Genomic DNA, 286348 nt, shown 5'->3' on the forward strand with positions numbered 1-286348 from the left:
GGTATCTCTTGGTTGACCGCCAGCCACGAGGCTGAGATTGTGCAGCAGCAGCAGCTGTAGTTTGGAGTTCTACATGTCATTTCCTCACAACAGTTTGTCCTTTAAAAAACCTCTCTAAAACAATACTGGGGTTTTTGCCAAGCCTGCTCTCTCTTGGTTTATTATTAAAGTACACCTTAACATGTTGACAGCCCTTTTGTACTTCCCCTTCAATGATGTAAAAAAAAAAGACACTGAAATCTTCATTCAACCAGTAAACTATCTCTAAGACTTGAAGTATTTATGATCAGGACTCTTACTTGAATTCAGTCCAAATCCTGATTTTTCTGAGGCTTGGACTTGCATTCTGATGACTCCTACATAGGGTATGATAGAGAAGAATAAAATGGAATAGAATAGAAAATACTTATTTTTTTCCCAAGGGGAAATTCAGGAGTCACAGCAGCAATCAAGAAAACAAAAGTAAGAAAGTGTACAGAAAGTGCAAAAAGGTCCATGGGAAAATAGATACCGACAGCTTGTCCATCATTCTCCAGTTCAGCCAGCCTCAACCTCCACAGGGTCCAGGACTGAGCTTCTTCAGCAGTCTGTTCAGTCTGTCTCCTGTATCCTTTCTGCTCACAGCAGGTGGAGTTCCTCCAACGTGGCATTGATGTCCAGTGTTAGCTCCATCAGACATGTCTGTGAATAGCATGATGCTACTCTGCCTTCTAGTATTCCCTCTGTGGCTGGGTTAGCAGGGCTAGCTTGTCCATCTTATTGGAGATAGACCTTATGTTCTCAATAATGATGGATGGAAGGACAGAATGGTGTCGTCACTTCTTAGCTCACACCTGAGTACCAGCATGTTGTCCTCACCTCCTTCTCCTCACCTTGTAGGAAAACATCAGGCCTTGCACCAGCTAGCATTGACATGCTACAGGCTGCTAACAGCTGATTTCACATGAAAACAATGCAGCCATGGCTACATGTAGGATCTCCAGACAAACACAGGAGCAAAAATAGTAAAAAATATTATATTGGCTTATTGATTTTGCTTGGTTTTTGATGGTAGGCCTGAATATTTTATTCAGTTTTGCCAAGAGCTGGCACGTGTGTCTGCCAACATTCATGTTCATGGACTGGATGTATCAGTTCTTGTCAGACTGCCTAAGGAGGCCCTTTGTATTGTTTTTGTACGTTTTGTCCATAATTAGGCTTATGCATAATGCAAGAGCACTGAAATAAGTTTGATGCAGCAGCAAGAAAGAGTACATCAACCCTTTTGGAACTACTTGGATATATATGAGCAATTTTTTTATGAGCAGTTTTTTGGTCCAACATGATCATTTTCTTGGGACACCTTTGACATGCATGTGACATGCTGTAATTCAACGCTGCAGGTTCTTAAAGTTAAGAAAAGCTTAACATGCACTGCAGGATTCTTACACAAGTTTCTTCCTAAGAAAAAGGCCGCAGGAACTGATGGGAACTGAAATACAGGAATCTCATTGATTTTTCCTAAATGGAGCCAGTTCTCGACAACGAACCATATTTACATACAGACCAAGCACACCAAAAACATGTGGAAATCTTAATGGTCCCTTTTTCAAGAAAGAGGTTTCACAAACCTTCACTCAAAAGTCACCTTACTGCCTTTTCCAACAGTTTTTGCTCTGACGAACATATTAATAAATGTTGAATTAAAAACTAAAACAAAAACAATCCAAAAAAAGCCTAATCTTTTTTTAGCAAGTTGTTCCACTGTATCACTGATGATTGGTGCTTCCCTCTTCCTGAACACTCCAGAAATACTGCACGCAGTGATGAAGTGCCTCAGTGGTAACAGCAGAGCAGATGTGTGTGACATCATGTTTAGACAGCTGGAATTGAACCAGCAGTGTTAGTGTGTAGACCCTCAGAAGTAGAAGATAATAAGATGACTTCATACATCATGGTATTCACATGGACACAACATGTAACTGGAACAAAAACCATGTGTTCACATTCTATGATCTTGCACATGGACAGCAAGAAAGGTATTCGATTTATTTGGTCTTGTTACCCATCATGTAATTTTCTCTGTATACACTTATCTCTACTTGTTGATGCTTAAACTGTATGATCAATTTTCTGGCTTAAAAGTGACCAGCTTGCTTCAAAAGTATGATAATTTTACTGATGTTCTGCATTTCTTATAATATCCTGACAGTGGAGTAACAACACAGAAGCAGAGACTTTAGTACTCTAGCTTTCCCCTGCAACTGATCCTGATGAAAACTGGCATCATATTCATGCTCCTGTGTGTAAAACAGCAAACTCTGTGTTGCATCAAACCCCACAGGGGGCATCAAGGACACATTTTCACACCTGTCATTTGCATTTTACACCTAGTGGATGCTCTAATGCGCTTACCTGCTGGTAATTAAATCAAACTGTGAGGAGCAAGGAGCATTTTAAGAGTTGTACTAAAAGTCAAACCGTTATTAAACAGTTGAGATTTTGTTATTACATTGATTCATAACAAATAATAATATATGAATAGATATTTTTTTAATCAACCAACTTGTCTTAAACCAAGTAAAGCCACATTTTCCCACAAAGTCTCATAAAACTAATGTCCTTTTTCTAAATTTTCCTTTTTTCATAAAAAATAATCAAACACTATCAACACGTTCCAACATAGCTCACAAACTTTTAACAAGAATATTATCAATTACATCTCAGACGTGTAGAAATCCATTTAAAAAACTCATTAAAAATTACCATTATAGGCTACATCAGGTCGTTTTCTTCTGCATGGCAACACATAATAGATGTACAACCAATATTCTTTGGCAAATGATTCAACTGCATCTCATATCTCAGGTGTAATTGGCAACCATACCACACTTTCCTCTGGGGTCATAGTTTATTGAATTAAACTTTCCTTCCTATCCCACCAATTCATACCACTGAAAATTCCATTATCCTCTGCTTGAGTGATTGGCTGCTCCTCATAGAAAATGAATGTTGGACATCGTTTCAGTCACGTGATGCATTTGGCATGGCTGCACAGTGAGACAGTTGCAGGTTCGTTCAAGCTGTGAAACATGGGGAAAGTGACCGTTGAGAGTAAACAATACAGCTCTGATTTTTAATAATTCAAATTCAGAAAACATCCACTAAATACTTGTCAACACTTGCAAATACATGTAACGATGAAGGAAGGCTAGGTGTGTTAATTACATATTTGGTAGTATTAGATGTTAGGGGTGTAAATATTAGGGATGTCCTGATTTTACATTTTCACTTCCGATACGATACCGATATTGCAGCAATGAGTAGAGGCCGATACCGATAGTAATCCGATACGATATCAGCATTAAACATGCATACTTTTATTAGTTATTTTGTAGTATGTCTGTCATGTTAGAAAAGGCTTGATTAAGTGATATTATTCAAACAAAGAACAGTAGTCAGCAACAGTAGGTATGAGGAAAAGCTGACCCATTTATTATTAACCAATGGGTAACAGTAACTGCTTATATCCGAGATTTTAGATGCATTCCGATATTATACCGATACTTGTTTTTTTGCTGATATGGGACCAATATCTGATATCAATACCGGACTGGGACACCTCTAGAGTAAATATGTGTTCCTTTGACATTGACTGTATGTAATTCTGGACAACAAGCCTCCACCTCCTCTACTTAAAATAAATAAATAAATGACTAAAAATTTGAAGCATTATTTGCAATCAGGTTTTTCATTTTTGTCTGTTTAAAGCAGATGCTCACAGATAAAAGAAGGTTCAATAAGCTATGTGAAAAAAAAAATACAATGGACATATCTTAATTTCTCAGTTTGCCCATGTCTCATCTGTTAACATGAAGGAGGCTGTCTTAATGACTTTCCTGCAGCCAGTCACAGAGGGGGCTCTGGATGTTTTAGCTTCCCCTTTTAGGAGATGTAATGTTGTCCATCTTTTATATTGTTCTTGGCAAATGACCAGAAACAGATTGCTATGCCTGTTATTAGCTGTACCCTAATAGCCAACTATAAGTAACATGGAAGAACACGTGTGTGTGTGTGTGTGTGTGTGTGTGTGTGTGTGTGTGTGTGTGTGTGTGTGTGTGTGTGTGTGTGTGTGTGAGTGTGTGTGTGTGTGTGTGTGTGTGTGTGTGGTGTGTGTGTGGTGTGTGTGTGTGTGTGTGTGTGTGTGTGTGTGTGTGAGAGATGGACAGCTGATGATGACAGTCAGGTCAAGTGGTGAATGTGTAGCAGATTTTTGTTGCTAATGCTGGTGATGCTTTATGGCAGTAAATATATCTGTGATATGACTTTGTTGCTGTTTTGCACTCCATCAGTGCACTTTACAACTTTATGAAACTTTATGTATCTTTATACAGAATGATTACAGCGGAGGTGAAACTGTAGTTATATAGAGTGCTATAGTTCTATGTGGGCAAGGACAATATGCCAACGTTGTGATTTTAGAAATTTATGTGGAATAAGATGCCATGGCAATGTGACTTGTGTCAAACTAAAATGCTATGCTTAACTTTCTGTATAAAAAAGTATGTTCAGGGCAAACAAGGATGTATATTACCAACTGCGGCAGCACTAAAAAGCAGCCCCGTCCAGGAGGTCACATTTCAGGTTTTGGCAACAGAACCCTCCTATCACACAACCACACAGAGGCAGATTTCAGAACAGCATGCACCAAAAGCTGTGAAATAAATCACCCAGTTTATGTAGCACAAGCGTGTGCATGACTGGAAGTATGAGCATAAGCAGAGCAGTGAGCTGCAATCAGCTGTGTTATTGTGTTATCATTCAATTTCTGAAATTACATTGTAGAGCTTATAATCAGAGTTCATATTCACAGCCTTATTATCTGTAATTGCAGTTTTCTACTTATCAAGAGACGATGGAGTTTGTGGAAGCAGGAAAACATAATTATCCACACAATAACCTCAACTATTATCAAAACATAAGAAATCAAATGATAAAATGTACTTGTTAATAATGTCCCTGTGTTTATATGCACTGATAATTGCCTTGCTGTCACACTGGCGGCAAAGTGAGGCAAAATCTATCATTAACACAAACGCACATCTTGAAAAACATGAATTAGTCATTTTATGTCTATTTGTGTGACATTTACATTAACCTCTTGTCAACTCTGGTGCACACAAGAAAAAAAAGGAAGCAAGAACAGGCAGGAAGCTACAGTAGGTTTGGAATCATGAGTCTGTAAAATTGAAATCAAACCAGTTACATAGCGTGAGCATGTGGATTAGTGCTGCCTACCAGTGTCTGACCAGTACTGATAAAACACGACATGTAGAGTTCTGAACCAGCCCACTCACCAGACAGACGGCTGCTCAGACTGGACTGGATTATATTCAATGAAAACATATTTAGCCAGTGTTAATTTGTCAATTTTTACGCTAATAATAAGTGAACACAATCCAACTATTACCAAGTAAAATAACTGTCCAGCCCCTCACTTTCGATGGCTGGTGGTGTTTCTGTGGAAACAGACACTGTTTTTTCTCTTGCATTCTTAACAGATGCAGAAAACAAATGCAGCACCTATTCCCAATTATGTTTCTGTTGACGTTCTCATTTAACTGGTCTAGTAACACTGCCAGAGTCAATACCAATTTTCACTTTGTGGTTACCTTGAGTCTGTTTTCTTCAGTTTGGTTGACGTCTCTTAAAGCTGATAAAACTGTTGTGAGAACCTTTTGATTGGCCTAGAAACACACTGGTATTAATCCTGATGTCTATTTATGACTAACAGAATTAAGTGATACTGTAAGGAAAAAGACTGAATAACTGAGGTACTCAATGTCAGTATTCAGTGTATTTTAAAGTTAATCCTTGAAACTTTGAAATGTTGCCACAAAAGGTGTCACATTACAGCATACTGAGAAACAAAGACCTTTTCATGTTTTACACAACTAAGGTCCTCATTAAGGGAAATATTGTTTGTTGCACTAAGATTTTCTTTACATACGTAACTCACAAAATCAGGGAGGAAATGAAAATCCCTGCTGCCAAATAGAGGGTGCCAAAGTTGACAGTTCTTTAAAGGTGCTTTAACCGTAAATAGTATAAAACTCCAGCAGAGTCTCAGTCTACCTGGATTTGAGCCTTGAGACAACACTGGAGTGACTGCTGTTTTTGTTCCACTGCATTATCTTCATTTTTCAACACCAGAGGGACCATATGCATCTAACAGAAAATTAATATTGCCTCCAGGGTCGCAACTAAATGCAAGACGACATATTTTCTCTCACTGTTATGTCTACTGTAAATCCCTACCAAAAACCAAAATTTGCAAACTGAACCACATATGACATTTTATGACCTGTATCCAAGAGAAAGGTTGTCAGGTTGTCTCCTAGCATGACACAATCTAAAGAAGGAGCAGAGCTTGTATGGCACACATAAAACTTAATACCTACGTGCAAAAGTACATCACAAAAAGTCAGCAAGCTTTACTGTGGGCATGACGTGAAACAAACCCAATCCTCCAGCATGACAGCTGGACATCCTGCTCATCCTTCCCCCACCTGGACCTCTGTGCCCTCACTTTCCACCCTAATGATGGAATGATACTTCCTGTTCTGGCAGTGAATTCTGGCACTGGACATAAGTTTTGTGCTTCTGAATCATCCAACACAAATGTGTTTCCTACAGGACACTGGGGTGACAAAACACAGAGCATATGGTCTGAATGGTTCAGGTCAAGACAGTCTATGTGGGAGACAGGGAGAGCATGCCCTTGAAAGTAAGCGCTTGAAAAAAAGAAAAAAAAATCACAAACAGAAATGCAGATTGTGGAATTCAGGTTGCACTTAAAATAGAACATTAAAGTAACACCATAATTCTAATGTATGTGAAAACACCTGGATCATGTTTTTCAGGAACAGATGACTTGTGGTAATTACGCTGCTGAATGCACATAGCAGTTAGCAATAAACAAAGCTGTATACATGTACTCAGTGTTCCTATATGTCCTTTACCTTGACACATGCCTAATCTAATTCTGCAGCAATAAGCTCTAATTTTTAGAATGTAAATGTGCGTATGGACACCTGTTCATTTGAAAAGCACCCCTGATACTTGCAGTCACCTCCTGGATTTCTTTTAATTCAGTGCTTGTCAAGCTGTGACATCTGTTCCCTTCCTCATCATTAGGAGTTAGGTGGATGTGAACTTGTTACTCCTCAGCTTTAGTGTTACATACATCAAAGATGAAATGAGGTGCCAGGATTTTATGTCCATACGGTAAGGTACTATCGATCCATAGTATGACTTGCAAGCATACAAGTGTGCACGAATGGCTAATTTCACAAAGTTCCTCGTCATTTCGTACCATAATGAGTGAATGATATTTCCCAGGTTGTTTTATTTTAAGAGGGCTTTCAGCATGGCATTAGTTTTGCAGCTTCACAGAAGTGACTGCATGGTTGACATCTAGCCATGCACCTGCAAGACCTGTGCTGTTAAATCTTCCTCTCTGGTTAAGATTACTCTGCACCTCTGGGCAGTAGTGTGCGAAACATCTATCATATTAAAGGAGGTGCCACAGCTTCAGGAAAATATGGTGGCTTTTTATGATTTTAGCTGACTACTCCTGCTGGCACTCAAATTCCAGGATGTTTGCAGACTTTTTTTTTGTAACAGGTCAACTGAAAGAGATATTTTTTCTTCAGGTAGCCCACTTTCTTGAACACCATATTTGGGTTTCATACAGACAGGAAGGTTGCAAGACATATCGGCACTTAAAAAAATATCCTGACACTAGGGAGGAGGAGGGATCAATAAAATATTCTAATGTAGAACATGTAGATACATTATGAGCCTTAGGTAGGGATTGTATTTGTAATGCAATGGTTGCTGACTTGCTTTTTCTCAGAGAACCCAGACGTTTTATATTCAGCTGTATGTATGCCTGAGAGTGCATTTTTGGCCCACACTGAGAGCATACATGTGCGGCAGGGATGGTCTGAGAAGTATATTTGACCATTCTGATCCTTTTTACCCTGTGGAAACTTTGGAGCCAATGTAAATTCTGACTGACTGCAGCGGCTGCTCTCCTTGAATAGAAAAATGTTCAACTTTTAAACCTTTAATCGTTCAAGCTTACAGGGCTAAAAGGATTCATTTTAGGTAAAATACTCCTTCATACAACAATATATGAAGTCACTTGCAGAGATCTTAAGTGTTTTCATACATCTTTTATTTATCTCAGCCTCTTCTGTGCTGCAGAGGTATTAATTACAGGCCAAAATTGACTTCAGTCAAAAGTCTGACAAGACTCCTTCAAAGAATCGTTAAGAAATTACCACAAAGATGAAATACAGCAATGCTAACAACACAGTGCAAGAACAAAGTGTTTTACAGAGACAGCTCAAGGATTTATCTATGATATTTAAATTAACGGGAAGCCATTTTTATGTGTACCATGTTTTTGGTGACAACACTCATTAAATATTCAACAGTCATCTTATAAAACTGCAGACCTCATAATGGTTGAAGTGGGACATAGTGTGAAAAATTTACTTAGTATGCAGGGCATATTTGTGCAGAGTATTCACTCACCAGCAAAATGTGAAAACAAGCCTGTTTTTTTTTTTTCCTGTGTGTGTGTGTGTGTGTGTGTGTGTGTGTGTGTGTGTGTGTGTGTGTGTGTGTGTGTGTGTGTGTGTGTGTGTGTGTGTGTGTGTGTGTGTGTGTGTGCGCGTGTGTGTGTGTATACATACATTAACAGTGTATCCATTGCTTATTTGAAATGTTTATGTCCTTTTGTACTTTTTGATTATGTGGACATAAATAAACATTTCGCTTGTATACATAACATAACCCTTCTCTGACAAGTAACACATTAATTAGAAATAACATCATTAAAACAATTTTCCCTGTTCAAGGTCCATCTTTCTGTTTTTTGTTTTTGGCTTTTTTGTTTGTAAAAGTACATTTGAAAAGTCATGGATAACAACTATTATATTTTAGCAGCAAAGATATCTTCTTGGATAAATAGCCTGTACTTGGGGTGGGTGGGATTAATTTTTACAGAAACATAAAAAAATGTTAAAATTAACAGTAACACTATCTAATGTTAATTTAGGGCAGCAGTGGCAAACACCTCACACTGGCTGGTGGTCTTATAAATGTGTTAAGCTATCCACAAAAACCAATTCCTTTTCAGCATCATTTCTAGCTCCAATTTAAAGCATTCAAGTCTGTGAACCTTAGCACCAACTGTTAAAAAACAGCTGGCACCTGATGTAAAATGCATAAATTTACCCATCAAACCCTGCAGAAGAAGATTCATGCAAAATCTCCTTTCTTCTGAACCTTCAGAATTATCCGCGTGTACATGCTCAAGCTGTTGTGTATTATGAATATCAATCACTGTCAAACTAGGCACATAAAACACAATCCTCATTTCCACCCCCTGAGTTATCACCGAAAAGGAAGTGAAAATGCTCACAATCTGTGTTTTGCAGTGTTGGGGACTGCTTTCCTCTTAATCACATACATTAACTACTGCAAAGATGACGGGTATTTTTTACTGATAATGCAATATTGCAGGAGTTCTCCAAAAACAGGCTAGGCTGGCTGTTGATTTGTGAAGCTACTTTCTGCACATTTTCGTATGAAGTCTTGAACATAAAACACAAGTTGAATAGTTTTGTGAGACCCCTTGTCCCACTTTCATGTCCTTTATGGTTAGGGCAGATGGCTGTTCACCTGTGAAGTGGATTCTGATGAGGTTCAGTCTTTTGGTTGTGTCAAGACTCATCAGTCTAAGTGCATCCGTTTGTGGTACCCTGGGTCTATACACACACACACACACATATATATATTTATATAAGCTGGGATCAGTGTCTTCAGTGTTATGTGACGGAGCTTGACCTTTCACCTTTCAACCAAGTAGTATTGGTGGCTTATGTAGGCACAGTGCAAAGTGATTAACAGTCACGCCCCCAGAAATCATGCCATGAGGATTAAATGTGAAGTATGAAAGACATTCAACAAGTCTGTCTATCTTTAGGCTTTGCATGAAAGCAAATGTGTACATAAGCAAGATAAGCTAAACTAAGGTAAGATAATCCTTTATTCCTCCCATGAATAAATGGGGAACTTTATTGAGCTAAAGCAAAAAAAAAAAGTGTATGGTTCAAATATTACAATTGGAATATATACATGAAATAGAATAATACAAGTTTGCAAAATGTGCACATACTAATAACATTCAGGTAAAAAGTCCTCTGAAAGGTGCCTCTGTGATATGTAGCCCATCAGAGGTGACAGCTTAGCCATCGTTTTTCAGTCAGCTACCAACACAGGATCCAGGACTGAGCAGGCATTCTTCATCAATTGGTTCAGTTTTGCTGTGCTTTGTCCCCTCCACCCACAGTAGGTGAAATCCCTTCTATGTGGCGTTCATGTCCGTTGTTATCCCTGCTAGCCATGTCTCTGTGAATAGCATGATGCTGTGCCCTCTGGTATTCCCTCTGGTGCTGGGTTAGCACCGCCCATCTAGCTTGTTGGAGATAGATCGTACAGTCCCTAAAATGATGGTTGGAAGCACACCTTTTCTAAGCTCACAAGGAGGAGTCTCTTTCTCCTCAGCTTGCCGGAAACATTGGACCCAGCACTGATTAGCATAGACATGCTATTGGCAACAGCTGATGCGTAAACAATGCAACCATGGTTACACCTAGGACCCCCTGGACACACACAGGAACATAAGTAGTAAATAAAAAAACAAAAAAATCTGCAAACATAACCAGTTTGGTGTCCTCAACCAACAAGTGAGCCATAAAAAGTAATAACAATCGCAATTGGGTTTCAAGAGAGCCTTCGCTGCACCTGTGTTTGGCGGGCTCGGGTCCTAATTACAGGCTCCTAATACAAAGTTCACTAAAAAGAAAAGAAAAAAAGGAGAAAAAAGAACAAAGAAGAGGGAACTACTGCAATGAGTGACCACTCAGACGGCTGCCTCAAGCAAACACCTGAGCAACTGTGAGTTTCTCAACTTGTGCATTGGCTTCTACATCCTGAGGTTCATGCTCTGTTCTGTTTTTGGGGAATCATCTCCATACTCTCTTCCTCACCTGTAAGCACATCCAAAAATAAAAAATACTTTTAGAAATCTTTACTCATGTGAAAACATGAAAGCAGTTCAAAAAGTTGAGCAGTCAGAGCATAATAATGTAGTATTTACAAGCGTCTTTAACAGCAGGAGAAACTATAGCTATGTTTCTCTTTGATTTGTAGAGATAACAGCTGTTCAAAGACCTCTGAGTCTGTCACACCAGGGCACAAAATGAAAGCCAAGTTTCTATCTGTTGTGTGTTTCACTCTGGCCAATTGTATGCACATGCGAGCCCATGAACACACAAACACACTTACACAGACACTTCAACACAAGGGCATCCTGTCAGAAGTAGATCCATACCAAGTCCTGTGCCAGAACCCTGGAGCAGTGAGATATCTTGTGCCTAGAATTCGTTTGAATACATCAGCCAGTTTGTTTGGCACAAGTGGCACAGAAACACTGCTCGGAAATGAGTGCAAATTATTTATTTATGTGATAAATTGTTCTGCTTTATGTCCAGCAGAATATTAACAAAAAAATTGAACTGACATTCAAAAATGTCTGGTTGGACACTCACCTCATTAGATATGGGAAACATGACAAATAGTCTGAAGCAAATAAACAGAAATATTAAGATACTTTGAAATCTGTAATTAAAACTGACACTGACGTCCTTTAGCACCCTTGGTTCCATAATAGTCAATGTCAGCAGGTCCAAACATGGACATGCACACGTGACAAATATTGACATGCTTACCTTACAGTTTAGCGGCCCAGCAGCTCGCCCTTGCAGAGACCATCATGCTTTTAAAATACAGATAGCATGCTCTTGTTTGCAGCCCTCAGCTCCACCACAGTGTCATTGGTTTGCTGACTCATGACATCTCTGACATTGGGAAGGATAAGTGGTCTTTAAAACTGTCACAACGTGAACTGAACCAGAGAACAGGGAGAGAAAATGGGCTTCAGCACATATCAAAGACACACTTACACACTGCTGATGGGGATGGAAAAGATGAGTTCAGAAGTGAAATAAGATCATGAGTTGTTCTTGGCTTGCTATGGTATTACATGTCAGAGCCTTTAGCAATCATGATACCTTATCTTACTGGCCAAAGACAAAGACAGATCAACTTAAATACCCAAACATTTATTTTGGATTAAAATAATCTTTCTCAGGATAGTACCTCTTTTGCGATCCAGAATAATGTAACATCTCTCTGTCACAGTAGTTTTTGCACAAAAGGTGAGGGCCCAGGTGTGGACAGTTAAAACTTGAATTGAGAGGGAAAAGGACAGTTTGATAGGAATTAAATATCTATAGAAGAAACAATGTCCAACTAAAAAGGTTAAAAATAGGTAGAGCACAAAGAGGAACCACAGAGAACATTAACTATCAGCAGATGAAGCTATTACAGAGTCTTCTGAACAAGGAACTCCCATTAGAGCCTATGGAATAAGTGTTAATTATCTAGGGTGTGTAAGTTCTCTACCAAAATGATACAACTGCACATAAATCAGAAGCTCTAATATAATTTATCTCTGTCAAAGCAGCAACATACTCTTTCTGTGAAATCCCCTTCAAAAAGTACACAGTGTAGAGGTCTTGTCTCACTTGGCTTGCTCAGAAGTTTTCTCCACCAAAGCCACTTCACACGAGTTCCCATTCTGACCTAATTAACAAACCTGCCTATTGCACATCAAAGGACAAAGCCTGTGGGACTTAAGAAATGGGGATCATGTTCCCATTCTAAATATTGACTTCTGTCATTCATGTGGATTCAGAGTGCTCCTGAATGATCTGAGAGTGTAGCATTGTGGCTTTCTGCTGTGAAGAGCGTCAGCAAAAGTTTCTCCTGTTTGATGAGCAGAGTTTGGAAGAGAGGAGAAAAAAACTTTTTGCAACTAGGTTAATGATTTGCATGTGCTGTTTGGACTGTTCTTCACAGTGTTGGCCCTGGAAAGCTGGTGATATTAGACACTATATGTGCAGTGGTAGATGCCTGTAGAATAAGGAAACCCTATGTCGTGACAAAGGATCAATTGTTCCTGTTGCTTTTTTACTCTCTCTTTGTCTCTCTCTTTCTGTCCTTTGTGTTTTTTATACTAACTACTCACATTAGCATTTCCATGAGACATTTTGATGTTATTTTTCCTATCACATCTCCCTGTGCAGCATGTTTCTGACTGCTAATACTAAGGCCAGTTGACTGTGCTGTGTGTAGGTGTGAGCTTTCCTTTGTCACACACCGAGATAATTGGCAACCGTCAGTGTAAACATCCAACCCATCAGTGTGAGTGTGTGTTTGTGTGTATTCACAACTACATGCTAATGCCTATACATTATGTGGGCTGCATTTTTATGAAGTCTGGTGTTTTTTGCCCTGAGTAGGATTAATAAAGTTGTTTGTTTTGGATTGTTTATTTGGTTTTTGAAGAGGATTAAAAGTTTATGATGGAACAGGTGCACAGCCTTACACCAGTCTTTAGTGAGCATCATAGCTCATTTTGTATCCACCTTAACAGCTGAGGAGAAGCTTCTTTTCTAAAGGGTGGCTTATGAGAATCTATACACATGCTTTTGAGAAGTGCTCATTAAAGCTGTGTCTATTCTCTAGCCCCAGCAATATTAGCCTTTGTTTGTTTAATAAATCCATCTAATGAATCAGTCGTGCTCTTTCGGTCTCTGGGAAAGTTAACTTCAAACTCTGCAAACCTGCATTTTGATGAGTTGGGTGTAATTATTTAGCCAAGGCAATCAGCACCAATCTGCTCCCAAAAGGCAAAGACCCAGGATGTCACCACTCCCTATTATTTCAGCCACAATGGAGTTTGAGTTTTGGCAGCTGGTACTGCCAGGCACAGTGTTCAGACATGGCACAGCAAGTGAAACCTTCATCAGTGGCTGTAGGCTGATGGCTGCTGGTCATGTGTTTGGCCTTAGATCTGTTTGATCATAAACTCAGAGGTGTTTGTGAGCCTGAGGCTGTTTGAAAAGACCTGGAAGAGAAAATAAAATTCATAGATAAGAAAACTTGTAATGGATACCCTGCACTTTGTGATCAGATGTTGATCCAGTTGTTGTACCCTGACTTTTTTTTTCTAATAGAAACCAGTTTAAGAAGCGTATATCACCTTTGTCCAAGACATCAAATTCTGCAGGTATTACTTTCTGTTTCTGCTTTATGAAGCAGCTTTATCCGTTTATGTTTAAACCATGGCACAAACCCCAGTGATGTCAATGTCTACTAGTTTCTAGAAGTTGTCTAAATTGATGGTTGCCATATTGAAAACGCCAACCAAACTTGTGGTTGACCTAGAAAGAGGAAAAGATATGGAGTTGAAGCAGGACCACTGACTGTAACTGTGTCTCAACTCAGGGGTGGCAGCATCTGAAGACTGTATGCATCACTGTGGTACATTGAAGGCTGTCCCATTTCAAAGGCTCGTCTAAATGGAGCTGACAAATTTGTCTGACTTTTACCGGGTTGCAGAGGACACAACAGGAGCATCTTTGATGGCCCTACAATTTCTCACAACTCAACTGTAGTCTAAATTCTTTGCATGTATTTTAAACATTATAGCAGGGTAATACATTGTCAAATCATAGTATTTGGTTTCAAAGTAGGATTTTCAACAAAAAACAACTGCACTGAACCTTGAAATTACCTCTCAAATTTTGCTGATAGTTAGCTGATACTAGCTGTGCTAAGTGACATGGTAGGTAAAAGTATAGGTCAAAAACTCTGTCTCTCCCATTCATTTGATTGAGGCTGTGGTCAAGCTTGAAGAAATAAATGAATACACCTTATAGAAATGTTTCTCACATCCGTATGCTGTGGTGAAATGAAGATACCATTGGGCTGTGTTGTGATCAAGTCCTCTTTTTGGTGGCATATCTGACGGGGTTATTTTGGCTTCAAACTGTACAGTGGTAGAAGGCATCGCCACACTGTACATTTTACATAAAGTGTATGGGGAGGCAGGAGTTTCAAAACTTATTGTCAGCCTTATTGGACAAATAAAAGGTAACCTAACTTGTGAAAAAAGAAAAGGAAATTGGTGTAGTGGAGTAAGATTCCACTTGCCATCTCGTCTTATGAGATGTCTTTGTTTTGTTTCATGTGTTGTTTAAGTCTTATTAAGTAAGTGTGTATCCACGGGGAGCTAATGTAGCGTCAGCGCCCTCTTTTGGCGTCCGTGCAGACTTAGGTGGTGCAGCCCGTGTTTCCATGTCAGTCTGTATGTAGCCATTCCCGTGGTAAGCCGCTCAGTTATTAGTTCTGTTTAATGTCTTTTATACGTTTGTTTTCTTAAGTAAATATCATGCCTCTGTGTTTGACATGTTTGAAAAGGAACTCTGGGTTTGGTTTTAGGAGTCTCTGGTGGTTGTAATACTTTGTTTACATTGTTAGCCTCACCATGTTCTGTATTTTCCTGCTTGAATATGAACGAACTCCGTGGTGTAGTATCAAGCAGATAGCTCTTTTTTTATATGTTGTTGTTCTGTTTTAGCTTTTTATGCTGAAGACTGCCAAAGACACCAATATTTCCTCTGTGTTAATCAGGTACAGCTTTCTTACTTTGTCTATTGTAATGTGGTGCCACGCCAGTCTGTATGTAGCCATCCTCGTGCTTTTTATGCTGAAGACTGCCAAAGACGATGTGAGACACCAATATTTCCTCTGTGTTAATCAGATTAAACAGCGAGTTGGTGCCAGAGATATCAAGTTTTTGCCTGATTCATCACACAACGCAAGAACGAGTACACAGCCGCTACATTGGCATCCAGACTAAAACCATTTCTTTTTCCAGGCTGCAAACATGTACATTTCTCTTTTAAGTGGAAACAACTTTCCGTGTTTGTCAAGGATTCCTGTGCTCTTTGAGTCAGACAAAAGAGGAACTATAATTTTCCACACTTGTTTAACTTTTTCATGTACGTGAGTCTATGTTCTCCCATTTCCACTAGAGGAAGAAGTTTATTTCAGGTAAAGGACAGTGGGGTGTTTGCAGAAGCATGGCGTCGCCTTCAAAATTTAAAAAAAAAAAAAAGCCTTCAGTTAATCCTACCCTCTGTCATGGATTCAGAAACTTAGAATCTACACGTCTGATGTTAATCTGGGATTAACATCCCAGTCAAAGAAAACCCTATCTCTGGATGTTTTATCAATGTGTTTCCTACATTAAAACCAGTGATCTGTTAGTAATGGTCATACAGAAGAGGAGGCAGGATCCAAGCACAGATGGTAACATGCAGACTATTATAATTCGTTGAGATCTTGTTACCGTTAAGGGAGATAGTGAAAGCAATCTGGTGGGCGAACTGGACATACCAAACAGACAGAAGGCAAGTAAGCAGGTCCAGGAAACATGAAGAAAAAGACAAAAGGAAAGCCCAATCTGACGGAACAACAAAGCATGGTCACATGGATGAACTGGCAACTATACAAAGGCAATGTGGTGATATGTGGAGTGAGGCTGATGAATGCAGTAGTAACAGTTGAGCAGAGCTGATTAAAACAGGTAACAGGTGTGGGGAATGGAAGGGCATCTGGTTGGGGGTTGGAGAATGGACCTGGAGAAGCAGTAATGTGACCCTTGAGGAAGAACAGGGAGACAGGCTTCGATACCATTGTCTTAACAAATGAATGAAACCTAAATAATGTAATTAGTTCCCATTATAGCTAAGATTGAGGCTTCTGGGAGTATTTGCTTTTGTCTGCTCACACCCATCATATCCCAAAGAAGTCATTTGCAGTGGGCAGTGTAGGGGATGTCCACATCACTCGGTAAAAGGTTTGATTCTGTCTTTGCCATCTCACAAAAGGCTTTCAATTGAGGAAATCACTTGCAGCAGTAGCAGACTCTAAGCAGATGCAAATGACCTCTCAATGTTTGATGTTGGTTCCAGTCCAGAGGTTTACCACAGACCATCTGCAGCTGCCTCGGATTGACTCCATGACAGCTCCAGCCAATAGAAAACACAAATGTCTAACTGGCAGCCAAACTGGGACTCTAAGAACCATCAGTGTCTAATCCTCCTGACCAAAAATCACACTCTGATGGCCACTTTGTCAATCTGTGTCTGTAACAACTTGCTAAAGGAAGTGGAAAGAGGAAAATAAATGGATCATACGAAGTCATGGGGCCAGAGAGGGCAACATAGCTAAATGTAAAAATATAGGCAAAGGCTATTCATAGTTGTTCATGATGGCTAAAATGATGCAGAGTTGGCGTGTACAAACCTAAAAGTGATGCTGGACAACATACTTTTCTCTGGACCCCTTCCCAGTCAGACTGGGTACGACATATAGCTGTAACTCAGCATTCAGCAGCTTACGGTGGAGTTTGTGTCCATAAAGCACTGTTGGCTTCATAGATAATTGGAAGTCATTTTTGGGCAAGCCTGGTCTGAGCAAGAGAGGTGGCACACATCCTACTTTGGATGGTTCAGCTTGTTTAACTAGAAACCTGTCTGATTCTATTCATCCTAAAAATGGAAAACCCAGAGTTAAGACCAGAAAGCAGAATTACAGTCTAACACGTTCTTCTGCACTTCCTTCTGAGACGTCTCACAGCCAATCTTGCACAGAATCTCAGACTTTTTAATATAAACAGACTAAATATAGAAAAGATTAATCTTGTCAATTTAATAAAAAATAAAACCACTAATACTGCTCAACCATATAATGTTGGATAATATCAGATTCCTATCATCCAAAGATAAATTAATAAATCAGCTAATATCGAGTTATCAAAATGGTTAACTTTCATTAACTGAAACCTGGTTTTGTCAGGATGAATACGTTTGTCCAAATGAATTGATTCCGTCCAGTCACCTCAGTCAAGACCCATTTACTATATTTGGCGTTTAACTAATATCTTTATTTTATTTTACTTTTTATTTATTTACCCTATTAATTAGTAATTAATTTATTTATTCAATTTACATTATTTCTTTCTCAGCCTGTATTTATATTTTAGCCCTTTTTCTTAACAATTTGTTTTCTTAGTCTATGTAGTTTTATTTTTTTCCTTTTATATCTCCAGTAGTTTTATGTTTTTATTCCATATCTCCAGTGTTTCCTCAGCAGGGGGTCCTCTGTACTGGAGATATGGAATAGGCTTTGTCTTTGTCACATGATGAACATCAGCTTTGGCAGCTGGGGGGGTCTGTGGCAGTGCGTTGCTGCTGTGGAACGAGTGGAGGCATCCTGTCCTTTGGGCCGTGAGTGGCGCTCAGTGCAGGTGGCCTCCAGTGAGTGTGTTTCCTTACCTGGCTCCTCTGTACTCAGCCACACTTTTTTAAACCACATTATCTTTGAGTGTGTGTGTGCGTGTGCTGGGATGGGAATGGGTGGGGTCTGCTTTTGCTTTTAAACATGTGAAGCGCTTTGTGTGTTTTTAAGTATGAAGGTGCTCTATAAATAAAGTTTATTTAACTTATTTGATTTGATTTGATTTCCATCAAGACACTGGCCAAGGTAGGGGCATCTTTTTTTTTCTCCTGTGATTAATACTTCTTATCATTCCTAGACTAAAACTGTATTGTAATTACACTGTACTTTAAAATTCTTACCTGAAGTCTTCTTACCCAAAATCAAAAACTGCACAAGCTGTTTTTCTTTTCTTTCTTTCTCTCTTTCTTTCTTTTTTTTAGAATTTGCTGCCCTACTGGCTCATACTCTGAATTTTAAGTTTAGTGGTGAAGACTCTGTTATTCACTTCTTTGTTTCCCAGTCAAGTCTTTTGTGTTTACTGTTTTATTTTGTAGTTCTTGCTTCCTGTGCGGATTATTGGTTCGCTCTGTGTTTTTCCCTCTACTTTGATTAGTTTTACCTGTGTTCTTTGTCAGCTCCTGTTGCTAGTTATCTGGTGTGTATTTTTTCTTAATGTTCTCTCCCTTGGTGTGTTACATCACTAGGTCTTTCCTGTGTTTTTCCTTGCGTCTTCTTTGGGTTCCCCAGGGTGGTTTTTGTTTTCAGTTGGAATACTTTTAGGATAGGTTTCTTGGACATTTTAGCAAGTTTAAATTTTTCCTTTTGCTATTTATTATTTATAAAATGCTATATTGTCTGCACATGGGTCCTTCTCCTTTGTTATTCACTCAATGTGACACCTTCTCTCTGGTTTAATCACACCCCCACTCTTGTTCTGCCATGTGGCCTTGAAAACAATTAACTTTCTAGTTTTCTGAAAAATCCTCCTTGATTAGATCACTTTTGTATAGCTTTTGGTTTCTCTCTGACCTAAATAATGCAGCGAAGTTACAAGAAGCTCTGCTGTATAACTTGTAAGCCAAAATAAATATCCAAAACAATTGAGTGACTATGACTCTTTATAAATTGAGGCACCGTTTACACTAGAACTTTTCTTCCCAAAATGCTAAAATGCAGTGAAAAAAATCTGTGTTTACACAGAAACACAGAGGGACTGAAAACGTGGTAGTCAGCATGCCAGGCCTGTTGTTGGCGCTATAACTGTCCTGTCTAGCAGTGGCTTTTAGTAGATTTCCACTGGCGTAGAGTTGGGCTGATCATCCGGTGTAATTGTGAATGCTATAAATGCAGAAGTGGAGCAACAGATGCACATTTTGTTGAAAGACAGCAGATTTAGTAGATTGAGCAACACAAGCACAATATGGTAGTTTGTGATGATTGTAACAACAGTACTGTTGCACTGTGGTATGCGCTTGCGCAAAGTGGAGCGTGATGTCAGCGTTTCCAGTGAAAATGGCAACGGTGGCAGCATTTCAGCGTTCCAGAAATATTTCATTTCGTTTTCAAACGTTTGAGTCTGCTAATACACTGTTTCCGTACAAACGTGACGCAGAAAAGCAACAATACTTTTATGTTTCTTTCTAAAACCATTGTGTAAACGGCCCCTTAGGAAGGCCCTGTTTTCTGCTGGAGCTGCTTGCTTCTCCTTGCAAATAGAAGAGAATAAAAACCATGGGTATTTTTCATCATTGGCAACATTAGGAAGTGCTAAACTGGAAAATGAGAAAGGCCAGAAACACATTAATATTTTGATTAACTTTACGGTAGAAATTTTAATTTATTTAATTTTATTTTACCTTTATCTAGCCAGGTTAGTCATATTGAGATCAGCACTGTTGTGATTCATCAAACTTGTTTTTCACAGTTAACCAGAAATTGAAAACAAGTCCTATGTGGTTAAAATTTTTAACTTAATGGTTACTGGAATAAAACGGCTATGATCCACAAACCCTTTTGTGTCAGAACAAAACCCATTGGAACCTAAACGCATTTGAGCCAGAATCAGTCATGTCTCCAGGCTTACAAGTCATCCAACACAGGAACTAAGGGGAAAGATGAAACATGGTTTGTGGGCTCCTCTGAAATTACACTTTTCTATAAACTAAGCCCTTCACAAATGGCCTCTCTTCATACATTTCCCTCATTCCCAAGTTGTCAAATACCGATGCTTTGTCACAGCCCTCTGTGTCCTCCACAGAGACAAAAGGTAGCTCAGAGTGTCTGTGCTGGATTCACTCAGCTTTCAACTAAATCCAGTGTAAACCCATCTGCAGCATTATTGGAAACTCAGAGCCGTGGCCCTGAGTGATGTAGCACAAGACCACTGAGCTAGCTGTGGGTGACAGAGAGGTCAAATAACATGGGACTTTCCCCATGGGGCTTTGATAGAGTGTCTGTGCAACTACAGGACAATGTTAAGGTACTTTTTAACCAACACAGGACATTCACATATTTTTAGTTACCCCACTGGAGTCTAATAATGACAGTGCTGTTGCTGTATTTAATCATTATTTTCCTTTGATTTATTTCTAATGTATGATCCCTGTGTTACACAGTGTTGCATGCTTATTCCAGAACTTCTGTATCTGAGGTTTGTTTTTCAGGGCACTTTCTCTTGCAAAATTGTTGACTGTTCTCCTAATTTTGTGCTTTATAAAAATGAATGGTCTCAAAATCTCTTGGGGAGTACGTCTTCCTGTTTTTTTTGATAAACTTGGCAGTGCTGAGTAAGTTTGTTAAGCAGTATATGTAATGATGCTCACTACCTGATTGTTTAATTAGTGTTTTCTGAGTTCATGTTGCATCTTGGTAATTAGTGTTTTGCTTAATTTTTATTATCAAGTTAATTAAAGACATTACACTTTTCCTGTGAGGAGTGCTTCTCTGGAATTATAGAACAGTTCTGTGCTCTGCATAAAAAGATGATCATCACTCATTCATTTATTTCGCAGACATGCAAGCTGGAGCACCACATAATTGCTCTCAAAGATGTTTCCTCAATTGGTTTTGGAATCATTCAATCCATTCGTCTAATTGGGCACCCCAACAAAGGCTGATGAGCAGAAGATGGGTGTAGCTTCGTAGATGATGCTCTCTGACAATCAGTGACAACAGAATGGATTAATTTGAAGTGAAGTTTACGCAGATCAAAATGAAACAAACTTGATTTAATCCCAGCATGTGTGCCGTACTCACAGTGTGTTTCCATGTAATGTAATACGACATATTTGGTAGACATCAGCACAGCCTGATTATTGCACAGTTCATTGGGTCTGTTGTGACGATACTGTTTAATCCAGCAGGTGAAAATTTCATGAGAAGGGTGGATCATAAATATTCTCCAGGAGTTTTTTTTTTTTTTTCCTGCTTCTGCATGAAACATCTTCATGTCTGTCACGTCTTTATCTACTTCTCTGGCAACAGATATGTATGGGTAGCATGCATACCACTTTCCTGCAGCTGCACTGTACTTAAGCAGGAGAAAATTGACTTCCCCTTTCATTAATTCTTCAATTAAAGTGCAATAACTTAACAGTATAACAGTTTCATACACAGGAGCAGCTTTTATTCAAGTCAGCCGGTATTTTGATTAAAAAATCTGCTGGCAGCTATTACCTGATGGGATAAAATGATAGTGTGTTGAAGTGCATATGATCCTGTGGTAGATACTGCCTTTGCTATGTATGTGCTGGTATCTTGTCATTTCCCTCTTGCTATTATAATTATGGCTGCCTGATGGAAACATCATTTAATAATATACACAGGTTACCTAATACAGACTCTGTTTATGGGCTTTTTTAAACTACACACCCTTACAGTGCTGGAGCTGTGGAGGACACAAATTTGGTTTAAAAGAAAAACAAAAAAAACCCCACTACATTGTTTCACCTTTTTTTTGTCGTCCCCCCCCCCCCCCCCCCCAAAAAAAAAATAAAATAAAATAAAATAAAAAATAAATAAATAAATAAATAAATAAAAAAGTAGAAAAGAAAGAAACTGAGTTACTGACCCCGAAACTGTTTCATAAAATGCAACGTTCTGAAAGTGTAAGCTCAAAAACATGATATTTTTGATAAATACCATGAATGGAATATTAGGAGATTAGGAGACTTGAGGAGAATTGACCAAAAATCAAGTAATACACTCGCTAGGACAAGGGGTTTGGGAAATTTGTTTTGGAAAAGTAAACCACAGTTAGTCTAGCAGGCATATTTATCCAAATCTAGAGTTATGAATAATATTCTAGATTTTGCTTGGGTCAGTCAGCAGCATGGCGGTGTTGTTTTGCTGACACAGGTTCTCATTAGAACCAGCCGCTGATTAAAAACAAGCCCATCTCGTAATCCTTCTTTTCCCCCTCCTCCCTCTCCCGTCTCCTCTTCCTTCACTCTGTCCTTCCCCGTGCTGTTGGTTCAACATCAAAGGGACCAATTTGCATAGAGCGAGAAGGGAGCCAACCTTGTTTAGCTAGTCAGTGTTCTGCTGGTGCTTAATGGCTGCTGACAGATGAAAGGAAAACTGTTCCACTAGCCCATACCCCATAAGTACAGCCTCTTCTTCTCCAACTGGCATCATAAGAGATAATTCTCTCAGTAAAAGTGAACATCCTCACAACTATCTGCAAGTATGCACATAATTATTATGGGGGTTGAATGGGAACACTGACACAAACACTTCAGTAACAGTTTTTGACCTTTCCATGAGCTCTTCGCTGTATAATTTACCTCTCTTACTATCTTACTTTCTCTATTATGTGCAATTTACCACTGAGATTAAAGCCTGATGACCAAATACACATTGTTATAACAAGTAATGATTGGGTAACACTATTGAAAGTGGACCACAGTGTTATATTTATCACAGTGAAGGAGTTCATTTGGAATGTGTGCATGTGTCGTCTATACGTCTCAACATGTATTCAGGCATGTGTTTACAAGGTTGCTTGCACACTTGCTATGCATCACCGCTTTATATCACCTGTAATGAGATTATGGGTGCCATTTTCATGGCCATGTAAAGAGTGGCAGGCAGAGTGCCACACAAGTTGCTGTTATACTGAACTTGGTACTCTTGAGCCTCTTTCTACATTCTGAGAGTTTAATTCTCAGCGTAATGCTCACAATGGACAAAAATATAGGAAGGAATACACAAAAACAAAGAGGTGTGTAATTAAATCATTTTAATTAATCTACACAGCATTGGTTGACAAGAAAATACTGACACTTTTGTTGCTTTAGTTACACACTCTTCCAGCACCAGAAGTTGTTTGTTTTGACATGATGATTTCTTTTTCCACCTTACTAAGCCATCTGGTTGTGTGTATTGTATCGCTGCACTGGTGATACACTTGGACACTTTTCTATGACCAACAGAAGTGGTTGGAAATGGCCTTTCTCATCCAAACGTATGTGGTTATTTGTTACACTTGAAAGGAGAAAATACACAAGAGGTCAAACATTTAGTATTGCTGGTAAAAAAACCCGCATGGTCATGAAGGACATTCTCCAATCAACTACATGGGTCACATGTAACAATACATAAAAGCCCTTTATGTGAAGCTGTCTTACCTCATCTATACAGGCTGTGCACCAACCTTGATTTAGAAGCTTCCTGCAATGGAAAGAGAAGGTTGAGTACTCTCACTTGCTCTCTGCGTGCCTTCTTCCCCGCAGGTTGTGACTGTACCGAACCACTTTACTGTCCTCACCGTGTGACCTCTATCAATATCCATCTCACCTTATTCACAAGCTTATAATCACCGCAGGGGACAGGGGCTCACGTTTTCACTGAATCACATCACCTCTCTGTTCTGGTGTCAGGGCACACTGACCACTGCAGAAAGGATGAGTAGTATTACACCACGCGCACAGATTCAGTATTTTAAAGACATCCCTGTGTCATTATAGGGCAGGGACAGTTAACTGGAATCCTATCAATTCTGTACTAGGAGATTACTGGCAATGCTATCATTGACCTCAGGCAGGACTCCTCCGGGGAGCTGTCCTTTAGTAGTAGAGAAAGGTTGAGGTGAAACACTGATGAAATTGGTGTTAAAGGTTTGTGCGTGCGTGTGTGTGAACCTCAAATAGATGACTTCCCAAGATGCATTTAGATCAACCCCAAGCAGCTGGGAGGGTTTTTCATCCCATAAATCCAACAACTGATCGACAAGTAATTTAATCTTAGACAAGAGAAGAACTCTTATTGTCAAGAGTTGGTCAGAATACCCCTTGTGGGTTTGGAATTTACTGTGGCTTGAAGTTACTTTGACATTTCTTTGCTCAACTTAGCCAAACATATCAACTTGGCAAGACAGGTTGTCACTATTGAGGTTGATGCTGGGGTATGAGTGACCCCCCTGTTGTAGTTGAGGGTTTGTTCCCCCTAAAAGTTTGAGATATAAGAACAAGTGAGTGAAACGATGCATTTTGGTAGTTAAATAATCTACTGTAATTCTCACTGGACAATTAACCAATCTGTACTCCAGACAGGAGTATTCTTGTCAAGGATTTAATTATTTGTATGCAGTAAGCATGCATCTGGCAGAAAAACTCTGCTCTGGGAGCTCCCAACCTTTCTAAAAATGGGAATATGCGGAATATAAAATTTAAGTCATTATTCAAAGGCAACTTTTTTTGTGAAGATTAAGTTAACTTTTCTCACATTTAGTTTCTTTTTCTGTCATCTGAGATCAAAATTCATGCAAAACAGAATGTTCTATATAGTTGTTTAAAATGTGCACACACGAAAAAGAAATGTAAATTTAAATGTTTAATCTAAATCTAAATGCTAAATCTAAATACAATTTTTTTTCTAGATTTAGGAGATCTGATTCTAGGTTTATTTTTCATGCGTACACATTTTTAACAAGTATATAGAACATTCTGTTTTGCATGAACTTTGGTCTCAAATTAAAGAAAAAAGAAGCTAAATGAGATAAAATTGAACTTTATTTTCACAAAATCACAAAATATTACCTATTAAACACTGACCAAAATTTTACATTTGGCGCCCCATATCTAAATGCTAACATGGAATGCTAAAGCCTGAGGTAGGGAGAGCACATCTCTCTTCTTTTTTAAGTTCATACAAAGCCAAGGCAGGGGGAACATCAGCAGAGACTCACAGGGGAACAAAACAGAGTAACAATAAGCATTAGTAACAATAGATTAAGATAGTAGGCAGGCTAAAGCAGTTTGAATAGATGCCCCATTTTGCTCTTTGCACAACTGGATGCATGCTAGATGAATGTAGCAGAGCTGTCACTACAAAAGGGTTTGGTGTCAAGAGCAGTTGATGTGGGTCTGAGCTTGACTTTTTTGATGCTTTGCTCAATTTGCAATGCACAAATTCAGAACTTATGTTATATTAAGATCCTTCCCAAGATACCCCCCTAAGAAGAGAGCAAGTGTAGACCATACTCTTCAGTGGCTTGTTGAGGTTTCCAGTACTGGCACTGTTCCTGTGTGACTGGCACATCTATCTTTAAGATAGAACCTATCAGTAAAAGCTCTCTGTTTTAAATCAATTCATTAAGCTAAAACTAGTTTATTTAGCTACCAAACTGGAGCTAAATACTGGCTGCAGTTGACAAGAATCCTTACAATCAAAAAGATCACTAGACATGGCAAAAATCTAGTCTGCTTTCTTTTTTGAATGTTTGTCATAAGTGTTTTTCTTCATTCCTATTCCATCCCCAAAACCACATAAAAAATATCAGAAGTGTAAGGCATGGATTAAAAACAAGTTGCAATAATTGCATATCTTCTGTTTAGCTGTATACCCACAGAGGCAAAATTATTACAACCTATCAGCATTTACAACCACATAATTTTGAATAGTTACAGGTCATGCTTAAACTTATTCATGGTTCAGTAGACTTCAGACAGAACATTCAAAAGTGATACAACAGTGTTTTGCTAGCTGCCTGGCTTGCTAGAGATTGGTGTGATTTTGGCTGAGAAATCAACTAGTGATGGGAAACTAGATTCTTTTTACTGAATCGAGTTTATATGAGCCACTCATCAAAGTGAATCGGGTTTTTGAGTCATTTGAGTCACTCGAGTCAGTTACCCAGAAAGTGCATAGAAATCTACATTTCAGAGAGATTCATACCAGCAAAAATGACTGAAAAGGACAATTAATACACTCCAATGTAAAAAAAAAGAGTGAAAGATCAACATATATTAAAGAAACTTTTATTTTTCTAACTCAAAAATAAAATAACATTAAATTAGATAAATATAACTGAGAAAAATTACAAAGGTCAACCAGTGCAACATTAGAAAAAATAAATAACTATGTACAACAAATCTAAAGTAAATCTAAATCTAAAGCACTTGTTGCTTCAAAATGCATCCAAACATCATTTCTTTTGCGACTGTCCATTTTTCCCTTTCACCGTTAGGTCGAGTGGGTCACAAAAATGCGGTAAACATCTTTTAGCACCACCCCATAAACAAATAATAGTTTCCTCATTGGCAATTTGGCATCATATACGTCAATTAGGTTACGACCATTAATTTGTTTTTCAACGGAGGAGGCAGGATCTGGCGGAGCTTCTCTATCTCTGTCTAATACCTGGCTTGTAAACAAACAATAGTACTGTAGGTGGCAGCGGTGCTGTTTTAATGAGAGACAGGAGAATAAAATGCGAGATGACAGCGATAAGGCGAGACATTGAAGGTTGGAAAAGTTTGCGAACTCAAGTGTCTGTGCCAGCGGGAGGTGAGTGAGATTATGTGCTGTGAATCGAGCTGTTCAACGTATTAAGCTATTGAGTGATTCGTAACTCACGGGGAGGAAGGGGGTGTGTGAGTGACCTGTATGTGCTTTGAGTCTTTCTGTGAGTGAGTTAGTGCCACCCGTATGTGCTAAGAGTCGAGCCATGCTACGTACGTTCGAGCTTGCGAGTGGCTCGTATGTGCTTTGAGTCATACTGTGAGTGAGTTAGTGATCCGTATGTACTGTGGGTGAGTTAATGACCCCGTATACACTGTGAGTTGAGCCATTCTACATACCAGCCATTCTCCTGTGATGTGAGTGAGGGGCTGGGCTACCTTGAGCTTTGTACTGAGTCAGTAAATGAGTCATTTGGGGCGAAGAATCATGATTCTCGAGTCAGTAAAGTGATTCTCAGGTATTGAACGATTTGTTCATGATTCGCACAACACTAAAATCAACTGTCGTTGACTTCTTTATTTCTCTCAAATTAAGTTCTCGTTATGCTACCAAAATGTTTGAGTGTTGTGATCTCTGTGACAGCATACTGTTGTGAGAACAGCTTGACCTATCTGGTTTTCATTAAGGTGTGTATCTCAGTAGAGTTAACACCTCTCATACCACCAGAACTACATACAACCTTAAAGTGATAATAGTTTTCATTGGACAAGAGGTGCTGCCTTGATCAAGGCTCTACAGGGGTCTGCAACAGCAGAGTCTCATGAGGGCTGATTTCCAGCAGCACCTGGGACACAAAGTGAATAATGTGCTGACTTCATCAAGACGTTACACTAATGTTATTCTGGCCCTTAGTGATGTGCTGACCTTTGATATTTAGGTTGCCATTAAAGCTATCACTCACCTCTATCGCATAATGTTGTAATGTGTTTATGAAATAATTAGTGCCACAGTTTGTTGAAGGGCCAGATACTAATTAGATCTTTCCAGTCTTTTTACAAGAAATCCCAACAATCATTTCGGCACTAATAAATAGCTACTTTCAAGGGGGAAAAAAAGAAAAGAAGGCCAGTCAGGCATCTAATTTCAACCACATGACACCAAACTCAGACCCCTGAAGAAGACTGATGTGTTCAAGTGAACCATTGTTATAATGCCAAACAAATGGGTCTTTCACAGAATTCCCTTTAATGCCCTCTGATAAATGGAGTGTGAACTGACTCACTTTGATTTTAGTTTGCCCTGTTGAGTTCACTTTTCTTTGTTTGCAGCCCTTTGTTGTCTTCAATTTTTCAGCTCCATGACTGAGCTGTATTGTCTTAACGAAGACATCTTTTTTTTTCCCTCCTTCATGTTTGGTTTTAAAACATCAGGCAGAACTTTATTCTACATTAAATAATTCAGGAACTCTTGACAACTACTGAGAGCTGTGTTTAAGGAGGTTTTAGGCCTTGAGTTTGATATCTTAGATGTTGTAATTGGTTGTTTGGAATATAAAGCGGTAATAATTCAAGCAGAGGGTGGATACCCATGCCTCAGTCAAGAAATCAACATGATTTTTCTCTACAACTGTCTTTCTTTAAACCAAACCTTAGCACCATTTTGGTCTTTTGTGCAAAGGAGCAATTTAATTAATTTGATCACACCAATGTACAGCTTGTATGTTAATTTTGTCATGAAATGCATCTCAAAAGAGACAGGTGCCAGGTGATCATCTTAATTACAAGAGATATAATCTAAAACAGATTAGCATTATAACTGATGGCATCAAAGATTTCTTGGTCATGTTTGACTAAGCCAATGAATGTTCAACCGAGGCCCATAGCTTAATATCTTGACGTTGCAGGAGCAAATTAAATACCAAGCTGTTATGGCCTTTTGGGGGGTTTTAAGCACCTGAGTTGCAGGGAAATTTACCAGAAATGTAATTGAATAATGAAGTTATTCACTCTTCAGACTGGCACCAAATTAATATGCAATGTCATCCCTAAGGTGACGTTTGGGTGATGAGTTTCAGACAGTATAAAGCACCATAATCCTAAACTTCGCCTAAAAATGTAAAAATTACAAACTTGAAGGTTAAATGACTAATGCAACTGCCAAGTTAGTTTGTACTCGTTTTCAGTCATGAAGTATTTCCTTTTTTTCACTATTGTAACATGATTTGACTGGCTAGCATAAAAACCATGACATTATGTCCCTGTACAGATTTCTTTTCTTTTTTTTGTGCAGACCTTCACCTTCAAAAACAGCAAATTTGCTGGCATGGTCTAAAGTAGGTAACTTTTGTTTAAAGTTTGTAAGCCCTGTTTCTTCTTTCCAAGGAACCTATGCATCCTCTGTTTTCAGACTGTTTAATGAAAATACTCCCTTTAACAGTTTAGATTATTCTTCTGTTTTGCCATTGTCATCTCTTCCTTATTTCTTCCTTATTCTACGATGTGTAAAACAGCGCCCTCCTAAATGTTATGTGGCGAATGCGTGGTGAAAATACGTTAATGCACACTGTTGTCTGCAAGGAGGCCAAGCTGAGTTGGCGTCCCTTAGTGAAAAGGGTAAGAATGATTAACCAATCAGATGAGGCTGCGGTCATGACACTAGTTACATGTGATAAGCCAAGACCGTGTCAAGGGAAGCCACCCCGTCTTTGGCCCCAAACCAATCAAATCACAGTATCGTCATCATCAAGCCACTGGATGAAATCAGGTAGATTAGCACATTAGCAGTGTGCATGAAGCGCCCGGTTGTGCATTTGAGTGGGCGGTTGAGTAAATTAATACGATTTTCAAGCAAAGTCAAGAGGACACGTTTGTGAATGAGTGAGGGTGGGAGGGTAAAAGGGCGTGTGTCAGTGTTCAAAGTTTCAGTTACACAACAAGCATGTGCAAGTAAAAAAACAAGTCATTCCATTACATGAAATAGCGACATACAAGTTGCGACATAGTCTTTTATGTACCCCACTCCCTAAAAAACATACAGATTAGAGGCTTTGTCTCATTTGGCTTCCTCAAAAAAAAAAAAGCCCCACCCCACTCCACAGACCAAAAGCCAGCTCTGACCTTAAATAATGTTGTACTTTTCAATTCTTTGTTCTTGATTTGACCAATTACTTTACTGATTCTTATCCTAATGATAAAATAAGCTCATAACTGCTAATCTGCTTGCCTTCAGATGACTACAGAATGCAGCTCCAAAAAATGCCCCACCGACCTAATGCTGCTCACAATTGGAGCCTTGGAAGGCGTCTCACAGGGGATAAACTAGACGAGCATTGGATCTCTCCCAAGTTGGAGAGGCGGTAAAATCTAATCTGGGGAACAATGGCAAGTCATGCATTCAAACATTTCATCTCTTTATGTATGAGGAGGCAAAGTGTAACCACTTAGATCAGAACGTGGTTGCCAAAAAATGCCATGATTGGGATATTTTCTTTCTTTTTTTGAAAGAAGTCAATACTTTCAGGGAAATATGACAGCAGCCAATCCATCTTCATGTTGAATGGCAGCCAATTTGTTTTAACAGTTTTAAGAGTCAGAGACTTATATATATATATATATATATATATATATATATATATATATATATATATATATATATTCCCTGTGTGTGTGTGGTGGTGTGTGTTAAATTTAATGTGTTATTTGGATTTAAATGTCCTGTGAAGACATTTCTGTGTATGTTAATTTCGGTGCCACCAGTGGACAAAGTCATAACTCTTAAGTGAGAACTGTCTTCCACAAGTGTAAAGAATTCCTTCATATATCCATCCATCTTTTTACAGTCAAGTGTATTTGTTTTTGTTGGTCAGAAAAAGACTTTTTTTTTTTCATTTTTACCTAGTGACTCTGGTGACTGGTTTGGTCCTACTCCAAGCGGCAACCTCTGGTCTAAGAGTATTAGACAATGCAGAAGTGCTAAAATGTGCTGTACCTTGAATGTCAACTCTAGAAGTGCAGGAAGTCACATACACACCAAGCCAAAAAATGCTTTTTTCAAAGCAGGAATTAACTAATTTACAGCCTGGTTAAAAAAATGTCTTCCATCTGAGTCGCGAAGTTTGCTATTGGCACACAGTGTACGAGGGGGGATTTTTATAACTCGGCAGTTCAGAGGATATTAAGATCGCAACCTCGCCCAATCAGAGGCACAGCTTAGGGTCACATGACCGACAGGCACCCTGTAGCTGTATGCAAAGCCTTTGCCACTACCAATATGGCCGCTATAGGCGATGTGCTTCATATTCCGTTTCAGAAACAGACGGGGAGACTACATCAGCATGACTACGTCCCTGTTTTATACAGTCCATGTTTTACTCACACATCAAGGTTGATGTTAGGCTTTTTAAGTCTTATCTTCTACTCTAAAAGCACATTTATACAATTATAAAGACATGTATAGTTTCACAGCTGCTGGCCAATCAATGACATGATTTCAGGAGTATCAGTCCAGCAGGTAAATAAGGTCCATCTGGTGGGGTATAAAGAAATATCAAAGAAAAAAAACAGGCAGGGGGTTTCAGTAACATGATACTTTGACAATTTGATCTCTCAAGCTCAAGCGAGGCACATTATTCTGAAGACTTTGCTTACCTCAATCTGTAGATATCTGGACTATTTGTATCTGCATGCACACATAAATAGAGAAAGATTGGGCCAATGCACCAGGAGTATAATATCTCTCTATCACATATGAGCTGCTATCTTTCTTTAAAAAAAACCTTTTCTCTTTTATAAGACAGGGTCTGTTAGAAAGTAATGCTGTAAGCTAAGGTAAATCAAAACCAATTTCTGGTAAAGGTTATAGTTATAGCCCAACAAATGTTTGTATTCCCTTTTATTGCCTGTAGCAGTCTTTGAAGTGGAACATTTCTCCAAGCCAGCACAGCTGGCAGGTTTCATGCAGGCCTATTTTAATGAGCCATAAATGTCTATCAGTGGTCCTATATTTATACAAGCAGATTACTTCCAGACAAAAATCTTTACATTAAGAAAAACATTGAGTCAAATTGCGATAAAAACACTTTTATAGGGGATTTAACTGAAGACTTATTGAATAGTATCTAAAATCCTACATTCTCTATTCTTCCTTTATTATTTTTTATTTTTAACAATTTTATTTTACTCTTTGAATGTGCCATCTGGGAAGTCTGTCTTTGAACCACAGATAAAACTACATGCTGACAAAGGATCTGATCTGACAGCTTTTTATGAGAAAAAAAACCTCTAACACAAGCTGGAAGGTTTTGCTTCACTGTCAGTCTCACTCAACAGTTCTGCTTTGTTAGTTTTCAGAACAGCAGACCTGAACATTTCTACCAGAAGAAGTCAGTGAAACAATGCTTAGCAGCTTCTTGTATAAAAGCTTATTTCACTGTCGGAGCATTGCTTTTGTTTGCTTTACACCCATTGATAAATTGAAAAAAAAAAACTGTCCTCACCCAGTGGCAGAAACAGGTAAAGACGTTATTTTTCTTTTTGGTTTTACTTGGCTTCACATCTTCCAGGTCTGTGTCATGATCATTTTCAAGTACTCAGTTTGTTAATTCATCGGCAGAGAATCTTCACTCACCTGAAGCACTGCTTTCCTTTAAGTATAGGGGAAGACTAGGTTGTCTTCTGAGGTGGTGGGAATTGTCCCCATTGTCCTCATCTAACTCCAGGAAGGAACTTTGAGGAAGGGGCAGGTTTGATCAGGATGGTTTGAACACACCATTGAAGGGGCTCATAAAACTCACTGCTGTGCGAGTCGTAAAATTAAGTACAGGGTTTCAGCAGCTGTATATCAGATAGTTTAAAATCTGTTTTACAAAGAAAAAGACTTAAGAGATTCCTGATCCAGCTGTGAAAATATCTGCAGGAAAATATTAGAATTAAAAATTCAGGAAAACAAGGAAATATACTCACCAGCTCAGCCTCAAGTTCTCATCTGGAGACGGGCAGCAGATAGTCTGTGAAGAATGGACTGAATTCAGACTTGGAAGTGGTGTCTCTGTGGTTCCTGGTCTGGCTGTCTCATTGGTTCCTAATTCTTCTGCTCGGCTGCCTTTGGTGTTCTCACTGGAAGGAAAACCCAAACTGTTAAACACATGTAGAGGTAACCCCCCCATCCCCATCCTCCAAGTTATCTCTCTGTTTCAGTGGCTGCCCCATGCTAACATGCTGACCATATGTACAGATGATACTGTATATTCCATCTGAGGGCTGGGTGTAAGATTAAAGGTGTAACATCTGTCAGGACTCGTTGATCTATGAAAGATGATCATTTTAAAACTATAAGCTCCGACCTCAGTTTGAGTTTCGAGATGCAGTTGATGTAAAAAATGATGGATCAGTTTGTAGATGTCTAAACCATTTGGTATGTGTGCTTTGAGTAGAAGACACACTGAGCTCTTCTGGAGGTTTCTTCTGCTGATGAAGGGATGGGCAGTCAGACTCTACAATCATCAATGCAAGATCTTGGAGAAAAATGAATCCAACACTGGATGGAAATCAATCCAACAAAATATTAGAGTGTGATTTTTTTTGTTGTTTTGGTGGAGACTTTTTTATGGGCAGTGTATTTTTGTAACCTTGCAGAGCAGATGGACCTACCTGATTCAGTTTCTGAAATCCTGCAGATCCATCTTGCCTGGCTCCACTGACCAACGATTTCACACGGCTATATTCTGACCGGCCCAATCAGGGAAGAGAGGCGGGAGCTGCGGGAGCTGCGGGAGCAGCGGAAGTGACGAGCAGTGACGAGTCAGCAGACTTTCGTACTTGTCAGCGTTCCTTTGATTCTTAAGTTAACTTTGCAAAAACAGCAGCAGTCGTCTAACGCCATTATCACAACTGTTTCTCGTGTTCCTGTAGTTGTTCGTCTATTGTTTCTCTGCAGCGGCACACATAAGCTACGCCATATCGTGGCTTGATGTGGATTGGTCTGTGGTGAGTGTGTTAATCAGAACGGTTGTCCAATCACCAGCTGCTGATTTTTTTGAAGGTCCCACCTCTGAAAACAAATCCGAAGAGCTGCTACCCAGATGGACTAGTGAAATATTTCCATGGCGAGTATATGAAACCTCTTGAGGGTCAAAACATAATTTCTCCAGGTACTATGGCCTCCTCCCACAGTCCAAAAACATGCTCATCAGGTTAATTGGTCACTCTAAATTGTCCCCAGGTGTGATTGTGTGAGTGAATGTATGTCTGTCTCTGTGTCAGCCCTGTGATTGACTGGCGACCAATCCAGGGTGTACCTCACCTCTTGCCCAAAGACTGCTGGGATAGGCTCCAGCCACCCTGCACAGGATAAGTGGTTCGGAAAATGAATAAATGAATGAAAAAGTTTCAATATTTAAACAGATTTTCCAGATGTTGCATCTCACAAGTAGGGCCTGTAAAGCACAAAAACTTGTTATCCAATACAATGAATTGTCCATCTTCAAATCACCTCTGCAGTAAATCCCAACTTCATCTCATTCTATGACACTAATGAGTTGGAGAAGAAAATGGGACAGTGAATAATAGATTGTGTAGTGCAGCAAGAAAAGGTCACAACCCAAGGTTGTCATTGCTACTTTTAACAGAGAGCGGATTAACCTGGTGCTAGGGTGGCTTTAACTGAACCGCATGCTAATGAGCACATTAACTGGCTGGATGTAAGGCCTTATGGTTGACACCTGCTGGGAAAAAAAATAATACCTGAAATATGATGCACAAGTTGAACAGCAGGGAAAACAATAAGTTTGAGTAACACTGTATATTTGAATAACAGCAATAACAACAGAGGACAAAAAAGTTTTAAGTACACTGAGTAGTAAATTGAGTAGGAGACATGTTTGTTACCATGGGAACAGTCGTTAATTTATACGAAACAAGTGACCTTTGCCGTCAATTAGCCATTAAGTTATAGGTTTGAAACCTGTCCTTGCTCAAAATTGGTTGTTGCAGCAAGCAATAACAGCCATGAAGCTTTTAGACTGACTCTCCAATAAACTCATAGCAATAGTAGCAGAGTTAGCATTAATTCATTAAATCATTAGTTAAACATTTAATGGAATATAACTTCCTTGTTAATATGCACTTTGTGTCACAGAGAGAAAAATAAAAGCCACAAAAAATGTTTAATCTTTAACTATTTTATTTCTGTTAGCATGAGGCCAAACCCAGAATACGTATTAATCTAATTAGATTGGATTGTCTTCAAATGTTTCTTGAGCCACGTATATATTGTTGCCTCCAAGAATAAGCAGACTTGTACTGCAAATACAACAAAATTCCCAGATCTTTGATTGATACTGTGTTAAAAAAAGATAAGGATCAATTAAGGTGGAACTTTGAACCACATAGTTCCCCCTCAGGACTAAAGGTCCCAGAGGTTGTTTTCCTGAGCACAGACTTAAGCACATGATCTACCAAAGCTTGCTATAACCAACCTCAGAGAGTTTCTCACATGAAAGATGACCTTGATATGTGAAGTCTTGGTAAAACTGTTCTCAGTTAGTGTTCATTGATCTTTAAAGTTCCTGCAGAGCACTGTCTCTCCACACTATGCCCCTATTTGTGAAAGATGTAATGCACTTGCTGGTCTCTTGCTCCCATAATCCCTTAACATGCTTCAAGCTTGCAGAGCCAGTGAGCATTTGATGCAGAATGTTGTACAGTCTTCTGGCTAATGACAGAAAAGTAAACCCTAGTGTACACAAGGTGCTCCTGTGGTACTATATGAGGACAAGGTACAGCACCCTTAGTGTCCACCACAGTGACTTGAATGTTTTACTCTAACTTGTTTACACGTTGGGAACATTAGGAGGTGTTGCATAAGAAGTTCAGTTGAGCCCTAATTTTCCACACTGTTCCGCCCTCAGGATGGCTAAATTTAGCTCTACAACAAAATTGGAAATATCAACACTTTGAACAAGTCTTCTTTCATGAATATGATGCTACGTGACAAGTACAACACAACAAAGAAGAGAGTGCTGACCTGAAACGACTGCTTGAATGTTCTATGTTGCATAAACAAAATGACTTGTTTTTGCTCAGCATCAACAGGCTATTAATAGACAAGATGAACTAAAGTAATAGGGCTTCCAAAAAGTAGTATTTTTGGCATCTTCCTTTTATACACTTATCGGAACTTTCTTAGATAACAACTAGTCAAATACTTATAATTTCTCAATGTCTCTGGATTTGAGAGAGCAACAAAAACATGCTCGAGTTGTTCAACAACTCTTGATGTATCAGAGAAAAAAAAATATACAGTATTTCAGAAAAAGCAATAATGTGGGGAAAAAAAACAAATATATAAAATTGCCAACAAAAATGAACTAACAAACTTTTTCTGTCACAACTGTTTCCGTTGGTCCTTTAGCTCCCTCAGTGTGAATGGGAGTAAGACTTCACGAGTGTATATATATATATCGTATATGGTTATTATGTATTGATGCAACACACACACACACACACACACACACAAACACACACACACACACACACACACACACACACACACACACACACACATATATATATATATATATATATATATATATAGAGAGAGAGAGAGAGAGAGAGAGAGAGAGAGAGAGAGGTGTGTGTGTGTGTGTGTGTGTCCAAGTCACAAGCATAGTCAAGTTGTTTTTTCCACAATACTGGCAGCAGGAAGTAGGAAGCAGGTACCTCAAAGCAACAGTTTTTTTTTAAATTAACATATCTATGCTCACAGCCCTGATTATTATACTTTGTACCTTAAATTAGTTAGTTCTATTATGATCTTGTATTATGGATGGCTGTTTATGTTTATGCCTCAAAAATGAGATGGTACATCTCAAGGGGCTATCCTTGAAATAAATTGAGAAATAAATTAAATAAATAAATAACTGTAATATCTGTGGAATTTTTCCAAACACATGTAGTATATGTTCCTGCTATTGCTATCTCAGTCGAGTGGATTGACAACTTCATGGGCTGATGGGTTGTACAAGACAACCAGTCATCCAAAATGCTCTTTGGTGGCACAGCTTCTATTCAGAGGAGTTTGTGTCATGGGAGGAATGAACTCAGTGACCAGCTGGCACCATTCAGAATATATGTCCATGTAAAACACATTCACCCCATTTACACGCATGCCATCCCATCTTTAACAACACCTAATTTCTCCTCAAGGGCATCAGTTTTGCAGTGACACAGACTTTCCATTAGCCCAGGGTAAACACGGTTGTCAGGTTACTGCACTGCTACTTTGCAACGGCTACAAAACATGCCTCAGCACACTTACAGAATTGTACTTCCTCTACACTTTATATAGGCTGCTGAAGGTGTTGATACTGAGAGGCTATAGCATAGGGGATATGAAGAAAGAATGAAGCATGGAATTAAATTTAGGAGTCGGTATGAGAAATAATTTTATATGAGTTTAAAACATTCAACATGTTGGTGTTTAATTAATAGGGTTACTGACTGTTACAGATTTTACAAAATGAGATGTGTACTGGAGTTTTATATATATATATATATATATATATATATATATATATATATATATATATATATATATATATATATATATATATATATATATAAATCTAGATCTGTATAATTATTCATAACTGTTTAGCATTTGTAGCCTTATCTTAGGACTAACAACAATTGTTGGTAGCAGATAATAACCATGGGCCAAGAGCTGTGCCTTGAGTTACCAGATGTGCTGACCAGTTGGATTCACCCCCTCTTGTCCCTGACTGTGTTTGACTATAATTTTAATTGGCTCAATAATACAACCTGCTGGCCACACAGGTGGAGGTGGAGGTACCGCAGGGAAAATGATTAGTTGGAGCGACATGCTTAAGGGTATTGCTTTAGGGCACTGGAGGTGTACTGGCTCAAACAAACAGCAGTGAAGTGACAGTTTACAGTGGCTGCTGCATCTGTTACCGTCTCTATCACACACACACACACACACACACACACACACACACACACACACACACACACACACACACACACACACACACACACACACACACACACACAGATTCCTTTGCATTGGAAAGCTTTCATTTCAAAGCCAGCAGCAACAGGAAAGGCTCTGTCTAGAAGCACTACACAAACACACATCAGGATTAACGGAACTGAAGACATTTGACAGGATGATATATTATATTTGTGCCTTTACAAGAAAAGTTGCAGATCACAATTGGAAGACAAATGACTTTAATGATAGGAAATCACTATTTTTATTACGATCCAGGCACAGGAAGGACTTGGATTAACAATTCAAAGGTACCAGGCTTTGGATTCATGTACTTGGTGAAGGTACAGTTTCATTGATTGGACATGATAAATGAACAGAGCTCTCATGCTGTAGCATTAGATTTTTCATATACAAGATTATTTGACTTCTACTTTCCTTCTAGTCAGATTTTCCAAATGAGTCTTGAGGGCTTTATCACTTGATCTCCAATATACTGTATGCTTTTTTTATGGCATTGGTTAAACTACTGCTGTTATTTTTTTCGTACTGTCTTAAAACATTTATAGGAATTTTAACAATAAGCCTGTCAGCTATTCAGTTAAAGGTCCCATATTATGCTCCTTTTCTGCAGTTTAATATGGATCATTGATGTCTTCATGAAATGGTAGTAACATGTTTTGGTCCAAAAAGCCAATAAATCAAGCACAGCAGCATTATTTCCAGGCTCTCATAGCCCCTCTGTTCAGAACGGTCTGATTTAGTGGGCGTGACCTTCAAATGTAAATGAGCCACCGCTGACACCGCCCCGCTCTTCAGCGTCACTGAGAGAGGCGCCACGAGCTCCGAGTGCACAATGTTTAGAAAACAGCAAAGCTCGTTTACAGTAACATTACAGGCTAAAACAGAAGGATAACCGCAGTTAAAGTTAGCATCCTGAAGCTAACACAGAGACAGGGGGGACACTGAGGAAAAGCTCTTACATTTGCTCCACAGCACACAGCATTTACTTCCAGGGTCCGAGGTTTGTTGGTGGATGGTTGGTAATGCACCTGGATTCAGGACCAGTCTATTCGCTAGCCCTCTGTTGTACTGTCCAAAGTTGGAAAAGCAGTCGGCTGTGAAGTGACTAGCACACACATGCACAGTTTTACTGAGTGTAGCTGGCACATTTCCTTGATAAATGAACTTAAGCCACTTAGTCTTGTCTTCTTCTGAGATGGGAATCTTGTGCATGGAACTATGTGGCTGTTTACAGCCAAAAACAATGCAGCCATCTCTCCAGCAGCGGGGAGGAGAGTGGGCGGGGAGGGAGTTCGGGGGTATCTGCTCCGGTGGACCAATCAGGTCAAACTTGCTCCTGATTGGTCAAAAAAGGGAATCGCTGGCGTCGGCAAACCCCATAAATTCCAAACAGCTTGTTTTAGGTTAGGATTTTACATTCACAAGCACTACTAAATACAGGTTTTGTCATTAAATATCACATTTTGTGGGCTGGGAGGAAAGCCAAAGACCCACAAATTTTACTGAAAGACTTAATTAAGTGATTTTTGCATAAAATGGGACCTTTAAATTCTGAAGCAGAACATGTCTAAGTCCCACCTTACCTGACCCCAATAGATCTCAGAAGCCATCAGGAATCATCCTTTCATCATCATCATCTGGTAAAAAGTACTCGGGAAGCCGCCCCAGTGTACAAGTGAGTTCAAGTTAAGGTCAGGGATAATAACAAAGAAATTAAATCATTACCCTTGGTGACAACAGCCTATCCCTAAGTCATTTAAAATCTTTGAATAAATAAAACAATATTTTAATGTTTTGGGGGGGTTTTTTGACCAGGATTTTTTGTCTTAAAATAAAATCTGGTTAATAAGCAAGATGATGTATGGTAAGCTGGAGATCATGATGTACTTATTGAGAATTATTGGATTAATCGAGTTACAAAAGTTAGAAAGCTACAAGTTATATGAAGGCCTTAGCTTAAAATGTGAAAATCTGCTTGTTATTTGATTGCATGCCATTTTGCACCTTCACAGGACAGACAGGACTTTACCATCCAGGACTCTACCTGTGCAGATCAGCATTAAATACCCCTGTCATGAGGCCACAGCATGAAGGCTTGTTGTCATGGCTCAGATTGGCCATTATCACAAACTGTACGGTGTTGTCTTAGAGGTTTTTCTTACAGATGTGCATACAAATAAAGCTGTGCAGTCATGTGAACTCTGTGCTACAAACCCAACATGAGGTCATCTTTCGTATTTTAGATCAATGCTCAGTCAGTATAGGCATCCCTGTCATCCACTTGAATTTCTCCGACGTGAAAACTGTAATATGCATCCACCTTTAGCAGTTGCAGAGTCTTGTGAGTCTCCACATGTAGGGTGTATTTTGAGAGTAATCAGCAGAGTGCACCTCTCTACTTATTGTAAATGCACTTAATGGATCACACAAATACCAAGAAGAAAGGATAAGTTTGGGTGGGTGGCATTTTTATCAGTTTGCTGGATTTATAAAGGTTCATGCAATTTAAGAGGGTCAGTTTTGTAGGTAAAATACAAATAAAAGTACAATACAAGTAAAACACTGCAGGTCTAAAAAGCAGCTGTATATTTGCATAGGTATATTAAAAGAAGGTTTGAATTGGGAAGGGATAATTTTAATTAGTCTACCCAATAGAAGTCAGCATGGCAGCAGTAAAAAGAATGAGCACATCTCCAAATAATAAAAAAAAGGGATGCGGGAGAGAAAATATATTAGTTTGAATTTAAAATAAAAGCTTCTTAGGAAGAAGACGAAAGCTGTAAAAATTACTCAAGACAAAAAGTGACTCTTTAATGCCACCAAACTAAGAGTGAAAAAGGAGCCGCGCCTCTCTGGTAATTAAGTATGACTTTGACTTTCACTGAGCTTTTAATAATGCTCCATAACCACAGCAATCATGCTGCTTGTAGTGTTTTTTATGAGCACTCCTTTTTATTTCTTTCCATTTCTTTTTAAAACATTCATACATTTGTTTAATGACTTCAAATACATCACTTAAATAAACCTTTTTTCATCTACAGACACAAGTGACTGTTTAATAAGCCCAAGCTTTCAATTAGATCCTCATTTCTAGAGTGCAAATAAAAGCTTTTATATGTGCTGCATTTAAAGTACTGTAAATCTGTGCTAAATTACTCTGAGCAGACATTATCAAGTTTTCTGGAGCCCCATGTCCGCAATAGCTGCTGGTTGGTGGATGTAGGTTTACACATTTACACACCTGCACTAACAGGTTACTTGGAATCTTTTAAGTCCACTTAGTAAAGGAGTTTGTCCCCATCTCTCCTTCAGCCAGCTAAGTCTCATTCTTCTTCTGTAAACTCCAGTCTATAAAGGTAAACACAGTAAACACGTTATCAACCCTCTCGAAAGTTTTTTCTTTGGTGTTATTTTTGTTTCAGACCCAAACAGCTAGTCAATGTTGATCCCAGCTTCTGTTCTGATTATCTGCTGGTTTCCACCTTCAATGGGCTCGGGCCTAGATAAGTCACCAGTGTTACTCAATCATGTCTTAATGATTTCTTCCTTGCATTGTACGGTTTTAACCAGTGTTTGTGGGTGCAGTGACCAACAGTGTTACAAAAGTCAATTCCAAAGGGCCTATGCAGGGATTTGCACTACAGAGTCATGAAATTCCAAATTCTTTGCATTTTTGCACTGAGGACTACTACTAAGGCATTGTTGAATTGTTTTCTTATACATTATCTTTCAGATGATCATACTACATCTCACTGAATGACTTACAGAATGCTCTTGTTTCATACCAAGCCATGTTACTAACCTGATGGGAATCCACATAATTGTCAGGAAATATTCCTCTTGGTGTTTTTCAGTAGCATCACACAACTTTTTGTTGTTTAGTCACTTTATTAAAACGCATTCCTGGCATCAAATTTTAAATTAATATTAATTTTTCATAAAATGATACTTTTCTTTCTTAGGTGCAACATTCTACATGTTGTCCTCAGACCACTTTGATAATTGTAAAAGCTCTTTGACTGTAAAAAAACAAACCTGGTGTTACATTTTCTATCCAAAGTTGAACAAAGTGGTATTATATGGACAGAATTTTAAAAAGACATGGTGCATTTCCCTTAAAAAACTACAGTCTTTTCCTTGACCCTCCCACAAAAGAACAAACCTCTTTCAAAGCCTGTGTTTTAAGCCACAGTGGTTCCTGTTGGGTTGTTGTGCAAGTGGAACACAAATAGCTCTTAACAAATGGCAAATTAAATCAGTTTTAATTTTATATATGTGCCTCTGCGTTTGTGTGTGTGCGCGCGTGTGCGTATTTTGGTAAGGAACACAACTCTCTGCCAATGCAGCAGAATAAATTAAGTAGCCAATTTAAATGACTGTGTGGTGTGCATGTGTATCCGGCTGGCGGAGGACTGCAGGAGGATGGATGCTGCATGTGAACAGCAGAGACGGGGGAGGGATGGAGGGAGCTGGAGAGGGGGGAGGGTTAGAGACTGAGGGAAATAATTCTGGAACGTGCACGGGAAACACCTCTATTTTTAGCACATCTCCTCAGAGAGCAGAGCAGAAGCATGAGCTGAATGATTTTGGCCGGGGAGGGTGGGAGTTAGGGGGTGGGGGTAAGGTTGAAAAAAATGGATAAATAAAGCTGGTTTTATTTTTAGCTGCGCTGCATTCATACATTTATGAATCTATATATGAATTGCGCTGTTTCTTGCCTGCAGCAAAACCCATCCTTGCTTTTGTTGCCGCTTGGCTTATTTGCAAAACGGCACACAAAGCGTCTGTGTGGTCAAACCCTATCAGTTGTGGCAGGTTAAAGACACACGTGTGGGGCGCAAAAGAAGATAAGCGTGTGTGTGTGTGTGTGTGTGTGTGTGTGTGTGTGTGTGTGTGTGTGTGTGTGTGTGTGGGTGCATGATGCGTGTCTGTGCCCACGTCTATGAGAGTGACAGAGTCTGTGTGTTGCTCCGCTGTGAAATATCCTGAAATGGCTCGCCTTCAGGGGTTTGCGAAAGTATGAAGCAAAACGTGACTGTGTAGTCGGAGCTTCACGACTGAATGGAGCGGAGGGGGAGAGGGAGAGATAGAGCTAGATAGAGAATTTGAATGAGAGGACAGCAGGAAGGATGGGGAGAAAAAATGAGTTAGACATAAGGGAGGGAGAGGAGAAAAACAAACTTCAATGAGACAGTGGAGGAGGAAAAAAAAGACAGATGTATGCAAGGAAGTAAAGGCAGTGAGCTGCAGAGGCTAAGTCTGTCACGTGTAGCGCTTTTCAACGTGTCAATTTTTGTGGCACCATCGGGGGCTAAAAATAGAGTGCATATAAATAGACACTGGACAGATTTTGCACTGTCTGAAGGACAAAGTGGCCACCATATTTTTATCCCATCTATTCTAGTTATTTAATATAATCTACACTAATCCAATTACCCAAAATACCATCATGGATTGAGACGTTTCTGCCTTTCGTGCGGTACTTTCACTTTAACTCCTGCACCAAGCCATCACAGCCAGTAGGCATGTGAGGATATAACCTAAGGTTGGATGTTGCTGTGTTGACAGGGGCTGGTCTAAATTGCTTTTTTTATTTTCCTTTTCCAGGTGTGATTGTTTGCGGGACTAGGTGCACAAAGTAAGCCCCACATTATGATTGGAAAGTGCAGAAGAACAAAAACAAGACATACCTAAAGTAAAATACTGAACCAAAATCTGCAATAAATATAGTTAAATCTGAGTAAAACATGTTTCTATGTATCTTTTGGAGTCTCACCACCCTTATACTGTGATAGGTATTTCTGACCCCAGAAAAGCAATACCACAGTTTGTCTTTCAGAAACACAATATCAGAGTTGTTCAGGGTAATCCAAGGTCTTCACTGTTTTCTCTTTGCATTCAGAGTGCATATTATTGACACAGTAATAATGAAACGTGCTTAGATGGTTCCAAACATCCAATTCAGACTCCATATGAAGTGTTGCCCATCTGTCTGCGGTCTATATGGTGACTCCCTTATATTGCAGACAAACACTTCCAACAAAGAAAGGTTTCCATTAACGGTTGAAATGACCCTTTAGAATGTTTAGTGGTCCTCAGCTTGTTGTGGGCAGAAGGAAAGTGTATGCAAGTGGGTAAGGAAGAAAGTAAATTTTATTTAGTCCAGCACCTTTCATGGAGTAGATTCAAAGTTTTTGGAAAAAAATAAATAATAAAATAAATTGAATTCACAAAATCATAAAGTCTCATGAAGTCATGGAACATTAAAAGAAAACTAGAAGGTGTCCTCAGCTCAGGCCTTGGACCCTTAAAAGCAAGCAAAAGAAAACAGAAACAGCTGAACCAGTATTTACAGGGAGCTATAAAAGCATGGTCACCTGTTGTCCATAGACGGGCTCGAAGGACAACCAGTAGGCCCTGTTCAGAAGACCTGAGTTACCTGGTAGAGGTGGAGCAGGTCGGCAATATATTTAGGAGCCTGAACATGCAGAACCCTGTACCCAAAAACAAGAAACTTAAAATTAATCCCTAATTTGACTGGAAGCCAAGGAGGAGATAGACTAGGGAAGCTGGACTTGGCCATTGGCCGTGCAGAAGCATTACGGACTAATTGAAGAAGGGTGGGCTGACTGAGGTGGGTGAAAAGAGAATTAGATAGTCCAGATGGGATGAAAGAAAAACATGAATGATCATTTCCAGTGCAGGATGTGACACAACAGACCTAAGTTTTGCAATGTTTTAAAAATGGAAGCAACATGACAGGGACAACTGTTTTATGTGGCGATAAAAGTCTGATCTGGACTGATTGAATGTAACTCCAAGGTTTTAGAGTTCAGACTGGACAGCAGAAGACAAGGAACCAATACATTGAGCAACCTTGGAAGCCATAGTTTCTGAGCCAACGATGAGGACCTCTCTCCTGTTAGTGTTTAGCTGCAGGAAATGGTGAGCCATCCTGTCCTCAGTGGCAGTCATGCATTTGAAATAGTCACTTTGTGTCATTAGGCCTGAATGACATACAGCTGGATATCATCAGCATTACAGTGATAAAAGCTACCTTTGAATTTGTTAATAATGTAACTCAAAAGCAGCAAATCTCCAAAGGAGAGAGTAGCAGTTTCAGACGTGTATGGACCAGCGACATGGATACTCCTGTCAGAGAGATAGGATGCAAACCAATCCAGCGAGATCCCAGACACCCACCCACTGCATAAGCCTCTCAGTCAGGATACAGTGATTGCAGACTAAGATGGGTAAAATCTAGCAAGGTAATCTTAAGAACTATCAAAAATGGTCTCTGCTCACTTTTGTTGAAAGCAGCGACTGGGCCCATGATTGACCTGATGATGGTACTAAAGGCTGGTTGGTTAGGCCTCAAGGACATCTGAGGCTGAGTCTTGATTTGAGATCATGTGAGGCTTGTGTTTTCTGATTTTGGAAAATATGGTCTTGAATTGATCAACTACATATAAGTTGACGTTGAGGAAATGACCTGTCTCAATGCAGAGTGTTTAGTGTAAATTCACTGCCCAGCCAAATAAAAAGAAAAAAAGCCACACTCTAATATTTTGTTGGACCACCTTTAGCTTTGATTATGGCCCACATTTGCGGTGGCATTGTTACGATACACTTCCGCAATGTCGCAAGATTTGTTTTCATCTAGTGTTACGTTAATTTTTCACCAAGATTTTTCATTGATGATGGCAGAGTCTGACTGCAATCAGTGAGACTAACCAGAAAAATAGGCTCTAATTTGCTAGGGAGCATAAAGATTGAACTCTAGAACAATGGAAGAAGATCATGTGGTCTGATGAGTCCAGATTTACCCTGTTCCAGAGTGATGAGCGCATCAGGGTTATGGTGTGGCCACACCAAACGCGAATTTGCGGCGCGATTACATACAAAGTCTATGCAAAGACGCGTTTAGCCGCCGATTCGCCTCTCGCGGCGCGATTCGCGCGTTTGGCGCGGCAAGTTTGGAGCGTTCACGCGTTTGGGCGGTAGACGCGAATTCGCTCGAGCTCAAAATATTCCCCCACTACGTCATTGTTTTGACAACGTTGGGGGGCAACTGCCGCCTGCTCCGGCTCCAACTCCGCCGGAGGATGGAGGAGAAAACAATCTGTGCGGTGTGTCATCATCCAGAGTTATACGATACGACGTGTGTACTCTACAGAGACCGGGAAAAAAGGATCAGGCTCGGTTGAAAGTCTCTGAGGAGACAGGTTTTGAATGTAAGTTCTGAAAACATTCGTTCCCAGCTGGATCTGCCTGTACGGGCTATCACTGAGTCCGACTGTGTTTTCCTCAGCGGAGTTTTAAGCCTGATAGAGAGGAGGAAAGTGCGGGGCAGGGGCAGAGCCAGGGAAAAGATGAAAGTTCTCTGTGCTCCTCTCTTTCCTCCACCCCTTCATTATCCCCAGGGAGACCTCCGGGAACATAGGTCGGGGGTTTGGGTGGTCGGGGGTACGGGGTGTCGGAGGTTCGGGGGATCGGGGATGAGATCGCAGGGAACAGCCAAGCAGGGTTGGTGGATTACCAGGGAGAGGCAGCAGGCATTGATTGTGATCTCCAAAGCTTTCACACACTCTCCTGTCATGCTTTGGAAACCACAGCTCATTGTTTTTCAGATGCTCTTTTGGACTTTCGGTCTTTAAATGAATGAGCTCTCTACTCCGCATGCGCAGTACCGCGCATTCGCGTGTTCGCGCCTCAGGTTGTCAAAAAAGTCCAGCGGCGAGACTCGGGCGTTCACGCGGCGCGTGACAGGCCATTCGCGCGAGTAAATTCGCGTGTTCGCGTTTGGTGTGGCCGCGGCATAAGAAGAGAGGCAGACGGAATGATGCACCCATCATTCCTGGTGCCTACTGTACAAGCCTGTGGGGGCAGTGCCGTGATCTGGGGTTGCTGCAGTGGTCCAGGTCTAGGTTCAGCAACAGTCTGTTCTCAAAGAGTGAGGTCAGATGACTTCCTAAAAATACTGGATGACCAGGTTATTCCATCAATGGAATTTTTTTTTTCGGACTCCACCATCATCAATGCAAGACCACGATGAGCACTGGATGGAAATAAATCTTGGGACATGGCAGAAGCTTATCAAAACAATGCCACAGCCAATGCGGTCTAACGAAATAATAGAGTGTGTGACCCTTTTTTTTTGGTGGTGACTTTTGTTTGGGCCGGGCAGTGTATCTTATATAAGGCAAACCAGGGGAGCAGGTCAAATTTGTATAAATATAGACCAGGAAGGTACCAAAGCTGGATATCTGTGGCTGAAAGGATGGCTGATCAGCCTCCAGGGTTCCAGGGCACCCCCTGTACATGAGGGGCTTGATGCAACACTTCCTTGTATTTCTCAGACTCTTTGGGGTTCAGGCACAGTTTTAAAACAAAGGCTGCTAAGGAAGTTTGAAATAAGTAGACTATGGAAAAAATTCAGCTGAGTAACAGAAGTGCTTGGGTAGGCAAATAAAGCTGTGAATGGACAGTTATTTTACCTATTAATAATCATGTGATTACCTCTGCCTGAAAGTGTTTTGTCTTTTTTGTTCCTTCTATTTTCCATTTTCATGCCTAATATGATTGTCTCTGACACAGACATTTTTTGTGCTTTTACTCTAGTTTAATTAAAACATGAAAGTTGACAATGAATTAAAGTCAATTTCATCTCTTTCCTTGACCAGCTGTTCTATTAAATTTGCAAGACTGTTGTCATAAAATGGGTTTGCACACACTGCATTTGATAGTTTTATCGGAATTTAACAATGCAGTTGTAACATGTGGGCTAAAGGTCAGTTAAAATGTCCTGTTCTGTGCTCCCCCCTCTGTGATTTAGTCTTTGAGGGATCTAGAATTGTGAATATGGTTGTGTGAGGCCAACTCATGGCCACCTTTTCATTTCACTGAATCCACTACCTTCCCCACGCATAAGGGCAGGTCTGTTGCTCTACACCTGCCTGTTGTCCCCTACGGACTTGTCACCAGACCTGGTCCATCTGAGGTGTTTCTAAAGGTTTCAGAGTTTGTGTTTTATTTTTTGCACTGAGACACACATATGCCATTTCCACCATGTGAAAGGGTGCGGTGAGGTGTTACTGGCTCAGCTCCCTCATTTACTGCAGCCAGTAATGGCTGTGAGTGTTGCTGTTAGCGACACACAAGGCACAAGCCATCCTGGAAATACTGTGAGAGTCATGGCAAGATGTGCAGTGTATTGGCTCTGTGGAATCCATTAAACAGCACAGTGAGTGTGAAATGGAGAGGTTACACATTATAACCAGGGTCTACATATACAGGAGTACAGGCAGACCCTATGTGCTTGACAGCTGCAGATTAATACAGCTACAACGTTTGACAGCTAAACACAAGCCGTTTTATTGTATGGACTCTGGATAGTGTCCCATAGGGTCTGGAAATGTAAGAGAGATATCTTCTCATCTACTTGAAAATACTCTCTTGGTGAAGGTGGGGGGATACTTTGGTAGAGCTTACTCAGATGGCTCAACTATAATGGTTATGTTTAACTGAAGTTAGTACTGATGCGAACATACTGTATCCATGGTTTCAGTGAAAAAAGACCAACAAGCATGGTACACAATGCAATATTATTGAATTTGTCAGTGCTTCAGAAAACTAGCTGCTCCTCTGACACACTGGCTAGATCTGACAGGAAAATTCAATTCAACTTTTGGACATTTGGATTCTCCACTCCATCTTCCATCTACACCAAGAAAATACCATAAAGTGCAGATGAAGATGCTACAGACTCATTCTTAGGACTCAAGTATATACATTTTCACAAAGTGCTCATGAAAGGATGTTCAGATATGCAGTCTTGTATAAAGTACTTGAAAGCTAAAGTATTTGAGTAAAAGTACAAGTGTGTTGCCAGAAAACTACTTTTGTAGAAGTTAAAGCAACCTTTAAGAATATTACTTGAGTAAAAGTCATGAAGTACCTGATTTTTATTGTACTTAAGTATCAAAAGTAGTTTCCTGATATAAAATGTACTTAAGTATTAGAAGTATAAGTAAAACTATTTTTTGAAAAGTAAGCAGTTAGAATTTTGATTTATGAATCTATTGTGGCTTCCTTACAGTAAAAGGATAATATCCAGGCACAGGAGAAAGAGGCTTGAACTTCTGAGGCTGAATTCTTCTTCAGGCTTTGCAGTTTGGTTGACATGACAAACAGGCATTACGTCACCATCTTACATCACCATCTCAAATTTCTTCTGATTTTATTTTGTAGTAACAAGTAACGAAAATGACTAGAGGAAATGTATAAGAGTTAAAGTATGCTTTCTATTAAGGAAATGTAGTGGAGTAAAAGTAAAAGTTGTCAGATAAACAAAGAACAACGTTAAGTATAGACGTGAAGAAATTTTACTTAAGTACAGTAATGAAGTATTTGTACTTTGTTACATTACAACACTGCAGATATGTTTAACTGCAAAAAGAAGTATAGAGCTTGAGTCCCAACATGCACAGCAAAAATTACTGAACCATCTTTGCTTTTATTTTCCTCCTTTAGAACCACTTTCAATGAGCCATGAGCATTTTCTTAGAACGCTAAGATGGAGTCGAATTTTTAACACATTGTTCAGAATCATTTTCACTAGACCAATGTCTGTTTCTCAGGGGAATATGCAGATTTTTTATTGGAAACAGAGATTTGGCAGAAAATTGTTGTGAACCTTGATTACTCTTTACCAGGGGTCACCAATGTGGTGCCCATGGGCACCTGGGTGCCCGCAAGAACCTCTTAAGGTACCCGCAAAACATGTTCCAAAACGTAGCACTGGCCACAATGGAGCTCTTTACTACCGTCACTGCTCTATGAATCATTAGTAATAACTGTGAAATAATTAACATTGACCTGTGAGCAGTCTCTTCACACAGTATTACTACTATTACTTTGATTAATGTTATTTAAAAAGTGATCTGTGCAATTTTGTTCAGAAAGTTTTTATCAGACAAGTAGCCCTTGCGGCCACTCATTCGCTGCAAGGTAGTCCTTGGTCTCAAAAAAGTTGGTGACCCCTGCTCTATACATTCTAGTTACATGTGCCTAGCTAGCTTGACTAAGTGATCAATATTGTAATCAACTAAGGATAACAGTATCAGCAAGAATGTTACCTTCTTGGTATTTGGGCAGATAACAGCTTCCTCTTGTATTTACTTAGACACTCCTATCTCTTACATGTAAACAATGTGTGGGATCAACATTGTAAACACTTCAGTGATGTACTTCATTTTTTTTCTAATTATGCAAGGAAAAGAAAAAAAAACACCACAGATCCTGAGAGCAGAGATCTTAAAAGTTTGATATGCAAACAACACATGCTTTCACTGTTTTGTCCTTAACTTTGTAACACCTCTCTCCCAGCTGGAAACACCAGACCTTTTGTGCCCAGCCCACTTGGTGACAGCAAATAAATAAATAAAAGTTTGATTACAATCCTGTCACATTTAGTTTTAACGCTGCTCCATTTGGGATTTTCAATGGACAGGATCTGAAGACTCCAGTTAGGAGATGGAGGACGTCCACTTGGAGGTCTTCAGAGTTTCAGCTCTGCTTTTTCGCAGATGATGTGTTCCTGTTGGTGTCATAAAACTGTGACCTCCAGCTGGCACTGGGGCAGTTTGCAGCCAAGTGTGAAGAGTTGTAATGAGGGTCACCACCTTCAAAGATGAGACTTTGGCTCTCTGCCTGACAACCCTCCAGGCAGGGGTGAGTTTCTGTCTCATGTGAAAGGGTTCAAGTATCCCATTGTCTTTTTCTCAAGTTGAAGTAAATGGATGGTAAGATTGACTGACAGGTTGATGCAGCATCAGCAGAAATCCAGATGTAGCTGGCCTAAAGGAAAAGCTTCTGATTTATCGGCAATCGTTCCAACCTTTGGCTGTGGTCATGAGCTTTGTGCAGTGACCGGATGAATGTTGTGTTCTTCAAACAGTTGAAATGTGTTGGTGTGTTTGAGATGGAATGAGCATCTAAAAGCCTAACTAGTGTCGAGAGTTGGAAACTCCTAATAGCTTTAAAATCCATATATCATTTTTTCAATTGATATTCAATTATGAATCAAAAAACAAAACATTGAAAATGGCTCTTTTTCCTGTTTTCCTTTTTTGAAACGAAAACAAATGGATAAAACTTGTCCATTGTTAAAAATCCCATTTGTTATTATCAACAAAATAAAGGGAAGTTAAATTGCAGGCCATGGGCTGATTGAATTTGTCTGATCATCCTGACCTGAAAGTTGTGGATGAAGTAACTTCTCTGACAAGAGAGCACAGGTGAAGCAGGCTTGATGGTAGTTGCACATGTGACGATTGACAGCTGCGTTTTATTTAAAGGCGTTAAATGGGCGACTCATAAGGATAATTAAGGAAATGAACATACCTGAAAGATCCTGCCAATTTTTTCAGTTGTCATGTGGTCAGCAGAGCCAGAAGCTGATTCATCAAGTTAAGGGCTCTTAGACTGTCTAAAAGCAAAAGCATTTGTATGATGTGCACAACTTTCTTACAAATATACACTAATCAGCAATAACATTATGACTCCCCGTGCAGTCTAATGATATTCTTCAATCCAGAATTTGTATTATTCACATAACTCTGTTTGTGAAAAATTTCCTTTGATATAATATCTTTTTCTCAATTTATTTTTTTCTTCTAAACATGTTCAGACCAAAGGTCTGTTTGTCTACCACCAACACCTCTGTGGCTACATGTGCTGATGTCATTGCCCCCTGAGGCTGACAATGATTCTGCAACTCAAAGCTTTTGTGATACAGAATAACAACAACAAGCTGACCAAAATGAAAAGATAGCTTGCTTTTCTCACAGCTAAATTAGTTTTGTGGGGGTTGGAAAAATTATCCTACCATAAAGTCTTTTGACCATTGGCTTTTATGTCCCTGACCTCAGATGAGTTTGCTACAACTGCTTCAGGGAGAACAAGTTTTCAGGGCTGGGGAGAAATATGGGTAAAAAAAAGAGAGCACACTCACATCCCTGATGAAAAGAAATTGAGTAAAGGAGACATATGCCCTTAAGGATGAGAGGAAAAAAAGAGAGAGGTGGCAAAAGTCAGGTGTCCAAATAAGGAAGGATACATAGAAGCTTAAAGCTGGGGTCTTCTGTCTGTTACAATGGTCACTGTGTCAGGTTAGTCTAGCAGACCTGGCTCACTCAGCCAGATGCAGGACAGGAGCTGCAAATTTAACATGCACGAGTGCCGAGCTGTCTGTGGGTTTGGGAGTAGGTCTACAGGCACTACATTATCATCATTTTAAGGATGGAAGTAAATAGACATCACTTCACCGTCATAGATGTAAAAGGCAAGAACATACATGTAATCATTATGTCCCAGAGCAAAACCTGCTCTAAAACTGACTTCTTTTGCAAAATTGAAGGTTTTTCAAAAAAAGATTTCAATAATTACTTTCCGTGGTAACTAATTTCATTTATGAATGAATAGCTCTGTTACTAATTCAGTTGTTTTCTTGGGAAAGCAACAATAACTAATTACTTTTTAAAAGTTATTTGCCCAACGCTGTTTATGTGGATAAGAAACCTGACAGGGTGAGCAAGAATATGACATAAAGCAGATAAAAGATAATATTTTTGTCACAGTGTCAACAGGTTGTGGTGAAATGTGTTAGACTTGGTTCTGTGGATAGATTTGATGTGAGGTGTGTGATTTGGTTCTCCCTGGCATTGCTTTTGCTGTTGGAAATTGATAATTGAGGCTTTGCCCATTTGGTAAACTATTTGACACAGCCAGGGTTTAAAAATCTGACAATCTTCAGCTGTGTACGTAATATAAATGCAGTATCAAAAGCACTGGCAGCTTTGTTTTTTTTCACAATAATTTTAAAGAATTTGATTGTACTCAGCCTATGAAAACAGATAAAACATATATAAAAGTCTTGATACTCTTCTCTCCGGTAAGCAACATTTGAATATAGGGAGATCTGAAACTGATTTAAACACAACTTATTGAGTCCTTATTAAATAGACTGAAATAAATCATGGCAAACTGTGAGCCTGCTGGTATTATGTATTGCGTTCTCCTGTCTAAAGAGCCTCTCATCTCAAGAGAATTGGCATTAGCCAGTGGATTAGAGTATTAAGCAACCATCATCGACCTTCTCGGAAGCTGCTGGTGGAGAAACATCCATCTTCTCTTGAAAACGGAGAGGGGAGAGTCAGATGAAGAAAGATAGCAAACTGTCTATAGTCACTATCCAAGTCATTTGCAAACATCTCACTGTTTTATGCAGAAGACAATACGCTTTAAGGGCATAATATAGTACGCTTTCCACGGCAGTTTTCACTGTAAGATGTGGAAAGCAGATGGAGGAGAGGGGTTTGAAATGATAGTTAATTAAATCACATACTATGATTTATGAAGCGTCACTCCGTGGTCACAGATGGGTGAGTCCTGGAGGTTTCAAAGTGGAGTCCCAGAGAGAGGGGGGAGGTAGAAGACAGTTTTAATTATGTGACCAATGACACTCTTTGGTTTTTAATTTTTCATGTGCACTTCCATAATGCATGTTGTACTTTGACCTCTACTGAGTACTTTTTGTTTAGGAGGGGAGTACATGAATGTGAATGAATGTTTTAGACCCACAGGACCCAAATGCAGACAATGTTTCCAAAGAAAAAGGAATGGACATTAAGTCTGTCATTTTGTGAATTTATATTTTAACATTTTATTTTTTAACCTATCACAAGGACCATTCTCATTACTCCACATAACATATTTTACAATGGGGGTGAAGACCACAGCATGAAAACTTTAAATAAAGAACACAGAAGATTCATTATAGTATGTCAGTGAATTCAATAAATTGAGCAAGTAGACATGCAGATTTTTTTTGTTTCTGTTACTGTTTCCTGTTTTATTTTGGAAGTTCTTATTTGTGTAAAAGTCGTTTCCTCCCAGTTGGCATTAGCTATGACTTATCCTTTTGTCTTCTTTGTCTTGTTCCTATTTTAATCTGTAGTTCTTGCCCCGGCAAGCTTGTTTTATTTTGACTTTCTGTCTTTGTTTACCCACCTCTTTGACTGTGTGCCCTGCCTTGCTTAGGGCGCAGTCACACTGGCCATTTGAACTGTGCCATCTCCTCGCAGCTCTATCCCCCTCTGGAGAGTAGGGCCAGCAGTTGCACTACTCCATTATGAATTCCCCCATTTGTTTATTTATTTTTTTTTTTTTTTATTTACTTATTTACATACTTACTAAGTACTTTCTAGCTGGTCGTCTTACTGGGCACAACCCAGGCCTTTAGTTATGGGCAGTCTGCCATCTAAACCTCATCACATTTAACCTCCAGTTGAACTGTGAAATCAAGTCACTAATAGTTTTCCAATGACAGGATGTGTTAGTTCAATAAAAGACTTCTGCAGGAGATGCTCCTGTGTATCCTCTCTGTGAGGAGCTCTGCTAGTGCCTTTCTTTTTACACGCTATTCTATTTGCAGGGACAGTCATATTATTCAAGCTGGGTATACTTGGATTTAGTTATTCAAACGAGGAAGTAAGGTGGGATAATCGGGGGGGTTTGTTTGGCTCCATTGTTGAGGTGAAAGTAGAATTAAGTCTGTTAAAATTCAGTTACATTGTTTAAGAACTTGTGTGAGCACCTGCAGGCAGCTGACAGGTTGGCCAGGCCCTAATCCGTGCGACTAAATAAAGCATGAGATCTATTTTGTGCTGCAAAATACATAAAATAGTCACACACGACCACCTGCCACTGCATAGCTGCCAAGTTTTTAAAGGGCTGGAGCGGGACTACGGGAGGGATACCCCTGTAGGACGTGTAAGCGAATCTATTTGGTAAACAAATGAATGGCTGTATGTGTCCTAACTCATTTAACGAGTTTATTTGTCCCCAGTGTGTCTCAGCTCTGACAATCAACATGAGCAGATGTAAGCTCAGCAGGAAAACCCTCTGATATGAGCTCAGGCAGCTGTACAGCTGCAGGTACTGCCTCAAATGGCATGTGCTCAAAACATGCATAGTGGAAAAGACACAAAATACATGCTCACTTGATATTGTCAGCATTGGGTTCTGAAAGGTAAAGAGGTGGGTCCAAGGACAGAGAAGAATATGTTTATGTCTCAGGTCTAAGAACACAACCTGTCCTTTAATACCTGAAAGGCTTATTTGTGACAATTGTCTCCAGGAGGGCTTGTATTCCTTCTGTTCTCTGGTTACAAATTGTTTTAGAAATTGCAATAAAAATGGTAGATATTTGGAGGGGTGGAACAACTCCAGAGCGTTGATCTCATTAAAGAATATTTGGAGGCAGAGTCCGTCTGAGGGGACAATGAGTTCTCCTGACTTTGAAAGTTTTAGTGTGTCTGTGTTTTAAGAAGTCATTGAAAAAAAAGCTGTTTTAAAGAGCAGTAGCTTACAAGAAGCCAAGAGACTGAATCAATATTTCAAAGTTTTTAACATGTACGCATTCTTTTTTTCAGTTTCCTGCTGCATGAGCACCATCATTTCAGACAGAAAATGTGGAATTGTGTTGGAAAACTCCAAGCCAGCGTGCAAAGCAGACCACTTATCCCCATCATTCAGCCGTCTCAAGGTCAGACCACAAACTAACATCAGTCAGAGCTGACTAATGAAGCTTTGCATTAGATCATGGAAGTCATACACTGCTTGAACTCAACTCTTACTGGGTGTTTATGTCTCAAATGCTCAAAATATCTAATTTCATGTAAAAGAAACAACACTGAGTTGACAAGTCAAGATTTCAGCATTATTTCAAGATTTTTACATTCTTAAAAGAAGGCCCAATTCGATAATAATAAGGCTGAATAGAAAGCGAAACTTACGCTTTTCTGTGTTATATCATCATATCTCAACTTGGCTTGTAATAAAAAGTAATTCTAAATACATTCTAAGTTGAAGTTCAGCTGTCAAGGACCTTGGCATCCTAAGGGACAGAGCTAGTCCAGTGTTATCAGGACATCAGAGAGATCTAAACAGTCAGCCTGAGGAGACGGGGGCTGTTAAAGCTGTGACCTTGTGCTGTTAGGTTTGCATCTGACCCAAAATAATCAATATTATCCTACATGCCGACAAGCCACTACACTGACAAGATCATAGTTTTTCTCCCTGACTCTTTGGTCAAAGAGCTCCAGTTTAACCTATTTATAAAATATGCTCCTTTTTGATGATGAAAAACCACTGATGTCACCTGCATAAAGAGCGTATACTGGCTGCAGACCATGATACAAAAAACCAACAAACCAAAAAGAAACTAAAAGTCACCAAAAAACAGGAGGATGGTGTCACTCGGCCCACAATCAAAAACATTATCACTTTTGACACCAGAACCCATACCTGCAGATTCCTCATTTGTCATAAGGAAGAGAAAACAGAAATTATCACCTTAATATAGCTTTAGCTAAAGCAGGCTATGTTTTTTGACCAGATGCATTATAGGTACTACAACCATCAAAAACGGTCACTGAACATCCACTGTTTCAATGTCAACCTCAAAACTCTTAAAACTTTACAGGAATTAGACTCCCCAGTCCTAAACGCCTTTCAATAAGAACCTATCCCGGTGTAAATCTGACTTCATTTTCAAGTGCCTTCGCCTCGGAATTGCAACTTTCTTGTTAACTAGAAGGTCCTTCACAGTAATGTCTGAAATTGGGTAGATTGAATTTTTTAAGGCCACTGCTACCCACTCACTCTCAGATCTGCCCAATGACGCACTTGGACTGTTTCAAGGGAGGCCCGTATAAAAAAAGGCACCAGCTGGTTGCCATGGGGCATCAGCATGTAGGTTTATCTTCCTGAGGAGTACTTAGAGGGGCTCTTTATACTTAATTTATCTACTACGGGGGGCATAAAGGCACAATATATGTTCAGTCTGCGTTAAAATTCCAATTACCCACGAAGACAAGACATTACGAGTAGAATCAGATTTTCATCTCATGATTATCAGCAGCACCCACTGTTAAAAGGACATGACTCCTGCTAAGAAGTGTATTTCTTTTGAAGCAAATGAATGCATCTAATTTTCAATTTTCTTAGTTTAAGACAATTTTTTGTAGGATAAAAAATAATATGGTGATGTTTTTATTTGTTGTTATGTAGCACCATTGTTTAAAATGTGACCAGAAGCAAAATCTGTAAACTCACTTTGTACTGTTTTAATCACAGCCAGGTGTTCATAGACGTAACTTGTAATGTTAGTGAATCTTTATTATGTCCTACCAATGTTCATCTACCAACTCCAACCTCACCGAGCAGAGCTAACGAAGCCTGGCTTTTCATTTTACTGATAGACTCTCAAGTTTGAACAGACCACTGCAGAATAACTGTTGCATGCAGGTTGGAAAGCACATTACCACAAACAGATTGTGTTTAGCCCTTAGCCTATGCTCTATCACTCTATTGTGTAGCTTTCCTCTGCTCCTCTGTCTTTTTTCTATTTGCCAAGCTCCAGCTCCAGCTCCAGTATCCACCATCACTACAAATTTAATCCAAGAAATCATTTTCGGTAGAGAAAAACGACAGATCCTTCTACAGCTAAACTGTGTCAGAGATACTTTTGGTCTATGAGCCACAAATCAATTTGTGTCCTGGACAACCAGGATAGAGAAACTGATAAAAAAAAAAAAAAAAAAAAAAATAACCTCATTTGGGGCTGATAGCCTCAGTTTAAATTGCAGATCAAGATCAGCCAGATCTGTAGAAAGGAGATCACTCAGAAAGTCCTCACTGGGAGTTAAAATGGCAAATTGATTTTCAATTCTTAAAAATTTTCAAAAGTATACATGGTGATTCAATGAGCCATTTGCTGTGAACTCAACATCAAACCCCTGAATTTATGGATGCTCTCCTTACCAATAAGTCATATTGTAAGCCATGTTATATATTTCATATGAACAATCTTGAAGCCACCACTGCTAGAAATGACACACCAAACTGCAGAATAGAGCAGACAAACTTGCATTAGACCATGATTGCTAAAACATGTATGTGTGCTTTTATATGTGTCATTAAATTATTCATTGTTTGCAGTCATGGTGCTATTTTTAAAAGTATGCCAAAGTTAACTCCCATGCAGCCCCAGGGCTTGAAATATTTACTGTTTATGCTAAGTATATGTCGTCTTACTTTCACAGAAAGACATTGTCTCCGAGAAGTTAAGATATCACATAAATGATACAAGGATCTTTTTGCCCCTTTGGGCCGTGTATGGACTTGTATTTGATCATCCTTTGGCCTTTCTCTCTTCCCCACGGTAAACAGTTGAACAGACATGCAGGGCAGTCATCCAGCCATCATGGATATTTTACTCTAGCTGCTTTGTTTGCAGGAGATTTAATTGCTTTAGGGAGTGATCTTCCTGTTTAATCAAATATATGATTTCTAAGCTGATACAGAATGTGATAATTTGCTTAAAACCTCATGACTTCTCAGTTGTCTTGGGCATTGGACACTGTCCCTCACATGATCTCTCGTGCCCTCCTGACGCACGGCTCTGAAACATCACTGTAACAATCAAAAAGAAGATGAAGTGACAGGAACACCCTCTTATGGGCATGCACAGCCAAGATTGAACAACGCTGTCGCTGCATGTCTTTGTCTGTTACACATACATGAACACTGATCTTTCATCCTGAACTCTCTGAGACGGGCAACTGGAAATGAAGCAAATAAAAACAGTGACAGGAGAATAAATTAATTCAGGCAATAATTCACAGGCCAGAGAGAGGCAGTGTCTGTGGCCCCGCTCACAGCAATGTCAAGATCTCTGAAAGTAAGAATGGAAATGAATGCTACATTTGTGGACTGAATATGTCAGCACTAATTAACTTTACAAAGCACAAAGAACTGTTATGACTGCCAGTGTTGTGGGCAAATAGGTAAGAATAAAGTGCTGTGGACCCATGTGACTCTTGCTGTGAACTATTACTTGCATGGAGAAGAAATTCTAACAGAGGTCCATGAGTTGTTCAAGAATAACACACATCTGACCACATGTACAGAGATCTTTGCAGACATACATGTTTTAACAGCAGGAACACGTGTGACTATAACAATGGCTCGATGCCACTTGTCCTAGTTCAAAGGCTCTATTTTTGTTGTGTATGCTGGATCTCTTACATGGCTTAATTGGACAATTTAAACAACAATATACCACTAATGTATCCTAAAATAGCAGCTTTAAGCTCATTTCAATGGTACACCGGCTTGGGGTGGAGAGAATTCTGCCCCTTTCATTTGCATTCACTGTACGCCTGCTATTGCTCAAGGAATCTAGAGTTAAGTGGTACGATCTGTCGCTGGAAGTGCATAATGCTTTATGGAGCAGCTTTCTGGCAAAAAGCCCTGAAGGAAAACTTTGCTTCTAGAGAAGTGTCACAGACACAGGACTGGCAGGGAATGATGAATGAAGCTCATAAGAGGAAAAGGAGTGAGTGAGAAAGAGGACTGGCAAAGTAAATCTTTAAATTGATTTTAGGTGGTGGGCAGAGAGTGAATTGCAATTTACTGTGTTAAGCGATCCAAGTCCAATACAACTCCAACAGCTGCATAAAGTTGCAATAAATGATGACGAGGCAGTTTAATGCAATCATTTTGACCTGTTTTTTTCCTCAGTGATAAGTCACCCTGACAGGGCAAGTTCAGTTCACGGAAATCAAAAATAAACTGGTTCAAGGTCATAGAATAGAATAGAATAGAATAGAATAGAATAGGATAGAATAGAATAGAATAGAATAGAATAGAATAGAATAGAATAGAAAATACTTTATTTATCCCCAAGGGGAAATTCAGGAGTCACAGCTGCATTCAAGTGTACAGAAAGTGCAAAGAGGTCCACAAGAAAACAGATGACGACAGCCCGTCCACCACTCTCCAGCCCAGCCAGTCTCCACCTCCACAGGACTGAGCCTCTCCAGCAGTCTGTTTAGTCTCTGTCTCCTGGATCCTGTCTGCCCACAGCAGGCGAAGCTCCTCCAATGTGGCGCCGGCGTCCGATGTCAGCTCCGTCAGCCTCGTCCGTGAACAGTTCGATTCCACTCTGCCCTCTGGCAGCCCCTCTGCTGCTGGGCTAGCACGGCTAGCTCGTCCATCCCACCGGAGATAGATCCCACGTTACCAAAAATGATTGATAGAAGGACAGGTCCACGCTGTCACCTCCCAGCTCACAGCCAAGAACCAGCACGTCGTCCTCACCTCCTTCTTCTCACCTTGAGGGAAATCATCAAGCCTTACACTAATTAGCATTGACATGCTACAGGCTGCTAACAGCTGATTTCACATGTAAACAATGCAGCCATGGTTACATGTAGGATCTCCAGACAAACACAGGAGAAAAGTAGTAAAAATATCGCTAGCCTCATGGCTCATTTTGAAAAATTTTGAACTTAGTTCATGATCCAACAAAACCCCACCGTGGGCACACTGTGTCGCACTGCTATCGTGTTACACTACAATATAGCTGACATGGCTATTGGCATCCGGCTTACACGCTGCCTACCAAGAGGGGCATGGTTGGCTGTGAAAATGCAAACAGGATCCGACCATACAGATCCTAACTGGACCCCTTGGTGGAAATGGGGCTTATGCTTTAATCCCTCAAGCCAATTCCCCAAATAAATGAATCCTTGTATGCTACTGCAGCACCACAGACTGGTATTCAGTTCTAAAAAACAGTGTTTTAGCACTGAGAAATTATACCACAGAGCAGGACAGCTCAAAACAGGTCACTTAAATTTGTGCATTATTATCAAGAACTTACACAACTCGGAGACATTTAGATCAGACAATATAACATCTTTATACCAAAAAAACTGAATATGTATGAAGCTAAAACCAAACACAAAGCAATTTACTCTCTCAAGTCAGTATTCCTTTACAAAATCCAGTGAGATTGACTCAGCTGAAATACAGTGGAGGCCGTGGACTTACTTTGTGTTTCTTAACTGATTTCTTGAAGTCATCAAATCGTGGATATCTCCAGACCAGTGGTGATTGCTCTAAGACTGCAAGTGAAGCTCAGTGTCCCCTACAATGTCCCCAAAAAAGTGGTGATATGTACTGCTGTGACTACATTTCATTGACAAAATGTGCGCTAGAATTCCTTCATCTTTTGTTAAGAATCAGCTACCTATCACAGGTAACTGGCTCGTCCTCCTTCTCATTCATCCCCGCAGTGTCTCAGCGCTTTAACACAGTCAGACTCTGAGCGTCTTCTGACTTCAGCAGGGAAGTGTAGAGTGGGTTGTTCCACTGTAGAAACTGGACGGTCATTGGATAAACGCTGGGCTTTGTCCTGCCCATCGGGCGCTCAGCGTCTCTGGGGATCTATGAGGCAGTGGGCTGGCCTTGACGCTGGGCTTCAGCATGATGATTGGATGAATCCCTTTTTGATTGACAGTGAAATGAGCCAGTCAGCGATCTTGAAGGATAAACCTCCACCGGAGCATCGTCTGAGTTCTACATTCAGTTGTTCTGGACTGATCCGGAGGCTTTACCGATCCCCAATACCGTTCTTAAAAATGACGAGTGTTGTTTTTAAAGATTCTCTCTCTTTTCACCAATAAGCAGCTACAGCTACAGCTGCTGAACTTCTCCCCCTGTCACTCACACTTACAGCCTGTCATAGTGTCTTGTACCAGCTCCAGCTGCTAGCAAGCTGGCATGGAGGGTAGAATTTATGTTTAAATAAATAAACAAATTTATGATGTCTCCGGAAAAAAAATGAGCTTCCCCTCCATGACTGACCAGCAGCCCCCACTGCTCCAGAGACTACTTAGGTGCTACAGCACCTGACTACAAAATTAACTTGCCCAAAATAACAGCTCAATAGACACTGTGTCCAGTGTTGTGTATGAACATGTAAAATGAAATGCATTCATTGAATGCACTCATATTTTCATCAACAGTGAACTGAACCACTCAGTTTATAACTCAAAAATGGGAATGTGAGGTTACTTTACTCCAGGGTCAGTGAACGGCCACCCACAATTCGAAAGGTGCGGAAAGGTGCCCAGAGATAGGGGGAGTTGAAGAGTACTGTGTTTTATGGCAACAGAAGTCAGATCTACTACAGCACAAAGATGACCTTTGTGTGTGTGCCATAGTCTTTTTAGCATCACATCAACTTTAGTGTTAATTAGATCTTGAAATGCTACAGTCTATGTAAACTTCCTGTACTCTGTTTTCTTACATCATGGGAAAAAAAAAATCTGCTTTCTGGTGGTTATTACAATTTAACATTCTCCCAATTGACACATCAGTCGACAAATAAGTTAGCAAGTGGTTCTCTGTGAAAGCACTAAAAACTTTACAGCTCTACCTTTCATTTAAAGATATGTGCGTTGTTTTATGCCCTTCCCTTTTGTTTACCAATCAACTTCCTTATGCACTTCAGGCTTGACTGGCACATGCACAGAACACCTCGGCCAGTTTTGATCTGACTGACACGGATACATGCGAGAGAAAATTGATCTCTGACTGCATTATGTTAACACAAAGGGGAGTTTAAAGGGGCCTAATGCACACACAAAAACTGTGTTCTATGATAAATCAATGTAGCTCAAATGTCACACAAGCACAAAGTATCCTTCAGAGGCATCTTATTGACAGGCACATCCACTTCTTGTGTCCTCATTCAAAGGGAGGACAACACAAAGCTACCAACACACAGAAACTCATGGCACAGACTTTCACTTTGAATACAGCACCAACAGTGGATACTACAAATACTCCAAATTGGTTTTGCTTTTAACTTCTGATTTAGTCTGCTTTGAATAATCTTTGACCACATGAGGTCATTTTAAATCTCTAGGGAGTGTTTTACTGGCCTGTCAAGTTTTGTAGAGGCAGGTTGTGTATTTACAAAATTCTTTTAAGCAGCCAGTGTTGGACCTCACGGGACCTTTCAAACACACTGAGCACTTCAGTGTCCTGAATATTTGGAAGACAATAGGTGAACCGAGATTAGTTTTGGAGACCATCTGTCTCGAACTGAGAGACACTCAAAGAAAGTGATGTGTTTTTTTGTTCTATGACTGATATTTTAGGATTATAAGGTGATGCCCTGATGACCCAGAGATTAAGTTGCCAGCAATAAACCACGATGTCCCCTGTTTCAACCCCGACTGGGATTTGATGAATGTTATTCTCTGTGTCTCGTCACCTCATCCTGTCATCTTTTTTTCTGTAAATCTGGTTATAGAGGCATAAAATGATTACAAGTATGACAGCCATAGCCTGCATTTGAGAAATTCTGACTCATAAATTCACCTCAAGCAGAAATTCTTTAGCATGTCACAACAGATTGGTGTGCATGAGATTTATTTCATAAATATGGCATGGTTATGAGTTAAAACATGTTGAAATGAGCTATAGGATATGATCTGCAGTTTAAATAAATCAATGCAAACATTTTCTCCTGGGTTAACATCGTGTTTGCCTCTTCAGCCAAGGTAATGCCGTAGCTTCTCAAGCTTCACAAAAAGAATATTCAAATGTAAAAGTTGGGCATATTTGCCATCATTTTGTGTGACTTAACTCTTTGAAATTGAAAATACTGAAATGCAAATGCACTTCAGCCGACCGGGTGAAGTACTGAGTGTGCCTGAATCAGTACATTAACACACAGGACCAGTTTCAAGAGCCGAGGATACTCAGAGATACAGCTCCAATGGGAAAAACTACAGTACTTAAAAACCCTCTGGTTTCTCAAAAGCATTGGACAAACACTTTCCTACTGTGAGAGTGTGCTCAGAATTCCTCTCAGCCTGCTGCTGACTGCAGCATTGATTGAGTGCAGCTTTATAAAGTTAAAAGAATTTGACTTTTTGTGTACATCACTGTGTTAGGACGGCCTGGGTGGACTGACTGTTCTGTCCATTTGAAAGGTTGATGCACCAAGATGAATTGCACATCTCACTACCGAGTTTGCTGCCAAGAATGCAGGAGGTGACTTTCTCCTAATCCATTCCTTAAGTCTGTGGTGATTTGCTCTCACTGCTTTGAGTTCCTCAAGATGACACAGTTTCTTTAGCTGCTATACTTGATATGACTGTAAGACAACTTTAAAGATGTTACTTTTGCTTGAGAAAAAGAGATTTTTTTTTTTCAAAATGTCTCAGTTTAAAGTTATGCATATTTAGGTTGTGCATATTGTTGTTGGCCCTCTACTTGATTTTGCGGTAACAGCGAAAATATACCACATTCGTCTGTGCTCCGTCATGGCATCGGATCTGAAAGGTTTCTACTCAAGTCAATGTGTCAACCAACACTGACTGGCAGATCAAAGCCCTCCAGATCAGTACGTAAGTCTTTCTATTTTGTGGCACCACCGTCACATTAATTTGTTTAGAGAAGAATGAGTGGGACAGGAAGTCATGCAGTGACACTAATTGTAAAACATCCAGTGACTTTCAAATTAAAGCAAACCATAGCGACACCAGATTGTACTTAGCTAGACTATAACAACAAACCAACACTATGAGCAGAGCCAGGCCAAGAGACATCAGGTTTGAGGTTTTACAGCACAACATGGATGAGGAGAGGCTCACCATTAGGGTGGGACGTGCAAGAACTCCTCTGTCTTGCCACTCAAGTTGCTTTGCTGACCTGCCATGGGTCTCAACTAGACATGCAGCCAAAACTCAGTGGAGTGGAGTGGACACAGATCTGGTGTATTTCCAGAGAGTTCTCAAAGGTGAGGACCACTGAAAGTCACCCCAGAAGCCACCTAATATTAGATCTGTGTGGTCAAAGGCTGGACTCCAATTTAAATTATCTCTCCATTTTATAGCATGCTGCTAACATCTTTTGAGCAATTTCAGTGTTACTTTTTTATTTATTTATTTTTTTTTGATTAAAGGCCATTTTTCCATTATTTCATAGTTGGAGTTGAGCTCATTGCTGATGTAAAAGGAACTACAGTCTCTGAATGTGGTGTGTGCCAGAGCATGTGAGGGGAGCAGGGTGTCCCGCTCCAGTTTTGCTCTGTTACTGCTCACATCATGGGTGTGAAGCATGCCCAAACCTGGCCCAGAATCAGAATCAGAATTAGAACATAAATTCTGAGAAAGTGTGGAGCAGGATGCGATCTTGGTTGAGCGCTGAGCGACATGTTGGGACTTTGAGCAGGGAGCAAATTCTTACTGCTCCACTCTGCTCACATGATTGTGTGCACACACAATATTTAAAAATAACAATTTCAACAAAACAAAATGGAAAAAGAATTTCGACAATTGCCAAAAGAGGATAGGTACGGCAGAGCCAGGGCAAGAGACAGGCTAGATGCCGGGGTACGCTCCCCCTTTCCCCTCACTCTAAAGAGGAATCAGAATAGAGAGAAGATGGAGGAAAATGGAGATGAAAAGTTTTCTCTTACTTTTGTTTTTGCTTCCAACTGAAATTAGTTCCACACATCCAGGTCCACTCACCAGCCTCTACTGCTTTGTCTGACATCTCCTCTACCATCTTTCACAAACTCTGTCTCTCCCATTTCTCTTGGTAATGAAAAGGCCTCTACATCTCTACTCTACTTAAAAAAAGAAACTCTTCATCCTAGCTGTTCAGCTTCTGCTGAAAATGGAGTCTTTCTCCATTTCCAGACAGAGTTGTACAGCCCTGAAACAAGAAACATTCCTGTACTCTTGAATCCTGTAGCAGCACAAAGTTACGAGCAAATCCCAACGCACCTGAGCGCTCATCAACAGTAAAGAAACCCACTTTCACAGTGTTTTGTCCCAAGCATTATAATATTACTTAACCTTCCTGCTCAGCCACCTGTCTGGGTTCTGTTCCTCCAGAAATAATGTATTTCACCTGGCTCAGAGTGTCAGCTCTGTATTTAAACTTTGCCCTGCGTAGACATTGGAGCTGACCTTTACCCCTCACTTTGCAAAGTGATAAACCCACAGGACTAAATTTCCAGCTGTTTAGCATTTTAATATTGTATTTTTTTTTGTTCAAGTTTGACATCTCACATTCTGCTTTCCAATGTGCTTTTTAACAACTCTCCGGATATGTTCCAGGGCACTGACTTGTCATATAAGGGCAGATGCTGCATTGATCTCTATGAGGGCTGTGTGAGAAAAAAGAAGTTTCCTTCAATGAAAAATTTGACCCCCCCCCCCCCCCCCCAGTTATTGGCTAACCTGCTAAGCCAAGGCTACATGACTTAACTTGAAAATACAAGTTTGGATACTAATGAAATTTTGCTCATCTATTTTGGTGTTCCAATTTGTTTGAATATAAGCACCACTTCTGCATTGTGCATTTGTTTCTTGAATGAATGCTAAGTGGTGCACTATTGATTCATGTGGAGAGGTTAGCCTGGGATGGAGTCAAACTCACTACCTGATTATTATCTCACCACATCACCCTTATTAAAGCTACTTAAATAGTCAAGAATAGATACAACTGGAATGTATTCCTATTGTATCCAGGTTACATGCTTCATTGTTACCTATATTCACCACAGCCTCATTCACACAGGGTTTAGTGTCCCCCTTTGGTCAGCTTTGTTCCCCTCTGAAAGGTAAAAACAGTCATAAAGGGTCCTTGTCACCCAACGTTAACACACATTGTAATAGCCAGTAAACAAATTATGCAGTTCTTGTTCTCCATCAACACACTACCTGAAGCATTGCAGACACATTAAATAAACAGGGCACATGTTTTACTCTGTTGATTATTATACTAGTTGAAGGGGACTTTGCTGAGTTCTGATCATAATAAGTGTTTAATTCAGTTCTGTTCCTGCTTTATTCGGGTAACGGAATCCAAAACCAGATGCATTGAGCATAAAGAAATTAGATGGTCCACGTTACAACTCTCAAATGTCTAAGTTTTCACAACATTGCTGAGATTGATCAAAATTTGTTCTGTTTTCCTTATAACAAAAGACTAAATGGGAGCTGAATAACAATCTAGGGACAGGATGAGAGTCAGCTTGGTTATTTACTACAAAGCCCAGCATGAGACTGATAATAGGTGACATATTCAAGGGCATTCATATAATTAGGTAAAGTCCATAAACAGTGTTAACAAGTGAAAGGCAGTCTACTTGACACAACAGAAAAAGAGCTGAAGATTATCCTAAACAAATAGTTATTCAGGTTCATTATGGATCAAAATACTAAACAAGACACAATAGAGAACGTGGAAATCAACTTCAAGGAAAAATGTGAAAGTAGGTCTTGTTAAGTAGCATGTCAAACAAAATGACCTATACACAGTACAAAACACATCACTGTGTTTGTACCTTTTATTTTTTTTATTTATTTATTTTTTTCATTTTGCAGCTTTAGTGTTAGAGATAGTAAGTGAGGGACTGTGATCACATCTAAGACCATAATACATTTGTATCTCTTTATCTCTTTCCCTCCCACTCATCTTCTCATCATTAAAAACCCAAACAATGAGAAACTTCAACAATACGCCATTTTAATCATCTTCTGCTCCCATTACAAAATATAAATACTCTGAAACGGCCTGCACAGTGTTGAACTGGTTAGCGCTGCTGCCTCACAGCAAGAAGGTCACCAGTTCGTATCCTGGTTTGGGCAGGTTTGTCCTTTCTGTAAGGAGTTCGCATGGGTTCTGTCCAAGTACTCCAGCTATCTCCCACAGTCCAAAAACATGCTCACTGCCTGCAGGTGTGTGTGAGAAGTCGTCTGTCTGTCTGCCTGTGATTGACTGGCAACCAGTTGAGGCTCTACCCCACTTCTTCACCTAAGACAGATGGGATAGGCTCCAGCTGCAACCCTGAACAGGGTACGCACTCAAGATAAATAAACAAATCATACACACTGTTTTAAACATGTCTTAGTATTTAAAAGTTTGTTTGGCAGGACTGTAAAGCAGATTACAGTTTAGAAGTACAGCACTCTGATGTGAATAAATTGTTTAGTATTGTCTTATGTACAAATGATTTTACTACTAATTTGGAAAAAAAAAAAAAAAAAAAAACACGTTAAAAATAAGTCAGGAAGATGAAGTAGAACACCAGGAAATAAGTTCAATCCAGAAGAACAAATCCATGTGACAGGTAGAATAACATTGTCCAAAGGCTAACCAAACACAGGTGAATTTAACTGGTGAGATCTATTTCCCTTCACATGGAGCCTGCAGTTCAATAGTTTGGCTGTAATGCAGTCAATAAAGCTGCAGTAACTACAGGGAAAAAAAAACATATTACATGCTCAGATGTTGTGTGATATTAGATGATCAGACCCAGAGCCAGTATCACAGATGACCTGAAGGCCTCTATCAAAGCAATTTGAGCTTACATAACACCCTAACAGCAATCAAGTTCAGTCCCAACAAATGTCAGTGTAGCCAGGATACAACACAACACAGTGTGATACCTTCTTAATGAACAAAGAAGGTTACAGATAGACAGTGATTGACACACTGTAAGGATTATAGCCATTTGTCCTTCAACTTTCAGCAAGGTGGGCATAAATAAGGGATGGACACATTACATGCCTGAAAAGGATGCCTTTCATCAGTTTGAACAATGGATTACTCACAGGGATGGCCATTGTAAGTTCAAATGTGAGAGGCTACAACAAGGCTAACTGACTGTTTCCATCATGTGCACAACCCCCAGCCACAGTGTCATCTCTCGTACCAGTTCCTGCAGGATGTGAAGGCAAGGCAAACAAGTGAACCATGAAAGGTTGAACTAGTGAACCGTAAAATGTTGGCCTGTTTTCATCTTCGATTTACACATTATACCATGAAATCTTGAACCCGAGCAGACCTGTATCATGAAAGGAGGGGATTACATTTTTATCTCTCAGGAGTACCTGCTTCTTATATTTAAGGGTAAAACAGTTCCCCCTAAGCGGATCCCTCCATCCATGTGTGCTCGGCATGTCTCCTCTTTAAGTCATATGGCACACGCATCCATGCTGCTCTTTGTCCTGTGACGTCAATGTCACATCTATGACCCATAGCCTTACTGTATAGGCCACAACATGCTGCAGAGAATGTACCAACTCCATGACACCTTTAGTGCACAGTTCCACCTGACCGCTTCTGAACATCTGTAAAGCAATCTGACTCTCCTGTCCTCTGTGGGGTCAGGCCTTGAAAACACCCAAAGGTCCAATATTTCACCTGCAGATCCCAACACCTTCAGAGTAATGTAAAAAAAAAAAAAAAAAAAAAAGCCAGATGGAGATGCTAGTAAAATGATAATGAATGTGATTCCTCACCAGTCAGTCTTATTTGTTGAATTATGCAATTAAGATGGTGTGTACCAGCCTTTGATGCTACTCCCTTCTGTACATTGTCAAATTAAAACCAGTGTTTTGAATTTAGTCATTTTACTATGTTCTTTGTATTTAACCGCTCCATGAGTAAATACCACAGAACTATAACCCTGACTATAAACCTGCAACCTTAACAATCCAGCAGCACTCAAAGAAGGAGCATGCCACCAATGTGTGAGGAGTGCAAGAGGGAAAAGGGCAGGGGAAGGGAATGTGTGTGTGTGTGTGAGAGTGTATTTGTGTGTGTTGGGTTATGTTATAGGCACTTCATCACATTTTAAAGATGAATATGCCATTTTTTCTACTCCTGTCTTATACGTACTACCTGTTACAGAAATTAACATTTACTGACCTTTGTATCATGTTTTTTTGGCCAAAGAAAATCAAGAAAAAGATTAAAAAACAAACAAAAAAGGAGCATGCCAGGGAAATATGGTTTAATGCAGGTACTTATTTTAATTGTGATGTTTATGGCCTACAGACAATTAAAACTTAAATTCAGTATCTAACAAAATCATATTATATCATAAGTCCAATTAAAGAGGGTTTAAATTACAGATATATGCTCGCCCCATTTCCTGTATGGCCCGGGTCAATGATTTGCTTCAAAACTATGTTTAAGGAGAATACGTCCAATTATGGTATAGTCTGTTTTAACACCTCAGCAGTACCAGTGGCTGAACACCTTCATGATTCTTGTAATCAAATTGTTCAAATTAAATTACTCCAAGAACTGGCTAGCTGTATCCTTAATTTGACCCGTCCAGTTAAGTTCTCTGGTCTTTTCAGCCTTCTTTTAAAGGTCCCATATTATTTGAAAATCACTTTAAGTCTTTTAGAGAAATTTGTGAGTCTTTGGCTTTCCTCCCAGCCCACAAAATATGATACTTACTAACAAAACCTGTACTTAGTAGTGCTTGTGAATGTAAAATCCTGACCTAAAATGAGCTGTTTGGATATTTGGAATTTGCCAACGTCAGCGATTCCCTTTTTTGACCAATCAGGAGCAAGTCTGACCTGACTGGTCCACAAGAGCAGATACCCCCGAACCCCTCCCTGCCCACTACCCTCCCTGTTGCTGGAGAGAAATCTCTTCAGCAGCGGGGAGGAGAATGCCAAAGTTGCCAAAGTTGAAGGGCCATCACGGCTTTGTTTAGGGCTGTAAACAGCCACATAGTTCCATGCACAAGCTTCCCATCTCGGAAGAAGACAGGACTAAGTGGCTAGAGTTAATTTATCAAGGAAATTTGCCAGCTACACTCAGTTAAACTGTGCATGTGTGTGCTAGTCACTTCACGGCCTGCTGCTTTTCCAACTTTGGACAGTACAACAGAGGGCAAGCGAGTAGACTGGTCCTGAATCCAGGCGCGTTACCAACCATCCGCCAACAAACCTCGGACCCTGGAAATGTGAGTATTTTAAATGCTGTGTGCTGTGGAGCAGATGTAAGAGCTTTTCCTCAGTGTCCCCCCTGTCTCTGTGTTTGCTTCAGGATGCTAACTGTAGCTGTGGTTAGCAGGTTGTTTTAGCCCGTAATGTTTGGGTAAACGAGCTTTGCCGTTTTCTAAACATTGTGCACTCAGAGCTCGGTAGTCATGGTAACATGGCACCGCTCTCAGTGACGCCATGCATATGAAGGACACGCCCACTAAATCAGACCGTTCTGAACAGAGGGGCTGTTCGAGCCTGGAAACAATGCTGCTGTGCTTGATTTCTTGGCTTTTTGGACCAAAACATGTGACAACCATTTCATGAAGACATCAATGATCAATATTAAACTGCAGAAAAGGAGCAGAATATAGGACCTTCAAGGACACCTTTAAATGAATGTGGGAAGGCTCTGTTCAGTGTCACTGTGGCTGTGTGTAAACACTTTCTCAGCTGAAAAAGTTTGGCCTACCTGACCTATAGCAGCCAGGAGCAGGGATCGGAGAACCACTTCAGGTGTACAGTTGAAAGCTGGGGCCCCTTTTGCAATGCCTTTTTGGCAGGTGAATGTAAGAGAATGCAAAATGCCAAGGTGCCCTTATATCGGTCTTCCACAGTGGGGGAAAAAATTCAGGCTTGCTCTGATTGGTCAGGCAAAGTAATGTAAATGTTCAGTTCTCTAGTGTACATAGGAGGGCAGTCAATCAGAGCGAGTCTGTTTATATGGTGTAGCAAGCATGAAATTGGGCAAAAGTCTGTGATCAGGACGGAGAAATCTGTACTCACATTGTGTTTGAAGTACTTGTGATTCTTCAGATGCAGGGATGTAAAATGAATAAGTGGGGACAGCAAGACATCAACACTCGTATTTTTGTTCTTAATATAGCATATTGTTTTCACCACACCTTTTATATCTAATTTTGTCTTTTAGCATATTTTATTGGTTTATTTCTTGCACAGTTATCCTGCTTTAATATTTTCAGCTTTTACTAAATTTCTTTTATCAAAGTGGTTTTTGTTGTTTTGTTTTTTTTTCTACTTTCACTTTTTTGTATGATGCTTTTTGCAGGTTTGCATATAAGACACTAAACCTAAAGTCCAATTCAAGTCTGAATCCATGGTGCTTAAGTTCAGGGTGTCGGAAAAGAATCCAAATAAAGTACAAGTTCAGTTCCCATTACCTGGGGATCTGTAAAATAGACTGTTGTTTTGTTTTGGATATTGTTTTAGATTGTGAAGAAACAGATTTCATTTGGAAACACTGAACTGTGATCCTGGTGTTATCCCTGGGGAATTTCTGACACGATTTGTGCTGCTATAGTTTCCATGTACTGCAGTGAAGGCTAGTTATCTAACTGATTGCAGAGTATTTCTTATGCTGTTGCTTCTTCATGCTCTCTTTGTTCAATGGGAAGTGGCGACCAGAGCTCAAAACCTCTTCTACCACCTACCAAGTAGTTTTTATAGGTTTACTGTATGCTTGAGTCAGAGTCCAGATCAAAGCCAGCAGCGCTTAAGTTCAGTCACTGAAATTCAGGACTTGAGTAGGATGGAGTCCTGTATTTAAGTGCTACATTGACACTTTGTAAAGCATTTTTGTATAAAAGGAGCTTCAAGAAAGAAGATGAGTTGAGTTATTCATGAAAGGAAAACACATTTTTACACAGTATCAGTTAAGGAGTATCAATGAACTTGAGGACAAGGACTTTTGATTTTCTGTATATATATTTTTTCAGACGTTTAAATAAGCTTCTCTCTTTGCAAAGCATTACTCTAAATACTCCTCACCAGTTTGGTATGCAGTGTCACATTGTGTCACCTTGTATCCAGAACAGGGAGCTGATGCTGAGTTAGCGGTTTCTCTCCCACTGGGGCTGCCCATGTAAGAAACATTGTGCTCCTGGGGAAGCACACGCCGCTCTGGGATAAAAAACATGCACACTGTACATATGTTCCACACAAGAGCACCTCTTTTGTTTCATTGCATGCCTTTCAAATTATCCTCTGACAGGTACATTGTGTTTCCAGCTGAGAAAGTGGCTTAACTGGACGTCAGCAATCAGTGCTAAAGATTTAAGCAGGCAGTGAATCCAGCACATTGGTCCTTAGTGGCCTACATTAGTGGGTGAGCAGCAGAATAAAGATGCTGGGATTTAGGCTTCTATTTGGGATCAGATTAGGAGCTAAAGCCCAGTTTGACTGACAGTATAATAAGCCGCAATGATTTTAAATGTTCTTATCACTCTTATCTCTTCATTTTCCACTAGCACCAACACATTTTGTTCTCTTTTTTTCACACTCTCTTTCTCTTTGAGGTCCACATATAAAATAACTGCTTCTTCATTTTGTACTTTTATTTGCACATTTCTATTTTCCGTTTCCACTCATAAATGCCTCCTCCTCCTAAGCCTCCTATCCCCCCTTCTATCTTCTTTTCCTCTGTCAGTCTTATCCCTGTGCCCTTGGCTTTCATTTCTCCGAGGCTTTGATGGGCGCTGTGATGACAAAGATGATTGACAGGCTGAGCTGATTTCCACACACTAATCATGACATCACTGCTCAGTCAATTTCATTTCGCATCACATCTCATCACATCAGAGTGGGCTGATTGGAAGGTGAAAAAGACCAAAAAACATTTCCCTACATATCTCTTTGGGAAATTATGTATATTGTCAGCTTGATGAAGAAGCTGTTGAAGATTTGGGCGCATAGACCTTAACCAGCCACATTTTTTCATGCATCTTTTATCCCTCTTTAAATGTACCCCTTCATCCTCACAACAGATGTTTAACACCTTTTTTAAAATAATCCAAACACTTCCACTTTACTGACCAATCAGGTTGTGCTGTTATTATTGTTCTCTAGTAGAGTCATCCAGTGAAGACCTGATGACTCAGAGTGGATAGGGGAGTGGATAGGGTTAAGGGCTGCAGGTTGGAATCAGACTGGGCCCTGGAATTTTATCCTAAGTACATGGGGCATGAGTCTAGCTCTCTTTTTGCTTTATTTGACCTTAGAACAGACTGTGTCTTTCCCTGTTTTTGTGTTAATTAAAATATTGTTTTTGCATCACTCCAGCCTCGGTATCAGTTTTGCACTTAGGTCTCTTCAGAACAGTTACACTAAGTTTCACCTTTTCTTTTTACTCTCAAACTTATAATGTAGTCAGTCTTTCATGTTGCTTTTTGTTATTTTTTTTTCACATTTAGTTGATGTGAACTTGGACACAAGGGCAGAGTTCAAATGAGGTCTTGCACTCAATTTTCAACTTACCTTATTGCGAGTTTGACAGCAGTGAAGGCTGTGAAAAGCGCACCGAGACTGTCCATGTCAAGGAAGTTTCTGGTTTCTTGAACTTGATTTGCACACAGCATAATGACTTAAAGTTACAGGCTCCTTTAAGGCACCACTTGGATAACACAAATAAGACCAGTAGTATAAAATAATTTGAAAGTTAAGAAATCTGATGGCAAATAATTGGTTTGATTTTACAAAAATCTATTAAGAAGTTGACCAGAACCTGTTTCATGGTTGTCTTATTGCTAAAAAATATATCTTCTCTCAGGAGATGGCAAGGATATGGAGGGACTTAGTCTGGGGATGACTCGCAGCTAAAGGCTAAGGGTCAAAGTCTGAGTCATGGTCAGTGTGACTTTTTGTAAATGTACTTAGAGAAGTATTCGACTTGAGACACAGGCATAGTCTCTGTATTTGGACCTGTAATCTAATCCAGATAAACCAGCCCCCCTCACCCCAGAATATCAAGGTCAGACTGCTGTAGCACTTCCCTTGAAAAATGGTAGCTCCTCAACACCAACAAACAAAACTTGAATTTCACAAACATTAATATATTTTGGATTCCATTTCTCCCATTTTTACCATTATTACAATTATTAACTGGTAGGCTGTAAATGCAATGGCCGTTTGAAGATCTATATAGGTTTTCTGACTCTCCGGTGGTCCTCACTGGGAATGCGAAACCTTTCCAAATCCGATGGAAACCAAGTCAGATGGAGGCATTATTCAGAGAGCCCCAGATGCACCGTTATTATTACAAAGATTAGTAGAAATCCCCATGGACCAGTCAATTTTTGGGCTAATTATTTTGGATAACTCATGATATTCTGTTTTGCTGGGGCCTGAGCTTTCACTGCACTTGACTGCATTCTGCATACAACAAACAACACGGTTTGTTAAATTATCTGCAGCATAGATACTCAGCCAAAGACCAAAAAAAGTCAAATGGAAAAACAAAGAAAAAAAAGATGGAGGAAAATAGACTTCTGAGCAGGAAATCTTAATCTGAACACACAAACAGTGGCAGCAGCAGATACATCTCTTTGTTGGCTGTTGTATTGATTTTGTGACCCACCTGTCGTGATGCCATGTGTATACCCTCTATGCAGTTCTACTTTTATCTAAAGGCAGTTTGATGTTTTGTTCCGTCTGAAAAGAGAGCAACTACTTTGTTAAAGCAAAATTCTTTACTGCACCCATTGGATCAGATTTCTCCACAGTGGGATAATAACCTGAAATGAGTTTAGTCACAGCCACAATCTTCATTTTGAACCAAAAGGAGCATCTGGTTTCTGGATATTAATGATAGTAGACCACTGCTCTGACTATTTACATCCCCAGAGAGCTGTGACAAAACTTCAATTTCACCACAGTGGTCATGTTTTAGATTACATCCTTCTTTCTTCTCATTACTACCTCAGTGGTCTTTACTGGGAGAGCAGAAAAGCCCTTGTGTTAAAAAAATGAAAACAAACAAACAAAGAAAATCAATAAATAATGAAACAGATACAAAATTGTTAGCGCCTCAGCTCCTGATGCAAAGTGGTAACTGGGAGGAATGGAAAAAATCTCAGTGGAGTTATAAAGTTTTAGCGCTATTAGGATAGGCTAGATGACAATGTTCCATTCTACTGAAGTGTGTGAGCTGGTGTGTGGTACTTTTCACCTGTTCAACACATAAATGCTCCTAAAAGATCAATAGAAGGATAAGGTAAGAATAACAAGCTTTTAGACTCGAAGTACCCGGAACTTTTAGTTTCAGGAACTGCTCTGCAAAGAACTAGAAGTGTGTGTGTGTGTGTGTGTGTGTGTGTGTGTGTGTGTGTGTGTGTGTGTGTGTGTGTGTGTGTGTGTGTGTGTGTGTGTGTGTGTGTGCGGGTGTGTGTGTGTGTTTAGTTTTTCTATCAAAAACTAACCTGGGATGTATTCCAGAGGACGAAAATAAAGGGGGAAAGTCATAAATTTACTAGAATAAACTCATAAATTTATTGAAACAAACGTATTACCTTAGTCTACAACTACAGGCTTCAAAAGATCTAAGAAATGTTGTATAAAAACTAGGGCTGGGACTTCAACGCGTTAATTAGATTAATTAATTACACCGCACATTAACGCGTTGTAAAAATCAATGCAAGATTAACTCATTGGCTGCCAGACATTTTCAGAGCATCTTGAATGATCTCTCAAGACCCAAATAATCTTGTTATCTCTAACCATGTAAACACCAAAGTTACTTAAGAAGAGTGGACTCTCTTCTTCTATGTCTCTCTTCCTGTTTTTGGTCCAAAAAATAGAAATATCAAACTTTTTTGATCGTGCTCATCTCGAGCGCTCCATCCTTTGATCCTCTCCATGATCTCCGTCGTCTTTTCTCACAATGGCGCTGCTCTTTCTCTCTGAACTACCGTGACACATCTTCGTGTCAGCGTGAGCTGCCTGAACTTTCCTGACTTGCAGCGTCTCTCTGTGTCTCTGTCATCTCACATTTCTCCTAATATCCATGCTGAGCTCTCATCCAAAGAGCGCACCACCCACAGTAGTTTACGAGCAGGATTTTGATTGACAAGCTCCACCAGACCCCGCCTCCCTCCGCTGAAAAATATTATTTACTTCTATCAACACAGTAAACAGTAATCCAATGTCAATGGCAGGGAACACAGACATTTTAATTAATATTGATCAGTTGAAAAAAAAAAAGGATTTACAAATCTTCTCTTTTTCGTGAATGCATTTGATTAGTCATGCACTATAATTTTGTAATGCCCTACAGTTCAAATTCTTTATGTGGGGACCTTCAGCAGATATAAGATTAAAATGTGATTGAAATGTGATTAATTAGATCAATTAATATTATTTTTTAATCTCCTGACAGCACTATTTACCACATTATGGCTGATGAATGTACTTGAAAGTAGTGTCCACAAAAAAAACATCTTCTAACCAAAAAAAAAACAGGATTTTGTGGTTTAAACTTGTGTATGAGAATATTCAATGATTTAGTCTTCTACCAAAATCTGTTTAGCTTGAAAAGTGTTGCTTCTGATGTTGAATATTGATGTGATTAAAATGTGATTAATTACGGTTAATTAATTATAAATGGCATAATTAATTTGATTAATTTTTTTAATCAAGTCCCACCACCAATAAAAACATGAGATCACATGTGTAAAATGAGTTTGATGATGCTACACCTCATCTGGGTGAATGAATGAATGAATGAATGAATGAATGAATTTTATTTTGAACATGCAAAGAAAACGGAAAATAGGTCATCACCATAAACAAACACATGCATATTAGAATTAAAAGAAAACGAAGACTGCAGCAACAACCGACATGTGTTACAGATTTACATGCTCGAAAAGGAGTAGGAAGAAGTTAAACTTATTTAATCCTACCCCTTGAAGGTGAAGTTATTTATTATTTCTGTATCATATTTTATCAGTGCTGCAATTTGCAGATGTTTCATTTGAGCAAGAGCTGGCTCTACATATACAAGTTCCCAAGCAACTTATTTTGAGGAAAATAAGTTGGTAGCTTACAGACTACCTTACTGTGATTGCAGAGAGGTGTTGATTTGTAAAAGCGATGTTCCACTGATGAGTAACTGATTGGGGAAAGCTGAATCTGTGAATACCCAACTCTAGCAGTATTGTTAACAAAGCCCCAGTTTCTCAGCTATCTCTTCGGGGTCCTTAAGGACCTATTAAGAACCCTGTAAAGTTAGCACACAACATCAGCATAACACCATCATAAGTATTATTAAATTTACGATGATGTTATGCTGATGTGCCAACAGATTAAATAATTCCTTATTTGTGAAACCTATAGGGGGATTATTTGTTAATCAACAACACCAGATATGTGCGCAGCTTGGGTGCAGAAGCACTGCAGAGTTTGGTGGATGGTTCTTTAACTGAGGTGGAGGAGTTGACCACCAAAAAACACATTTTTAAACTAAATATCAGCACTTATATGGATAGTAAACGGCACCCAGGTTTGTGAAATAGCAGTGAATGGACAGAACAGGTGAGTAAGTGGACAGATATTTGTTGGACAGACGGTTTTTGCGGATAAACCCGGCGTGTACCCAGAGAGCAATTTAAACACGCAACTGTCACTCAATGCTCATGACTGCATTATCCATGGGCACTTACCAGACTGTGACATACCAGGACATGAACCTATGTCAATAAATCAGAAACCCTCCCAAACCAAAAAAAAACTTCACAAAATGCTTCATGGTCCTCATTTTTGTGAAGGCGCTCTCCTGATAGCCTTTGTCTATAGAGTTAGATTCATGAGTTTATTCTTGTAAATCCACGACTTTCTTCTCACAAATTTATTACTTTATTTTTGTAAATTTATGAGGTTAATCACGTAAATTATTATTATTGTTTGTTTGTTTTTTTCAACATGGCCCTGATCCTCCGTTGTATGAAACACACCTTTACTTGCAGCAAACACATAGCCATGAGCTTACTTGTAGGGGGCTGAAGAGACCTGCAGATGTTGATGATATCTGTCTATGAGTCCGACACTGTGATCAACTGATGGAAAACACAGATAATTACAGCTTTATGTAGACTTTGAGGTATCTTGCAAAGTGCCAGAAAGAAGAGCCACTTTATTGGCTGTAATGATCTCATTTTCTTTGCAGACTCTCTTCACGTTGCTTGGAGGAAAATAATAAAATTTTAAGACTTTAGATGGATTTTTAATAGTAAGACTGCAGCATTTCACTCCCTGGCTGAAAGTAAGTGCTACTCCTTTATATAAAAATGGATTGTTGGCTATAAAGTGAAAAAGAGACATATAGAGACAGGTAATTGACCCCATATTCCTTCAGAAGTTTTAAACCCAGCTAATGCACTCAGGTGCCCATATCCCCTATCACTAACTTTCTTCTCTGTCTCACTTTTTCATCTCCCTCCCTCCCTCACATCTCTCTCCTCCCTCCACACATGACTTTACAATACTAAAAATAGCCGCACCCTCAAATCATCTTCTCAGTGGGGGGAGAAAGGAGCATTACAGCTAAATAACCATGCGTTCGCCTGACAGGCAAAAGGCCAGTGTTTTACCTCTAAGCCTGACGCTAATCATGGTGACAATATTTAGAAAAAAAAAGCACACACACAAACAAAGATACTTGCAGCAGCTCTGTCATCTCTGACATTTCCCATTTTCCATCTTGTTATCTGCAGCCTTCTGTTGACATTCCCAAAGCCTCACGTGCAGAGCCAGAAACAGTCGAAGGAGGTTCTAAAAATAGCAGTGGCACGCAGCTCAGTGTGCCCAATATGAGTGAGCACGTTTTTAATATCTCCTCATTGAATATGCATGAGATTAAGTACTCCAGACTCCACTGTTTGTTGAGTGACGAGCATTGTTTTTAAATTCATCAACTCCCCGTGCCCAGCTCGGTGTTGTTTTTACAGTTCAATATAGATGAATAATGACTGACACGTGATGACTGTACCAAAACAGATTTGATAGAAAGCATAAAGTGCATACGTAACTTATCGCTACATCGATTAATACTGAGCATTTCCAATGTTATTTTCCTCATTCTTCCAAATTAACAGTGGTACTTAACGTCTTACTTTTATAGATGTTTCTCCTACTAATTACTACATCTTTGAAGACTGGAATAACAAATTTAGATCATTTAATTGATGGGATTGTTCTAGTACATTACATGCTCCCAAAAAGAGGAATGAAAGGCACAACTTCTTTTCTCCAAATCTCTACTGACTTGCACCGCTGAATCTTTTAATCATGTTTTTGAGTGACTGAACGTCAAAGGTTACCTACAGGGTAAGCACACTCACATTTTCTCAGAGCAAATCTGTCTCAGAGAAATCTCTGAATCTTTAGTTTAAGGGGGGGAGTTCTGTGTCTTTTTCTTTTTTCTCTCAATGGAGTGAGCTGATACACCTTTAATGATCTATGCAGGTGCCACCAATTCAAATGTGGGTCATCACTCATGACCCCACAGACTGGGCAGCATATGCCACAGTAAGATGGTGACAGCTCTGGCCAAACTTCATACGTGTCATTTCATTATTTATTTCACAGAGACCAACTGGCACCAGCAGCAGTAGCAGCAGACTTTTCACATTCATTTTATGTCTTGTAATGATTTATCAGGAACATGCCATATCTGTGGGTAAAATAGGCGCAAATATTACCAGGCAGCTAAAATCCCTTTGCTGAATTGGCTCCAGTGACAGCCTCCATAATCCAGAGGGACAGGTGTTGCCATGACAACAGCTTGCCCTGAGCTGAGCTGGCAAAGCTTGCAAACAAATGATTACATGAGTGAGAAAGGAGGGGGGAAAAAGTATGTTTGTGCCAAATATGTTCGTTAAGATCACAAAAGGCATCCTGACTCTTCTTCTCCTTCTTTTGTTGCTGCTGCTGTGGAAGAGCGAAAAGCAAAAACAGCCTCACTCAGAGCTGGAAGCAGATGCTGGAGACACTCGCAAGATGGTACAAAGCGGGTATGAAATGACCTTGAATCAATCAGGAGATAACACAGTACTGTTGAAAAATTAACACAGGAAATGTTGATTCTTACAACAGAACACCAAAGGATCACTGCTCTCATACGTGTTCTGAGTTCAAAGGAGGGAGGCACAAATACCAAAGAGCCTGTCACACATGAACTCCAGATGATGCAAGGACTTTCAGGTCCTGATATTTTCAGGTGGCTCACATGTGCACCTCTCACAGCAAGAGATTTCTATGTGTTCTCTCTATGTGTTTTGTGTGCTCTCATAACTCGATACACTCCATTAAGCTTAAGTTTGTGTGTGTGTGTGTGTGTGTGTGTGTGTGTGTGTGTGTGTGTGTGTGTGTGTGTGTGTGTGTGTGTGTGTGTGTGTGTGTGTGTTTTCGTGTGTGAAAATTTGGCAATGGTATGCGAGAGGGTGTAGAGTGAGGATAAGGATGACTGTGCCAGTGTTTACATCATAATGAAAAAACAACAATGGAAAATAAAACACACGCAAACAAGATAAGAAAACAATAGAAATGACATCATCACTCCGCCCACTCACTCATAGTGCATCTCCCTGACTTTTACCCTTTATATTTTAAGATTGGCCCACTCCCACTTTCAGTAGAAAAGTTACCAGGAGGCTATCCAAGACAAAAACCTGCATACAGTCAGGGAGAAGGTTTTTTTTAACAGACATTTGTGAGTATACGAAAGACACTCTTCTGAAGAAAGTTAGGTCTGTGTCATTTTTGGCATCCCCTTTGGATGTGCATCTTACCTCTGCCGATTTTTGTCATAGTGGTACCAAAGCAGTATTTTCAGACAAAAAAGAAAGTCACTCTGCTTTTTTTATAGCCAGTTTTGTCACTCGTGGTGAAGTTTTGCTTTTGAAAACAACACGGCTGTTTTCCAAACTGCTGTCAATCATCTGGCCTGACATCCGCTCACTTACAGCAGTTATTGGCATTTAAATTACATTGTAAAATTTCAATTGCATTGTTGATTGTCCCATTTCTTTTTTGTGGGTCATTAAGAGACATCTCCGTACGTTTCAGTATGTTTTACCAGTAAACACTCTTCATGTTCAGAGCCTGAAACTCTATTTCTTTAACAACTTTTTATTTTGACTTCAATTGTTTCAGAGCAGATGATGGTCAAACTCTGACTGCAACTTTATTTTCTATAAGGGCAGTCTTTTAGGTAAAACCCTAAAAAATGCTGAAACTCAGGTACTCAATTTCAATAGCCATGAGAATGCATCAAGTCACAAATAACCCCAGTTCAGCTAACCCTTACGGTTACCCTTCAGTTACAGTCCTTCAGCTCCTACACTGTACTTAGCTGCTATCCCAGTCAATCATCTTGTTCACAGTGTGTGCTGCGGTCTGTATTTGGGCTATAACAAGGACACTGCTGCCTCTGCTCGGTGCAGCAGCATTGCAAGTCTGTTTTTGCCTGAGTACGCTGCAGAGCAGCTCGTACCAAACAGGGAAGCAGGAACTACGTCACCAACTTAACATACCTACCCATGGCTGAAACCCAAAATCACAGAATAAACTGAAAGTGAACTGCAAATCAACTACTGAAGGTGAAGTGCTTTTTTTAAAAACCATTTTTACTTCTTTATACATGGTTGTAATTGTGTGGTTTTACAATTCCCACAGGAACATGTGGTTCTCCTGTGATCTTGTGAATCCAGCTACTAAGGTGTGCACTGTGTTGTGCTCCACTCCAGAGAAAGATCCGTTGTGAGAATGGTTTGCCGTCTAACAGAGCAAAACTGCAGCACTGATGGACCGTGAAGAAGTATGTGTGAATTGGGGGCCAGTTAGTAGAGCAGCTAGAATAACCAGATTCTTGCAAAGGCTCCAGAACTTCAGATCAAACTAGTTGTAGGGGTGACTCCCAGTCCCAGAATGATCTAGACCCCATGAATCTTAAACAGTTGTAACAACCATCCTTTTTCATAAGAATTTGACAGAGTGCAGCTTGAGAAATGTGTTTTCAAGGATAAGGTGATGTGGTGTACAATTGCTTTGAGTGTATTGTTTCATACCTTTTTCTTCTCCAGTAAACAGTGAGTGTTCACCACGTCTGTTAAAGCTCACTCATTCCAGGTGGTTTAAGTGATACTGATAACTCACACTTTTCTTCAGATTCACATCATCTCTTTTTATTCAGGAAAACCTAAACAACTGACAGAACAGTCACAGGGCTCACAGTTGCTTTGGTTCAAGATGTGCGTTCAGGTCACGGATTTTCATCCACATCAGTTAATTTACCCCTCTACGGGATGCAGAATGTGCTGCTTTAACAGATCAGACTTAATTAGAAGTTTCATATCATTTTTCATAATCCCTGCTTGCTTATTGGCTCTTTAGTTCTTATCAACATCTACTTTTCATGCTAATCTTTAGAGGGGATAAGAACAATAGCTATGGGCTTGCAGTTTTAAAACAGATACCAGTGTAAAGACGAGGAGAGAAACAGCTGGGCAGTTTGTTTGAAAAGTGGAAGATAACATACAATGCCAGTCATATATGATCTACAGCTGAATTCGCCTTAAAGCAACCTAGACTTTACTTGATGAAAACAAAGAATTATGTTGCGAGTATGAAGAGATACATTATGTTGTCATGTATCATGTTGTGTTAACACCAAATGAAAAATGCTTGTACACAAGTGCATGAATGTTTGGGTTTATGCAATGAATTTGTGCGATAACTCACTTCATAAAGCAGCAAAATTTTTGAGTGTTAGGGGTGACTCCTTTGGCCTTGATTTGCGTCATACAAATGACGCTCATCAAGAGCTTGTTTCTTTTCACAGACTTCACATGTAATCCCCTTGTATGAATTACACAAACTCATACATGCACACAGCACCGGTCCAACCTGCTGGCTCTGATCTCTCACAATACCTCCTTCTTCATCCCACTCAGCCTTTGTTACTACCTCCAGGATCAGAGGTGGACTGACTTTACCCACCTTTATGCCTTTGTGTGTTTCACATTCCTGACCCTGTGTAAGTACCCGCCTTAAGATGGCAGTGTGCAAGCATCTACTAAGCTGTCCCTTATCAGGCAGTCATGCTTGTTGATACTTTGACAAAGGGAAGTAACTTCCTGAATTCCTGTTGTCTCCATGATGTCACAATACAGCTTGCATAGACTTCAGGTAAATAGGTGGCTTATAAATTTCATGAATAATGTGCATATAGTAGAGTGTTTTTATATGCTAAGTGCTTTTTTGCTTGTATTACCACTCTTACATTTACTGATTTCATGATGATAACATACCTCTGGAACAATGAAATGCTTGGAGGAAAATATGACAAGAAGGCTTTGTTTATTAGGGGTATGTAAATATATATATGCCTTATAAAATATCTGTTATCTTTTATGAGTTCTAAAGATTATCCTGCACAGATGTTTCCATTTACATACAACCCGACCCCTTTTTGACCCTTTATCGACACCATAGCACTGTTCCAATTGCTAATCAGTACTCAGCAAGACATGCTGGCTTGTCAAGCAACTGCAACTTCTGCAGAAGTGTTTCTGTTTGCTTGACTAAGAACCTGTCAACAGGACTAAGTGGTGCATTTACTTCCCCACAGAAAAAAAACTTATCTCCTTTGTCTAGTAGTTACTGAGAGTCCTTGGGAGTGCAACAAAGATGTTTTTTTTCTTAAGGAAGGTCTAACAGAGTTCAGTTTATCATACACAAATCTTTATAACAATCATATCTCATTTTACTAAGAAAATTCTGATCCATTATTTGCCACTAAATCAAAGAAAACTGTATCATGTTAAAAGGTTCTTGTTAGATGCCAGACCACACTTGCTGAACGACTAAGCATTCACAGTGAAACTGAGACTCACGTTAACAGATGTGCAAGACCAGTTTTTTTTTTTTTATCCTAGTAATGTTCTAATTATGGTGTGGTTTGTCTTCTAAAAACTGACTTCCCATACATTTTATTCTGCCTCGTTCCTTGTATCATCTTGTGCTTCTAAGGATGCCTACTTCAACATCTAGCCGGTCTGCAAGCCTGTACTCTCCATTGCGTAACATATTTTACAAGGAAAGTTTTCACAGCGCTGTATCTAAAAACAACAGGATGATGATGAAATTAACTTGTTGGGCTCTAATTTCGTAGACCAGACGCAAATGCAGGCACACCTGCCCTGCGCCGGCCTTCACCGCTCGAACAGGGCGTGACCAGCGCACCTTGCAAATTTCCTGCAGTGCCAAGAGGGGCGCAGAGGTGCACGTCCACGCCTCCCTCCGCGCAGACAGTCTACCAAATTGTCAAATTGGCAGCGCACGGTGGTGCGCCACACGAAATTAGCACTGCGCAGGGAGCGCCAGGCTTGCGCCCCCTGCGCTGCGCCACGAAATTAGAGCCCGTTATCTTTTTGTAATTTGTTACAGTGTGTGGTCAAGGCAACAGAACTAGCTGTTTAAAAAAGAAAAAAAATTCATTGTTTATAAATCATGCTAAATTACTTGTTGAAGCGAAGTGAGGTGACAACTCATAGTAAGTCAGTACTGATCCTGTTTTCAACCAGATCTCATGACTATGGCCACTAAAAATGACCGTGGATCATGGTAAGTAGTTGCAGCGAGGTTTTACTTTGGCATTTTGTTCTTCTTGAACAGAATATTGCCGTACTGTTTGATAATTACAAGTTGGCCAATAAATAGAAATAAGCAGCTAATGTATAATTTAGAGATGATCAATGAGTTTTAAGATGTGGTTCTTTTCAGATACCTAAGTTCAATGAATCTGTCGATTGACAAACACTAATTTTAGCTTATGATAGCCTGCTATGTATTGTTTTATTGTGGAACTTGTTTATTTGACTTCCCATTACAGACTGCACATGCATTAAAAATTTACAGAGTCAATGCCTTGTGAAACTATTTTAGGGTACACAACCAAAAAAAGCTACCTTTCCCTGGGAAGCATGCTCTGCCAGGGTAATTCAGATTTATAAAACCAGCTCTCACGTTTGTACTTGTGAAAGAAGAGCATTAAAGCACGGAGGCATTATGAGTCCTTCTCTGTGGACTCTGGCTTATATTCTCACAGAGCTGTCTCATCCAGGAACACTTCAAATTAGCATCTACTGCCCACAAGGCAGTGCTAGGAAAACACTGGACTGTCTGTAACGTGGGAGCCAGGAGCTGGCTGACAAAGCCCAGAGGGCCAGAGTAGCCTGCACTGCCTTTGGTACAAGGTTTTTACTGAGCAAGTGGGAGAAAGAGAGGAAGAGTAGGTGGACAGTTTAATCACTGTGAAGAAAGAGAGAGAGCAGTGAGCTCACCCAAACAGCTCTGGAGGGTGGCGGCAACAATTAGCGAGCAGTCAAGTTAAGTTGATTGTTTAATGTGAGAAAAAAAAACACCTAAGAACCCATCAGCCATTTCAACCCACACATTTGTTCGAGGCAGGTCTGTGTGATCAAAATAGATCTGAGTCCAGTTTAGAGCACGAGGCAAAAGCTAATAACATTTACTGAATGTGCTGAAAGGTCCTTCTTCAGTTCAGCTAGTAAAGCTATGTGTGTAAATAAAACCACCAAGTATCAAGATTAATCTGGAGGCAAAAATGAATATACATTCTTTTGCTGGTGAAATCAGTATTTATTTTATCAGTAAGTTAAGATTAATGTGACAAGAAGTTATGGCAGGGCTCAACACATAGCAGATCTAAACCGTTCACTTCAATATAGCACACAAAGATACTTCATGTGAATACATTATGAGCAAGCAGATGGAGGCACCAAATTTTGCAAACCAGATGCGTCTTGCAAATTGGAATCTTGACAAGGTGAGCAGGGCACATTGACTTCAAAAATGATAATAATTATGACATGCTTATAGTATCTTTAAAGAATAAACCTCATAATGTGCTTTACTTACTACTACTTGCTTTACTTTAAACATAAAAAAGTTAAAGGTTAGTTAAAATCCTGATAGTTCAATAATACAAATTATAAGAAAAACAGGAAGCTGAATTTTATGATTGTTCTTGGACTTGTTACCAACACCGCAGTGTACCCTTCACTGACACTGGTGTGTTTACATTCATGCCCCACATGATGAGGCAGTTGTGTCCTCAGGGGGGCATCATGGGAAGGTCTCAAGTTCAGACCATTATAATTAGCATCTCAGGAAAATTAGCCAATGGCATCCAATTAATGCATTACTTGGTCTCTAGGGTATGGATGTTTTTTTTTTTTCTTCCTGTATGTGTAACATATAATCACGTTAGCATGTACCTAATCAGCTGAGTTTATTATTGTCCTTGAAACTCTAAATGTCACCACAGAAAATTCCTAAGATTGGTGCAGATTTCCTCACACACTGTGCTTAAGATAAGCCCTTGTTAAGTCCTGGCACCACAGCGTTAACAGTTGTTAGAATTTGAACATGGGCCAGATATCCATCTGGACATGCGGAACGATGAAGACCCAAGATGGTCCATTTTTATTAGTCAAGGCCTTTAAAAAATCCTGTTGGAAAAACAAAGGTTAAGATGAAATCATCATCAGTATCACAACATTTTTGGGCCATTATTACATCGGTAAAAGATTGCGTAATTTTTGCTTCGGAGACCACGTCATTTTGCACATATAATATCATTAGACTTGTTGTATGAGATACACTTTCAAACACTTTGTAGACATCCAGAAGAAAAAAAAATCATCCCCCTCAAAAATAGCCTCAGCATTTACTTGCAACCAAGTAAATTTAATCCACTACTCGCTGAAATCTTTGCAAGCCTTTGCTACCTCTTGTACCAAAATGTTCCCCTTGCTTCTTTCCATTGCCTCTCCTTCCTTAGATTTGTATCTTAGAGCTGGTGGGACCTTGGCACATGTGTGCCAGTTTGTTCCCATGAATATGAAGAGAGGTTAATGTGTGCTGACATCACGGTATTGTCCTCTGATCCCACAGCAAATGTGACAACCAAATGGCTACAAGCTAACTGCTCATGCACTCACACTCCTTATATCACTCAGTCCTGAATCTCTCATCTGTGTTTATGTTTCTTCTCTAATACACTCCTTAATTTCACGGCCTCAATGTCAACATAACCAGGCTGTGCAGCTCCCTTACTATAAAGACACTTCAGTGGTATGTCAACTTTTGATTTAGCAAGTGCTCAGCATGTCTATCATAGTGTTTAAGAGCTGTTTAGCAATTAAGAACAGGAGGTGCTCAGTAAGCACTTTTTAGAGTAACATTTGGATCTTAAATTCTCCCTTAAATTTTGAGATAGATAGATCATACTAAAGAGGTTCCTCAATTCAATGTTTTTGAAGAAAGAAAAACAGATGTGATATACACAGTCTAGATAATAAAACTTCACAAAAACACATCATGACATAATCTATCTTGCCAACGAGCCACTAATTATCAAAATATCATGCTTTGTTGATTCCAAATCTTAGAAATTCTCATCTGTGAACGTGATGTGTATAGCTGCAGCAGGGCTGCACAAAGGCAGAGGAGATTATAGCAACACTCAAGACTTTTTAGCACCATAGTAAATGTACAGAAGCATTGTGGTGTCCTCATCCTTTCAGAGATCTATTGACAGCTTTAAGAATCTCTTCGGCGTAAATGAACCATCAAACAAAGACAAAATTATTTAAAGCATTATTTCAAGACCTGTCAAAGGTGAGCCAGGCCATGAGACACATTTATTGTTTTTACAGTCTGTCATGGTGTTTGGCTTTTTAGTCCTGTTCCACATTATCTAAGATCAAAGCAGACAAAAGGAAAATCAGGACTCTGGACAACTCTGGATATAAAATGTATGCCACAGATCAGTCCTATGATTGGAAACAGGTGTTGTTTGTAGGTTAGCAGAAGACCTGCCACATTTTTGGACTCTGGGATATTATGGCTAAAATACACCGGCTGTGTCTACAGTGTGTCTCCATTCTGTTACGACAAACAGATCAAATAGGTTTTATATAAATCAATGTGTCAACTCACACTGGATCTGTTCTGTTGCAGTACGTCTGTGTGGCTGGTCCGTTGTGTTGCAGGTAGTAAACAGCCGTCCTATTTTTGATGGACGCAGAGCTCTGACTCGTGAATTCAGCATAGGGAAGATCGAGTGGGACAGGAAGTTGTGACCAGAAACTACCTAAAACCACTGAGTGGCTTTCAAAAAAAAAATTAAAAATAAAGACCGCGTCAAAATCAGTTAGCTTGACTACAATGACAAATGGACATAATGAGCGGAGCCAGACCAGGAGTCAACAGGTTTGAGGTTTTACAGCCCAACATGAATGAAGAGAGACTTATCAATGGAGTGGGAAGCGCAGGAACTCCTCGGTCTCGTGACTCCACCTGTCTGTCAGTCACGCTGCTTGCCGGGCTGAACATACAGCTGGTGTAAACTGATGAACACAGTCAAGACACTGTGCAACAGAGTTGCATTGCAGACGTATCTGGTGTATTTCAGGCGTTAGGATTTGGTGTGTGTCCTTACTACTCTTCATAAAAATCTTAAACTTTTTTTCTAGAGTTTTCCAATACAAATAATTTGCTCTGGGATTATTTATTTATTTTACTCACATCTCATCTCGTTCAGTTGTTTTTTTCTGTTTGGATTATGAATATGGTCTTTCTACTCCAGATCTCAAACTGTGAACCATCAAACCTCCCTTACAACAGCATTGTCTCTTCTCTGAATAACAGGGCAGCATCATCAAGTGTGTAGTCAAGTGCGTGAGATTAACATTGGTCACCACAGTTCATTAAATTTTTAAGTCAATTAACTGTTTACCTGTCAACAAAGACACTAACTTCAGTAGCAGTCAACTGTTTGTTTTTTTCAAAGTGAACTGAAGTCAGTATTTATGTGAACTTCAAAACCTGAAGGTCTGACAGTTCCACCTCCTGCTGGTCCACACAATCCTTGTCATAAAGACGCATGAGTTAGTTTAAATCTTAGACTGTAAACTAAAGCTCAAGTTGTCTGTGATCCATCTAGCCATTTAGATGCAGAAGGGATCAACTAATGCCATCATCACCAAAAGACATTGCTTCACGTGACGCTCAGGAGTGAAAGGACTTCTCATGTTCATTGTCCCTGGTGGAGACGTGTACATGATCAAGGATGTGAGGGTGAAACTTCAGGGCTTTGGGATCTACGTGGGCAGTTATGTGTAAGAAAGGGGCCTAAGGCTATTCTGTGCAATACTTCGTTGGTAGTTCAACTAGATATGACGAAAAAAAGACAGAAATCCTTATGTACGTTTTTGCGTTTATGTCCATGTACCTCATTCCACCACTACATGAGTTAGACCATCCTGCTCCAAAAACTTTGGACACACCTCTCTCTAGAAGGTGGGGATTTCTCATAGACTGTATAAAACATGGACGTAGTCTCGCCGACGTCACCCGTCTGTTTCTAAAACGGAAAATTAAGCACATTGGCTATAGCGGCCATATTGGTAGTGGCAAGGGCTTCACCTACAGCCAGCAGATTTTAGCACTTCCGCATTGTCTCATATTCTGAGACCAGAGGTTGCCGCTTGGGATTTCTTAACCAGATCACCCTCCTCACCCCCCCCCCCCCCCCACACACCCCCCCCCCCCCCCCCCCCACCAAAAAAAACAAAACAAAAAAAAACATAAATAAATAAATGATAAAAAATTAATAAATAAATAATCAAATTAAGCTGATCAGTAGAAAATTAGATCACCTATGTGCATATAATGATGTGTTTCCTGTCACTGATACTGTTGTTATCCTGGTTTTGTCACTTGAACGTTTTAGGCCAAAAAGGAAATGTGGAGAACAGATCAAGCATTTTCTGTTTGCATGTAAAATGTGACCCCTGTTTTGTATGGAAGGGCAGGGTGTCTGACACAACATAAGAAGTGATGATAAAGTTCTAAAGCTAAAAATGACTGTTCAACTAAACCAACTCCCAGTAAATATTTGCAGAGAGAATCATGCCAGGCTACAATTACTGCTGTGAAGTGAGGTGACAACAGTATTCAATTAGTACAAATGAGACTTTAATACTTAATTGACTAAAAATCCTACTTTACCAAAGGCAAATAATCATATCTCTCATAACCATCTATCAGCAATAAAATGGTATTGTTAAAATCCTCCTGAGCAAGAAGACAATTATCTTTTTGGTTGAAATTAGCATGTGTTTGACTCTTATCATCCTCATATTGTTCTTTTATTTCATTCCTGTGATAAGGCTAGATATTTTTACACATCGCACCATTTCAGAGGAATCTCTCACACAAGCATTAATTGTCTGATCTTCTGTTCAAATAAGCCACAACAGAGGTTAGCTCACCTTGTGTCTCATACTGAAACACTAGTAAAGGCCACTGGACCTCTTTATATATAAATATAAAAGACTCCCTCAATTTCCTGACTAGCTCATTTGATTGAGAGTGCACTTGCTCCCCTGACATAAGTGGTAATCTTCTGCTATTAAATATGGAAGGGGACGTGATCATTTCATCACATCAGACCAACTGAGTTATTAAACCAGGAGTGCTGCTTCCACATGTTATGGCTGGAAAAGTTGACTCTCTTGGCCCAGTTTGAAACATAAAAAAAAGAAGTAGTCTTTACAGACCATCGGGTTATTATGACAAAGTCCATGCTAAATAGCACAAGCCACCCTCTTTGTTTCAGAAAAGTGACACAAGTGGCTGTAATAAAAAAAGAATCCATCAGCACAGTCATAGACATACACATGTACGGTTTTTGTACACATCACAGCAACAACACACTGACCTTTGCATTGTCACCTTTCGCAGTGGGGTATTACAGCCACCTGGACAAAAGAGGAGCCGTTTCATACCAAGCAAGAAAAGACATATGTCCTATACAACACAGTTCATTAACCCCCATATGCCATCCTCGTTGCTACATACTACATACAAGCAGTTTATAGTACACACACACTGAAGTGATGTGAGTGCTGAAAGAACAAGCTGCTTCAATTTGACTGATGTACTTATTTTTGGCTTAAACTGTAGTTCTAGCGATGCTGAAGTTAAAAACGTGGACATGAATTGTTTTATACTATTCCATTTTTATACATTTTTGCAGTAATTCAAATCATATCTTATCTTATTTAATGTCACTTTTATATCAGAGACAGTTTATAATTTCAATTTTTGATCACACTTTTTTTCTGCTTACTGTCTTTTCTTAGTTTCAACTTTCTGTCACTCTTTTGGCGTGGAGGAATAGTTTTGGGGGGGAAAGGCTGGAAGAGCGCGATTTGCATGTAAGTTTGCATATTGTTGGCAAATAACACCGCACTTGGCTAAACCATAGTTTGTATTTTACAGTTTATGGGTGGACCCCACAGTGCTTACGTGACCCCAAAGCTTCACACATCCACAAATTAACCTGAAGCTCCAAAACCACAATTTAGTCTGTTTCTTTGTTTCTCAAAAAGTAGAATGGATTAAAGATTATTTTAAAATGATATAATAATCCTATGCCTGCTGATGTGACTGTGCTGAAAATTGATGCTGCTGAATATTTTAAGTTAATACGTGTATGAGGTCTTGCCAGCAATGGTGTTGGCTTCAAACTCCCAGAACGATAAAAGAAATCACAGAGATAGACTCTTTCTCGGTCATGATTAGCCAACACTGGCTAGCTTGTTTCAGCAGACTTCTGCAAACTCGTTCCATCTTTTTAAAACATGCTTTAATTAATTCAATTTCTTGATGAATAACAGCAGAATTACAGACTAACTTGTGGTTTTGGAGCTCCAGGTGAACTGTAGATGTCTCACATTAATGGGTCTCGAAGGTCTTTGGGTCCAGCTGAGTGCTGCGTTATTCACCGACAATATGCAAATACTATGCAAATCACTCCCTCCTAGCCCTTCAGCCAAACCCTCCCCTCCACGCCAAAAAGGTGAAAGAAAGTTGAAACTGAAAAGATAGGCAAAAAAAATTATAATTTGTCATTGATAAAACAGTGACATTAAATAAAAAATGTATGATGTGAATTCAAACACGTCAAAATCAAGCGGCAACCTCTAAGAATATGAGACAATGCGGAAGTGCTAAAATCTGCTGTTTCTGGAGTGTTCGCTTGAGGCTGGCTCCGGAAGTGCCGGAAGTCACATACACACCAAGCCAAAAGAAAGCCATTTTCAAAGCAGAAATTAACCTATTTACAGCCTGGTTCAAAAACCGTCTCCTGTCTGAGTTGCTAGTTTTACTACCGGCACCCACTGTGGGTGAATTTTTTTTCTAACGAGGCTGTTCAGAGGATATTAAGATCCCGAGCTCCCCCAATAAGAAGCACAAGTGAGGGTCACGTGACCGATAGGCACCTTATGGCTGTAGGCGAAGCTCTTGCCACTACCAATATGGCTGCTATAGCCGATGTGCTTCATTTTCCATTTCAGAAACAGACGGGTGACGTCGATGAGACTACATCCGTGTTTTATACAGTCTATGGTCAGAATGCACAAATTTGAAAAAAATGAAACAGTATGAAACATTTCATGTACGTGTTTTTAACTTCAGCAAAATGTTATCAATGCCATTATCTGTTTTGATGCCATTGTGATTTTTTTTTGTACACTTTTTCAATGCAATTTTTTTTTCAGTTTTAGGATATGTTTTTCATTGCCAAAATTTATTTTTAATACCAAACATCAAAGTCATTATTGAGCTCCTTACAATTTTCTGTTTTGAGATCCCTGATTGTAATTGGATCAAAATCTGTCAGAATCTTGTGTTTTTCACCTAGGTTGAGTCTTTTTTTTTATTTTATTCCTGCTGGGGTGAGGATTCAGATATGATTATTTAATTTGAAGCAAACCTTGACCCAAACTGAACAGCAGTGTGTCACTGCCCTCTGTAGCTGAATGTTTCATTTCTGTTTCATGGTGATGTCACACTGCACACACTCTGGTGGTGCACACACAGAGTCTACATCTACATCCCTGTAGAGAAGACTGAAAGAGAGTGTAGCCAGAGCAATGCTTCAGTCTGAGCTACAAGTCGATAATCAATGAATCATATAGAGTCAAAGAAAAAGGGTGGGTTCAGGTTTCAGTGTAAGTCCTCTATAGAAGAATCACAATCAAGTACTCAGTTTGATATCTCTCTGTGGAAAGTATTTTTTATTCTGTGGTTTTATTAGATTTAAATGAATAATGGTTCATATTTATTTTCTCCAAATCTAAATATCCCTTTGTTAAAATGAATATTTGCCTACCACTAAATCTTTTAATTCAAAGTCCTAAGCAAATTCACCAGCCTCAGCTTTATGTTGGCAAGCACTGCATCCAGCTTAAAGTGACAAGAATGTCTTTCCTTCTATACCCAGGGATTCTGTTGCTGACTGTTTCTTATGATGGGATTTAGGGCATTAATGCTTACCAGCTTTAGAGCACAGAGTTGTTTTAGTACAAGACAAGTTAAGCCAGGTCAAATGTATGTCAAACAGCAAAATAGATTTAAATGAATCAGAAGACAGATGCACGACTTGGTCAACTCCAGCACCAAATGACCCAGATGAAACCTTTGAAGCAAATCATAGTCATGAAGATCACTGTCCGGTAAGGCATTGATTGTGGGAGAGTGGATTCAGTGGTGTGAGCTTTGGAGAAAAAGAAAATGTCAAAAAAGTCATTATCTCCTTGAGCATGAGAGATTATTGAGCAGCGGGTACTGCAGCACCAGCATGGTATTCAAGGTTTTTGAGAAAGTCTTGTTCCAAAAGAGTGTAACTCATCAGATGCAGCCAAGTTGAGACAAGGTGACTTTGGATTTGGCAGCCCCATACGCTACTCTGCCCCCTGAGAAATGCTCTCACATATGAGTGTGTGCGGTCTGTAAGCCCGACAGAGGTGCAACGTCTGTGTTTCTTTTCGAAACGTCTTTTTGAGCAGGTGTTTGACTATTTGTCTTTGGCTACCCTGGCTGTGTGTTACACAGATTCCTTAATTGCCCTGTAATTGAATATAGAAGATGTTCATTGAGCGTTTGATCCCCAGGGTGACTGCCTGAAGGTTTCACAGCACTGACCAAACCACGGTTTCAGAAGATATGATTTTGATATTTGTAGCTTTCAGGTTTGTTTGCCTCTTCATTGTGCTGTCAAACTGTTTTTATTGCAATACTATTAAATAAATATTTCATCAACAAAATTTTAAAAGAATTTAAGTCAGGTTCTCTTTCAATGAAATTAATATTGCATTATGACAATGTAGCTGTTTTAAAAAATGATTTTCCAATAAAAAACTTATGTCCGTTTGTCATCGTAGTCCGGCTAAATGAGAACTGATTTGGACATGTTTCGTTTTATTCTGAAAGTCACTGGGTGTTTTTAGGTAGTTTCTGGTTACAACTTCCTGTTCCGCTTGATCTTCCCTACACTGAACTTATGCGTTAGAGTTCCACGTCTGGCAAACATATGATGACTGGGTATTTCCTGTGACATGATAGACCAACCATGCAGAAGGACTGCAATGGACCGGATCCGGTGTAAGTTGAAACATTGACTTGAATCGAAACCTATCTGATCCGTTGCCATGACAGAGTGGAGACGAGGTCAAGACGCATCTGGTGTATAGCCGTTAGCAGGAAGTAGGGAATAGAATTTGAAACTATGAATATAAAGCAGCTGATTAAAATTTGGGGTCTTTTATTGAAATACAAAATAGCATCAACTGTTGCAGTAAAATCTATAACCAATAATCTATGGTTCATTTGCCTCCAGTTGTTGGCTAATAGTGGGAAAAAGCCAAATGTACACACTCATATGTACACTTATCATTAAGGAGGAAAAAAGAACATCAGAAGTATGAAATCTTTTAATCAATAAAATGTTGCACTTTTATTCCTGATTATCGCAAGAGGACTTAAAAAAAAAATGTCAGTCTTTCTAGCCACAATATTCACTGGTAACTACTTAGGGTGATGTTTCAAGCTAATTGACATTAACACTCAGTGTCTCCCACTCTCACTTTAAATGAACTGTTGGATAGCAGCCTATAGGACACATAACAACTGACAATAAGGACATGATGACCTAAAGTGTCTAACTTGATTAGAGTCAGCAGCTGTATTTAACAGATTGTAATTCTGAATCAGTACGCAAGCTTCTGTTCACTGATCATTTCCCAGGACAGTTTTAAACATTGGTAAACCAAGGTGAAAGAAAAACCGCACATCTGTTCCTCTGCACCTTAGGTATCTGATTTCTATGTAAAGCTGAGAGAGGCATGGAAAGTCTGCTCATCAGGATATGTACAGAATTAATATGTGTGTGGATGACTTCTGCAAAGAGGACATAAAGAGGGACGTGATATGTTTTCTCTTTCAGCTAGCCCAGTTAACACTATTAATGGCTTCCCAGCATGACCAAAAGCTGTTTTGCTCCCTCATTAGGAAAAAGTGTCACTGCCTGGACCTTTGCTAAAAGGGAACCCTGCTGTGAACTGTAACAGAGAGAAGACCACTGTCTCCTACAGGGCCTGGCCTTGAGCATCTCCCTTTCTCGACTTCCTTTCTTTCTTCGTCTTTAAAGCCATCCATCACAGCACTGCCTGATTTATCCAAGACCCGAGGAGGACTTCATAATTAGTGCGGCCATTAAAAGTAAAAAATCTCACAAAGAAGCAGTGGAGACATGTGTTAATTCCACATTCAGACGCTATCATCCCTCTGTCGAAGGGATAGATTGGATGGTCTGAATATGCCACTTTATAATGAAAAGGGCTAAAAATAACCATCCACACATTTTTACCACAGCCATTTATTCATTGGAATAACCATCTACACTTCCTTCATTCTCTGAACTGTTGATACATTTGTATGGTATCTGTTGCTTTCATTTGTGTTCTGAACATTATATGCATAAAGAGGTGTCAGAGTTGATTTAACAACACAAATTTACATGCTTACACAAGTTCTGGTGAAATAAAGTATATAGTATACAAGCAAGTCAAATAAAAAGGTAGTTATGGTTAAATTACATTTAAAATAATCTTTTAATTTTATTTTTTAGTGCTGCACAGATAGCCAGTTGCCAGTGCGGATCCCAAATGCCAGAGTACAGGATATGCCAGCAAGATCCAACAGCTTCAAACTCTGTACAGCTATAGACAGCCACAGATAGGACCAACAGCTAATGTCACCAAATTCACCAGCAACTCCCTCAATACGGCTAGTATAAAAAAAATGAAGACCTGTGGCTTATTTTTAGATCCACCTCAAGTACGTCATGGCACTGCAATAGACATAAGGAGGGACCTTAGAATCACTGTTAATTTTTTTGTGACAAATCTTGCGAGTGAAGCAGCTGACAGCTCTTGCCCTTATGTAAACACACCAACCGTTCGATTTCCCAAGACCAGTAAGATTGAGAACCAGTAGTGCAGTATTGGTGGCTACCGATTGTTCCACTGTATGTCTCACCTCACTCGCAACATAAGGTAATCACGGTACATCAGCTAACTGTTCCCTCCTTGGTAAGCAGCATGTGGGCCGGATGCCAATGGCTGCATTAGTTAAGCCCAATTCCACCAAGCAGACTGGTTTGGTTCATCTCGGTATGGCACGCATTTTGTGTTGTTTCCACTGACTTACCCGGGACGGATCCCCAAATAACGGAGACGAGCCATCCCACAGACTAAACCAATCCGCTCCCGGGAGGTGGAGCAACAAACTGCAGACCGATGATTGGTCAAAAGAATTGTCACTTACCCCTCGACAGCAGCTGTATTTCTCCTGGCGGCACACAGACTTCTCTGAAACAAGGCTAGATTGCACTTTGTATCAAAGAGCTACATGCCAATCACAGAGAGGGCGAAATGCTGCATGTCTTCCAGCTATGCTTTTAGTTTACTGTGTTGCGTTTTTCTTCTTCGTTGGATTTATTAGGGGGGTAAACTGTGTCGCGCTGCTATGGCATGACACTACTGTTTCACAGCTGCAGCTTTTGGCATCCGCCTCACATACTGCCTACCACGAGAGTGCACAGTTTTGCTATGGAAACGCAAAGGGATCAGGCTTAACTGTATCAAACCACCACCTTCTAGGATTGGATCGATTGAGTCTGGCACCCCAATAGGGGAGTCCCAAAAAGTGGGATGGCATCTTGGTGATTTGGAGATTAGTCAATGGAATTGCCACAATGCCACACAGGACAAACTGAACTGAACTGCTAGGTGGAAACGGGTCTGTATATGTTGTTTGGTCTGCAGGCTCACTGCAACAATAGAATGCATTTACAAGTGATACCATGAAATGCCACAACAAACTCTATTTTATATGTCACTACTCAGAGTTCCTCTACTGATTGCATGATAGCACGATAAAATCACATCTGCCCACTCACTACTAGTGAACTTACCTTACATTTCCTGCTGCTGTTTACACATCAGCTTACCCTGACTTCACATGGAAATTTAATGAGGGAGCTGGCAGTAAAAGGTCTGTGAGAGGTTGTGTTGAAATTTGTCCCTTCATATTCACACAAAGCTAACCAATATATTTCCGTACGTTTTACTGTTTTGTGCATGTGGAAAACCAGCTTATTCATAGAAATCAAATAAAAAAGTCTCCAGAAACAAACATTTTCTGAAACGTGTCCAGTACAACAGCTGTATTCTATACTAAATCTGTCATGTTATTGCACTTGTTCTCTAGTGGCTAAAGTGAATTGAAAGCAATACTTCTTAACAGTACAGAAGCAGATTTGAAATCACATCCTGCTGCTGCTGAATACCCCCTGAGTGTGCTGTTATGAAGTTTTATAGCCTTTATCAGAGTGCACAAGCATCTCAGCTGATGGTCACTGACCTGTTTCTTAAGAGCAAGCGTACTATTTCATTCATTGACTTGCACTATGGTGGGACCGTGTCAGCTCCATCCAAGCGTCACATAAACATACGCCTGGGTGCAACCAACCAACCGACCAACAAAACCTATCAGGGCAGCATGGCCTGCCTGCACTCAGCTGACCCTACTCTGTGGAAACACTTGGAGGAACATCCCAAGTAATACCAAGACTTTGATAAAGTATCACAGGTGCACTGCGATATCTATCTATCTATCTATCTATCTATCTATCTATCTATCTATCTATCTATCTATCTATCTATCTATCTATCTAAAAGCAAGAGTAAAACAGGTAAGAACGTTGAGCCTCCTTCCCTGCACTCTTTTTTTTTTTTTAAATTCTTGCTAGTGGCTGATGAAAGTTGACAAGACTCGCTTTGTACAATGTTGCCAGTTGATATTAATGCACTTCATATGAACACAACAAATTGCCTGTATATTTAATTGACCGTCATTTAAAACTGACCTGTATGCCATGGATTATATAGGATAGTAGACTGGAAGGAATGCACCACTTTTGCAGAGTAAGCCATTCTGCATGGCTTGGATGTCTCTGGAGAAACTGTTGAAACAGGGCAGTCCTTTCCAACTCTTACATGATGTATCTGATCTAGAAATGAGGACCCATAGGAAGGCCCCATCCGAATTAGGACACAGCCTAAGAACATGTGTGAGGAGGGAAAACTCCTGACTTTGCCTCTTTTTTTTTTCAAAGGAACCTACTGTTCCTGGCAAGATTTACTATGTAATCCATGTAACCACACGGACAGCTTATTTTAGAAGACCTATGTCCGAGCAAAAAGTTCTGATTTATGAGTTGAAATAAGCTCAATGTTAAAATTTGGTAACATTTCAGGTCATATTTCTTTGTATTGGAATGTATCTTCACTGTCCTTCAACAACATTTGTAAGTTGTACTTTGTTTCAACAATGTCTTAATTAGCATCTCAGCCCCACACATACAGTGACACTTACAAGAACATGTGACCCAGATAACCTTTCGTGCCTGCTCTTCTCTCTCAGCTCTAAAAATAGCTGCCAACATTAAATGAAATATGACTGCACTTCAATGTAAATAATGCAATGAGTGAGAAAGACGCAGACACACAGATCACCATACTGTTTTTACATGAACAGCTGTACATATTATAGTGGTTTAAGATGTTGAACATTTTGCAGATTTCTTCTTCCATCTTTTCTTCCCCTTGGTTGTGGGGGGTGATTGGCTCTAAAGATAATCTGGTTGAGTGGTTAGGGTCACCACCTTTGAGGCAGAAAAATAAAGAACACCCTAAGCAACTAACAACGACTACAACCTATTTAAGAAAATATGTTAAGTAAAACACAATGGTAGCTTAAAAGTAATTTATGCCTTTCTAAAACTTTTCCAAATTATTCACGTTAATGTTATTAACAAGATTACGGTATCTGTAGATGCTTCAGGTATGAAGAACTATGAGATTGCCATTTGGTATTTCTTTGTCGTGGTGTTTTCCCATAACATTGCTGTCACATGTCCAACAAGCCATCATGCACCACAGGAAGCACTCAGCAACAGATTTTGCTGTGTACTTTGAATTCATTTCAAGGACACTGTCAAGTCAGTCAACTGAATTTTCCCACTCAGGTCTGTATTTTTGCATCCTTTACTCTTCAATGGGGCACAGGGTTGAGTACCAATGCAGCTCCAGGCACTGACATGCTTACTTCTGCTATCCTGTGAGTTTTTCTCACTCAATTAATGATGAGTGCTTGGTCAATGCCTAAAATCAACCAACTAACCAACTGCTGCTATTGTAATAGCACAGGACAAATCGCGGCCCATATTGATTCAAAACAGGACGCAATGTTTCGATGTGAAGCAACGTTTAAGTACACCCAAGCTGGGGGAGCTGCTGCAGGGGAGTAGTAGAAGGGCTAGTAAGTGACCAATTAAAAGATTTTTTATTTCAACAACCTGCAAGGGTCGATATTGGGTCCTAGCCTTTTGTTCTTTACGTATATTTACAATTGTGTCGACCACAAAGAAGTAACACTTTACATCCTTGGCACTTTTACACAATAACCAACACTTCATCTCCTTCCTGACTGACTGTCTTAAGCTGTTTTAATTCAGTCCAATTAAATGTTTGTGAATTGAGGCTATGGTCTTGAATGAAAAAGTAGGTTTTCTTATTTAGATGATATAGGTAAAGGGCATTGGTATATCTTTCTTCATGAGGTCTTATTTATACTCTTTACTGACTCCTAAGGTAATCACTGGCTATAACATTTGGTCCTACAGTGGATGCTATTTGTTGTTCCTTGAACTTGCTCTGTCTTTGCTCAAAGTACTTGCAGTTTTTTTGCTCCTTCATCCTGGTCTGAGCTACAACATCACATAAAAATTGACAATTTTGTCATTTTGGATTTTTTCAAACTGGGATTAAGTATGAGCTTTGGCACTTGTTTTGCTGCTGAATGCTGCTAATTTACTGAAAATCATGTCAAGCTACTACAGAGGTATGGGAGGGACGGTATAGAGACTAAAAGAAAAAAAGCATGATACCCTCTGCCTTTATGTCACATCCACATGACTTGTTTTCTGAGGTGAATACAGTACATTGCTGTTGCTGAATGATGCTGCTGTTGATTAGATGATGTTGTCGCTACGCTACCTGAGTCACCCAAGCTGATGATTCTCCTGAGAAGTAAAGGGCAACGTACCAGTCTTGCAAGAAAAAAAAACAGTGAAATTTTTGTCAATCAGATACCGTAGACCGGTGCACTGAAACCTCCTTTGTTAAGAATAGTAACTGGTCTGGCACCTTAAAGCTTTACATAACTAAAAATATTCAATTTTGATTTTTATAGTTTAGTATGTCTTAGCAGGTTGTAGAAAGTACAAATAGTTAAAGTGTGTTTCATAACCTGCTAAAACTCCCCATAAATGTCCCCACATGCTTAGAGTTAGAGAAAGAATGTACGTGTTTGAGAGGAAAAGAGCAGCCACCTCAGTGCCTGCCTTACAGCAGATAATGACATCACCTGCAAAGTGACTTTTAAATAAAATCTAATTATCTCACAAAGTAAAAGTAGTATCACTCTAATTAGAGCGCAGACATCTCACCTCATTCTATTAAGATATCAGCCACACACGCCTCTGGCAAGCACTCCTTGAGGACACTGAAGGTGGCTTCTTCCCACTCATGCACACACGACTGGAGCGCGGAACTCTATGAAACATAAGACCGCATGTACCACACAGGATGTTTAAAGTCTCAAAGTAATAAAAAACGATGAGGGCTTGAAAACATGAAAGTATTGTGTGAAATCCAACAGAAACCGAGCTCTTCAAACATGAGTCATCTTTCCTGGCAGCACCCTCTGATGAAATAATCCAGCGCTCACACATAACGTTGCACACACTAGTACAGATAAAAAAGATGATGCTTACTTAAAGTCCACTGCTCCCACGCCAATATGACTCCAAATTCAAACCCATAAATATACCCCACAGTATCTCTTTATTTGTATCTGCATGGATGCATAAAAATAAATGTAAATTTTGCAGTTACTCACACTGATGCTTAACCTACAGGAATGAAAATGTGTCATCCAGAGTTAAAATTATCTGATCCTTCAGTATGTACATTGTTCACTCTTTTGTGTCCATTTAAGATATGGACGTCATGTTAATTGAGATAACATGCACTCTGCTTTGTCATGTGATCCTCCCTTATTGACCAAGACTGTTATTCCTGATAAGAGAATGGCATGAAAATATCACTCCTTGGGGCGACTGAGGGCTCCCCTCGCCACCTTTGTTCTTACTTAAAGTTTAAGTTAAGGTTAGTCTGCAGCAGTAATGTGCACAGACTTTTTGAAGGGCAAGGGCGAAAAGACAAAAAAAAAAAAAAAAAGGCACAGGCCACTGAAGATCTGTGTGTTGTTTAGCAAGCATTTTCTCAGGGTAGTTTACCATGTCTTAACTAGCCGAGGGGGCAGTTAAGTGTGTTTGACAACCATGAGGGCCCTTCAGCTTGCATTTTGTTTACCGAGAGGGCACTGTAGCACATGTTTTGTCTCCTTAGAAGGCATTTAAAGGGCAACTCCGGTTTTTTGACCCCTGGACCTTATTTATAGGTGTGTGCATGCTCATATACTCACTCAGACAAACATGGTGCAGCTTGGGGTCCTTTAGAAGTTATTTAGATCCAACCGATTTAAGCCGCACTTAGCGGGGGCCACGGCAAGGGAGCTTCAGCGCAGGTCATAATCTCTGCAAAATCGCTCATTTCGGCTATATTTTTTCATCCATCGCTATCCATCGTTATCAAAAACACACTCCTCTTCTGTTGCCATAGGCAAACACTGTTCACAAGTGCATCACCAGTTTGCATTGAGTCGCGGACGTGCTCCTGTTTGTTATTCTCGAGCCAACTCTTCGTCTCTCTCCCTCTGCATCCTTCTTTCATGGAGCTCCTCGTCCATGTACTCAGGCTCAAACCAGTAAGGACAACCGTCAAACGTTTGTTTACCAGGTCAGTTTTGGGTCAGCTGATCCACCCGAAGACGGTAGACGAGCTGACTTTATGATAACACTGGCGATGGATGAAAAAATATAGCCGAAGTGAGCGATTTTGCAGAGATTATGTCCTGTGTTGAAGCTCCCTTGCCGTGGCCCCCGCTAAGTGCGGCTAAAATCGGTTGGATCTAAATAACTTCTAAAGGACCCCAAGTTGCACCATGTTTGTCTGAGTGAGTATATGAGCATGCACACACCTATAAATAAGGTCCAGGTGTCAAAAAACCAGAGTTGCCCTTTAAGTGCAACATTTTGGCTCCTAAGAGGAAACCTTAGAACCAGCTTTGTTCATTAGAGGGCACTTAAGAGCACTGTTTGGTTCCCAACAGGGCCCTTTAAAACACGTTTTGGCTTTCTTCACTGTCTTCACTGAAAAAACTGCCCCAGAGATATTGATAAACAGATAGATATCAGACACAAGCGAGAGCTTACAGCGGGGAAAATAAGTATTAAACGCGTCAACTTTTTTCTCATTACATATATTTCCAAAGCTGCAATTCAGACAAAATTTCTACCAGACATTGGTAGACAAATTTTAAGAGATTTCAAATAATCCACAGATGAAAAGAAATCACAACATTCAAGTCAATAAATAATGTAGAATTAAGTACAATAACGCAGGAAAAAAAGTATTTAACACACCATGGAAAGGCTGTATACTTTGGCAAGGAAATGCACCATACCTCCTGAAATCTGTCATTAATTATTACTCAAACTTCCATTTAATGCAAACCAACATCAGCTGGGCCAGAGCAAATTGATGGTCCAATGAAAAAAGGTTGATTTTTCACCAAGCAGCACCTCATAATGGGTAGAGGCAAAGAGCTCTTTGCTCAGCATCAGCATGGAACTGGTTATAGACTTATATCAAAGCACCTGAATATTCCAGTCAGCACCGTTGGGGCAAGTGGAAGAAATATCACCTTGCTATCAACAGGACATGCACAGGAGCTCCTTGAAAGATTTCTGACCAGGGAGTCAGAAAGATAGTCAGAAGAGTTCTCAACGAGCCAAGGACCACCCTGAAAGTGCTCCAGAAAGGGAGGCAGCAGGTATAATTGTTACAGAGAAAACAAAAGGCAATTCACACCACCGCCATGGCCTCTATGGACGCTCAACCCACAAGACCCTTCAAGAAAAGGCATGTTGAAGCTTGTTTAAAGTTTGCTAAACAGCATCTTGACAAGCCTGTAGAATATTGGGAGAATGTTGTCTGGTCAGATGAGACCAATATTTTCGGCTGTTATACTACATACCATGTTTGGAGGAGAAATGGCACTGCACATCACCCAAAAAACACTATACCAGGAGTGAAGTTTTGAGGTGGAAGCATTAAGGTATAGAGTTGTTTCTCATCTCATGGTATTGGCAAACTTCATATAATTGATGGAGCAATGAATGGAGCCATGTATGGGGAAATACTTGATATGAATCTGCTGCCATCCACCAGGATAATGAAGATGAGACGTGGCTGGACCTTCTAGCAGGACAATGATCCAAAGCACATGGCAAAGTTGACTCTCAAATGGTTTCGAAAAGAGAAAATCAATCTGTTAGAATGGCCTAGTCAATCACCTGACCTAAATCCAATTGAACATTTGTGGAAAGAAAAGGGTCTACCAGAGGGCACCAACGAATAATCAAAACTTAAAAACAATCTGTGCAGGGGAATGGGCCAAAATCACACCTGAGCAGTGTAGGCGATTAGTTAAAACATACGAGAAGCCTCTGGAAGCTGTCATTGCAAACAAAGGCTTTTTCACAAAGTATTAGATGAGTCTCACTTGGCGTGTTCAATACTTTTTTCCTGTGTTATTGTACTTAATTCCACATAATCACTATTTATGGACCGAAACATTGTGATTTCTTTTCATGTGTGAATAATTTGAGATAATACCAATGTCTGGTAGAATTTTTGTTTGAATTGCAAAGTTGACGCTTTCAATACTTATTACCCCCACTGTTTTAAAATGTCGTGGAAATCACACTGTATGAGTTCAAGCTGACTTGAAACAAAACAGGGAACTTGAATTTGAAATATGAGAGACTTCAATGTTACTGCCATAGTTAGTAATTGAGTTAAGTGAGACAGGTCTCAGATAGAGCTTTTCCTTGCTGTTTTAAGGACACGTCTGCCTTCGAGCTCATTGGAACACTCACTATTTTTTTTGTATTGGAGCTAGATGCACTCATATGCTTATATAAGCGGATGAGTTGATACAAGGTAATGACACTTTTCAGGTAAACAAACAACTGTTGATGCTGTTTCTTTTGATGGATTGTCATTCCTCATCCAAACAGTGATGTCCTGTTTATATCTGAAACAGCATGCTATTGAGAGCACACATTCATCCAAAGCACTTCACCGTGATGGAAAGGTTAACATATTTAACCCTTGTGATGTTTGTTGTAAAGCTGGCCTCATTTCTTTAAATAAAGCAGCAAAGCACCTTTTTTTATGTAACAGTAAACAAGTACCATTTGTATCAGGCTAAAAATGACATGATGTTTACTACTACTACTATACTACTAACTACAGATTTAATCTTATTTATTCACAAATTGCTCACTGTTACCTGTCCCATTTAAAAGTGAGATTTAATACATATTTTTTATACTATAACATTAAAACTCCCTGGACTGATAGAGACAGACCTGTTCCAACCAGCATCTTGAGTTGTGAAATTGAATGTTCTATTCTGGTATGACGTACGATTTAAGCTGACTAACGCTTGGGGGTTTCTTCTCCTGTATTTCTTGTGTTATGATGCACCAGATAATTTTAAGAGGTGACAAGTTTAGACTGCAGAAAGGGCATTTTAGTATCAGATCCTTCAATGGCTAGGCTGTGCCATGCTGTTGAGGTACTTACAAAAAGTTTCCTCTTTGCATGGCACTTTTAACCTGGATTATAAACTGTTTTCAAACAATGGTTTTGGTGATTAAGCCCATGTTGTGATTTCCTTGACAGAGTCATGGCTGCTTGTCATGCAGTGTTGCCTAAGGATAGAGAGTATAATTGACAAAGCAGTTGGGATGAGCATCGTCAACAGATAGATTAGTGCAGGGGTGGCCAACCTGTGGCTCGCAAGCCGCATGCGTCTCTTTGCCTTTCAGTGCGTGGCTCTTTGATCCATTCCTAAAATATATATATATATATATATATATATATATATATATATATATATATATATATATATATATATATATATATATATATATATATATATATATATATATAGTTATGAGTAGTGGTGTGCTGATCAATCTAAAATACAGATATATTGATGCCTACCTTGGGATCAGTATTGATCAATACTTGGGTGATGAGATTGATACTTAAGTTTCAGTTTCTCTTCTCTACATGTGCTCCTCTTGATCGCTCATGTGCTCATAGCTATCTAGATAGATGGAAATGTATTGCTTTTCATTTTATATCATTTTGTTTATGTGTGAGAGGAAGTGTGTGAGTATGACCACGTGTGTGATGTAGCTCTTTGTAGTTCCAATTTTTGTTACTCTGAGTCTCCTACTGGTTGGCCACCCCTGTATTAGTGGTTTATATTGAGGCAAGATGGGAACCAATTACTTAATCTTGAGGTACACCTATCAAAAAAGTAAAATCGTCAATATCTTGCCACACTAGTACAGGACTCAAAGCAAAGAAGTGCTCTAACTAAACATAAAGATATTGACCTTTTTTGAATAAAGTTGATTCATTAGGCCATGAAAACCTGGAACATTGTGTACTAAACCACAAATCCTCATTTTGTTGTCCAGGATGAAAGAAACTTCACAGTCACATTTAAAAAATTCTAGCAAATTAATTCTGTTGGAATCAAGAGCTGTGATCTGAGGAGGCAACCATCCAGTATTGGCTTGTCACCAGTTTGGGGGAGACAAGACACAATTTTAATAACTTGTGATGATTTTTCGTTCCTGCACTTATCTTCTGCTGGCAACCTCAGCAAACATTACCCCTACATGTTTCTCTTTTTCTGTAAGCATTATTCTCTCAATTGACTTCTGACTCTCCGTCTATGCTCTGAAGAAGTCTGTCTTGTTCTTTTGTAGTTGGGCTGAAACCAGGGTTGACATGCTTCACTGGGAATACTGTAAAAGGTATTCGAAATCAGCTTCCTTTATTGGATGAAAGCTGAAGAAAGCAGGAGAAAACCCACTAAAGAACATTTCTGAATGAGGTGGGAAGCGAGGAAGCCACATTGGAGCAGAGGAATGCATAAATACATTGGGGGAGAAGAAGTGGAAAGGTTTTTTTTTTTTTTTTTTTTTTTTAAAGTAGCTTCTTGTCATATTTTGGTATTTCTGAAGAACTCGAGTAATGTAGAATAAAAAGTGAAATAAATGAGGTTTTGTGGAAGTGCATTATGAAAATTACATTCAGTGATATGCTGCATAGCTGTCGATGGATTATTGGAGCACAGTTCGTCTGCTGTTAGTCGCCATCTCTTTTCAGTACATACCTTACCATGCCATTTGATAACTCCATTGCGGGTGAAACCATAATGATCTTCTCTCTGCTGTCTGTCTCAGACTATGGAGTTCAGTGTTTTTCTGTATTAGGCCTCAACAGCTCGGTGGAAATTTCAGGGGCCCAGGTGGCTGCACTGAATCCCTGCTGGATTATGTCTCCGTGAGAGAAAAATGGGAAGATAGGGCCATATTATCCAGCACTGCAGCAATTTAAGTCAACTTTCAGAGAGATGACCAAAACAAATATGTGAGACATAGTTGCAGCTTCCATGGTAGATAATAGAGGGTATCTTTAGATGATACCCACAGCAGTGCCACAGCCACTGAGCTTGAGTGCTACATGTACCAGTGATGAAAAAGCAAAACAAAAGAGACACTTGATGAAATAAAAGCTTTCAGTACACATGGAAATCATTCACCAAAATACTGAATTCTGTTTGAAAATCATGTTTCCTTTTTTGATAAGGTGTGCAAAAGTGTAAACCAACTACCTGCTGTAATAAACCCAGAAAGCTTGTTTCTAGCACTGCACTTCTCCTTGGCTCTGTAATGCTCATTTAGATTGGTGTCTTTCCGCTTGTTGTTTTAAATTCATTGACCTTACTCTATTAGGGTTGCAAAGGAGTGGAAAGTCACATGAAAATTTCCATGGTAATTTCATCTTGGTATTATTGGAAATTTTCATGGTTTTGTTGCCGCCGACTTGAATTTGAAAGGAAATGAATTTTCCTAAAAATTAATTATGAGTAAAATATTTTACTTTTCACCATTTATGGTTTTTCTTGTTCTGTGAAAGAAACCATTACAGTTTTACAGTTTTAGTGTCATTTGTGAATGTTGTATCAGGCATAGGCCTATTAGCATTTATCGCCTTGTTTCCACCAATCGGTTCAGTTAGGTTTGGTTCACGGCACGCATTTTGTTGTGTCCCCATTGACTAATCCTGGGAAAGGTCCCCAGATTACTGACCCCTTCCCTCCCACTTTTTGGTACCCTTCTATTGAAGGGTCTGAACTGATCCGACGTCAGAGGGTGGAGCTACAATACTGTAGTCATGTGTTAGCTGCTGTATTTCTCCTTGCGGCATACAGACTTCTCTGAAACAAAGCTTGATTGCACTTTGTAACAAAGAGCCACATGGTATTCACAAAGAAGTGAAATGCTGGATCATTGCTCTTTGTTTATTGTGTCGCTTTTTCAGTGGATTTATTAGCGGGGTGCACTATGTTGGGCTGCTATGGTGTCACGCTATTACAAACTGATGGGGCTATTGGCATCCGGCTCACACACTGCCTACCAAGAGGGGGCACGGTTGGCTGTGGAAATGCAAACAGGATCAGACTTTACTGAGCCAACCCAAACCAAACTGTACTGATCCATATCAAACCTCTCGGTGGAAACAGGGCTTTTTTCCATGCTTATTACAAATATTTATGCATATATTCATGACAGTTAGACTTTGGAAAAATTCCTGATAATTCCCCAAAAATTCATGTGAATGCCATTTAGAAATATTGCATTGCATGTTTGCATGAATGTCAGATTATAACAAACTTAAATCGAATTATTTATTGATAATCTAAATAATCAAATGATAATTATACATGTATATGAACAGGTAAATGCATTTCCTGTTAAGTCCTGCTAATTTCCAAAAGTTCCCTTGGAAAGTTTATCTATTATTTATTTTATTTTTTTCGAGCTATTATGCCTTTATTTGTAATGACAGGACAGTGGATAGAACAAATTTTGGATAGAACAAATTTTGGTAGATGTTGGAACTGACTGGGCATGGTAATGACAGTGTGTTTGTTAATCAGCCGTTTCAGCAGGTCAAAGAATCTGGCCTTTACTGGGTAACTGAGGCAAAATAAACACAACGCTGTCATTATAAGAGTCAAGTATGTTTACAAAAAGAATCATGATGATCATGATGATCAGATCATAATAATGATCATCATGGTCAGCCAGTTGTGTGTGTGGACTCGACTTTTACAACTAGTCATACAAGAATGAAATATGAGAAGGCTATAACTCAGATAAGAACGAGCGCTTCAGTTTTAAAAGTAGGATCAGGTTGATATTGACTGATAAGTAAAATAAGGATGGAGGAAGAGGTATGATGAGGAAGTTTAAAAAATATTTACTTCAATGACGTTGTTTTCAACAGAATGTAGACTCCTTAGGTAAGGGAAGTTTCCTAGATGACTCTGGTGCGTTCACTTTCATTGTATTAAAGTTTGTGTCAAGCGAGAGCATGCTGGTGGTCTTCTTACAAAGTAAAAAACAAACAAGCAAACCAATAAACAAATAACCTTCTTTAAAAAAATTATTGAGGTTCACAGCGCGGATGGCCTGGTGGCCCTTGTGCAGGTGGCCTGGGTTCAAATTCACCCTGTGGCCTCTTATATGCATGTCGTTTCCCACTCTTGCCCTGTTTCCTGCTCTATCTATTGTCCTTTTTACTATCCAATTAAAGGCACAAAAGTCCCAAAAATAACTGAAAAAAAATCTTTGATATTCATTTTTATGAACTATAGATTTCTAGGAACAAAAAGTATGGGTACAGATATTTTCAGTGAGCTTCCATTCTTTATATTTTAGATCTTTATTGAGAAAAACATTGGGACCATTTTTTTTTTTTTTTTTTCAGAACATATGCTCCATTGGAGCTCTGATCTGTGGCCTTGTCACAGTGAAGGACACTTTCTGTTTTCTTCTCTTGTTATGGGATCAGTAATGGTAGATGGGGCTAAACCAGTGCCACTGGTCATATAACACCTGACTTTTCTCTTTCATTTTGTTGTACATCCCCTGGTATAAATATCTTTGGGCCCAGATTACAGTGTAACTCTGTTTGAGGGCAGTGTAAATCCCTGGGATTTTTACATTTGCTCATCCGCAACCCATTCAGTCCTTTCCTACCACACACAGCTCTCGGGATTAAACAGATAGAGAAGGGGGCAGGGAGTCTGCTGGGAGCTGGCTCTTTCAGCTCTTGCTTTGAGGATGATGGTCAGTGGTCGTTACGTAAGCCAAGTGGATTTCAAATGCATAGTTGAGCCGTTCGTCTCTTTGATGCATGATGCCTTTGTCTGTGCTTCGCTGACTGGGCTGCCCATTCACGCTATCTGACACACATGCAATCACTGATGTACAGACTATACAGTCTCTGTCTCCTATGCACAGTGGAGTCCTTCACATTATGAAGGACAACGGTGCCAGCCTGCACTTTATATGTATGCTCACCTTATAACTTGTCTGTTTTCAGATTTCAAGGGCTTGTGTGTAGATCTGCCACTCATATGAGTCAGATGATATGAAAGCAAAAGTCTTTGACAAAATTTATGAATCTATATCTTAATTACATAAAAAAAATAGTTTACTGATGAGGACTACATATGTTTGTGTAGATAGCTGCAAATAAAAATGTGGAAGACTAACTATTTTTATATATGTTTATGCATTCTTCCTTTTAGAGAGCTGGAAAATAACAGTGCATGTACATAAAATATACATACATACAATACATTAAGAAGGAACTTGTTTTAAGTTCCTGTGAGGTTTGTCTCTGGTCAGAACAAATAGTGAGTAGAACAAGTGTCATTTACAGCTATTTAAGCAGCTGTTGTGTGTAATGCATTTGTTTTTATTGCCTCAAATTCTCATTTTCATAATTATTTTCAATGCAACTTTAACCAATATTAAGACCCTAAGTCAGTTTGGATCTAGAGTATAAAGATGTTTTTTAACTGTGTGTTCCTGACAATGTGGCAATTTTTTGAAGTGTGCACAATAAAACAGAAGATAAGTGATGCATTGAGGACAAAAAACATGAGATTCTGAGAATAAAGTTGCAATTTAAGAGACAACAATTTTTTGTTAGTAGAAAAGAATGAGGTAGTGCATGCAAAGAAAAAAGAAAGTTGAGTTCAGAGATTTTTTTTTCTTTTTTTATGAAGTATTAACCAACTTTTGAACTAACAATACTGCAGCTATTTCATATATCAATCTATAGGAGTACATTTTTTAAACTCCAAAATTAAGTTACAACTCTATTAGTCATGTCATTTAATGTTTAGGGGGATTTCAGAAAGGCAGCCATCTGTCTTCACTTAAATGAGTACTGCTGATACTCGTGTGAAGTGAGACTGAACAGCTGAGGGCAAACAGCTGTTGCAAAATTGGGCATAGGCGGCTGATTTCTTGCACCATCAATTCAGAGTCCTAATACCTCAGACAATGTGGTGCTAATGTGTTAAAGCAGTATTCAATTACTGACAAAAATCTAAAGTATACATTCACAAGATCCCCAGGTTCCTGATTAGAGTGCAAGTGGCTCATTTCTCTTCGAATCTTCCTCTCCAAAACAACCCACAGGCCAACCACAGGTTAAAACGATCATTTCAGTCATGTAATTTTATGATTTTATTCTGGTCTATGGTGTCGTCGTAATACGGTGACAATTCAAAAATTATTTTTATGGATCTACTTATTGAAAATGGGACACATTAAGTATGAATCATTATTTTTTATCTGGTATCTTGCTTCGCACATAAAGTTTGAACCCAGAATAATTGCTGAACTCTGGGAGCAGGGACAAGAAGCACGAACAAGCAAATAATAACAGATTTTAAGGTGACCCAAATGTACTATGTTATAAAGAAAAGAAAGTCTGTCCTATGTTAATCTCTGACCTCCTGGTTCAACTTGAACCCTCAGTCCTTTTTGCAGTCACTCACTGAAGAATTACTCCAGACATCTTGCTTCAATCATTGTACTGGCTGGTATTTCCACCCTGCTTGGACCTGTGTGTACCTAGGCTGTGTACCAAAACCTCTGATATGCTTTCTGGGATACATTTTTTTCATGATTATAAATAGGATGATGGTAAAAAAAAATTTATACACACACACACACACACACACACACACACACACACACACACACACACACACACACACACACACACACACACACACACACACACACACACATATATCTATATCTATAAAAGCCCAAATTTAAAAGCCCGGACATTTAAAGAACCACATTAAATTTGCATTTAGGAATAAACTGAACTCAGGAAAAGAAGTAGATCTTCCATCAATATCAGATTTTATTTTGCATATGAACATTTCCTGATATCCATGCATACAGTATAATGAGCTCACAAGGTGGCAGCGAGAGGCAGAGAGAGAGAGAAAGAGAAAATAGGAGAGAGAGAGAGAGAGAGAGAGAAGTATATATTCCACCTAATGTATTGCAGGGTATAATAAGACAGCAGCAACCCACATTGTTTTCACTTAGTTAGTGTTACAGTGTCACAAATGAGGTTAATAAAATTGGTTGACTTCATCATAGACTTCTGGATATATTCTCAACTGAGTTTTGCAGAAACGTTTTATAGGCCTGATAAAATGTGTCTTCATTTAACTGGAACCTGATATAGTTTACTATAGAACTACATGACATTTCATACAAAATAAATACTTATATAATGCATGATACATTTATATAATCACTGTAAACATGAAAACAAAACAGACATCATATATTTACTGTACTACAGGTACTTCAGAGTCAAACCAAAGTGCTTGATAAAAGACAAAGATAATACGTGCCCCTGTTTGTACTGTGATTGTTCAGAGGCCAGTTAGCACCAAAAGACAGTCTATGGACAGCTCATTGAGAGAAGCTTTTATATTTATATTTGGTATTTTTCTCACTCAGCATTTTTTTTCTTCTTGTTTTTTTTTTAAATCTGTCACAGCATATCTGTTATTGTCAGCTTAGTGTCCTCAGAGCTCTAGCTCACACAGAGTCCACCTTGACCTGGTTGTTGTTGGTCATCAGCGGTGACGGTTTACTCTTAAGCCTCTCTCCGGCATCGTTGGAGCTGTCCTGGAAGAAGATCCGTGCTGTGCACACTGACACTACGATGCGCTTGTACTCGCGCCTGAAGTTCTGGTTCAGCACACCATACACGATGGCATTAAGGCAGCTGTTAAAGTAGGCCATGAAGTAGCTGGACACGAACAGCCACTCTGGGATGAGCGGGATCACCACCTCCGGTTTGATCGCTACGGCCAGGCCGATGAAGTTGAGAGGCGCCCAGCAAACAGCAAAGAGCACAAACACCACAAACATGGTGATAAAGTTCCTAACATCATGGGGCGTTATCTTAGGGCGATTGTCTGGTTTGACCCGCCTCCTCACCTGAATGACCAGTATCCAAATGCGCAGGTAGCAGTATGTGACAATCATGATGGGTAAGATAAAGTGAAAAAACACCACAGCAATCGTGTAGGCCGAGCTGGCGGACTGCTCAAAGGTGCAGGAGTAGATTCGTCGATCATATTGAAGTGAACCCACAAACAGATTTGGCACAATTGCCACCACAGTCAGTGCCCAGATTAGCATCACATAGCACACAGAGTTTTTGTCACTGTATAGTTTATCATACTTGAGGCTATGGCAGATGTAACAGTATCTGTTGATTGCAATGCCAGTGATGTTGAAAATGGAGCCGATGACGCTGACGCCCATGAGGAAGCCGCTGATCTGGCAGTGAGCGTTTCCCAGGTTCCAGCCATTGTGGAAGATAGAGGTGAGGACCAGTGGATAGGGGTAGATTGCCACCACAAGGTCTGCCACTGCCAAGCTTACTACGAAGATGTTCCCTGCAGACAACACGCACACACACACCCACGGGAGAGACAAGAGAGGACACATGAGTCATTGAGAACAGAAGCAGAGCAGATTGGACATCTAAATGAATAAGACAACGAGAGCATTAGCAATAGTGCCAGAAAATTATTTATCCATCAATCCAACTCCTCCTACTGTTTCCTTTTTCCTTTACTTCAGGCCCAGCTAAGACTAAAGGAAACAGTCACTAGTTTTACATTGATACTTAGAAAAACCAACTTAGATTTAGAAAACTTTCCTAAACTTAGAAAGTTTTAATGAACTCCGGGAGGAAATGTGGTTAAGGACCTGTTGGACCGATTGGTGACAATGTCTAGTTAAAATGTTCTGATAACTTGAGAGGTCTGTGGATCCAGTCTTACATTGCTGTGGTAGGTACTTGCAGATGTAGGCCCTGTTTACATGACAAGGTTTCATCTGAAAACGCTAAAACTCAGCAAAAACCCAGTGAAAAAAGTCTGTGTTTACACTGAAACGCAGAGGGACTGAAAACGCTGTAGTAAGCATGCCAGGCCTGCAGGTGGTGCTATGACTGTCTTGTCCAAAAGCAGCTTTGGGAGATCTCCACCGAAATTGAGTTGAGCCGATCATCTGGTGTATTGGGGAATATTAAGTGCAAAAGTGGAGCAACAGATGCACTTTTTGTATGAAGACAGTCAGCAGATACAGCAGATTGAGTAGCACAAGCACAAAGTGGTAGTTTGTGACGATCGTAACAACTGTACTGTTGTCCTGTTGTATATGTCGCGTGAGGCGGAGTGTGACGTCAGCGTTTCTACTGAAAACGCCGGCTTACTGTTTACATGGTGTTGGCAGCGTTTCAGAAAAATCCCACTCTGGAGGCTGTTTTCAAAAGTTTGCATTTCAGGTCGGCTGAAACGCCATTTCCATGTAAATGCGAGGTTGAAACGCAACAAAACTTTTGCATTTCACCCTAAAACCGTAGTGTTAACGGCCCCTTACAGAGTCACCCCTGTGAACTGAACGATACATCAAATGATTTCAAACATGTTTGATACTTAAATGAGAGCATCAACACTCTCCATGGTAGACCACAACAGCTAAGATGACAGAGGGGAGTATAAAGAGAAAATTGATTTTATTTGTGTACTTTTTTTTCTAAATGATATGAAGCCCATAAACCCCGGGGGGCCAACATCAGCCAGCATGCAATGGTGTAAATATGTTTGACCTCAAATGGAACAGCATCCTTAACGTTCTCCTTGTAAAATGAATTTAAACTGGTGGCTACCAGTTAGCTTGAAGCTACTTTACATCTGCAGTTCTTTGATTAAAACCATTTTGAAACTGCAGTGAACCCAGTTAGAGACTCATCATTTTCAAAAAATAGACAAGAAATTATGAGAAACTGGTTCTAAAAATGGACAATCCTTTTCAACAACCCATTTACCATACCTGGCAAAATGGCTGACAGGAATTCAAGTGTACAGCATTTTTAAAAATGCCAAGAAAGATGCACGATACTTCAGAGAAACCCATTTGTTTTTGTAGCTACTTTGTTACATAAGCCATAGGGGAAAAGCTGCAAGGCTTGATTTAGAGAATTCATCCTGCCAGTGTTCTCTTCTTTGTGTGTACATGCCCTTGTTTGAATACATGAACACATTTTGGAGGTTGCCCTGATGATGCAGCGTGTGTGAACTCCAAGTCACATTCACTTGTCACCTTTTGATGTGAGTGAATGATGAAAAGGAGGGAGTCCCTGGCACTAAGTGATGCATTTTTCTAATAACCAATGAGAACTCAGCATACTAACATGATCTACAGCCAGGGGCACGAAAGTGTGTCCTTTGTCCCCACACTGATGGGGAAAATTAGACATGGCTGGATGGAGAACATACTGTTACATTCAGAAAAGGCAACAGACAGTGACTCTGGTCTCAGGCCCCTTTACAAGTGCCAAAAATGATGTGCATTTGAAAAAACCAAAAGAGCAAATGTTTTGTTTTGCTCGTGGAAGCATCCACACGCACTACTGTGTCTTCCTTAATTAAGCTGACCTCTGCATTTCAGCACTATTCACTCTTGATTGGTCTGGCATGAGGATGGTTGGGGATTGTACCATCCAGCTGACAGCATTTTCACAGCTGTCACTTACATAACAGCAGAATGTGCACCATGTATATGTAAGCACCATATTACAAGACCTATTGACAAGTCCACATCCGACTCTGCGTGTGTGACAACACCCTGTCACGGGTGATAAGAGGCATTTACTGGCTGTCAGATGGGAACTAAGCGCATCGTATATCTCTACAATCACTTTGGAGCAATTTCATTTCAGCACTGACGTTTGGTCTGTCAGTATCAGACACACTCCCACAACCCACAGGCAGACCTGTCAGTCTCACCTGAGCTTAAGAAGCACACTACTAATCAGTCCAGTGGCCTGTTATCTCACACTGAACATACCAGCCATTTTCCTGCCACGGATCACGTGTGGCTGTTAATTAAATTTTATCCTGTTTTATCTGTCATTCAACTGCTCTCTGTGGGGAAAGGCGAACCTGTTGCTGTCAAGACCCCACATATATTTATTAGGGTTGTAAACCAATTAAAATATTTAATTGCAATTAATCGTATGATTGTTCATAGTTAACTGGGGATTCATCTCAAATTGATCACACATATTTTTTTTATCTTATCCAAAGGTACCTTGAAGAGATAATTTTCAAGTTTTCAAACTCAACAGTTTGTTTTTTAGGCAGCTCAACACAAACTGATAGAGCTCGTGCAACACAACAGATGCATTGTCCAAGTACTTGTGGTCAGAAAAAAAAGATAATGCCCTGGACACTTCACACTTAAAACATTATCCCACATAATGTTTCTCACTGCAGCCCTTGTATGCTTGGTCATCAAGTGGTATTGGAGGACGTGGTCACACTGGCAAACTGTACGGTGCTTAAGCTTGTTTGGCCAGTGTGACCACAAATGTGCCGTGCTTAAGCATGATTCACTTCTCTGCTTTGGTCTGCTTCGTAGAGGTGGGCTTCAGCACAGTTCACTTCATGCACGAGCACAAGCACAGTGGGTATGATCCACAACGTATGATCACTGTGAGCATACCTCTGGACAATCATTTTGAACAATAGTGTGGTGTTAGAGGGCTGTGTCAGACTTAAACGATGTAACATCAGCCAAAAAGTCTCTAAAGTTGTAGCACTGCTCCCTGTGTCTCATTGTTGTAACTCTGATGTGATAACACTTAGTGTAAAAAGACGCTACACGATGACATAAGTGAGCCATGGGTGTGTGTGATACCTTCTAATGGTTCACATTGGAGCAGTGTGGCCACTGGCTGTATTCACAAGCACATGAACGGTGCAGCAGAGGGCAATTGTGCTTGAGCACGGCACGGTCTGGATGGCCAGCTTGCCATCTGGCAATGTTTTGGAGCTGAATTTCCAATTTCAAATGCTGTCTTTACTCAATTTTGCTTGTCAACCACAATGTTATGTTAGTGCTGTATCGATTCCTGATTTCCCCACCTACAGGGCAGGCCAAGAGTCATACACAGAATGTGTACACATTAATCGCGCGTCGAATAAATTAGTGGCATTTAGAGAAATTTGAATCACTATCGCCTCAATTTTCCTAAAATATATATTTTGAGTAAAACATGGCAATATATATATATATATATATATATATATATATATATATATATATATATATATATATATATATATATGTATATATATATATATATATATATATATATATATATATATATAAATATATATATATATATATATATATATATATATATATATATATATATATATATATATATATATAATGAAGTGTTTTGTGTTTTTACAGGTAATGTCTTTGTTTAAGGATTTACATTTCAGAGTTAAATTTCTGATTAACTGCGCTCACCTTTTCACCTGAAAAAAATCTGTGCACCTTATTTGCTCTATCTATAACAGCTGCTTGCTCAGATCTATAAAGCAGCAGGCAATAAAAATAAAACATAAGCTAAAAGATTCTTAATTGAAGGCAGAATTTTATACTTTGGGTACTGACTCTTATGCAAGCATCATTCACTAATTAGCTTTCTCACAAGCTTATTTATAACAGCGAATGTATATGTGTGTGTCCACTTATCTTAATGACATTGTGGGGACAACAGTAAAAACAAAATTAATAACCAGTGGACTCATCATCCAAATGTGGACACACAGCTGGCAATAAGCTTTTGCACTTTGTGGTCTAAACATAATGGTAAAGCATCATGTTGGGATGAGTAGAGATCACAAGTGAGGTCAGACAAAGTCTCTTAAAACTGAAAGCAAACCAGGAAATGGTCTCTTTATTCCATGGAAACAAGAAAGAGAGTGTGCAGATAGCTGCAGTTGGTCAAGCGCCATGCATACTGCCAAAAGACAACCCGTTTTGTAGTTCAAAGGCAGTGTGAAGAGATCTTGCATCAGTCATCTTTCAGGGGCTCCCTTTTCATCCTAAGGCTATTCTATGCTGTAATAACCCTGTTAGAGCATTTTAAACCCAAGTCACTCAGCATTAACTGTCTTAACCTTGACAAGGTCATGTCATGAAAGGCCCAAAGGGTGCTGGCTCTTTTGGCTGTTTGACTCTCGCTCACTCATGGTCTCTGTCACTGTGACCAATCCTGTGATTGACGCACCGCTCCGAGTTTTCATTTAGATTGGCTTGAGGAAAGATACGGGCTGGTGCTGTGTCCCTTTCCTATTTCTGCAATCCAACACTTTTAGCCAATTTCTGTCAGGATTTAGGTACAAGTGAAGTCCATCTGAGAATTTTCTTCCCCTGTAGCTTGAAATAAATTTTGACACGCACAGGAAAGCTGACAGAGGATGCTTGGTGCATTTAGATAGTATCCTTCCAGCCATTCTTCACAGTTTATGGTGTTGTGGTATAATCTTAAAAATGGAATGTGGTAATTTTTTGAGTGACTTGTCCTCAGAGAAAAATTGAAAATAATATTTTTGGGACATGCTGATGAAAAAAAAAAAAACTACAGGCACCACATCCAAATTAGTTTAAACCATCCAAGTCAATACTTTGAAAATTAATCTTGGCAGCAATGGCACCTCTGAGGCTGTATCTGCCTGGAGCATCTGAGGTAGGATTTTGTCCCATTTTTCAGCGCACAGTTGCACACAGTTCAGTCAGCCTGAACGAGGAGCGTCTGTGAGCTGCTATACTGAGGTCTTTCTGCAGATTTTCCAAAGGGATTTAAGACCTGGCTTTTACTGGGTCATGCCAGGACTGTCACTTCGTTCCCTTGAAGCCAGTGCAGTGATACAAAAGAAGTACGATTTGATAGAGAGCTTAGTGTAAGGGCAGCAAGTGCATGGGAGACTATTTTATTCTTAAATCTTTTGCTTCTGCTAGTTCATTGACTACTGTCCGGCTTATTTAAGCTCCACCTCTTGGCTTCTTCCCATTCACAAATTATGTCACTTGTATTTTGAATCAAATCAGTTACTGTATGATTTTACATCCAGTCATAAAGCTCAATGCTATTAAACCTGTTTTACCCACCTGGTAGCTATGCACTTCTCAATCAGTGGGTGTTATTGAACTCACTTGGCTGCTCCTGCACTTCAGTATTATTACAATGCTGACTCCAACAGACAGCAACATAAACACCAGCCAAGCCACAGGCCTGACCAATTATACAGTCATTTCCTGTAATTGGTTATTAGCCCTGAATTAGGTTAAGCCGAGTGCCGACCAACATTGATTGGTGAAACTTAAATATGTAAACAAATTCAGTTCTGATAGAATATGCAAATATTCCTCTTGTGGATACACAAACTGTCACCTCAACCCAAGATTTCACACTCTGCAGCATTATTTTCCGTACAAGTCTGCTGTCTCTCTGTGCAGCTTGACCACCTGCTCTACGGCAGGCATGTTGTCAGACAGACGGTTAGCTGTCTGTTTTCCTTCAGACTGCTTTGAATACAGCTAAAAGAGTGATGTTTCTCATTGTTTCACCGCAGAGTTTTTCTATGTGAGTCATGCTGTGTCTCCTGCAGTGACGTCTTTCTGCATTCTGACATGACGCCCAACAAGTGCCGCTCTGTCTGTTGTCACTCAAAATGTGCTTTGTCAGCAAGCTCTATAGCTCTGTCATTGGTCCTTGAATTCTTCTTCACAGCCCTCTGAGGCTCTCATTGTACAGTATTCAGTTTGGGAAGACAGCTTGCTGCGGGATACAGAATATATTAACCTTGTGATAACTTCTGTTGGTTTGTCTTACTTGAAAAGGTGAATAAATTCAGTAAATTCAGGTGAATAAAAAAAGTCAGTCCACTTCCTGAAATCTCTACATTTAGTTTTTTTTTTTCTTCAGGATCTATATGGGAAATTCATTGTGCACAGGGCAGACAAGAATCAAAAGGTCCAAATCATGGGGGAAAGATTTATTAAGCTAAACTTTCCTCCAAAGTCATGGGAAAGAAGAAATAAAGATGTTTGTACAAAAAACAAGAGTACAATTCGCATCGCTAATGCTTTTAGTAAAGAAAAACTTACTAGGTGTCTGCTGTGTAACCAGGTAAGATAGAATGTTAACATTGTGAAGACTATTCCTCCAAGTTTTTGAAAAAATGAATGACACAAGCTCCTTGAGAGTCAATTCTCTGATCTAGTTTCATTCACAGGTCTGTAGTGTTTTTTGTGCTGTGCCAGCTTTTGTAATGCACCTACCTAAGTTATCAGTATGATAAACATCTTCTGTAAGCTTAGTTTTGGTACGCTGATCTTGAAAGTGAAATAAATGCCATTTAGAAGCACAGTTAAATTACTTTCTACCACAGAAGCAGATGGAAGCAGGAGTACACTGCACCGGCTGAACTGGAGTAAACTTAAAGGAAAAAGGTTGCATGTGATGTTTGTTTTTAGGCCTTCCTTTTTTACATTAATCACTCTTTGATAACCATATTGGCATTAATTACATTGTTTTATGTGCGTATATTATCTGTTGTTAATAAGTATCTCAGGGTTGAACAGAAAAAAAGAAGGATATTTTCTGTCTCTCTCTCTTTTTTTGTTCCTTTTTTGAGTCACAAATCCAGATCAGCCAGATCAACCAGAGCAGATTCATTCACCACGTGTTTTTCTGATCAGTTCTCAGATGCATTTCATTTCCTAATGGAATAAGAACAAATATTCATTCTTTTAGAATCACTTAGTAATTTTCACATTAGTTGCCTACAGAAAATTCAGAACCTGTGTTTATGCCATCCCTAGATCAACGTGATTATTTGAGGTGCGAATAGTATGTGAGTGAAAGGAAAAATATCACAGGAAAATCAACTCCAATCCCTTTGAAACTTCTACTATGACCCAGCTACTGACCAAACTAAAGTTTCTATGAGTTCCTTATTGGCTTATTTCTGGCAGAAAATCAGACAACCTACTGGCAGTCTGTGCAGACAACTGTCTACCAACTGTTACAGGCTGTTGCACTGATTAATGTTAAGTATGAATATGCTGCTTCTATTTTTAAATAGAAGAACCAAGTTCTGATAACATTTATAAGTCTGTTGAAACCTTCAGAGCCTTTGATGGATGCGTATGTACTGCAGGTTATCAGCAGGTGGAGCAGGTCTGAATACCTATGCATGCTACGACCTAAGCTCCCACGCTCTAATGATGCACTGTGGGCTTTTCATTGCCTGAGGTCAAAAGTCAAGGCTGAGTGCATACCTTGTCAGGGCAAGTTACTCGGGTCAGAGTGTGAATGTGTATTAAAAGCACCTAAAGGCCTTTAGTCCAAGGCTGCTGGCAGCAGAAAATCATATAATGTATGTTAATGTGTGAAAAAGCACCCCAGGAGAATGAATATATTTCACAGTACCAAGAATATATTAATTTGTGTGATTATGACACCACATGAATAGTGTCACATCATAAACTTAAGTTATAAACCACCGATTCTTAATTTATGGTGGTGCAAAGATGAGTAAAAGCTCTGGAAAATATAGATAAGTGAAAAATGCAGAATATTGACGTCAACACATCCAATGGTTTCCAATCCATCTGGTTTGATTAAAGGTCCCATGTTGTGCAAAAATCACTTTATAATGTCTTTTAGTGAAATTTGTGGGTCTTTAGCTTTCCTCCCAGCTCACAAAATGGGATATTTAATGACAAAACCTGTATTTAGTAGTGCTTGTGAATGTAAAATCCTGACCTAAAACGAGCTGTTTGGATTTTGGGGATTTGCCGATGTCAGTGATTCCCTTTTTTGACCAATCAGAAGCAAGTCTGACCTGATTGGTCAACCGAAGCAGATACCCCTGCACCCCGTCCCCACTGCTGGAGAGGTCTGAAGACCCATCACTGCTTCTTTTTTGGCTGTAAACAGCCACATAGTTCCATGCACAAGCTTCCCATCTCGGAAGAAGACAAGTCTAAGTGGCTAGAGTTCATTTATCTAGTAAATGTGCCAGCTACACTCAGTAAAACTGTGCATGTGTGTGCTAGTCACTTCAGGGCCAACTGCTTTTCCAACTTTGGACAGTACAACAGAGGGCTAGTGAATAGACTGGTCCTGAATCCAGGGGCATTACTAACCATCCGCCAACAAACCTCAGACCATGGAAATGTGAGAAATTTAAACGCTGTGTGCTGTGGAGCAGATGTAAGAGCTTTTCCTCAGTGTCCCCCCTGTCTCTGTGTTTGCTTCAGGATGCTAACTTTAGCTGCGGTTAGCCTGTTGTTTTAGCCTGTAATGTTACAGTAAACAAGCTTCGCTGTTTTCTAAACATTGTGCACTCAGAGCTCGTGGCGCCGCTCTCAGTGACGCGGAAGAGCAGGACGGTATCAGCGGTGGCTCATTTACATATGAAGGCCACGCCCACTAAATCAGAGCGTTCTGAACAGAGGGGCTATGAGAGCCTGGAAACAATGCTGCTGAGCTTGATTTATTGGCTTTTTGGACCAAAACATGTTACTACCATTTCATGAAGACATCAATGATCCATATTAAACTGCAGAAAAGGGGCATGATATGGGACCTTTAAAAGACCCCACTTTTCACAACAACAAGTGATGAGATAGATGGTGCAAGTCTCAGTGGATTAGTCACGGGCAGTGGGTGTGTCACATTTAAAAGTACTGAGCTTAAACGCTGTACTGGTAAACAAAGACAGATAAGGCTAGAAATAGCCTTACATTGGTCTGGAAACTGTGCATTGTGGACGACATTATATTAATCATGGTACTTTATCTAGCAGAGCTAGAAGAATGGCAGCTGACAGAGCACAGAAAAGTGACCAAACGTACGCAAAACAACTGTGAGCGTGGACCTCTGCCTGAAATGCCTCAATCATAATCCAAAGAAAAAAAGAAGCTGGGAGAGACGGAGGTAGAGGAGAACGTCAACAGAAAAAGATTGAAGCAGCCCTCAGAAGACGCAGAGTGATTATGACTCAGGGTCACCAGTGGATTTACAGATATTGTGTTTATGAATGAAGCCAGTGACAAGTGTGGGTGATGAGACTCTCAGCAGGTTTAATCTCCTTACTTTTTCCAGATGAAGCTATTTTAGGAGTACAAAACCACTATGAATGTACAGTAGGTTATTGATGAAATATGAGTACTTGGGGACAAAACGTGTCAACAGCCCTCTCCATGACTACATACTGCCTTTCTTTCAGTTGCAGAGAAGATGGTGAAAAAAGGGAAGCACGTTTGACTTGGATTTAGAAAGAAGTTGTTTATTCCTTCCCTGGTGTGGCAAAAGGAAAGAAGGGATTTACAAAGTGACCTCGGGTGCCCTCCCTGCAAGAAACAGAAACAGAAGAGTGGAAGCAGCATAATTTGCTGCCAGCCTGATTCTAGTCCATGTCAAGCACCGCGGCTGTTTTCATACAACAGCCTTGCACAAGTAGCCTGAAGAATCTTTAAATGTCAGAATCAAGTATTAATCGGAACACAAACAAAAACAGGGTTGGGTAGGGAAATGTTTACCAAGACCAAGGAATGAAGTTTGTTTACTAAAGGAAGTGTTTTAATGCAGCCATTTCCTGACTCATGAAATCCAACCATGGTGATGACAATGTGCTCTGTTGTAATTCTTTTATCAGATAGAAAAAGATTTCCATTATAGATTCAGGATTCCTCAGAGATACACATAGGTTAGCACAAAGTGCCTTTTGTCCAGCACTAATGTTAATGTTTCTTCACTTTGTAATGAAGGAATTTTGCCAATAGCCACACATATTAGCTCTCAAGTATTCTGTTTTTTATTTAAAGAGGGATAAACAAGCTATGCTTTTTTGGCAGGGTTATGATGTCCTGTGGGTGTCAGCTTTGGGATAAAACAAGAGTTAGATTTTAAAAACATCTCAGAACCAGAGAAGTTTACAGCCCAACTAGCCAACTTCAACCAACCTTAGAAGCAGTAAATATACTCAAACAGTTGCAAATTGCAGGGGCTTTTTCTTTTTTTCAACCCACAATGACATTTTTGAGGATCATGTGTTGTGAAAATACCTGTCTGCCATACTTACTTTCTCTACTCAGGGAGCAGAGCTGACAAAACACCACGGGTGGTGTCACACTGGATGTCAGCCAGGCCCCCACAGCTGGTGGCCTGACACAGCCTGACAGGTCCAGTCACGTCTTCCAGATAAAGCCCCCCAGACATGTTGTCCAATGTCAAGTCGTCAATCTGATTACAGTGTCTTCAAGTGTCAAGAACGAGGGGCAACGCAGAAAAAAGACATTAACCTGTGTGCAGAATTGACATGAGAATTAACTATGTTAGCATGTATTTGTTGGAAACCCCTGTACCTACATAACTTATAGTTATGGATGCAGAACTGTGTCTTTATGAGTCTTTGATGGAGGAACTATTGTAAAACGTCCAAGGAGTCATATTGATTTACATTAAAGTGCAGATGTTTGTGCACAGGAATTATAAAAGCATGGCCATTATACTCCAGTCTTCAACAAATAAGTTCATTTTGCATGCTTAGTAGAAGACATTGCTTGTTCAGATGATTTATAAAAATAGATAAATTCTCCCTCAAATTGTTGTCCCTTAAAAGTAAGAGCTTGACTGTCACTCCCTCTAAACAGTTTTTCATAACTACTGTAACAGCTGTTGTCTCTACGTCTGTTCCTTTCCTATTGCCTATTTTTGTCTGTTTTTGAAATATTTATATTGTCATTTCACTGTAAAATAACACAGAAAATAAAAGTACGTAATAAAAGTAATGGCTTCCATTACACTGACCCAGAGAACCATCAGGTCAGTGTGAGGATTACTGTATGGATCCCCTGAGGTGCTGTGGGTTGGGTGAACCATGTTGCTACAGCTCTCATAGCTGCCGGTGCTGCTTTTTTACAGTATCCCAGCTGCTCCCCAGTGAGCCACACAGTGTTGCTCAGCCATGGTGTCAGCTGTGAAGCTGGAAAAACTAAACACCATTTATGAGGTCTTTGCATTGTTGCACATTCTGCCTTCTCTTTATAGCCCATAGTTACAAATAGAGGATATAAAAGTAGGACAGTGCCCAGGGAGACCTCCGCCTGAAGCTTACTACAATTCGAACATAGGGTTTTTTTTTCCATCTCAGCTAACTGTCATTAAAGTGGCAGCAGGTGCAGCTTATTTTGCTGACGCATGAGTGAATTTTACCTCTTTTGTACCACAGACATGTGAATGACGTTGGGCTTCTGAAGTCCCGTTTCCACTATTTCTGCAAGTCTGCTGCAGCAGATTAATCCCTCCACGTCATCATTCAGAGAGACTGTGATGATCCAGTTACGTAATTGAACCTTAAAGCTGAAGCTCTATTGCTATTTTTCTACATCTGTTTGAAGTTCAGACGGATCAGATATGAGGGATACTCTTACACTCCATTCATGTGCACTATGATGATGACCATCATGCAATGTATTAGACAGCCTCTGTGCACATGATCTTTTTAGTATTTATATTTTTAGGATGTTTTTTTTAAGTTGTGTGAAAATCTTTCAACTCTTTTTATGTTACATCAATGACAACTCAAGCTTGGCAGATTGAGAACCCCTCCAATAAGCGAATGAAAAACATTTGAATGTTGTGAATTCCTTTTACTTATTTTTCATTGCTGCATGATGATACAGCTAAAACCTTTTCATATTTTGGTTGTGTCACCTGACCAGTTTATAGTTATATTGGCTGTCACTTAAAACTACATCACTGGTAGTTTTGTGGCCAATAACTTGTATCAAACTAACAGCATTTTATGTGCAGTTGATTGCTTCTGACTCCAAAGATGCAACTCACTGGTTTAAATATTTGTTATCACTCAAAAGTACTAAAAGAAACCCAGTGTCATTCAAAGAAACCCTTTAACAAGATAAAAAAGGTTGCTGGTGATAGCTCTGCTATTGTTAGCCACACTCAAAATAAGGAATTGATTTTGTTTAAACTTGAATACAGCTAAGAGTGTTCAAACTAATTATGCTTTAAGTTTTACCTAGTTTGAACTTGAATTTTGCTGATCCCAACAGCTAATCTAGCGTCAGCTGATCACAGGGAATTATGAGTATATCTGGAATGCCATAAAAAGGATGTACTCTTATCATACAGCAGTAAATCCTTGGCAATTATATAAATCTAAGTTTTCATGTCAGTATTTTTGCATATTGACTTCATTTTTCAGTGTCACTATTGTGCTTTCAGAAGCTCAGCTTCGCTTTGAAGAAACGTTTTCTTCACAAATCCCCAAAGAGCCCCATTTTCTGAAAACTAAATTCTAAAAGCAGCATTGTTGCAAAAACAGGCCTTTGCGCACACAAACACTGAGTGGAAATCCCTTCAAACATACAAAGGGGCAGTGAAAGCACAGCACATTCAAACACAATGCAGACAAATTATCAGCTGAAAACAGATTTCTGAGGCGGTTCTTACCCCACCTCACCTCCTCACAAAAAGGACCTTTTTCAACCCTCTTCCTACTGCCTCAATGGGCAACAGGTGATTCCAGTCTGAGAAGTAGAGGAGGTTTGTGAAAGGCAGACTGGTGCCAAGCATGGCAGGGGGTTGATAGCTTGACCCAGATAGGGGGAGACAGGTCCAACCAGGACACATGGGATGGGTTTGAGTACAGTGTTACGTTGACCACTGCCTGTGTCTGCCCGTCTCTTTTTTGTACACAAAACCATGACTGCATCCACCTGTTTTTTCTGATAGCTTTGCAGTGAACATTTAAATAAACAGTTCACACATACACAAAAAAAAAACTTCAGTCACTGGATTAGTATGTTCAAGTTTCTTGTAATGATTTTCATAATCTTCCATTCCACCAGTAAAATCAGACAGGGAAACCATAAAACTTTTTTTTTTCATGAGGGAAAGTAAAAATTGATGAGGAAGAGAACAAAAGTCACGTCAGTTATGTAAGAGTGTGCTCAACCAGCTCTGTAAACAGAGGGCTACTGTATACATGAACAGATAGGTACTGTCTGCAGATGGTCACATGGAGGCTATTGAAACATCTGATTCTATTCCTTGTTGTAGTGAAACTCCAGCAGGTTAGTGGGCGATGCCAATGGGTTCAGACCTTATGAAATGACATGAGGCCATCCTTTGGCCAGTGTGACCGCAAGTGTGCCATGCTTAAGCAAGATTTGCTCTTCTGCTTTGGCACGCTTCGAAGAGGTGGGCTTCAGTGTGGTTCACTTCATGCATGAACACAAGCATGCGGACAGGGCGTATGATTCATGACATGGCTGAAACCAGGACTGGAGAGCTTGTGGATCAGTGTTAAATTAAAACCTGCATGCCCTACTGTGGGATAAGGCTGGTAATGTTTTGGGTAAAGGGCAAAATAAGTGTATGGAAATAGTGAAGTTCATTTCATTTTCAAGTAGTACTGAAGTTATCAATTATTTAAACTATAAAATATTTCAATGTTTACCAGCATAACAAAGCTTCATAATGTACAGAAATTCTATTAAATTGTTAACTTTTATACCGTGTAGACTGGTAATGCATCAAAATAAAGAAAGTGCATTATAGGTAATACTCCAAATCAAGTAGCCAAGAAGGCAGGTTAAAAAAAAAAAAAAGGAAGGAGCTGGTGCCTGGATTGGCACCATGGATCAGCCCCTTCCTACACCTGCTTTGAGGGCACCAATACCCGATACCAGGATTAGTATTAGTGCATCTCTACCATCAACAACCTTGGTATCCACAACACTGTGGTACAGACAATGTGCAGAAAAGACAAAACAGGGTCCAATAAGTCCAAACAAACTTTACAAAAACCTCTGAGCAAGTTATAGCTACATTTAATACTACTCTAAGTTTACCTAGTGCCACTGTTTACATTATCACAGAGTCTCCCTCAAGCACTCACATTTCACCAAGTCATCCACATACACACACACACACATACGCTAATACAATACACACAAACTCTTACAAACCAATTACAGGGTAGCTTGGATTCCCATTTGCAATTACAAAGCAGCTTGATCCTGTCAGAAGATTGGATTGATCCCATTTATGTCATTTAGGTCCCTGGGAAGCAAGTATTTAATGAGGAGTTACTGCCACTCATTATGAAATGAGCACACTCATCATGCTTCAAGGTTACTGAGGTTTTTTTTATAGCAAAAAGTGAAAAATAAGATGCAGAAAAATCAGGCAGGTGTCAGTTTAAAGCTTAATTTTTACTGCTAAAATAGTACACTCTGTAAGTTGTGAGATGTTTTCAGTCCCTTCGTCTAAAGCCAACATTTGCAGTGCATGTTAAGGTGAGGAAGATTTCACTCTAGCCAACATTAAACTGTTAAATAGAGGCGAGGCTTCCTAATTTCTTCCAGAATTGGAAGAAACATTGGTCACAATCAAATAAACTGCTGGTGAGAGACAGGAAGTGAGCATGCAATGATATCAAAGGCCAAACATTTGTACAGCTTATGAACACCCATCAGCCTCCCTGACCTCCACACCCTTATTGTTCACTGTGCCGCCTGGACCTCACATTACTTCCTGAACTGACAGTGAACTCGGCTACGTAATGAAAAACATTTGTACCGGGTTTAGCTTCTGACATGGCAGGAGAGTGTGATGACCTTAAAGTTAAACCTCTATAGATTTTTTTCTTTCCTTTATTTTTTATTACAGTAAAGATGTACAGTTTTTCACTGTATTGAAGTGCTGACTTATTGAAATTGTGGTGAGTATGGCTATTCAAAGCAATAAAATTAACATTTTTTTATGAAGATATACCTGTACATATATACACTACTGGTCAAAACGTTTTAGATCACCCCAATTTTTCCAGATTTTTATTAAATTCAAGCAGTTTGAGTCTAATGAATAGCTTGATACTAGGGGTGCACTGATCACAATTTTTTGGCCGATCACGTTCTGCCAATACAGATTTTTATTTTTTATTTTTTTGTGACTGACAGCATATACCTACAATGTTCCAATCTTATTTTATTGAAAATCATTGAACAATACCTGTGAAACAATAAAATCTTTATGTTTTAACTTAAACAATCAATAAAGTGTCCTGAGTTTTAGGTCTCAGAGCAAAAAGCAACATTTGGCTGTCAGACCTGCCCTGAGGGATATAAGATCAGTTTCATATGTAAGGATGGGCCGATCACGGATCCCCCAAAATTAAGGAAATTGGCACCAATCAATTGGGGCATGTCTACTCGATACAGTACAAAAGTAAGAGGTGAACTGCCATATGTTAAAAATAAATGGTAATGTAACCTAAAACTTAAAACCAAGTTGTTGTTTTTTTCGATTATTAATAAACGTCCATCTGTTAAAAAGTACTGCTGCAACACACCAAGGTACTATACCCTTGTGAGCATTACTGAACACTATTGTACTGTAGAAAGTAGTGTAATGCTATAAAAATGATGAGTAAAGAGAGACAGACCAGCATACCATTTCAAGGAATGGGTTGACGTTTTAAGCATAATTTGAAAACTGTTGTACTAAATAGACTCAGTTTCAGCTGTGAAGACTGAGGGTGTGGTCACAATGGCTTCTGTACCGTGCCCAAGCACGCTTCAGCCCCAAAGTCCAGTTCATTTGGCAATTGTGACAGCAGCTTTGGAGAGGTCTGCTTTATTGCGGTACACTTCATGCATGAGCATGAGCTTGTGCACCTTAAGGACATGATGTATAATCCATGACGTTTAATCCTACGACTGATCCTCTTCATCATTTTAAGCAATGGCTGAGGTACAATGTTGCTAAGGCTGGGTAACGACCAAAACACTTCAGTAGTATTGAATATCAAAACATGCAAATACACCGGTGATTGGCTGTAACATGACATTTCAAACTCTTCTGTCTTTTTTGTTGAAAAAAAGGGACCACTAACAAATCTGGCAATTTTTCTGGAGTTTGGAGACTTAAAGCACTGATCTCCAGCACATACTGTTTCCCAACAAGCTGCGCTGAGCGTAGTGCAAGGCAATCCCCTTTCCAAAACACTCTGTCTCACTAATGTAGCAGTTCCTCCCAGAGCGCGGTCACACTGGCCATCTATAGTGTACACAAGCACGCTTCAACCCCAAGTCCAGTTTGTTTGGCCAGCGTGTCAGTCACAATTCACTTGTCTCCTTGGGCAGGTTCAGAGTGGTGAGCTTTTCAGCGTGCCACACATTCATAAACACAAGCAGTGCGTATGACCCATGACGTATGCTGCTGCCTGAGAAACGTCACAAAAATGAATCATGCTCTCCCACTTTTTTGTTTGGTCATTTTTGATGATCCTTGTCCCTGATAAACAAGGATTATTTTGACAAAAAAAAAAAAATCAGAGGAAAGTTCATTTACAGTTATAAACACATTTAAGGTGGACACAGTAAATACTGACCTGTCACCTGTTAGCAACTGTTATGTTGCATGGGAAATTATTTTCTTATTTTTTATTAGAAAACTGCTCAGAGTGAAAAAATAACAATGATTTAAAATAAGCCTCAAGATTTGCAGCCTACCGTAATGTGTAATATAAAAATAATTTTTCTTTTTGTTAAGTTAACATTATAAAATTGGTAGCAAAAAAAGTATTGTTCAAGAACCGTTTCGAAGTGAAGGTATCGGTACCTGTAAAAAATTCTGAGGGATACCCAGCCCTAAATGTTGCATCTCGAGTTCCATAAAGATGTGGCTGAGACCAAAACAGAGCTAAAATGGAGGTTAATATGAAGCTTTCTCCACCAGGTGAACACAAACAGACCAATGTCAGGCTGATTATTCTTTTATTGTTGCGAGTGTCCTTAATTTTAATCACATGACTACTACACTTCCCTCTGTGAGCTGCCCTAACAGGGGAATTTCCTTTCTTGGACTCAATGACTTTAATCTTAAAATAAGAAATAATTTTCTAACACCAGCTTAACAAGGTTAAACAAAAAACATCATTTTGGGATTTCAAGTTGTTCTGCTGCCCTCTAGGAGCCAGTGGACAAACACAGCTGTTGACATCTAAGTTTACAAAAAGTAGCCGAGCTGCTTTTGTCTAGGCTGAAGTTCACCCTTGAACATTCCTGGTGCTCACTGACTTGTTTCATTTTGAGGTGATTAAAGAGGTTACCCAACTGCCCTGCAAAGCCTGTACTTTCCTTCTTCTTGACACCAGACATTTTCTTTTTGTTTGTCTTCTATACATATAGTGGACTGTTTTGAAATGTCCCCCCTATTGGCCCTGCTTGTTTTACAGAACATTTTCAGGAATTTAAGGAAAGGTGTACTGACTGCTGACCCAGTGGAGAGACTGAAGCTGGCAGTTGATATCTATGATAACTTGTAATGGAAATGTATAATATGTTTGGAAAGTAGAAGGATGGCACGATAGTTTTAGGTGATGAATCTGAAATGTGATAAGTTATGTAACTGCTCTGAGACCAACAATCCTTTGTATATTTTGACATATTCCTGCAGTTCCCATGGAAAATTGAGGTCAGAGCAGAGCATGAGCATCTGTTGAGCTTTATTATATATGATTAGTTTGTGCAGCAGTTATTTTCATCATCCTATCTGACCCCAATTGACTTGAAAGAGCTCAATGTAATCTCCTTATACCATAGTTGGGAATCTTTCTGCACTTTTTGAATGCCATCTTTCACAGTGTTTTCAGACTCACATTCCACAAATTTCAAGGCTTTGATCAGATGAGCTGAATTTTTATTGCTGTGGTTAACGGCTTATCTTTCCATTTTTTTTTTTTACAGTGTCACTCAGAGCATAAGCTTTGGACACAGTCTCTAATTTCCTATTTACTGCGTGTAACAGCTCTGCTTCAAAGTCACATACAGAGCAGCCAGAATGTCATATTCTCACTAATCCCCATATTAAAACCCACTATCTCTTTTTTGCATCACTCATATTTTCCACATTCATTCGTCTCTCAAGCTCACATCACATCCTGTGCTGCATCAATGTCGAGAGTTCACTGAACACACGGTGCACGTGTGCATACAGTCACACAATCATTTGCACATGGGGACTGTATCGGTGTGTGGAAAGGAGCATCATGCATCAAAGATAAACAGAGAAATAAAAATCGCGAGTTAACACACCAAGCAGATGGGAGATGGACATCAATCACCTGCCCACGCTTGTCACATAAAACCTCTCTCTTCCAGTCTGTAAGAGTCAGGAAATGCATTAAATATTCTGCCATTCTGATATCCACAAGGCTGGTTGTAGAGAGGAAGACCTACAGACAGGACAACCAACAGTATCACTCCTTCAGGATCCACCAGGTTTCCCTGGTGTATGATTTTTCTTTGGGTACGTATTTGTAAACATACCCAGTATACACCAGTTGATGCAATTGATATGTTGTAAAAAATGAAATGTTTGAAGACATGTTTTATAATAAGAACTTCACTGGTTTCATTTTAAAATATTAGTGCTAGTTGCTACCAAGGGGCAACATCCGGTTGGGAAAAAAGAAGCTTATGCGTAAGTGATTCTGATTTTGCTACTGGCACACACTGTACAGGGGGTGAATTGTTTTTCTAACTCTGCGGTTTAGAAGTTACTAGGATCGTTTGATCATCCAATCAGAGACACAGCTCAGCTCACGTGACCGACGGGCACCCTGTAGCAGTTTGAAAGGAAGCTCAAAGCCCGTGTCATATCCAATGTGGCTGCGTCTGCAGATTGGCTTCATTTCACGGTTTTAGGAACAGACAGATGACGTCATGACTAAATCCATGTTTCATACAGTCTATGGTGACTACCAAACATAAATATTTTATGATCTATAGATCAATTTTGGAAGAGTGTTTTTAACTGACACACACATTCAGCATTTTTTTAAAGGGGCTGTGAGGAGTTTGAAAGTGATCTTGAGAAAGTCTCCCTTCTAGATATAGGCCCGCAGTGATACTGCAGTGGTCTGTTCAAACTTGTGAGTCTATCAATAAAATAAAGAGTGCAGTTGTGTTAGCTCTGACAGAGCTGTCAACAGCGCTACATATAGCCAGCTATCGCAAAGTTTGCTTGATGCCAAGTTTCAAACCCCAGAGCTTTGTAATTGTACTGATAAGTACCTTACCTCAGCTCGTTGTACCTAATAAAAAGTTGTCTTGAACAAAGAAAATTTGTTTCAGTCTGATCTTCATTTAATTCCAAAAACACACTTCACTAAAAGTAATTTATGTGTGCGGAGACTCCGGGCCACAAGGTGGCGAGGGAGTGCTATTAAAACAGATCCTCCTTATAGCGTCTTCAAAGTGGCATACACCTGAACGTGTTCATTCTTATGTCCTTGACCCACAGACAGAATCCATGTCTTTCCTCAAAACTTCACCTAGACTTTACCTGAATCCACCTGCTATTCTTATTACATTAATCTAACCTCACCCTAAAGATGTAAGGCTCGGTCACAACGACCTTATTTTGAAACGCCCTTACACTGATTCTCAAATTGTTCCTAACAGGGACAGAGACCAGCAGATACACACACACACACACACACACACACACACACACACACATACACACACACACACACACACACACACACACACACACACACACACACACACACACACACACACACACACACACACACAAACACCAAACTGGCCTAAAATTACAGTGCAGGGTAGTAATTCAGGCTCTTGACAGGATGATTTAGCTCATGTGGAATTAATGGACACAGATGATGAATGGATGATCAATTACTCATTTGGGATCTAATGATACTGTATTTAAGTCTGCACAGAACAGTTGACAGCATCTGCTGCATCCCTTTCAGAAGAATAATTGAATTACAAAAGAAGGGGAGGACAGATTCTCATTCTGTTTTCACAATAATTTGACGCACAGCTCTCTAAACATTCAACGCCCTCAGCAGGAAAGATGTTCATGTGCTCTGGTAACAACAACATCGTTCTCTCCCTGAAGACATATTACCAAATACATATCTTTCCACACTGGTACATGTTATTCCCCATTCGAAGAGAATACTGTGGGCCAAAACTGGCTCTGATGTAACCATTTGACGTAAGATAAGTCTCCACCTCGGCCACATTAAATCTGGTGCAGCTTCGAAATTGGTTTGTTTCTTGCAATGCCGTGATTGCTTGAAGAATAAAATCAAGAAACAAGGAAATACAGTGTTCACTTCATTTCATGTTATTTTCTTCCTTATAAAGTCACTTATGTAGACATTCGGACGAGGCTGAAAATCAGTGTATTAATTATTTCAAAGAATTTAAAGGATTCGAAAAAACCAACAAATAAAAAAATAAATACTGCGTGCAAGTAGCACAGAGGCCTTTGCCAATAGTTTCAAAGTAGTAGCAGAAGACCCTGGAAGAGAAGCATCAGTTTTGACCCTGGTAGACATCTCCTGGATTCAGGAACATGGGACCTAACAGGATCAAGATTTCTCCCCCAAAAACAACTTTGCACAAACACTTCAAACTAAGGCTGAATGATAAGTCCTATCATGGCACAAGCACATCCGATGAACAACAACGTGTGCAGTGTCAACCATATATCCTGACTCTCGGCATTTGACTGCTTATATTTTGCTTAATGCCAAAAGAATCTTATGTTTATCTGTCTGTGACTGGAGTAGTTCATACATCCAGTCGACTAATCACTGAATAGATACCAGTGATTGCTTGAAATGCCTGTCTTTACTGTATATATTTTTCATTTTCTTACAGATAAAATCTATTTCTGGGCATCGTTCTTCGGTCATTGGTGTGAAGCTTCCTGGACTGGTGAAATGTATGTGTGCACCAAGTGGTCTTGCTAATATCCTGTCAGCTCTGAGTCTGACTTTATGGAGTTAGATCAGACTCATAATAAATAAATGCACACAGATGGCTTCACAAATATATACTGGGATTAATACATAAATGTCTCTCAACTCACAAATACTTTTCAAAGTTCACAAATGTATTTCTAAGGCACACACAAATATTACTTATTTTATATATTCATAATGGAAATCCACAAATGTCTATATTTAAAATAATTTGCAATTTTTGTTTTAAAAAAATATGTATATTGTGGTATTTATTCACAAACTGTTGAATCTGCATTTACAAACAGCTTGTCATTTGTGACCATCGCTGCATTTTGTGTGTGAATCTTTTTGAGGCTCCCTTGACATGTCTCGATCCACAAATGCATTATTTTCAACAGGGAAGTATCTGTAGCCAATCAGATTTCTCCCTCCTTTCAGCCAATCACAAGAACACACCCCACATGGGTTGAGATGTACTTTTCAGCCAATCATATGAACGCATTGGCATAGCTTAACCGAAACACTGGACTAAGAGAAGCATTTAACCTATAGACATAGGTTTTCTCTCTCAGTTTTCTCCAATGTGTTGGTCAAGCTGTGTGGACACGTTCATATGATTGGCTGAAAAGTACATCCAACCCCATGTGGGGTGCGTTCTTGTGATTGGCTGAAAGGATGGAGAATCTGATTGGCTACAGATACTTATTTTAAATAAAGACATTTGTGGATTTCCATTATAAATACATAAAACAAATAATATTTGTGTGTGCATCAGAAATACATTTGTGAACTTTGAAAAATATTTGTGAGTTAAGACACATTTATGTATTAATCCCGGTATTCATTTGTGAATCCTTCTGTGTGCATTTATTCATTAGATTAGATTAGATTAGATTAGATAGGAACTTTATTAACCCTTTGGGAGGGTTCCCTCAGGAAATTCAGATTCCAGCAGCAGGTAACACCATAGTACAGAAAATATGTGCAGAATAGATAAGAGTACAAAGAAAAAAAATAAAAACACAGGCTCTATACAGCAAAATACAAAAAAATACAAACAATAGTAATAATGATAATAATAAAAAATAATGACAATAATAATAATAACAATAATCATAATAATAATAATAATGATAATAATAATATCAATTATAATGACAATAATACTGCTACTACTACTACTACTACTACTACTACTACTACTACTAATAATAATAATAATAATAATAATAATAATAATAATAATAATAACAATGAAAGCTTTAATAATAATTATAGCAGCAGCAATGGGGATTTCCAGCATAAACCACAAGGACAATCACTATAAGTTATTCTTACAGTAGAAGTTGAAATGTTTGTAGAAAATAAAAATGAGATTATCAACGTAAGCACTAACCATTATGAGACCGATCTAACTCCATGTGACTTAAACATAACGCAAGCATTCGTATGAGGCGCCAAATGGGTTTGACACAATGTTATATTTGCAAATCTCCTAATGAGGGGAGTTTGTGGTTTAATGGCTGCTAGGGCAGAGCAGAGGCATGCAGCAGGTTTGATGAAACGTGACTTCAGCTGCTAACAAACAAAAATCATACATGTTCGGAGAGGATATGGGAATGTTTGGCACACAGTATCTGTGTGACAAAAATTGTATTTCTGATTTGTTTGCCTGTTTTGTTTTCTTTACTGGCACACTCTGACTTCTTGATACAGTCAAACTTAAATACTGTATAACTTATTTGTTATTAAGGTCAAAACAAAGGGTTGTGGTCGAGAGTCGGTTGCTGTTAGGAGAACTATGGCCTCTGTAAACAGGGCACGCTTCAACCACTAAACCAACAGTGGCATGAGGCACTGAAAGTATTATAGTATGAAAGGAACTCAAACCCCCTGTCTTCTGGATTGACCCATCCATCACTCACTGTCACCCAAAGCAAGCTCCCTACAGACTTTAACACCACACTGACACAACGAGCTGGAGGACAGTGTCTACGGGGCTACCTGTGGCCTCATGTTCTGAAGCATTAGGCCGCATGCTCCAGTATTGGGTGGGTTGGGAGTGCAAACAGCTGCCCCTTTTGCATGAAAAATAATCTCCTGCAGCCTCTTGTGTTGCTGTTATGCTCTGTGTGAGCTCTGCATCCACCTCTTACAATGTATTAAATACATACAATCATCTCTTAATCTCTGCAAAATGCTGTTTGTAAACATAATCCAAACAGTGTTTCTGCTGTCACTGCAAAATAATTATGAAAGCAGTTTATTTTTAATACAACAGAAGAAAAAAAAAGATTCTCTGAGATTGCCTTGGGAGTTTGGTGATAGTCATATGACTTCTTTGATTCACCCAAATCTCTTTCATTCATTTCTTTAACTTCTTCCATCTGTGTAAAATGTCTGTTATTAGTATGCACAACACACTGACCTCAAATGTCACCATTTCACCATCTGCTGAGAACATTAATCTGTTTTGATAGCAGCCATTGCCTCCAAATATAAAAAATAAAATCGGCGAGACCATCCTTGGAGTTATTTTTTTGGAAACGCTGCCTTAGGGAACAAGGTGCTGTTAGATAAGGAGATAATGTTACTTTGATTCAGCTAAAAAGCAGCTGCATGCTAACATGATTAGTGCAGGCTCTGTGTATCTGTGATCTGTTTCTGTTGCTGTCTGCCAGAACAATAATCAAAAATCCATTCATAAAACCTCAAATCAGATCATATGATTTCAGATTGTGTGCTCACCTTAATATAAGAGATGAAAGCATCAAAGCTAATCAACTCTGAGGATTCAGACAATCAGGGACCAGCTTTTAATGGATCCTAACCCTATTGACATCATCTTTTCATCAGCCATGTTTTAGTGTTGTGTCATACTCAGTGGGGTTTTTTGTGTGTGTTTTCATCATTAATCAACTTTGCAATTATCTTAATTTACCTTCAACTTTCCATTATCTACTACCCCTGAAGTCAGTGAAAAGCAACCACAGCAAACAAAAAAGTCTTATCTGTTGCATCGTGTGTAGTGCTCTAGTTATAATTTGATTTTATAAGATACTGGGTCGACTCTGGCAGCCGAGTCAGCAAAGAGTGTTTAATAAACGTCCCCAAACAGCAATGATATCACCCGAATCTACTCACATCTACAGTTTTATCACAGTGCAATATTTTCCATGAAATATATCAGATTATTTCTTTATAATACTTCATGGCATGTGAGTTCATTCTCATATTCAGAGAGAAATTGAGGCTTGGACTAGGTCACCGAGCCGAGAACAGCCTGAACATCCAACTTCCTTCAGCATAATTTTTTCCTATTACTGTTGGACGAAGCCCAAAGAATGCTGGATTTAACCCAAGTGAATGTGTCTGAAAGTGTGACAAAACACACTCATTTAGTCAATAATCACACAGAGCATGTTTATGGGTTGTTAAAGGAAAGCATACTGTGATGAGAATCTTTCACACTAAGCTACTGCTCATTAGAGGGACGCATAGGAATCAACTAATGACTTCACAAACGTGACAGGCCGCAAAGAATGTGTCATAACCTGCCTCTTGAGAATTAGTGCACACCTCTGCACTGCTAACTGCTTCCTTTAATACACTCTCATTTGAAAAGACTGGTGAGAAAATATTTCAAAATTGCTTTTCTGACTGCAGGTGAAACAGAGTGCAGGAGTCACTGCAATAATTAACAACATGAGTCTCACAGTGGATCCAGCTATAAAAGTGGATATTCATTTAAGTGCTCTTTAGTGATACAAAACAGAGACTAAAAGAAACTAAATTGCGCTGTGGCTTAAAAGAGGGTATAATGGAAATATTCATTGGTGATTAGACTGAATTAAATGGATGAGTGACTGTTTTCACAAACAGGCAGTTAATGATGGGATCGGCTGATGGGTAATAACTAATCATTATACAGTCGTATTAAATCCGTGGAATGTGGAGCACAGAGAGTTGACCCGCGCGCAGTAAGATCTGCCAGGTCTAGCTCATCCACAATTGTGTCATATAAAATGTTGACACACATTTTAAGACTGACATCAGAGAAATCAACCAGAAAGTGTCCCTGCTGATGGCTGAGCATGTGGACTGTCACCAGACTCATAACAATAGCCAATCAGGAAGCAAGCTAACTGAAGAAGGAAGCACAACAAATGCAGCTGTGGACACAATAGTATAGTATGAAACATTAAGTTAGATGGATGTCAGAAGGTTTTTGCTCAGGGCAAGTACTTCTCTGATATACTTGCCCCATCTAAATTCCTACTTACCCAGTACTGAGGTACTCTTTCTGCCTGTCAAGTGCATACATTTTTCTCACAACACACTAGAAACTGAAATCCACTGCCTGTCAACTGTGGGAAGCAATATATAGCACTTCTCCCTTCAGAAAACTTTATTCGTTAGCTATCAATTAGCCCACTAAACACACTATATTTGACTTTGTACAAATCAGTGCGATCTAAAAGCTGCACCAGGTGGTTTTCTGAAGAAATTCAAACTCAGGAATTTCACATCATTCAAAAGAGGTAACACAAACTCAGAAATAATAAACTGTGGCATCTTATTCTACCCATGAAAATGTTTCTTTCCATGATGGAAAGATAAGCGAATAAGTGACACTGTGCTTGGTGTCAGGAGACATACAATGGAGGCTGCGACATACTGTAAATGGATACTCAGTGGCAGGGCTTCAGATTAACATTTTGCTTTGGTTGCACTGGTGCGTTAAACTCTTTCTTTTCAGGTGAACCGGAGTTTTTCATTGCTTCACTTTTAATACAAAGAGGTCAACTTTTTTATTGCTCATCATAACCTTCATATAATATGACTGGTGTTTAAACAAAAATAAAGTTTAGATAAATGCTTTATTTTTGAAGCACAATAAATATATAACAAGAAAAATAAAGTGTTTAAAGCACTTAAATCCATTTCACTTCATGAGAAAAAATTCTGATTTCATTTGGTAAACAGCAACTTTATAGCCTGGTGGGGGATCTCACCTGTTTTTGGTGTAGTTTCAAGGTTTATTTTTTATCTGGGCTTTGAAAAAATGCTTTAAATTGATTCAATATTCACATATAACACATTTTTATACTAAAACCGCATAACATCTATACAATCATAGTTACTTAGAGTCGTTAAAGTAGAGACTGAAGAAGATAAATGGTAATAATTTGTACATGTGCACAGCCTGGCCACCCCTTCATTGTAACCCCTCTCATTGTTCCAGTCTGAAAGTCTGGACACGCCCCTGCACAGAGGTACATAACAGTGTGGTGTGAGAGCTAACAGGATTTCATGTTTGTTCAATAAAAGCTGAAGGAAAACTCAGTTTATTTTTAAAGAGTAAAATGAAAGATAGAAAACTACAACTTCTGTCCCAAAGAAACAGCAGAAAACTGACTCTTGTCAGAGTGGGAGCAGGAATTAACGATCAGCTTGTACGTAATGTGCACAATGAATTCACAGCTAAAATAAAATAAAATAAAAAATACATATATTCAGTGAACATGGACAGAAGACCTTTTAACTTTAGAAAAATAATGGTGGTGAACTAAAGTATACACTGAAGCCACTGAACACACATACAGAAAAAAAAAACAGATGAACTAATATGTAAAAATATTGATAAGAATACTTAAAATGAAAAATAAAAACTTTTTTAGACTCTCAGATGTGTTGTAACTTGAAGATGAAATAAATCTTAATTTAATTTTAGCAGATTGCGTGATCTGCTGGTCTTTTATATAAATATATACATAACCAAAACTATCATATTTTAAATATTTGTGTGGCTCCGGGTTATTACACAACTCAAGAGTTGCCCTATAAACCTCATGTGTTATGCAAAACTTCAAGGAACAAGTATGCTTTGAATGCATGTCCATGGAAAAAAGAAGACCTGTGGTTGGAATCAGTTCTTTTTCTGTATCACTGTTTAACAACACTTCCTTTTACTTTTTATGCATCTAGTTTCATTTAGCTCCTGGGGCTAACATGTTTCCTTAAAACTGGCACTTTAACTGAAGAATAAAATGATTATATCAAACAAAAGTGCAGCTGTTTTCCTCTTAATTCTTACTATGTTTAAATCTGGTTTCTGGTTTTAAAAGAGGGCCATCGGGCACATGTCTAAAGGATTATAATTGGAATGTTGCACTCTCACTCCTTCGCTTTGTAGTTGTTTCAGTGGTTATTTTTGTAGCATGATGCAGTCATCTGGAGTGTGTGAACAGATCAGTGATGCATCTGGGTGATGAAACACTTTGTTGACCCCAGAGACAGCTGACCGAAATGGTTCAATGTGGGAATGTTGACAAGGCTACATAAAATGTCATTCATGTGTCTGCCATAAAAATCATCATAACGTGCCACTCTTCTGAGTTTTCCTGTTGGCTCCAAGAGATGTCAGGCTTTCTGATTCAGTCTAGTTTTTCACCTGGTCTCAAAATTGAAAAAGAAAAATTGTTTAGGATGGAAAACTATGAATGTGCAGTGACACTGTACAACATTATGTTAATGGTATAAACAGTGATGAATAATGATACAACAGAACACATATTAGCTGAAACTTATATTTTCCTCAGTGCGTGGGGCTACAGTGGACCAACTAGTTAAGAGTAGGACCCCATACTAAGGCTACTGCATTCACTGCATCTCATCCCCCACTCTCAAGTCCTCACTTACCCTGCCTTTCAGGGCCCCCATAAAGAGTTTAAGTGCATGCATGCTGATCCAGAAAGCATTTCCTGTTAATATCAAATAATTTGTCTATTCCCTGTGTTAAATTTAGATTTTTTGATGTGATTACTGCTAATGCTTGTATTCCAGTGAAAGCAAAATTGTAGTTCGCCATAAGGAGGAGTCTGAGCTGCACTTCTGTTCATTTGTTATTTCTTTTTACTAATTTTATCCAAGAAGTATCAGCTGACCCTGCATGTTTTCCCTTTTTTCACCAGCGCCTCCCTTTAACAGTCATACAATCTGACGCACTCACAGCTGGGAGCTGCTGAGTCCGACCACAGTCTTCCTCTGTTGTTCCAACGAGCAGCAATGGTGGACTAAGTGCTTCATCCAAGGGCACCTTGAGCGCAGAAAACGTTCCCCCGTTGTGAATCGCCTCGAATGGGATTCAAACTGGCACCCCCTCACATCACCAGCCAGCATCTCTAACCTCTGAGCTCCTCCTGCCTCGTGTTTGTATGTGTGTGTGTAATCAAACAGTTCCCACTCTACACCGAGCACTCTGCCGTATGCATGTGTTATGCATAGTTCCCCTTGGATGAGCATTAGGTTTTACTTGATCTCACTGCCTTAAGCTCCCCATGTGCGTCATCCTGAGCTCAGTTCATGCAGAAACAAGTTTGCGCTGTATAATATTGTAAATGATTAAAAATAGCACAGGGAAGCATGGAAAGATGAAGAGGGAGGGTTAGCCGAAGTGGGAGGGATACAATCTTTAATGGCTGCAAATATGCTCTGTTGTATGTAAGTATTTATAGACTCATTATGTTGTTCTTTAGACGTTAAAACAATCTCCAGTGTGAGACAGAATGAGAGCAGGAAATGGAAAGAAGCACAGGAGGAGGGGAGGGGGGTTGTGATGGAGAAGACCAGATGCCTGAGCTTGTTAAATTTGACCATGTCACGGCAGTAATTGTTTAACACTTCTAAAGATTTACAGCCCTAATTGATTTGCCCACTTGGCCATTATATAATTATAACCTGAAATGCACCGAGGTTTGTGTGATAACCGTCTTATTACCTGACTGCTTTGATGCAAAGCACTATTGGCCAAATTCCTCCACAGGTATGCAATCTGACTACATAACGTTGCACGGTGAGGCTGTTGGATCAGAGTGATGCAAGCAGACAGGGTGTCATGAAATAGGATTCCTAGAAGGTCAATTTTAAGTGAAAAGAAGGATTAAAAAAATCAAGCCAGTGAGCATGTGTGGGGGTGAGTAAGCATGGGAGGAAGAGGAGGTGGGTGACCGAGATGGAGGCGCAAAACTTGTTGGGTGGAATGTACACAGAATGTGAATGAGACAGGTGTTTTCTCTAAGGCAAAATCCTATACAGCCGATACTAAATCATATATACAGAATGGATTACTGTCTTTAGGCTTTGTGTGTTCAGATAACCCTGCAAATATTAGAGAATCATGAAAAAAATCTAGAAACTGTGGTGCCTCTACCAGTCGAACGAGCGCTTGCTGGGTCAAGTTATCTTTCTTAGCACCTGAACACAGCAGGACAAAGTTGCACCCGCCAAGAGTTAAAAAAACCCAGACAAATAGAAGAAAAATTGAACAATTTCTGTATGATTGTTGCATTTCATGTCCCAAAAAAACATAAATCCAGCTGCTCATGATGGAAGCAATGAAGTGAAATGACTAGAATGATGATAGAGTGTTTTTCTGAGAATGGAAAGTAAGCCTCTTTTGGAGTATTTCCCCGTTTTTTTCTCTTTATCTCCACTATCATGTACTGCTGTGAGCCCCTCGCACTCGCTGCATCGGAGGGAAAAGGCAGCAGAAAACAAGCTGGACAAGGTAAGCAACACAAACAAACGATAACATCATACACACAATCCCAGCAGAGGAACCAGAGCTGCGCATACATCGGCTCTATAATTAGATCTAGGTGTGATCTTATGTTTGGATTTTAATCTGTATAAAAGCCAAAGACCCCTATGACAGGAAATCTGTCTAAAGTGGATATGCAAGCCTGCTGTAATTAATGCAAATGTAGAGTACACAACATGTCCAGGACACACAGGAGCCCTGACAGCAACAGTTAATGCTGACTATACGTTATCAGGTGCAAAGCAGCATCAGGAGACGCCAGCGGGTGTTTCTCTTTTTTTTTCTTGTGTCCAGGCTGACAGCAGGGGCATTAACGAATCTATAGCAAGGAGTTAAGTGCCTCATGAAGAAAAAGAAGGAGATCCTTATCCTCTGCCACTCAATGTTCATTTATTCAGCTCGGGCAAACTGTAAATTAATTGCAAAGTCATGACCTCCCTGCTGTTGTAGGTCCCCAATTAGTCTGTGTTTTTTTGCCGCTGAGCCCTTTTCTTCCACGTTCTGATGGTGTTAAGCTGCTCCACCATACTGTGCCGCTCTGATGCTTATCACAGCAAGCACCACAGAAACTGACAAACCCAGTGAGCAGCTGCGACTCCAGCGCCTTTCGCATATCTGTGAGAGAGCAGTAAGAATGAGAGGACTGCGTCAGCCAAAATAAGAGCTCTAATTAAATAAAGCTGTCTTATTATGCTGGGCTCCGGGTTAGCTCGTGTTTTCATTCAATTTCTAATGAACTCTGAGAACAACACTCAGGATGGTATCAAATATTTAAATCATGAAGCAGAGGGCATGAAATATGTGGCTGCTCTGAAACAGTGTTTATTTTGGGGGAGCATAATCTGATACTGTATTGACCCAAAACATTCAGTGGATACAGCGCAGTACCTCTTATGTCAACTTTCACATACAGGCTGATTCGCTAACCTGTGACCTCTTCAGTCGTTGAGAGACTCCTTCATGGATTAGCTTTGAGGCCCGACTCGAACTCCTGCGAAATTCTTTTATACTTTGGAGAAATGCTCAAAGAGGAAAAATAAAAAAAGATCCTTTCCCCATGAACGAAAATGTATTCCCTGCTTTTGCTTTGATTTAATGTCTTATACAGATATTTAAAAAGATTTATATTTTTATGAACTTCTAATCTTCTCTTTCTCCTCTAGTAGGAAATCTGAAATAAGCCTTTAAAAACATGAACACTTAACAGTTTAAAAGATGACATCAGCATCATCCTTTTTAATATTTATATTTACCAGGTCTGGAATATGTTTTGTGATTGCAAGAGAAGATCCCACCCATTTGAGATGAAACCAAAGAAAGAAACCAAGAAACATTTTTGGGTTAGCAACCAAAGCACAACTTACACAGAGGGACAAGTTTCATCTTCAGAAAAAGAGAATGAATATAAAAAGTTGCCTTCAAGTCTCAAACTATGTACCAATGTTAGTCAGTGCAGCAAAGTAAATAAATAAATAAATAAAAAATTAAATAAAGCAGCAGAACAAACACATTTTGAGTGGAGGAGGGCTCATAAAATCTGTGATATTTCATAGAGTTTGCCATCTTGTGTGAGAAACACAGGATAATGCGCCAGAAACACATGAGGAGAACCCATAAAGTTAAATAAAATTGGCTCTCATAAAGTGAAAACTGTTCAAGTCCCTGGCAAGAGTTATCATCAACTCATCTGAACCGTCTCAGTCTCTGAGGGTGAAACTGAAGCTGTGCGAGCCAGAGGAGGCACAGCAGGCTTCACAGAGAGGCAGGCATGTCGTCAGAGGGGGGAACACATGATACAACCAGCCGATATTGACACCGCTGTCTGGAGCAGGGTTGGAAGTCATGAATTACAAATACTCAAGTTACTGAAATTAGGATGATTTTTTGGTACTTGTACTTTCATGATTATTTTTAAGTATGCAATTTTACTCATACTTGAGTAAAATTTACACCATGAAATCTACTTCTCTAAAATCACCAGTAGTGGCAACTGTGTACGCCCACCGTTTGAAGCCTTCCATCAGCAAATTGCAGCCAATAAGGCAATCACATTGTGACCACACCAATGAAGTAAGGAAAAGGAAACTCTGCCACCACAAGCACAGACGTCTGGAGGTAATAAACTGAGTTAATACTTGAGTTCATACTTGACAAGTGCAACTGGCCGTACCAAGAGGAGTTTTTCATGTACAGAGGGAGAAAAGGAGACAACTTCAAGATGCAATGCATCGGTTAGCCGGAGTGCTTTCCATCATTTTCTGAGATGTTCAATGGTTTGTTATTAAGCCTGCATTTTGGAATAAGTTACATGTGGAAATTGATGTATCACTCTCTTTATCAATCAACCACTTAGTCCATCTATCTTTAGACATTCATGTCTTGAATAGTTTACAATGTTTTCTCAAATTTGTGATTTCTAATTCTAAACTCAAAATTATGAGTGTTCGAAGCTGCAGGAGCCACACAGCTTCAGAAAGTTCATTGACAGAGCTTATTTACAAGAGACAGATGGTTTTCTAAAAATAAGTCCGGATATCAATGGCAAAGGCCTATCTATAGGGCAGATCTATTCTATTCAGTTCTATGTTCTTCTGTGATCATCATCACCAGCAGGTCCGTGCATTTGCAAGAAAGTTAACTACAGTGGTAAAGCAGTTTGAAAGGGTATTTCACACTTGTTGAAACTATTAACTCACTGACTGTCAATGACATCAATAGCCATCAATTATGTTTTTTCAATGGGACAGGCTCCGGGGTGGTCTGGCGGAGCTTGTCCATCAGTATCAGACTTGTAAACTAGTGTACTGACAAACTCACGCCTGTCAGTGTCAGTGATTCTCTCTTTGGATGAGAGACCAGAATAGATTATGAGAAGAAGTTGCTAGATAACAGAAAGAAAATGGCGAAACATTACAAGTCGGACAAGTTCAGGCAGCTCACACTCAGAGTATGAAGGTGAGAAAAGACAATAGAGATCACGGCCAAGATCAAAGGATGGAGCTTTGGAGACGAGCAATAAGAATTAATCAAAACTCGTTTTCTTTGTTTATTGGTCAAAAACAGGTGTTTTTGGTGAAACCAGTCTATGTTCTACTGCTGATTACTAATGAACAGGAAAGAGGTAGAAACAACCCTTTTTTTCTTAATGACAGAACAGAGTTAACTCTTTCTTTTGGTAGGTCCAGTGTTACAGAGAACACAATATTCTGTTGGTCTTGAAAGATTGGTCACCCTGCTCTGAAAACAGCTGGCAGCCAATGAGTTAAGAATTAAAGAGTGTTACATTAATACTGATATCAGTTTGGACCAGTATAAAGCTTTGGCTATTGGTATCAAAGCTTAAGGAGCCAGATTAGGGCTTCCCTAAATAATAGAATAGAACATAGAATTTGACCATAGAATAAACTTACAGAGAAATAAGCTGTTGATTCCTTGAGGTTCGAAACCATGAAAATTACATCATATTAACAGGAAACATTTTTGCCTTCTCTCCTTCTCTCTCAAGACATCATAAACTTGAACCAGGAAACTGGTTTGTTCAGCAGTCTAAGCGTACTTCTGTTATCAATTTGGATGTGTGTGGCCGTGATAAAGTGGGCTCTAAAGGATTCTCAAAACAAGCCTTTCAAAAGGCTCCCCTCATAATGAAAATAAAACAGGATGCAGCAAAATCAGCATCTACTCAACAACATCTACAGAGCCAGATTTGTTTTCTTTTCACAATCATCTCTTTATTAAGCTCCACAGCACTGAGCCAATTTCCGTTCAGAATCTTTAAACAAAGCCGATGGATATTTAGAAACCTAAAACGCTCATTTTAATTGGAGGCCCGTGTAAATACCTTCTAATTCTGCATTAATGCCTCAAAATATTCATTACAACTGAGAGCAATAATTTTGCAACAGACAGTAAAAGACGTGTAATGAATGATCCAAAATAACATTCTGCTGGCATGCAGTCAAGTCATGCATGCAGTGTTGAAAAAGGATAAACTCGGTGTCACACTCAAAAACAGACAGAAGCGCTCCTGTGTGGAGCTCCTTCGGTTTGTTTTGCAACAGCAGAGCTCGGAGCACAGAGGTGTCAGTCTTTGTCTGTCACGTCAGACTGTGAGCGGTACAGTAGGTAAGCCACTGTTTAAAGCTCCCGTGGATCTGCGATATGTTTGCAACACAACAGTCCACACACAGGGAAGATGCTGGGATGTGGAAAAATGAGAAACCTCTTTTGTACTCATTCACAAGTTTAGGCTGATAACATATGAGAGGAGAGGGTCATGATGCAATTGTTATTCTAAGAGGACTGATGACACCCAAACTTGAGGGATCGCTTAAGCGGCCAAGAGAATGTCTCAGAGTTTCCACCAGAAACTTTGCTTAAAAAATTAGCTCTTTATTGCTGCATGACACGGCAGCATGCTGTCTTCTTTCTCTGGCATTCAAGATACACATGGCTGTAGTTTAAACTTGGATGAAAAGCAAGATGTTTGTATCAAAAACAAACAAAAAACTGACAAAATTTAAAGCTAGTGCAACATTTTTTTCTCCAAAAGAAGCAATATGTTCTTTTTAAACCATTTTACATTATATTCTGTGACTTGACGTCTCCCTCCAGCCAAACAGTGAGCCAAATCGCCAAATGTGGCTATTCCCTGTTGGCATCTTTTGTTCTTTCCTCCAGCATGAATTGAAAAATTCCCTTTATCTCCAACAGAACAGGTACATGTGAGATGATTTATTGGCATTAGGCTGAGCTCACAGCACTGACTTTTTATCCAGCCATGCAGCTCAAACTGCTCACCATGTGTTGTTGGCTTCGCTCACTGGCCATATCGTGCACTGACTGAGAGTTTGGTCTTGCGGGGGACAGCAGTGCTGCTGCCGCCTGGAATATGCCCCCTCCCAAAGGCCTGCCAGGCTCTCCACCAAGTAGATTTCATTTCTCATTATTTATATTTATCCCCTTGTTGTTCGACTGCTTTGCCATCTCCAAAAGCCTCAAGTGCATGCCAAAAACATTTGTGTCTGCTTATTTTTGTTCAATCTGCTCAGCAGGAAATTGAATTCTTAGTGGACAGAAAGTGAGGCAGTGAAAACTCCTGACAGTCGAGTCCGGTGTTCTCTCCAAGTCAAATGTGTAGCTGTGTTTCAGTGAACCCTCTGTGGCATCAAATTCCAGCAGATAAGTGCCAGCACCAACAGCCAATTCATCATCAAAACATTCCAGCAGTGATGAAATGGAAAGTATGAATGGGAAAGTTTTTATACCAATCAATATGTCTGCCAATTTGCATACAATTTACCGATGGCTCTTTGAAAAGCAAATTGCGAGCGCCCTGAGTTAGCCACGCACATCTTCTAGAACTTGAATAGAAAGTAGAAAAAGTGCCTTCAAGTCATGAACTAGGAGAACAACGTCATCAATCTACGCAAGAAGATACTCGTTAGTATTCACCATCAGTTTTGCAAACACAATTAAGTCGAGGGTTTGCTCATCAGCTCCCTTTAGATCCTCAAATGGTGGACTTTTCCTCTGGATGCTCGATTGCAATTCAGTGTAGCAAAACAAAAAAAAAGGAAAATTGAATTGTTCAATGAGCTGAATAAATAAGTGGTGATTCTGGGTTGGTAATGCACAACACTCATATGCAGCATTAAAGGCTTGAATATGCAGATAATGTAAGTTAACTGCATGCTTGATTAAATCCCTGCTGCCGCTGCATTATGACCTCCTCACATCTGATAAGAAATAATTAAGGGAACAACTTCAAAGATGCGAGTCCCTGAATGTATCTCTCCTCTTGTCTCAGACTTTGTTTCTCAATTTAACACGCAGATACTTTGTAAATCTTGCTTACATTCCCATTTTCTGATATCAAGACAGCTTAGCTTAGAGCAGCTCATTTGAGGAACACAAATCCAGGAAGTCTTTCAGAGTAAAAAGTTCTCTCTAACAAACGCAGATTATTAAGAAGCAATAGGAGCTGGCAGAAATCTCAATCAGAGTCAATCGCTTCCCTGAACATCCCAGATACGCTTTATATTTCTCACAGGGGGCTCTCTGTGCTCTATCCACATGATGTAAAACTATCATGACCCTAACATTTCAGTGCAGAGTGAAATGGTAACGTCAAGAGTGTATTTAGCAAATCGCCCCTCTACAGCCTGCAAATGATGACAGCTATGATATGTGAAGCTGCCAGTTTGGTGTTTGCAGAGCTCAGCACGTCAGGAGACTCTCAAGGGGGGCTTTCAGCAGCTCTGTGACTATTAAATTATAAGCATTTTGCCACCTGCATCCGAGCAAGACAAACACCACCGTGTCGATGTTGTCCTAACTAAAGGGGCACACAATTTAATCCACAAACCATATCATAATTAAATCCATGCTTAAGTGGTGTGCAATAAAAAAAAACACTCATGCATGGCACAAGTTTCACCATTAAACCGGTGATACATTTAACATTCTGTTGTCATCACAGTTATTGAATTAAATCTTCCAGCTGAAGAAGCATTAATGGTGGTAAAGCCTGGGAAGCATTAGTGTAAGCAGCGCTGGGCTTTCCCCGTGGCTTCAGACTGTGTCAATAATTGCTATAGTGTTTCTCTTTTCTCTGAGCCTGCTGAGCAGCTGGCGCACTTGGGATAGGTCAGTGAAATATTTGCCTCATAAGTAGGCTTTGGCAAGTCAAGGTCGATTGGAGATGCCCATCACATTTGACTTCAAATAATGTAATTACAGTCACCATTAAATTGGAAGTTTATTATGTAAAGCCTTTAAATCGTGGTGGAATGCTTATCAGACTGGTCCAGTCTAAATTATATATATATATATATATATATATATATATATATATATATATATATATATATATATATATATATATATATATGTATGTATGTATGAACACATGACATACAATTCCGTTTTATACTGAAAATAGCTTTTGTATATTGATGCTAAAATGGAATATGAAGTGATGAACACAAATGTGGTTAAAAGACATCTAAAACCTCGATTTTGTTATGATCTGACGTTGTCTTGTGTTACGTGCTCTGGCATGTTCGTGGTTGCTCGGATTTGTAATGACGGGCTCGCCTCTAAAAACTACCAAAATAAAATGTCTCCTTCATTCATCATAACAACGCGCCTATAAAATAAAGTGAATGAAACGCCGTACTTCGTTATATAACGGTGAATCATTCAATATAGTGAAGACAAGTCACTTTTGTTATTTAATTTCCGAGTTTCTGGTTTGTTTTGCTTTCACCGCAGTTGAGTTTTATCACGCGCGCGCCACAACGACGGCTTACACGCACGCTCTCTTTCTTCCAGACTTTCACTCACCTGCGTTCCTCAGCTTCTTGTTCCGATACACGGAGATGATAACCAGGAGGTTGCCCAGGATGTCAACGACGATCGTGAAGATGAGAAAACACCCCAAAGTTGTAGTAACCCACGGCGGGCGGTTCAGGACTGTGTCATTGGGGTCCTCCGACGAGCTGTTCAGGTGAGACCCATTTATAAACATTGTCCACAGCCGCTAAACTTTCTCAACTGGCCCAAATTCAACGTGCCGCGACTCCCCGTGCGTTCTAAAGACTGGGTTTTGGAGACGCCGGTGGTGGGATACTACCACAGCCTCCCGCGGCTTTCATCTTCATCCTCCCCACGCGCGCGCTTCTCCTCTTGCTTGTTCCTCTTCTCCCCCCGCGTGCGGTGCTTTAGCTCGAGAAGACAGTCCTCTCCCTCTGTCGGTGTCACTAATGCGCCCGTGTGCCATTCACTTTGTCGGTGCGCAGGAAAGTGACATGAAGCCGCAACTTCAAACCTGCCCAGCATGTGATCAAACAGTCCTGAGACGAGCGGTTTTATTTTGTAGGGAGAAATACTGCTGCCTGCTGGTCGAGGAGAGGAACAACAGCGTGTGACGGCACAGAGCGCCCTACTTCTTTTCATTTACAGGATGCGTGTTCATTCATGGCTTTGCGGTTGCTCGCTTTGCTTTATTTCAGCAGCCCATTCATTATCGTTCGGTAGAATCATTCATGTTTTTTGTTTCAGAAAAATCCCTACAATCCCAGGAAGGCTCCGAAACGCCAAGACACTCCAGTGTATGTCAAAAATAGCTCACATTGGTGTGGGAGCTCAGTTCTGGTTTTATATCATCCTCTTTTGAAATTCCCTTTTCTGGTGTAGGATGAACGGAAACGTTTGCTTTCTCGCCTCCGTTTAGCCGAGGTTGGAATTGATTCATTTAATATGTATTAACACTGAGTTTAATAAAGAAGGGTGTGTGTCGACCCTCTCAACGAAATACAATATAATAGAAATGTTTCGTTGAATCACTGAATAGAAGCTGTTTCTTTTCGAACAATGGGCATCATGCTTTTGTTAGTTAATGTTAACAATAAATAGGTCAATCCCCCACACATACACAAACACTTCAGCTGCTTATCGAGCTGTCTCAGAAAATGACAGCCTGTCAAAATAAGACAGAACTCTAAATACATAAATCACCTTAACAATGGTTGATTTAATGCAGACAACACAAAAATATCACATTTGAGAGGAATCTATTATCTGTTCAGTCTATGAGCTATCTTCCTAATGTCGTCCGAATTAGACTCTCGGCTATTTCAGGGTTTATCCATTCTAATAAAAGAACAGGAGGTGCTGCTCTTTTTGGCTTTTTCCTCTTAACATTCTGTGATTTACACATTTTTATATTAACATAATTAACAGTAGCAAGTTATAGTTATACAGCAGACAAAACTGATTATTCAAGTCATATTTTGAGATCTCTATTTGAGTATTCCCAAAATGTTAAAAATGTCAGTAACTTTTCAGTCTCACAGACTAACAAGTCATATATTTTTCAGCTCTTGGAGCTCAGTCATCACGGTTCTTTACCTGCACTGGAACAAGCAAAATCATCAATAGCCTATGCTTTACTTTCAATATACCAAGTTAATTAATCCCTCACACTGTAGACATGAATAAACAAACTGTAAAGACTTATTTATGGGGAGACTGGATTAGCAAGGTCTTTTATTCTGCCTGTATGCTTATCTGTTACTGGACAAAAGAACGCTCAGCCTCACTGTGTTGTTTGCCACCTACAGCTGCCAATGCAAAGGATTATTAAGGACACAGAACTTATGGATGTATAAATGTTCTCTTAAAGGGACTGTGAGGACTTTCTTAGTAATCTAGAAAAAAGTCTGACCTCTTGTCTGTCTGTAAATGTCTGATCATAATTCACAACTTTATAAGTGCCAAAAAAAAAGGTGATTTGTAAATGCTGATCGGGTTGGACAGGAACCAAAGTAATATGGCATGTGAAAGTCTCAGTGGCAACACCATGCGTGCTGACATAGGTTAGTAAACTGACAGGATAGATCTGTGTTTTTCTGAACTGAAAACAATTTCTTGGATTACTGTTGAAGTAATGATAGACACTGGAACTGGACTGTCAGACAGAAAAAAAAGGAGCAGAAGAAAGCTAAACAGGAGTGTGATAAAGCAGGGGCTGAAAGCTAAAACATGGACTAAAGGCTAAAAAATGGGCTTAGCTGTTTCCAGCAGTTATTCTGCAATTGGCTGTTCAAACTTAAGAGCCTTTCAATAAAATGAAGAGTAAGGTTACATTGGCTTTACTCGGTAGATGACCACTGGCAGGACATAACAAGGTTTCATTTAAATTACAAGCTACGGACAAGTCTCTGAGCATCGCGCTGCTTGTGCCCTACAGCTAGCTACTTAAGTATGCTACAAACAGCGTTTACAAAGTCACATTTCAAACAACAGCGCTTTCTAACTGTTGACAAATACATTACTTCGTCACATACCTGGTAAAAAGTTGTCTTGAACTGACTACTGAAGTAGTGTTAGAGGGAAGATCCAATCTCCATTCATTCTTCAAAACTAACACATGCCTTGGTTAGACTCATTTAACCATATTCGGGAGCAAGGACTCATGGGAATCAGAGTCTTTATCCCTAGCACTGATGCTAGCTTTTTAAGAAAACACACAGTCTCTTTAATCACAGAATGAAACAATTCATAAAATGACTGAGATTTAGCTCTTAGTCTCTTCAGAAGTCATGTCGCTCTTTCTTTCAGTCGTTTCTTGTTTGCAAGGGAGAAACGTTTGCTATCAGACCTTGATATTGCTTTTATTCTGCTAAGAATCTCATTTTTTATTATTTTTTGCCCCCAAATAACATAATGTCCCATCAGCTGCATGCCAAAGTTATTAGCTATAATAATCCTTATCTCTTTTCTTCTCCCCTGACTCATCGCCTTTTGTCACATCATCTCATGACACAAACAGCTCATTATTACAGGTTATTTGTAAGTCACATTCTTCCAGAAAATGGTCATCATTTCTTTCTTTCTCATCTCTCAATATCACATTTTAGGTCAGCGTGTTCTTCACACTAAACTGTGCAGCAGACATCGATCAGCCCTCGCTGTAATCTTCAGTGCATTCAAAACCACATTAAAGAATCAGCATGTGCATCAAAATAGGGCCAAAGGGGAACACATTTTAAGTAATTATAGCAGTAAGTGAGCACAAAATGTAAGTATTGTGAGGTACAGTTCAGGGGATCTGTGCATGAAGACAAGGAAAGAGTCTTTAAATGAGTTTTCTTTAAATTAATTTGCTGATATTTAATCATTTCTGTTTAGCTGGTTTGTTTGGATTTAGCTTCAGAATCTAACTGAGCAGATTAAAAGTCCTAAATACTTAGACTTAGTATCACTTTCTCTTTCACTGGATGTGAAATAAGTCATTGATAAGTGCTTTTGCTGAAATCAAAGCCACCTTTTTGTTCTCTTTTGATAAGTCCTAAGATGCTATTTAGTAAAGTCTGACAGCTCATATTGTGAAATCAAGCAGTAAACAGGTTTATTTAAATTGTTACCATTTTGTTCAGTTATGTTTGATGATAATTGACAAGAAAGCAACTTTCCAATATTTCTGTGTATATAACATGAATAACAAAAACACATTGTTAACAGCAACTTCATCAGAGATTATCCAAGATTTAGCTCTTTTTGGATATTCCCTCTCTGTTGTACGTGCAAAATAGTGCGCCTTGTTAAGAAGCTAATTAGTAACACAGTCATGGCCAGGACTTATTGGTGCATGCAGAGAGTGAATGAAAATGCTGACATGTGGTCCAGTCAAAACAAAAGAGCTATTTAAACTCAAATACAAGAAAAATTCTGGTTGGTTAAAGTTGGTCTAATTAAAGGTGTCAGAACAAACTGGCTCCCACTATCCCAAATCATGAAGCCTATTTAAGTGCCGAAAACTGCAGTGCTTTGAGAGTCCCCCAGAGGCTGTCTGCAGAAACCCTAGAAACCCCAAACACACTAAATCAAACCAAAAGGGCGATTTGCAGCGAAAAAAAATGTGTATTGTTTGGTTGAGCAGAAAAAATAATTACTAGTTAGCTGTTTAATGTTCATGATCTGTAATTAAAAAAAGAAGAAGAAGAAGAAGAAGAAGAAGAAGAAGAAGAAGAAGAAGGATAAAAAAAAAGTTGTAAATGGCTTTGATATGTTTGGATTCTTGATTGGTAAAAGATGATTTAAGTTGGGGGGGGGGGGGGGGGGGGGGGGGGGGGGTCAGTTACTTTGTAGGGAGGGGTGTACATTGGCACACATATTCATGCTACACATTTTTTAATCTACCAAAGCTTTACAAAACCAAAACTTTGTCTTTTTTTACCACCTTTATAAAGTACCCCAATACTGTTCGCCTCTGTTTATATATTGTTTTGTATGTCTGGTCCTCTGTGCTGTGTTTTAGGCCACATCCCTAAAAGGAGGGAGTTTTCTATAGTTAGATGTCTCTATTTCATTGACTCAGATCTGATGATGATAAATTATTACTGTCAAGAACTTGAATAAATGAGGACTCCTGTGACCACGAACCTCAAGCACTCATCCACTCATCACTGCACATAATGGTCTGATTCACAGTTCTATTCAAGTATTTCTCAAAACACAGACCGCAATAGCCAAGACTGGTTGTGAAATGATTTTGTGCCCACTCGCACAGTTATTTCCCCGATGAAAATAAAAAACCTTACCTGTTAATTGAAATATGATATCATTGTATATTATAATACTGTACTTGTACACATGTGATAAGTCCTCCTAAACTGGGAACTGGATACTCTGGTTTTCTTCTATCCCATACTTGAGTTCATGATTTAGCTATTTCCCTGCTGTGTCTTTATGGGCTTCCTGAGCAACGAGACTTTTCTCTAATGGATAATTGAAGTAGTTTATAAATCAGTAATTAAAGCGGCAGAGGAGCAAGCATAGAACATGAAAGTCAGCCCACGGCAAAGTAATGAACAGGCCTCCAAGGGGGAGGAGGATGTATGTGCAAGAAGGAAACTGTGTTTTGTTTGGGCTCTTGTGCTTTTAGGAAATGGTTGAACAGGGTTTAAGATTCATGTTTGCTACAGTTTTTTTTCTATATTCTTTAAGAGAAGAGTGGAGATAAAACACAAGGTCAACTTTCAGGATATTTATGACAATACATCATGTTCATAAACAAACTCAATGTGGAAATATCTGATGTAGGTCAAATGTTACACTCCTGTATTTCAAGTTCTAAGTCACATGATTATGGTTGATGATCAAATTTTTTAACACTTTTCATCAACTGGACAACTGAACAGAAAATTCAGAATGCTTAGAAATCTAAACTCAACTAAGAATCCGGTGGGAAATCTGCCCATATTTTTAAAGTAAAAACTCTTGTGTTGTCCTGGGGATCACTTGGACCCCAAATAAAATATTTTGCTGTCAAAAAACAGGGTATACTTTTCACTAAACACAATCTATTAGCCCTTAATCCAAAAAGAAGGGGAAAACTCATGGTAATGTGTTAAGTAAGACAAAAGAATAAATAGATTTGACAGTTTTTACAATAACCTTGAAATAACAAGTGGGGTCATTTTTGGTTGTAGAGGACAAAAGGTGTGTGGCAATTTGGGAGACGTTATGAGGGAAGCACTTTGTAGATAACATGACAGAGGCTAACATGAGATAAACTAAAAAGTTTGGTTTCCCACGTTAATCTACATGAGCCAGAAATATGACATTTTTCTACTCTTATACAAAAATGTTGAATGGAAATATTTGCTCCCGAGCTAACAGCAGTTTTAGCTAGCTTGGACGACCTAATAACAATACACATTATTTTACACTAAACAATAAAAACTAATGAACATGGGTCGCTGGCCTGACCCAAGATCTTGACCATTTGCTGCATGTCCACTGGATTTTGAATCTTGACCACACTTTCTCTTGGATTTTCTCTTGTAGTTTTCTTCCTATCGTTGATAGTGACTGCAAGGAAGCTTCCGGGCATCGCTGGCTTAAAACAAAGACAGATTAACAAGACCACGCGGGATAATTCACAAAGCTGTATTGTTTCATCATGGCAAATGGAGAAGTAGGTTGAAGTGAGCCAGTTCTGTGGGGGAGGGAGGGGGAAAAAAAGGCAAAAGGTGAATGAGAAAAAAAAAAGCAGAGTGGGAGACAAGTGCTATGTGTGGGAGAGGGAAAGGGCAGGTGAACCCATGATGAAGAAGGGAGGGTGCCAAGAGGAACCCCTCATAGGCACACCAATCCCACACACAAACACATACGTATGAATCTCATTTGAGAGAGCTGTCAGCAGGATGAGAGGACAGCAGTAATGTAATGAGCGCGATGTCGACACAGGCGCGGCATGTCTCTGCTGCTTCACCGGTCATCACTACATCCCACAGAGAAACACAACTGTTTGCCTTTATCTGCTGTTGCCCCCTCCTCTCTCCTCCCCCATAACCTCCTCCTCACCCCCCTCCCCCCTTCCACTTGGCTGGTTGCCATGACAACAGTGGAGCTCCACCCAGGAAAAGGGATGTGAATGCTGGTAGAAAGAAGATTATTGGGGTCAGCGGTCCCTGCATTTGTGTACGTGTATCTTTCTCACGCACATACAGAGAGATTTTTTTATGGTACATGATTCCAAACAAACACATCACAATGCAGTTAGTGGTTTAATCTCATATGAATGAAACCTCACTGTTTGTTTTTGTGTTTTGTTGTCGTGAAGAGTTCAACTGAAGAGTTTGTTTTCCACTAACTCACAGCATAATTAAACCTTTCATAGCTGAGTATTTTGTGGGTTTGACTGATACATTTTTAAATAGACTGGAATGTTTTTGCACTATTTTAAAATGTTCCTCTTAAAACTCATTGAGACCCCCCCCCCCCCCCCCCCCCGTTAAACGTACCCCAGGTGATCCAATGCTTTAATGTTGAGGAATTCTCGTAATAGAAAAGAATGGCTAATCCTTTCTTGCTTTTATTGAATCAAAGAAAAGAAAATAGTTTTTTAAGTTCTATTTCTAAAGACACAAAGTTGCACAGACTGTACAACTGTATATCTCAACAAATTAATTTCTATATAAGCATACGCAGTGTGCCAAAGAGATGTTTTGCTAATTTAGACAGAGTTGTCTGTGTTGATATGAATGTGTCCCACCATACACTCAAAAACTGCTACCATGAATTGATAATTTTACCATAGTATTTTGGTAGAAAAATGTAAAAATGGTGTTTGCTTTGTGTTTGGTGATATTTTTACAGGGTGTTGCCCTTTTTTGGGCTTGGTACTGAACCGCTGGTAACCCACTCTCTTGAGCCTCTTTTGGGGCAGAGCTATGGACTAAGTGTTTGAGACCCACCCCTCAACATGCCATATACGTATTGCAACATTAAGGAAATTTTTAAAGTTGGAAGCTTCCATGGCAATTTTCGGAAATGAATGGGAATTAACGTGAATTTTCAGGGAGCTTTTGGGTATTTTTTATTAACTGCATTTGCCTGGTCATATACATGTGTAAATATTTAACACTTTGGTTTGTTTTATGCAGACATGCATGCAAACATAACTAATGCAACATTTTTAAAAGGCATTATGAATGAGTTTTCAAGGAACTTTAAGGAATTTTCTGGATTTTTCCACACCTATGCAACCCTAAACTCAATTTATTTGAAGACTGTGCTGAGAAAGGGATGTCAATCTAAATTTAGAAAACAGAGACAACTGATGCAAAGTGTCTCTGTGTGTGAAGAGGCTTTTGTCTACCCTGGTGGGGTTTTATCTTACATAAACAATCACTCACCATACATTGTACCTTTTATTCAACAAATTTCAATTTTGAAATAAACAGAAGAAAAGTTATAAAGTCAAACAAATTAAAGTGGTCTAAGAACAAACGGCAGTCATCAGGGAGCTTTTTGAGATACATACTGCTCATGATTGTCATTTGAGTGTTGCTGCTACATTCTCTCAAGGAAATAAGGAAGTTTAAATATTGCAAAAATGCCCTTTACACCAGAGCACCTTTCATTACTTGTGCATCCCTCTTTGTAAGTTTTTTTTGTCACTATAGTCCTCTATAATTTTTCTCTACATGATGAAACTATTACTGTCAGGCTAGACCAGCCTGGCACAATGACTCATCAGGTACATAGTGATAAACAAACACAGACCTACTGAGATGTTTTCACCAATATGAGACATGTTGTGAAGATGTGTTAATACAGCTACAACAGACAAGGTGGGAATCCTCTCTGCAGTTGTGACGCCTGCTGCTACAGTTGTGAACAGCTGACCTCAACAAGTGTCTTTGTCCCTGTGCAGCAGCCCGCAGTTTTCCCCTCTTCTGCTTTGTCTGGGAATAACAACAGAGCGTCAGACAGCTGAGGTGGGTCGATGTTAATATCAGCTTTTTTCATAGAGTGGAGACATTTCTGGGTCACGGGAGGGGGGTTTTGGCGTCATTCTCATAAATGACAGAGCTTTTTCTTTTTGGGCCTTGTTGGCTCTGTCAAATATTTAGTTACACAGTGGTGTGATTAAACAGCACATTAGCCTTTTCCTAATCACACTCTCCCTTCTTGTATGTCTCAGCCCGACAACTGTGGCAAAACAAATGTAGTATCCATTGAATAAACAAATATTTTTCTTAAAGGTGGTAGGAGAAAAGGCAGGCATACACTACACAAGCAGATGGAGCACTTTGGTAGAGGAATGCTACAGAGTTTGAGTTGACATCATTTATTTGCACGCATAACCCGGCTTTTCAAGCAACTGATCCATGAATCGTCTGATTTGTCTTCCTTCATTCATCCGGAAGGGCCCAGTGAGTGAAGACTGCACGTGTCTTCTTGTGTTCCTCTGCTGTTTTTGGCTCCAGAACAATTCCCTCTGAAGAAGAGTTGTAGTATGCAGCCCTCTTGTGGTTGTCAAATGGTATTACAGCCTCCCCTGTGAGGCTAATAATCACAATTCCTGAAGCAGAACACCCCGTTTCCCACAGAACTGCTTCTGTGATTCACTCATATGAATAATGCATTAATAGGTATGAAAATCTTAATTCATTTAATGGAAACACACCTGGTGCCATTTCCACAGTTAATTGGATCCACCAAGCATGAGATTAAGCAGCACATGAGTGGCTGCAAAGTGGTTCCATTACCAACCACTGCTGCAGTTTCCACACATTAAACCTCTCAGACTGTGGAAATGTTTCCGGAAATGTTTTTTATTCTGCAGCCCTGTTGAGAAAGTGTGGTTCCTTCCCAGGGATGGGTCCGAGCAATGGTCTAATTTAGGATAAAAATAAGTACAGAAGAAGAGAAGAAATAAACAAATAGAGCTCGGAAATAATTGTTCCGGAGCAGAGGAATGTTATCTGCTCCGTGTTTCTTTGAGAAGTAGAGCAGCATGACAACACGAGTTGTGGGAAAGCATTTCAAGAATTCTTGGACATATAGCTGTTTAACTTGTTGAATAGACGCTGAAGGAATGACATTTCAGAGTAAATCAAATAGTTGTTTTGACTTGATTTGTTGTTGTTGTTAGCTTTTATAGCCCGAAACCACAACAATAGTTATCTCATTAGTGATTATGGGGTAATGTTTTTTTCCCCCACAACAATTTACTGTGTATCTCACAGTTGTTGATGTTTTCTTGTTACTATTCTTGTTCTAACAAGATAACGAATGTTGTTATAACAAAATACCACATAATCATGTTATAAGGCATGCAGTGTCATGCAATTTGGCGTTCCTGTAATTATGCAAATTCACACACAACTCTCAGTTGTAATGTTTTAAAGACCACCTGTGTGCAGCTGTAATGACTAAAATGAGAACTTTTACATGGTTGAAAAATTTATGTAATATAAAAATATTCCTTTTGAATATGGGTAGGCTTTTGAAGTTAGCCTCCAGTGGACACTCTAGGAAATGAAATTTGCTTCCAACTTCTGCACTCTCCTTATTTTTAAACCCCCAGGTGTTTTTGTTGGAAGTGTTTTGTCTCAACCAGAAACTTCTGGTAATCCCATTGGCTGACTGGCAGAAAGGTAGCTTGTTCTAAACAACAAAAAACAGTGGTGCCTTAAACTCCCAGATGATTTTTGCTTTTAATTGAAAACAAAAATTTGGGCGATGAGCCAGCTTTAGATACCTCAGCGATTGCCACAGAAAAGTGAACGCCACAAAGAATGCCACCACAAGTGACCCTCAATGAGGGTTGCAATTGGGCGCACTATAAATCGTTAAAGTAACATTCTGAAAGGGGGGATAAAACAGACCTCATTGGGCAGGTTTTCATTGAAAACACCTGCAGATTAGTGAGGAAAGCATGGCAAAAAGGACAAAAATCAGCAAAGATTCAGGTATTCAGTTCAGCCTTTCTGCTTCACCTTTGTCAGCATCTACAGGTCATCTCATCTCCAAGGTAAATGCTGAACATTATACTGAAAACCAGCTTATTGCAGCAGTTAGTTTTTTTAAATACTTTCATCCACATGTGCTGGGCAAATCTGCCAACACGTGCATATTTGCCAGTGTTTTCTAGACGTAAAACTCGCGACAACCGTCATTCAGCTGTGATGTTTGAGGACCAGAAACTCCATATACCAGAGTCTGCACAAAAATATGAAACAGGAGTTTTCCAAAATCTTCACTTTTGCCGGAGTCTTTAGAAAAAAATGTTTGTATTGACATGTGGTTGTGTATTTGTGTGGACAACAGGTGTGAATGTATAAAAACATGCGGTTTCCGCATACACAGCTACCCAGCTATGTGTGGACATGGCCTTGATCTCTGTGAAGACTACAGTCTGGGGCCACAGTATTCCTGCTGCTTCAGTGGTACATGGGCCAACTCTTCAAGTTATAAGTGTTTCTAGTTCTTCAGATTACCCTCGAAGTTTGATTATAGCAAGCTGCTGTTGTCCTCTCCTTTTCCACTGGTGCCTCTGCAAGCCTCCTACACCTCCGCCCAAACTATGCCTCACTGCCTCGCTCACACTCTGGATCTTAAAAGACTCTGGACTCACACCCCACCACCCCACACTGTTAAATAAAATCACTGAATCTGCTTCCTCTGCCTCTGCTCGCTTTTGCTTTTGGATCCTAGTTTTAACTACTGGTTTCAATCTGTAACAGTATTGTGTTCTAATTCAATAGTCCTTTTTGAGTAATAAATAAATAATAATAAATTTTATTTGTAAAGCACTTTCTATGACAGGAATCTCAAAGTGCTACAGATCAACAGATAAAACGATAAAATATGAGATTTAAGATGCAAAGGAGAGCCTAGAGTTAAGCGAAAGCTTTGCTAAATAGATAGGTTTTAAGGTTCCGTTTAAAAGCATCTGTAGTCTGTGGGGCCCTCGGGTGGTCAGGAAAGGCGTGCCACAGCCTCGGAGCTGCAGCCAGGAAGGTCCGATCACCCATGGTGCAGAGCTTAGTTCTGGGGACTTTGAGGATGCTTTTGTTTGTGGAAAAGAGGGAACATGAAGAGGTCTGAAGGGAGAAGAGCTCCTTGAGGTACTGGGGGGCATGACCGTGGATGCATTGATGGGTGAGGAGGGGGACCTTGTACTCAATTCTGAGTGTGACAGGGAGCCAGTGGAGGGTTTTCAGAAAAGAGGTAAACCCCATGTCTGCTGATGAGCTCATCCACAGTGAGCAGATAGAAAGTGAAGAGGGTGGGGCCCAACACAGAGCCCTGAGGGACGTCACAGGTGACATTACGGATGTGGTACCATGTTTTGCCCAGAACAACATGTCAGTTCTGTTGGTAAGATGAAAGTACATCTTTCATATAAAAACACCGCCCCAAAAAATCATTGTTTTTTTCTTAGGAGTCCTGAATGGTCTAATAGCATTTCAGTTCATTTCAATGATGAAAACAGATTTAACATGTGATTAATTTGATTTACGGGTTCTAAGTAAAGTACCCCTGGCTTGCCTGAGTTTCTAGCTTCAGATTAAAGGCTTCTTGTAAGGAAAGTGTGTCATCATCAAACAGAGGCTGGTTTCTCCCTCTTGTTTCCTCCTTTATAAGAACTCTGTTGGTCCTTCTTATGAGATTTCAAAGGAAGCTTTGTTGGATGAGTACAACTGCCTCCTTAATGTGGCAGCCTAAAAGTTCTCAGTGTTTTGTTACTTTTCATGAGCATGAATAAATAGCTCAGTAGAGCCATGAAGAGGCCTCTTTTTTTTTTTTTTTTAGATGTATCTCACTTGAAGGGGGCATGGAGGGTGTTTTCAGTGTGCACCTCAGCTTTGGCAGACTCTGCAGTCCAGAAGTACATCTGAAACCACTTCCACGCAGCCAGCCTGTCACTTTGGTGACATGATATGATTCGTTAGAGAGATGGAGCAGCTATGACTTGACAGTTGTCAGCCTGTTACAGCAGATGTGAAGTGACTCCACTGTCCTGACTGGGGGTCAAAGGTCATCCTTCACTGCAGCACCCTGGAGGAGGAACAGTCAGTTTCTGCATGGAGCTGTGACCGGGTCAGCACAGTGCACAGAGCTGAAGAGTGAGAAACACAGAGTGAGTGAAGTGCTGCATCAGGCCTGAAGCTACCAGGGTCATGTTACTTTCTCATCTTCATGTGAGACAAGCCGGCTTTATTGATACACACAGCCGCTGGGGTGGAGAAGAGGTTGGACTGAGAGGAGGACTCCAATGGGATGTGATAGAGAGTTCAACATCTTAGATTGTTCCATGTAGTCCTGATTCACATTCCTCTGATTGTTTCACAGTTGTTTCTAAATACATACATATGTATATAGATGTGAATATTGGGCATTTCACACGTTATTCTTGACAGAAAAGACAGTGAAGCAGGACACTAGGGCTGGGAGAAGGGAGTGAAGCTGCTACCGATAAAATACAACCTAGTCGGCCTGTAGCCTCTTTACATGAGGCATGCAGCAAGTTACTGGGCCAATCCAGAGCCCCGACTTGTCTGACTGCTCTACACACAATGCTGAAAAGTGTGTGTTTGCTGCAGCGTCCATTGACAATTGAGAATTTAGCCTGAAACTTTCAGATATCTGGAAAAAAAAAACTCCACAAGCATGAAAACTTATCTTTTTTTACATTTTGAAACTGGAGTTTGGGCATGAACAAAGCACTACCTATCCTAACTGAAGCTAAAACATAGAGCTCCCCCTGGTGGCTGCCTGCAGTATAGGTCACAAACCCTGCCTTAATGTTAAGATTTTTAGTTTAGTTATAAACTTTAATGAGTTATTTATCTTAAAAGAGAACCAAAAGAAGTGAGCAGATTCTGTGAGATTCTGTTCTGCTGTGGACTGTACCAAGCTGAAGCATCTTTGAGTGAGTGCAATGCATGTGTTTGTTTTTGTGAGTCTAGACACCAACCAGTCAGCAGTGTTGCAACATTGGGTGGGCTAAAAATGAGCGTGGGCGGGGGACGTGAAATGAGGCTGGTTTTGTTATTGCATGATACATTACAGCATATTCCAAATATATGTTTTCCAAGATTGGTATGCTGTGATGGTTCGCTGCTGCTGTTGTTGTTTGTTGATATTGTAAGAGTTATTTTAGGTGTGCTTTACCTAAATCATTGTGAACCCCTTCCTACTTTCTACAAAATTTTAATCGTCACTGTACGTCTAGTTTAGAAATAAGAAGACAGAAAACAGAACTATTTTTTAGGAATAATTTATTGCCAGTAGGAAAGCGTGAGCTCGTGGCAGTATTCAATAAAAACCTTAACAAGACCATAGCATTGCTCACACACACATAGACACCTGAAAAAGTCACGTGTCCATGGATAACTCTGCACTATAAATATATTGGGTCCCATTTTCTTGGTGGAAAAATAAAGAGGTTCCAAAGTCAAAATTTACAAACAAACAAATAAAAAAAACAACACAAGAATATGCAGTCGTTCATTGAAGACCCTTTTTGAAATGAGCAAGAGACGATTAACTTTACGAGTACATTGTGTGGTTTCGGAAAAGCCATGTTCTTTTCTTCTTCTTTCTTTTTTAACGTTTCTCTTTTTTGTGAATGTAAGCACAGTAAGGCTGATAATGTCACACCATTTAACTCTTTTTTTGTTGAAAATAAAAGCATAGAATATCTACAAAACCTAGTAAACTTTGAAATCAAAACTGTACATTTAAATTTACATTGAAATGAGGAGCTGTATAAAAAACTTTGCTTAGTTTTATTTAGAGAAACAAAGATATTGTCTTGAATATTCTTTTTTTTCTCTTGTTGCTTTTCCTGTTTTACACCAAAACGATGATCCTTCAGACAATTCACTTCCTGTGAATGATGACAGTTACATAAAGCGATGGCAACGCCCTCTTAAAGGGGCAGGAGTTGGACTGAGCAGACACTACGATGCTACAGAGTTTCTCCTATAGCTTCATGAGATCTTCTCAGCCGATTGGCCTTTGAAACCAGTCTCAACAACCCCTGCGAATGAATCAGTTCACTGTGCGTGTGTGTGTGTGTGTGTGTGTGTGTGTGTGTGTGTGTGTGTGTGTGTGTGTGTGTGTGTGTGTGTGTGTGTGTGTGTGTGTGCATGTGCGTGCGTGTGTCTATGTGTGTTTGTTGTGTGCACATATAGTATGTGTACAGCGGGGGGAAACATAAGGTGTAGCTGTGGGTTCAGGCACTTTGTTTGGATCCAGTGTCAGACTTCAGTGTGCTGTTGGGAGTCCAGCCCCGGGATGACCAGCCGCTCAAAGTGGCCCTCGTCGCCGCTCTCGTAGTCGCTTATCATCACCTCAGACTCCTCGCAGCACGCTGACATGTCTGAGCAGGAGGCTGTGGACGTGTACAGAGACATGGACATGTTGTCCAGAGCTGACGAGTCAAAGTCCCGACTACAACCCAGTGGGTAGCCTCCTCTGTAGCCGCTGGTGCCCATGGTGGAAGCTGGGGTGGTGGTGTTTGAGGTGGAGGTGGCACCCTGGCCCTCGTTATCACCAGAGTCGCTGGCGTAGGAGTGCTGCGGCAGGTACTGGTTAAGGCTGTAGAGCTGGGGCAGAGCTGGCCGCTGGCGAACCCCAGGTGAGCCTCCTGGACTGCCTGCAGGTGGGTCCAGATCTCTGCCCAGAGGCCTCAGTGTGTCGCAGCGGTCGGCATACTCAGGCAGAGGAGGCGGTGGGAGGTCGTCATTTGCAGGGAAATCTTCTGGCGGTGGAGGGAAGTCACTTTCAATGTCGAAGCCGCCGGGGTAGTAGTCGGTATCAATGGCGTTCGGGTCGCTGTACAGAGGGGCGGGCGACTCCACAACCTCATACTGAGGGAACTCCTGGATTCCAGGAAGTTGAACACTTGGCATCCAATCAGATGTGTCCCAGTGATATCCTGCAAGCATAAACACAGCCATGAATGTTTGGCATCAAAGCTCAACTGCAGCACTAAGTGTGATATGTGTTAATATAAAAACCCACACCATGCAACAACAGAACAGTCAGTCACAAGAAACACAACGGGTTGTTCATTAATAAAGACTTCACAACACTTTGTGAGAGCAGCACACTGCAGACACACTGACAGACTGTCCAACACAGATTTTATCTGTCTAACATTTGTTATCTCTTGTTTTATGCAGAAAAAAAAACATAGCTGGGTATATTAAAGAAAAATGTAGTTTTTACTCGCTGCAATATGTTGAGATGTTTGGACAACACCATCATTAAAAATCTTTTAAAAGAATTAATTCAATCAAACAGACTTCAGGCCTATGCATTTTTGTTGGAAATAACCTGATTTGCTTTTTGGTCTGAAGGTTTTTCATGAATCAACTACAGTAAGGAAAGAATGTGTAGTAATAAAGTCATCTACAGGTTTGTATCTCTCTACGGCTCCTCATAGACTCACTAGATTCAATCAGCAACATCCACAAGGCCAATCAGATGTAGAGAATTTAATTTGAATCTTTTTAGTTACCAGCACATCCTATCACTAAAGACTGAGACCATTTAACAATAGAGATGTTTTTTTCCACCACTTCAAAAATGAAATAAAAATTCTTTATCATCCTCTATGGTTCAAATAAAGACAAGAAAAGTAAAAATACACAAATTGAGATTTTCATTATTTTAGTTAAATTTCCTGTTAGTTTCTCTGCAAAGCCTTTGACCAAATGATGATCAGGTTAACATTATTCTTCTTAAGTTTAATCAAAACCATGCATGCGAATGTTTTTTTCTCTATATACGTTAACAAAGACACAGAAACCTAACCCTTGTCAACAGCAACATCCTCACAGAAGGTGTTTCATCCTCTGTTCCTATGGAGCTCTACGTGTTAGTGCTTAAAAGTTAGATGGAGAATCAGCAGAGAACAACAGGCAAACAAAGATGTAAAAGTCACCTCTTGGGTTCTTGAGATCATGAGCCAAAAAAGACTCTTTATAGGAGCCGAGAAGGACAAGAGAAAGAGAGAAAGAAGAGGTCACATTAAAACCTGAGAGGAGAGAGAGCAATTGGCTGAGATGAAATGAGACAATGAAACACTCAAAGAGGAAATAAATAAAGAGGATGAGAGATTCGGTAATGACTACACGTCTGCCATTTTCTTAAACAGCCTGCTGGAGGTGTGTAATCAAAAGCCGGCAAAGATCGATACTAGAGTGTGCTTAATGCCTGTTTAATGTTTGTTTTTTATATCTTTTAGAAGTTTTATAATCAGAGGCAGACGTCGAGGCTTTATCGGTGTAAGAGAATGGCAGCTCTACATCTGGACACCAAGGACACAACTAGTAGCAGATGGAGGCAATAAAAGAGTACCTTCTCCTTCCACCAAGTCAATTGAGTGGTTGACAAGGTGGATGACTGTCACTATGGAGGCTTGTGAGAGGGGGAAGGGGGAGTGGGTGGAAGAGATCCAGCATTAGTTTAAATGCTTCCAGAACTTGAGAATAATAAAACGAAAAAAAGAAGAAAAAAATACATGGAGTGCATGGTGGTGGGAGTGATGCCAACAAACACCACACATCCCTCAAACGTCGCTCTTCATGTTGCTGCACATGTTTCATTTTGAGTGGGAGGGAGTCATGGTTTGGGCACAAGACGGCATGGAAGGAGACAAAGTGGAGGGGGAGGGGGTCTGTATTTTGTTTGCGCAAGATAACACACAATAACAACACACTGAGAGGCTATGGGGTGCCATTGACAGTACAGATGGAAGAATCAGTGAAATTCCTCAGGATTTAAAACACATTTCCAGCTCAAATACAGAGAAAATCCCCTGTGTGCTTGAAAACAATTGGAAGAAAATGGAAAAACGTACTTTGGTAATATTCAATTTCTCATTCAAATTCATTTTAGAGTTAAGAAATGAAGGTTTGATGACTTATGAGAAGCACAATCCCCACATGAGACCCTTATAAAGTCATTTGGGAAATAAGTATGATATGAAAATGAATGAAATGGAGAACGTAGGGGCTAATGTATTCATGAAAAGTTTATACCCTTGTGGTTTGATCCGTGATGTTTGCTTTACACATCCTTTCTTAGCTATGTTTTCAAAAAATAAACAAAAAGAGACAGAAAAGCAAGACGTGAAGGCATACATGTAAATTTAAAAAAACAACAACTAACAAACATAAAACCCTTTAAAGTGAATGACTTGGAAGTGATTTTCCAAACTGCTTTCTGAGTAAGTCATCAAACTTCTGAGCAAATTCAGCATGGACATGTATTAAAAAAACAAAAAACAAACAGCAGTTTTAATCCAGGAGAATTTCACGGCACAAGATGCTGTGCTTGCTTCCGTCTGTACTGGAGGTGATTGAGGACTTACAGGCCGGACCCCTATTTAAAACCTTGTTCTGGATCTGTGGACTGATTTGATCCATATGGGAGCTGAAGCCCCGCAGCAAAAAGAAAGAGAAAAGAACAAGTGACCCCAGAGACACCATTCTGAAGGGCCATCCACTCTGAGCATGCAGAGAAACAGTGTTAGCATGAAAATCAACAAGTATTAAATGACCGCCACCAAACTCTGCTGCTCTGACAGAGCAAAGATCAACAACTCTTTAAAACTGCAATATTCAAAATCTGTTTCATGCATTAGCGTTTTTCTTTGTTGTCCCTAGACTGTGTCAATCTCAATTTGAACATGCTGAGTGTTAGCATACCATTATCATCGCAGGACTCTGACTGGAAGGAGCTGAGTGAGTGGACCTCAGACATGCTGCCCCGGGTGTTGTAAGGGTGACACGCACTGTCCTCCACTGGCTTCTTGGTCAGGCATGAGTCTAAATCCACCACTTTAGCTGAGAAAAAGGGAACAGATTGATTTCAGTGTAAGCCACTGTGTATGACTGAGAAACAAAAAAGAGTCTCCTACTCATGTTATTTATTGCAACTAGTCACTTTTACAAATAGATATCTGTTTTTTCCAACTGGTTTTTGCATTAATAAGGGCCTGTGTCCACTAAATGCATTTTCTTGCACTGGCAGCAACCAGCAACCTTGATTTCTGAAGGTTTTACATTGGTGCATGCTTTTGATAGGTTAAAACTGTTGTCCACTAATACCAAAATGAACATAATATAAAACCAATTTTTTTAACACGGAAACTGAGCTTCACTGTTATGCGTGCTATTCATTTTGAAATGAACTTGTTAAAAAAGAAAAAAACTAAACTAAATCAAACTCATGCTAAAGGTGTCATTGAAAAAAGACTTTACTGAAATGATAAGATGTTTATGTTTCCACCAAAAGGAATTTATATTTATTTTGCTTTGAAATGCAATTGTGTATTTAACAGCAAATACACATGGAGCTCAAACCGTCAAATGATTAGATTTACTCAAATGGAAGAGCATTAATTAAACATCGTGTTTTCACTGTGATGAGTCGCAAATTACTGCTTTTCAAGGACACTTCCAAGAAAATAACTATCAAATTAACAGCCATAAAATGCTGCAACCAAAAATCTAATTAAATATCATTTCAAAAGGATTAAACAAAAAAATGATGGTAGTTTGAGACCAAAATTAATAAACAAATATAAAAAAATGCCTTTCTTGATATTATTACTTTGAACGTGAGCTTTCAAAATGAGGAAATGTGCTATCAACAGTGCTGAGTGCAATAAAGGCAATTTCATTTCTAATGTGAAACTCAGTGCAGTTTCTTCCTAGTCACTAGCTGTGAAGTTGCTACATGTATCACTTACTGTCGTAATCATAATCCCAGTTCGGCTTCTGGATGGAGTCACTGTCCGACACTGAGTTAGAGGGTGGGGGAGGGGGGAGGTTGGGTGCTACACTGCACACAGCTACAGTCTTCCTGTGTCCATGCATGGAGTCTGGGTTAAAGGTGCTGAACTCTGGATGCTCTGGAATAGCTGATCCCTCAAATGAGTTCCTGTCCAGGTTGTTCCTCGAATCGCTAGGAATGCTGGGAGTGTAAGAGATAGGCCGGACAGGGACCTGAGGCGGGATGTCTGAGTAGATGTTCTTGTTGAGCTTGGCATCATAGAACGGCCTCTGCAAGAAAGAGTGAGGCACATTCGAACTCCCGCCATGTTTGTCGTCGTTCTTCGACTTGCTGCGACACGCCCTTTTGCGAATGATGATGAAGAGGAGGACCAGGATGAAAATGCTGGACACAAAGACCACAATGCCAATCACCTCCTCCAGGCCAATGTTCCAGGAGGTGGAGACAAACTCGTTGCGAACCTCAGCACGCAGCTCACACATCTGCCCGCTAAAGCCCAGTGAGCAGTTACACCTGAAGGAGCCATATGTGTTCTGACACTGTCCTCCGTTTGAGCAGGGGTTCTTCATGCATTCATCCACATCACTCAGACACCTGGGCAGCACACAGGAAGCAAGTGAGAAGTGTGTTTGAGGCTGAAAAGCTTGAGCAAGAGTTTAGTTCTCTCTTACTGGAGAAATGACAGAACTAAACTTTGGTTCATAAATATCAACTCAATATTTACAGACCTGTCTCCCTGGAATCCCGCCTCACACTCACACACAGGACCATCCAGACTGTCGATACACTTTCCACTGTTTTTACAGGGGTTGTCTCTGCAGTATGGTCCTAACTGGCACCTGAATTCAGATTAAGTTTAGTTTAACAACCACAAACATGTATCAAAGTTGTTTTTCTGAAACATTCATCTGAGAAATACGGATAATTTAAAAAGGTAGTTTACAAATTCACTGAGGAAAACGCAGGCACAGGTCAGACTAAGAAATTCAGACTGTGTCAGTATTTAGAGACGTGGACTCAAAGTTGCACTACCTTTGTCCTGAGTACTGCCCTCTGCACTGGCAGTAAAAGTCGCCTGCACGAGGAACACAGGTGCCCCCGTACAGGCAGGGGTTGGAGGCACAAGGGCTGATCCCGATCTCACAGTGGGTGCCCATAAAAGAGGCAAGACACTTGCAGAAGTAGCCTGTAAAGGAAGGACAAAAACTGCTGAGTAAATACAGACAATGACACTGCGTCACTGTTTCAGACAGCTACGAACAGTGAAAGTTCATAGGGGAAATTTTTTGACCTGTAACTTCAACGGCCAACTTTTATATTCTGTATTATTACAATCAATACCAGTAGTACAATGAGATCTACAGATATATGAACCAAACTGCACTGTCTTTTTTCTAGTTGAACTGATGTTACTCAAAACGTCCTGCAGTTGTTTTAAAAAGAAAGCCCTCTGGGGACAGTCAGGGATTATGCACTTTAAACTGCTGGCTGCTTTTTAATTTGAAACAGATGCAGAAGTGTTGAGTGTGCACGCCTCACAATCAGCACAAACTGCAAATAAATACAGCACGGGAACAGGGTGAGTTTTAAGTAGCAGGTGCTACACCTGCAATTATCAGTAGCTATGTCTGAAGTTTGAGCTAAATCAGGAATGTATAATTAGTAAAAAACTTGGAACACATTTAAACAACCTCAGCTTCATAAATATGGAGTTACTAAAGAAGACGAAAAAACGTTAAACTTCACTTCTCTCTTTCTTCAGGAAAAATCTTTAAGAGCAATGACCTGATCAGAACATAAAGTACCTCCATTAGGCAGTGAGGTGCAGCTCCCTCCGTTGGTGCATGGATTGCTGGAACAGCTCTCAGCGTGTTCAAGCGCACATCCTGGAGCAACGTCCACAATGTCCTCCAGCATGGCGTACGCCCGCTGAGCTTTGGTGTTGAGAGGCAGCTCTTGGCCGTTCAAGATGATGGCCTCCATGCAGCCACGCAGCCCATTAGTGACAGGCAGGCTGCGTCCATGACGAGCAGGGGCGTGCTGCCGTACGTGGCCGCCAAAGTAAATACTGTTGTCAAGGTTGAGGGTTCTCAGGGTGCCTGGCGCTGTGCCGGAGGCAGCGTGTACCCGGTCTAGTACCAGCTTAGCGTAGTTACCGTCCACCTCCAGAGAGACCGTGTGCCACTCGCCGTCGTTAACTTGAGCACTGTGGACTGATACCAAGCCGGGGCCGCTGCCACAGTCGAACTTGTACTGCAGGCGTCCGTTCACAATCTGAACCATGGAGAGAAAGAACATAATAGAGAGTCAACAATCATCAGAGATTAAAATAGATTTTCTTCTCATCACTTTGGCTCTTTTGTTTTCCTCTTTCATCATGAGTCTAATAGAATAAAACTCAGGAAGCAAGTCTTAATCAAATCAATGTGTGACACTGTGATAAATCACTCCTTATCAGAAAAAGCTGTGTGCATCACTTTATCCGCATGCCAAAAGATAATCACGTCTTAATAGAGAGCAAACACACTTCCTGACAAAATCGCTGAATGAATGCTCAGCGCTAGAACCGGAAAACTTCTGTTCATGCCTTGCAACAGTTTGCAGATATTAAAAGCCACACATGGCAGCGTGAAAAACAATAACCGCCTCGCAGCCAGACAGGTTTTACTCAGCAGACTGCTACAGCAGACAGGCTGGAGAAGGAATGTGTGGAAAAGTGCTCCCTGTTTTCCTCCCAGCACCAAAATAGCTCTCGTGTGCAAGTTCTTTCAACCCACCACCACATTCCCAGAGTCCTTCATGTGAAAGGGTTTTTTTAAATGGCTTTTTGAACCCTCCAGCATAGTAAGTTGGCACAGTCCCATGGGAGGAAGGGGGGTCAGTTATGAGTTTATTAAGACTGCCTGATAGCAATATGCAGGGTTGTAATGCAGAAGCACAGTGAGTCTAGACTTAATTATGATAAGCAAGGTATGCATTTCAATTTTAAAGCAGCTGAAAAGACAAATATAGTGTATAGCTGAGTAACAAGGCTGGATAAATGTGCTGAAGCACACACAAACATACACTCACCTCAAGGATGCTGTAGTCTGTTCCCTTGGCATACATGACAGTAGCATGGCTGGAGAAGGTCCTGAGTCTCAAAGAAAGCTTCATCAACTCCTTGTTCTCGTTCTCCATCAGGTGGTATTTCACATAGCCACTGCCACTGAATGTCAGTGATTGTCCATCTGAAATATAACGACAGACTCGGAATAAGAAAGATGGGAAAACAATGTGAGTTTGGAGGATGGATGTGTGGGAGCACATCTAAAAAAGTGAGTGATCTTACCAGAACATTTTCCTTTTTTGCTCTCTGGACACACACAACTGTACACAGGATCTTTGGGATCTGGCACACACTCCATACCCTCAGGGCAGGGGCTGCTCTCACACAGGTTGTTCAACACAGGACATCTGCCACCTAAACACACACACACATACACACACTACTACTCAGTATTTCTATTGGACAACAGATTTGAAAAACGTGTAAAAAATGTGGTATTTCTACCTTCACACTGACAGGTGGCCGTCCTCAGGTGTCGAGGTGTAACGAAGCTGAGGCGAGCCGTGCTGTGAGTGGACATGGCTGTCTTGTCCAGGGTGATGACCTCATCACAAAAACGTAGCGGGCAGTCCAGACCTGCGCACAGCTTCTGAACGACACGCACAATCCGCACCCCTGTCATCTCCTCGATCACAGCAGCAGAGGAGTTTAACTTACGGAAGACGACCTAAAAAAAAAACAGTAACATAGTTGTTTTAAAGAAGTCGACTAAGTTTTATTTTAGTATGATAAAACAATCTGCCCAATCTATCATTGTTAACACATTGCAGGACATAAGGATCTAAAATCTGTGGATTCATCAACATTGACGGGTAATCACTTATTCATTTACAGAAAATAAATGAGAATTCACAATTTCATTATCGTTCTTTTTACCTCCTGGGACTGGTACGGGCTGCCTGATCTCTCCAGCGTGAGCAGCACATCCAGATCTCCGTGCTCTGAAGGCTGCAGACTCACTAACTGAACCTCACTCCTCCTGACCCCAGCAATGTTTCTCAATGCTCGCTGGAAGTTGCGCCAGTAGTCCCCGATAAACTCTTCAGGGGCGATGTTTGCAAAGCGCACTGCGATGGAGTTATCCAAGGCCTGCGGAGTGGCCTGTTTCACATGCACGGTGACGTCAGCAGCTGTGGTGAAGCGTTTGTCGGTCACGGTCACATTGAGTGGGTAGTGTCCCACGTCGAGTGGACGCAGGGCGATGACTTTACCGTCAGAGGAGGAGACTGAAAACAAGGCGCCACTTTCATCAGAAGATTGGGAAGAGGGAGCAAGGCTGTAGGTGAGGGTGTCGTAAATGTCCTGGTCAGTGGCGTGGATCTTGCCCAGAACACCCCCTGGGTATTCATCCCCAGCTGTGGTGATGAAGATGTCCAGAGGAAGAATGGCAGGAGGGTAGACGCTCTCCTCGATGATGCGAACGCTGATGAAAGCTGTGGAGAAGAGCTGAGGTTTGCCACTGTCTGAAACCTAAACATGAAAAAGAAAAAAAGAGATGCAGTATGAGAAAGAGATCTGTGTGCTAATCTGCAAGCCTTGCTTTCCCAGTAGAGGGCAATCAAGCTCTTTCCATGGTGAGCCCACAGCAACCACATCCTGTAGGTGTACTGGATGTTAAAACAAAGTAAACATGGACAAATCTTACATTTTAACACTCACACTCACTCACTCATGGATGGTCATCAGCTCAGCAAGTAAAAAATAACTGTGACTCAAATCTGAGTGCACATCTTGTGTGTAAAGACATCACACTTACATTTTATATCCCATCTGCCCACTTGATTTTTTTCCCTCTGTTCTCTGGTGACACATCACACAGCAACACACGTGATTACGCCAACTCAAAGCAAACCTCTTTGATTTATAATTCTCCCATGAACTGCATTCTGATGCTGCAGCTCTATTTTACGCCTGCTTCAATTTAGTGTCTCACCTGGAGTTTTGAACAAGGTGAAAGTCCTACTTGGAATACATTTTAAAAAGTGGAGGGATGAACATTTACTAGCTGGGCGAGAAAAGCAATGAGAGAGCGTGACAAGGAAAAGGTAGAGGGAGGGAAAAGAGGGAAGACAAATAGATCGGGTTTCTGTGGCTTGACGGTGAAATCAATACAACCTCTCAACTCTGCTTTCTCTTCGGTGCAGTGACTCACCTGTGCTTGAAGTAAGTAGTGTTCTTTACTTTTCCTATTCAGCACCCCCGCGGCCACTAGAGCTCCCTGCTGATTGATGTGGAAAGCATCGCCCTCGTTCCCATCCACGATGGCGAAGGTGAAAGGTGGGCCGTTGTGGGAAGCGTCCCGATCGGTCACGGTGAGCTGGAGAACACTTGTGCCTTTTGGTCGATTCTCCTGCGGGATACAAGAAGGGGCATGTTGAGTTTTATGAAATTTGACAGCATGCTCCATAGAAAATAGAACGACAACACTAATTCGGAATAAATTTAACTTAATCCTCATCCTACAACCACAACATTCAATTAAAGAAAATTTCAATGTCATTAAGTTGTTTAGCAGATATTTGGGCCACTAAGAGGATTCACCAACAAATCAAGAAGAAAACATTAACATTTTGAACCCTAAGGTTTAAACACATCTTTGTTTGGGGACACCAAAAGTGTTCAGTATTTCTTTTTTTTTGCTCCCAAGAGATGCATGTTATCTTGTGAAAAATGATGTAATCTAACACCCCAATTTTGCAATCTATTTTGTTAAGATTGTACACATCTGAGTGCTTCTCCAAAGTTGAAAAAAAATGTAACAACAAGCAACAATAAGCTGAGAAAAAATAGTGTTTCTTTGTTCTGCATCCTATAACACCTCTCACATCAGCTATATCTTATGCACTTCATGAAACAGAAATGTTAAGACTTAATCATCCTCTGTTCAACTTTTTGTTAGGTGTCCTTGTCCAGCTGCTGGTCCTCGATGTGGCTTTCCTTCTGATGAATTCAAATCAAAGCAGCACGTCAGTCTGACAGTGAAAGCTTTGTGTTTGGCGTCCCTGAAACAGCTTCAGATCTGTCTTTTCTGTTGACTCTTCAGGTCCTGACCGAAAACTCACTTTAATTATCTTGCACTGACAAAGACCTCTTGATATTCTTGGTGCTGTGTACAATTTGTGTTCTCCTCTTGTTCAGCTTTAGTGTGATTCTGTGCTTCACTTTGATCACAGCTCCACAGTCAGTAAAATAAAGCCAGTCAGGATTTCTACAAAGTCAAAACACTGTTTCATCCTGATGCGCCGTCTGAAATGTGTACCATGCCTCCTCGTGATTTCTAGTAAATTGCTTTTTTGCTTTTCTAAACAGAAAGGAAAATTAGAAATGAATCATTTGCACTCCTCTCTTTGGAATCTGTGGTTTTGTTTTCTTGACTTCTTTTGATCTACTAAACAGGGATACCGGTGTGTCTTCTTTAATTTTTCTTTTTCTTTCACATTTCCCATCAGTCAGTGGCTCTGCACCTTCCTCATTCCCACTGTTTTATCCCTTTTATCCCTAATCTGCATTCTGATACTTAAGATGCAGCCTCTGTCTTCTCATTTCCTCACCTCCCCCTTCTTCCTCTTTTGTCCTTACCTCTGTTCTTCCTTCTCCTGGCTTCTTGACATTCTGGTCGCACACAAGTCTTCCATTATTTCTCCCTGTTAATCCTTCTCTCTGTGTCCACTGCAATCCCCCTGTACCTCTGTCTCTTTCTCCCCTTCCATCTACCTTATCCCCTTCCTCTCCACCTCCAATCAGCCATTCACACTGACCCCATTTTCTCACTCTCTCACCTGAATGATGAGGCTGTAGTTAGCCTGGGAAAAAAGTGGCGGGTTGTCATTGACGTCTGAGATGTCGATGTTGATCTTGGTGCTGCTGGAAAGCGAGGGCACCCCATTGTCTGCGGCGACCACCATCAGTGTGTACCCTGAAGTCTGTGACGCAGAGGGAGAGAATTACCATACAGGCAAAGCTGCTTTCATAAGCAATAAAGCAAGCGAGATCAGTAAACAAGCTGCCCTATTAGGCCTGACATGACTCTGATTGGATTCTGCATAGAGTGCAATTACTTCCTCAGTGGTTTAAATTCTCTGTGTACAGTCAGCGTTGTATCGGCTGTTTCTCTTACTCTCTCTCTGTCCAGCTGGCGAGCAACTTTAAGCTCTCCTCTGGCTTGATCGATGGTAAATGGGCTGCCCTGGTTGCCATCCACGATGGAGTACCGCACGTGATTGTATGAGGGACCGTCTAAATCCTCAGCCATCACCTGTGAATCAATCACACAATCAAAACAGGCCATCATCAATCAAAGCAAGGCTGAAACCAAGTGTGACAGAAAGTGGATCAGCAACTGGTCTGATGAGCAATTGACCACATCTTCATTTTTGTGGACCACATTTATTTTTCAATCAATCAGTCTCAAGTTTTAAGACTTTTTCTTTTGAACAAGATGTCATAGAATATCTCTCTTGATTAGCACACCTCTTGTGTTTATATATGAAGTCAACACAAAAGTTCCACTTGAGGCTAAATCTAAAAACTAAAGTAGTCCCATTAATAGTTGTTTGCTAATTCCTACTTTTCCAGAAAATTAAAGATGTTTACAAAACATTTTTAGTCTGAGTAGCTCATATTTCAATTTGTTAAAAAAAAGCACCTATAGATTTTAAGACTGAGAATTATGCCTAGATTTTCATTACAAGAGAATATAAGTGTTAGCCTTGTGTTAGGCTTAAGGCCTGCCTCTTTGTCTGCTTCTATGTCGACTGAAAGTTAGATCGAATCAGCATTTCCATTGTGGCAACTGCCTCTGATTGGCCCCAAAACCTCTCTTTAGAAATCAAAGGGTGACGTCAGTTTAACTAATCACAAACACACACACACACACACACACACACACACACACACACACACACACACACACACACACACACACACACACACACACTCACACACACACACACACACACACACACACACACACATACACACACACACACACACACACATATACACACACACACACACACACACACACACACACACACACACACACACACACACACACACACACACACACACACACACACACACACACAGGGTCCTAAAACCCACCAACCATCACATTCTGAAAATGATCCTTGGGGAAATCATGGGAGAAGATTTACAAGCACAAGACAATGACAGGTATTACGATCAAGTTTCCTGATACATATTTCTTATTCAGGTACATTAGACACAGATTAACAGTATTTTGAGAGGAAGGGAGTGAAAGGGGTATACAGAAATAGTTAAGTGTGCAAATTTGAAATGTGGAAGGTAGAGACAGCCTGATCGTGGAGGACTGCTTAATGAGTCAAACGCTTTTAAATTAAAGCTGTTTGGGCATGCGTGTCAGATAATGCACAAGAACACAGAGGCAGTGAGCATGAAGAGCACTGGTGCTAATTTAGCTGTGCCACCAGATGGTGATTTGCCACAGGTGCTGATATGTGATAGTGTAAGCAGTGAGTAATGGACAGAGGGGCGGGGGAGAGTGACTTAGGGAGGAGGGGAGGTAACTAAGGAAAGCAAAAGAGCTGCGGAATATCTTTCACTCTTCATGCACCTTTAAATTATTTTGGTTTCTTGTCTCAATATTTGCACATCAAAAAAGTATTTGTGTCTTCTTACTGTCATCACAATCTTCCCCAGCTCAGCATCCTCGCTGACGACGGCTGTGTAGACATCCTGGCTGAAAGCAGGTCTGTTGTCGTTAACGTCAGTCAGGTTGATGTTCACAGTGGCCATGTCACTGAGAGGGGGTGAGCCACCATCTGTAGCCTCGATGGTGATGTAGTATTCATGGGATACCTCATAGTCCAACGGCTCAATCACAAAGATGTCGCCTGAGAAAAAAGAGGCAAGAAAGGTAGGACTATAAATATTTGATTCAAACAAGAAGCAAAAAACTGCAACACAAATCTCATGCAGAGAGGTAACCTTGCTTCGATTTGTTTGTTTCCTCCTATCATAACCTTTGTAAATGGGTTTAAGACCTTTTATGCAAACAATTCAAGCCAGCAGAGCAGAAGTCAAATCATCATCCTTCATTTCCTCTCATTTAAAATTCAGATGATATCCTCGGCTCAGCTGCTAACTTGCTTGCAGCGAGACAACAGAGCAGCACCCTGTGTGTTTCTTTGGTGTTGTGCTGCAGTGATGCTGCAAGCTAATCACAGTTCAGCCAAAAACAGGGGGATGTTTTCAGATTTAAAGTCAAAATCTAGTAAAGGTTGAACAGAGTTTGTGGAGAGTTTTAGTGACTGAGAATCTTGGACATGTAATAAGATGATACAGTCTTTTTGTGTCTTGTCAGAAGAGTTTCTCGACATGATACAGTGATAGTGTTAGGACAGGAATGCAGACAGTGCAGTCACAACAGAAGTAAGATGGTATGTGCGATGTGTCTCTTGATGCTTAAGTCGACTTGTTGAACATTCTTGGAAGCTAAATTAAATGCATTTTGATGTCTATAGGCCAAGAAAATCAACAAAAATAAAATAATTTCCCTATAAAACAACCAAATCCAACAAGTGACAGCACAGTCAAAGCTAATCTACACTTACCTGTGCGTGGGTCAACACTGAACATGCCATGCTCATTCCCACTGATGATGCTGTAAGTGATTTCTCCACTGGCCTCTGTGTCTCGGCTGGCTGCCTGCACTCTGAGCAGCTGTTTGCCCACTGCCACATCCTCAGACACTGAAGCTGTGTATTCACGGTGCTCAAACACCGGAGGGTTGTCGTTGATGTCCAGGACAGAGATCACCACCTGGCAGAGGGAGGACAGACGTGGGGAGCCCTGGTCACTTGCACGAGCCTTCAGCTCATAAGTGGACTGCACCTCGCGGTCCAGGGGTCGCTCCAGGCTCATAACACCACTATGCTCATCAATGGAAAAAAATCCATCAGCAGTATCGACCAATGAGTAGAGGATGTCGCTGTTAACACCTGAAATGAAAGTGAAAAGTACAATCAAAACTTTTTACTTTTTTACCCTTTTAGATTGTCTGTTTGTTAATCTACTGCAAACATCTCAATAAAATGTTTTCCACTACCCTCAAAGATTGATCACCACATTAAGAGAAACGCTCTGCTAAGCACAGGGTGTGAACAAACGTATTGATTCTTCTATTGAATAATTGATTCTTGAAGGGTTAACAAACGTCACCTTCTATTCTCATCCAAAAGCATCCATCTTTCACAGAGCCCCTGATAAACAGGTGCTGTAACAGTCTAATCCCTGCCATCCCCATAACTCATGTCCTCCCACTAGCAAGACGCTCCCAGCAACGAGACAGAGACGGATCACAATAATAATCATAATGCCTTTCTGCAGGTGGCCACCATTTGGAATACGCTATTATATTCCCATTTATCAGGTAAGTGCCCCTGTCCTCTGTGGATCCTATTATCCCGCTCAACAGACTACCACGGGGAGCCCTGGTTAGATGGTTTCCCATCACTTTTATCTGATCCTCTCAGCTCTGAGACGGCTGGTTAATGGTGGTTAACTAAATCATGTTGGCCCTGGGTTGGCTTTTTAGACTCAGACATAAATGTTTATGATCGTGGAATTGTCTAAGCCCTTAGGCTGGGATCTTAAATATCAATGCAGAGCATACTCTAGGTGGAATGATTATTCACTGATGGAAAAATTATTCTAAATTTTTTTCGTACACGACGTTAATCTGAGTATGTTTGGGTTAGCTAAATTTTAAAGCAGAGGTATTATGCTTTTTATGTTTTAAACATCTAGGTGATGTGTGCAGGTTTTCAAACCGCTGCATATTCCTGTGTTGTAGAAATCCTTAGACCTGCCTGTTAACAGCTCTAAAAATAGAACGAGAGCTTCACAAAAGCTTAACGCAATTTTCACGAGACTGGCTGAAATGATGAGGTCAACACATAGAGATCTACTGGTTCATGACACCCTAGAGGGGCGGGCCTAAAACATTTAGGTTTGCCAATATCCTTGCCTCTGACAAGCCTTCAGAGGGAGGGGGGTTTGTGCAGCAGAGAGCCTTAAAGAGACAGCAGTTAAAACAGAAATTTTCACACAGAGGCTGATATAAGGGTTCTCTTAAACACTGGTGTAAGAAAAACAAGGATTCTTTGTTGCTAATCATGTTAATCATGTAAAGCTACAACAAGGCATCAGAGGGACAGTGTAAGCCTAATTAAAAAGAAAAAAAAACTACAACACACAGTTCCCCCCTCTTTAAAATATTTTTCAAGTTTTCTTTAACAACTGATGCATAAATAAAGAAGACGATTACATCAATTATTTTGGCTAATCCATCAAAATAATCTCAATTTGCAGGACTCCACTATGGTAGCTGTCACTGTGTGAATCTCCATCATGTTGCTAAAAGCAAATTTGCGAACGACAAACTGATCTCTGCAGCAACACAGACGGATTTCATTTGGAGGACAGCTGGTGCTTCAGAACATCTTTCTCCACAGTATTGGAGGCAAGATTGTCAAGAACTTGTATGAATCTGGCATGGCACCAAGGTGGAAGAAGCAGAAAATGATTAAATTCCTCCACACAGCAACCTAGTGAAAAAAATGACACCAACTGCAAGGCAGACGAGAGAGCATATAGGAAGAGACTGGCATCCAGGCCGAATGAAACGATAAAAAAAAGACACAAAAAGAAGCAGAGAAGGAATGTGTGCTCACATAACTTCAAGTTTATCAAAGATCAAGGGCACCAGTTTGGGTCTGTTTGTCTGTCTAGTCCATGACTACTCCACGCTGATAAGTGTTGCTCTTCAGAGACTAAACTGAGAAGCAGCAATGTGGGTGAGTATCAAACATCTTCAAGCCAAATGGGAAGACAGATCACACAAGCTGCGGCATTAAAATACACAGAGCCAAGATTGGCAAAAATCTACTCAAAGGAGTTTTACATGAGGCCCGTATTGTTACGGTTGGCTGAAAAAAACAGTTGGCTGAAGCCTGAGTGAACTGGGACAAAGCTACAACACTTTTTGTCTAACCTTGCTGGGACTTTCACCAAGAAAATCTAATACAATACAGACAAATTAAAGAGAACAGTCAATGTGTGTGATTCCCACACGTGTGAGGGAAATACTAATCAAATCCGCCCTCTGCTTTCTCTTGGTGCTACTCTAAATAATTATTGCCCCTGGCTAAACAGCAGGGAGCACCCACTTTTCCCCCACTCCTCCTTCAAGTCTCCCCTCCTTATCCTTGATAGTCGGGAATTGTAGCATATTTTGTGCCGTAAAGCCTGAGGGGGAAAAAATGTCTTAATACCAGCTCTTTCCTTTTACCATTTAACACTCTACTCTGAAGGGCCCAATTTGAGCTTCCCTTTCATTCTGTCAAGCTGTCAGTCCGCCCAAAACAAGAGCCTGAACACGGGGAATAGAAAAGAGGGTGTCAACTCTCACAGTGAACAGGCTAAAATGTTTCTTCAAGCCAGAATGTCCTGCTCCTATAAACTCGACGTGTAATCTGAAAAGGCAGGTCCAACAGCTTCCGGGATTAAGTCCCAAGGTGCTTAAACAGCACTGTTTAACAGCGTGGTTTAAGTTCTCTGTCTTATCCACATGTGAGCCTTTCCGTGTTTGGCAGAGGCTGCTTAAAAGATGAAGACCCCTGGGAGAAGTAATGTGGCCCTGTGGCTTTACACCAGGCAAATAGAAAATTGCAGTTAGCCCTTTGGAGAATTCAGCTTGAAGAGAGAGGAATTTCATTAGAGTGTAATGGAGCTTTTAATTTGGGAGGTTGATCATTCATGAAATTCCACATTTGTTATCCCTCCCTCTTTCCATTTAGCATAATGCAATTTGAGAAAGGAGAGATAATAACCTCTGTATTGTCATTTAGCATTTAGTGGAGACACGTATGCTTCCAGAAACTGTCGTGATTAAAACCCTTTTAAGGTTTAAACTTGGATCGCACTCGCTTATCTTTACTTGACCTTAAGGAATGCATTTCTGACATTAATTACATTTTGAGCACGATGTACTGCCATTTGTTAGTGAAGTGCCATGCTGATGCTTTCTTTTTTCAAGCAAGAGCTCTCAGATATTACCAAAAACGCAGTTTAAGTGTCTCACTATTATTTCAAAGCACCATGGCAATAAAGCTTCAGCAGAAGTATTTGAAAATACTCAAAAGGAGTTTTCAAACACAAAAACATATCTTTAGTTATTTAATAAAAAAAAACTCTGAGGCTTTTACTTCATAATTTTGGAGCTTTTGTATTCACCACATATGTACAGGTGAGAGATATAAGGCTAAAAAGACATAATCTAACTCACTAAGTATGAGGTTAGCAAGTAATGTAACAATGTGCTAATGTTGTTTGCATATATTTACATGTATGGAGTAAAAACAGGCCCTTTGTGTTGATATGAGCCTCAATGCAAAAACGCTAAATTTACTAACACTGGTGCTAACAGCTCCACACGTCTGGAGTCAAATATGTCTGTCTGCTAAGAGCTGGTGGTAACTGTGCCACAGATTTTCTAAGCATTGTTAGTCTACACACTAAAACCTCTCAGTGATTCAATAATTTCCACCTCCAGATGAACTAAAATGAGATATCTACAAATAAGTCTGTTGGAATTATATTCACATAGTTATCATTATTAGAACCAGGGGATTAAACAGTCTGGTTGTCAGAGGCTAAACCCCTAAACATATACACAACTTAGTGGTTTTACTTGTTTATTTTTTAAAGCTACTTTTTGCCAGCTTGCTTCAGAAAGTGATGTGGTTATAAACTGTGAAATTTGGTCACATCTGTCATGAATCAACTTCATAAATGATAAGGACTTCCCCTCTCTGTTCAGCTCATTGCATTTGTGTTCAGAATTTAGCACCATCAGAATGAGAGCAGACAGCACAGCTCTGTGATGCAAAGTGAGGAGATGTGACAGCTCCTTTTTGTCACAATCAGGTGCAAAACTGGAACTTTTTAGACGTGTTTGTGCCTGTCTATCAATGGTGCAATTTGGGGTGGAAAGAATAGACAAGTAAGGTAAATAATGTGTACTTCTTAATGCTTTGAGTTGCCTCAATCCATTGTTAGTGCATCCCTCCCTAAAATTCCCTCATTGTCTACACAATGCTGTTTAAGAACCAAATGTTGACTGCAGCATTGGGAAGTGAGGAGTGATTTTGATAGACCAAAGATACAGCTGTCTACATGGCATTCACATATTTAACTGAAATAGAAAGCAGAAACAGAGATACTCTGGTAGTATGACTCACAAGTTTAACTTTGTCTTTTTTAGGCTCTCAGTGCTGCAGATGGAAAACCCTCATTTGCTGTAATTTACCTAAATAGACTTTTAAATGAAGGGAAGTTAATTCAAGTAAGTGAATTATACTGCCTAATAGTCTTACTTCCCTCACTGGACATTTAAAGCCTAAAGACTTCAGGTCTGTTTTTGTTTCAGTAAATGATCATTGGCAGTGCTTGGGAACTCACCAGTATCAGCATCATTTGCCTGCAGCTTTGCCACGTATGTGCCCGTCTCTGTGTTCTCAAAGACTGTGATGGTGTAGGGATCAGATGAGAACAGGGGAGGGTTGTCATTGACGTCCTCCACTGTGATGTGGATGTCGGCCTCACAGTACCGCCCTCCTCCATCCACTGCTCTCACTTTGAATCTGTGCTCGCTTTGCTCCTCTCGGTCCAGAGGCTGTGAGGTCTTCACCTCCCCTGAAGATGCATGAGAAAGATTTTGAGCGGAGTGCACACAAAAAGAGCACATTTTATAGGAGAAAGATGTAGTTAGGCAACATAAAACCATTGGATTTACAGACAGCTTTAAAATCCGTGGAAGCTATTTATTCAGAGATTAAGTTTATGTAAATGGGGACAAACCATATGTGCTCCCAAGCACTTGGAAATCCCTTGTCTACTGTCTACCAACCAAGTTTAAAACACCCAAGCAACTAATGGCTTTGGAGAGAGAGAGGAGGTGAATAAATAAGTAATTGAAGCACTAGAGAAAGGAGAAAGTGGGAGAAAAGAGTGGGCTGATGAAGGAACCCATCGGTGTTGGCAAGCTGAGAGCAGCTTGGAAGAGTCCTGGGATGTGCGGCAGCCAACATCACCACAACCTCTCTGGAAATCTCCTGAGTCTGCTGGCGGTCCTCATCTGCAGTAATACTACTTGTCCGCACTGTAACTATATAACGTGCCTGCTGGATCACAGTAGTACTGCTGCTTGAAATCAAGTATGATTTGTTTCCAAAAACAGGCTGGATGGTACTGTGGGCTGATGTCCATTCTCATGTTGATGTCACAGCAGCTTACGGCTGAATTTTGGTGGCTGTTTTATACAGCTAATTAAGTCTACTGGCTAAGTATGTACTTTCTAATCAGTTTTGTGGTGATTAACTGGGTATTTTGTTTATTTCTTCTTTCTTAATCACACTGGAAGCCAGAAGGAGCATCTGGTTCAGAAGTAGGACATTATTAGCGGGCAAGAAGTAAAGCAGTCATAAATTCAATTTCAGTGAGCAACTTTGAGATTTAGTACCACCGAGAGTCTCTCTGTTGCCCTGCAGGGAAATGTTGTTGAGGTTGTTAAAATTTAACAAGTAAATAACAACTGGGTACAAGAAAACATGCGTCCCACCTCTGTTGCTGTTTTGATTCATGTACATGCAGAAGCACATGTAAAGAAAAAACTACAACTTTGAAGTGAGACAACAGTTCTTAAAACATTAATGATATGACCCCCACATCACATAAAGGCACATAATCTTAAACTACTTGTTAGAGTGTGACAATCATGGACGAAAAATGTGTGAAAGGATTTAGTTGAACGGTCCAAGTTGAAGTTATTGAATATTTTGTTGCATCTTTTTTTTACTGCAACTAAATTGACCAGCTTGCATATTGATAAAAAAAATAGGATAAAGAACCCATAAACACATTTCTAATGTTACAAGAGTATACATGTAACTTCAGCACAAGCATATGTGTTCTTCTCATCCAATACATGTTAGTTCGACTTAGTGTAGTTGTAAGCCAATCAGACTTCAGTCACACAGTTAAGTGAAAGCTTTTTTTTGTTTTGTTTTTTTAATCTTTTCGCTTATCTTTTTCTCTAAAAAATAAAATGTGAATGGAGCTTTTGCATTACTTTCCCTAAAACTACTTAAATAAAAGCATATTTAAAAAAAAACACTCAAAAATCACATTAATTACTCTAACTTGGGTCAACATAGAACAAGTCACGTCTCACCTTTATTTGTGATCTATAGAGGGTAATGCAAGAAAGATATACAGAGGTATAAATCATGATACACTGTAATATATTCCTGTTAACACACATATACACACCTGTAACAGAATCAATGCTGAACAATTCAGATCCAACTCCCTGGAGCTCAAAAGAGATCTGGGCATTTGAGCGGATGTCAGCATCTGTGGCAGAGACCTGCAAGATAAGCCTGCCAGCAGGGGAGTCCTCTGGGACGCTCTCACTGTATAAGGACTGAGGGACAGATGGAGTGTGAGGAAAATGGAAAATGGAAAGAAATTCAAGTTGAACATTGAGGAGAATAAAAGCACAAAAACTGGAATGAATGGTTGAAGTCGTGAAAAAAGTAAGGGGAGAGATTTCTTTACCTTCTCACAGACGGGGCTGTTGTCATTGGCATCCAGTACCTTGACCTCCACAACAGCCTTGGCAGTGAAGATGCCATCACTGGCTGTAATGTTAAGTAGATAGTTGTCCTTCTCTTCACGGTCCAAGGGCTTTCTGACAGAGACCTTCCATTCATTCTGAACGTGTTCAATGGCAAACTGGCCCAGCGGGTCCCCTCCTGTTTAGTTGTGAAAAGAAGTAAACCGCTTGAGAATAAAGCTGGAGTCATTATCATTGATAACACAGGATCATACAAATCTGTCCTGAATTTTAAAAACGCTTTCCCAAAAACATCAATTCATAATCCTTCATGAGTATTTGCCATGTCTACATAAATCTAACATGTAAATCTGACATGTTTAGTAGACATACTATCCTGCAAACTAACACAACAAGAACACAACATCCACTGGCTTTAACTCCTTTTGGTATTTTCAGACTCAGCTTTGATATTTACACATGCAAATCAGCACCAGAGGAAGTATTTTCCCCCAGCCTGTTTCAAAGCAGTATTCAAACAATTATTCATTTCTGTATTTTCATGACCTAAATATTTGTCTTGAGCTTCAGAAGATTAGGCGATAACTCAGGCTCCAAACAGATAATAGAACTGCATAATGTTTCAAAGATGAGATATTATCACCATAATAAGTGGCATAAGTGGATTATCCCCCCTAAGCTCTGTTTATGAAAACTTACACAAAGGAGCAGGGAGTAAACTCTTGCGGCTAACTAATTATATGTTTCACAAAAATAATAAACGCCCACCTGTGATAAAGTAGTTCACTTGTTTGTTGATGTCCTCAGAATCATCATCTGTGGTGCTGAGGATGGCGATCACCCCACTGGGAGGAGGGTCATCTTCGCTCACTGTGCCTTTGTAGATCTCTGCAGTGAAGCGAGGTGGGTTGTCGTTCACATCTGCGACTGTAACCTCCACTCTGGTGTCAGTGCTGTGTTGGACTTTGTCTCCCTGATCAGTGGCAAGGACTACAATTGTGTATTTGCTCATTTTTTCACGGTCCAGCTCTTTCAAAGTGGTGACCCATCCAGTTTCACCATTGACAGCAAACAACTCAGAGATCTCCTGTGAGTTCTGCTTTGGGTCCAGGCTGTACACAACATGGCCGTTGGTTCCAGAGTCTTGGTCGATGGCTTTAACTTGGATCGCTTGAGTGCCACTTGGGAGGTTTTCCACAATAACAGCCTTGTAAGGGTCTGACTCAAATAGAGGTTTGTTGTCATTTAGATCTTTGACTTGGATGTTTACATTTACAGACGCCACCAATTCATCAACCTCCTGTTTGGTTTGGCAAAGCAGAGTCAGTTGGTACCACTTGGTCGTCTCGTGGTCAAGGCTTTTCTGAAGCTTCAAGGCTCCGCTGTCCCTGTCCACAACAAAAACCTCATCCTCATTGCTCTCAGGGGTGTTCCCCCTGACAAGGCTGTAAACAACTGGGTGCTCACTCTGGGCCTGAATGACATCAATCTCTGTACCAATGGGAAGGTCTTCAGCAATTGTATAGCGGTAATGTGGCTCAGTAAATTTAGGAATTGCTGTCTCTGGTGGAACAATCCTGATGTACACCTGCACAACGGAATGTTTGGGTGGATTCCCAGTATCCTTTGCCCGAACAAAGAATGCATAGAGCTCATTTTCAAGTCCAATGAGACTCTCTTTGGTAACAATGACCCCAGAGGTTGGGTGAATTTCAAAGTTCTCTTCCACATTTTCAACATCTGCTTCGATAGAGTACTCAATGTCAGCGTTGCTCCCCTCATCCATGTCTGAAGCAGCAATTTTAACGACAGAGGTTCCTCTGGGAACATCTGATGAAATAGTGGCTTTGTATTCAGCTGCCCTGAACTGTGGGGCGTTGTCGTTGACATCTGTGAGAACCACATTGACCGTGGCAAAGCCTACCTTTCCACCTCCATCTCTGGCTACAAGAGAAATGGGAATAACCTTCTGAGCTGTATTCTCGCGATCAAGACTCTCTAAAGTAAAAATCTCTCCATTTTCATTCACGGAGAACTTGTCTTTAGCTACGTCATTGACAATGTGGTAAGTTATTTGCCCATAAATGCCGTCGTCATCATCTGTTGCCTTTGCTTCTGCCACCAATGTTCCCACAGGTGAGTTTTCAACGAGTTCCACCACATAGTCCTCCTGAGAGAATGTTGGATTGTGGAAGTTGGCGCCAATAACTGTTACCATGACAAGGGCTGAGCTTCTGAATACACCATCTGACACAGACACATTGAGGTTGTAAAGAGGCTGCATATGTGGCCTGCGGTGGTTGGAAATGACAATAGCGCCTGTCTTTTTGTCGATGGAGAAGTTTTGATCCTCATTGCTGGATATAATGGAGAACTCCAAGTTGTCTGAGTCACAACTATCAGCATCAGATGCCTGGACTTGGGTGATGAAGTGCCCACGTGGGGCCAATTCATTAATTGTGCTTTTGTAAGTTTGCTCTGTGAACACAGGAGGGTTGTCATTCAGGTCGGTAACATCTATTGTAACAATGACATCACTTGAGAGAGCTGGGACTCCTCCATCTACAACTCGGACTCTCAACTTGTGCTGCTGGATCTCCTCATGATCGAGAACTTGAGCTGTAGAGATCACCCCTGTGTCACGGTCAATGCTAAAATAATCCGAACTCTTTCCCGTTTCCTCAACCAACTGAAAAAACACTTCTTGGTTATTACCTGTATCTGAGTCTTTGGCATCAACTTGCAAAACTGGTGAACCAATTACAGAGGCCTCTGAAATATTGGCATAGTAGGACTTTGAAAGAAACACAGGTGCATTGTCATTCACATCCTCCAGGATGATATCCACAAACACTTCAGAGTGTGCTCCAGTCAGGGAATCTGTGGCAATTACATTTAACTTGTAGGCAGGATGCATCTCAAAGTCCAAAGGCTGAACCACATGAATTACACCTGTGTTGAAATCTATTGAGAACTGCTTGAAAGGATCCCCCTCAGAGATTGTGTACACAATACGTGGGCCTTCAGAATCATTTGCTTGGACGTGAAGCACTGGTGTGTGTAACTGGATGTTTTCAGGGATTTCAATGCTGTAAAAAGGCTTTTCAAACACAGGCATTGCTTTGTTAACCACTGTTATTGGCACTTCCACTTCTGCTGAGAGCGCTGGTTCTCCTTTATCCTTTGCAATGACAATGACGACAAAATCTGCATTAAGCGACTCTGTCTCAAATTTCTTTTTGACAGAGATTTCACCAGAGGGGTTTATTTGAAAGTGTTCCTGGGGTTCCTGCAGGCTGTAATGGATATCTGCATTCAGGCCTATGTCTCTGTCTACTGCTGTGACTTGCCGAATGACTTGGCCTTCCTCTGCGTCCATCTGGACAAGAGCATGATAGGGGAGGTTGACAAACATAGGTTTGTTGTCGTTCTCATCTTCCACTGTCACAGTTACTAAAACATGGGCCACGTCTTCAGATTTGTCCTCTCTGGTGACCTCAACAACTATATCAAAAGTGTCCTGTGCTTCACGATCAAAGGGGATTCCAGTGGTTGAGATTACCCCAGATGTGCGGCTTATTTGAAATCTGCTGTCTGGATTCAAGATTTTGAAAAACAAAGGCTCATTCACCTGGTTCCCTACAGCAGCAACCACCGCAAGTGTTTTCTTCTCTGATGAGTTCTCTCGGACGTAGGCTTTGTAGATATCTCTGGTGAATTTCAGCTTACTTTCTTTGTTTTCCTTCACATTAATTTTAACTGTAGCAACTGTGGCAAATCTACCATCAGAAACTCTAACTTTCAGTTCATATCTGCTCCTGAGCTGGGTGACATTCTGAATAGAGATTATGCCTGTGATTGGATCCATTTTGAATTTATCACCAATATTGCCCTCAGAGATGGAGAAGAGCAGTTTGGAGTTAGGCCCAGAGTCTGGGTCTGTTGCATTAACTTTCACAACCTCCACCCCTTTGTATGTTGGAACTATGACGGTTGTCTCATACAGGTCTTGGCTAAAAACTGGGGGGCAGTCATTAACATCGATGACTTCAATTGTAACGTTAGCTGCCGACTCTGCAAACAGGCGTGGCATTCCTAGATCATGGACCTGGACTGTGAAGTGGAAAACATTCCTCTGCTCATAATCCAAAGTTGTTGTGGTTCTGATCGCCCCGGTGCTTGAGTCGATGGCAAAGTAGTTATGTGCAAAAGGTTCAACAATCTGATAGATGAGCATAGCATTTTGATCACAATCAGCATCAGTTGCTCGAATGACAAAAGGAGTGTTTTCTTGGGTCAGAACGACACTGTTGACTGGGGCTGACTCACTAATTACCCCTTTAAATTCCCTCTGGAGGAAGACTGGAGCATTGTCATTTTCATCTTTCAAATGAATCAGAAGTGTTGTGTTGCGGGAGAGTCCAGCCATATTGGTTCCCTGTATAATGAGCACATACTGAGGGACCATCTCATAATCCAGAGCTTTCTGGGTCACGACAACTCCAGAGTTTGGGTTTATGTCAAATGCATTGTTTATGTTGCCACCTTTGATTTGATAGAAAATAGAAGACTGGCTGACAGCTGTCACCAAGCTCACAAAACTTCCAGGATGGGCTGATTCACTGACTTCTGCAGAGAACTCCTTCTCAGTGAATCTGGGGGCTGCATTGTCAGAAACTGTCACCACAATGTGCACAGCGGCTGAAGCTGACAGTGGAGATAATCCACTGTCGGATGCCTTAACGATGAGCTCGAACTGGGTCTTGCTGCTTCGATCAAGTTCTTTGGCTACTGTTATGGTTCCAAGAACAGGGTCGATGGCAAATGAGTTTGCAAAATTTCCTGAAAGAAAAAGGAGATGAAAGAAGAGATTACTTTTTGGATGTACAAGCTGTATTGGGGAGATATTGCTGATAAACATTTGTAAGATTGTCAATAAATGGTCAGAAATGTCATTTCTAATCATACTATCCGAAGCCCTGAGTTTGATCAAAAACAAACTGATAAATACTTCAAACACATGAAGTCATTTCAGCTGTTTCAAATATGTACAGATCGTGAAAAGCCAATAGCTGCACGCTGCTTGCTCTTGTTCTCATAGAACAGCTTATTGTAGTAGAAAACCATCGTGGGAAATTCTGAGAGGGGATCTGCCCATCTCCCACGTATTTAAAGACCCTCTAGACAAAGTCTTCAATATTCTCCCACTCTTTGTAAAGTATTCCATTCATGATCAAGTTCCAGCGGGCTGCAGGACTCCAGATGACTCATGCATTTTTACAAGCTGATTTCATTTGCATTTGGTTACAATGAAAGCTTTCTGTCATGACACTGAACCCGGAGAAAGTGTGGCCCAACAGAGTGGCACAGCAGCTTTGTATTTACCTGACTCAATGCTGTAGACAATCTCTGCATTAGGGCCCTTGTCTTTGTCCAGTGCTGTGACCTGCAGTACAGCTGTGCCAACAGCTGCTGACTCAAACACACGGCCATAGAAAGGTGTGCCTATGAACCATGGAGCGTTATCGTTGGTGTCACCCACATTGACAATAACACGGACAAGGTTTCTCTTTACTGGAATGTCCTGGTCTCGAACCTAGAAAATAGTAATTAAGAAGGAAATGTCGGAAAAAGGAAAGAGACAGACAAGAGCATGAGTTCTGTAAAGGTAGAATTAATCCCTCTATAAAACAGCAAACTGCACTTTAAACAGCATGTTTCACCTTCCAAAGGCGCAAATAATTACACAAATGCACCAATGAAACCATGTTTATGAACATAACAAAGACAGCTAACTATTCATTAGTAATCATACATTACTTCTTACCATGACAGTGAGGACATGGCGATGCATAGTCTCATGGTCTAGTTGCTCAGTGGTGTACAGAATGCCTGTTCCTGGGTCCAGTCTGAACTTCCTCAGGCTGAATGGATCAGTGCTGCTCAGGAGTGTAAAAGTCAGTTTGTTCTTCTCATCTCTGTCCACAGCACTGATCTGCAGGACCTCAGTCCCAGCTGGTTCATCTTCAGACACGTTCACCTCGTAATAGCTCTGAGAGAACTGTGGCCGGTGGTTGTTGGTGTCAATGACACGTATAAGCACCTACGAGAAAGAAACACGGGGATGAGACATATTGAGTTTATGCCACCAGACTTCTAATCCCGCATCTTGAACAAGATTTATGGGAGCTTTTGAAAATCAGTCATCTTGTGCTGTTCTCATTTTACACTTACATCGTTATTTTGAAGATAAAAGCTGAACCTTTCAGAAAGAATACTGTTGCAAGCTACTTTAGAGCGTCATTTTAGTTTAAAAGCATGATGAAAGTTGCTTGGTGGTTTGAAGGATTAAAAATGAAACATTAAACCAATAATGTATTTGAATAGAGTTAAGTCAATATGAACTTAAGGCCAAAACTTGTATGAATATAAATATGCTTTTAGAGGTGAACAAATCCACTGGCTGGTTGCTGATTTTTAGCCAGTTCAGGAGCAACTGGTGACCTAATGATCCCCTCAAAAATCCAACCTACATTTCACACAACACACAGTGACAAGGTGTCCATCAGCAGAGGTGAAAAAAAGTGTTTGTGTAGTTGAGGCAAAGTAATATTTCCAATGAATTTCCAATTGGTATAATTAATATGAATTACCATGATAAATATGGAGAACTCAAATTATGTGCGGAAGAACGTGATTTAATTGAGAGTAATTGTTAAATAAGTACAATGTCAGACGCTTTCACAGCTACATTGTCTATGTATATTGCATAAAAAGAAATCATTGTAATGGTGCTTAAATGTTTTTGCTGTCTCTGTCTGCTGTTTAAACATTCTTCACATGCATCCACATACAGCTGTTAGAATTTAAATCCAATTTAACACATTTCTAAACATACGCTCTTCTTTTTTTGACAGCAAAAAGTGCTTTGTGTTTTCCTCCTCACACACAAAGACAACATGCCCGAACTGTAAAATTCCACTGGGAGCATGTTTTATCAACACCAGCCACTCGTCTACTGGACTTCCGACAGAGGATTATGGAGAGCTGCTGGAATGCCATCTCCGCTTCCCAGACCAGCAAGGGGGGCTTCTAGCATTGCCAAACATGGGGAACAAAGGGATCAGCCCAGATTAGACACCTGCATACCAAACACAAGGGGGTGATGTCCCGTAAGGAAACAGACCAGGCCGAGCTGTTTGATGGCATAACAAGGAAAAGAAGGATGGTCACAAATCGCTCTAACCAGCTGACAGCTCACTAGCTGACCAGGATTTGTCAGATCTGTGCTCAACACAACTTCCCAGTGCTGTTTTTTGATATAATAGTGTTTGTTGAGCGCTGTGAGCCTATATCTGAGACAAATATAGACCCAACCTGACGGCACTGATAACATTTACAATCTGCTGTGTGCTGTGATGTTGGCAACGCTGTGGAAGCTCACAGATGTCATCTTGCCGGGGGAGCACTGGGCTGCATGCTGTCTGTCAGCATTGTTAGCTGGCTGTTTGCCATAAGTCACAGGCGACCTATGTCACACTGCTAATCAGGATGCGTAATTCTCAATAAATCCACTTTCCTAATGAGACATTAACCCCAAAAACAAGCATTTGAAACCAGGCCTCTTGTGTATGTTGCACCATCGACAGGCTGGCAATCTATTTCATTCCAAGCATGTCTTCTCATGTCATGCCAGACATCGTATAGCATCAGATCCCTGATGTCTCACAATCCACCTCCGACTCACACACAAAACCGAGATACACATGCATGCACCCACACACACCCAAGCTCATAAAATTTTCACTGCTACACGTACATCCGCACAAAAGGGGGCTGTCCAATGTGTCTCAATCTGGCAAGTGTCAGATAACAAGTCTTGTGAATTGTGAGTAAGGTGGCGAGGGCTGATAGTGCTGTCAAGAAGCAGAAAGGAATGGAACCTGGTCAGTAGTGTCCACATCTTTCCACAATGTACTATTTCATACAGTGAAGACGGCACACAAAGGGCTATTCAGCACTCTTCCCATATCCCCCATCTGCGCACAAACTTGGCTTTCCCTCTGCCAGAAGTCTCTACAAAACTTCAAAGGGAACTTTGCCCCCAAACATCACAAAATGGCATAGCCTGACTGCAGCAGAGAGGCTGGTGTTGAGGAATAAAAACTCTGCAGTCTTTGTGTATTGCTTCCTCTGGGAAAGCTGGAGAGGAACAAGATTGGGACTGAGACACAGACGTGACAGATGGAGATACTAAAGGATAAAAAAAACTGCTGTGAGGTTGAGATGAGAGGAGAAAAAGAAGTGACAGCGTGAAGGCAAAGAAGGCTGAGGGAAATGGTCAAACCCAGCAAAGACAGGTTGTAGGAGGAAATGAAACAAATGCACAAACAAAAGATAAGAAGAAAAACATCGAAGAAACAAAAGAAGTCCTAGCTACTGAAACTACCAGCAAAAGTAAGGGAGCAAGGTGAAGCTTCCAGTGAGACATTAAGACAGTCTGTGTAATGTGGACTGAGATAACATGAGAAGCAGGAGCCCAGGAACAGATTGTGTGCAGAGCAGCTTGAGGTGTTTCTGTATGGCCAAGGGAGTATGTCATATAGCTGGAGATGGGGGGAAGGGAGGCTGGGCTGTGTGCCGAGGCTGTTCTGTTGGCGTAGAGTCTGGCTATGAGATGCCCGAACTAGAATGCGAAACCTCTCGACTACATCAGCTGATTCGACACCTTCGTAGAAATATGATGGTCAGATGGAAAACATGACGTAAAGCCAACTGCTTTACCTCCTACAGACCAAAGCGTCTTCGAAAACAAGGCTGGATTTAGTATTACTCACAGTTTTCACTGTATAGTTTGTGATTTTACTACAGAAGATACATTGAAAAAGGATGCTGAAAAAACAAAACGTGTGATTAAAATGACCACAACCAAACCACAGCCCTCTAAAAGACCAACCCCCTTCTTCTGTCCTACACCAAAACAAGTCAAGCAGGAGCTCTCATTGTGCTCACTGTCCCCCTGAGCCATGTGTAGGAGAGGAAGCCCCCCTGCCAGGTGGCAGGTTCTGGGCAAAGGCAGGGCACTGGCACTGAGCACTCCAACATGTTCCCAAAACAGGATTAACACAGCCCACTACCCACAGAGGTCCAGCGCTCATTTGTGCTTTTTCTCTTCCCAAACAGAATAATCATCATCGCTGCACGCCCGGCCAATAGATGCCCAGCTTCTTTTTCAAAAGAAGGAGGAAGAAAATCAGAAGGAAAGACAGAGAGGGCTAGAGGGAGACGGGGAACAAAAAGGGAAAAAAAAATCCAGGGAGAGAGAAAATAGGCCAGCTCGTCTGGCAGCACAGCTTCCACATGACTTTGATTTGAGGAAAGATAAGACTAACTTTGAGCTTTCACGAGGTGCTGCGTTTGGGTGTGTGATCAGGTGGATCAAATTAGCAGTGAAACTCCTTAAGGATTATTTTAAAACACAAACAAAATTACTTTCCCAAAACAAACAACTATTCTGCATACAATTTTCTACTGAAATTCTCTCTTCCTACAATAGCTTGTTATGCAAGCACAAAGAAAGACAAAAGAACTGATTACTCAACACCTGCGATTCTGCTCAAATCAAGCAGATTACCTAAGAGGTTTGTATTATTGGCTGCTTTGAAAGAACAATGTGAAAACCTAACCCAGTGAGTAGATTAATCCTTTTCAGTGAAGTTTGGCAAAAACTTTCTGTAACCTTTGCTCTGTTGATTAGTCCTTACTGTTACATAACACATGCACCTTCCAGAATGATGTACATATACAGACAATGCTGAACAATGTTATCATATAAACAAGTAATTAGCCAAAACACTCAAGTGGTTTTTCAGAAATGTGAAACACTCAACTCTCAGGAAAAGGACAAGTTTCCTTCTCTTTTTTTTTGGGTGGAGTGCGTTGGGGGACTGATCTGAAAAACGATCCCCTCCCGTTTTCAGTTTTGTATTTATCAGTAGCCTATCAACTATGGGTAATTGCTATAGTCTCAGCTGACACTGTTTGCCTCATTCTGTCACACACTTGGCTCTGAGGATATCCCAAGCAGCTGGCCTACATCACAAAGTTAGTTTATGGAGCACACAGATTCAGTAAGTCTGTTTCCCTCTGCAGAAAACAGCTGACCTACAGCAGTCAGCTGGGTATACATGGCTGCATCTGACACACTAACACACATCCGCAGCGAGAGTTGCAGCTCTATTAATATACGTTACAATATGCACATTCAAGATCTGCAGATAGGAAGACGGAGAGAGCCTTGCTGCCGGCTATGAGCTCATGTGATACACGGTGTAAGTGATCAGTGTGTGGCCTATTTCTGGTCTAGATGGTACTTGCGATACGATCTCCTACCACATCATACCTTCAAAGTTTGAGGACATTTCAGCTTGATTTGCTTTGAGTTTTGAGGTATTGGCTTGTACTTTCAGCATTGATGGTGTGCTTTTGATTCTAATATTTGCATGCACCATATTCAAATTGTCATGGTTACATGCACAATCATCCCAATCTTACCGCTCATGAGATCATATCAATTTTACTGCAGTTGTGAATGCCCATTTGATAACATGGTGTTCAGCAACATTGAAGTCAAAATCTTATATTCTCTTTAAGTTCCTGCAATTAGGGTATCATTGGTAACTATTCAGTTCAGTACACACCTAATTTCTTTACTTTTCTGTGCTGGGTCAACAAGATAAAAGTAAGTTTTGAAGTCCATTGTGCAACCTGTGTTCTTCACTGCCAGTAAATTACAGTACAAAATCAAGCCCAGCTGAGAAATAGACCTTTTGAATGGGTTAACCTTTGACAATGATTAATTTGACTTAAAATGCCACTGCATCCAGTATTGCTGAGAGACTTTTAAATAAGCTCCTGTTGCCATGCCTCCTAAGAAAGTGCTTTATGAAGAGAGGAAATCAGGGATGAGAAAATAGGCACTTTGTGGCTGCTTTTAAAGTTCTGCACTGGGCTAAAGGACGTGCTGCTTCCGTAGATGAGCTGCAAAATGCCAGGGAAGGCGGCGCTTCATCCGAGGCTCAGTGGAGCACAGCAGCCAGATGATGAAAGGCTTTATTCATACGGAGTGACAACAAATAGATTCTTTTCCAGCTACAGTTCTCTGAAGCTCCCCTTTGAGGACAAAGGACAAAACATTTTCAATGCAACCATCCCATACCAACCAAACTAGCATGTACAAATGCTCAAAATCTCATGGACAAGGCATGACCATGTGAACAAAAACTTAAGACAACTTGCATACTTAAAAGCTTTCATTACCACGGCTCAGCTTTGCTATCAGCTGGGGAGCAAGATATATGCAAGTAGGAATAAATCAGCATATTAATATATTAAAATGAAAGTGTGCTGCTGCTGAGAAAATACGTTTTAGTTTCATCTCTCCGGCTCTAACAATCCAATACTTTTTTGAGTTTTATGAGCATAAAGCTATCTCTCTACCTGACTGTTTTTCACTTTCTAGACTTTAACAGGTGCATATTCATGTGTGTTAGATCTTTGGTTAGTCGGAGTCTTTCAGAAAAGACAGAGGCCATCTGTTCAGCTGGGAGTAAAGTAAGAGAAGGTTTGCAGGTTCAGAGACACACCACCGAGAGGGAGGGGTGAAGGGAGCTGAAGAATGTATACTTAGAAAAAAAGACTCTGGCTAGACGCCACCATCATCACAGCGGCTCTGCGTCAGGAATGAGACAATGGAAGATTCCTGAAGTTCGACCTTTTACTGAGATGGTGGAGAACAATGAGGGCCTATAGTATGGTTTGAAAAACTCCAAACCCCAGAAATTTGCTACAGAGCTTTCTTTTTCTTTGTTTTCTTCTTTCTTTTTCAACTTTACTTTCTTTTTTTCTTTCCTTTTATTTCTTTCCTTGCTCCTGTCTCATTTTTCTTCCTTTTTTTCTCCCTGTGTTCTTTCTTTTTACCTCATTTCTTTTACTTGTCTTTCTTTTTTGCCCTGTCTTTCTCTTTTCTTTCTGTTATCTTTCTATGTTTCTCTTTTTACTTCTCACTCTTTCTTCCATCCCCTTTTCTTTCTTTTTCCACTCTTTGTTTCTTTTTTTTGTCCAAAAGATTCCCTTTCTTCCTTTTTTCTAAAATTAAATTAGTAAAATCGTCGCTGACAATTCTATTTAACTCAGTAAGATTTTCATTGTGAAGAAAAGTGTAAACTTTCTCTCAGATTATTGGGACCCATATTGTATTGTTAACTATGAAAATACTTTTTTTTTTAACTCAGATACTTAAAACTAGCAGTAATGGAAACAGCTAGCCTGGCTGTGGGTATCTTAAAATTTACCAAACAGCATCTCTATATTTGTGGCAGTGTGATTACCAGAAAGCCAGCTTTGACATGGATCCACTAAGTCAAGCCAAAAAGCAGTAACATGCATAAGCCTCCCATCAAAGAATTATTTTTTAACATGTTTGTAGGGCTCAGATTTGATTTAAATATAACATCTTTATTTTCTAGATGTTGGGTAGATGGTAGGTTTCTTTTTTAAAATTAGAATATTCATTAGTTTCCTTCTTTCTTTGTGCCAAGCTAAGCTAAACAAAGCTAACCGGTTACTGACTTGTGGCCCTTCAGTAAACAAGTAGATATAAGCCGTATGAATACTCTCATCTTAATCTAGTCAAAGCATGTTTTCCATGATGTCAATCATGTTTATAATAAAACAGTTTGTTCTCTTGTCATTTGAGCTATCAAGTGAAAATAAGAAAATCAAACCTAGTGATGAAACTTGATTTAATCACTCCCCTCAGGCAGCTCCAGGCATTATAAGATCTCTAAACACCGCACAGACTAAGTACGCCTCATCCCTTGTTTTTTGTACAAGCACTATCTGCTCATTCTTTTAGCCGCTGGTGTTGGAAGTCATGTCGTGCCGGGGTGTAATGAAACCCAAACCAATAATCTGTCACATTTTCAGGGCCAGTTGAGAGCACTGATAGCATCACAACATAAACATATCCAAACAAACAGGATGGTTTGGCCACCGCTTCACTCATTACCCATCACTTCCTTGCTGCCAGTCCTTGCATGGAAAAAACAGGATCATGACAACTGCCTCATCAGCTTCCAACCATTTCATTAGTGTTTCAATTACCTGGGTGCTGACAGTTCGTGTCCCATCTGTGGCTTCCACCGTCAGGTTGTAATTTGATTTCTGCTCTGCGTCCAGGGGCCGGGCAACAATCAAGGTTCCACTGGCCTTGCCAACGTCAAAGCGGCTGTCATAATTACCACCTGTGGAATTATTTTTTTGTACAAACAAAAAAACAGAGAACAAAAGATTAGGGTCCAATCATCAGTTGGTTGTCGGTAAGTTGCAAGGTTACACAAACACTTAAAGGGGACTAAGCTGAACATACAAACATCAATTTTCTGCTGTGATGATGTCCTAGATCATAATGAGGAGTTTTATTAATGTACAGTTGTTTATTTTTACAGTAGCAATTTCATGCAAATATGCCTCTAATGAAAAAAACGGGAACATAAATACAAAGGTATGAGTTTGTCAACACAAAACTCCCCTCCACTAGCTGTACAATGCTAAGCCCTAGTGATAAACTGAGAGGATGTGGGTAGAAAATTAGGCTACACAAATTAAGCTAATGTACAAATCGTAAGGAGATGAGGATTTTGTGAGGTTCTTAATCAGTTCACAGGTTTTAAGGGAAATAATGTGGCACAACATCAATCCAGCAGCACAACACAATTGAACCACAGCCCACAGGCAGCACCAACACACAGTGTATGATGATCTCTTAATACAGCACAGCCTATTAGGAGATCCCAGCAGCTACCTTCTGCTGTACAGTTGTGGTCACAAGCCATCTGTAGGATGTAAAAAATCTCAGAATCCTCTATGCCGTCTTGCAAAAATCCAACCAAACAGAACATTCCAGAGAAAAAGAAGGAAGCAGTAGCAGAGCACAGAGAAACAGAGAAGAGAAGAAAAGAGATGTCAGTCAGGCATTGATTAGAGGGCGGACAGGCTGGGAGGAAGAAAGAAGAGGCAGGCATTTTTTTTGGAAGTAGTCAATTTAAGCCTTCTCATGCATTCAGTGTCTATCATCATTCAGAGAGGACTATTTCAATTTGAACACTTCAGTAAAGGGATGCCAATTAACCTTGCAAAGAAACAGACTGCATATCAGTTAGCTAACAGAGGAAAGCTGCGAAACACATAAATATTGATAAATGTTTGTGGCCTATTATTCCTCAGTGTTTTCTCTTATCTAAAGCCAATACTGAGAAAAAATGCAGAAACAGTAAAGTGAGAAAAGGTGTTTTGAAAAAAGCTGAATAAATGCATCATAATAAAAAATCATTTTAAGATTTCATGTTTAGCCCAAATAAATCTACTTTTGAAAATTAAGTTGAGTAATATTCTGTGAATTCTAATTATTTCTCCCCAAATTTGAAATGATGTTATTACTCTGGTAGTTGTCCTAGTTGCCCTGTCGTGCAAGCTGGCTATTATGCCCTTTTCTTTAACAGAATCATTCATGAGTAAACACCTGCAGTGTTTTCTAAAAACTCTTTTCTCTTTTTTATAGCCATATCATGTTAGTCATTAATTGTAAACGTTTTCTACAGCTACAGCATTTCTACGTCAGAGAGCTTTCCAAAGTGTGCATGCATACTAAAAAAGAGTCAAACATTCAAATGAAGACAGAAATACCTGTGATTTCAAACCACACTGGAACATCAGAGGACTCAGTGGCAACAACGCCCACCATGTGAGCCACTGGGTCACTTTCCATTACAGAGAAGGTGAAGGGGGACTCTTCAAAAAGCAGGGGGGCTGCATCGGCCGGCAATTCAGGTTTGGGAATCCACTCAATATGGAGGCGACAAGTGGAGGACTTCTGAGGACGCCCATTGTCGACAGCTTTAATCTGTAAGAGGGACAGAGAATGAATGGTGTTATGTAACATTTTGTTTGTTACAAATGAGTTTCGGCACAGCTTGTTGGCAGGTCCTCTGAAATTCTTTGGAAATGAACAGGGACGTCTGGTGATGTACTTACAAATAGAAGACATAGAAGAATATTACATTTCATTCAGTCAAAGCATACTTTAAGTGACACCTGTATACTGTGTATATACACTGTGAATTTTCTCTAAATGGATTGAGACTTAGTCTTAATCACAACTGTCTCGAGCTGTCCACATGGCAAGTTACTGCATATTCCGAATAACAAAGCACCTTTTGTGCTGTAATCTTTTGTTGCCAACCCTTTGTGTAGACTTCTTTTACTGTGAATTGCAATTGCTTCTTCTTTCGGTAGGAAATGTGCAAGGTAGAAATAAACAGCAAAAAGGGGAAAAAAAAGGTGTGTGTGTGTGTGTGGGGGGGGGGGGGGGGGGTGACATTACTAGACCTCAGTTAAATTCTTGCCTCTCATTTCACAGGTGGAAGATCGACAAATTACAATTAAAATTACATTTTAATTTCACAGTGTTTGAAACTTATTTTTCATTAAACCAACAGCTGTCTTCCAAAAATCAGCTGTCATAGAAAATAGTTTTCTGGAGTGCCACTTCTCAGCTAGCTAACAGCCAAAACAGTAGTGACACATCAGTGATTGACAAAATTGTATTTTGATTTCTAGGACCCCAGAAAAAACACAGTAGTAGCTCTACACTGTAAAAATGAGATATTGCAAGCCTCTGGTTAGGGACTGTTACTTTAAATTTAGACAACAGTAAATGCTTTTTTTGAGTCATTTTATAGTACACTTGTGGAACAAAGTGTGCAGACCAATTAATTCTGGTCTCTTGCAGGGAAGAAAGGGAGAAGTGAAACACAAGGGGGGAAAAAACATTAGAGGACGAGGGAAATAAAGCAGTAAAACAATAAACAAGCATCTGTTGAAGAAATTCACAGCTCACAAGAGAGACCATCAGGTTGAGAGCAGTGGGAAGCCCTGGGATTATGAGACACTTACTGTAAGAATGTCATATTCTCCAGCAGAGGAAAACTTCTTAGAAGACACCAGGCCGGTCTTTGGCTCAATGAAGAATTTTCCGTTTTCATCTCCCTCTTCGATGCTGTAAGAGATCTCTGCATTAGGTCCCTCATCACGATCAGAAGCAATCACTCGGTACACGGGGTCCCTCTTCGTAGCTCTCTCTTTCTCCGGCCTCTCACGCTCTGGGAGTTTGATCTTGTAGATCTTCTCCAAGAATAACGGCCTGTTGTCGTTCTCGTCCAGGACTCGAACAATGACACGGACAGTGGTGGATTTTGCCGGAACGCCGTGGTCAGTGACTGTGACCTGTGGAGACAAAATGAACTGATGGAAGAGCAGACACTGATAGGCTTGAATGTAGGGATGAGTATTGGCAAGAACCTCTCGATACGATATGAATCACGATACTCGGGTCACAATGCGATGATATCAAGATATCACAATATTGTGATATTCTACACAGTTAACGACTGGTTTGAAAACAACTTTTCTATTTTATTGTGTTTAAAATTATGGAAGTCAGATGCAGTGTTTCGTACACACAATTAACTTGAAAACATAAAGTGCATCAAGTTTGTCACTAATGTGACATTGAGCTAATGATGCAAAGAAATTATTGGGTGGAAGACGAGGCCAGTTGGTGAAACTGATAATTGTCACTTGGTGTAACCAGTCACTCATTAAAAATCTAATACTGTACAAAACATGTCTATGATTATTATTTTAACTGTCTACTACACTGTAAAAATTTAACTTCAAATGATTTTAAACTAATTGGCCCAAGAATACAGATTAGCATTGGTGTCAAGGCATCAAAACCCACATCATCGTGTTTAGGAATTAAGTATTTTAGAATACCTTGAAATTATATTTATTATACAGTTTATAGGCAACATACAGCAGAGTAGCTCTTTGGCGCCATCTACCACAGTGGAGGTGCAGAAGACGTATTGTACTTCCAACTCATCTAAAATATGATTTTTTTTATTTTAACAAAAGTATCGATATTAAAAGTTGAAATATCAATATTTCATCACAGGTTAAAGTATCACAATATTTTGCCCGTTCGTTTTTTCTACCACACCTCTTCTTGAGTGTAAGCACAAGTAAGGAAATATCAGCTGATGTTGTGACCTTTGTGTTCCACATCCCTTATCTGAACAATTTTAATACAGCATGAGTCACACAAGCAGAGACTGACCAGACTTTACAGCTTGTGATATGTTTGTCATTCCAACTATGCTAGGAATAGCTTTTCCCTGAGAAAAAAAAAAGGGTTAAAATTCTTTATTTAACCAAAAATGGGGAAGAAAGGAAACTGTGATTTTCTTTTCCCCCTTCATGATGTCTCATTCTTCTAACTTTGCTGCTAAAAATAAAGTTAATGCTCCTCTGAGAGTCACAGTCTTTAAACACTTGTTGTCTAAACCAAATACATGTCAGAAAAAAACTTTCACATGCATAAATAAAACAAGACAATTTATTATCCCAATGATCTTGCTACGATAAAAAAAGGCAATTTAAGCATTTATTTTATGGAGCCGGCTCCTCTTCTTATAAAATATTTTCTATCATTTCAGAATTGGAAGACATTTCAAAGCTACAAAAACAAATCACTATCTTATGTGACAAGTAATATGCAAGACACAGAATTTAATATATTTCTACCCAGAGAGAGAATGAATGAAACATTTTTAAACACTTTTTTGCTCTGATACCACATTTTAGGCATAAAAGGCATGGAAGGAATTTGTAAGTTATTTCCTTAATGACAAGCTCTTTGCACATACAACTGTTAGTCAAGGATCCTCACTATAGAATTTGATAAGTAATGTGTAAGCAGGTGGCTGACTTTCTCCTTTAAAAACCTAAAGTTAAACCATTGTAGCCTTTAGGTTACTAGTTTTTTTTTCATTAATTATACTAATAAGAGCTTATTATCCAGTTGTGTTAAATACTCAACTCTGAGTGGTCAAAGCACTAGAACGGTGACTAGTTCTAAAATGCAAAGTGGCACAGGTGAGAACCTGACAGTATTTCATATCAATCCGCAAAAAGAAGCCAGGCTCTTCCTATTGACACTATAGCAACAATCCTCTTATATGTTGGCATCTGATCATTAGATCAGGTTGTCAGGCTTACTAGGGCGTGGCCACTGCCATTTGAACTGTGTTCAAGCTTCAACCCTAAAGTTTGTTTGGTCATTGTGACTGCAAGTTTGCCCTGCTTACTTCTCCCGTCTGACTTCTCTGGAGAGGTGAGCTTCAGCCCGGTACACTTCATGCACTAGCACAGGCTCAGGCACACAATAAGGGCAAGTCATATAATCCATGACAGATAATCGCTGCCACCGCTCCTCTAGTCACCCCAGTTATAAACAGTAACGAGGGTGTTGGAAGGCTGTGTCAGACCAAAATGACTTTACATAAGCCAAAAAGTCACTGAAGTTATAAAAAATGGTCCGTGTTCCCCATTGTGCTGACTCTGATCAGACTGCACTACTCGTAAACAGACACTTTACGTTGACAGAAGCCATGTGTGCGCCTTAAGTCTGGGTCATACTGGAGTAATGGAGTAGCAAGCCTAACTGGCCATTACTGCAGGGGGGGAATCGAGCTTGAGTATGACACGGTTCAGGTAGTCAGTAGGGCTACATATTATCCCTTATTTGAAATGTCTTGCATGTGAAAAAGGTTAAACTTGCTGTTTGTCTCTTTTATCATGGCATCAGTGGCTTGTGATGCAACTTTGAGAAACATAACACAGCTAATCATTTTTAGTAAGCTACATCTTTCTATTCTGATCGTATAAGCTATGCTCACCTGTGCCCTGTGACAAACTTATAAAGATTTAACAGAGCTAAAATAAAAAAAAAAGATCAATGCTTTCCACAAAAAAAGCTTGAAAGACTTATTTTAAAGCCCAAAAATACTCTATAAAAGACAGTGTCTTGAAACTGAATCATAAATTGGCTTTTATTTAAATCTTGACATCAAGCGTAGCTGTTGGCAGGCAAATGCAGGTGCTGAATCAAAAGCAAAGAGCTACAGGTTGACCTCTACAAACACAAGTTTTATCTAGTCCTAAAAAATAGTGCTTTTGGCCTATGGCAGTGATTGAGGCAATTCAAGCTGCAAAATAAAAGTGGAAGGACAGAACAAATGTCGCAGTCATTTAAAACCATCTGTTAAGTGCTCCACTAAAACAGTCAGGAGTCCAAGGCCAGGCACACACACCATTGGCTTTCATCGTTTCAATTACTACTGTAATGTGTTTTTGTTTTTCCTCACAGTGTCTGCAGCTGTGGGTGCAGCTCACATGGGCAGAATTCATTAAACAGGATCAAATGAAACTCTCAGTGAGGACATGTTGGTACCCGTCCTGTTCTCATATGAGCCTTTTGGCCTCATATACCTACATATTGTACCCAGTGACTCTGATTACTATGAAAAGACACTCTGTTTATGGAAGGAGACATTAGAATTGGAAATGGTGCTTTGTGTTTAACCATGTGCAGGCTCACTATAGCTACCCAGGCGTCCACTACTATGTACCTCTTTTTTTTAAAGTAACTTTGTTTGGAAATTACTAAAGCCACAGAGAAGACTGAAAATATACAGCAGAGGGAGTGTTTCTGCTGTGAAGTTAAGGGAACTGATCCAATCCATTATGCTCAGCAACAGCAAAATGTTCAGCTTACTTTGGCCAACCATATGTAACTAATGCTGTTTTAATGCTTTCAAAGGTAATTAAAAGGTAAAGGTAATTAAAATGATCTGGGGAAGTGTGAAGAAAGTTGGAATACAGTAAAGCCATAAAGGTAAACTGTTCTTTATGTTCATTTTTGAAAAGTGGAACAAAGTTAAAGTTTTAAAGCTCCAGTCTCCATTACACCTGAAAAGGAGGTGGAATAGGATCTAATATGCAGGTAAAATGGCCAGAACAGCAAACTTTCCAAGGAGTACCCTGCTTTGTGCCAACTGCATGCTGGGATAGGCTTCAAACAACAGATGTGAACAGCCCATTCACCTCTGCTTTTCCATTATAATGCTCTCGCTACAGTCCCAGGCATGGGTTTCAAGCATGTCCTGGCATGTCCCACTTTTGCCATTTACCCACCCCCCTCTTTCCTGGGACACAGTCCTCTCATCCTGCCGCTAGAGCCCACACTCAGACATCAGGAGCAGCTTTGCCTTTTCTCAAATTCCCCCACTGCCTGTCTGCCTTTATCTCTCTCTCCGCCTCTCTTTTTTTCCCACACAGATATACAACTACCACCTACCAACCCCCATCCATCTCATCATAAAAGCCGAAAGCCCCCACCCCTCCTGTGCTCCTTCCACCTCCTCTTGGCATTTCGAGCAAACAATGCTGACACAGCCCCCACCCTAATTGCTCCACATGTTCCACATGGCCCCACATGTTTGGTTTCTTCTACAACAAGCTGGTACAAAAACTTTGACACAAGCTGGGACTTCAATTTGATTTGCTCCGCTTGCACTTATTCTGCACACAAAGGCGTGTGCGCACACATGCATTCTTCCCAAGTCATGATTAACCTTCTATTAGATGGATACACTGAGGTGTGTGGGTGTGGGGAGGGCACACTGTAGCATGAAGAGGTCTGTGCTGCTTCACGAATGTTAAGCCTTATAAAGAGCTTCCTGTTGGACGCCCTAACCTGTGACCAACAAGCACAAACTTCTAGAGTAACCATGGCTACACTGCTCTCCCCAGGCTGTGTTCACTCAGCCACTTTCTACTTATTTAGGTCAAAAGCAGCATCCTTAAATTATCCCTCCAACTCACAGTCAAATTAAACACAAGAGGAACTTTCAATTAGAAATGTTAAGACAAGAGTCCTGTTTCTGCGCACTGGCTTTTTCATTGTGTTATTGCAAGCTCGAGTAATAAACATCACAAAGAGAAGAAAGGATATTAGCAAAAAAGAATAGGCATGTTGAATTTGGCATTACATTAAAGCATAAAGAGTTTGAGCAACGTATTTAAAGTGGTTATTAAATGTGTGTCTGGAGGCATTTTGTCAAATGGGACAAATGAAGAACATTCAGGCAGTCAGCTTTGAGAGGAATTTTTTCTCCATTTTTTTTCTAGCAGACACAAAGACTCTGAATCCCATACCGTCTTCAATATGGAAATTCTACAGCTTTCAACCACATGTTGGACACAGCCGTTTAAGTCAACAGCTGAATGAGAAGCTTTTGGGTTGAACCTTTATGTCTGAACTTGATCCACAACATTTGTCACAAATGAAACAGGAGTGACTTGAAAGATCTGATTTTACCTTTCTTTCAGACCAAATTTGATTCAGTTCATCAGCTAAACACCCCCAGAGGAGTTAAGTTTTACCCTACTTTCATCCCTATCACTGACTCTCAGTTTCATAATTTCATTACGTAAAGTAATGTATAAGATGAGAATGAAATTCAACTCTGTTCTGGCACCAGATGCACCAGCATTAACCGTCCCCCAGTGATCACTGCACAGTGTAACTTCTAACAATAATTAAAAGGCGTCCAATCTGCTCTCTGCATAGGAAACACAATTAGAGTAGCTAGTATCAACCTCGGCGAACAAGAGAGAGGAAGAGAGGAAGGGAAGGAGGGAGGCATCAGGAGAGAACAGAGCCCTGCTCAATTAAAAGCCACAAGTTTAGACATCAGCCTGTTGGTCTGAGAACAGCTTCCTGTCCCAGCTTGCTCCATCCACGAGACGGAACAGTGAGAAAGAACAAAAGAACAGTCACTGGTATCTCCCACCTCTCTCGCCCCCACCCCCCACCGCTCCCGGAAATCAGTACAAGGAAAATTATTCCAAATTGACCCCTTCATACATATACAGAAAGATTTGTTTGTGCTGCCACTCGGCCGAAGCTAACTCTAAATGCCAGAAGCTCAGATACAGAAATTCCTTCTCTTGACCTTTAAGGTTCCTGATCATCACGTTACTGGTTTATTTTACGTGAATGAGAGGAAGCTTCATCTTCATATTTTTCTTAACAGTTATATTTACTGAAATAAAGGGCTTACCTCGAGGATGTGCTCATCTTGTTGCTCCCTATCCAGCTTCCTTGAAGTTGTCGTAACCAGACCTGTCAAAGACAGTTCAAGAAAATATTAGCTTTACTGACTTCAATTAACAATAGAAATCTGGAAACAACAGCACATCAAAAAGGAACAGTGTTTTATAAAGACATCGGTACAATAGACGTTGTGATCTTGTCCACAGGTTCCCAAACGTTGCCATGTCAAAGACCCCACAGACTGTAAAAAAAGCTGTGCAATTAACTTACCCCCTGCTGATGGATTTATTCATTACTAATTAGTAATAGTTTTATGACGAGCTGAAACCTCATCAAAGGAGCTTTATGCTCTTATTTATTAATTTAGTGTCTATTTTTGTCTGGTCTGTAAAGCCAACAATGAACCCTGTACCAGTGTACATGTTGGCTGATAATCACTAAATATGAGTGCAGAGATAAAACTTGGTTGTTATTTCTTATAGGGACAAATATGATCGAACACAACTTTTTTTCAGTTTTTACAGAGTTTCATTTGTCAGTACCAGCATTATAAATACAATTTAAGTTGCCAAATAAGTAATAGTGTAGCTTCAGTTTTCTGTGAATAAAAACTACAGCGCCAACAAGACCCTTTGTTAGAGTTCTTGGGTAGTTCAAAGGAAAAAAAAAACAATATTTGCTGAATAAAACACCAGACTTAACCCAATCCTCCCACTCACTGTTGGGTGACATGATCTGAACCCTGCTGGTTACCTCATCAGTCACCCATGAGTTAAGAGTTCTCATCTGGAAGAGCGCTCCCTCTGAGACTCTTCACTGTTTCTGGTTAAACCAGTTGCCAGACAGCCCACCACACTGCCTTACATATGTGAAATATCACAGAGGTCTGCAAATAGCGCCCAAACAGCAGCACAGCCTTGACACCCTGCTTTTACTTCTTCCACAAGCTGAATAAACAGACAGACAGACAGCGGGCCAGACATAGCCTGCAGTTTCAGTTTTCTCAAACAGAGAAAAAGAAATCTTCAGAGAAGATCCTGCTGCCAGTTGAAGTGTTTCATGAGTCTTTCTGAGCTATATCATTCATTTCAAGCAGGAGCAGTGATGCTGTGTGACATCAATCACACGGTGGCAACTTTGAAAAAAGAAAGGAAAAATACAAAAAGCTTGAATCCTGAGTTTATGGCTAATCCAATTTGAATAAAATTCACAAGAAAAGGAAGAAAAGAGAAGAAAAGAGGGAAGAGGCTGCAGCTACATGGCGATGTTAAAAGCAGCGTTCTGTTCATACTAGCAGTGTAATTGTAACTTTGCAGAGACGCTGAGTGTAGAGTAGACATGCCAACTTCAACCGCAGCTGAGCTGTCTGCTTGCCACACTGCGTCTGATTAGCATAAAGCAAAGGATTTCCGAAACCCAAACCCATCAATGGCACATATGCCTGCAACAAGAATAGCAGGCCACAACTTACGGGTCCTGAAATAGCCCTCCTTCAGCACTGCAATTGAGGCATACGAGTGAGATGCTTATGATCCATCCCCCCCTCTTTTATCCTCTTCTTCATAAGCTTTATTTAATCTTCACAGTGAGCTGCAAAGATATAAAGCCACTGATATTCAGTCAGAAAAAAATAAAAGACACCAAAGCATTCCATTAGATGCTCATCCAACAAGCCTTCATATCATGTTTAAACTCAAACGCCCACTTGAGGTGCACATTACAGAGAAATTTAATTTAACACGAAGAGAAAGCTTCGTTCTGCAGCCCTCACTGTAAAAAGAGGTGCATCAACTCTGAAGACACAAAGTAAGGTTAATAAATTCATACGTCTTGCAGGATTTACTCTCTGCAGCGTTGCATGATGTCTGCAAGAAAGTTTGCAGAGGATCAGCATGTGCTTCATGAGCCAGCGAGCTGTAGATTATTACCATCAAAGCTAATAGTTCTGCTGTGCCACATCAAAACAGACTGCGCTGACTAATTATTCATGTGCTTTAGCAAGGCTGGAGCTGATGGATGATAATGTTTTTACGCTCCCCTGTGTGCTGCGTTAGGTAACTCTTTCTCTGTACATGTATTATTGAGCAGAATACAGATGACAGCATTAACCACACCAAGTCTGGGTCTCTGATTTATAATTCCTCTGCAATTCAGTGGCCTAATCACAGCTCTGCTCAATTTCACAACAGATGTAGCGCTTGTAATGGAAAAAGAATACTCTCAATACAGAGGAGGCACTGAGATAAATGTAACAATGGAAAAGAAATAGAACAAAAATATGGTTTATGTTGAAATCCAATCTGGATGAAAGAAATTAAGCTAAAGTCCTGCCGTGGTGAGACTGCAATGGAGTCTCGTTTTATGAACATTATTAACAATCAGAGCCGCAGTTTCAAGCACAAAACAAGATGAGTTAAAACTCAAAACTTTAGACTGCTGATAGCACAGGGGCTTGTTTGAAAATCTTGAACAGTATGGCTCAGGAGGAGTCATATAAATTAGCTCTGCCAACTTCAGCTCGTAATAAAACGAGACATTTGTTTTAAAATAAGCTTGAGGGAGTGCACAAGCACACAAGACAGTGAGAATGAAGAGGAGGTGGAAGCTTTTTTGGACTTTATTTCACTCTTGGTTGATATATTAAAATAGTGACAGCGAAGCTCAGCTGGTGAGCGCACTCGGATTTCACATCCTGTGCAAGATAAATTGTCACTACCCAGAGCTGCTATACATTTGGCAAGGTGTCATAAATATCAAGGCTGTTGGATAAATACGGGACTCTTTCCAGATACAGTCGTGCTTTTGGTAACAGCGGGGTGCAGACCTCACAGCAGGATGGGGACGATCCCTGCCAAACTGGATTTTCTTAATATACGTCTCAAATGCAACAGCTTATCTCGCTTTAAAGCATCTGTGTTTAAAGCGAGAGATCTGTCTGAGGTTTCTGCTTTTCAATCACAAGAGAGCGTACTAAGTTGTCTAAGACTATAATGTAAATCAATTTCAAGCAGGAGCCCTTGTATCAAAAGAAATAATCCTCCCTCTGACCCTGCACTAGGAGCTCCCTGCCCTTCCAAGTGCCTATATAGAGTGCCAAAGCCTGAGGTAAGGAAAGTACACTAATTTAACCAGATCCATATGTATCCTAATGCAACTTATTTAAATGATTTAAACCACAAGCTCAAATTTAGGTTGAAGAATTTTAGAACTTTGATATAGCACATAACCCACATCCACTCCAAGATGTAGAGATGTCTGGAAGAAGTAGCTAAAATCCAAAAGCAGAACAAGCTACATGTTTTGTGGATGGTTTGAGCTGCTTTGATGAATGTGGTGTTGTAGCTAAACCTACTTGTGTTTGCTTCTGATTTCATTTTTGCCTGTCGCGCTGCCAGGTCTCTTACCATGGGACTAACCACCTACTCCAACAAACAAACCCTGATATCACCATCAGAACACAAGTCATAACAGTTTGTTTCTAAAAGGTCTGAAGTTTTCAAAAAACTTGTATAATCAGCAAGTCAGTTCAGTCAGGAAAAAGTAACATTCCTACCAGGAATGGTTCCTGTGCATAGCACTTTGTTTGCAAAAGCGTTCCAGCTGTTAAAGGTGCATACCGTTCAAACTCTACTTAAATGTTAAAGAGCTGTAAAATGTGTTGTTGGAAAGCCAGAGCTCACCAATGAAGTCTGCTCTTCCAGCCAGCAGTCTTTGACAAAACACACACACACACACACACTCATAAGCCATCCTAAGGCGTGGGCCGAGTAGGGCCGACAGTAATTACAGCCATGCTGTTTTGAGAGGGGGAGAAAAACAACAGCGAGGCAGCAGTGGCACTCTCAACCATGTCCTTGAGCGCTACAACCGCTGCTCCAAAATGGACGCCCTGGAGGGAGTTAAGGAGTCCAGGACATTGCTGGGGCTGCTTCATACCCGGGCATTGCCGCTGTGATTAGCTCTCTTGGGGATGACACACATATTCACGTGACACACATTTAGCTGTAACTCCAGACAACCGGGAATGTGCTGTGTCTCTGTGGTGGCTGGACTTGTGCAATTTATAAGTCCTTGAGATATTTAGCATCGTTGTTGATGAGCTGACACTAAGTTATGAAAACTCATTATTTAAGCCCTTTGCTCTTTCTCTCCTGTGCGAGAAAAGTAATGAACACTGCAACAAATTACTTATCCTGAAACTCAATGCTTAACTCCTGACAACTATATCAATATTCTGGGCTTCATTACAAGTTAAGTGTCTTCCACTCGAGCCTAAAACAACACTGTGAAAAGGATCTGTTTTCACAGCTCGTAGTGCCATCTACACTCAAAAACGAAAACTGTGAGACAACAAAATCCAAAGCGCTGTGGGAGTTTAAGCAGGGATTGGTACATCAAAGTAGGAGCTGTTTGTCACTTGCTTTAAAACCGAGTCTGCAAAAAGCCTCTACAAACCATCCTCTTTTATTTCGAAGGAAAGCTATGCTTGGCATGCCATTAAAGGCTCTGAGGTCTAAATGAAGTCCTGTTCTACTCCCCGGGTGGACTATGTATTTGTTACAAAGATATGCCACATAACCTATCGCAAACACATTTCTAAATAAACAGGGGTCTTTGAGGGACAGTAAAATGTACAGAGTAAGAAAGCAGTGTTTACACTGGGATTGAGATATCTCATCACCTCACAGCTGCACGGCTTACTTGTGATCTGGAAAGACAACCACGTCATGGAAGACTCAGGGGTACCAGGGGTTCAGGTTCCTGAGTGCTTATGAAAGTGAATGTTATCAGGAAGTGTGTGAACGGATGGGATGTTTGGTAGCAAAGGAGTAGCTCAAGACCAACAGTGTTTGCTTGCAGTGTTGAGCTATGCTAGTTTTGATTTGTAAAAAAACTCAAGAGGAATTTAAGTCAAGTTATGGTATTTCAGACAATAACAGTACAACAACATATTGGTTCTTTATCTCTCTAGATAGATTCAGAAAGCAAAAGCTAAGGTGAAAGGGAGATATTGCACAAACATTTCTTTTTGCAAAAAACAGTTTGATACAACACTCCAATTATACCCTTTGTAAATGCAAACCTTCAGTTTATATACTTCACAGCTTAAAGGCTACCCTGTGGTAAATAACAGATATTATTTGATAAAAATGGCTTTTTCAAACAAATAAATCTGCAACCAAGTTGGTGTAGCAGAACTATCAGGAAACACTGTCACAAATTTATGACAGCTACGGTTAAAAACACAACTGGAAAAACACTAGGAGCTTGGCAAGCAAGCAATGTTGCCAAGTCTGCTTATGAGCAACGAAGGGCGTTTTTTTTTTTTTGTAAAGTTGCATGCAAATATCATGAGGTGCAAGTTGTGGGTTTTAGGGCTAGTTTTCTAAAGTAGTGGTTCTCATCTGGTCTGGCTCTAGGATCCACCATCACCCCTCAATGGCAGGCCACAGCCCAAATGAAGGAAAAATTTTCAACTTATCATTTAATAAAAAGATTGTGCAGTTTGAACCTGAGATAAAGGATACTGAAGTATTCCAGAAAAAAATATATGTATACAGTTATACTATTATTAAGAGATGTCTAGATGGTTGCTTGTTTCTATCATGAGATCTTGCAACAATGTGAGGAACCAATATTTGCACGTTTTGGTTGGTGTAGATCTCAGTAGTAATTCAGTTTACTGAAATGAAGTTTCGGCTGGTCTTGAGCAACTAACTTCAGAGTCATTTAAATGAAAATTCAAATTCCAATTGACCCGTTAGGGTAGAAATAAAAAACTAGTCAAAACTAAGCACAGTTTATATGACACAGCTGAACATCTTGTGATCACAGAGTCTACAGCTAAATTGTGGCAAAATGGCTTGCAAAATGAAGCTAAGGGTGGTAGAGCTAGCATCATTAGCCTTTGATCCTCCTTGCAGGTTGACAGCCACACACCATGTGTAAGCAATTTTTAACATGATGATAAAATATTGCTCCAGTCAAGTGAGAATGTGCCGGTTTAGCCGAACCCAGCCGTCATAGAACCTTATCTTCATGTTCTTGCTGGAGCTACAGCCCCAAATAGTAATGGTTGACTGAATTACAACTTCAGCACAGCATATGACTGACATTTTGGGACCATAAAAATAACAGTAACTATGACTTTGACCAACTACTGTTTTAGCTGCCAGCTAGCGATTCATCAACAACTTTCTGGATACCGATATTTTCTGGAAGGCACAGAACTGAACTGAACATCATCATACCTGCCTAAGGGTTGCCAAAGCTTACACAGTGTCTAGCAGAGACGCATATGAAGCACAATGCTCCAGATGATTTAAATGTCAAATGCCGTCCAAATCTGTTGCTGTGTACCAATTTGCAGGTGCTTCCCACTTTAGCTCTGTAGTGTGCTTTATTCCCAAGCACCTTTACACCTTCAACATTTAATTTGGTTCACTTTAGTAGGTGAGGCATCTTAAACTGCACCCATCCAGAGTGACTAGATGCATTTAGCAGAGGTGTGTCAAAGAAAGTTAATACAAAACCTTGAGAGGAAGCATTTTAAGTGTTCAAACATTCATACCAAAGCACTACACATTGTAATTTGAGTCTGGGGTGATTACACCGTGTCAGCAAAAGTGTCTCATCTGTTAAGCTTTGGTTTACATCTCCGCCTTTCTGGTAACAGTGACAACTATGCTTCCCTGTTGTGACAGATTTGTCAATACACTGTCTTGACCTGATCCTCTGTAATCCCATGCATGTTTGCCAGCGCTGAATAAAATCATCCAGCCAAAAGTTGAATTAAAAGACTTTCCCTGATCTGTCTGAATGCCCAAAATGTTTCTATTTCTTTTTTGCTTTGAGGCCACAAAGTTTGTAACCCTGCAAATAAGGGTTGGCATTTGCAGCCTTTTAGCTCCACTCAGCACTAAATAAATAAAAGATCTCCTGTGGTGTTAGATGATGTCAAAAGGTGCATTAATGTCAACTTACCCGTCCCTGCTGGAGAAATTCTTAGCACTGGATGTGTGGTTGATGTTTTTTCCCATTTAAATTTCACTCCTATGTTCCTAGAAGTCAATCAAGATAACATAAAAACTTCTGACACCCATGACTGGAGGATATGGGGTTCTTTATTCTTTGAAAAGACCATGAATGCCACATAAAGATATCGTGCCACAAAGGTCCCAGGTTGGATTTGTTTCAAAGATAGTGCAGTGAAAATGAATCTTAGCCAACTAAGCCACCGTGACAGCTCTTTGAAGTTTGAAGGGAGGGGAAAAAAATCAGCTATTTTTCATTTCCGTGTTTACTTCTCACAATCTCTTCTGAGAGCTGTGACAATTGTTTGGCCCCCAAATCACCGGAAACATCAGGAAGTTGTTGGAAGTATCCATTTCCTATCTCACTTCCCCTGATAGTGGTTGGGGCTTTGGTACACCACTGATAACAGCAGTGTGTTTGTGTGTGGGGGGGGGGGTTCACACTCAAAACTGAAAGTTTCAGTGTGCATCACATAAAAATGATACGCAGTTGCAAGTCCTAGTGGCTGTTTTCCAATTACCTCTTTCATTGAACCCCCCAGGGATGACAAACGCTCATAAAGCCTGTGGAAGGTATCCAAGCTTGCTAACGCATCACCCATGGCATTCCTTTTCAATTGATGCCAATGAGCTGCTCCCTTCAGGAGAATAAAACAGGTTGTGCCTTAACTGTTTGGTAGAATAATAAGAATTCACCTGGGTGTCTTTTTTGTCATTAAGGGTTTAACCACAGAGTCAAAGCTGCCATTAAGGAGAAAACACAGTCAGATACAGACAGTTGTCGTATTCAAGGCAAACTCCTGATTATTGGTGCCATTGTTGTAGGTTTGGTCCCCGATAGGTTTTGGGTGCTTTGACTAGGCATTTGATGTATGTGTCACTGATGGAAAATGCTCTGAAAGTCAATGAACAGCAGCAGGGCAATCAGACAGTAATAATGCCACACATCGAGAGGTAGAATGGGTACAACAGGAAGTAGAGTAATGAGCATTTTCAAGATAAGACAGCTATCGCTGTGATCTTTGCTCCAGCTCTGTCCTGTGCTTTGACATGAAAAACTTCCTGTGTGTGTGTATGGCTTGTGTGTGTATGTGTTCAGACTACATGTTCTGCTTGGTTGCCCTTTCCTAACACAAGTTCTGGCACACAAGGGCCCTGCTCAGAGTCCAGAGATTCATGGTACTGCAACAGCATTTCAAAGAAAGGAGAGAGAGAGGGAGAGAGATTTAGCTGGTGAAGAACATTGCTCACTCTTCAACACAAAAAGTGGGCAATTCATGTCGGATAACTCAGATAGACTGGCTCAGAGCTCTCTGACAACTCTGTCATGAAGACAGACTCAAAACTGGGCAACTAGTGAGCTGGCTGTCTGTAGTTTGTGCGTGCACTTACTGTTTTTATCCAACACTACACCTCAGTAATCTACACCTCAGGACTTGAGTTTTGATTGCTACCAAGTACTCCACTCACGGTGCTTGTCACACCAGTAACTTGTTGGCCTCGCTTTAATTCAAATAAGATAATTTGTATATTCTTGCAATATTCCACTATTTCTACATTGAGTTTCCACCTTGAGTAACACAGCATGATTTAAGACAGAGTCCACATTTCAGAGAAAGAGAAAAATGCCATTATCCTGTTTCACTACATGCTTTATAACCAACATCCACTGGCATTTTTTGTCAGTAACGGAGGCCAATACCAAGATTAGTATCTGTATCAGCTCAACTCTATAACTGCCATTTTGTCAGCTTTGAAACATTATTCTTTCTGTCAGTAGCCCACATCATGCTGGCCAATACGGCACACAGCATTTTGGGAAGTACTGAAGACACTGGAACAACTCCCAGTACAACCAAGTGACATTTTGCACAGAGCACATACAATTATGTTTCTGTCTGTCTCACACAGCCTAGATCCTGTGGTGATCTGTTGACAAGCCCATGAGTCCTTATCCAGGAAATACATTTCTCCTCAGCCCCCAAATCAGGGCTTAGGAGCCTCAAACAGCCATGGTCATGTCTGTGGGTGGGATGAGATCTATGCCACCAGACATCTGAGCACTGGTTCATCTTTTAAAATTTCACACCCCAACAGCATTATTCAAATTCACTGATCTCATACTGATTGAGAACACATAATTCATATCCAGCTGACTGGCACAATTTGCACACCACACAGCGCTGCCTCTCTCTGTTTCAATCCCTTCTATAGCAGGCTGTATCAAAAACCGTTGAGTTCTAAGCTCTCAGACGGTGGGATTGCAATAGAGTCTCTGCAAGAGGGGAGAGCTGGCCTTGCACTTAAATGACAAACTAGAGTCAGAGAACAGCCAAAACACCAGGACTTGTTTACTTGGCAGAAATAAAGTAGGCCTAAGCTTTTCATCCTGGGCTTTATGGAGCCAATGTGGGTCTGCATGAGGAAAGAAAGGGCAGCCGACGCCACCCAAGGCGTCAAAGGAAACCTTCATATATGTTTTAAGGTTGACAGCCTGCTAGGAAAAGCTGCTCAAGGCTGTGGCCCATGATAGCAGGCTAGCTAGTTAGCTTGGAACACAACCAACACCGTTCCAAAAGCCACACACAAAACACAGGCCTTAACGTCTTTTCCTTTTTCCAGCCTCTTTGTAGGGCTTTGTAGATTTGCCAGGATGGGGCCTATGCTTCCAATGCAATTTTAGAACGTGTAATTACAGAGTTTGCATGTTGTCAATTTAAACATTTTCAAAAACCTGTAATATGTGGTGAGAATGACATGTTGAGTTGATAATGTGGAGAGATATCAGGTCTATTCTGATCTTATGTACCACAGATTGAGAAAACACCAAGTCATTCAATCCAGTTCTGAACTCGGAGTCCCTTCGAGGAGTCTCTGTTTCCTTGCGTTTTCTCTCTCCACCTACCCCTTTACCTCCTTACCTCCACTCTCAGCTGCAATCATCAAAAACACATAGGGAGAAGAATCAAAGCAGCACAGCAGTGATTTAATGAAGTTTTCTTTGTTAAAAGCACTCTTTGTTGAACCTGACGCAAGGGGCTCTGGTGTCCCACTGATTAAAGTTTTAACATGCTTTGATATGCATGAAAGGGTCTTCTCCTTATGCTTCAGTGTCCTCCATAAACAGTTTTTTTTCCCTTAGAGTTCCTCTGAAGCTTATAAAAAGGAACCACTGGAAGATACAGCCCATAAAGAGTCCTGCCCACAGTGGACTTGGCCATAAGCTTCATGAAAATGCTGTAATCCTGGGAGAAGGAAATAATTACTTCAGATATGTGGGCTAAGAAGACTTTATTCAACAACTCAATAAGTGATGTACTGTGGTTTACTGTAGGCATTTATTAAATAAAAGAACCAGAGCACAGTAAAATGGAGGCCTGGGAGCTAGCAGAATGTAAGCCTGGATGGGCGAAACATCTATCCAGAATTTCATCAGCTTCAACGGAAAATGATAAACACACTCCCTTGCACAGCTAAAAAACACTAACAAGCTATTTCATTCAGTCAAACATCAGCTGCTTCTGTATTAACATGTCTTTCCAGTTGTAACATCAGCATAACCACACACTTTTCACTTCAAAAAAGCAGAAAGCCCAGGAAGCTGTAGCTGTAGCTCAAAGACAAAAGTGATAGTAGAGATATTTGCTCCTTAGCTCAAGGTCTTCCTCTGCTTTTAAAACATCTTTATGTATGACTGATTTGTTGCACTTCTTGCCTTCCCCAGCCTCCCCTGACTCCTTATCAGCATACAGACACTAATCTTGTCATGCATACGAACAAAACATCAACCTTTTTTGTCAAAGCAACCAAGGTTTCCCCTTTCTCGTCGTCATTTATTTTGACTTCCTGCTTTTCCTGTCCAGTGCTCTGCCCAGCATTACTGTGAGACATGTTTGGAAGGACGTGCAACATGATGAATCCTTATTTGGTTAGAAAATTCACATTGCTACTTCCAACAAAAATAACTCCAGCTGATGGGACAACCTTGGGAAACAGGACCACACACGTGAGTGAGGACGAGCTGGAGCAACTGCTTCACTAAACATCCCTCTTTTCAGAGTAATGAGCACTTGTGTTCGCAGAAAAAATGTGTGTAAGCAAGGCAAGAAAGAAAAACAAATTTAGTAATTTGCAGTTTCCAAGATGGCATTGAATGCTACTTCAAAACCTTGATTTACGTTTGTTAAAATGGACGTCTTGAGATTTACACCAACCGATGCTTTAAGTTTTTTTCATATTTATATGACAGAGGTAAGCTAAACAGCTTTGATAGTTTCATAAAGACAATGAGGGTAAGTTCTTCAAACAAGCATAATTCTAAGCTCAACACTATTAAATCTTTACATTTTACAGAGAGAGGCTCTGTCTGTACATATAGCTTCGCTTTGCACCTATTACAAGTATTTTCTCTGCTATTCAACTAAACATAGCCTCCTCCTGCAACTTTAAAAGAACCCAATGAAATATTAATCATCACACCATTTCCAGAGCACCATGCGAGAACACACTTTAGAGTGTTAGAGTGGAAAAAACCCCTGTAGGCTCAACCCACTCCTGTCCTGGGTTCAAAAATACTGTGTTCACACTACTCTTCCTTTTTGTTGCAACAGGAACAGGAAGCTCAAGGAAGCTATAGTACATCTCAAAATCTGGCCTTAAGCCTCAAAGGAAGATTTAATATGTAGCACAGTTCTTCATATATTTTTTAAGCCCATGACCACAGAGGCAGCACATATCTTATAGGAGAAAAATGTTGGGTTTGTTTTTTCATGAATTAACGTTGAGATGTAAAAAGGCTTTAGTATTTTATAATATGAGAAAAAATATTGAAGTGGCAATATATTGTTTTTTGTCATGTGTGATACAATTAACACACTTGAACGAAATACTGATACTGTCTGCCAATCTGATTCACTGTATTACTACCTCATTACTCCTCACAGCAGCGCTTGGAACATGACCGGGAATAACACAAACAGAAAACTAGCTGAGGGCAAAGTTGACATTAGAATCATGGAAGACAGCAGGATGTTGCACAGTGGTGAAAAAAAATGGAAGATGTTTTTAAACAGAAAAATAATAAAGTCAAAGCTATTCCAGCTCTTTATGCTAAAATGAGAGGAAGGGTATAGGATTAACTCTGCAGATAGTTACAGTCACCTGCTATGAGCCATGAAGTCCTACATAATAATTACTGCCCTCTTTATAGAGATGGATGAAAATTACACTCTTCCTCATATGGCAGAAGTTTACCTGGAGGCTTAAGAGGAATGGAAGCAAAGTGAAGATCATCCTACTGGACTTGATTAAGGTAATTCTTGGTCTGCTTCCACATAATTTATGTTTTTATCATGTAGAGAAGTATTGGACAGTACTCTCTGCGTTCACGGAACCCCACTGTCCCAAACATCTGGACAGAAATTGGGAAAAGGGCCCTTAGGTACTCCATGAAGACATGGCGGCAGATTCTATAAGATGTCAAAGTTTTAGCACAGCTGTTTAGACAATTGATTCTCAGAATGAGTCCTAGATTTTAATCCGAGATTTTGTGTTTGGTTGACTGTTTCTTTTCCTTCTGTAACTTTGTGTTTTTGCTGCTGCCTCTTTTGGCCATGTCCCCCTTAAAAAAAAAAAAAAAAAAAAAAAAAAAACTTTTTTTCTCACTGGGACCAACCAACATAAAGGTTGACTAAATAAACAACATCATAGTGAATATGGATGTAGCTGGAAAAGGGACTGTCAGGTTAACAAAAAAATCATTAATTTAGTAAAAACAAACTAAGGCACAGTGAACAGATTTAGTCTACACTTTGCATTTGTGAGCATGGTTGATCAGATATTGTGATGTATACTGCAAAATGACTGTATCTGGATGCTGTATCATATGGTACTGTGCCACATGTTATGGAGTCACCTAGTATTGTATCATATCATATCATGCTGTATCATACAGTTAGGAAGTTAGGCAGTTCTCAACAAAAGTGTTCAGCATTAAACCATTTTGAAATTGAAGCCTAGATAAACACACACTCGAAAGGGGTTTCTTTTCCAAGCCTGTCATAAAATGATGTCTTTTCAGTGGTTAAACATTTCTTTCAAAGTTTAACATCTATGTCCAAGGTTTACTTTTGTCCAAGCGCCACAATACAAGCTCTTGACTCTTTTTGCTTGGAGGATAAAATTAATGGAGACATCAATAGCCAACACAGTAACAGCAAACTTACCGGTCTTGGAATTGATGGTGAAGAAACCCTGGGGATTGCCACTGGTGATCCTGTAAGTGAGTTTATCACTGGCCTTGGCATCTGGGTCAACTGCATTAATCTGGATGATTGACTCATCTTTAGGGGAGTTCTCCATGACAGAAGGGTAGTACACGGGTTCCGAGGTTTGCGGTGCATTGTCATTGACATCCTGCACCTCGATGTAGACCTCAACAAATGCGGAGAGTGGTACCACGCCACGATCCATGGCGTAGACCGTGAGCCAGTAGTGAGGGGTTGTCTCATGATCCAGCAGTTCTTGAGTTCGGATAACACCTAAGACAGGAGAGAGAAGTAAAACTCTTTAGCTTTTTTTTCACAGTGAAACATGTCCTAAGTCTCACACCGCTTGCTGCACTATCGCTGATCTCTGAAAAAAAAAATCAATTTCTGGCAATGGAGTGAACAGACACTGGAACACCAGTGGACCCTGAACAGCCAGATGCAGAGCTTGGTTGAAGCTGCGTTGACTGAAACATGTCAAGGTGATAGATTAACAACAACCAGGCAGTGCTCTCCTGTTTACATTCACTGGCAGGGAAGTTTTTTTTACTGCCATGTGGGGGCTGTAGCCTTCAGCTGAGCAAACAAAAGAGCTTTCAGAGGCCTGAGAGTTGCGTGATGATTAAATGGAGGAGTGGAGGATGGGTAAGCCTGGCAATTTGAAGCGACCAAAATGGATTTTATAAAAATATGGAACTAACTGAAAGAACAAAAGTCTCTGAATGCATTATAAAACAAGGTTAAACAGCAAAAAGATGTTTTGCACCTACGCAGCCAAATATAACTGTCTCATTCCTGACAACAACAAAAAATGTAAGGTGTTTGTTTACATTAATAAGGAACAAATGTATGCATAAAAGTTAAAACAATTAATTCTAAAGTCCACAGATGCCTGTTAACACTGGTTAAGTTGTGCAAACGGCTGAAACTGGCTATTTCTGCTTCCAGTTGCGAGGAAAAGTTCACAGCACAGAATTTGCTTTGGTGCTTTTAATCTCCAAATGATCTCACTTAGACACTCACCCGGTGCTCAGCAGACACATTTGGGAGAAGAGTGTGAGCGTTTGTTTTAATTTTGTGTGTGTGTTTAAATGGGTTGAAGGGAGACTCTGTATGCACACGACATGGATTTGATGTTTCTTAATGTGTTGCAGGCTAATGATTCAAATAGAATCATCCTGACATGATAACCAAATTGCTGCCATCATGTGCAATTTCCCCCTGTAGTCATCTTAAAATGGTCTGGCTGACAGATCTAAGTGGGCCTCAGTTTTTTTATGTATTGTGCATTATCTAGCACTAAGGATCAATTCCTCTGTTTCTCAACATGAGCAATAAAAATGCCAGACTGAATTGAAGAGGAAGCAAAGTATTGTTTGTATAAACAAAGAGTGGCTTTGCTTTTGTTTTCAATATGACAGACTATTATGATATATGTAAGGATAAGAACATTAACATCACGATGTAACATCATTTGTGGCGGCTTTTTCCTCTCATTGAATGTTATGGGTCTGAAGTTCAAATTCTATGTAGTTATTATTTACATGTAAGAAAACATCAGATGTTTTAGCTACAAAAACATTTTCTAGAAAATTTAACCCTGGGTGACCCCCCCCCCCCCCCCAAAAAAAAAAAAAAAAATTTCCTTTCACTTGTAAACATAAGTCAAATTTAGTTAATTTAACCTAAAGCTGGTTGGCATTAGCTTCAAGTAATTACCATTTCATTAAACATGCTAATATAAGCTTAGAAAGAACTAATAGCCTTAGATACCTAGACTAACATTTCTTTTGTCAAGTAACTTTACATGTATGTGATTAACATGATCACTCACTAGTTAATTACTGAACCCTAAATATATAACAAGATATCACTTTTCCAAGAGAACAAACCTCTTGTATCTGGGTCAATACTGCATTATTACCTCTGTTATTTGCTATGATAATGTTAAGTTATGAATTGAGACTTGAAAAGTGTGATATGTTTGCTTTATTGTTAGATGCTGATAGTAAAATAACAGTATTACGTGGATAATTCTGTAGTTGTGGTCCTATTATTTGAACAAGGAGCAATAAAGTAGTGTGCAGCTCGGTCTGATAAACACACATAGCTTCAAGACAAAAGAAACCTAGACAACCTTTATAATAACAACCATTTTCCGAGTCTGTGTTATTTGCTATGGCTGTATAACCTTGATAAGTGCAATGAAGATTTATAGCTTTATTTGCTTCTCCTATCTGAAAACAATAAAAGTGACGCATGGTACAGACAAACCCTTATCACTGCTGCATAAGTATGGCTGTTTTCAATATTTCACAATGGGTATGGTTCTATTACTGACTCCCAGTTCCTTGTAGCCAAAGACGTCGATGAAAACACCTATGAAACAGACATTTCAAAGTTCTGAATGGTTTGCAGACTGTGCTGCTCCCTTTCTCCACTTACTGTGACTAGATGTCTGTGAGAGAGTGGAGTGTAGCTGAGAGCGCTCAAACAAGTTGCTTTGGGCAATGATAGATTTTGACAGAGAAGATTTAACACTGTTAATGGCTCGCCACAAAAATTCTCAAATTTAACATGGAGAGGGGAGTTTAGGTGGCACAGCTCATTTATTCTCCCCACCCTTCTTCGCTTTAGCGTCACTGCGTTTTCAGCCTGGTATCCTCTCTTGTCATTAGTCATCATTATGGCTCTCTCAATGTAGCTTGAGGCATGTAATAAGAAGGGTAGTCAGGCAGGGAAAAAATAGGTAGTTCCCTAATGTTTCCTAAAAGCCAGAAGTCCCACAGCCAAAACAGCATTGGCAGGTGTATCGGGAATGTAAATTAGAAGATTTTGTATAATCAAACTAATTGCTTAAAGCTGAATATACACACAGAATACAAAACTTGACTTTTTAGAAATTGAAAAGGGACTTGTCCACAAGGATTACTATGTAAAAAAAAGTGATATGAACAAAGTTCTGATCTTACCAACAACCTGCAATGAATATTCAAAATCACTGCTGTAAGGTAAAAGGTGCAGATAACTAGAAATGTTATACATGAATAAGAAATGCAGAGCTGCTGTGAGCAAACTAGCATAGAGACACTAAGGACGAGAAGGATAAATCTTTCAACCCCCCGCAGAGAGGGAATTAGCAGGAAAAGAGGACATTAAATAGAGAGCAGTTAAGACAAGAATGGGCAGGTGAGAATGGTTAAAGGGGGTGGTGTGAGGACGGGAGGTGCAGCTGAGAAAATTGCTGTCATGTATGCACATGCATGTCAGCTTTTAAGACAAAGCAAAAAGAGGAAAGGAAAAGACAAACGGGAAAGTATGAGACATCTCTTGTGCCTCTGCCAGGGAGATGCCCATGCTTGAGTGCTCATCTGTTTGACTGGCTGACACCAGCGGAGCAGAACAATTCCACTTTCAGCAGGGTCATGCTTCCTGCTCATAGTTCCTAACCTTTTACCTATCAGAATGCAGCATAAAACTTCATATTGTGCTGTCAGAAAACTTGCAACAACTGCAGCTGCAAGAAAAAAGTTACTTTATTTCTCTAAACAATGCAAAAGAGTGTTTGCAATTCAAGTGTATCTCCACCGACGCTCCAAAACAGATCAAGTTTACCCTCAGTTGTAAAACAGAATATGAAAAGTGATCTGCAATGGCCTGTGGCTGAAAAGTCACAAACAAAGCACATGAAAGGTGAATCTGAAGAATTCAGAAGCCACACCCATCCCATATACCTAGCCTTCCCACCATGGCAGAAGCAAAAGAACTGCCCTAAGGCCACAAGAGAAAGAAAAACAGACCGTGCAAGAAGCCTCTGCCAGATTTGCTTTCCGCTTTTTCCTCCCCCCTCTTGCTCCTTTCTTTTCCCTCTGGCTTTGTTCTTCAAAGTTACTTGAGCACAGTGGCAGAGTGCTGGAGTCTTTAGACAGCCAGAGGATTACAAATTATCAAGGCCAGCAGGTATTTTACGTATCTGTGTCTTTCAAGCCACATCCTGTGCAGATTCACAATGACTATATTCTACTGCAACATACAGTGGAGGTTCAGTTTGCCACACTTTGAAAAGGGTGAAATTTGCTTTTGAAAAGCTGCTTTGAACTGTTCCTGGCAGGTCACAAGTTGCCTAGTGAAACAAAGTGGAGTACTAAATATAGTATACGTCAATACACGGTTAAGAGAACAAAACCCAGGTTGTCTCTCATGCTGATTTTATTATTCCACATGACTGTGAGCGCCATTAACCTTTCACTCATACAGCTGTGATACTGCACAACCAGTTACATGTACACCTACACTTCCTTGTTCATTATGCAGTTAAAAAAGTTGGGGTTTGCTTTGAACTACCTTCGTTAATTCTGCTCACCCCTTCCACACATTCCTCAGCCTTCTCAGGCCTCTAGCTCACATGCTTGCATAAACTTTCCCAGTGTGTCCCCCCCACCCCATCCACAGCGCTGGCAGAATGCTTCAAATTCCACCTCGATGCTGTCGGGTCTGGTGGGTTACAGAAAGAGTTTGCCTTTCTGTTACCCAGCTACCTTGTATCAAATTATCCCAAAGTTCACAGACATCTGATCGATCTAACGAAAGTCTGGTGGTAAGAATGTCTGAGTCAAAGTAAAGTTTGATACAAAAATATGTTTTGTTAGTGTATGGCAAAGTGCTGTGCTGTGAACTGTGGTCTGGTAGTTTTAAGGAAAGGGCAGATCAGTCTTTGAATAATTAAAAATAGGTTTTTGTGTGGAAGGTTGTTCTTCAAGAGACATGCAGATGCATCAGTCAACCATTACTTGGGTCAATTGAAGCGATCTGACTGCCTGATGTCTGCACTCACATGGCCAGTGTCATCAATGACTTTTCCAATCGGTATGAGGACTATGATTTTTTTTTTTAATTCAATCAGCATTTGTTTGTCACTGTAACAGGACTAGGGCCCTTAACCCTACAGAGCCCAGCATAGCCCCAGTACAACCATTTGCATATTAAGTTTCTATTGGCCGTAGATTTGAAATCAGATAAGAAAGATTTCATCACGCATTTTCAACATGTCTCTGAGCGCTGCTTCCTTCAACTAGTGTTTTTGCAGAAATCCGAGAGAGTGTAAACAACAATAAACATTATGAACAGAACATGTCTACTCACATCCCTTTCTATGTTGAAATCTGTATTTACAATTTTGAGTAATCTGGGCATGACATTTCTGTAATTGGAAAAATCTGCATACTTTTTTTCATTTTTATGCACTTTTTTACCAATTTATTTCATTAGTCTGGCAGTCAAAAAATTTTATTAAAGTTTGGGATATCCACATCATCTTAATATATATATATATATATATATATATATATATATATATATATATATATATATATATATACATATATATATACATATATATATATATCAAAGGTTTATATATATATATATATATATATTTTTTTTTTTTTTACAGCATGTAAAAATGCAAAGATACACATTGGCTGATGAGGTATGGTAGGTCACAAAGAGTCAGAACACATTAACAAGTTTATATCACTGTAATTTAGCTATTTGAAAACGTACACTTGGCATAAAAGATATATAAACATAGTACCATAGCTAGGTTTTAGCATTCAAGCATGTTCACGTAACATATTGTTGATGTAGTGAAAAAATTACAATACTACTTTATCTGAAATCATCAGCAGAGTTCAATGTTCAGCTGATCTTCTGAGAAACAATGCCGTTTGTAATGCCATGAAGAGGCTTTTAGCAAATGCCACGCTTCTGTGACTCAAATTAATTCCTCTGTTTTGCTTTAAGGGCACACAGAGGTCATAATACATTAGGACAGGGCTCAGACATTATCCTGATGATGATCCAGTATCATACACACACAAAAACATGTCTTTCTTATCTTTTTCAATATCCAGTGAGTCATCTCTATTTCATGCATCACTGCTTTGGCTGTATACATCCAGCCCTGACATAAAAACTGCTGTCAACAGCTGGCTCAAGGGAAGAGTATACTTAAGACCAGCTCCATTATTTCACCAGCCAACAATGGAGAACACTGATACTCTGTACAGCAAAGTAGTCTCATCATTTCTTTGTCTGTTTCAAAAAGGGATCTAAAGCTGTTTCATACCCGGCAGTCAAAATGAGTTCAGAATTTCTTCAGCCAGAGTGTAAACTCAAGTTTAAAGAAAACATCAAAATCATTTATTTGTGCACTGGCTGTGAGCGTTGGGACGTGACTTTAAAAAATCTTCTGATACAGTTGTTACATCCCTGTAATATATGACTGAATGGGGTTTTCTTTCCTCATTTCTTTTAAAAATTGCCTATTAATTCCAGTTGAGATAGCTTTTGGGACTTAGCTGACAATACAAAGCTCCCATTGTTACTTGGAACAGTGTTATTTCAAAGGCCTTTGAACAGGCCTCAGAGCAGTACTCCTTGATTCAATATTACAGTTGTATTGAGGGGATGGTACTCTACCTTCCAGCACTGAAGAGCTCTCTGCATGGGCCTCTGATAACACAGTGACAGAACACAGAGTCCATCCTCATTTCTATTACACCACCCCTCTTTATATTTATCCAACTATCTGCACTGTTGCCTTCTTTGTGTCCTGCAATGCCAGCCAGGGTTGGATGTAGTCTTTCAGCTGACAACACACACTTCCATTCCAGAGTACTATGTAGGGAGATTCTCTGAAGATACTATAATACTAAAGCTACTATTTCTAATCAAAAAGGTGAACTAATCAATAAAGTGCATGGTAAAGTTTTAACATCAATTAAAGATGATAAATAATATGTTTCTTCCCCAAATTTAAAGGAAAGGTTGATGCTACGCATGTCTGTATAATAAATATGAAGCCATAGACAGCACCTGGTTGGTAAGCCAGGCAAAAAAACCTCAAAACAGTGCAGCACGTGAGCCTGGTTCAGTCCAAAGCACCAAATCTACCAAGTTCACAAGTTAATGTAGAATGTTTCAGCCATAATATGTGTTTTAATAGTTTTATTGTATCTCTGCATTAGACCCTTCACAAGAATGTAATACCAGTACTGAACACTAACTGGAGCCTTGGCTTGGTGAGCCTTACTCTGACTGCCAAGCTGCGATAACAGAATACCAAATAGCCACCACAACAAGTGAATAAAGATTAGGAGTGAGAGAAAAAAAAACATCTATCGTAAGACCTTAAATTTTTGTTCAATGATTTTGAATCATATTTTTTTGTTCCAATTTCCTTTGTTGTTTTTCCAAATTCAAATCCTTTATTTTAGTCTTTGTGTATTAATTGGATTAGAAAGAGTTGAGATTTCAGATCCCCTGAATAAATACTGAAAACCAACTCACGTGTAATGTGCACTTTTTGTAAAAAATATGGTCCTGATATAGTTTGTAGACATCAACATCATCATTCAATTTTTTCACATGGTCTGGTGTTAAAAATCAAACTAAAAATCAAAAAAAACTCAGAGCAATCGAAAAAGTCTCACCCCAAAAATCATACAAGACTCAAATCAGGAGAAAAGGATATCATCCCAGCCCTAATAAGCATTATGCCATTTGGCCCTGGAAGTGCTCTGAAGAGGCCTATTCCCACATTTTTTTAAAGAAAAATAAAATTCTAAGCCACAGACAAAACAAAACTGAGCACAATAAATTAAACGTGCCCACATAAACAGATCATCAACTCCATATAAGTATAAGTATATATGGTATAAGTACCATATTCAGTGTAATGTGTACATCACTTATGAATAAATACAACCAATTTTAACCAACAGCAGCATACAGCAAACTGGTTGCCAAAAAAGCTGTTTGTTTTTCGACACCCACTTTCTAGGACCAGAATGCATTTCTGGTCAGAGCTGTCGCTTGTCAAGTATCAGAAAGCATGAAATTGTCTTTAAATGCCTGAAATAGTGGATGAAATTTGAATAAATAGATAAAAGCCTGTCAGTATCTTGAATGTTTTTACATAATTTAGCTGAGCAAGAATAAGATTCCCTGGTAAAGATGCTTGAATGTATCTGGGAAAAAATATCACAGCATTGCTGGAGATGATTTGTTTACAGTATTAAATAAATACTGAGCCAAATCTTTTGGAATCAACTGTAAAAAACACTGCTTAAAAGTTTTAAAGTCTGCAATGAGATCCTAAGTGCATCAAAAGAAATTAAAAATCTAAATCTTATTCATTAGTGTTAGCATGACAATAATTACCAAACAATAAAGCCCATCCTTTGCACAAGGCAGCCCTAAAAGTTTCTTTAAAAAGATTTAATGGACTGAGAGAACAACATACTTTTAACTAGGGGACGTGTGTTTTTCATTTAGCAACCTACAATCAACTCGGTCCCGCTGCACATTCCTGGTCCTGTCTCCACAGTAACAGCACTCAAGCAAAGACTATTTGGAATCATGTGCCACTTAGCAGTCCCACTTTTATCTCAAACATGTAGGCACTGAATGGAAAATTAGGGAGCGAAGGCAACTGCTCTAACTGTCAGCAAACTAAAGTTGATACTAAAAGACACACCACAAAAAAAAAGCACACATCCTCTCAGTATTGTCAAGAACATGTTTGCACCAACAAGAGAGCAGTGGAAAAAGAAAAAAGGTGATGGCAATTTTTGGGTTGGAAAGTGAAAGCAACACTAATAGGACTCTGTCATTGCGCATCAAACTGTTTCATTTGCTTTGCACAAAGGACGCATTTACAGCACAGGCTGCAAACAGCTTCGAGTGAAAGGGCAATGCATATATTATCCAACAAGAAAGGGCACTGCATACATTATACAATCAGCATCTGTGTCTAATCTTGACTGAGCACGCTTTAGTCAGCTCACCTTCTTTACAGAAAAAAATCTTTCTTGTAGATATGAAGACAAGTTGCTTAGAAGGCATTTTTCACTGACAACCATATCTATTCCTCAACTCCAACTCACCTTGAGGTTTTTTGATGTGAACACACAGATATTGTGTATCATTTGACCAATATCAGCTGATTTTATTTTAAGGATTGCTCATTGTGCCATAATGAGTTAATATTTAGTTCAGACTAATCCATCTCACTATTTACAAAACCAATGTATCAAATCTGTTTAAGTGGCAGAGAATGTAACACAGGGTTTGTTTTGGTGGAGGAAAAAAGTAAACTGTTTCTCTGTGAGGATTCCCATTATATTCACTTCACTATGTGCAGTTTCTGGGCTGCTGTGTAGTTTATTTAGCAATCCCTGGAGCCACTGGGAAGCTTCCTACACTCAGACTATGGTAACTTCCATATCTGGGTTTGCCCACTGTGTGAATGAAACTATCGATTTGGAGTGCTAAAAGTTGCTGTTCATCAAGAATCCACTTGAGGCTAGCTGCAGAAAGATGGGAAGTCTCGTACACAACCAGCCAAAAGAAAAAAAAAGACTCCTCCAGCATTAGAAAGCATGTTCACAGCCTGGCTAAAAAAAAACAGATTGGGTCTGAGATGCTGGTTTGGCTATTGGCACACAGTGTACAGTGGGTACATTTTTTTTCAACTCAGGGGTTCAGAAGTTATCAGGATCGTTTGATTTGATTGAGGATTTTCTTGCACTTCTTCTGATTACAAATTTAAGAAATTTATTGTAGTCATTTAGACTACAGTCCATGCTGTCCAAATTTGGTTATACTGGTGTCAAGCAAATAGAAGCACTCCAAAAAATTGCACTAGTATGTAAAAATGTAATAAATTATGTCCAGGCAGACTTGCACAATGGTGGGTCTTAAAGGGGTATGTGTGTCTTGTACACCAGACTGTGTAGTAGTTGTTGTCAATGATTGAAGTCATATATTAAGTATTCAAAAACTCTTTTCACAGCATAAGACAGTCATACAATGGTTAATGTACATGTGTGGTGAAAGGTCTCCTATGAGGGTTTTTCTTATCTTTTTTCTCTTGAACTTAACCGTGTTTCTGACACCAGCCTTAACTACTGATCAATTATGTTCCAGCCCTTTTTCACTCGTAGCAGACGACAGGGAATAAGAAGACGATTACTCACAGGCAATAAAAAATGCCCACACCTTTGTTTTATCGCTTGAGCGTGCCTGATCTGAGGTGTGTCAGAGTGAGTCAGGTGAGTTTTATGAAGTTAAAACCTGCTTCGGGTTCATGATGATAAGAGCTTTTTTATTATTCATTCGTTTCCATGAGCACTGAAGGTTGTCCTGAAATGAGTTCATCGACTAACTTTGAGATTGTGACTGTCTTTTAAGGATTGTTTGAAAATTAGCTGAGCTTTTACAGGCACATACTTTGAATATATATCTAATATGTGAAAGAATTATAATCCGTACAACTATCTTCACTACTGACCCACATACTGCAAGCAGTGCTCCTTTGGATTACTCTACAGTCACTTTAACAGCTGAGGGTGGGAGTCCAGCCAGGGAGCGCTAACATCCCTAAAAATTGCTTTCCATGGTTTTAGAGCACCAGCTGTAGGGCTCTTCTTGATGGGAAATGGGTGAAAAAAATCATCACGTCTGCAATTTTCCACACTTGCATTTTCAAAATTGGCATGAGCCCTTGAAAACTCAAATCGGTTGACCTCCAGGGCAGCAGCATGTCATGCTGTAGTTCGCCACTTAAGACATACAAGCCATCAAAAGTACAGCGTTTGCCTCATTCCTGGTACAAAACCATGGAAAAGGTACAAAGGTGGCTGAGTGCAAATGAATTTCCAACAAACGATGAGATTTATATCAACTTTTTGAGAGTCAGATAAATAAACTAGGACTTCAAGTTTTCCATACAACAGCAGAGGATTCATCTTCCCCCTTTCTGCTCTCTCCTCTTATTTCTACGCAGCATTAAATCTGTTTTTTTGTACAAGACAAAAGCTACAAATGTCCTTATATCAAACTTCAGTTAAGTTTTTCTGAGTCCTTATTAGTCTCTCATCTCTTGACTTTTACTAAATATTCCTATGATTTCCAGCATGGGAAGGGGCCTGAAAAAGAGTCCTGATATGAGTTTAAATTAAGATGGCACCAGGCCAGTGACCACAGAGCTTTTAATAACACAGAGAATGTCTGGGCCAACAGTTGCCATGGACTCCCAGAGCAGCTTGACAGAAAAGGATCCGTAACTGGAGGAGGACAAGACTTGTATACAAGGGTTCAACTTGTGAATAATGCAAATAAGAAGAGGACAACATTAAATCAACCACAATCACACAATTTATTCTCTATATTCATTGTTCCTTGAGTGGTTTGGGAGCACTGGGGAAGTGGGCAGCAAGCTGAGCGTGTTCTAAAATACAACCTCTGTTTCGAATTGTTCAACATCTTCTCTATGGGTTTTCAATCAGCGTCTTTTAGCATCAGGCACCACAGAGGGTGGTGTTTTCCGCACAAGCAGTTACCTACCAAGTAGTAAGGTTGATATTGGCCTGTTGTTTATATTGTTCTCTAAGCGACTGGCTAAAAGAATAACACACTAAAAAAAAGAAGGGCTGAGTCAAAAATCGACTTATCAATGCCTTGCAACATATAATTTTCTCAATTCAACATCTATTCCAACAATCTATGCGTTGATTATTTCCATTGTAATGAATCCCCAGTGCTGTGGAGGCACAATTGGTTCCTGCGTAACAGGAAATCAATTTTAGAACCAGATTTTTCTAAACCACTACAAAAATGGTTGATGAAACATGTTCTAATGTAAAGTATGCCCCAATGAATGACCTTAACCTATTCTGTCATCTTTAAATATTATTGTATCGATGTTGTAGCATATTGATCACTAACTGACAAAATCAATATCAAATGGAGCAGCGACCTAAAGGCCCCATGTCTGATTAAATTACAAGGTTCTTGACATTTCCCAGACTTACACAAAAAATGACACTTCAAAGCAAAGAATCATAGGTAGCAAAAATAAACTTTATAAACCTCACTCAACTCATTCCAACTCTTAAAAACAAATTCTATAACTTGAAGGTGTAAGGCTTGTGGCATTTTTCTCAAACCGCTTTTTCATTTGTTTTCTAATTTTAAATCATTTTGGTTTAGGTTCACAACATGCAGCTGCATTGCGGCGCGTATGTTGGGAAATGCTTATGTTTTCCTCAGCAGTAAATATTGTAAATGCATATGGTAGCCTGGAGAACCGCACCCTTCAAGTTGTTTAATCATAGGAGCGGTACTACCACCTTGGTTGTATTTAGCTGTCTGCTGACCTCAGGTGTAATTCATAATAACAGGACTCCACCCTTCATAATGCCATTATTGCACCTCCTGACAATCACTTAATATAGGCCTCTCTGCGATTAAGAAGGAGATCCCACCGGCTCCATGAAGCTGGATCTGTCTCAGGATGTGGATAAACCACAGACTGTAGTCCACCATTTAGCTATTCCATTTATTGATAAATTCAACCTCTATTACTGTCAGTTTATGGTTCAAATAATCAAAAATGACACCACTTGAATACTTGCATGAAAGCAGAGAGAGGCTAACTTTAAGCATCTCTGCATCCCTGTTCATGAAACAGATCTTATTACAAATCAGACACTGAACCACGACCACAGAAACAATCACAAACACACCACAGCTGACACTAAGCCCTGGAGGATGAGTCCTTCATAAAGGCTCATCTTCTCGTGCTAAATTTACCAGGCAAAGGAAAGTATTTCCCAACAGGGTCCCAACTGAAGAGTCTTCCTGTCAGCTTCCTGAATAATTCACATATACCTGATTTGTAATAAACATTAAAGCAAGGCTATACATCTCTTTTGCAGCAGTAAAAGTCGGCAGCAGAGTAAAACATCTCATTCCCAGCTTTCTTATGTAGATTTGAACCTTTGAGGTTACATGTGCCAAGAGAAATCAATGTATTATGCATTAAGTTTCATCGCCTCATTTAGACATTAAATATGTATAACTCAGAGGGGAAACTTACTGGCTCAAAAAAAGCCACCCTGGAATGTGGTTACCATGTTAAAAATGGGGACAGCCAGCCAAGTCCACAACATCCAAATCAGGTGATTGCAAGGTTTTGGGCAGGAATTCCTGGAATTCCAGACTGCTTATTTTGAGCTAATTTGAGTCAGCTGCTAAAATCATTCTGGGCAGCTGGGTGGGTATTAACATTTTTTCTGAAAAATAATAAGAAACCCACGATCAAATCCTGCCTTGAGTATTGGAAATATGCTGGTGTAGGAATGCTATTAAACATTTTAACCTGAGGGGCAACAGATAATCCTAATTTGCAAATGGAGCTGTTAAAAAAAGTTCTTACAGGCTGAGAGCATAGAGGTGAAATCACTGAGTCCTCCTAGTACCAGAGAAACCACTAAAGAATGTCGACACAGGTCTGAGAGACAGCTGGTCTATCTGTTCATGCTGTCAAGTCTCCCAAAGAACAAAAATGACTGGAATCAGGAATCTTAAGCATCTGCAGGAAGACTCACTTTACCTCAGTGCTTCTCAAAGCATCATGAATATACTCCAACTCTACAAAACTTTCCCAAAGCAAACTCATTCAAGCTGCCCACTCCAGGATTTGTTCCAAGTTTTACATAAAATGAGAAAAGAAACTCACCTGTTTCCTCATCGATGGTAAAGATCCCCAGGCCAGATCCATCTCTGATAGAGTATCGGATCTCTCCATCTCGACCCAGGTCCTCATCCTCTGCTGTTACAGTCATCACGGAAGTCCCAATGAGCGCATCCTCTTTTATAAATCCCTTTTCCACAAACGATCGGAACAAAGGCCTGTACAGATTCTCATTTACATCCACGACATCCACCTCGATGAAACAGGTTGAGGACAAGGACATAGGCTTCCCTTTGTCTTTCGCTTTTGCTGTCAGATTGTACACCTGTTTGGTCTCATAATCTAAGTTTTGCACAATCCGCAAAGCGCCACTGAGTTTGTCCACTTCAAAGTTTCCGTCTCCATTATCGATGAGGCTGTATCGTACCTGACTTGAAGGTCCCACATCAGGATCGTGAGCTTCCAGCCACATGATGACGGTACCAATGGGAAGGTCTTCCCGGACTTTCACACGGTAATTTGGGGGAACAAACTTTGGTGGGTTATCATTCACATCATCCAAGGTGATTTTAAGTGGCACAGTGGACACTAGCTGAGGCTCATTCACAGCCTGGTCACGTGCTGCAATCTTCAGGACGTAAACTGGATGGAGCTCACGATCCAAAGGCTTTGTCACAGTCACCACGCCAGTTTCCTCATTGATGACAAAATGATTGGTTCCTCCCAAAATAGAATACCTCACAATTCCATTATGACCTTGATCTTTGTCTGTTGAATCCACCTGGATGATTTCTGTTCCAACAGGTGTGCTCTCACTTATTTCAATAGAGTAAGAATCTTGCAAAAACTGAGGGCTGTTATCATTTGCATCTAGGATCTTGACACCCAAAAGGCGGGATGAGGATTTTTGCGGTATGCCTAGATCGTAAACTGTGATGTTGAGGGTATAATAGTCTGTTGTTTCCCTGTCTAGAGGAGAGTAAACCAAAAGCCAACCAGTTTCCATGTCCACAATAAAGCGGCTTTCTGTGTCTCCTCCCGAGATAACATATACCAGTTTCCCATTGAAGCCACTGTCTGAGTCTGTGGCACTCAAATGGACAATCCGTGCCCCAACAGGGAGGTCCTCTTTGACTTCAATAACACTGGGGAAAGACTCTGCAAACTGGGGAGGGTACCGGTTTACTGAGTGAATGTCCATTAAGTTGTCATCCGGCTCAGTCTGCGTGTGGATTCTGCTACCCTGGAGTAGCTTTTCTGCCAACATGGTAGCGACACCAGTTTCAACACATTTCAACTGGACAGGCTTGCGTGCTGTGATGACAGTTATGTTCATGATCATAGGGTGAGTCTCGTGTTCGCCGTCAGTGGCAATGATCTGTAAACTATGAAGGGACACTTTAGCTGCCTCTCCCTCGCTCAGCGTGTGCTTCAATGAAAGCATGCCAGAGTTGGGGTTCAGTTCGAATAGATCGAGATCATTCCCAGCTTTAATATAGTACCGTACCAGCTGCAGTTCATCAGCATCGATGGCAGATACTGTTGTTATCTGCTCTCCAACACCGTGATCTCTCGGCACAGTCACTTCACAGTCTACATTTTCAAACAGAGGCTTATTGTCATTGAGGTTATTTAACGTTATGGTGACTGATGCTTCCACCTCTCTCCGGAAAGGGGATCCCCAATCTGATGCCCTGACTTTAAGACTGTAAATCCTTGGCATGAGCTCATAATCCAGGACCTCTGAGGTACTGATGACACCAGAGAAGTAATCGATGACAAATGGCTGAGGGCTCAGATTGGTAATGCTGTAGGTCACATAGCCATTCTCGCCTTTGTCAAGATCTGTAGCTTTAACTGTAACCACACTGGTCCCTATTGGTACATTCTCGTCAACAGTGGCCTTGTAAGATGTCTGCTCAAACTCGGGTCCATTGTTGTTCACATCAATTACATCAACAATTACTTTTGTGGATGCTTTTTTGTCACTGGTAATCACATCTAGCTCAAATCGCGGAGCAGCGTCAGCATTAATTGGTCCTGCCGTGCTGATTAAGCCTGTATCTGGGTTGATAGTAAATCTGTTCTTGTCAGACTTGTGTCGAAAAGCATATTTGAGCTGTGGATGCTTTGGCACGGCTGTTACCATAGTGACAGGTGTGTGAAGAGGGGCGAATTCACTGAGATTGACTCTGTAAATGGCCCTTTCAAATACAGGAGGGCCCACTTTGAACTGTGCTGAAGTGACATGTACCAATTTAGCAGATGAAAATTGAGGGGGGCTGCCTTTGTCCTTCGCCTGTAAAGTGAGGTTGTATCCAAAAGGCTGGCTGTCCCAGTCCACCTCTTTAACGGCTTTGATTTTATACTCCTTGCTCCCAGGGCTGGTTCTCACAGCTTTGAACTGCTGAAGAGGGTCACCTGCTACAATACTCAATGATGCTATCTCTCCATTTGGTCCCTGGTCACTATCCTCCACTGTCACAATAGCATAGGTGGGGTCATGGTCTGTATCGGAGGGTGCTAAGGTTGCTGCAGTGATTACAGGTGCATGCTCATTCGCCTGCTCCACTCTCACTGTAAGCTTGGCCATGCTACTAAAACCACTGCTGCCATACAGCTTCATTCCCCTGTCCACTGCGAGGATCTCCAATTCATACAGCTTTGTCTCAGAAAAGTCAAGTTTAACCGTCAGCGTCACCACGCCACTGGTTGGATGGACCGCAAACATGTCTGTCCACTCCCTGAAACTGTAGTAGTACTCTCCATTTGTACCAATATCTGCATCTGTTGCCGTGACCTTGGCCACGCTTGAACGTATAGCCGTGTTCTCAGGCAGAGAGATGCTGTAGGATGTCGGCGAGAAGAGAGGTCTTAAATCATTGGTGTCCTGTACCTGCACTTTCACTTTTGTGCGACACTCAAAGTTAGTGCTCCTCTCTGTCGCCTTAACAGTCAGCATGTAGTGGTCTTTAACCTCCCGGTTCAGTATGGCAGTGCTGCCTCCTTTGGTCCTTATTCGCAAAAAACTGAAATCTCCCAGCAGGTAGTCCTCTGCTTTGAATAAGTTCTCATTGTCTCCAGAGATGATTTTGTACCGGATCTCCCAAGATGGGTCTGTGATGTAGATCCCCATCTTTGTGTGACTCTCTAAGTAAGTCTTAGCAGCAGAGTTCTCGTATATGGTGGCGTTGTAAACAGAGTGAGTGAACTGCATAGAGGCAGCCCTCACTGTCCTTTGGTTCCCTGCACAGCCACAGAGGAGCTGCAGGAGCAGCACAAGCAGCAAAACCAAGTGCTTCCCCATTATAGTACCGTGATTTTCACAGAACCACCTAGAAAGAGAAAATGAAAATTGTCAGTATAAAAAAGCAAAATAAAGTGCAAATTAAGCCAACAAATTATTCAGGAATTTAAACTAAGAGAAACAAAAGTAACAGATGAATTCATCAGTTTCCACTATCATCCCCCATGGAAAGATATTACTAATGCTATAACCATATTCCTCTCTTTGCAGTGCACTTTCCAAGACTCTTTTTAATGTCATGACAAGTGATAGACCAGCTGATGAATACCCAAATATGTTCCATGTGGAAATAAGATAAAGCAGAGCAGGCAGTCAGGTGGGGAGATCTAGATCTGTACTTTCTATCCCCCTGTCTACACAATGCCAGATGCCAGCTGTGTGCATTTCGTGGCAGGGGAGGATAATTCAAGCATAGGCTAATTGAGACCAGTTAAGAAAAAAGGGTGTTTTATAAAACATATCTCAAATGTTCTTTCTGATGTAGAAATATTATCAGCCTTCACTTTATCTTGCTGCAATAATAATAAAAGTTTGGCCACCCACTGAGGATTTCAAAGTCTATTTAACTCAGCTTGCAACAACTGTGTAATACAATGATATTACCTGCAAGTGACACATTTACAGAAAACTTGTCAAACTCATGGAATTACTGTCAATGCTATAACCACAGGAGAGATTGCTGTGAAACTGCTTTAAAATTGAACATTCATGCATTTACAGCCACTTTATAACCCTCCTGAACTGCACGGGAGAGCGTACAAAGACAATTCAGAGCAAGATGTTGTGTCTGCACAGGAGTGCCCAATATAAAACCTACATTATTGACTTAAGGCGTAGTTAAAAAAGAAAAAAGGTCATTCCACAGTTCGATATGCATGTTTCGTGTAAGGTTAATAAGTGACAGAGTCTTGCTTTAAGTTACCTCACATCTTAAAGTATCCTGTTGTAGCCTGCAGGTATACAAAAGACCCATCTGCTTGTGTGCGACCACAGTAAGGAGAAAAAGAAGCGAAGGAAAATCTCTACCTCTTCCATTCTACTGTGTGCGTAAAATGCGCGAAAATGTTTTTCTTAAGGTTAAGTCGGTTGGTCTGCAACCGCAATACACTTTTTTTCACGAAAATGTATGAAAGAACTCCAGAAGAGAGTTTGTTGCGTCCAGACTCTTTCCTTTCTAACCCCATCCCCCAACTTAAACCGTTCACTTTATGAGACGGTGGCTGCCTCGCGTTGGGCAGAAATATGCTCGAAAAGACTCTTGCACTTTTCCCAAACTCACAACAAACATCTCACGGACCACTGTGCGAATACATGATAGAAATTACAACCCCAAATTGTTATTAAAATGGTAATAAACGGACACTTGAGTTGAGGCTAAACTTCCCAAAAAGAAGCAGTGAAAGCAGCGGCGCCGGGTTTCTTCAACGGTTCACAATAGCGAGAGCCAACCTAACCTCAACTTTTCAACACGTTACACATACGGCGAAACAGAATTGCTCAGGACTAAAATACCCACAGTGCAAACTAACAACGATTCACATACCTGTTCTTGTATTAATTTCGCATATTTGGAGGTTTTGCATGTAGTTTGAGTATTGCAAATCTCGGCATGGTCATACGTGGACCCGTCTCCTCTCCGTTACTCCAGCTACCACTACGCAGGCAGGCAGGCTCTCTCGCTCCCCCTCTTTCTTTCTCCCACACCAGAGCTGCTGGTATCTCTCCGCGCTGCGCACGTCCGGATCTACTTACTGGCTCGCAGCGGGATCAAAGCTTTCCGCTTTGAACCCAGGACCCGAATATTAGCCTTCATCACTAAGACTGTGGCTGCTTTTTAACATTAGATGATATTTAAATAGATTGCGCGATACAAAACCACAATGATCTTGAACACAGGACAACCTTTCTCCCTTACGGTATTATTTGCGACTCAAACTTTCAAACCCAGTACACATGCATCGATATTAATATTAGCCTATTATTAATAGTCGCATGATAATGCTGTGCTCCCATTTCTTGTTTGAGACATTCACAATTTGAGACTGAGATTGGTCCGTTTCTGTTCATACAAATATAATTTCATTCCCACCTCAATTTCCGTGTCCACCTTTACCTGTCATAACACTGAGCTAAATTGAACTAGTTTCTTGTGGTAAGTTCACAGCACGTGAGACAGTCCTTTGACAGGCCAAAACCATGTTCATCTCACGTAGTGTGATAAATCACTGTTCGGGTCTTCAAATGCAGCCCAATCCAGATTACGTGCGGTTACCTGTTTACTCAAATCTATAAAAAGAGGGGATTTATAGTGACCCTAAGCTTGAGGATAAGGAAACAAACGCCACAAAACACTAATTTGACAAAAATCTATGCTGGCTGTGTTGAAAAATGACCCGTGGTTTCACATCATAATTTTGTTGTCAGCATAAAGAGGAGAAGAAACTCAATTTTCCAAAAAGAGCTCGCAGTTCGGGGCATCTCTGATGATGATAAATAGGCTTATAATGCTTGCAAATGCAAACTTCCTCGCGTGTGCTGTTGCATTTCATGAGTTTTCACATCAATTCTGGAGATTATCCTCCTCTCATTACTCTCACTAATGGTATTGTTTTTCAGATCCTGGTTTAGGCTGGAAATATAGTGCCCAGCAGAGCGTCCAGTGCCCAGTGGGCTTGTATTTTGGCATTAGAGCAGGGTGACTGATGGTGGAGGTGCACGCCGTGCAGGCGCTGATCCCATCAACCCCCCACTCCTCACAGACATACAGACTGCCTCTCAGACTGGAGCTGCCCCACGCTCTCTACGGAAGCTACAGGAGTGAGGCTGCTATGCGATTGATGGCGCTGTCTCACTGCTCTTTCCCGGACTGCAGTGATCGAGCTGGAGCGCCTGCAGAAAGCCTGTGCTGCATGCAGCTTGACAACTTGTCAACTTGTACTGCTACTGCCTGCGCGTGTGCGCATTATGCGTGCGTATTTGTGCGCTTGGATGTCTGGCACAAGTCATGCAGAAACATTTACTTCTCTTTAGAGTCTTCCAAGAAATGCTCCGAGTTGAGCACAAAGTTTTGAGAGTCGTTTTAACCTCGTTGACAGGCAACAGCACAGGGCTCTTGCGCTCAAATTTGACTCAGATCTACTTACCGGACCAGCTGGATGATCGCCGGCTGCCGCTTCAGAACTTCACATGAATCCTGGCAGTTTATTGTGAATATTTATCGCGAGCATCTCTCAGATGAGGGATGTGTCTCTTTGTGGAAATCCGTCAAATTTTTCTCCTCACTCAGTCCCTCTCGGTGTTCTGAGCCTTCTGTTCCGCTCCGCTCACAGTCATCCCACTTGGTGGCTTCAGACAGTAAAGCTGTAGGCTACGGATTGCCTCGCTCCTCTCCTCCACAAAGGTTCAGGTGGAGTGGCATGCGGTTGCTGCCTTCAGGTGATATCGGAAATATCGCAACTCAGATAGGAGCGCATTAGGTGGAGAGAGAAAAAAAGATAAGCTGTCTGATTTCCATGTCTCTCGTTTGAAAAAGTGGCAGAGCCTCGGAGGGGGGCGGGGTGAAAGGACTCAACAGCATGATGGAGAAAGTGGTGTGTTTGATTATTGAGCCATATGTTTCTGCTTTGGCTTTGTGCTTATCTAATTATTTTGTCAGATAAATCCCCTAGGCTTAATGAATTCATGAAAACGTGACTTGTTGGACTAGTGCAAACATTCTTCACCCTGCCCAAGAGTAATGCTTTTTTTTTTTTCAATAGAGAACAATTAAAACATAACACCAAGTTTGAAAGTAGGGGCGTATCAGTTTCCCTAGAAGCCACCCAGGATTTTGACAGAGGATGTGACACCTTGAGTTTGGCTCTGACATCTCAGCTCCCCCTCTCCTTTTTCCTGCATGATCAGCTCAGTGTGCATCCTTTTTGCGCGTTCCCATCCTGTACGAATCCATGAAGCGGCCGCCTCACTGAATCCTTATTTTTCCTCCATTCATTTTGTTTACCAATTTTATACAAGCACCTAAATCCACTGCATTGATTTCTAACAGTAATCAGTAGATACACTTGAGAGTTGGAGAAGCAAACTTCTTCATTCAGCTCCTCGAACATGTGGTTAAAGACTAAACTTGACACCATGCTGTGAAGTGGCTGCCAAAAAATGCCAGAGCATGGCAAAGCAGAGTCAGAGGGGGATGGAGGGGCTGCTTAAGCCGGCAGTTTAGCTCCAGCGTGAGAATCTCTGCCTAATGTCCATTCAGCACTGGCTCATTAAAGTCACATTTGCCCACAGGCTGAGTAAACGAACAAGACCTATGGGTTTGGTGTGTGCGCACGGGGAGGGACAAGATTGAGCTTGTGTGTCAGAGAGCAAAGTGTGAAATGTTTCATCTCTCTCTCCTCTCTTTTGGTCTCACTTCTATCTCTCAGCCCAGTTTTTTGTCCTGGACAATGTTCGATGTCTGAAACAGCAGGGTTTTTTTCTCTCCCTCTTAGCCTCCTCTCTGATCTGCCTGTAAAGCTTTAATTGAATTTAGGTCAGGTGATGCCCAGGGCTGGTTCCACTGCTTTGATCTCTCTGAGTGTTTGCAGTCCTGGCTGCTGGGGGTCAGGTCTGAGTGCCTTATAGACCTTATGGATGTGCAGTGTTTGCACTGGGGGAAACTTGCAGGCCCTTCGTTACAAGTTAAATCAGCAACTACAGAGAAAATTCAACACTGACTTTAACTTTAACCAAGAGGTACAAAGCAGGTTTGTTGTAGGAGTTTAACTGTTTCTCATGTCCCTCTGCAGCTTAATGACTGACAAATGCATTTTAGATTCTCATCTCTTTTTTCATGAAAATGAGGAAACTGTGGAGCACCGGTCAGGCTTTGGTATCTAGAGTAGTCTGGTGTAGTGCATTTCAGTGAAGGCAGAAAAACAGTCCATGTGGAGCACAAAGTTGAGCTCTCACAGTAGTGCAATCATAGCACTCATAAATGGTAATCTAGCATTCTTTTAATTGAAATGCCAAAACAAAAAAAAAAAAACAATTTAAGATACTTTATTCAGACTTACATCCATTTTTCCTACCATCCATCCGTTTGGATGGATGTTGAAACATTTATCAACAGGAGGCCTTTGCACAATGCAGTCTCACATGGGTCAACACTGCCATGAGTTTCCATCCAATACTGTTGTAGTTGTGTGCTTTTTTTTTTTTTTGCAACCAACTTGCACAATCCATCCATTAAAAATTTATGCCATTTTCAAAGGTATTGTTCTGTCTATGTTTTGCTGCAGTGGCTTTCACCGTTGGCTGCATCACTTGAAAGTGACTCATAGATTCTACAATATTTGGCCAGTATCTGTAACTTTCAAAGTTTAGACATGTGGAAAATTAAGTATCCTGATCATATTCATATGTATAGGACAAAGCGCACAAACTGGCCCTTACACCGTTTATTATGGTTGTTTACATAGGTATCATGCTGTTGACTATGTCTAGAAAAGGGAATAATCACAAACATTTCTGTTTGATTTCATGTTGCATTGCCTCACCTCACGCAGAATTGCTCACAGGAAGTTTGGGTACTCATTTAGGGTACAGTGTTACAGTATCTTGGTCACTTTGCCCTTGACACTTGCTGTTGGTTTCTGCTGTTATGTACTGTATCATGAAAGTCAGCACAGGTGAGTTTGCATCTCGCATGCTAGCATCTGCAATATGTGCATATCCTCTCTCATGTTACACACTCCAAGTCTCCATGTCCTCTTAAAATCACTAATCCACTACAGCTTGTCCTCATGTTGTCAAGAGGTGTTAGGAATGGGCACAGGCAGGTGTGCTGAGTGAGTTACATCTTCCCTTTTCCCTGTGACTAATGCCTTAAGCTGCAGGGCCCCCTTCCCCCCTTGCGAATTGAAACTGGGTAGAGATCAAGAAAAAGATACAGATGATTTGTGGTGTGCTCGCTGCAATAGAGCACCCAGGTATCTATTTCTCCCAACCATCCAGTCAGCATAGCATCTGAATCCTTAGGCAGGTCTTGAGAGTCCTCAAGAAAAGAAGCTGACCCTGGGGCTTTAGATGACCCTCTGTGCAAAAACAAACAAACAAACAAAAGATGCAATGTTACACATGAACTACACCCAAAGTCACATTTTCGCTATGAAAATTCAGCAGTATTTTTTCAGTGTATGTCACACTATTTGGGTATAGAGAGTGTAATAAATATCTGAAAATGCTACCAAAAAAAGAGACATTTCCCCTGCAGCTGAAGACAAACTGCTGTGCTCTGAAAATAAAGTCTTCTGCTGCCTCGAGCAAAGCAGGAGATTATCTAAGCAAAGCCCCTTGGTTGTAGGAGCTTCCGTAATTACCTAAAATAAAAAAAAGACATGAAAATACACTACGCTGAATCTGGAACAACCTGTTTGGAGATTTAACAGTATTGCATTATTTATCCTGCCGTTATTACTTTAAGTGAGCATGCAAGCGAAAAAGAGAATGTGTGAAATAGGTTGGTGCACTTTTCTCTGCATTCAAGGCCATCGTGAATACCTGTGCAGTGCCCTCTGGGAAATCAATAAACCCCCTTTTCCCTGCTAATAAACTCTACATTCAACTCAGACTGGGTTGCATTCAGAGTCTCTTTGTTATTCACTGGTTCATAACCCAAATAACACTGCTGTCCCAAGGGGTGTCCCCAGGTGGAAGGCAGTAGTACATTCAAAGTGTCATATTATAAATAGTGTTTGACTCAATAGCCCTGGAATAGGGGAGAAAATAGCTTGATGATAGAGCCATCCTTTTATAATTTATTTTGCAGTTCTGCTTCTGCATTTCAACCACACAAAAGCACGTTTCACATTTTGGCCCCTGTGTAATTATAAAACGAGATTTCACTCAAACGACCAAAGAAGCTGATGTAGTGGACTACTTTTTTCCAATTATGAAACATGCTTTTCACATTCTTGTTACATATTAGATATGAAAGTCAACAACAAAGTTAACTTTGTTTGTAAAATACAATGCTGTAGTGAGCTAATTAAAAGGTAGGGTCTGCAGGATTTAAAAAAAAAATAAATGACAACTTTTACAGGAATAATCCTGCTTCATGACAACTGTCTGTGTCTGCCTCAACCCTCCCCTCTGCCCGTCTCCTGATGTTTTGGTTGCATCAGGATGTTTCTGAGTGAAAAGTAGGAAAATCAGGGACATACCACCATGCAACTGGGTTGAACACTATGAATGGCACTGCTGACTAACCAATAGTAGCCCCATAACATGTTTTGAAAAAATATTTTTAACTTTAACACTAGATATATCAGTGAAAACAATTTTTTGGTTAATGTCATTGATTCAATTTAGTTAAATCTACTTATTTGTATTTATTTCTTAAATTTAACACATCTCGCCAGCAATTAATTTACAGTGTTGTCTGTTATGTCTGTTAAAAATGTGGTTTCAAATAAATCAGTTTATTCTGCTTTTATACGTATGTATACATTTTGGTGTTGCAGAAAAGCAGCATGTCAACATACAGCGTATGGTTTGATTTTCCTAGAGCACATCTCCCTCAGCTATCTCTCCCTCAAGAGGCCATCTCCTTGATGTGATGTAATATATAGGGGCAGTAAGGATAAAACACAAATTGAACACAACACTGACTTATATTTTTGATGCACTGTATTCCACTAGTCATTTTTCTCCCTCAGTAAATCCTAATCCCACAGAAATTGTGTCAGGATTATACACAAAAGGCGCATTTTGGACATGGATTTGCATGGATGGATTAGTAAAGCCTTGTAATGGAGGCTCATGTTTGCAGAGAAACCTCCATCTTCTTGTTGTTGCACATTAAAATGATGCGGCACTCCACTTCATGTGAACGCATTACTCATCTCCCACCCGGGGACCACAGATAATTTCTCATTGCCATGAAAGTTGTGAATTTGTTTATATCAGCAAGAAACAGATGCCAAAGTCAAAGTGTGGAGCTTTACAAGAACAGTTTCACATGTCAACAAGCTACTCAAACAACAGACACCCAATGCAGCATGATCACTTTCGGCTAAGGGCTTTAAGACAGTGATACAGAGGATTGGGACGCTTTGAACCCCCTGAGGATGATGCTGCCTTTCACCCAGCCCACATGTTCCCTTGAACAAACTGGTGCTCAAGAAAAAAGCAGAAAAATGCAAATAAAACAAAACCATTAAGTCCTTCACTATGAATTCATTATGGTTCCACAAGCTATCGCCACCCTCCTCAGTCGCATTCTTTATACAAAAACAAGCCAACCATGGTCCTCTGGCTGTCATGTATTATGCATTTACAGACACATTTGCTTATCTAATGGGAGCCTTATCGCGTCTCACATTTAGACAGTTTAGAGAATGCCCACAGGCCCTTTGTGCTATTTCCTAATCCTCAGATCTGGAGGATGTAATATCAATCTTAGGAGTGAATAAAAGGACCAGTTTCCCTTGTCCCCCCCTTTTTTAATCTGTTTTATATACAAAACAGACAATATTTATGTGACTAAGTGTTGGAATAATGTGCATGTGAGTTTTAGTCTCAATGTCACTGGGGAGACTGGGTGCTGTCTGGGATATTCTTTATAATCTAATCCACAGCAAACAGACAAGCCATCATGTTCAGAGTATATAATAATTGAAGAAGAAACAAATTATAGAATAGAATAGAATAGAATAGAAAAGAATATACTTAATTTAGCCCCGAGGGGAAATTCAGGAGCCACAGCAGCAATCAAGAAAACAAAAGTAAGAAAGTCTATAAAAAGTGCAAAAAGGTCCATAAGAAAATAGATGCTGACAGCTTGGCCATCATTCTTCAGTCAGTCAGCCTACACCTCCTACACTGGTATTCTCTCTGTTGCTGGGTTAGCATGGTTAGCTCGTCCATCTCATTGAAGACAGATCTTGTGTTCCCAGTAATGATGGTTGGAAGGACAGGTCGATGTCATCACTTCTTAGCTATCACCTCAGTACCAACACGTCCTCACCTCCTTCTCTTCACCTTGTGGGAAGACATCAGGCCTTGCACCAGTTAGCATTGGCATGCTACAGGCTGCTAACAGCTGACTTCACAGGCAAACAATGCGGCCATGGTTACATGTAGGATCTCCACAGAAACACAGAAGCAATAGAATAAAAATATCACTTGAGACAAAAGTAGTTTGGTGTCCATGACCAACAAATGAACCACACAAAGTAATGACCCACTCCAAATAAAAAGATGACAAAAAAGAGACAAAAAAAAATTACAAGAAATGGACAGAGACAAGAGAGCTGCTGCAACAGGCAGCTACAACCAACAGGACGGTGCTTAGCCACCCCATCTTAAGTGTCTGGTTCCTGAATCACAAGTTCAATGTTATAGGTAATCTCAAACTGGTAAGTCAACGTCTGAAGAACCAGTTATGATCCGTATGGGATAACCTCATCATTTCAACTAGCTCCATGAAGATCCCATGTTATTACTTGAACATTTGAACAGTACAAAGACAGATTTAGCTATTTCTACAGCATATAAATATGTACTGGTTTAAAAATCTGCACAAATTTAGCGTGGAGCTCCAGCATTGTTACTTTATATCCATGTTTAAATATGGGAAAGCACAATACCCCTATTTTAACAAAAATATTTCAATCAGAAAAGACAAGTTAGGGAATAAAAGGTTGGTAATTTCGACAAAAATGCAGTAATGTGACTTGACAGAAGGTCATCAGTGTATAGATTACAGGGAGATTTTGAGAACATGGGATATCTAATTCTAAGCAGCAGCAGGAGGAAAATCCCCCTCATCGAGTCAGGGCACTGCTGTAGTGGTGGTGGATGACGTGCTCAGACCTGATGGATGATGGGCGATAATTCTGAGAAGACTGGGCAGAGAGGAGGAGGTGGGGGGGATGGAACTAGAGGCAGAGGGAGAATCATACTTATAAAGAGAGCAGAAAAGTGATAGGCATCTGTGCTTCTGGATGAGGAGACTATAGATGAAAGAGCTAAATGATCAATAACAGCTTCCTGTAGTGATGGCAGGAAAAAGAGAGCCAGAAGAGAGGCAGAAAGAGAATAAGGCAACTATTGAGAATGCAAATAAAGTTAATTTGTAGTATCTCTCTGGCCGAGGCAGACTGCAGGACTTAGTAACACCGTATACCACATCAGCACTCAAAGAATGCCTCTTGTCCAATCAGATTACCTACCATCTCATATACAGCCAATGTGCATAAAACTCACCTGTCAAAATGATATCAGCTGGTATCCCCTACTCCAAGGGTTGCAGAAGTAAAATAGCACAGTGCTTTTGTGGCAAATTATCTGCCCTAAAGACATGGTGCAGTGCTTTCCTTCAGAAAGGACTGCGCCAGTGGCCCCAACAGCACAGTCAGCTTAACACAGTGTAATGTCCCTGTTAGTGTGTGTGTGTGTGTGTGTGTGTGTGTGTGTGTGTGTGTGTGTGTGTGTGTGTGTGTGTGTGTGTGTGTGTGTGTGTGTGTGTCCCTGTGTCATGCTTAATATAAATGAACTGGCTTGAAGATACCAACTTTAATTGACGGGCATTTGCGTTCTGAATTCCCCTCTGTGAGACCCAGAGCAGGAAATCAGAGCCAGGGATGCAAATCAGTGGAGCAGCAGGCAGAGAGTGGCATTCATCAATGTTTGATTGGCTTCGTTCTCTCTTAGTGGCAGTCTGGCAAACTCGGGGAGATGAGGAAGAGGCAAACACGTAGCCAGTCTGAGCACAGGCAGTCATTAGCATGTCTTATTCTGTTCTGAATCATATGTAAACAGTTTAAAAGAATAAAAAGACCCAAACAGATAAGAAAAAAATCCCACAATTTCCTCTTCTCTGCTGGAGATGGTTGGTTACTCTATGAATGAAAGCCTTTCCCATCATTCATTTGGATTTAATAGAGTAAAAGCTGCCTGCAGCTCTTGTGTGTATTTCTTTTTTTTCCTCATTGTTTCTCATCCTCTTTCACCAAATAAGTGACATCACACACACACACACACACACACACACACACACACACACACACACACACACACACACACACACACACACACACACACACACACAATACCTGGTGACACTTTGATATTCATGTGTGTGTGCGTGTGTGTGTGTGTGTGTGTGTGTGTGTGTGTGTGTGTGTGTGTGTGTGTGTGTGTGCGTGTGTGCGTGTGTGTATCTATCTATCTATCTATCTATCTATCTATCTATCTATCTAAAGATAGATAGATAGATAGATAGATAGATAGATAGATAGATAGATAGATAGATAGATAGATAGATAGATAGATAGATAGATAGACAGATAGATAGATAGGTGCAAGGTGCAAAAGTCATGGGATTAAACCTGCTGCTTTCCAAGCACTCTGACATTGTGTAACTAAATTATGTTGAATGCCAGCTAAGAGTTGCAGCTGTTCACATCTGGGGTTAAATATGTACCATGTTGATCAGGGTTTTAAGAAAATTAAGGACATAGCATCTGTGACGTCTCATGAGACTTCCCGAACAGATGTTTTGAAGTCTGGAGTTGACTCAGATTTGCTTGCTGTCATTTCAGTGATTTAAGTTGAAAATCCAAATTTGGAGAGGGGATCAAAAGCTGGTAGAGAGTGACAGCCTGAGACACCTGTCAGTCATAGCAAAAAAAAAAAAAAAAAAGGGAATGCCTTATTACATTTCCCATAAGATGCGGTTAAACTGAAACAAAAGCTGCCATGATATTAGAATTGAAATTAGCTGTTACTGGCCTGCAGTGATTACAAATTAAAGGAGCTCAAAAGGTTTTCCTGGCAGGGGGTGCACCTGCTTTTGTACATTCATTTACATTCACGTGATCAGCTCTGCTGTTAATTTGAGTACAGAATAAACAGAATGTACCACTGCAGAGAGAAATAAAGGAACAGAAGGTATATGTAATTTTTTAGCTCAGATTTTAGCATGAAAAAGAAAAAAGAAGGTAGGGAGACAGAGAGATGAAAGTTTATTATCTTTGTGTTTATAGAACTATTAATTTGACTAAATTGAAAGCAACCTCACCTTTAAATGGACTGCAAAGCATTAATGACATTAAAGGAAGTGCAAGAAGACTACTGAAAGTCCATTCATCCTTTTTTCTGGCTGCAGCCCCTCAGACTGAAGTGATTAGCTATTTAGCAGACATTAGCCTGGCCCTCGTTAGCTAATGTCCTGCCACACGCAACTCTACTGCTGATTCAGCAAATGTTCAGCCAAAGTCCATTCGAAGTAGTATCCATAATACAACAAGGTGCATTCAAGGGAAATAGACTCCAAGCACTGGAATAACTGTGAGCTCAAACAATTAAATGTCATTGTCTGGCTCTGTGCTTGCAAAACTGAAAAGTTCATGGTCTGTTTTTTTGCTTATCTAATAACAATCACCTCTCAAGTGCATGACCTTTTCCAAGAACAGGGATCAATACAGCTTGCCATGATGCTGCAAACAAAATACTGTTTACTTTACCTTAGCGTATCTTTCACTCATTTAAAAAGGTCAGCAGACTCTGTTATACTGATAGGCTGAGAGCCCTGCCCTTTCCCTTTCTGGATTGATCTGAGGGCTGCTGAAGAATGGACTGTACTTGCTCCCTCTATCCATCTTCTGCTTGTGTCATTTTGTACGTTTACCCATGTGTGTATGAGTGTGTGTATTTGTCTGTGTGTCTGGATAACAGAGTTTGAACAGCACATGTGTACTCAGGCCTCTGGTGCAGCTCATGTATCGTAACACTCTTCAAAGAGATGGGGCAAAACACTGTTTTATCATTGAGCAGGTTCGGCTCCTCTTTGAAGGTCTAACGAACACTCCTCACAGCCTGGACCCTCTTTGGGTTTGTGTGCAAAACACTACAGAGGCAGTTGTTGAGTGGGGGGAGCAGCAATAGCGGTGGCTATTGAAGTTTTGGAAGAGTGAAGGCTGAGGATTAGTGTGTTCAAACATTGCTGTCGTGTACAGGCCTTGATATGACTGCACCTGGGAACAGGCTGTTCTGCATGGTGGCGGTTTCCCAGAGTCCAGGAACAGAACTGTCAGCGCAACACTCTGCACAGGGAAATGAGAGCAGACACCAAAATGTAAATCATGTTTCATGTTCAAGTGTGTAAAGAAACAAACATAACAAAAAAGATGAAATATTTTACCTTTCATTTTACTTGTTTGTTTTTGCTATAAAAAAAACAAGTAAAGGAAAGGTAAGGAGAAAAATGTCATTTTGGCTCTCAGAAACCTCAGATACCAGGATTAGCAGCTCTGCTTTGCACAGCTACGTTTCTGTCAAACTACAACTTTTTTCGAAGTGTTTTGTGGTCACAGAATCCTGTTAGGGCTGAATTTCTCAAATTTTCCCTCAGGGTGGGTGAACATTTGAAAACCCATACTCATTTTCTGAAATTGACAGAACAACCCCTGTCTTTGCCACGTCAAGATGTTGATGTGAAGAGAGACGGTGAAAGCTGTTGGAAACATAAATTGAATTTATTTGCACCATCTCAAGAAACGCTCAATATAAATAAGTAATAGTGAGTATAACAATTAAACATGTTAGTACAGTAAGGTGGGAGGTGGGAGTATGCCGTGTGTGTACATGTGTGTGTTTGAGTGTGTGTGTAGGGGCTTCTATAGTGTTATTAGAAAACATAACATATTAACAAAATTCTTACCATCCCAAATATTCAATCATAATAATCAATATCAATAATTATTTAATCTAATGCAGAGGAATAGAAGACTAAATTGCATTTTAAGCAGCTGGCTTTTTAAAGCAACTTAGGAGTCAGTGTTATTTTCAACATAAGCTAGCTAACGGCAGCTTCAACATTAGCATCCCTCTAGAATGCTACTATCCTTCTTTGAAAGCCATGTAAGCTTTTGTGAGCTTACTTCAGGATATATAGAAAATAAAACAACATTTTAGCCAGAATTACTCTTTGTTTTGGTAGAGACTCTGTGAAGCTAACATATCCTGAACTGCCTTGCCTTAGGGAATTCTATCTATTCTATCTTCTTCTATCTAACTTAGTCACGGGTTTTTCTACGTTTCTTTAGTTTACATTAATGCAAAATGATAAAGTTTTAATCCCCTTTAAGTCATCTTAATTACCCCTGGTTTTTGTAGCTTTTTTTAAAAAAAGGGCAGGGCAGTGGAAAGAGCAAGAAATCCTTATCTTGTCTTGATGTTGGGTTTCTGCTAATAAAATTTCATTAACATTTACGGGTCTAGACCTGTAAATGTTTTTGTAAAGTGTCTTGAAATAACATTTGTTATGATTTGGCGCTATATAAATAAAGATTGATTGATTGATTGATTGAAGAAATAAGGTGAGACGCAGGAAAGAAGCCACTCTACATTCATTTTTATTGAAAAATAATCACATTTCTGAATATTTAAATCACCTTTTGTTCCAACCCCACCAATGACACTTTCACAATTGGAAACATCGTTAATTCAGGTCCCATGAACATGCACCCCTGCTTGCATTATGTTAATATCTGAATTATTTTGTAACACTATCATAGCCTCCATCACGCCACAGCAACCATCTTATCCAAGCTGCATTCTAATTGACTGGCCTTGCTTATTTCTAATTTAAAAAGCCTCTTTGATATCGTAAGATATATATGGTACTTATCCAGCGGTGCTCTTGCAGTGAAAATGATGTAACATGGAAAAGAAAGTGGGCAAACTGTTGTCACACGGTAAGCTGGCATCACATTAGGGAGCTCTGCTCCTTTAAAGATTTTTCTACTGCGGTGGTATTTGACATAAGAAAGGATATACCTCATATTTATATGGCTTGTATAAAAGAGATAAACTAGCCATGTCTTTATAAAACTGGTCAGTGTAAAACAGCTGCTCTTCCCTTCCTCATTCATCTCATGCAAATAGCTTGTTCACCTGTTTCAGACACTTACCTTTTATTGCATGGATTACATTAGAGATAGTTTTATGGTTTTATTTCTTAACTTTGACGGGGGGGGGGGGGGGGGGGGGGGGGGGGGGGCACGGTCATTTGTAGTGTGTAAAAAGTACCATCTCCGTTTTTTTGGGGTCTCAGTCAAACTTTGGTGATGTTCACAGGGAAATGTAAAGCCATTTTCACTTCCTCATAAGAATCACATCAGGCTAGGAGAAGTGTGCACCTGAGAGACAAGCAGAAATGAGAAGACAGAATGACTGGAGAGGGTTTGGATTTGGAGTGTAATATGGCCCACAGTATTTTCAAGAACGATCAGATATTCATACATAAGGGAGAGTTTCTTCTGAGATGGAAAAAGGAAGGTAACACAAGCACAGTTGACAGGCTGCTGTGACTAATCTCAAGGAAAGCTTTGACTATTTTTAAGCTGGCAGCATATTTCAGGTGAGTCAATGCAAGAGGGAAAAACTGACTGTATTAATGCCACATTTACTTTTAAGTCTTTTCTACCTGAAAGATTTGTTTTTGTCAGAGTTTCCTGTTGAGAATGTATGATTTATGTTGCCTCAAAACAAGCAAAACACACACAGCGGGTGTTTACGGTGTACCCTGATAATGATGCACAAACACACAAGCTAACTGATCTGACGGAGGTTACCCATGAGAGTAAGTATGCCTGGATGTTTAGCCTCTGAGCATAATTGATGAAGTGCTGCTGTACTTACAGTTTGATATAACACTACCTGCATCAAAATGCTGTTACAGTTGACTCCCTTAAGAGGAAGGCTGCCTTGTATTTCTGTCTGTATAATAAAACACCTTTTCCCCCTCCCTTTCTCACCAGTTTGAAATAACAAGGAAGCATATTCCCTTACATGTCTCATTGTCTTGCATGTCCTCTGCTCTTCACAGAGAGGAAAACGCCAATAGGAGAATATTGAGCCAGATAACTGAGTATGACAGTGTTGCCTCAGTGAGGTGTCAGTGACATTACAGAGGATTGCTCCTGAAAGTGGAAAATCCAATCAGGCTGTGATTCTCCCCAGAGCTAAAGGCCCACAGACTGCAGAATGATTCATTCAAATACTTTGATCAGAGCGAGTTATCTCCAAACTCCTCTGGGACTGGAGACAAACTGAGGAGATCCGGACCAAAAGAACGGAGACAAGAAGGTGTCTATACCAAGATAATGTGGTTCAAGTGAAATGTAGCACAAATTATTCTGGTGATACTTTATGAACGTTTCAAAATAAGGAATTGGGTTTTCTTTTTTCCCACATGTTCATGAGAACACATTAGGGTAGAGTGTATGTGCTCAGCTTAAAAGATTAATCTTCTTATAATAATGTGTGGTGAATGTGAATCTGTATCCTTTAGTGTGAGGCATGAGGATCATGCAAATTAAAATATTAATAAAGAAAAAAGTGACTATATAAGCATATGCAGTAAAGAAAGCATTAAAGTTGCAGTGCCTTTGCAAATTTAGTGGAATTTTAAGTGAATATTTCATCCTTTCATTTCATCTCACGCCAACAATATGCAGCAAACTGGGCACTAGCATCTGGAGAGCCTTCAGACACGGCTGATACTGGAGAGTCAAAATACATTAGAAATATTTCACAGAACTGCAGGGGTGACCTGGGATGTTATTATCATCATCATTCATTTAGTTCCACCCTGAAATTGCCCTTGGCTAGCCAGACATGCAGTCCAATCTTCAACCTTTTAAAATCTCTGGCATGTTTATGCCCTCAGTGTTTTTTCTTTCCTTGTGTGAATGGCTGGAGCTCAGGTGAGAGGGTGTGTCATTAAAGGATTAGGAGCACATGACCAGCGGGGTGGGTTCATGGTTGGAGACAAAACAAATTGTGTATTCTACTATTTTTATGTATATCCTTTTCACAGATGCTGATGTTGCATCCCACATGTCAAGGGCAGGGCAACGCTTTAACAGTGACATCTGTGCACTGCGCTCAGCCATACGCTATTTTTCTCCATCTAAAAATACCATGATTAAATTATATACATCCTGTGCTGTGTGGGCTTTTAAATGGCTGAGTAATAAAACACATTTATTTAAAGCTTATGTATGAGTGTTTCATTGGCTACGGGCAAAAATTCATACTGATCTTTGTGAGCTACAAAAGCAAACGGTAAATAAAGTGCAGCTTATTATTCATGTGACTGCTGTGAGTGCGGTATCAGACCAGGCATTGGCAGCACACTTCACAAAGCAGATGTTGATCACTTTCTCCACAGCAAATATTCATAGTGAGTGAAGTATTTGAGTGATACAGGTGGAAGGATCAGAGTTTGTTTTTGCAGAAAACTAGAAAACAAGATTTGAATATTTGCAGGCCAAGATCACAGTTTAAAATCTGTAAATCTGAAAAATGTGGTTATTTTTAACTGTTTGTTCTTTAACAGTATTTATTCTGTTTTTCACGTTTGCTGATGTTCAACACTGGGGGTGCCAAAATCAACAGAAATAAAAAAAAAATCTTGCAGGAGCTTTTAACCAGATGAAATATATATATATATATATATATATATATATATATATATATATATATATATATATATATATATATATATATATATATATATGTGTGTGTGTATACATACATATACATACATACACACACACACAAACACACACACACACACATATATATATATACATATATATATATATATATATATATATATATATATATATATATATATATATATATATATATATATATATATATATATATATATATATATATACATATATATTTCCTAAGCTGTTTCCCCCCCCAAAAAAGCCCAGTGTAACATTAATAGCTTGAGGCAATGTATAATATTGTAATAGTTTACAATGTTTTTCTGTAATACCCCCTCAAAAAACAAAAACAAAGAAAAAAAACAACAACAACCCAAACTGCTCAGAATATAGCAAAATAACCTTGTGTGAAATAGCCACATTTAATTCATTAATTTTTACAAGATTTCTGGTTAAAACACTAGAAAACTTGAAGCTAGGCAGTGAAAAAAACAACACTTCTGACCCTACATGGAACCAGCTGCAGACATTCAAACTCAAACTGCTTTGCGGCACTTTCAGGTTTTTTTTTTCTCTACTTTAAATTTTTGCTTGTGTTGTGCAAAAACATGCTGCAGATAACACGGCTAATAACACTGATATTTAACAATCATCCTCAATTGAAGTATCTATTACAGCCTATAAGTCTTAGTAGTGTGTATTCTCCATCCTAATATCAGAAATTAAATTCAAATGGATAACATGTGATTTGATGCATAGCTGGTACAACCAAATACAGAACTTTGAGGATTTAGAACAGTCTTCAAGTCAAAATTCATCACAAAATCACAAAAAGAATTTTTCTTAGCATTTATGTGCTGAAAATGCCCTGCAACCACATTTCTATCTGCCTTTATCCATCTATCTGTCACCACTGTAAGAAATAATAGTAACCTTTAAAGGTGAGGGCATCAGCTGGTATATCAGCAATGTGCTGTGGTAGCCTGCTAGACACTGCATGAGCAGCAATGGTAAATCTCGATCTGCTCTAAAACGGTAATGTGCTTTTTAACTGTTTATCTCTGAAACTGGATTTCTTTGTCAGGGTTTATTTAGATAACATCAGTGAAATGGTGTCTGAGCGTTATCTACAGGGTAGAAAAATCAAACAATTAGACTCTGCACTGATGATAAGAGCCTGGATCTACAACTTTCCATTTCCACAGGGACAAGAAAAATGGGCGAGTTTGCTGCCTGAGAAAATTGCCACAATACAATTATACTGTTACTGACGACTTGTATATATTTCCCATGTATTGACCAGATTCTGTGTGAAAAAAGGTACACGCTTCCCTTTTCCCCCCACTCATTTATTCTGAAGACGGTGCTTCCACCATAAATCTCTGTCAAGCTTTTATTTTGTATTGATCTCAGAAGTTGCTAAGTAGCATGTTGGGGCTGGGACCATTCTAGCAGAGGAGGGAGACAAATGAACTGAATTGATTTTGTGAATTTGAATTAGGCATTTATCTTTGGGGCCCATTGTGCGTTAAATGTGGTTTTCAGTTTCTTCCTGTGTGTGTGTCACCTTTTTCAGCAGGGGTGGCCTGAGACTAAACAACTTTTTGTACGACAGAGAGCCGAAAATGTTGCACTTTGCACCAATTTACAAAATAAAAGGAGAGGGGAAAAAATGTGTTGGAAGTATTACTGAATTTAAGTTTTATTGTGAATGATTTCTTTATTCTAAAACTGTATATCTTAAGCTGGCTCTTCTCCAGCTCATTGCCTCATCTATGTCTTGTTTGGTATACCTGGGCTGATAAGGTGGACCCAATTTTTCAGGGCTTGTTTTTTTTCATGGCTTCCTGCCTCTGATGAAAATAGCGATGATGAGAACACTGTGACCTGACCATACAGTAAAAGCAAAGCAATGAGTCTGAAGAGGCTAAAACGCTCCATAAAGCTGTACAGCTGAGTGATATTTACGTGTGCTTATCGCTAAGAGCAAGCCCTTCCAAGCACACAGACATTTGATTCAATTTTAATGTAAAATATATTGATTCATTAAGCTTCAAATCAAAACAGAACAAAAGTAATTTGTTCTTTTTTGTTCCCTTGTGGCCATCACACTCCAAGCAACCACTCTGTTTACTTTTCCCTCAGCCGCTGCATTAAATGTCTTTCCTGCCATTGCATTAAGTTCATTAGGCTTTCCCTGCAAAGCTAAATTGGAATACTTCAGTTAAGCCAGCAGACCACCCAATCTGGCCCCAGTGATTTTATGACAGCCTCCTTCCCCCAAACTTCCGAGCAGTTGTACCCTGAGGTGACAGGCACGTCACCATTATTTACCCTCATGCCACCACCCGCAGAATCAGCAACTGGCTCAAAGGTCAGCAGGCCGTGTCTGTCTGCGTCTCAGCCACCACGTGCTTACTCTTTTCTCAGCCTGCCCACGCCTCATGGTCACTCCAGGGAAATACGATACCCCCACAGCTGCAGCTACTAGAATCAACAAGTATAGACTCCCATAGCACACTTCTGGCAATGACAAATAGATCTAATTAAATAACAATTGATTCTAATGTGATTTCTGCTCTCTAGATCTCTTGATCCTTTGCTTAAATCTTTAAATCTATAAAGAAAATAGAGTAACATCAACCTACATGGCTTATTAGTTTTCAGCCACAGCAAAACCAAAGCAAACATACTGATCATAAACATCATAAATACAGAGAGGCTATGTTTGGTGTTTGGTGGTCAAACACCCATCTTTATTCATCTCAAAATTAAAAATAGCAAAATATCTGCAACACCAGTAGCTATCAGTATTATGTTGGCATAGCAACAAAAGCGTAGAAAAATAAACTCACAGCAGAATAATTTTATGTTCTGCCGTTAATTGCTAACCCTGAATCGTGATGTTTAACCACCATAGCTTAGCAATTGAATGCAAGAATAGCGCCCTGTTGTAATGCTTCACACAGACCGTTCACAGTGATGCCATCTCAGAAAAACAGAGAAAAGTGAAACAACTACACAAATATACAGCAATTAACAAATCTATCAGACCACCGGTCATACAATTAAAAAAACACCCAGCACCATGCAGTACTTAAACTCTGACTCGGTCTTTTTTTCAGAGATGTACTTTCCTTTAACCAATACAAACAGGAGTGATTAGTTCCAAACTGTTTTTATGTTTTTAATCACAAATATGAGCCAGAAAACTGGAATTCTCTGAGAAGTCAGCAATTAATCAAGAACAACATACACACGCTAGAACATGCTGTTTTTTTATTTTTGTTGTTCAGGAACACAAGTAAATAACTGTAATTTGTCAATCCAAAAATAATGATGTGTTTTCCTATTTTTTTATGCTTTTTTGGTAAAACAGTACATTTCTAAATTTGTAGATAACAACGAAATGTGTATTTTAGCATTAAATAAATAATATGGGTTAAATTGCTTGCACAAGCTAGAAGAAGCATTACAGAACATTACATGTGTTTTGATTGTCAATTTTTTACTGTTAATTTATGGCAGTGGTGGCAAACACTTTACACTGGGTGATGTCTAATACATTTGTTCAGCACAGTTATATATGCTAGCAGCTAATCTGCAACTTATAGAAATAGCCTTAAATTACTGCACAGATAAATAGTTAGCATGTGTGATGAACTGTGTTGTCTTAGATGTCTCAAAAAAGAAGAAAGAAAGAAAGAAAGAAAGAAAGAAAGAAAGAAAGAAAGAAAGAAAGAAAGAAAGCATCCAACTTAGATTTGTATTGGTTTTGGTCTGAGCCATCTCAAAACAGACCACAACAATACTGGTTCTTATATTCTAACATGTCTGACGATGACATTAGTCTCTGTTGCAGGACATCAAAAAAACTAATGAGAATATATTTAGGATAATTCACCTTCAAAAAACAACAACAACAACAACAACAACAACAACAACAACAACAACAACAAAAAAAAAACATAGTCATTTGGAGGATAAATGATCCCAGATAATAAGTGGGCTAGCTAGCTAGCTAAAACTTGCAAACATCACTCACAATAGCTGGCTAGCATAAATGATATAAGCTTCCTGTGCAGAAAAAAAGGTGAAGTGTGAAGATCTTTTGTTTCATTTGGCTCTCTTAGAAAACATTAGCAAAAGGCTTCACAGGAAAAATAGCAGAAGCAGTGGGGAGGGATCAATAAAGTATCAGCCTGTGGCGCGAGATCTCCAGAAATAGATATATTTTGTGTGCTCTACTGTCTGATGAACATTACTTCCACATGTCAAATTGACTGACAAAAGATTGACTGACATAATCATTTATCTAGTGGGAATAAAAAAAATTGGGTCTCTTCTGTCAAACTCCTATTTCCTGAGTTATAAAACATCTCATTAACACATTTCCCCTGAAGCACAGTGTTTGAATTTGTTGTGGTTTGAAGTTTCTATTTATTCTTGTTGGTTACAGAATGAGGACTAATTTCCATAACCAAAAATGTGAAATTAGGGCTTTTGAGATTAAAGGATAGAAAAGGGTCAAAGAGAGATTACTCCCAAAACAGACAGTAGAGAGCTTTGGAATGTAAAAAGAACACAGATTTTGTTTGGACAGTCTTTGTAACGTGAAGGGAAGGAAAGTGTCTAAAAAGAGTAAAACAATCTGAGTTGAGACAGTGAAAATGTCAGCTTTTCACATTTAGAGTGTTATTTGCTTTCTAAATAAGGTTACATTCTGCTCACATCCATCATCTACATGCCTTGAGGGAGTGTGAAAGCTCCAGACAGCTGCTGCTGTATGTGTGATGTCTTCATTTCTGAGTGTTTGTGTGTATGTGTGTGTGTGGAGGTTATAGGCTGGACAGTGTCATGACATGGACGCTGCAAGCTATAGGATGGAAAATGGAGTACTGGCCGTCAGTGACTCCCACATAAAATCTGTATTACCCATGGGATGGGGGCTGTTATGTTACACTCCACTGAACTTGATTACAGCTGTAGCAGTGCTGCTCGTAGCCCCCTGCATGTGCAGGTGATCACAGTAATCTGGTATATCCCACAGTTATACCATTATCAACGCAGGAGTGCTGGCTTCTTGCCTGGTTCAAGATCTGGTCTGTGCCTCTGGCCAAGTGTTTTACAATTCAGCCCAATGGATGGCAGACACAGAACATTAGCTCTGCTGTTTTATGCTTGAAGGCAGGTGACTGGTTCTGAGGAGTAAAAGTTTGTTAGTGATGGCAGAGGAGAGAAATAGTGCTTTCCAAATCTTGGCAGTCTCAGACTCACAAACAGAAGCCAAATACACAACAAGGACAGATTATTGATCCAAACTTCAGAGTAACTATGCATGAGCAGTCCCTGTGAGATGAACAGACAATATGGGAATCTGTTGTTAAAACACTATGACCATGAACATGGACTTGTATAGACTCTACACATCTCTGTCAAACCAGCTGCTGAATTCATTATTGTGATAACAGATCTCAACAAATCATTCAGAAAATTAAAATCGATCAATTTTACAGCACAGACAATAAAGTATAAGAATAACGCAAAAATAAAAACTTTTCAAAAGAAACAGATAGGAGCGCAGATGGCCTAGTGGTTAAATGTGGTAAATGGTAAACGTTGGAGGCACAAAACATTGAGTACATAAAGAAAGTGAGTAGCTATCTCTTTTCTTAAAGGTGCATTTTAACACTGTTGCTTTTAAGCTTAGTTTGTACTCCTGTGTTGACCTGTTGCTGTAGTGGCAGATGCATTTTAAAGCAAAACATCTGCGTCGATATCTGCATCACTCTACAATACGCCAAAGCAGAGAAGGTAAAAATGGTCCCTATGATGTTCATATCTCTGGTCTACAGTGTCTAGTTTTCTGCTTGCTTTGTCATTTTGAGGATTTTCTGTTTTACTGGAGCTAATACATATTGCTGTTCATCATACAGCAATGAAAACAATTAGGGAGAGAGAGTAGACATTAAAGAAGATGAAATGTAAAGCTTACGTATGATAATTCCATACAGTAATACCTTTCAGATCAATCACCTGGCATAAAGTCCACGCTGTTTCGATGTGCAATGCAGACCTCTGGTGTAGGCTAAGGCATCAATTTAACATGAAAGTGTACACAAGCCTTTTGACAACACTCAAGTCAACACACGTCACAAAGGAATGAATTTCATTTTTTAGTACTGAGCGTCCTTGCTTACATAACTTTATTATGATCAATTTGTGACTATCTATATCTTTATTGTAAAGTCAAAAGAAGCCCAATTAGATATCCCAAGCCTATCCCTACAGCCTTCCTGGTGGAGGAGACTTTGGAGTCAAAGATAGGTAGGTGTTGCTTGGCATTTAAAGCTGCAAGGAGCATGAAGTACCCTTCATTTGAGTAGCATTACTTAGTTTATGAAAAGGGACCCCTGGAATATTCTTTGATCTTGGGATGGGAGGCACACATACTAAATAAAGCAGCTTTTCACCTGAGCTACAAATTACTTTTAGTTCCTCCAACCGTAGAGCATCAAGGTGTCAGACGCTGTGTATCTTTCAGTGATAAATATCTAGTGAGTCCTGGTGCTAGCTGAGCCATGAAGATCACAGAATCACAGCTGTGAGGCACAACATCAAAGGACAGTCCTAACATGTGAGCTGATGTTGACAGTTTGGAGCTTGATGTCTAATTCAATCCCTGAACTTGCCAGCTGCTTTGAAACATCCAGAGTTATTAGTTGTTGTTATTATTTGGAGTTTCAGGGCTGAAAATCTGAAAATAAATCTTACAAGCATATAATTAATAAGTGGAGGTATAAACTTCTGTTTTACGTCAAACACACTGTGAATTCCTTGTTCAAAAAGAAACTTTAAGCACCTGCTTTCAGGGCTGTCTATTTTTTTTTTCATACAAATTAGCCATTCAACATGCAAACACAAGTGTGTTTTTAAGTTTTTAGCTGTAAGATAAAATCTCATAACACAGACCTAGCATTAACACTTACTGTAACATCAGTTCAAGGAGCAGTCATGGCATTAGCAGATAGCATCTGGCTTGCCTTGTCAGCATATGAAAGCAAAAGAGGGCGGTAAACAATGAGAGGGTAAAGCTGGTGACCTCTCAGCATCTGCACCTCCAATGGACCATTAAGCACTCAACATTCACACTGCACTCATTACTGTGAAGCATCACATGAAAACACACAGACCTACACTTGCATTTACTGAAAGAGTTCACATATGAAACACTGCATAAATACATTCTGGGAATATATGCACGAGATTACGCAGTCATGTTTTAATTGCTTCTCATGATGTGTTTTAGCTTAAACCTTTATTTAAATAAATGCAAAATTTGGCTTGAGTTGGAATCATATATAGAAACAATCTTTCAGTATTACACAGGAATGGGTAAACAGATCTCGTAAAAATAACAAGCTTATAGAGATATTCATGCATTCCTCTTATCAGTGGCTGCTGCGCTGTTGTCTCATACAGAAAGCCCTGTCACGTTTATTTGGTATGTGTTTGTGTTGTTACCACAAAGCTTTTTTCTGCATGGGGGGACACACGTCCTCAGAGACTCCCCTTCATCCTGTCTGTAAGCTTACTTAGCTGCATAATCACTTGTTTGCCTCTGAAGAAGAGAAAGGTTTGTTATGGCACTCATGGGGTAACAGTGATACGCACAAAGACACAAAGAGCACATCAGTTCACTTGTTTTAAACATGACTCAGTCTCTGTAAGTCTCTAAAACTGATGCCCGTCTTTTACTGAAACAATGGACTTCTACACCCACCCAACCATCCTACAACCATACCTCCATCTGTCTACACATCCTTGTGTCATTAATCATACCTCCTATTATTCATCTGTGCAATTGTACTACTGTCATTGTGCCAATCAGCCTAAATTAATGCAACATTGAATGTATCCTGCTGACAATTATCTTGTCAAAACAATCAGCCATCCATCTTTCTACTGATCTAAACACATTTCTCCATGTCCATCCATCTATACATCCATTTATACATCCATTTAAACATCCACCCATTTCTGATTCAGTCTACCATCCATCTGTTATCATTTGATTCAATCCATCATCTGTCTATCCATATATAGACAGATATTCTATCCTCAACTCATCGCCACATCTATTGCTCCATCCAAGCTTTTGTTCATTTGTGAATTCATTCATCGATCCATCATCAGTCATCCATCCATCTTCACTTCTTTTTTAATTAATCCATCCATTATCCATCCACTTATCTCTTTTCCTATCTATCAATCTATTTAAAGATGGGGAGAAGGCAGGATGGATGGATAGATGGATGAATGGAAAGATTTACCAGTCTATTGTAGGTCTGTTGTCCATGTGTCAATTCGTCCACTCATCCATCCATCCATCCATCCACTCATCTGCCTGTCCTTCATTCTTCATTCCATCTGTAAATCTATTTATCCCTCCCTCTGTCCATTTATTCATCAACACTCTATCTTTTTATTTATTCATCCTTTCTCTATTCCCACCATCTTTTCCATCCATCCATCCATCCATCCATCCATCCATCCATCTTTCCATCATTCATTCATTCATCCATCCATCGCTTACATTCATCTGTTCATTTTCTCTCAAACATACACACACACACACACACACACACACACACACACACACACACACACACACACACACACACACACACACACACACACACACACACACACACACACACACACACACACATCTTTCTATCTATTAATTCATTTATCCAACCATGTAATCTATCCATCTGTCCAACCACTCATCCTCTAATTAAGCATTCATTCAAACATTCATTAATTCCTGTGCCTTCTATACATCCACCCACCCCTCTGTCAGGGAATATATCTTTATATTAAGCATCCCAGATCCCATATTTAAACACGACGTTTCACATATTCATTCTTCAGTACATTTAGCCACACACATCCATCTGCATAGAGTCTTTTATTAGGTCAGTCCATCCTTTTATAATGTTGTTCCTCCACCAGGGAAAGCATCAATCTCTTGGATTTCATTCCTTGTTATTATCCATACATCTGACCTCTTAAAGGTCACTAAGGACTGTTGCTTTTCTTGTTAACTGAGCAAAACAGCAGAAACCAAAAGCATAAATATAGGGCAGTAAATCAACATTATGTGGGCATACTGGTCAGTGCATCACTGCCACTATGCAAATATAAGAGAAATATCTAAGATGCATACAGTAGTGGCCAGAATTATTAGAACACCTGAGTCCTACTGTTTATACAGCAGCATGTGTATCTGACATAGTGTCATTATGTTTCCTGAGAACTTCAGCTCTAATGTTATGCCTTCTGCAACCCAAGCCAAGCAATCACCTTTGAATGTACAATAGATCAGTTCAGTTTATTTTAAAACCTGCCCAAATTTACTGGATGGGGTTGAGGTCTAGATTCACACCAGTTCATTGTGTTCAATGTTACTTTTTATAAGGAAAATGATCTAAGTCTTCTTGTGATAACATGATGACCTTGTTGATATTTCACAAGGTTATTTTATGAACTAGGTATTTTAATGGCCAATCCAATAAAAACAACTGAAACCTCTTAAGTATGCCACCACTGTACATGTAAGCAAAACACAACATGCAAGGTTCTCCAAGGCTCACTCCTTGGGCCGCTTGCATTTATAGGTAATATACTAATACCACTATTGTTTCAACAAATAAGTTCACAGCATTAGTGATTTGGTCTAACTAAAATTTCCTCACAGAAAAGAAAGATAAAAACCGAAAAAAAAAAAAGTAAAAAAAAACTGTCAGATTTTTCTTTGTAAACAAATACATAGTCACCTAGCCAGAAGATCTTGTCTCCAGGCATGACTTAAAAAAATAAAGTTTTTATGTCTTGTGAAATCTACTGCTGGAAACTTTTTCCCTCTTATTTCTCCCTAAAGAAACTCTGGCAGCTTTAGATCATGCCTGGATCCTGACAAAGACCAAGAAACAGACATATCACAGCTCTTCTCCAGTCCCTGGATTAGCCTGCCATCCCTAAATCTGTCAATTATTCAGGACAAAACACATCTCCTTGTGCAGCCTAGTGCATCCCAGGCTATATAAGCTCTCAGTTTCCAGGATACAGTAAAATATGAAAAAAAGAAGTTTATTTTGCAGTGCTTAAACAAATTCTGAAACACTTAGAGAGCCTCAGCTTTTATCTGTGTTGCAAAGTAGATAGCAACCTTTATGACTTTTACTATTTTTGGTTTAAGCTTTGGCTTAAACTTTAAGGTGTTTTACGTCCCAAGTTGCCTTTGATACATTTCTTAATTAAATCTTTTACATATCACAGACTCTCTAACACAAGCGAAGTGTTATACAAGCCTCTTCGACAGGTTGAGATTGTTAATGCATTCCTCCAAACGTGTAAGAAAAACCTTTAAGACATTGCCTGAGACTTTGACCCGGTTACAAACAACATATTGCACAGAAACTCCAAAAAGATACCATATGGATCCTTCCTACAGGGACTACATTACACATTTTTCTGGCTTCAATGACGCACTGCGATAGAATCTGTGGAGTTGTAATAAAATATAGTCTCTATGGTCAAGGGCTTTCAGCCATTTACTGGTGCATATATATGCAGAATTAGGGGAGACTGTATTACCTTGCTGATTCTTGCTTGCAGGGATAGATTTGTGGTTAGGAGTCTCTGAGCTGAGTCCCAGAACAGTTTGCTGTTACATCTGTACCATCAACTTTACGCTACAGACAGTGAAATAGAAGAACATGGGTACATAAAGCAATTTTCAAACAATATACAGATTCTTTAGAGGAACATATTCTGTCTGTATCAGTTTCAGCTGAAATAAGAAGAAAGCTTCAAATTGATCATTCACTATTCCTAAAACCAAATCCATGGATACAATAGACTGTCACAAAGGGCAGATCAAATAACACACTGAGTTAATTTAGTGCTGACAATTGAGCAGTCCTCCACTTCTCTACAGTCTGAATTGGCTGAGCTTGTGCTCCAAACAAAGGCTTGTTTCTCCTAGAATAATGAAGTCTCTATCAGAAGGGAAGGTGTGTGTGTGTGTGTGTGTGTATGTGTGTGTTTGTCTGCCTTTGTATGTGTATTTTGTGGACTGCCCAGCTGCTGAGTTATGTAAGGGGGGAGTTTAGTGTAAACACATTTCCATGGTCAGAAGGTGTCAATCGCTCTCTTTTCTTGCCTCACCTTCACAGCTCATTTACTCCTTCCACAGGAATCGTATAACAGCACAAGTCACCCGTAAGAAAAGCTTCTGAGTTTCCTCTCTCCACTGATAAGAATCAGGCCTCACCTATTGGGCAGGAACATTTGGAGAAGGTGAGGAAATTACTCACAGAGGCGATTGTCTTTTATCAGCCTTACAATGGAATCCATTCAGGGTTTGATACAGAACTTTAACCTGGCGAGAATTCAACATGTGTCACTTAACCTTTTAAACGTACATGTCTGATAATGTTCATAAACAAGCACCTATCCTCACCCAGAGAAAGTTACTTAGTAACATACAAGGAAGTGTGTGAAGGGTGAATGATATATGGTACTGCTACAGCAGGGTTGCCCTGATTAATGACTCTGAATGAGCAGCGTGTTGTGTTTGTACAGCAGTGAACACAGCTGTTTCTTTGCCGGGGGATTGGTTAAAGCTTTACCATGCATCTTCCCAGATAAAAACACAAAGACTGTAGGAAACCAAACCACCAAGGTGGGCTAAAATGTTGAATAAAGTCTCCAAAATTTTGTATCTTTGTGAGGACTGAAAAAGAATGGAGCTTTACATCTCACACAGCTTGAAACATAAATAAGGCAAATTTCACTACTTTTCAAACTGTTGCTTATATCACTTCTACAGCTATGATTAATGATGTTTTGATGGATTTGTTTTCATACTGCAACTTGATGCCAGCTCACCAGTCCTGCTGCCCTTGCCTGATTGCTAGAAAGGATAATGCTCCATGTTTCCCCAGGCTGCTCTCTCTTTTGTGCCCATCTACCACCATTATTCTCCTTATCTTAAATCTATGGTCTATGATCTGAAACACAGTTTGGCTGATGAGACACATTTGAAAAAAGCAGCCTGCCCCCTCCCCTCCGTGTTCCAAAATCCCACCCCCTAGCTCGTATCCCCCTTCCTTGCCTCCTAACAACACACCCCCTCCGACAGAGCAAGAAGCCGGCCGGCAGAAAATGTAGCAAACACAACAGCCATCCCGTTGTAACACACAGTGGTAGCTCATTCAATTGGACTGGTGCGATCAAAACCATAAATTAGCTGGCGAAGCAGGTCTGGCGTTGCCACTACCAGCTGATCAGAGCAGAGCCAACTGTGTACAAAGCTTTACCTTGTTTGGCGTGTTTTCACCAGCTCAGTTTACAATGCTAAAGATGCGTGGTTAACTTATTCTAAAATCTATTGACGGAGCCTACCCGTTCCGACCAGCAACGTTCAGTCATTAGCCAATACAGGCACAGACTAACCAGAGTTATTCAGCTGACATCTCACACTGTAGTAAACAAAGTAATTACCTGTCCAACAGAAACTCAGCTGTCTCAGCATCAGTCTCCAGTCCCAAATCCCTCTGCAGCTTTTTCCACCGGTCGAATATTTCTCAAATATTCAGTCCCCGTTGGCACCTGTACTGCTCATAAGTCTTACTTGCCTCAGCCTTTTCCTTGAAACTTTTTTGTTTTCTCTCCTTTGCTGTCGAGGGTATCAGTAACAGCTTCCTGACCTCGATCTTTTCAGGCTCCATGACGCTTTAGTAGCTGAGCAGCTAGCTGACGTGAGAGGGGTAGTGGGGAAGGACCATGGGCAGGATGGTGCGGAGCAGGGGAGACAGGGTATTGGATGGACTCACGCACAAACCCGAAATGAGGGGAACAACAGTTCGGATTGGTCAACTATTATGCTGTTTTGCAGCTGATGTACTGAATGGATTTTTCTTTTTCTTTTTGCTCATTATATTGCGTAGATCGGACCGTCGGATCATAACAGCCTCATAAACTGTGTTATTAATAATTACCCATCTTTCAAATCGTAGACCATAAGACCAGCCTTAGATGGAAACTAATAAAGAAGAATAAAAATTGTAAAAATGATAATAATACATTCAAAAAGGGAGCACTTAAAAACACATACCAGTAAAACTAGAATGTGAAGTGCACTCTCTATTCACTCAGGTTGCATGAGTCAGGTAAGTTAAAAATGAAAAAAAATTAAAGCCACTCTGTTGAGGAAGATTTCATCCAGCACAGACGTGAAGTGCCTCCATTAACTGTGAAATCATTTGAGTTATTCACTCACTGTTATAACCCTCATTTATTTGATTACATGACATAAAAAGTGATTTGCTGCTAAAAGACACCTGGTTATCATTCATCTGAGTTTTACACAGAATGGTTAGAAAAGGATGCATTATGTTTGTCTTAAGGCAGAGCACTTTGCATGCGGTGAGAAAAATAGTTATTTATGCACTTCACTGCATCAACTAAAACAACCACAGGCCACTAAAGAAAATGGTTAGCGTTGTAATTTATCCCAGTCAGACATGTGAACCAGACTCTTGCATATGAGGATATCAAAGAGTTACTGCACTCCGTCTCCATCCGTTCTGAGTGCTGCACACAGCCCACTCCGTCTGCCATCCTGGGCACACAGATTTATCTCTGACAAATAAATCGGGAACTGACTGACTCAGTCATGACTTGTAGCCTGCCTTCCCCACTTGTCGGTCACCAATTGGCCTATCCGTCAATCAATTGGCCCCATGATTTTCATGTGCCTCGGATTATGTATCGTTTATCATCGCGGCTCATCCAACCCCTGCAGCTGTCTATCATTTAACATAATCATCTCTCTCTCTCTCTTCCCCGAGGAACTTTGACTGCCTCCTTCTCAATTCCAACTCCCTCTTGATCATTTTTTTCCTGTCAGACTCAAACTATAAAGCACTGCCCTGCTTCCCCATCCTGTTCCTCCACTTTCCCCATGTCTTTTCCTCATCTTCCTTCTCTTGCTCACTGGCATGGATTTAAAACCTAATGAGTCCTTTATATCGCAACCTCTGCCTTAAATATTATCAAGGGCTGCTGTGGCTCCTAAATGGAACATAAAATGGGCAACTTCAGATCTGCATCCCCCGGAAGCTACTGGGATTAAAATAAATTTCCACATATTTGACAGAGGGAAAAATGAAACAGAAAAATCTGTCATCAAAGTATCATCATTCACTGAGTGTGAATAGCTGTGGACCCTGAATCCTAAATATACAGAGGAGGGTAAAAAAAATGAACAAAGAGAAATTCTCTCAGCGTTATGATTAGTATAGAAGTTGGAAGAGTTCAAATCCCCTGTCATACAATACTTTAAAGCAAGCAGTTGAATCCATTAAACCTGACTCTAAAGAGGGTATATCATGCTTTCCCATATTTTAAATATGGATGTAAAGTAACAATGCTGGGTGTCCAAACTATATGTGTGCACATTTTTAAATAGCCATATCGTCGTATGGTGTAGATATACCTAAATCAGTCTTTAAATTACTGTAATTGGTCTGTTCCAAAAATAGTGTAAGATCTTTACAGGACTTGCTAAAATTATAATGTATGCACATAAAGATTTTCTAACTGGTTTATGACACTATAGGAGCTGGTCTTAAACACAAAAGTCTTCATTTAGGTTTGCCCTTGAGTCGCCTTAAAGAAACGGGCTAAAACAAAGCATTTCAGACAAAGGCTGGGTTTTCTTTTCAGTTGTTGCATGAAGAAAAAAGCTTTTTTGGTTGTAAATCGTGTAAAGCCACCACAAGGGTACCAGTAGGAAAGTGTAAATCCTGGAAAAAAAAAAGTACAAATGCTCCTCTTTAAGCAGACTTTTTTCCTGCTTACCCCAGATATGTCTGGACAAAATGTAGGGAAGCTAATGTGAACGCAGCAGGTTCAAGTCTTGGGCATTTACTGGTAGAAAGAAGGCGAGATGAAGACGTCATTGTGATGATGTTTTTATGGTGGAAACATATATAATAAGTGATATTCATGCGGATTCATCTTCCTCCCGAGTGTCCTACCTGGCTCCTTAAACCAAAGTGAGTTTTTCATTTGTTAGAGTGTGTCAATCAGGACAACTGCCCCCTGAGAGAGGCAGGTATGAATTTAAGAGTGTATGTTAAAAAATGAAGACAAAGCTGAGTTTGTCCTGGTGTCAGTTACACAAAACCCCCTCAGCCCGTCATAAAAGATAGACCCATTTTCTCTGCTATTGCTTCTACACTCATAGGTCATACTTTGAGGTGACATTTCCTTTTCACCTGAGTCCTTGACCCGCATCAGACATGACTACACCATTAATGGGATCCTGTTTCAGTATGTCCAGATTGAGAACAGGGTCCCAGCACTGAGGATGATCGGGTCAGTCAACGAAAAAAAAGAAAAGCCTTGATGTGGAACAGACTATTAACCAGCTGATTTACACAGCTCATATACGTGCCCATAAATAAGATGAGCCTTAGGACATAGACCCAAGTAATTTAAGGTGAAAACACAGTTTATCACAAAACTGCCTACTCCATAATCTCCAATGTTGAACATTTATCACTGTCGACCTGCTAGCCTTTGTACATTGCTGCTGAGAGGGGGAAAACCTTTGGGTGTCATTCAGCATCTTTGTCTTCAGGTGTTCAAGCTTCATATGACACCTCCACTCTTATTAATGGGCACAAATTAATTGATTGAAGTGTACACAATATAAACCATAGAATTTTAATTCTATCACCAGCCATGTTTAAGTTAACTAGGCTTACATGTCAACCCAGATAAATAATTTCATTATATCTTAATAAATTGAAAAATGTCATATGGTTGAGGCTTTTTTTGTAATATAGAGCCAAAACAACAACAACAAAAATACTAATTCCTTGTCAGGTCTGTGGCACAAAACTCTTAAACTACAGCATAATAGGAGTGAGCTGCCAGTTCGGAGTTCCTTTGCACTCAGACCAGTATCAGCTATTTCATTTTCCATTACATATGAAGACGAGGTCCAGGCCTTAAATAGTTATTGGTTTGACTATGAAAGGGATCAGGGAACTATACTGGTGACTTCAATTGGTGTTGACACTAGCATTGGTTGTGATGGACATAAACTGTAGAGCTAATTAAAAATAATGAGCTGTGTGGCCAGCTCTCACTGCTTGGAGCCTTGTTTTGAACTACAGTGGATCAAGCTTATGAGCTAACAAACAGCTACAAGATAACTGCCCAGCAACCAACAGCACAAGATTAGCTTCATGTAATTTTTTTAGCTGAATAGACAATGATAGGTCCTAAAGTGTAATACATGAATGGGAATCCCTAAGCCAATAAGCTAATGTGAGCTAGCAAGATTCAAAGTCAGTAACATTGAGCACTGTGGACTTATCATTAATATAGTTTAACTGTTCAACGACAAGACAAGCAAGCTAACCACGGGTTTCACTGTCAAAACATAAACATCATGACTTACAATAAGACTGTCAGTCATACCCAGAAGCCACAAGTAATATAATGAATAAGAGAAGTAATCGTAAGTCTCTTTGATTTTAAGTGTGTTGCAAGTTTTCATGTTTCCATACAAAGCAGTTTTTGTGGCGTCCTGACTTTCAGCCTCGCAAGATGACGTCCATTTTTCTACAGTCTATGGCTGGTGGGCGGGGAGGAGGTTTGGGGTATCTGCTCTGGTGGACCAGTCAGGTTAGTCTTGCTCCTGACTGGTCAAAAAAGGGAATCGCTGGCGTCAGCAAATCCCCAAAATCCAAACAGCTCATTTTAGGTCAGGATTTTACATTCACAAGCACTACTAAGTACAGGTTTCGTCATTAAACATCACATTTTGTGGGCTGGGAGGAAAGCCAAAGACCCACAAATTTCACTCAAAGACTTAATAAAGTGATTTTTGCATAATATGGGACCTTTAAGGAACAGGCTATTTTTTATAATCCTGCTATTTCCACGTGGCTTCCAGTAACTCTTTAACAGCTGTATTATGCATTGACCTACTCTCCTCAGCCAAGTAGATTACAATTTTTCCCCAAGCTTAACCCTAATCAGTGCCAAAAACAAGAGCAAAAATTTCAGTTTATAGAATTTCAAATGCATGCCAGCAGTCCAAAGTTAATTTGGCTCAGTGAATTTAAACTATTGAGAATGTTTGCTAACATATTTGCCATCTTGCATTATTTAGGCATTACTGTGTCATAAGTTGTGTTACAGCTCATAATGCTGCCCTCAAGAGGCCAAAATAGCATACTTTTAAATAAATTTAGCACAGACTTTTTGACCATCATTAACTGCGATACTTTACATAAACGAATCTCATTCCTTAGTGTTATGAGGCTGATAAGATTAATGTTCAAGAATCAAACATAGGTCAGTCTAGAGGGGAAGTATGGAAAATGGATGAGGCAAGAAGGAAGGCAGCTGTGTCTCTTCCTCTTTTATATATTCGCCTTTTCTATCCACAAAAGATTATTTTTTTTCACTTTTGAGTATCTCCTCTGCTCCCATATTTCTTCTGCTTCCTGGCCTGTCATGAGTAATAAATGTGTGACCTAATGGTCTGCTGTGGTAAAACTTTAAAAGTGAACCAGCACTGAGCATCTCTCGCATCAACCCAGTCACAGAGAAAATTTCCTCGCTGCCAGTCGAATCAAGTGGAGACAGAGCAAGCTGATATTAGGGATGAGGGGGCGCAGAGAGACTCTTATGTGTGATCTTCGGAGCACATCGCTGATGGGAAGAAAGTGGAGTGTGTGGGTGTGAGCACATGCAAATGGTGTGAGAAAGGGGCAGACAGGCAGCTGAACAGACAGATTGAATTGATTTGTGAAACATTCCTGATGACAAGCATGGCATAGCGGGAGCAGGGTCTGAAGGCTGGGTGGTAAGATTTCAAATATGCACTTTAATGGAAGAAATCAGATTTCTAATTTTAGAATCTCACAGCCAATCAGTTCTGTTACAGTTTTTCCATATTAAGCTCAACTGTGACTGATTGGTTGTCATCTCAACAAAAACTAACAGGGAAATATGACATTCAGTAAATCAATGAAACTGAACTCTGGTCTGATTGTTCTTCATTCAGGGATTCTTATTCTTAAGTTTCCTTAATAATGTATTAGAACAGCTGGTGAGAATATGGGTTGAAAATTTCATTTGAAGTGCTTTGGTATATAAAACATGAATCTGCGGTGAAGTGAGATAGTCATTACCTCAATCCTGTCTGCCTCATTTGTTCACACATCTCCAGGAATCCTTCTTCATGCTGCTTTTAATCAAAGTACAAATGTGTCTCTCTGTACAGGTGTAAGATAAAAGTATATTTCGGTGCATATTAAAGTTATATAAACATAAATCCCAGAACCCATTGGCTATCATCTGATGTTACAGCTCCTAAAAAAAGCCCACTTTCGGGGCCTCCTGTGTACCAAATGGTAAGAGATCAGAGACTGGGTTTAAGGTACAGCGAAAATATTTAGTGATATCTAGTCCATTTGTGAAGTTTTTTTTTTTTTTTTTTTTTTTTTTGACCAAGAGGCAATATCTGGTTTAGAAAATAAACCCTAAAAGTTGCTATTCAACAAAAATCTGCGAGGCTGGCTGTAGAAAGACAGGTAACCACGTACACACTAAGCAAAAAAAAAAAAAAAAAAAGGCTTTATTTCATGGTATCAGGGACAGATGGGTGACGTTGCTCTCAACACTCAGTTCATACTTTATACAGTCTATGGTTTTTACCTTAAAAAAAACGTTTCTCCCTGAAAACCAGTCTCCCTTTCATTCAACCATGTGACGTAGTCACTCAATAAGCAAAGACCTAGGTTACTAAAGCCTCTCTGTGTTTCTAGCAAAAAACAGACAGGCTTTTTGCTGGCAATTTAAAGTGCTGGAAAAATCTTTGAGGATCAAAGACTTGAGATGAGATGATGAGTGCGTGGCTTGGTGTCACAAAATAAGCAACTATGTGGCAGACCTGGTCTAGTCTGCACCTGGACCTCAACTTGCACGCTTTTTCTCATTGCAGTTTTTAATTGACTGACATCCACTGTAGCAAGTACAATAACAAGTGACATGCAACTCATACATATTAAGTAAACTGAAATATGCGAGCTATCTTGGTGTTAATAAAATAGATAGATGAATAGCTTAATGAACCAGCAATGGAATTCATAAAACATAAACTTGGTAACATCAGCCATTGGTTTCAAGAGAGATCTTTTGAAGCCTTGCCACCACAACAAAAAGTTAGATGAAATGTAATAGTTTTATATGACATGTTAGGTCTTCATAAAGACCATTTCTACATCCATAAAGAAGCTTATGTACAAGTCAAAGATTGTGAGAAAACTTACACAAGTGGAGCTTAAAAGTTCAGATGCATTACATGTAAACAACATTAGCTGCTGCACACAGACACATCACTAAGTGACCAGTGCTTCAAATGTAAAGAAAAAAGGGTTACTCTGCCAGTGTGTGATGTGATTGTCACTCTGTATACTTGGCTGGGGAAATGGATATGTCACACTCTTCAATTATTGGAAGCCACATGCTCATCAGTGGATCTATATTATGATCATTACCCACCAAACTTTCTACAGCGGATACAAGATTCTGCAGCTCAGTCCTTGGTAACTGCAGCCGAGTGAAACTAAGATGCATATGGATCTACGATCGATAAAATCAATTCCAATTTCATCACACATTGCACAGCAAAAAACTGCAAGGTCAGTTTAAAGAATGTCTATGTAAATAAAAGAAAATAGATTGAGGCAGAAGAGTAAAGTTTCACTGACAAAAGTAGAAACTTTGAAGAGGTGCACTAGTTTTATTTGTCAGACTCTTGACAATACTGTGATGAGGCATTATTTGGCTCTTTTGTTCTCTGTTCCTGCTCTGCTCTATTCTCTCATTTATTTTCCTCATTCTTTGCAAGTAGGGGTTTGATGTCTCGTACATGTGTCTCTATTTTTCATCCAGTTCATGAAAAAGGTGGCTTCACCCTGTCAGAAAGCAGATTTCGTCCTGGATCTCTCAGTAGTTTTTGCCTGCTTGAATTTTTGAAAGACTTACTGTTGGTTTGATCGTGTAAAAGATAAACACAGTCTCATATTGTTTTCATGCCAGACTCAGCTATAACAGACCAAAACCATCATTTTAACAAGGCTGTAAACATGTTTATTCTGCTGGTAAAACTGGTAATTTATTATTGGTCCTAACCAAGCTGACACTTCCAGTTTTAAAAGTGAAGCATGGGATGTGTTCTCTAGCTTCTGAGCCATGTTCTTTGTACCTCGCAGGATAATGTCAAGATTAACCTGACGTTAGTCAGGCTTGTTCCATTCCTTGAAGCAGCTTAAGCTAAATCACTATCGCGACAATAGCCAAGCTCTCTTGGCATGCTTTAATTTCAGACTTTTTAACCATTCCAGTCTCCAAGAAGTGTTTTTTTTTTATTGCTTGTTTTTGCAACAGCTGGTAGGACCATACACCACCAATACTTCTTTGTGCAGCCATGCTCTTTGTGTGCGGGAATCTATTTTTTTATATTTTTTTTTGCAATCAGCACATTCTTATATAGTGTTGGGGATGCAGAGTACCTCAACAAAGCCACTGTTTGCTGTTCAGTATGGGAAGTGTATCTTGCACTGAAGACATCTATAAACATCCTCATTACGTGCCTTGGCCATGTTAGTGAATGTTACAGAGGAAGGCTTTTATGGAAAACCAGCCAAGTTAAACTTAAACAAAACTATTTCTATAAATTTATAAAATAGTACATTTTAAAGATGCTATGAGGAGGATCTGTTTTTATTGGACTACTTTGCCGCCTTTTGACCCGGAGTCACAGTGTTGTGAATATGCAACTTTAAACCAGGTGTGTATTTGTTTTGGAACAAGTTTTCTTTGTTCAAGACTTCAACTTTTTACAAGATACAATGCCATGTGTTAAGGTATTTATCGGTACCGTTACATAGCGCTGTTTGACACATGACAACAAGCAAATGTAAACTAGCACCTTAAGTCAGTAACCTATACGAAGAGCAGCCCAGTGCTACGACATATAGGTAGCTGTAGGCTAACGTTACAACAAGCAAACTTTTAGTTCATACAGTAGTTTAGTAGCCTTCCATACGTAGAACCACTGACAGCCAGTGTGCTGAGACGTGTTGGTAATGTGTAATGTTTGTAAATCCTGGTTATGTCCAGCCAGCACTCATCTACCAATCAGAGCTAACATAACCTCACTCTTCATTTTATTGTTAGACTCTCAAGTTTGAACAGACCACTGCAGAATAACTGTTGCATGTGGGTTGGAATGAACATCATCACAAACAGCTTAACCCTTTTAGCCTTTGGCCCAGGCTGTATCACTTTCCTGTTTAGCTTTCTTCTGCTCTTCAGTTCTTTTTCTGTCTGACAGCTAGGCTCCTGTGTCCACCATCACTAAAAAATTGATTGAAGAAATCCTTTTTCAGCAGAGATCTATCTTCTCACTTCTAAACTTCGTCAGCCAGCATGGTGTTTTCATGGAGAATTAGACAAAGTAAAGTAAGTTAATCAACCTATATTGGGGCTGATAGTGTCATTTTAAAGTGTAGATTACACACTAGGCATATTTCGATAAGGGAGACTTTTTCAAGATCACTTTGAAACTCCTCACAGTCCCTTTAATACAGAGTTACCCAAAATTATGAGCGCAAAGTACACAAAGTTTAAGCAACAGAAAATGCACAGCTACACTGCGTAGTAGTGGTGATGTATGACCCTATTAGCTGATGCAATTAATAAAGGCTTGATGACTGAAATGATTACAACATCAGAAATGTAAGGATTCTGGCAATCTTGGAGCAGTCTTTCCTGAAAAAAGTGGCAAGGATTATTATTGCTCCTGAAATGTCTGGGTCGCTCAGGAAGGTTATCTCTGGCTTCCTAACATAAATCTACAATGGAGCATGTTAGAACATTCATGATAGAAACTAATCTAGGACATTAGGCTACGAGATTGAGGCAAACACTCACATCTAAACTAATAGTCTAGACTATAGCCTTATACAGAAATGCATAACTATACATATTCCTTACTTGCGCATTCAACCTGTCATCAATCCCCTGGCAAGCTAGTTGTCTTGTGTTCGATGCAGCTGAGGTGTTTGATTTCCCAGTTATATTGTTTCTGTGTTTTTTCAAACACCTCCACATTTTTTTGCTGCTCTGTTAGTGTGAGTTTTTACCATAATTATGACAGACGATCATGATTTTCTGTGATCCACACTGCTACCTTTTAAGGTAGAACAGGCATACCCGTCACAGTTCTGCTGTTCTTGTTATTTTGTAGGCATCAATGAGACCAACCTCTTGAACCTCATCGAGTCATCTTCATCTCATTGTTGGGTTAAGTTATGAGAGGTAATACCAGAGTGTTTACAGTCATATGCCAGGCCATCCACTCTTTGTGTGTTTCACCTCCCGCCTTACTGAACAAACTCACAAAGAAAACCTTCTTAAGCTTTATTCAAGCTGCCTGCCCAGCTTTATAGAAGGAATTCTTTCTTCTAAGTCATAGAAATCTCATGAGCATGTTTTGTCCTGTTACAAAATATAGCCTTATAAATACAAAAAATTTGTGTCTTCAAATATTTTTGTTATTATTATGTGCTGTGTATACAGCTACTGTGAAACTAATTTTCAGCCTGAGGACAAATTGTTTTCCTCTTTCACAGCCAAATGTATCTTAAAATTGCCCTGTGGAAATAATCAGATATTTTACTAAGATTTATGATGAGCCTTATTTATTGGTGAAGGCAAAAGAAATATGTTTTTTTTCTAGGTATTGTTTTTATCTATTAGAGCACATACGCCGTGGTTATATACACAGCATAACAAAGAGAAAACTGGCTCCGCCACCATTCTGCTGTTTTGAATAGATTTTGGCATTGTGAAGTCTTGAAACTAAATAAAAGACAATCACTCCCTAAGATGTACCTCAAGATAAAATAGTGAAGAAGCACATCTTGTATTGGAATCAAAACAGCTCTTGAACTTGGTTTTTAAAGAAGCTTTTGGATTCAAATATTGCAAATCCAAAGCGAAAACTGCAGTCACCACATACTCAGATTTTGTCACCACATACTCAGAAAACTGGGCACAAAGTGTTCCTTAAGGTCAATCTATTAAAATTAGTTCATTAAAGTTGTTACAACAAATCAGCACTGGATGTAATTTCTCAAGTTAGCTTCAACTTTTTCTTTCTTGGAGCTCAGTGCACTGACTATCAGCCTTCACAGCAGATTAATGCTACAACAAAAAAGCAAGGCAAATTTCAAAGCAACATGATAACTTGGGCTTAATTAAATTCACAATTCCTTGGCTTCAAAGCGTTTTGGACATGAAATGTGGAATTGTGTTCAACAACAATGAGTGACAGACTGAAGCATCTTCCTTTTAAAAAGTAGTTCAGTCATTCATTGTGATGTGTGCATAAATTTGACGCTGCTAACAAACACAAATCCAAATGTTTTGAAATGGTCTTTAAACCTTTTGTAAACTGCATTTGGTACATTCCATTGTGATTCAAATAAATTCATTCAAAGAAGAGAGATATTATTATTCCACCACTATCTGTTATCACTGGAGAACAGCCCATGTCTTTGAATATGGACACAATAAGTATTGAATAACTGGATTATTTTCTTTATAACAACTGATTAGTTCTGCTGGATTTGCTATTATGCGTAGGCTTCTAATGTTGTAAAGGAAAGAGGAATTTAATTATTAATTTGACAATATTCTGTACCTGTAGCTGTGAAGTCTGTTATAACAGCGGACAATAGAGAAAGGAAAGGCAGTACAGAAACCTTCTTGGAAAATTTTGAAGATTAATTTAATAACACATTAAGGACAAATGACTTTCCAACAAAATGGATCTGGTCATTCACTCTTTCTGTGGGAACTCTGAACAGTTACCTGAATATGACTCTGAGCAGAGTCACTGTCCATGGTCAGATATTTACGGTGTGGGCTGTTATCATAGATTATCTTCAGCTTTCACAGTTTTGATTGCATGAAGTGACAAACTTTTGTATAATGCTATAACATTTATTGTGAAGGGGCTGTGGGGACTCTCTGGAAAAGCTTGTGTTCCATGAAAAAGACTCTGTTTCCCATGAGCACCCGCACCCACTGTCTTGAGAATGTGACTTACCAGGACATGACTCTTACCAAGGCGTGTTTGTTTTGAAGCTAACAAATGGACAGCAAATTTTAGCCCAAATTTTTTTTTTGTTCAAGACAACTCCTCACTGGACACAAACGAACACTACATGTACCCATTGATAGCATCATGGTGCTATTGTTTGAAACATGAAAAAAAAAAAAAAAAAATCCTGATCCTTGATTGAAATCAAAACAATAAAAAAAGAATACAAATTTTTTTACTCAAACTGGAATTCAGACACACTTTCGTGGAAAATGAGTGTAAATTATGAAATTTATATTAAGAAATTAATTAATATTTTATTTCACTTATCATTACTAAGATAAAATCGAAACATATGGAAGTAGGTTTCAGAGAGTTTCTCCAAAGAAGGCATTACTACTTTATTGCAACTGATTGTATTTAATAAACTTAATGAATGCAAGGTATAAGTGGGTAAAAAGTCAAAGGAGTTACAAAAATAGCATTTTTTTTATTATTATATGGAAACTGCGGGGATTACAGCACAAAGGCGAATATGTTCTCATGCTGTGTTGTGGGCTACCATTCAGGTTAAGGCTGCCGACACCAGTTTTTTATATTAATACTGGTTTAAATGTGACAGAGTTTCATATGCTCATTTACAGGACTGTTTAGGGTATGGATCAGCAGATAAACAGCTGTATCAGGTGGCAGAAACTGTGTTTAGCGTGTTGGGAACATAGACTGTATATAGAGTGGACAGCGTAGCTCCGCCATTTATCATTGTACGGTTTTGAAGCCAAAATTCCTCCGTCACAGGCGCATTGGTAGCCACTGGTAGCAATTGCAGCCAGAGTCTGCGCAGTAGAGACGATGAGGGATTCTGGGAGAATCTGAGTGGAGCTGGGTGACAAAAACAATAATTGTTTTTTTTCTTGAGAGTCTAATCACTTCTTGACTCTACCTCCTGACATGTTTTACAATTCCCCGAAAAAAATACACAAGAAAGGCAGCTGTCAATCATCGTTAAACATTATATAAAGCCTCGTTTTCAACTTTGTATAACTAATGAAAACGAAACTTTTCAGACAAAAAAAGAGGACTTGAATACAAAACAGCAAAATCATATCTTCAAATCACCACACATAAGAAACATTTTTACGAGGTGTATTCATTTTCTAAAGTTTGACCATAGCCCATCTGGAATGACTGGGAGGCTGGATTTTCTAACATGTACTGCAGCCAGCCACCAGGGGGAGCAGTTTTTGTGGAGACCTCACTTCGGGCCGAGTAAGCAGACGTCCATTTTTTTTTACAGTCTATGGTTGGGAAAGTCCGACATTGGTATCAGTGTCCACTCCAAGGCTTCTTAAACGTCCTCCTCCCTTCTCCTAACAGGTTTTTTTTTTTTACCTCAGGAGCTCTCTTAAGGCTTGTGATGCTTAGTGAATAACTTTTATCTTACCAAAGGAAAATTCTAAGAAAAATCTTAGAACCTGAGGAAATCTAAGATTTTCAAAGAATGATGTCACTGAGAGCTCCTTTTAGTCTTAGGATGCTTTGTGAATATGAGTCCTGGTCTCCTGTGTCTGTCAACTTATGCCCGCCAAGAGAGTTTCTATAAATACTAGCTCCAAACAGTTGATCCACAGTAGCTGCTTATCTAAACATTAGACACTGTGTACATCTGTGCTTAAAAAGCCCTGCTGTCTCTTTTTGAGTGCTGAGACAGTCAGCTGTCGGAAGGTTTCTTTTCCACAGTATAATCTCAGTCCTTATCTGCTTCTTGCTTGGTGCTGAGAGTTGACCTTCAGACATTATCTTCCCCCGCTCTCCCCTCATCAAAGGGAGAAATGATAAGAACTGACTGTGTAGCGATAGAAACCTTCCATGGCAAGTCCTCCTCCTGCGCTCCTCCCTCTCTACCCGCAGACTGGTCGGCTCTGTTATGAGGACTCCCTCAACTTGAGATTTAATGCATCGCTTGCCATCATGGGAGTATAAAGGGGAGGGTGGGCATGGGGCATCACACCACATCAAAAAAGAGACAGCCTTGAGGTCACACACACCGGAGACGGAGAAAGTTCAGTGGTTTCTTGTACTACAAGGTATTATTTGGGAAAAAAAATCAATCCAAACCTTTTTACTCTGAAACCCAGAACAAATTCATGAAATCAAATAAGTGCAAATGCATGGCACAGCGCTGAAAATGGCTCTAATTGCTTTTGTTTGAGCAATGGCCTCACCCTAACTGTTCTCTTGGCAGTAAGTCAAGCAAAAAAATTGCTCTTGATACAAAGAGTGCGACAAAAAATGATGACTGAGGGAGCCAATGAATGTTTGTGTGATGCAGCGACATTCACACACCCATCTGGTCTCAGCACCTGGTGTTGGTGTGTTTTGTTGGAGTGGGATGCAATTAATGTAACCTACAAAGGCAGGATTTGTTTGTGCTCATTGGTTGGCCCACCTGCAGCTGCTTTTTGGCAGGAGACAAGTCTGAGAGTGGCAGTCAGGGGAGATGGCTCCTCTTCCATGTGTTAATTAACCTGGAGGTGACTGTACAAAGAGGGCGTTTTTGGCTGCGTTCTGCTGTGAAGGGGGTTTGCAGACACAAACAAGCACAAGCTTTTAAAAGTGCTCTTGTGTCAACTTCTGCAAGAAGATAGTTTGTAAAGGTAGTTTTTCTGCCAGTTAAGGTCACATACAGACAAGTTTTATAAACTTGTTACTCTCACAGGGAGAGATAAGGTTTTGTTTTTGTGAAATTCTGTTCCAGTGTACTATCTGTAGGATCCGTGTCAATTAAACAAAAACAAGCAGGCCTCAAAAAAAAATAATAATAACAGTGGTGTGGCGTGGGGGAGCTAAGTGAGGCAAAGCCTCTGATCTGTATGTTTTTCATGGGTTGGGCTACATAAAAGACTATGTTGCAGCTTGTATATCACTATTTCATGTAATGGAATGACCTGTTAAGAGTGCCCAGAGAGCGCTCATTTTACTTACACATGCTTGTTATATAACCAACACTTTGAACACAGACACACGCCCTTTCACTCTCCCACCCTCAGTCACTCATTCACACACGTGCATTGTTCTCTTGACTTCGCTTAAATATCTTATTAATTTACTCAACCGCCCACTCAAATGCACAACCGGCTGCTTCACGTACACTGCTAATGTGCTAACCTCCCTGATTTCGTTCAGTGACTTGATGATGACGATACTGTGATTTGATTGGTTTGAGGCCAAAGACAGGGTGGCTTCGTTTGACACAGTCTTGGCTCATCACAGGTGAGCAGTGTCATGACCACGGCCTCATCTGATTGGTTAATCATTCTTTTTTTTTTTTCACCGAGGGACACCAATTCGGCTTGGCCTCCTTGCGGACAACAGTGTGCAATATTGTATTTTCACCACTCATTCGCCGCATAACATTTAGGAGGGCTGTTTTACACATCGTAAAATGCTCAATAAGTAGAGGAGAGAAATAAGAAAGAGATGACAGCGACGAAACAGAAGAATAACCAAAACTGTTAAAAAGGAGTATTTTCATTAAATTACAGCTACAGTCTGAAAAAAGAGAGGAAGCATGGCTTCCCATGGCCCCCGGGAGAAAACGCCACTGCCAAAATCACAGCTAAAAGCCTTTTATAAACTGGCCCTTTAAAAACAAAAGGTTTTATTATCTAGGATGAGGTTTTGTGCGAATGTAACACCTGTAGTGTTGAGTTCTGCCAAAAATTGAGGCCTGTGTCAAAGACCTTTTTTTGTCCTGGCACTGGCAACTACTTCACTTTACAAGTGCTACTTAGGGGTGACAGTTTACAAAATAAGTTCCACTGCACAACAACTGTTTCAAAAAAAGTAGTTTATCATTAGCAGCTGCTCTAAATGTATCTTCATCGTTTTACTTGACAAAGTTGATATCCCACCCCCTGCTTGATTTGACTGTTTGACAAGGAAAAGTTATGCTAATGAAAGGTGCCTTAAGGCTGGCACACATTACAGGGTTCAAACCTTGACATATTTAGAGACCACACACTTGATAACAACAAAAGACAGATCGCATGAGATCTCTCTCCTCTGAAGTTGTGTGGTGTGCACTACGAAGTGCATCACACACTGAACAACTGTTGCGGAGTATCAGCTTCTTCACACTCGATATTTCAAGTCTTGTGCAGTAAAATGGGACTTTGGTGTAAACAAACATGGCCGACAATCAAGAAGAAGCAATGATGTTTGTTTTTTTGGCCTCTTCCTTTCCAAAACAACACAAAAAGAAAAACAATTATGGAAAAAGTCATGGAGAAGGCAGAAATGTGGGCTGTATGCGTTTAAGCTGGCGTTAGGGGGGGTGGTTTGAGGTCCTGGAGACTTTTGTTTTCACTGGCGCCATGTTTTTTGTTTGTTTTTACTTCCTCTTCTGCCAGTGTGCTGAGTCAGAACAAGTCTTGATTGTCTTTTGTTCTGGTACATGTGACATTACACACTATGAGTGCTTGGCTTCTGTCGGATCGGAGAGGACAAAATTATTCTTAACACACCCCACACCACAGGAAAATCAGACACGCTGTCGTTTTTTAACATCAGACAGTTGGGCCTTTGCTTGCTTAGATCGTACGGGGTAGATCAGGACAAAAATCAGCCTGATTATCCTGTTGTGTGTAGCCACCTCAAAGTTAAACTATTTTCAATCAAGCACTATGAGCCCAGCTGCAAAAAAAAGAAAAAAAAAAGCAGGCATTTTTAACTGAACTGTTTTTCCCATTTTGTACATGATGGTTTGTACAAAAGAAATCGACAACAGATTTGATAGCATATTTTTTTACACTGGACTTCA

At 39.9% G+C, this 286348-nt stretch overlaps 2 protein-coding genes across 12 annotated transcripts; both read right to left on the reverse strand.

The window, feature by feature from the left end:
* Window positions 1–112635: 112635 nt before the first annotated feature.
* mtnr1aa (melatonin receptor 1A a) lies at window positions 112636–151980 on the reverse strand. The gene is made up of 2 exons (XM_074665432.1): window positions 151450–151980; window positions 112636–114194 (listed from the first exon to the last, which is right to left on the reverse strand). The coding sequence occupies exons 1-2, from the start codon at window positions 151631–151633 to the stop codon at window positions 113326–113328; spliced, it is 1053 nt and encodes a 350-aa protein (XP_074521533.1). The 5' UTR covers window positions 151634–151980; the 3' UTR covers window positions 112636–113325.
* A 13194-nt stretch (window positions 151981–165174) lies between these two features.
* Window positions 165175–243210, reverse strand: fat1a (FAT atypical cadherin 1a). Of its 11 annotated transcripts, XR_012598035.1 has the most exons (32): window positions 241286–241398; window positions 236481–239770; window positions 222854–223168; window positions 209603–209664; window positions 203529–203858; window positions 202260–202476; window positions 201379–201447; window positions 200679–200818; window positions 193342–193617; window positions 192900–193110; window positions 188283–192356; window positions 187496–187692; window positions 187208–187361; window positions 185339–185572; window positions 180430–180816; window positions 179495–179709; window positions 177951–178088; window positions 177613–177756; window positions 175986–176183; window positions 174710–175303; window positions 174278–174500; window positions 174056–174187; window positions 173797–173954; window positions 172530–172998; window positions 171757–171910; window positions 171453–171563; window positions 170681–171318; window positions 169635–169772; window positions 169298–169359; window positions 168283–168342; window positions 167867–167902; window positions 166812–166855 (listed from the first exon to the last, which is right to left on the reverse strand). XR_012598035.1 is itself a non-coding variant. In XM_074665398.1 (31 exons), exons 2-31 carry the CDS (start codon window positions 239740–239742, stop codon window positions 166176–166178), a joined length of 14016 nt encoding a protein of 4671 aa, XP_074521499.1. In that variant the 5' UTR covers window positions 239743–239770; window positions 242886–243210; the 3' UTR covers window positions 165175–166175. The 11 variants fall into 11 exon arrangements, 9 of the variants coding, with proteins under 9 accessions (XP_074521499.1, XP_074521498.1, XP_074521501.1 ...); XM_074665398.1 differs by lacking the exons at window positions 169298–169359; window positions 241286–241398 and adding an exon at window positions 242886–243210 and having other exon boundaries at window positions 165175–166855; XM_074665397.1 differs by lacking the exon at window positions 169298–169359 and having other exon boundaries at window positions 165175–166855.
* Between the last annotated feature and the right edge of the window lie 43138 nt (window positions 243211–286348).

Source organism: Halichoeres trimaculatus, unplaced genomic scaffold (assembly GCF_033239565.1).
Source record: "Halichoeres trimaculatus isolate MK-OKI-2021-1 unplaced genomic scaffold, fHalTri1.1 fHalTri1_scaffold_2, whole genome shotgun sequence".
Classification (NCBI taxonomy): domain Eukaryota; kingdom Metazoa; phylum Chordata; class Actinopteri; order Labriformes; family Labridae; genus Halichoeres; species Halichoeres trimaculatus.

What these genes read in the sequence shown, in the direction of transcription:
- mtnr1aa (XM_074665432.1), bottom strand. Translation starts at nt 151,633, where the DNA reads ATGTTTATAAATGGGTCTCACCTGAACAGCTCGTCGGAGGACCCCAAT. An exon ending in CAAGAAGCTGAGGAACGCAG is followed by an intron (nt 114,195 to 151,449) that starts GTGAGTGAAAGT and finishes TGTTGTCTGCAG; the next exon opens with GGAACATCTTCGTAGTAAGC.
- fat1a (XM_074665398.1), bottom strand. Translation starts at nt 239,742, where the DNA reads ATGGGGAAGCACTTGGTTTTGCTGCTTGTGCTGCTCCTGCAGCTCCTC. An exon ending in GGCCACCTGTCAGTGTGAAG is followed by an intron (nt 174,188 to 174,277) that starts GTAGAAATACCA and finishes GTGTGTGTTTAG; the next exon opens with GTGGCAGATGTCCTGTGTTG. An exon ending in GGGCAGTACTCAGGACAAAG is followed by an intron (nt 171,564 to 171,756) that starts GTAGTGCAACTT and finishes ATCTGAATTCAG; the next exon opens with GTGCCAGTTAGGACCATACT.